The sequence below is a fragment of the Globicephala melas genome, chromosome 14, assembly GCF_963455315.2.
Source record: "Globicephala melas chromosome 14, mGloMel1.2, whole genome shotgun sequence".
NCBI lineage: Eukaryota > Metazoa > Chordata > Mammalia > Artiodactyla > Delphinidae > Globicephala > Globicephala melas.
In genome coordinates this window covers 66955462-67203274 of record NC_083327.1, presented here as the reverse complement: position 1 = coordinate 67203274, position 247813 = coordinate 66955462, and the positions used below count along the sequence as shown (strand labels likewise).

The 247813-nt window shown below is 40.0% G+C and overlaps 1 protein-coding gene and 1 pseudogene across 3 annotated transcripts; one reads left to right on the top strand and one right to left on the bottom strand.

The window, feature by feature from the left end:
* The first annotated feature begins 4248 nt into the window (after window positions 1–4248).
* HIVEP2 (HIVEP zinc finger 2) lies at window positions 4249–196738 on the top strand. Of its 3 annotated transcripts, XM_030853306.3 has the most exons (11): window positions 4249–5073; window positions 50093–50167; window positions 111998–112110; window positions 163193–163287; window positions 169163–169207; window positions 169909–175464; window positions 176499–176653; window positions 183702–183877; window positions 187250–187351; window positions 188130–189025; window positions 194278–196738. In XM_030853306.3, exons 6-11 carry the CDS (start codon window positions 170296–170298, stop codon window positions 195100–195102), a joined length of 7323 nt encoding a protein of 2440 aa, XP_030709166.1. In that variant the 5' UTR covers window positions 4249–5073; window positions 50093–50167; window positions 111998–112110; window positions 163193–163287; window positions 169163–169207; window positions 169909–170295; the 3' UTR covers window positions 195103–196738. The 3 variants fall into 3 exon arrangements, with proteins under 3 accessions (XP_030709166.1, XP_030709174.1, XP_030709170.1); XM_030853314.3 differs by lacking the exon at window positions 50093–50167; XM_030853310.2 differs by lacking the exons at window positions 4249–5073; window positions 50093–50167 and adding an exon at window positions 109741–109824.
* On the bottom strand, window positions 44997–45263 carry LOC115851381 (metallothionein-1E pseudogene; annotated as a pseudogene).
* Window positions 196739–247813: the final 51075 nt, after the last annotated feature.

The following is a 247813-nucleotide window of genomic DNA, read 5'->3' as shown; positions in this document are numbered from 1 at the left end:
AAATTTATCTGAGGGAATGGCATGCCAGTTAATTCATTTTGCACAGTCTTCTGGAGGTATTTATTACAGAGATTTATATAGAATGTATAGTCATAAGGAGTCAGCCACATCATCTTGACCCACTTCCTTACTTAAAAAAATAGAGAAACCAAGGCCAAAGACTTAAGGAAACTAGTGGACACCTCCAACCCCCGATACCTAACTCCTCTTCTTTCCTTTGGGAACTTGTCTTTCCATGAGGACCACATCCCCACTCCAGGGAAAGATATGACCAATCAGATCATCCCATCACCCAGAGCTCAGTGATTGGTTTAGGTGCAAGGACTTGACTACTAAGGCTGCCTGAGCTATCTGGGAAGGTCTTTTCCTACTGGGGTTGTTAACCTAGGAAAACAATAATCTGGGACTGCTGCCACCACCCTGCAGAATGTTTGTCTGAAGAGAGAAATGAAGCAGAGAGACACAAAGAGCTGTGAGAGGAGAAATGACTGAACCAGGGTAACAGCATTTGAGCCTCAGGATCCCACTGAGTTGGAATTTAGTCCGTGAAATTCTAGTTGTGTGAGTCAGTGAAGTCCCTTTCATTAAGCTAATTTGAGTTGAGGATTGAAACTTGCCAACTGAAAGAGTCCTGATTAGTAACATGGCCTTGCCTGGTTCTGGGAGCTTTAGGTACAATGGCTCCTGGTACCCAGTTCTCCTGCCTGGGTGTATCAGCTTCCGTGCTCTGTGGCAGCAGGTCTCAAGCTTTAGAATGGATAAGTGTCAACTGCATTATCTGTTAAAATGCAGATTCCTGGGCCCACAAAGGTTCAGGTTCAGTGGGATTGGGTGGCAATGGCCATAAATCTGTCCTTTGTCAAGCTTTTTCCTGAATGAGAAAAGTCCTTACAGTGGCCTGGGAGGCTGTTCTATTCACTGGCTGTCACATCTGTTCCCATCACACTGTTTCTTTAAGGTCCACAAACATGCCAGGCTTGCTCCGGTCTTAGAGCTTTATCTTAGCTGGTCTCTCTACCTGAAAAGTTCTTTACTCCAGGTCTGTCCACTGGTACATCATTTCCTTCAAGTCTTGGCAGGAATGTCACTTCTCAATGAGTCCTATTCTGACATTCCTATTTAATACAGAAACACCCCCCCCACCCCACACATATCCTTTACCCTATTTTTGTTTTTCCCTTAATTCTTTTTATCTTCCGAAGTTCTCTACCATTTATTTCTTATGGCTATTTTCTATCCTGTTCCTCCTCCATCTCCTTTCCCCCCACTAGGATACAAGCAGAGATCTTTCATGTGTTCACTGATGTATCTTAAGTATCTTCAGCACATAGTAGGCACTCAATGCATACTTTTTGAATGAAAGTGCTGTCAGTTCGAAGCGATTTCTGACTCTGTAAAAATTCCATACTGCCATGTGGACATTAATTATTTTAATTTCTTAATATCTCATAATTCAGATTACCAGATTTCCCTTTCCTTTGAAACTGAGAAGTAATAAGAAAGACAAGTAATGAAAAGAAAGTTCCTACCTTGTTGTGATACTCCATATGGGTGCCTAGATGGGGTCAGCTATGCTCCAGCCAACCTCACTTTCCATAGATCTCCTTAGGGCTGAGTGCACAGTTTACCAATGCCAGTTTTGGTTTTGACTACAGAAGTTTTCTGGGGAGAGGAGTTTTTCTGTTACCATATTGCCCTTAAATATAAGCAACTAGACAGACATGTGTCAGCATTAGGGGCTGGAGACAGGGATGCCTTTACTTAAAGACAGTGATTCTTCCTAGCAGAGGGGATGTCACCTAGTTTACACATATTCATAAATATTTTTACTTGTGCTTCAACTCAATTCAGGCTATCTTTCTTTAGTGCTTGATGATTTTGGAACAAGGCAGTAAGAATCAAAGTTTGACTCATGACTGTCTTTAGGGGTCTTAGGTCATCAAAACTGATGTCTATTTGCTTTTTTTAAAAAAAATATTTAAACGAATTACCTAAATATCCTAATATTCACATTATACCACTTAATCTAGTCCTTTAAAATAGGCATTTAAGATTTCAACTAATATTTATTCTTCTGAAGCAAAACGCTGCTTGCTACCTTCCTTGCTCAGTTTCTGGGAGCTTGGGCAGCTGCTGCTGTGTGTGCTGAAGGGAAATTGGATTCTTAAAGAAAGTGCTTAATCTTCTCTATTAAGCAATTAAATAAAATGGGCTCTGGGAGTATGTAGCAGGTGGGTTTGGAAGTGAAAAAAATGTTCGAAAATCACGTTTTGCGTTTTAAGTGGACGTTTTAAAAATGCAATGGCGTACATTTAAGAGAAAATGATGAGTGGGGAGTTTTTATTAATTGCTTCAAGTCAAGAAAGGCTGAATATTAAAGAACTTATACAATGAAAGGAGAAGCCGCTTAAGTGGAAGTAGGCCCTGAAGTTAAATGAGATCAATCTCAAAGGACACAGTGCAGCTTATTTCAAATAGTTCAGATTTTTCTCCTTTGAAAAAAAAGTATCGATAAAAAAAATGTATCACCGGTTTATTTTGCAGAGTCGCCCTTCACGGCTATGTCGCCATTGCTCGGGCACCTCAGAAATACACTGATTATAGGTCGAAATGAAAACAAAACAAAAACGAAACCGGCAGTACTATTCTCGCAGTCATTAAAGGGGCTTTCCTTTTAATGCACTCGCTTTTAATGAAAAGGGAAAGGAATATTGATATGCCTTGACATTTGGTCCCTTTCCGCGAAATCTGAAACTTGAGACGCAAAACATTCCGCAGTTGTCGGTGAAATACCTGCCTTAAAAGCAGAACCACAGTGAATGTCTCTGGCCCGGAATTCCAGAGACTAATTTCCACCCCTCCCACGGAGTCACCTGCTCAGGGGGAACCCCGGCCAGAAATCCGGGTCGCGCCAGGTCAAATCTTGCGCGTCTCTTGTTTACTCCGCCCGGGGCAGGGCGGCGGCGCGGCCGCTGGGTGGGGAGGGCCGCTTCGGCCCGTGGCGCCCGGGCACTCGGCTCCGCTCGGCTCGGCTACTTGGGCGCCCGGCAGGGGCGGCGCGCGGTCCCCGCCCGGCCCGGAGACCACCCGGACGCGGCGCTCAGGGCGTCCGCTCGGCCCCGCGGCCCCTCACCGCGGTCCGGCCGCCGCGGCCTCCCGGGAACCTCCCCCAAGGGTGCACACGAGTCCACACAGGCAGGCTAGCGGCTCGAGGGAGCCCCGGTGTCCCCCGGGTGTCGCCGGGCCGGGGAGGAAGCCCAGCGCCCCGGCCCCACTCGCCTGGGATTCCCCCGCCCCCTGGCCCCGCTCTCCCCGCTCTGGGTGTGATTTCACTCGCGTCCCTTCGGAGGAAGGGAAGCGCGCAGGCTGGAGGCGGCTGCTCGCCCCAGGTCCCAGCGCGGCCCACCAGGAAACCGGCAGCTGCTCCCCGCGCCGCTGCCCAAGCCGATTTGAATACCCCGGCGAGGGCGGGCCGCGTTCCCCGAACTGGGTGCGCCCAGGGAGCCCTGAAGAGTGACCCCGGGGAAGGCAATGGGGGCATTTCGAGCGCGTGAAAAGTTCGTGCTTCCGCAGGGGCAAGGGAAGGGCTACTAAAACACTTTGCAAAGCTCCAGAAATGCAGCCAGGAGCTACAGTCTGATTTTGTTTTTCTTGACCGATAGCATAAATGTGAGTAGAGGCGGGGGCGAGGGAGAGGAAAGGGATCAGAGGTACCCGGACAAAATCATAAAGACAATACTAATTATTCTATAATTCCGTGTGTCTTCAAGACAGGGAACTATCATCTGGGGAATAGGGAAGATGGGGGTGGGGGGAGGAGGTTTCCACATCCCTAAAGGAAATTCTCAGGCTCCTAAAGACGCCCAAGGTTTTATTTTTTTGCAAGACAAGTAGAGACCGGCTCTCCGGGGAGATCCCCGACCGGAGCGAGCGGGAGCGCGGCCGCGATCTTCCCGCCCGGAGCGGCCTTGGCAGGGCCTGGCCCTACCCTCCCGGTCGCCTCCCTCCCCAGTCTCCCCGCACGCCGCTCAACCCTCTCAGTTCGCCGGCTCCAGACTGGTTTTTCTGGTTCAGCCTCCCTCCCTGGGACGCGCTGGGGGATCCGATGACGTCGCTGGCTGAGTCTCTCCCTCTTCCTCCCTCCCTCCCTCCCTCCCTCCGCCTCTCCCCCCGCCCGCCCTCGCCGCGCACTCCTCCTAGTAACTTCTGTTCGGGGAGGCGCTGCCAGGAATAACCCGGTGCGTCCACAGACCGGGAGGGGAGGCGGCCGCTGCGGCTCCCGCACGCAGACTACTGCGGCCCGGGCCTCGCGGCTCCCTCCTGAGCCCGGTGGCCCCTGCCCCGGGCCCATCTCCGTACCGTGTCAGAAAAATAAATAAAGGGAAGAGGAGCCTGGGCAGGCGGTCGGGATCGCTTCCCTCCCTCCGCGCCCGCCCTCCCTCTGTCCTTAAGGAAATGCTACCAGACACCCCCCACCAGACACGCTCAGCCTTGGCGAGGAGCGGCCGCCGCGGCAGCGAGAACAAGGGCACCAGGGGGGTTTCCTCCCCCTCCTCCTCTCCCTCCTCTTCCTCCTCCTCCTCACCGTCCTCCTCCTCCTCCTTCTCAGCGGTGACTTTCCAGGTGAGCGGCCGCCGCTGCTGCTGCGAGGATCCCCCTCGCCCGCTTGGGCTCGGGCCGCCGCGTCGCGCCCTCCTCCCGCCCCTGTCACCCGGCGGCGGCCGGGAGCTGACAGCCGTCCGAGGGGCTCGCGGCCCGGAGGCTGGCGGCCGGCGGGAGGTGGGCTGGAGGTGAGGGGGTGGAGAGGAGGCGAGCGGGGCGCCGCCGAGCGCTGTCTCTCCCCGCCGGAGGAGGGTCTCCACAGGAACATCTTCGGTGACTGTGGCACAAGTCTTGGCCAAGTTGTGTCCTGGACGTTGAAGCTCCCGGGAGCCCGGAGCAACTTGGAGGGTCTCCCGGCCAGTTAACCATATTCCTGCACGTCTCGACTTTGGGGTGCTGGGTGCAGCCTTGGGGTGCGTGGACAGACCATTCGGGCGAGCAGAGCGGCGGGAATCTAGGTTCCTCGGCTCGGTAAGTGGCCTCGGCGCGGTGTTTTTCCTGTCTCCTTTAGCATTAGGAGCTCGTTTCACTTTACACGAAATCGCCTCCGCCGGACCCCACGGCCCCTCCCGCCGCGCGCCCCCGGCTTCGGGCGGGCGTCCAGAGGGTGAGGGTCGGAGGGGGCGGGGATGGGGGAGACCTCGGGAGGGGGGTCCGGCGCGTTGGGAAATGCGGGGAATACCCTGGCCGAGGAGCTATGCAGATGAGGGGACGCTGCTTTGCGTAAGGTCCTGGGTGGGGGGAGGAGGGGGGCGGCGCGGGAGCGCTGGAGGCAGGAATGTGCCTGGTTACTAATGAGGGACGTGCACCGGCGTGCACCGCCGGGCCACCGCTGCGGCTGCCGCGGCCGCCGGCCGCCAGTCTTCAGGTAGCGGGGGAGGGGGCCGCGCGGCGCTGGCCGGGGGCGGGCGGCCGGGCGGCGCGAGGGCCGGGCCGCCGGCCTGCGGCCCAGCGTGCGCAGCGCAGGAGCCGGCTGTTGGCATTTCGGCGACTCCTTTCTCCTCGCGAGCGAGGAAGGAAGGAAGGAACGAGAGAAGGAAGGAAGCGAGGAAGGAGGGGACTGACTCGATGGAAGGTTCAGGCGGAGGCGCCCTCGGCTTGCGGGTGCACCGGCCACAGAACGGCTCCCCGCGCGGCGGGCTGCCCGGGGGCGCGCGGAGACGGGTGGGGGCGGTTTGCATGCGTGTTCCTCTGTGCGTCTGCCCGGGGACCGGGAAGGGACATGTGTGTTTGGGCTGTGCACTGTGGGGAGCTGGGTCTGCGCCTTTATGTCTGTTCCCTGAAGTGGGTGGAACGTTGGCCCGTTCCGGGAATGTTCCATGACGTGGTGCAGCCACAGGAAGGGGGTTAACGAGGGGCTCTCTGCCGCGGCGGCTCTGCCGGCTGCTATCAAAGCAGATGTGCTGCCGCTGCTCCTCCTCCTCTCTCACCTCCCTTCACCCCTCCCCCCGCCTTTCCATTCTGAGCGTCTGGTACTGGTAGGGGTGAGACAGGAAAACACTGCTGGGCGGGGGGTGGGGGTGGGGATGGGGGTGGGGATGTGTGTGTGGTGTCTGTCGTATTTGGTGGGGGAGACTCCAGATCTGCTCTGCCAGCCCAGCTGTTATCACAGATCGGTGCGCTTTTTACGCATGTGCCTCCCGTGTCCTGTCCCTCTTACATAACACATCCAGTGCAGCAGAGGACACGAGAAAATGGGACCCCAGCCCTCCAAGCCCAAACTGGGTGAGGGGATAGAAGGTCAGGAAGTGTCCCTCGGTGTTGTCCTTCAGGGACGTGGCTCCAGTGGGGGAAAAGGAGGGGGGAAGGAGGGTTTTCTTCAAGTGACTCTTCTCTTGTCTGACTTGAAAGCATCTAAGTAAAAAGGACCGCAGGAACTAGTCCTCTCTAATGGGAAAGCTTTTACATGCTACGCCGAAGGAAAGTGGGTACTTTAACCTCGGGAGTGCAGAGAAGAGAGAGGGTCCTTAATAAAGGCACTCGGAGGAGATGGGCAATAATACGTGCGGGGTAGGGGGCAGTGGGGATGGCTTTGAGGGGACCGGAGGATTCCCCTGATAACAGATAGGTTTCGCTGGAGGGTTTAGGACACCTGTAATGGTTTAGAATTCGCACAGGAAGCGGAGTGTGCAACTGACATTGCAAAAGCCTTACTCTCTGCACAGTTACTTAGGCCTAAAATGAACATAAAAAGGCTCGTTTCCGGTACTTTCATTATAGTGGAAAATTTGAACTGATTTTTCTCCTTCCTTTTTTTTTTGCCATTTTAAAAATAATTCAGTCTACTTCCAAATTAATATTGGTACCCTCCCCCATCCCCAAAGGCTAGACCTGGGTAAGTCACAAGAGAACTGTGTTTTTCTAGCATGCTCAGAGCCCTAGTCAAGGGCTATTGATTTTTCTCTTCAGTACAGTTGTTTCTTCTGTAGTGCATAATCAAGCCCAGAAATTACTTGAAATATTAATAAGATACATTTTAATTAAATTTGCAATGATCTGTCCTCCTAGAAAAAGGCAGTTTAACTTTATTAGAAACATTTCCTCTAGTGATATAGTAATATTTGGTGATATTTGTCCTTGAGGAAATCAAGTTTAAAAAAATATGTGCATATATATTATGTGTAGTATATATTATATATATTATATTCATATCACATATATATATCAGAATTTGCAAATGTCCTGTGCTTTTTCACCTTATAAGAGTGCCAAAGCAAAATTTTAACCAAGAAATTGTGTAATGAGTAGATTGGTTTTGATTTTTAGGATATAGGCCAAATAGTTTATCAAGACAGAAATGCCCTCCACGTGAGTAAAATGCATATCATTTTCATTATTCAGACAAAATTCCTGTGGAACACCAAGAAGTCATGGTACCAGATGAAAACTGTGCATTTTCATTTTGAGGTGAATGGGATTTACCAACATCACCTTAATGATAGTGTGCTTCAAGTGTCATAATCCTTTTGACCACTAGGTTTGAAATGCAGTATATTTCTTATATACAGAAAAATGTTATATTACAATGGTGAATCTTTTGAAAATTGTCTGAGTTTCTTGCTTTGAACATAGGTCAGGTATAAAACAAAATCTGCTTGTTGGCGACTATATTTCTGTGATGGTGATTGTATTTTATGTGGTTGGCTTTATTAGAGACTGCTTTTATTTATGTAAGGGTATTTATGATTAAACTGATGTGAGATTGATTTGGGGACAATGTTGAGAATGGTAATATATTAATGATATTACAAATTAAGATATAAGTGATTTTTAACTGGTTAGATCCTTGTGGAGGTCTTTGGAAAAATACCATTAGAATAGATAAAACATGTCTATATTTCTCTTAAACATGGAATGTAAAAGTGAATTTACTATGTGTATATTATCACATAATGAAATCATGCTATTTGACTACATTGAAAGATTAGGCGGAAGAATCTTTTGATTGATCAGGCTCCGTTTACATGAGATGTGTTTACAAATGTTCTTGTTACTATGAAACCAAAACAGAGACTACGTGTATGCAGGTGTTCCTTGTGGAATAATGGTACATGTGTCTGCTTGAGCTTTTGGCCCTTTGTCACTGTTCAAAAAATTAGGCTGAATCTTTTACGCTGATTCAGTCTAAAATGAAGAATCTTTAAGAATTTACCAGTTTTGTTTTTTGAAGCAGGACTTATTTCAACAAGCAGCAACAACAAATAACATGTACTCTATCTGTGTTGGTTTTAGATTTTTGAGTTATCAGTAATTAGCTGAAATTAATCAGAAAGCTTCAACATACGGAAAGTAGCTTTAAAGACTTATAGAAAATGTTATTTGGCGTGGAAAGTGTAATCCATTAAGATAGGGGATAATTTAATACCTGATGTGGTAATTATTATAATAAGGGGAATGTGGCTAAGATCAACTGGGTAGATGGTGGTGGATCAAACTAATCACCTATGTCTATCACAAATAAACACTGTTTTCATGTTTGGTTCATAGTCAACATCAATGGAACTCTCTGTAGGTCTATGCAGTAGACCTGTAGGTGGAGAAATGGTTTGCAATTTAAATCTCCACCTGACAATTACAATTTAAATCTCCACCTGACAATTACAGTGATATGCTTCTGGTTAATGTATTTATATATGAATTCATTGTGAATCCATATTTTGGCTAAAACTTGGTAGTATTGCACCTTTTTAAGTGATATTATAAAAAGGAGCAGAGGCGGTTTTCTAACTCAACTCAGTGGACTTCAGATTTCATAAGGAACTTCAGACCATGTGTGTGGCTTTGCTGTAACTACAGGGGCAGAGCCTTCATTAATCTTGAGTAAAACTATAGTGAATGTTCCAGTGAGTCTTCTCAAAGTTTGAAGTTGTGGGTGAACACAGAAGATGGAGGGGAAATGGGAAAACTTTATGAAAACAAGATTGTGCTTATTTGAAGCAAATTTTGTAAGTGATGTAATTTTCTGTTCCTGATATTTGATCACAATCAAAAGCATTGCTTTCTATATACTATTTATGGCAACTCTAACAAAAAGGAGGTTATAAATCAGTATTTGTAGCTATGAGATGGCTCTAAATAATTTGGAAAAAATATTTCAGCATTTTGTCTATTCCTGTGGAGCAACACCCAGGTCTTTGTTTACAAGGAGAGGACACAGCTTACTCGGTCTGTGCAATCTTTGGTTTCTCTGAGGTGGATCATGGCTACTAGCATGAAGTTAGATATAGGACTATACCGTCTTAAACACTGCATTTCGAATAGAATCAGAACTGCTTGATATTTTGTGTCACTATTGTCCTGGGCCAAATAATGTGCTGCTAATCTTGACGTATAGTCCCATTACCCATCATGTGGGGTATTAACTGTGATGTGTGATCTATCCCACAAGTGTCCATAATGTTAGATTTCCTAACAGTTACAAATTTGGAGTCTGACCATTTGACATATTTGAAGAAAGTGCTTTGGAGAGAAACGATGGAAATGATGTTTGTGTGCCTTAAGACAATTCTGGGCAGAAAGCAGGTAGGGTTTGACCTACCCCTTCGGTCACAAGATGGCTGGATGTAAGGTCAGGAAGTACTCAGGGATGTCCAGCATTTTTGACTTGTCACTTCTAATCTTAGCCCTTTCTTCAGAGTATTATGACAGGTGCCCTCGTTGTCTTGATCAATGCAATTTATTTGTCCATTCATTCAACCAGTATTTACTATGGGTCAGGCCTTGTGCTAGACACCAAAGGTATAATGATGACCCAGACCAGAAAAAGAGCTTGTAATCTAGTGGGGCTGACAGATAGTAATCATGAGGTTTGTTATAAGTACTATGGAAGAAATGTAAAGGAGTGTATAACAAGGGGTCTACCACCCCTGTCTGGGAGTGAGGAAGAGGTCTCTCTGAGGAGGTGATGTTTGGGCTGAGACTGCAGGATAAATAAGAGAAGAAAAAGGTAGGTGGGGAGAGGGAGCAAATTGTACAAAGAAGAAACGATGCAAATGCGCTGAGGTTGGGGGATATACAGTGTTTTGAGGAGTTGAAAGCAAGCCAGTGGGGCTGGAGGGCACATAACAAGAGAGGTAATGCAAGGTGAGGCCAGAGCATGTGGGCATGTTGACCACATGAATCATTATCTAACTTGGCATAAATGGAGACTGTCCTTGGCACATCAGGGCAGGTGATGACCCTACTCTTAGCCATGTTAGAGACTGATCATTGGAGAGGGAATTTGGGGGGCAGGGCCTAGAAGCTGGAGGAGGCTTATGTATAGCATGTGTCTTTTCACAATGCTTCCACATAAATGACCTCCCTGGAAATTTGTTATGATTTTATGTGCTGACATTAGTTTGAGGGGTTTAGTTGTATAATTATTTGCAGATAATTTTTTTTAGGAATAAATAATTTGTTTTAAAAAGTAATTATTTGGGGCTCCAGTTAACCAAATTGGCCAGCATCATTGATTCAGTTAATGAATAACTGCAAATTCAAAAGTCTCTCCAAGGTCACTGTGTGAAGTAACTGATTAGTCTTTAGAGCCCTGCATGAGCTGGATCCCTATGATTCTAAATAGCTACTAAAACAGTCAATTCCCCAGATAATTTGTCTACATTTTTGCAAATATCAGAAAGTTTAGAGAAATTTGGATGTGATTTTTTTTACTTTCCATATGATGAGGAATCAGTGTAATACATACAAAAGAGTATGAAGGCAAAGAATAGAAAAAAAGAGGTTCTTGAAATACAGCATTCCTTTATGCAGCCTTGGACTAATATTCCATTTTGTCAGCTGTATCATTTAACTATTTTCTCCCTGTTTTAAAATTTATATAATGTAGAAAATTCTATTTAGGTGGCAGAAAGGGAATGTAGTAATCCCAAGCCTGAGCTGTGGAGTCATACTGGGCGTCAGAATGAGTAACTGACAGAATAAAAGGACAAAGATCCCTGACCGCAAGAATTTTACAGTCTAGAGAAGGCGTATGGCTTCTAAGTAAATTTTATTAAAACTTACTAGTGATTTTATTTGAACTAATTACAGAGTCACAGAAAGTTATAAAAGTACTACAGACATAGGTCCTATGTACTCTTCACTTGGTTTTTTTCCCAGTGGCTGCCTTCTAGAATGAGAGTATTATACCAAAGCAAAGAAATTGATATTGTTATATGGCATGTGTATACTCCTATGTCTTGTTACCACAGGTATAGATTCAGGTAGCTACCCTGCTATCAAGAAACAGAACTAAAAGATGTTCCTTGTGCTGCCTTGAGGAGGTGTGGATATAGATCATACCCATCTCCTTTCTCCCCACCATCCCTAAATCTAGACAATAATTAATTTGTTCTCCATCTGTGTAATTTCTTCACATTAATAATGTTAAATAAATGGAATCATATAGCTACAGCAAAAAAACAAACAAACAAAAAACCCAAAAAACAAGTGAATGCAGTGTATAAATGAAGGCATATTTTTTTCCAACAAGAAAGATTAGAAAATCTTTATGGGAAGATGTGATTTTTTTGATTGGGGGCCTTTGAAAGTTGAGTAGAATTTCAGTGAGCAAAAAGGGAAGGGAGAGGGGCTTCCCTGGTGGCGCAGTGGTTGAGAGTCCACCTGCCGATGCAGTGGAGGCGGGTTCGTGCCCCGGTCCGGGAGGATCCCACATGCCTCGGAGCGGCTGGGCCCGTGAGCCATGGCCGCTGAGCCTGCGCGTCCGGAGCCTGTGCTCCGCAACGGGAGAGGCCACAACAGTGAGAGGCCCACGTACCGCAAAAATAAAAAAAAAGGGAAGGGAGGGCCCCAGCATAATTTGATCTGGAGTCGTGGGGAATAGTTAAAGTTACGGGAGGGAAAGAACAAGGTGAGCCTGGGAGGGCATATTGGTTCCAGATCCTGTGAGGCTGTATAGCCCTCCTAAGAAAGCTGGATTTCACTTAAGGTTTTTGAGCAGAAGAGTGTTGCTATAATATGTATGTTTTAGAAAGATTATAAGGGTATAGGGGATAGTGCAACTAAGACCCGGCGCAGCCAAATAAATAAATAAATAATTTTAAAAAAGGGTATGTGAGTTGGATATCTTGGTAGCTAAGAGGCAGTAAAATTCCTGTAACGCCCAAAAGAGAAGTAACTACTCTCTTACTTCTACTTGGTAGTAGATTGATACTACTGCCTAGCAATAGGAATTCTTTCATCCTGTTAATGGACATATTTAAAGCACCTTATAAAATAGTAACAAGAGTGATTAAAATATTTTGATAAACATGGCCAAATAGATATGGCAGATTGTCACTCTGAACGAAATTTTAAGTACAGTGCTGCATTACAAGTACAGTGCTACTACAAAACTTTTTACTCCAGAAAACACTCATAAATATAATAGTGAAAGTTGACCATCAAACACCAACTTATAAAAATGGTTATACTTAGAATTACAAGGTATTTGTGTTTTTAGGTATAAATATTTAAGAAATGAAGAGATGATTCATTTCATGGTTCATTAGAATGCTGCTTTTTATTTGATACCCAATTGTACCTAACACACGACAATACTGGACAGATAGCCTACTGCAGTGGATTTGAAAAGCAGTGTTTTTTTGACAAAGATTTATTTGGTGGTTTCGTTTTCTCTGAAAAAGAAAGCGGGAGCTCACTGAAGCTCTTATTATTTGCATTGTGGCAGATTCACTTAATTTCAGAAGCTTAACAAATAGATGGGACTTTTGAAACTAGGCAGTAGGTAAATGTAGACACAGCCTCATTTGTATTTGCTTGGGGATCTGTAGGCATGCATGTGTGTATGGGCACGTGTGTGCACATGAACACACACATATACTAATCTTAGAAAAGCATATGTATTCCGTGAGAAAGAAAATTTTGATACGTAAAATACAACATAGTAATTCTCATCCTCATAGTCGCAGGGAGTATTTCTTTTAAAATGGAGATTAGGTCTAATTCCATAAAAAGAAGATGATAGGAAAGGTAATTTAAATTGGAAGCAGCTTTGTTCACTAAAATGCTACATTCATTTGAAACAGGTTTTATTTCTTTTGGAAGCCAGACAACTAGTTTAATAGTGTACATATGAAACACTAATTGGGCTTGTTAATTGGATGCAATTAAACTGAGGTTATTTTATACTGCTTAATTGTCTGACAGTGACATGCGTTGCCATGCCTGTGTAATGTGAGGCAAAAATGGGGGGGGTATAGTGGGAGTGGGGGGCGGAGGACGTAAGGCCTAGTTGTGTCTTTGCAATTAACTTTCCGTCAAAACTTGGAAACAGGTCGTTTTAAACTCTCTGGACTTGACTTGGAAATGGAAAGGATGGGAACAGATGGCCTCTAGAGCCTCTTCCAACTCATATTTTATCAGTTTATAAATTCTACTTTGTAGTTATAGAGAATGCAGTGTCATTATATTCAGTGATTATGGTATTACAAGGATGAACTAAACACTTAAAAAAATCACCACAGTGCCAATTTAGCAAATCCGTTAGAAGGAAAGGAATTTAGGCTTGAAGAGCACTTAGTCTGTGCAGGCTTCAGACCAGGCACTCTCCAGTAACAAACCCGAGAAGGTTTGTTGCCATATTCATGGTTACACTTAAGGAAAGGGAGACTCAGAAAAGTTAAGTGGTTTTTGCAAGGACACTCTGATAGTTGGTGGTGAAGCAGGATTTGAACTCAGGGCCATTTGGTTCCAGAAACGTTTGGTCTTTTCACCATTCCATGCAGCATAAGCAATTGTTTACACATCAAAATTATTTCAAAAATTAAAAAAATCGTCAACGATTTTATCCCTTAGCACAATGTTCTCCACAACAGTTTATGCACATCTGCCAGTGGGAAACGCAGGTAGCCCTAGGGGTTAAGAGCCTGGTTTGAAGTCACACAGAACTGGGTGAATTTCAGCTCCATGACCAGCTGGGGGAATTTATGAAGGTCGGTTACCTTTCCGAGGTTACAAAATGAGGATGATAGTATCTGTTTAAGGGCCATTGTGAAATTTTTATGAGAATGTGTATACCAATCTCAATGAGCACACAGTAAACATTTGATACCTGGTAGCTATGATTACTATTAAGAAAAGGTGAGATCAAAAGAAATGACAATAAAAGACTTACATTTGATTGAAATGGTTTAAGAAATGAAGTCAGAAGGCACTTGTTTTTCAATAGTTAACAAATGCAAATAGCAATTAAAGTTCGGGGTGTTTTTCCTTTAGCTCAGCCAGTGCTACACTAGTGAAGTGAACTAAATTCTCTGGTTCTCTGTGGATCATCCTTCTGGAGTTTTTGGTCTAAAAATAGGCTTTGAGGCTGGAATTACCCAACTTGAACTTCTACGGAAATTGCAAGAGCCAGAGAATCAGTATTTACCCCTGGGGCCTTGGGCTTTCTTAGGAGACCAGCTAAACTGTTCATGGGACTGCTGACTTTTATTGTTTGTTTTTTTAAACATCTTTATTGGAGTATAATTGCTTTACAAAATAGTGAAAAAAAAATTCCCTGTCCTCATGGCGTTTACATTCTAGTGGACTAATTTAGAAACTTTTTATGGCATATTCAGCCACTGTACTACTTTCTAGTGTTTTTAGGAATTTCTACTTTTTAATTGGGTCTCTCAACCCAAATAACAGTTATAGAAGCATTGCAAAATCTTACTAAATCAATAATGAAAATATCCCATTTATTATATATATATATATATATTTTTCTTAGTAAGGTAGTTTTTGAAGAGGTACTGTTTTTATATGACTAAATATTATAGCATTAGTTTTTCTGGTTTTTTGTATTTTGGCTGTGCCGCACGGCTTGTGGGATCTTAGTTCCCCTATCAGGAATTGAACCTGGGCCCTCAGCAGTGAGAGCACGGAGTCCTAACCACTGGACTGCCAGGGAATTCCCCATAGCATTAATTTTTTTTAAAAAGTTCCTCTTTATGGTTCAGCATTTCCCCTCTTCATACCTGTAGAATCAGGTCCTGGCTATTTTTTTATGGGGAGGAAAAAAAGATGGTTTACAAATGACACATATTGTAAAATGCATTGCTAAGCTTGCTAAAGTGAAGCGATGACCACAAATTATATTTGGAATGTAAATTTTTAATCTTATTTAAATGAATTTTTCAGTTTTTAACTGATAATTTTTGTTATAAAATTTCTAGTGGGTTAGGATGGTTTACACTTTTACAAAAGTGTGGTAAACACAGTGCGTGGTATGCAGTAGGCACACAATAGATGTTTGGTGAATGCTTAAAGTCATAATTCTCAAGAAGTTTACTGTCTACATGGTGAGAAAAGACATTTGACCCAGTGTAAGAGAAGGGGTCATCAGAACCACACAGGGCATGAAGTCCTGCTCTCCCACACACCCAGTCCATCAGTCTGCTCACCCTTAACTGCTTCTTCGGTTTTGTAAAGAAGTTCTCCAGGAAACAGCTGCCTCACCGATCCACGCTGCGATCACAGACACTTCTTGAAGCCATAGTCAGCGCCTCCTTGGGCTCTGCACTTCCCGTTTTGTTTTTATAGCCAGGGCACAGATGGAGTCATCTTGAGGTATTTTTTTCCTACAGTGGACAGAGAAGTTTAGAGTTGAACTGGGATTCTTCTGTACAGGACAGTTTTCTTTGGATGTCTTTTGTTCAGGGTGCTCTGAAAAGGAAAGCAGTGTGAGGATGGTCATTGCTCAGGAGGGTGGGGTGTGAGGAAGAGTTGTTTCTTGGTGGGCCTGCTTGGATGAATTAGCAGAAATGAGAGAGTACTGTATATATTCCTTTCCTCCTTTGAAGACGCTTGCCCTATGGAGGCAGAGAAAAATGAAGAAGCAAAGGCTGGGGGTGAATCTTTTCCTCTCATTTGAAGCTAGTGATGAAATCTGGCGTTGCAACTCAGTAGTGGCCCATGGGACAATCCTGATGGCTGGCCCTGAGACTTTATGGACAGGTCATGGGAAGTTCAGCTTCTCATTATGCAAGGAACAATTATCAAACTTTATTCTTCTTTTTTCTCCTGATGCTTACATTTTGAATAATCCCCATTTCTCTAAGCAAGGGAAAAATCCAGAGTTAGAAACATTGAATTAATTCTCTTTGGGAGAAATAGAGATTTTGGGGGGTAAAATGGGGATTTCAAATATCTCTTGTGCCCGCATCGAGAGGGTGTGCTCATCAGCGCCCACGCCAGGGGTGCAGAGGACACCAGAATGGCTGATGGGAAACCCTGATCCCCACTAGTCTATTGCTTGCCTCATTATTGATTTTCAGAATGATTCAGGCCAAGTGACTGTACCTCTGTTATATTTCACTGTTTCTTCATCTGTAAAAAATGAAGCATTGTTTATAGCACTGCCCTGCCTCCTGGGAACAGAGCAGGGTAACAGGAGAGAACTGGAACTATTTTTAGGATGTGAAGCAACACTGAGTTTTGAGAATAATTCAATTGTTGAAAAAAATCTGATGCACAGCAATACATTTGTGACAAGGGTTAGTAGAGTGTTCTTGAGATAATTGACTGCTACTGATGCAGTTTATCACAGGCATATGTAACTGTTTTCAGAAAGATCATGGTCAGTAGCTCCATAGCTTGCTGTAATATCCCAGATGCATCTAAATTTTGCGTAGGTCACTAATGCACATGTGTAAAAATTTCGAGATAGTTATACCCATGTGAAGCAAAAGAAAAGGAATCCAAAGACATTTGTTTTTGAATTTGTAATCTGTTTACTTCTTCAGATGACCTCAGTAATATTTACGATGAACTTGTTGCCCAAATTTAATCAAGTATAGCTTTTAAAATGGGCCAAGTGGCTGAGAATATTCAAAATGACCTTTAAAAATAAATCACCTGACAGTGTAGAATATAGCAAATAATGGGATGCTGTGTGGAGATTAGATTTTTAAATGGATAAACTCCAAATTCGTTCGGTCATCAGTTGACTTTTGTCCATGTTTGGTGAGAATTTACTAATGTTAAACCTAATAGTGTCTGAAAATAGGTATGATGGATATTAATAGCTGATCTGGAAAAAATTTTACATTCTAGCTAATAATCTCAGGAACTTATATTGTGAAGACATTGTCCTCATAATTTGTCTTTCTTTTCCTATATTCTTTTGGGTTATATAGAATGGGAACAATGAGAAGTAAATAGAAGACATTTTGAAATTAATAACAAAGTTTTCCTGGCTTTGAAGCTTGCTGTGATTATTGTAACCTTTCTTATAGCTGTAAAAGCAGTCAGTGTCTAACAGTATATTTAACATTTGTCATCTCCTTTAAGCCAACTGGTTTTGGTTTAAGTTTCATAAAAAATTTTTATAATATGCCACAAAATTGTGTAAATCAGACTACTGTTCTTATGTCTGACATGTAAGTATTTCTGAAAAATGAGGCAATGGGACGGGTAGGCATGGGGAAATGGGATTTTGAGACTCTTTTGGAATATGCAAGTGGCCTCCGTCCTTATTCAATGGAACCTCTCCTTGTGCTTTTTTCCAGACAGGTCAGATCTTGGTTTTGAACAGGCTGCATCTTCAGTATCAGTTTAGTGTTTTGTGGGAAATTTTACCTCTTCCTGTCACTCTGATACAATGTGTGGTACTGCAGTGATGACTTATTTAGGGCATCCCTTAAAGTGCCTAATTTGAATTATGCTGGTTAATTTCCTTAAGGGTAGGATCTGATGTATTGATTTGCCAAGTGGTGACAGGACACTTTGCAATGTGAAGTCTTTCATAGCATTTCAGGATTAGAGAAAACCATCATTAAATCCCCAACTGAGCAAGTAGAAATCACTCAGGACAAATCACCAAGGACTGCCTGCATTTGGTCTCTGCTTACACACCTCTTCCTTTCTTAGGGAGGCCTTTTCCACTCTTGGACACTTCAATTTATCAGCAGTTGAGCCCTCTGCCGCTATCCAGAGCAAGTTTGCTTATCAACTTGCATGACAATCTTACCATTATTTAAAGATAGCGATCATGTTCACCGTAAGTATTCTTTTCTCCAGGCTAAATATCCCTAACTCCTTCAGCTAGACCTCTTATTATGTAGTTTTCATTTTTATTTTATTAATTTCTTTAGGGATCAGGCTATTCATTTCTGGAATTTACTCCAGGCTATTTTTTTTTTTATGAATCCTCAAAAAGAATTACTTATCTTCAGTTACTCTTCAGAATATATCCTCTTGCCAACTGGCTTAGAAACGTTTTACAGAAAAGGCCTAGACATGTTTGCTGAGACTTACAACTGGAACAGAGCAGGAATGTCTAATAATATAATACAAACCTATTTTAACATATATAATTTTGGAGGTCCTGGCACGTGTAAGATATATGGGAATATGAAATAAAGTATAAATAGAGTATAAAATATAAAGAAGAGTGTTTCACTATTCTCATCATCAAAACTTTTTTTTAATAAACTAAACTTAAATAATAATTAAGGCGAGCTTGGTCAGTGAAGGCAGGTTATAAGCAGAGGGGTTTTTAACAAGCGGTTCCCTTACCTGCTGTTCTTTAAGACAAGCTCAACAATTTCTGGTAATCACCAGTTTCTCTTAACCCTATGGGGCACAGTTTCAAACTGTTTACACCTGTGAGACTATCACTACAATCAAGATAGTGAACATAATCCTCACTGCCAGAAGCTTTCTTCTGCCCCTGTGTGTCATCATCAAAACTTTGACAATTTACTATATTGAGGGAAAGAACTATGCAAAGGAAGCCATAATTAAAAGAAGCAGGTTAAGTACCACAAGGGAGGCATGTATGAAGTATTAAGGTGCAAAATCACCCTTGGCTGGGGATATCCAGAGAGGCTACCTGGGAGGAGACGCTTTAGATAGGCCTTGATGTTGACAGGCACCAACCTGGGAAAGTGCCAAGAGTGTTTTCAGAAAAGCATCTGATTTGAGGGCAGCACAAAATGCATATTAAGTGAATGTTGGTGAAAAAGTTAGAAAGGTTGGGGTATGTTGTCTGAGGGCTTGTATTTCAGCCTAAAGAGTTTGTACCTAAAATGGTAAGTAGTGGTGGGCATACGTACTGTAACACACGGAGAGTCTGGTTCCCGATTTGGGCAGTTCCATACAAACACAGTTAAATGAAACAGATGAAAGACGTGTATGTGAAAACTTCTATGCAGAAAATCCTACTGCATTTATAAATAGTTTGAAGTATGTGTATTTTGCATAGGAGACATATTGGCTTTGAATTAGCATATTATTATCGCAGTCTTGGTCCCAGGAGCCCAGAAATCTCGAGTATAATGACTTTAATCATAAAAATAAAGCAAATATATTGCTGGTGGACACGCTGTTATTCACACCTGTACCAGTTATTCAAACCTGTGCCAGTTATTCGAACCTTTTCTACTTCCCACTTTTTGGCCATAGAAATGACATGCCATACTGATACTAAGTTTAGCTCAAATGGTTACCACTTTAATATAAATTAACCTTTTCTTCAATTTATGTTTTCTGTTAATTGAAAGTGCAGATATAGAATGTTGGGAGGTACGTCCATGCAGGTGTATTACTTTTTATTTTATTTTTATTTTTTTGGCGGTACGCAGGCCTCTCACTGTTGTGGCCTCTCCCGTTGCGGAGCACAGGCTCCGGACGCACAGCCTCAGCGGCCATGGCTCACGGGACCAGCCGCTCCGCGGCATGTGGGATCTTCCCGGACCGGGGCACGACCCCGTGTCCCCTGCATCGGCAGGCGGACTCTCAACCACTGCGCCACCAGGGAAGCCCCAGGTGTATTACTTTTAAGAATATTATCTAGACAGTACCTGCATGGGTTTTGTTGCATCTTAATCACAGTTTGGAGAAATATTCTTAATTTAGATCTAGCTTGTCTTTAGTGTCCATGAGAAAACTCTCTTCTTTTAATTTGCCTGCACAGATTGCTTATTAATCCACATAATGAATAGGAAAGAAGGTGGGTACCTAGATGGGGGCATATTTCATAGAACAAGTGGCACTGTATGTAGAAGTGATGTATCAGACAATAACTGAAAGTTAATAACTATATGTTACTGAAACAAAGGTTATCATTTTCTGAGTGGGCACTCTGACTGTGGAATCCTTGTAACCACTATGGAAAGTAGCTTATTTTAGATTTAACTCTAGTCACACTTTTAGTCTCTGAGGAAGTACACAGGATTTTGTGAGGAACTAGGAGAGAATAAAAAACTACGGTGTCGGGCTTCCCTGGTGGTGCAGTGGTTGAGAGTCCACCTGCCGATGCAGGGGACGTGGGTTCGTGCCCCGGTCCGGGAAGATCCCACATGCCGCGGAGCGGCTGGGCCCATGAGCCATGGCCGCTGAGCCTGCGCGTCCGGAGCCTGTGCTCTGCAACGGGAGAGGCCACAGCAGTGAGAGGCCCCCGCACCGCAAGAAAACAAACAAACAAACAAAAAAACCTACGGTGTCGTAATAAAAGAATTTGTCCAGTTCACTAATTTTTGATCTCACTTTAGTTCATGTGGGAGCCCTGATGTCCCAATAATGTGCTTGATGATAGGCCATGGGGGCACTTAAACTATTATTTAGACTTTATCGAGGGCCAATTCTGAAATATTAAATGTAGACGGAGGCTGGAAAAGGAAGGGTGTTCTTAAGCATTTGAGTGCTGCATAAATATATTTCCATTTGAAGAAGACACTAACTTTTACGGAGAGCCTGAGGGTATGAGGTGATGATTCCTCCTCTTGCTGTCGTCTAGAGAGAGTGAACCACCTGTAGGTTCTTGGACTGTCTTAGTGCTGTCCTTTGTATGGTTATACAGTCTTGAAGAGATCAAGGCACTAGTCATTTGTGCTGAAGGCCACTTAATAAAGAGAAGGTTATAATTCGGGGGGTGATTTGTAAGAAAAAATCATGGGGCTTGGAGATACGGAAGTAGAAAAATGGTCTTACTGGAACCAGATTGTGAAGCATGTAGGCAGGTAGGTTTTTCAGGAAAGGTTTATTCATTTGTGTGTGTGTGTGTGTGTATGTATGTGTGTGTTTAAAAAGAGGTTCTCCCTTTATTCCTGTACTTTCCTGTTCACTCAGTGAGCTGTCCTCTCCATTGGACTATGCTTCAGATATTTCATTTTGAGCCGGGCTGTGACCTGGGAAAGTTCTGGCTCTAGAGGAACAATGCAGTCCTACAGTGTGTAATGAAATAGGATGTGACCTGAGAAAGAAGAGCGTCCTGATGATTTTGTTACTGCGTTTTTTGGGAGCCAGTTTTCTGGGAAAACAACAAATGACTGGCAGATGTCCATTTGAGAAGAAGAAAGACTCAATATTGGATATTATGAGAGAAGGATAAAAACTTAGGATGCCTGTATATTTTTAGAGATGCTAGCTTGTGAGACAAGTCAGTCTTTCACAGTCAAGTTACATCAAAGACTAGTCAGAGTCTAAGAAAATGTGGAACCTCTTGTAGCAAACTGGGATCTCAAGAAACATGGAGACCCAAACAATTACTGCAGTAACTCACTATTACTCTCATCTCGTCACTACACATCTAAGGGAAACCAATCCTGAATGAAATAATGAGTTTTAAAAGAATTAACTTGGGAAAATTCAAGTCTCAATCCTTTTCATTGAATGAAGTGATAATACATTTTATTAAGTTGGATTTGTTCACTCTCATAACATACTTCAAAGCACAAAATTGGAACATTTAAAAAATTTTTTCTGGCAGTTGCTAAAGAGAAAGTCTAAAATATGCTATCCTGCAAAACATCCTTTTATCCTCACAGTCTACTTGTTCTCTTTCATGATATAAAAGAGATGCATTTGAAAATAGCACCAGGAACCTAAAGAATTCATACTTTATTATTATGGTTTATATTTTCAATTATATGTTTATTCACAAGTTGATTTATTTTATTGCTGTCATACTGGTCTTCATATAAGTCTATACCAAATTTATGGTAATACTGATTTCCTTTAGTATGTAATTAGGATTATAAAATAGGGTGATTTTTAGTCGTCCTTCTTTTGTTCTTTCCAAGTGTCATCATCAGCAATTAAGTATAAACCAGAGAGCATGAACTTTGAATAAAATCTTCAGTGAGCTTAGACAGTATTTGGGCAGTTACTTGCAGCTTGTGGAGTGTTAATTATATACCATTGACAGATGATTGAAAGAGTAAGTAAAAATATGTTCTAATCAAAAACACAAGAATCACTGCAGTGATTTAATGGATAAAAGGATGATTGATATGAGGAGAAAAAAGACACAAAAAAGTTGATGTGAGATCACCCAGGAGACAGACAACCACAGCAGTATTTCCTAGGATCGAACACATTCGGAAACACTTTTACAATGGAGAATCCTTTGATACAACTTGGGAAGCCTAGGGAAGTTGTTTAAAAGTTGCTGTATTCAAACTAAGTAAATAACAGTTTGATTATTTCCCAGGCCTCTCCCAGCACTCATATCACAGAGGCGCTGGCTACCAAGCTAGCCTAAGAACATCTTATGTAGTACAGAAGGGGTGGTTTTAGTTTGGAGTTAGGAGTATGGAAATAGGAAGGGTTTGCTATTCCTTTTCAAAAAGATTGGAAGGAGCCCATCTGAGGTCCGTACATCTATGCTAGTCCTGTGTTCTCTGAGCCAATTTCTTGATAAAATGGGGATAGGGAATATATGTGAAATAAATGTTAATTCTAATAAACTGTGCCACTTTGATATTATTAGGTGATAAAATATCCCATTATGTTATTCAGATGTTTGGAAAATAGGACAGCAGAAGTTCTCAGGGGCTTTGGATCACTTTGAGTAGAAGCCAAGGTTACCTTCCATATTGCCCTTAGTACATGCCCGGATAGGACAACTAACATTTACTAAATCGTAAAGTCTTTCATGTATGTTTAAAATGTAAAAAAAAAAAAAAGAAAATTTTAGTAAACTTAAAAAAATGTAACTTCTGGAAGTTCCCTGGTGGTCCGGTGGTTAGGACTCAGCACTTTCACTGCTGTGGGCCTGGGTTCAATCCTTGTTCAGGGACCTAAGATCCCACAAGCTGCGTGGCCGAAAAATGAAAAAAAGTAACTTCTTTATCATGGAGGGGTAGACCTGGATGATGAACTTCATGAAAGCATCAAGATGATGATTTGTAAGTCTTTAGATTCATTTACTTGTGAATCCATAGGTTACAATGCAGTGCACATTTTCAATATCATGATTCTTTTAGCAGCCTAAATGTATTTAAAAATAGACTTTATTTTTTTAGAGCAGTTTTAGGCTCACATCAAAATTGAGTGGAATAGGGCTTCCCTGGGGGCACAGTGGTTGAGAGTCCGCCTGCCGATGCAGGTGACACGGGTTTGTGCCCCGGTCCGGGAGGATCCCACATGCTGCAGAGCGGCTGGGCCCGTGAGCCATGGCCGCTGAGCCTGCGCATCCGGAGCCTGTGCTCCGCAGCGGGAGAGGCCACGACAGTGAGAGGCCCGCGTACCAAAAAAAAAAAAAAAAAAAAAAAAAAAAAAAATTGAGTGGAAGAGAGACGTCCATATACTCCCTTGGCTCCCATCCACCTCTTCCCCCTCCCTCCTCCCCTCCTCCCCCCAGCACGCCTCCTCCACTATTAAAGTCTTGCACAGAGTGGTACATTTATTACAATCAATGCACCTACAATGACATGTCATTATCACCTAAAGTCCATGGTAAAGCCCTAAATGTTTAAATTCCATGTCCTGATGTGAAACATTGCTTAGTTCAAATGTTAAAGATATTGGCACAGTATAACATCTGTAACATTGATTCACCAGAACAGAATCTATAATTTGTTAAGCTCATTCACTTTTTATTTAAAAATGATTGTACAATACCTTATGGTCTCATTTTTAACCCTTATTAACCTTAAGTCACTGCTTCTCTGGAATTACACGTGGTTGTCATCTGGTTTGTGGTTTGTAACTAAATGGAAGGCTGGAAATTTTGGATAAAGGAAACTTTAAAAATCACCATTATTTTTATATGAATAGGTAATTTCCATTTTAAAACATTCTGGCCAAAAGTTTTGTGTGCCATTAAAGTGGATATGTACAAGACTGATTCTTAAGAGACTGATTTTTTCAAATATTAGATGAGATATGATAACTTAGGACCTAATAAGTAAAAGGACTTTATATGTTGTGTTTAATAATGAAAACGTTCAGAATATGCTTTTAGAAAAGTCTAAGGGGTGTCTTCTTGCCTTCTTTGACCTCACTGGAGCTGTGCAGGAGAGAACTGTTCTTTTTCCTCTTACAACTGACAGTTACTTGAGGAATCCACAAACAGGAGATAGCAAACGAGGAGAAAACATAATTGCAACAACACTGACAATGCTTTTCACTTTTGATTATTTAAAAATAATCCTACTGGAGAAAAAGTCATCTTGGGGGAAATTACGTGAAAAATTAAGAAAAGAAACTTGCGCCAGGAAACTGCTTCCTCTGAGCACCTGGAAACCCACGCCTTTCCCCTCAGTCCACGGAAGAAGCAGGAGGACGAGCGGCCGGGCCAGGCCGGGCTGGGCTGACCCGGGCAGGCGGAGAAGCGGCTCCCGCGCGGCCCCCGGCGCCGGGGTCCTTGCAGTCCCGGGGAGCCCGGGCCGCCCGCCCAGGAAGGGGCTGAACTTGGGCCCCCCGGGCCGCTGACACCCGAGAGAGTGTGAACGCGGTGACGTCTCCGCCGGTTTCAGCTGCACAACAGGAAATGCCCTCGGCCTCCCCGCTTCCTGCCCGGAGAAAGTGGGGCTCGTGCTCGTGCTCCCGCTGCGCCGGCCCAGACCTAGTTTCGGGGCTGCGGCGCCGCCGGCTCCCCCGGGGGCAGGGCACCCTGAGAAGGCACCGACTTTGCCAAGGCTCCCTCTGCCGAGCCTGCCTGGGGACTCCGCTGTGCTGGAAAGGCCGGGAGATTGGGCGTCACAGGCCTTGGGGGAGACCGCGGCACTTGCATCATAGAGAACCCCGGTCCGCTGGACCAGAAGCCTTGGGGCGGATAGTGCTAAATAATGCTGGCTGCAGAGGGCCTGAGCGGACTTGTTCATTGCCTTGACAGAATGTACCATCTTTCTTTTTACAAAGCCCTAAAGGCAACCTCTTGTTTCACCCTACTTCTGTCACCTTTTTACTTTGTTGTGGAAGCAAAGATAGGATGTTTAGTGCAAAGCACAAGCGTCGTGCCCTTATACTCTTCGAGACAGAATCATTACAAGAAAACGCAGTATTTATGATTTTCATCGTTGTTATTTAGGTCGTGAATCTTATTTGAAAAAATGCTTATGATCTTGTGAATTTAGGAGCAGTACTGTGGCCCTGGATTTACTATGCTATGCTCAAATTATAGATGCAGGGTTTTTTTGTTTTTGTTTTTTTTTAAACTATTTTTCTACTTTTTTTTTTGTGCTATAGATAGGCTTAAAAAATTGAAGCCAAGCAAATCCAGCCTTTTTAATAACACGTGTTTTACTTTGCATTAATGATCTTTTGAGTTACATTTTAGAATCAGTGTTCAATAATAATCTATTATTTAGTCACATGAATCTTGCCTCTTTCCTATACTAGTGAGCATGGTAAAGAAGAGTAATAGTAACATCGGCTGGGTGGTCATGATTGTGATTACTTCTCCGGTCGACTCACAAGTGGCCTTTGTAATGGTAGGTTGTGCCTTTGGTCCCACGGTCAAAATGCCAGGGTTCCCTGGGAGGTCTGCTAAGGTTTCTTACATCACAGACTTGACAGGATTTAATAGATGAAAATATGATTTAGTAGTTCATAGTAAACCTAGAAAATCATTCTGAACTGGCACATACACTGTTAACATGTTTTAAGTCAAACTGAGTCACAAAGCTAATGACTGACCTATGCTTCTACAATCGTTGCCTAAATATTTTCCTTTAAAAATATTCCCGCAGGATCATTAGATGTGGATGTGGTACCATGTCATTTCCCTAGGGATGCTTTCAGCTGATGTATGCAATATGGGAATTAAAGAGTATTTGAGTACCCTTGGAATAAGAGCTATACACTTAAACATTACGTCTTTTTTAGGTAGCTTTTGCCTTTGACAAAATATAATATAAATATCCTCTCTTTTTACCATGTGAGCCTCATTCAAGTTGTTTTCATAGCACTCTTATTTGGTTGTGAGTTGCACAAAAATATTTGTACAGATATTCTCAGTGACCCTCTAAAGGAAATAAAGTTAGAAGTTAAGAACAGAGGGGAAGTTGTGACTGCTCCATATTATGCCAAAGAGAGTGGACTCCATTAAAGTTTGCTCTCAATAGTTAAACGGATTCAAGGGGCAAGTGGGATGGTTTGAGGGAAAATGTGTTGTAAAGCTGGAAAGCAATATGTTAATGCAAGATTCTGTGTGTGTGTGTTTTTAATGTGATTCTTTTTTCCCATCTCTCCCCCATAATAAAATTACACAGGAGGAATATCTGAAATAACAAGGAAAACTGTTAAAGTGGAAATTAGTTTCAATCCTTTGTGGACACAATAGAGTTGGGTCCCCTGCATTATGCCTATTTGCTTTATAATAAGATTTAACTTCTTTTAAACCGAGCTTGGACATTTATAGCACTGGTATTATGGAAGTATTTATTTAGCAGTATTAATATAAGGGTCAATTACTCCAGATCTGTATTAGCAATAATCCGCAGTTTTTATGCAGCATCTCATTGGGGGTGCCAAGTAGGATTCTTAGACACATTAATTAAATCGCATAACAACCAGGAGATTAGCGTGCTGTTTTGTAAAAACCACTGTGTGAGGCATTCTTATGGACTGTACATAGAATCTGCCTTTTTATAATGTTAACCCAAACCCAACACCTCATCTGTAATTGTGATCCAAACATATATAACTTGATTCATATAGGAGTTACAAATATATCTACTATGGGGGGTAGATTCTACTTTTTATGTGGCAGGAGACTTTTGTGCCTGGATAGTGAACAAAACTATAAATCTGAGTAGGGTGGGTAGAGGAATAAATCATTTATTTCTCAGCGGAGAAGTTTGTGCTTCTTGGAGGAAAATCCTAGAATAAATGCAATCCATTATACCTTGGAATCATAATTTGAAATATTTAAAAAAGTATTTAAAAAAAATTTTGTTTTCTACTGTCTGCCTTTCCCAGTGAATTTCACAAGCCAGGGCAGAGTTTGTCTTGTCCTCACTGATTCCTCAAGGCCTAGAACAGGGCCCTGCCCAGAGCAGTTGCCCAGGGCACAGGTGTCCATTGAAGATACTAAGATGCTGCCACTATCTCTCATGTTTTAGACGCTGTTTCCTCTTTCTGGGCTGTAATTTCAGAGTCCTCTTTTTTGTTCAGTGGTTTGAATTCAGCGAATATGAGACAGTATTTGGTTTTTTTCAACGAGGTGTAAACACATAGTAGAGGCACAGTAAGCATTTAGTAAGTTGAAAAATGTTGAAAGAAGCATGATATTTAGCAATATCGTCAGCCCGGGTGCTTTGTTTACTGTACTAATCATGTGTAGTCCTCCTTTTTCATCTAAGGAGAATCGTTTTTTAACAAACGTATTGACCTATTGATTTACAAAGGAAGACCTTCAGTGAAGCAAAAGATCAGTCCACTTGAATTTGAATCATTTTTATTAGCACTTAACCCTAAGGCGCTACATACCAGTATGAGATCCAAAGATTCTTTGAGCTCTTAAACATGATTTCTCTTTGACCATTCCTTGCCTAATAGGATCTTTGATGTTGCCTTTGAACCTTTCTGGAATTGGGGATTGTGGATTAAAAGTCCACTTCTCTACTTTCAGTGCCTAGGATGGTGCCCAGCATAGAATCTAGGGGCTCAAGAGGGCTAGCTTCGTGGGTGGGTATGTGACCTGTGCAGTCCCACAGGCCCCTGAGCTTGGTTTAATGCTCTGTTGCCTGGAAATTCTTAGTTTTTGAACAAGGGGCCTTGTATTCCTGCTTTGCACTGGGCTTTGTAAATTATGTAGCTGATCTTTGTGCTCAATAAATATTTGTGACAAAATGAGTAACTTGAGTATAGGACTTGGAAACTTAGATATTTTATTCCTGAAAGCATTGGTTTGATGGTGGGTCTTAGTTTCCCTGTCTCTCTGAGGTGCAATGAATGAAAAACAGACTGGGTTCCATCCAATAAAGTATCTCAACTAGAATATTATTTGGAAGTGAATATGAATGGCCTTAAAAAAAAAGTATTTTCCAAAGTGTTCAATATAACCTCTTGGTTGGGTTGGGCTAAGTAAAAGTTCTGATAGAGTGTGGAAGATTGAAGCTAACATAATGGGAAATGTAATAGGTAGCATCACCTCTCTATTTTATTCTTTTCTTTATGGTGTCAGCTGTATTTCAGTTCGTGTTTATTTAAGTATTAACTTATAAATATTTGTCCTTATCAGTGATGCAGTTGTTCATAATTATTGATTTATTGATAATACTCAGTGTGTTAGATATTGGGCAGAATTTATATTAAAACATGTTTCTTCGTTTTCTGGAGAGTATGGATGAGTATGTAAAATAATGAGAAAAGGTATATAGTAGTGGAAGGAGCATGCTGTGGTCATCTGGTCTTTCCTTTGCCTCCAGAGACAAGTTGGTCTTTAAAAAAAATCTATATTTAATGCTCTAGGGATGTAAATTTCATCATCCTTGTTGAGAGCCAGTTCTGTTGCTTAATCAGGTTTATGCCTAGAGAAGAGGCAGTATAGAGCATGACCAGGAGTGTGGGTTTCAGAGCTGGGCTGCCTGGGTTTGAACGTTGCCTCAGCCACTTTCTAGTTGTGTGACTTTGGGAAAGTTGCATCATGTCTCTTAGCCTCAGTTTTCCTCACCTGTACAACAGGGGTAATTCCTAAAACGGATCTCAAAGGTTGTTCTGAGGATTAAATGAGTTAATATATGTAAAGTACTTGGTCTATCATAAGCACTCAATACATACTAGGAAAGGAGGAAATTGTTAAAAGTTTACTTATTTACCTAGTTAAGTTACTTATATATTATCAAATAATAATTGAAAGCTTACATCTCTACCCTCAAAGCCATCATGGTCTAGTGAGGGAACTGACTTGTAATCCAAGGACTAGGATATTGTGGAATAAGTGCAAAAATAGAAGGCAGTAGAGGGTGAGAAGACCTGGAAGGAGCCCTAAGCCATCCTTGGGGGATGGGTGAACCGTTCTCTCAGCAGCTTTTCTGAGGGTCAGTAGGTCTCTAGAACAGTGTGGTGAGGGTTTGAGAATGCATGGGGGAGTTTGGGGAATCCTAAGTAGTTTACTGTGTGTGAAGCTTAAAGGATAATTGGGAGCTCATGAAAAATAGGGTAGAGATGTAAGCTGAGACCAGGTCATGAAGATGTGGACCAGAGATACAGGAGGGCAACCAGGAAAGTCATATCGTAGGAGCCAGGGTTTCCCCAAAGAGGGAGGGAGTGTCAATACCAAAGGCTATGGACAGTTAAAGTAAGATAAAAACTGAAAAGTGATTTAATAACTAGGAGATGGCTGGCATTTATTTTTTGTCTATCATTTGCTATTTCATGTGAATGGCTGTTTAAGCTCCTACTATTGGTAGGTGTAGGGAAGACATTTAAATTAGACACAGAAGTTTCTGATTTAGTATTAAATCCTCGAATTACCAAAAGAAGTTTAAAATCCTTTTTTCTCTAGCGTTTTCAGATTAGGATAAACAAGTTCAAAGTTAGTTCATGGCCCCACTCCATTGTCGTCTTCAGTTGGGAGCCGGGCAATAGAGCTTATTTATCATTGTAACTTTACAATCTGATCAAGCTTTTAGTTAATAGTGATAACTAAAAATAAAAATTATTGAGTGCCAGGCACTTTTCTAGGCACTTTACGTGTGTTAATTTAATCCATATCTTTAAATCTTTATCCTCTTATCAGGTGGGGCTTTCAGTCTCCTCATTTTAAAGGTGAAAAAGCTGAAGGACAGAGAGATAAAGTATCTTGTCCAAGGTCGCAAAGCTAGTGTGTTTTGGAGCTTGCGTTTAACAGGCAGTCTGAATTCAAACCTCAAGACACCTCTTTATCATGACTGACCCTCCTGCTTCCTTACTGTAGCTGTTATACGTTTGCTGGATACATGGGTGAATGAATGAGTAAAATCCCATCTGGAAACAGATGGGATTGATAATTACTCTTATCCAGGTTAGTAAATCTGATTTTAAAAAGTCTTTCTCCCTGTTAGTGGTTAAGTTTCTTTTCTTTTTCTAAGGGCACTTTTTTTAAAAAAATTATTTCAAACAATAATCCAGCTCCTGAAGTCTTGAAGTTTAAGATGTATTTGGGAATTTGTTTCTTGGTAGTTGGGGAATAGCCAAATGAGCTCTCTTTCTGGTATGGGTCTTGGGGGGTGGGTCCTCAGTTTGTTAGTGGTGGTAATCCAGAACGGGAACGTGTTACCTGGGTGGTACAAGAGTGGAACAGTACTGGAACTCCCTGGGAAATGGTAGCACTGTGAGCCACTGGACCAAGGCCAGCTCTGAGTGCCCTGACCTTTAGAAGCCAGGACTCTTGGAGATACCAAGATAACTAAGTGACAAATAAGTAGCAGAAGATGACAGGAGGGACATTATTCTTATGTTTGTGACTTTCTTTTTAGCTGTAACTCTGTGACCTTATGTAGCAGGTATGCAAAATGGTCTATAATTCTTATCTTTGGAGGTGAAATGAGTGTGAAAGGAAACGTTTGCAGGGCTTATAGAAAATTTGACTACTGTGTCTTTACAATGATCAGAATAACTTCATATGATGAAACTAAATTTCCTACTGTAGAAATATTTTTAAAAAGTTTATGTTTAAGGACATAAAAATGTGCTTGAAAGGTCTCTGTTTTTACCCAGAATAAAGAATATGTAGAGTGTTTTTTAACTCCTGTGGTTTCATCTGTGAATGGGTAACTGAGACATTTCTGCCTCCACTGAGGACCAAGATTCTTTGCTCTTTAACATTACTGACCAATGTGGAGTTGGCATATATTTATTTGTAAGTTATTAATATTACTTGAGAATAGTCACACTAAATGTGAAAGGAGTGGAGTGAGAGCTGTGTCAGGGTATGTTTTTTTAAACTAAATATGATTATCAATATTTAAACATGTAACGTTACTATTCTTGCACAGATGATGGATATTGCGTTTTATTTCCTAAAGGTTAATAGGTTTGAACGTAGAGTTTATTTGTAGAAGGAAAATAAGAGGAAATTTATAAAAGTGGGTCTTTGAATAGAATAATAATAAACTTATCCATCCTATAAACTGCATTACAGCATGTGTTTCATTAAGAGCAATGTGATTTGAAAAAAAGGCCTGTATGTGAGAAGACTACTGTGGACCTAGATTTAATTAGAAGATATTTGTAGACGGTTCCTGATTTGAGCTGTCACTGGCAAAGCACATCCCTGACCTCGCCAAAGAGAATCTAGTAAGATTCACTTTTTGATTTTTAAAGCACAATTATAATCAAATCTTAAAATATGAAGCTCTGAAATGGGTGAATCAAAGCTCTGTCATCAGGAAGAAGAGAGAGGAATTTTATATATTTCATACAAAATGCATTTCATACTATTATTTTCTAGTTTTCCTTTTATTTACTTTATTTAGATCATATCTCATGAAAAAAGAGAGTTGAGCTGACTTACTTTAAAGGTCTTTATAATTTTTGACAGTTCTTTTTGCTTGTGTTTTTATAGACCTAAAATTTTTTTAAAAATGGCAAATACACTGGAATTAAGAAATCCAGTGTGAGTGAATGAAAATGTCATTAAAGGGATAGATCAGTGACTTGGAGTTAACAAAGACATTTAAATCAAAGCGGAAAATATGTTTTAAAAAATAAAACAATCTAAATTGTATGACTTAAAAGTAAAATAATATGTAGGGAATTATATACTAAGAAGAAACACATGAATGTGTTAATAACAGACATTTATATTAAAAAAAATCATGGTGAGAATGATTTAACCTGAGACGTCAGGCTCTCTCAGTTAAATTGCTTTTATGCCATCCTCATTTTCAAAATTATTGAAACCTGTATGTGTCAGTTTGGTTTTACATTGCTTGGTCATGGGAGAAAAAACATTTGTGTAAGTTAAGGCTCTTTCATTCATTTATTTCCCCTGTACTTATAAGATATGAACATGTTAGTTCTCTAAAATTGAAAGCACATTGTGTTTATTGGTGAATAAGAAGTTCTTATAGAGTGCTCTATTTTTACAGCTGTGCTTCATGGCATCACGTTCCAAAGAGGTCAGCTGGGCATGACCTCATGGGCATGAATCTTGGGGAGACAGTTCTGAAACAGCCACAGGCCTGCAGAGTTGAAAGCCAATGCAGAATGCCCAAATGCTGTAGTTAGGAGGCATCTAGTCTATTAGTGCTTTAATAGGGTTTTTTGGGTTTTTTTTAAAAGTAGAATCTAAATTCAAAACTGAATTCAAAGGTAAGAGGACCAAGTAGGGTATACGGCCCAGGAAGATGTAGCTAGTAGGAAGCAGAATTTGCATCCATGAAAACTCTGGGTACTATTGCAGTTTTAACTCTGAGTTTGCTTAATAGAAAAAATAAATAGGATGGTGAAGAGAAGGGTCGGGGGGGGGTGTTGAAGGAAGAAAGTATTGAAAAAGGGAGGAGAGAGACTATTGTGATAGTTTCATTTCAGTACTAATAGTGTTCTTGTTAAAATTATGGAAAAATATTATAGTTTTGAGAATGTGTGTGAAGCTATCTGAGAGACAGAATTTGCTTATCTGATGTACAGATACGATTATTTTGGGGATATTGCTTAGCGTTGTTGCCCTTTGTACAATCATGTCCAAGGTTTGTGGCAGCTGTTGGGTACACATATCATTGGAAGTTGTATGTAAGACTCTCCTTAAATAAAATAAAATCTGAAATACTAACATTTCCCCATCATTTAGAAAAGATGTGTTACATTCTCTTTTATCATCACTGTTAATGGGAATGAAATTTGTCAATTTGAAGTTCACATGCACTCATACCCGTTGCCATCTTCTGTGGGTGAGCTTTACAGGGAAGTCATACTTGTGGCTTCTGCTGGCTGTTGCTGTGGCCTTCTCAGCACCACACCAAGACATGCACTCAGGAAAATTTGAGGAAAATGTTTTAATAGGGCTGGGATGAGTAAGTGACTCTCATTTTGGAGATGTAACACCAGTACTTCGTTTTTCTACTATTAAGCGTATTTTATTTTTCAAATCAAGTAGATTGATCATCTTGGAGAAGGAAGAATTGGTGGCAAAACTGAGAGCATATCACAGATGAAACTGTTACTTAACTTTCACTTACTCATATGTGGACGATTAGAATAAGAGTAGGAAAGAAGTTACCTAATTAGATTTGAAATTTTTAGTGACATAAATTAATAATTGTTTGTGGCAGCATACGTATTAACAATACCATATTAGAAGCAATGTGTTTAAAATCTAGTTTAGCTAAACTAAACTATTGCCTATAATACTTTTGTATATCCACTGGGTTAGAATAGAAGCTTTTGGAAAATTAAAAAGTACTGTATATAAAGAAAGAATTTGCATATCAGTATGATAGACAATTAAAACACCGTAGCTTCTTTCAACACATATATCATGTTTGCTTACTATTCCTTAAGTTACTTAACAAATATTTATCGAATGTCTGTTTATATGCCAAACACTGTTCTAAGAGCTGGAGATACAGTGGGAACAAGAAAGTTGTGGTTTCAGCCCTTGTGGGGGACACGCATCCATATTAATCCAATAATCATATGACTGTATAATTACAAACTATGCTTAAGTGCTACGCAGGAGAAGAGGAAGGTGCGAGGAGAGAGGAGAACGGGGCAGCTCTGTCTTTTTGGCGAAGGCAAGGAAAGATCTTCTGAGGAGGGTTGTGTTGAGCCCAGAGTGACTGATGAGAAGACATTAACTAAGTGAAGGGAGTTGGCGGGTTCTGCAGGTGGAGGGAGCAGCTTGCACACCGGCCCGTGATGGGCGGGATCATGGGTCCCATCAAAATCAAAGGAGCACTACTGTGGCTGGAGCACCTTCAAGAGCAAGGGAGGTGAAGGGGGAGAGTCGGTAGAGCCTTGTAGAGCCTTGGTTTAGGATTTTGGTCTTTATCCTAAGACAAATGGAATGGAAAGCCAAAGAAGTTGTTTGAGCATGGAGATGAAAGGGTCAGATTTGCTTTGTGAATATTACTCAGTCTGCTGGGGAACAAATTGGAGGGTGCCAAGAATGGATCTGGAGCTAGTCAAGAGGCTGTCGCAGTAATCTAGGGAGTGGGTTGTTAACGTTGGATTAATCCACTGCAGTGGAGCGGTGGAGGTGGAGAATGCGGAAAAGTGGGGAGATTTGAGAAATTTCCGTGGGGAGAAATAGAGGATTTGTTGGTGGATTGGATGTGGAGAGTGAAGGAGAGGAAATAGCCAAGAATGAATCCTGTGTGTGGCCTGTGCACCTGAATGGGCAGAGTTGCCATTCGTTGGCCTGAGAGGAGCCCGGTTTCAGGGAGTGGTGATGTTAGTTTTTGGATTTGTTGAGTATAAAGTGGCTTTGAACTATCCATGTGGAGATGTCAAGTAGCCAGTTGCACATGTTCATCTAGAGGAGAGGATAGATTGGAGATAGAAGTTTGGGAGCCATCAGCATATACATGGTAATTGAATTGGGGTAGATGAAAGGATGTAAAGGAGGATATTTAGTGTGAGAAGAAGAGAAGTCTTGGGGCCAACCCTGGAGAATCCCCAACTTTTAAAATCTTGAAACAAGGGCATGAGCCCACCAAGAAGATTAGAAAAGGCTGGCCAGAGAAGAACAACAACAATAAAGAGAGTCCAGTGTCACAGCCTCAAAGTGAGGAGAGATGTTAGTTTTCCAGGGCTGCTATGACAAAGTACCATAAACTAGGTACCTGAAAATAGCAGACATTTATTTTCTCACAGCTCTGGATATTAGAAGTCTGAAGTCAAAATGTCAGCAGGGTTGGTTCCTTCCGAGGGCCATGAGGAAGAATATATTCCATGCCTCTCTCCTAGCTTCTGGTTCAGACCTACAGTCCTTGTGGTTCCTTGGCTGGTAGATACATCACTGCAATATTGGTCTCCATCTTCACATGCTGTTCTCTCTGTATCTCTGTGTCTTCACATGGCATCTTCTCCTAAGAACACTAGTCATACTGGATTAGGGTCCCACTGTACTCCAGTATCACCTCATCTTAACTAATTATATCTGCAACAACTCTATTTCCAAATAAGGTTACATTCTGAGGTACTGGGGTTCGAACTTCAGTATCTTTTTTTTTTTGTGGGGCGGGGCCCCAATTCAAATATAAGCAGATGGACTCTGTGTGAGACCTTACAGGGGAGGCAGTGACAATTAAGACAGAGTTCCCATTCTGATATAATATTTTAGCACAGGTAGTGTTCTTCTGTCCAATGAGGTCCAAATAAAGTGAGTATGGTGGCTGAGATGAATGTGAAGGTGCAATAGAAAGAGGGAGGATAAGATGGGAAAAAAATCTTAGAAGAAATGAAATTTGAATTGGGCCTTGACAGATGGGGTTCAGGATTTAAATTTGCAGACAGTCGAAGTAGAGGGGCCATTATGGGGGAGAAAATCTGCCCAAAGTCTTGATCTAGAAAAATGTTCCCAGCCTTTAAAAAGTAGGAATCTGTTATGTGTAATTTAACATCAAAGAGCCATGCACCTACTGGTTTCCCTTTATATGAAGGGATATTAGATGTTTTGTTTGTTGCAAGGCGTCTTGTGGCATGAATAAGGCTGGGTTGTACATTCAGTTGCTTTAGTCAGCAGTTGCTTATTGAGAACTTACTCTGTGCCAGGCACAGTGCCAAGGGCTGGGGATAAATCAGAGTTTAAGTAGGTATTTCACCATCCCTCCCCACACCTCTGCATTAACCGTCATTCTAACACACAGTTTATGGTTAATAATAGGAGGATTTTATCTTACGACCGCATCCATTTTCAGAGTCATAAATTTAACTAATAATAATTGCACAACTTACTCAGGGCCAAGCACTATTCTAAATACTAACATTATGTTAACAAATTTAATCTTTACCAAAACCCCTATGAAATAGGTTCTACCATATCTCATAGGCGTTAAGGTGCCATCACTCGTAAGATGGCATTTGATGTATTTCTAAGAAAGAACAGTAAACCCTACAATTAATTGAAAGATGCTCTTGATGATAGCAAGACACCATCTGGCTTCAGAAATGTTGAAATAGGAAAACTATGCATATGTCTTAGAATTGGTGGACAACTTAAATTTCTGGCATATGGTAACTGTCGTTAGTTGACAGATGAGGAAGTGGAGGCACCGAGAAGGTAAATAGCTTGCCCAGGGTTACACACGGATATGCAGTGATGCCCGGAGTCTAACACAGGGGGCTTAGCCATCCTGCTCCATCGCCTGTACCGCGACTGCAAAATCCAAGCACCTCCCCAGCGCCTTTGTTCATATACTGGGAGCCTGGTATTGTTTCAGGGCCCCAGGTTGACCAAGTTTGGGGGACGTTGTGGCAGAAAAGGTGTGTGCGGAGGTGCAACTTGCCGTTGGCGATTTGGCTAATCAAGCATTTGGTAGGGTGGGGCTTTTGGTTGGCTGCTTTTTATCAATCTAAAATGTTAAAAGTGAAGAAAGGCCATAATGATGAGCAAAGAAGATGGGGGTGAAGGTGAGGTGGGGGCAGGAGTGGGTGACTTTCTTGTGGAAAATGATGCGTCTACACGGGTTTGAAGTTTCGCTTCCTCTGTAGGCCACCTTAGCACCCCCTCTAGCCCTTATCTTGATCTCTCCGACTGTCATCACTTGTGCTCTCGCTTTTTTGCCTGGTTTCATTTCCTGTGAAGTTACCTTTCCCCTGGCCTAAGGTGGCCCTGAAGGTATCTTTAGCTTCCACGGCTTGTGGGAAAGTGTCCTGAAGCTTAATTAAGAACTGGAAACTGAATTAAAGTTGACTAAATAAAACCCTGAGTGGTGAAGTACAAATGTGATAACTTTTCCTTTTTAATTTTTCCATCTTCATAGACACATCCAGTGTGCCCTGATACATGGGTTGCCCCCCGCAACAGGTTTTTTCTTTTTTTAAAATGAGACCTTTAATTAATTAATTAATTAATGTATTTATTTATTGGCTGCGTTGGGTCTTCGTAGCTGTGCGCGGGCTCTCTCTAGTTGCGGCGAGGGGGGGCTACTCTTCATTGCGGTGTGCAGGCTTCTCATCGCGGTGGCTTCTCGTTGCAGAGCACGGGCTCTGGGCGTGCTCAGCAGTTGTGGTTTGCGGGCTCTAGAGCGCAGGCTCAGTGGTTGTGGCGCACGGGCTCAGCTGCTCCGTGGCATGTGGGATCTTCCCAGACCAGAGCTTGAACCCGTGTCCCCTGCATTGGCAGGCAGATTCTCAACCACTGCACCACCAGGGAAGCCCGCCCCAACAGGCTTTTAAAAAATATCAGATATTGTTCATATGTTAGATTATTTGAAACTATCCAAATGATAACATGAAGGAAATTTACTTTTTTTTTTTTAGTGGTCCAGAGGAAGTTCTCAGAGTGAGAGAAAGGGTTCTCATTTGAATCCCAAGGCTTGAGGTTTTGAGGACAGTGTAATTGCATGAATGAGAATCAAACTGATACAAACTTTATTGAAAAAGCTTCTCCTAAGCTATGCTGTCCAATTCCCATAGGTCACTGAGAGCACTGGCTTTGTCACCCTGCACGGGGGTTGGGGTCAGTCTCTGTGCACTGGCTGATGACACTGACGTAGGGTAGCTGACAGGTAGCCCAGTGCTCCTCTGGTTTATGATATCAGCTCAATACATTTTAGGACCTACTCCTAAAAGAATTTGATTTTTCTCCTTCTAAATATGCAGCACAAGCAATATTTCCATCTAAGCAGTTGCCACTTGGTAATGATTACAAAACCTTACCATGCTTTAGACCTTTTTCTGTCTTCCTTTCATTTCTATATTTTTACTCTCTGGATGTTCCCATTAATATTATGTTCTAACCTAGTAGTCTTTTTTTTTTTTTTTTTTTTGCGGTACGCCGGCCTCTCACTGTTGTGGCCTCTCCCGTTGTGGAGCACAGGCTCCGGACGCGCAGGCTCAGCGGCCATGGCTCATGGACCCAGCCGCTCCGTGGCATGTGGGATCTTCCCGGACCGGGGCACGAATCCGTGTCCCCTGCATCGACAGGCGGACTCTCAACCACGGCGCCACCAGGGAAGCCCCTTAGTAGTCTTTTAATTAAGAATATACCTTGTGTTTATGGAACTCTTATTGAGTTGGGTTGTGAGAGTGCTCAAGTGACCCCGCTGGTCTGGAGGAGCTCACTGTAGGGGGAATGATGTGCACATAACTATCAAGCTAGGATGAAAACCACCATGAAAAGAGAAGTACGATGAGCAGAAGGGATTAATAGATGTCTGAGGAGCAAGCTATGAATTTCTACTCAAGGCACTTGGACAGGCTTAGTGGAAGGGAACAACACAGTTTGGTCAGTGTTGTTGGCATATGTTTAGAACTAGATGTAAATAACAACTGTTGTTTGTATTGGGATCTGTAGTTGTATTTTCGGAAGGAATGGTACTCTGGAGCAGTGGTGTCCAATGGAAGTCTGCAGCGATGGGACTGCCCTATATCTGCACTGGCCACAGGGTAGCTACTAACCCCATGTGGCTTTGGAGCACTTGAAATGTGGCTGGTGCACCTGAGGGACTAAATGTTTAACTTTATTTAATGTTAATTTTAAATTAAATTTAAACAGCTACCTGTGGTTATCATATTGGACACTACGGCCAGAGGAAAGATGTGTCTAGCTAACCCAGTATGGCGATTTGGAGTGGTCATTTTGATCACAAATCAAAGAGACTTTGATTATTTTTCAGCACAATTTGTCATAAATGCTAGTGCTGCTGGAGCAGTCATGAGATGCTAAAGTACAGTGACTCTTTATTAAGAAATAATGACTGGTTAGTTAAATTAGTCACACACTCGTGTGCATACGTGTATGCTCACATGTGGGCACGCGCACACAGGTGTGTGCACGCGTGCATGCACACACACACAAAAACACACACACATCTTCCCCCTGGCTTCTTGAAATGGAGGGAGGGAGAAACATAATGTTTTTGAATGCTTGCTGTTTTGAAGGACAGGTGATGAACTAATTACCCTTCTACCTGGGGCAGTGTCAGGCCGGGCAGAGAATCTCTGATGGAAGGAAAGGACCAGTTCTGGAAAGGGCCTCAGATGATTCTTAGTTTCCTCATCTATAGACTGGGCATAACAATACCTCCTCTGTCTGCCTCAAAAGATAATATGTATTTGTCAAAGCTCATTTTCAAGGTTCGCCCAAGCAATGTCTAAGATTTTGCTAACCCTGCATCTGGGCATTTCTCTGTGGAAGCAAGAGATATGATGATACGTATTTTCTTCTTTCTTAAGTGCCCTCTGGCAACCCCTACACCTCTTCAGAGGCTCGCGCTTGAAAATCTCTCCTTTTCAGTTCTGCCCCACGCTTGTCTTGGAGGTCTTCCTTTATGGGTTCCAGTGGTACTCTGCTCAGTCCTGGACTCGGCCCCTCTCAATGTTCGTTTGCCCACCATACAGCGGAATGCTGCTGGGCCCCCATCAGCTCCCCCTGAATGCTGCGTGTGTCTATTTTAAAGCTTTTTCATTTGTCTGTGTTTTGTCTTCCTGGTCAGAATAGAAGCTTCCTGGGCAGCGACAGCTTTTCAGCGTTATTTTTAAAAAACTTTTTAAACTTAATTTTATCCAGTGCTTTGCAGAGGGTGGCACTTGGTAAGTGTGACAGGCTGATAGTGAAATAAGGACTTGGGTCTTTAAGCTCAGCCTGACATCTTCAATGAGCACTCTTTGATTATTCAGATCAGTGGTTTCAAGCTTTATCATGCTCAACAGGCTCCCGAGGTGCTTTAAAAAAGTTCAAGTTCTTAGGCTCTATAAATACGATTCACTAGGTCTGAGGAGGAGCATAGGAAACCTGAATTTTAAGAAGCAAATCAGGCAACTCTGATGCAGGTGATTTGAGGACTGCTCTTTGAGAAACATAGTCTATATGTTATGATACCATTTCCAAGTACTCTGCTTAAAGAAACCTTTTCTGACAGCAAATATATTTCTTTTAAGCAGAAGTGTGGGGTTTTTAATGTTTTTGTAATTTTTTAGAAGGGGATGGGAGAAGAGGTGGGAAATTTTGTGGGTAGAACATTTGCTTAAACTGTCTTCTCAAATGCCTGTCTGGGTCAATAAGATAATAGAAATATCACATCAGAAAGAACGCCACGATTTCATCAAACCACAGTGATATAAAACACTTAATAAGCCATCACTTGGAGCTTATTTGTCCTTATTTGAGTCTCAGTTTTCACTGGCTCAGTGATCCAATCTTCTAGAGATGATCAGGAGCTGTACATTAGAGGGAAGGAGAAGAGTGTCGCTGGTAAAGGATGGCACACTGATTGCAAGAGTGATAGCGGACAGCCTGAAAGTGAAGAAGGAAATAGACAAACTGTGGAGATCAGACATAAGATCTTAAAAAGGCAAACAAAATATAGGCCAATGGGGAAGCCGAAGAGTGAAGGAGTAAGCAAATGCATGCATCTCAGTAGCTTGAGGAGGCATTACTGAGTTACCCCAGTTTACAGTAACTATTGGTTGATCTTTCTTCTTAGAATCTAAGTTCTACCAGGGCTGAGACCATGCTTATCCCATCTGGTACTGCATTTCCAGGGCTTAATGTATTCCTTGTCTTATAGGAGAGTATCCATAAGTGTTTGTGTGTGTGTGCGTGTATAAGATTTGCTATAGTAATCTATGCTCATGATAATGACTCTAGTATTTTTCTAATAAATCAATATAAATAAATATGTAGGTTTTCTGGGTGATCTGTGTTCATGATAATGACCCTGAGAATTTTTTGGCTGAAAGCCAAGTACTTTTAACCTTTTTGATATATATTTTTTAAAAATCTCAAAAATTTTTGGTATGTGAAGGCTTATTTTACATCCTTAGTACGTAATTCATTCCCCAGCTCTGTACTCTTTAATATTGTTGCCCTTTCCTCTGCCCTGTTCATATTTAAATTGTCTTAAAATGCATGGGGTTTATTTTTCAGATTATAAATGCTCATGTATGTAGATACATACGAAAATATTTTGAATCATCAACCAGTGTACACTATACCAATGCCACGTGAACACAGCATATTTTAGTCTTCAAAAATATTCAGATAGATTTATGTATATAGATAGAAATCTGTATATACCAATTTGAAGATGTCTTTTTATATAGTTAATGCCAAATCATATTTTATATGGCTAATCATCCTTTGATATATCATAATGGTTTCCCTGGAGCATGACACATCTATTAAAATTGATATTTTAGCATGCATACTAATTAAGAAAATGTATATTATGTGCTAGGGAAAAACATGGGCTCCATATAGTAGAGAAAACCATATTTAGGTCCCTCCGAGATGGTATATCTCCTCTCCAGGTGTTTCTTGTTTGTGTTTAAACTTGCTCTTTAGTAGGTTTTTGTTAACTGAAAAAGGAAAATTATTTCTTGATATTATATAAAGCAGGTTAAATTGTGCTGGCTTACTTTGTATTTTGTTTCAAAACTGTGCTTTTAATTGGTCATGTAGAATTGGGAATTCATTTTCTCAGAAGGTTGTGTCTTACTGGCAGGAGGAAGAGGTGAAGAGGAAATTCTCTTTTTCCATAAGTACATGTTTGGTCTTAGGCAAAATTTTTTTTTTTTTTTTTTTGCGGTACGCGGGCCTCTCACTGTTGTGGCCTCTCCCGTTGCAGAGCACAGGCTCCGGACGCACAGGCTCAGCGGCCATGGCTCACGGGCCCAGCCGCTCTGCGGCATGTGGGATCTTCCCGGACCGGACCACGAACCCGTGTCCCCTGCATCGGCAGGCGGACTCTCAACCACTGCGCCACCAGGGAAGCCCTTAGGCAAAATTTTGAAACAAGGAGAAGTGTGACTCTGAGAGTGACATCCTGCCACTTAGCAGCCCGTCCAACCTAGCGGGCCTGAGGGCGTCAGGTTATCAAAATTTAGTCCTACGTTATCTATCACTATATTCCTTTCCAGTCTAAACTACTCCAACATTTCTAGTTCCTGAATCATCTGTTTCCATCCCAACCAAAAGTCCCAGTCAACAGTTACTTAAGTACCTGTCCTGATTTGGGCAATGAGCTTGGAACTGTGTAGAAAGAAAGGTGAATCCTATGCTATTTACATTTTCAGGGAGTATACATACAATCTAGGATTGCTTATAAGACATGCATAACGAACTCATTATACTGGAAGACAGAATATGCATAAAAGAGGCATAAACCAAATGAAATGAAAGTTCAAAGAAAAAGATTACAACCAATTGTAGGAACTGGAAAGGTTTTATGGACTTTGAAGAATGTTTAGCATCTTAAAAGCAGAGATGCTGTTGAGAGATGGCATTCCAGGTGAAGAGAATGTTACAGATGAAAGTAGGAGCACCCCGTATGGCTGCCTAAGAGTTGAATATTGCTAAACTTTTGAAGGCAGCATTCACATAGACTGTGATATAAATGGTGCCCCCTGTAGTTGTTCAGCATGGTGGCCGTGAGTGAAAGCCAGGAGGCAAGAAGTGTGCAAGGATAGGATCAGAGAATCATAAGGGGTATAGCCTGGACCGTATTGCGATGGATCTTTAATGAAAGAGTGAAGTTGTTTTACCCCTTTCACTGTGAGCTAAAAGGTCTTAAAACCTTCTCAAACGCTAAGATTCTATGATTTCTCTAATTCAGTTGGTGAGAGGGGCTGAGGAAGAGTTTTGAGCAATGGAGTGGCTCAAATTTTCAGAAGATGACACTATATATATATATATATATATATATATATGGTGAAATGAATTGAGAAATTACTAGACTTCAGATGTGTATAAAGTGATTCTGCCATCTAAGTGATGCTGGAGTAATACATCAAACTGGGGCTCTGAGGGGTCACAAGATTATTCCCAAACCAGCCCACCCTTACTTTGATACATCTTTACTTCTTCCATATCACACTAAGACTTCATTTTTTTTTTTTGCGGTACACGGGCCTCTCACTGTTGTGGCCTCTCCCGTTGCGGAGCACAGGCTCCAGACGCGCAGGCCCAGCGGCCATGGCTCACGGGCCCAGCCGCTCTGTGGCATGTGGGATCTTCCCTGACTGGGGCACGAACCCGTGTCCCCTGCATCGGCAGGCAGACTCTCAATCACTGCGCCACCAGGGAAGCCCAAGACTTCATTGTTTTGATCTCTTATTTGGCATCCTTGTTAATAAGCTTTGCTAGACTTTCAACTTCAGTATTTCTTTCACCGTTTATGTCTTGTCTTATCTTTATGTATATCATGTACCTTCTGCCTGCACTTTTGGAAATAGACCTTTCTGAGTTGGTCCTAGGCTTGGACTCTGTCCTGTGAACTGCCTTAGTGGGCAGCCTCTTGATCACAGCTGTTTGTTTCTGGATTTCGATTCCCTTCTTTAGCTCCAGCTCCATGAATCAGGAGCCCAAGAAGGAAGCCTGTTATTAGGCTGTTGGAATAGGATAGGGACAGTCATCAGGCTCAAACTACAGGAGTGAACGTGGAAAGTAATTCATTAATTCATCAAATGTTTATTGAGCCCTCTTGAGGGTAAGCACGGGCCTTGTGTGGCTTCCCTGACTGGTCCTGCTTTCATTTCTTTGACCCTTCCTCCCTTCCAATGCTCTAAGAAGTTTAAGATTTTTTTCACAACAGCTGAGTCTCTCTGGGAGTATCAGCAAGACTTCTGGTAGTGTTAGAAGGCAACAACCCGGGGACAGCAGCAACTGGTTTTATTTTTGGTTTTCCTCAGTCAGGTGTTTGTAAGTTGAGAACTGCCTGTATTCAAACAACGTGATTTGGTAGCATGTCATGAACTCCCGTAGAAATAATGGATGTGGTACAGTTAAAAGGATAACAAGGAGCCATTCCTAACATCACAAGCTATACAGTAAATGTTTAAAGACCTGGCTGTGGATTAATGGCTCTGAGGACACGGATATGCTATGGGTCCTTCACAGTCTCATTTTGTGTAAAATTTGAGTCTTGCTTTGGGTACAGAGATCCGGCCGTGGGTGAACTTGCCCGGGGAGTAGTCATTGTCTCATGGTAGGTACTGGTTGATGCATTTGGGAGATTTTATTTAGGAACTCATTAGATTACTGCATTCATTTGTTCTAGTCAAGTTTTAACTTTTATCCCTCATGCACTCTTATGAAACAAATAAATAAAAGATATAACTATCCAATCACCTTTTACAATCTATCGATCTGATTTTTAGGTTTTCCTTGTATACTCCTGATCTTTGCTCATAGCCCCACATTTGAAATAGTTATAATCATGATATTGATATAGCCCTTATTTTCAAAACCATATTTTCATAAACACTTTCCATTTTGCTAATTTCTGTACTCTAATTTTTCTTTTCTTTCTTTTTTTTTTTTTTTTTTTTTTTTGCGGTACGCAGGGCTCTCACTGTTGTGGCCTCTCCTGTTGCGGAGCACAGGCTCCGGATGCGCAGGCTCAGCGGCCATGGCTCACGGGCCCAGCCGCTCCGCGGCATGTGGGATCCTCCCGGACCGGGTCACGAACCTGTGTCCCCGGCATCGACAGGCGGACTCTCAACCACTGCGCCACCAGGGAAGCCCCTAGCTATTTTTGAAAAATAAATTTCTATGAGCTCTTTACATATTATAAATATTAATTCTTTTTTTTTTTTTTTAGTGTCAACAACTTTTATTACCACTTACATATTTCATAGGAAAGGGAATGTAGCAATCAAGTCAGAGTGGTGTAAAAACGCAGGTCGGCCCGTGTTCCTCCATTGACACCCGGGGCAGGCTCTCCGCGACATCAGGCACAGCAGCTGCACTTGTCCGAGGCCCCTTTGCAGACGCAGCCCTGGGCACACTTGGCGCAGCCCACGGGGCAGCAGGAGCAGCAGCTCTTCTTGCAGGAGGTGCATCTGCAGGCTTTGCAGCTGCAGGAGCCAGCACAGCTGCAGGAGCCGCCAGTGGGGCAGGAGCACTTGGGGTCCATCTGGAGGAGAAGTGAGGCCCGAGGTCCAAAGCAAGGGGCAAAGCCGCTTCATGGGTCCGGTGGGGACCGTGTATATAAATATTAATTCTTATTACTTTTACTTGGTTCTAATATTTCTCAATGGGATTTAATTTTGTTTTGTTATTTTGTAAGTTTAACAATTTTAGCTTAGTTTTATCTGGTGTATCTATTTCTGATTAGTATTTGATGAATGCTTTCAAAGTTTTTTAAAAATTATAGTCATAAAGGTAGTGCAGTTCTCTGCTTATTATTCATGTTGCTTCTTGGTCTACTGTCAAGTGTATTGGATTCTTAAAGACATGTATATTCTAAAATCATGGAATGATCAAGCCAGAGGGAAATCATCAGCTTATATTTTTAATATTTGGAGGATCTAACAAATAATATTTCCCATATCTACAGATAAATGTAGATTTCCAGATGAGAGTTTAGAAAGTAGATGAAAATTACATTTAAGACCTGAATACAGTGAAGCTGGTTGGTAAATTAAGAAATATATTTAACTTCAGGGTTTAATAACAAAAAGTTGTATCATGTTTATAAAACACTTTAAAAACACTGTTTGAAAATCAATTTTTCCATGTGTTTTTGAGCATTTATGACACTGCTTTCCAGTGTCCTAATTTTAAAATTTAAATATAATTTCAGAAATGTGGCTTCAAATCATTGGTCATTTGCAAAAATAACTTTAGTGGCCTCTTATTGATTATCTAAACTGTGTCTTGTTGTTGGTTTTCTTCTTCTGAGGCTCAGATTCTATTATGTAACTGGGGTATACTTTTGGAATTTATAAAGCACTTCAACATTTTTTTTTATTGGTTTAATTGATCTTATAATCATTTAAAAATAACCTCAGTTACCTGATAAATATTTAGTTTATTGGTAATAGTTGAGCAGTTTTATTTCTCAACTGATTTAGAAATAGGTGTCCAATATATCTTCCAGTATTTCATTACAGGGAGGAAGAATTTAAAAAGCTAATGAAAGGTTGTTTCCTTTAAGTAATTTTAGAAGAGAAATTGCTATATCAAAAATATAAATGGGGCTTCCCTGGTGGCGCAGTGGTGGAGAGTCTGCCTGCCGATGCAGGGGACACGGGTTCGTGCCCCGGTCTGGAAGGATCCCACTTGCCGCGGAGCGGCTGGGCCCGTGAGCCATGGCCGCTGAGCCTGCGCGTCCGGAGCCTGTGCTTCTCTCGGCAACGGGAGAGGCCACAACAGTGAGAGGCCCGCATACCGCAAAAAAACAAACAACAAAAAAAGGGTAAACAAAATCATCAAAACAGTAGTTAGGTTGGTTTTAATACATCACAGAGAAGGAGGAGTCATTCCAGTTGTGTGCTTATGACATATCAGCATACTCTTACCCTGGGTCAATAGATATGATAATCACAGTTTGCTCATGGTTACTGAACTGATAAATTATGGTGTGGGATGTGAAATTGAACCAATTCAATTAGGAAGGCTCAGAATGAAGTTTGAGGCAAGTTAGGATTGACAGATGAGAACAAATGAATAATAAACTATTCTTACAGACTATTATAGGTTCGGTTTTACATTTTTAATATCTTCAGTATTGGTAAAGATGTTCTTGCATGTGGGACTTTTTCTTTTGAGGGGTAAAAAAGGGCAATTTATCTTCTTTGATCACATGATCAATTTCATTGAGCTGCTTTATTTTCACTCAGAAAGAGGATAGGAACTAATATCCATAATGTGTTACTGTTTAGACCAAAGTATGCTAAAGGGAAATTTGTCAGTTCTGACAGTGTTTGGAATGGAGTATGACATTCATCTCTGATTCTGCACCTACTGTATTTTCTCATAGGTTTTATTTTTTCATTTCAAGTTTGCTGTCCCATTGCTCATGCTGAACAACAGACTTACAGAATCATATCTAATATATTATTGAAGGAAAGTATATGTGACACTGCGAACTTTTGACTCTCGTATTGTTTTCAAATGTTATTTACTAAGTTTTCCATGAAATGATTTTTAAGGAGAATCAAAGGGATTCTCTGGCATAAAAAGGATTGATAAATCATATTTGGGAATGATGTTATAATGATTTCCATTATAACAAATGGAAAACAAAACAAATGGAAAACAAAAGAACATGTGTCTTCAAACTCATCTACTTCCTACTCATCTATTTCCTACTTCCTCATTTGGAGGTTCTTGTCAAATACACTAGTTGAAATCCAGGCAGGGCGAATTGATATTGTAAGTCTTAAAAGTACAAGAAGCTCATGTTTTGTATTGATACAAGCTCTTGTATTTATATTTAGTCTTCAGTGAGTGAGCTTGTACATCTTGCTCAGTTTTTGTCTCTGTCCTCATTCCCCAATGCCAGGCCGCCATTCTGTCTCCTTATAATATAACAAAATGACCAATCAGTGTTAGGACACTTTGAGTGAAAGAGATGCTCAGAGACTCATTTAAGCAGCAAATTTTCACAGAGATGTGGTTTAGTTTTGGCTATCGTTTACTTTATTTTGGTGGAATAATCAGCAAGAAAACAAGAGAGGAGTGAAATAGATGCAAGAGAGGAATATTGTGGACTTTAAGAAGGCATTGTTGGTTGATAACTCTTTCTTGAAAAACGAGCCCCAAAGTGTGCCCCCATAGTGGCGATTTCTTTTGTTTTGTTCTCTTAATTGATATCGGATAGTCAGAATCAGTATGGGAACAAAAGGGAATCACTTGAGTCATCTGCCTGAGTAGGGAGACTCCATATAAGTGAAGTCTCTGAGTCTAGATACTCTATACAAAGGAAGCACTATGTTTTATTTCAGAATTTCTTGAATTTACTCTTGACAAGAATGCCCCCGAGCCTGTAAATTATTATCATTGTTGTTACTAAGTGGCATAGACGAGAGACTGAACTTAGTAAATAATCATTTAAATTATATATTCAATCAACAGCAAGGGCACATCTATTAAAAGTGTTTTCTGGGGCTTCCCTGGTGGCACAGTGTTGAGAATCTGCCTGCCAATGCAGGGGACACGGGTTTGAGCCCTGGTCTGGGAAGATCCCACATGCCGCGGAGCAACTAGGCCCGTGAGCCACAATTACTGAGCCTGCGCGTCTGGAGCCTGTGCTCCGCAACAAGAGAGGCCGCGATAGTGCGAGGCCCGCGCACCGCAATGAAGAGTGGCCCCCACTTGCCGCAACTAGAGAAAGCCCTCGCACAGAAACAAAGACCCAACACGGCCATAAATAAAATAAATAAATAAAATTAAAAAAAAAAAAGAATGATCCATGCTTTTAAAAAAAAAAGTGTTTCCTGACATGAAAAAATATTATATTTTCACATCATTGTTTGCATTGCCTTCAAAGGATGATTACAGCATTTGTTCAGGGTATAGTTTTTATGGTTCAACAGCCCAAAGTCTTAAATCTTGTGCCTGGGTAGATTTTGTGTTGTACAGTAGTAATTCTGTAAATTATTTACAATAAAGGGAAAACACTGGAGAAAAGATCTGTCTGTGTACTGCTCCCAATTTTACAACAAGGGAATACTGTTAAAGTTCCAAAGTAGCTTCAGTAGTTCAGTCGCTGAGCTATTCCATCCCCCTCCCCCCTCTCCAACATCCTGTTTCATCACAAATATTTATCATTATATTCATTGGTTCTCCACCCGCCTTGTGGGCTGTTGTGCTTGCTGTCACCCGGCCAAGAGGCTGGGGAATGCCTATCCACAAACAGCATGGGGTGTCTGGCTAGGGTGCTCACCAGGTCCTGTAACTGGCTAACACTGAATTGTCGTCACTGTTGTGCCATTGAAATCCATGTAGAGTCAGCCTATTTAAATAATTACCAGAATCACCAATAGCAGGCGTGTTGCTGCTAGTCATAGTGAAAATATACATACTATTTGTGGTGAGAAAAAAACTGACGTCTACAGCATTTGGAGATGTCATTCTGATGTGTTATGGAAGCATTAAAATTAAAGAAAAAGAAAAATGACTATTTAAACAAAATTACTGCCTAAAAACACTAGTCTGTTTGACTGCTTGGTTAACAGTTTAAAAGACTTGTCTGGTTTTCCTGAAAAGTCCATTTAGTATTAACTGGCTACTCACTTTTAAAATATTAAATGTAAACTAACACAAAATACAATACGATAGATAATAACATACATAGCATACCGCGGCATATCCCGCTTGTTTCAGAAGGGATGGATTTTTTTGAAGAGTATTGGCCAGGAATTTTGTAGACTGGAGTTATGGGTTTTGGGGAAGAAGACCAGAGAAGGTGCCCTTCTCATTGCATTATATTATGGGATGTGTCCTGTCAACATAACTGATCACCGTGATATTAACCTTGATCACTTGGTTAAGGTAGAGTCTGCTAGGGTTTCCACTGTAAAGTTACTACTTTTCTCTTTCCATGTTCTGTTCATTGGAAGTCAGCCCACACTTAAAGGGAGAATAATTAAGCTTTACCCCTTGGAGGGAGGGAGTATCTACATGATTTATTTATTTTGGTATGGACTCATAAATATTTATTCTTTTATTCTTTCGGTTATCATCCAGTGCTAATCACTCTTTATTTTGTTGCTCATAAGCTTATTTTAAACTTTTTAAATTGTATTTTGCTTAGCCATCTGGTATTCTGTGTAGCTTGGTGCCTCACGCATCACCCGTCTTTTTGGCCTGTCCCACCTCCACGTGTTTATGTTCTTTCTTCAAACCAAGAGATTTGGTTTTGCAGCTTTGGTTAGCACTTAAGGTCATTTTCATAGTCAAGTCTTAATGTATGCGCTGTGGGAGGAGAAGTCATAACACAAAACTTCTTGTCAGCAGATTGGCGAACTTACCTGAGAAATTGAGACTCAAGATTGTGAGAATGTGTGACTAGGACCGAAAGCACATTTCCAGGTAGGAAATCAAAATGATTTTCTTTAACTCCTTTGCACTTGACTTTGTAGAACTCAAATCACCATTTCTTGTGAGATGCAAAATTCCAAAAGGAGGGGTGGCATAAATATTGGGGTTGCATTAGCAAATCACGTTGTGTTCCTCTTTTAGATTCTTTTTAAGATTCTTTTATTTGATTTTTAAACAGTAAGGTAATAGCTGAGCTTTGAAATGAAACCCAAGGGGAGCTTGCAGAAGTCTATCTGTATTTGCAAAATTATTATAGATATGATTTTGAACGTTGAGGCCTATTGAGAAGTACCCATCAGAGTACAAAATAATATTCGGATTTTTCATGTCAGAGAACAGCTGTGGTTACAGGATGTTTTATGTATTTCACAGAATATTTACTAAATACGGATTGATTTCTATTTGGCATTTCTCATCAACTCCCTTAAGATGTGATAAGGTCATAAACTCTGTTAGAAAGGAGGGGCTCAGGGAGAGGAAGCTCCCAGATTGCATATGTGCTCGAGTTTCTGCATACTAATGTTACCAAAACAAGCATCAGTTTGCCACTGTGGCAGTCTTACAAAGAGTAAGTTAAAAAAAAAATCGAGCTCATGTGAACACGAAGACAAGCAACTGAAAATCTGGAATACAACTAGAGTTAACATCATGCAGTGATTCTTACCTTTGCTGTTGGAAGTATAAAAGCAGCGTGATCCCTCCAGCTAAATTACAGAGATTTCAACTCCATGGGAACATGAAGAACCTATCTGTCAGAGGGTGTGTGTACACAAATGCTTTCAAAGCACGGGGGTGGGAATGAGTTTGGGGCGGGCACGGTGGCCGGGGCACAGAGACCAACCCTCCAAGTCTTGCCCACGCATTTTTATGTCTGTATTATAATAATGCCTTTGTGCAAGGAGGCTAGATAGAACTTCATGTCTGCTGCCTTCTGGACTTTTACATGATCTAGCTGCCATCACCCACCTCCCTTGTCTCTTCAGAAAGGAGGCAAGAAAAGGCAATTAAAGAATACTGCGGGGAGGGAGATGCTCCTCCCCGTTTTGCTTTTTGGAATGTCAACAGAGTTATGGCTTTTCTATGTGTTTCTAGGGGTAGTTGGCTGCTTCTGTCCACCGTTTTTTTCTAGGGAGAGGCTTTGAATTGCAGTCTTCACGTAGTGGGGGGCTCCTGAAAGCTGTAATCAGCTTCCTCCTTTGTGGGGAGGAGTGCTTTCTGGTGGTCATCTGGTGTCCTGCCTTCTACTTAAGGCCCCGGGGATGGCGTGGAGTGATTGGTGAATGAAGTATCCCTGCCCACCATTACTTGGCCTCTGTCTCAACTCTGAAACTTCAAGTCCCTTATCGAACTTGTGCCTCACAGCCACGCTCATCTCCGTCAATCCCACGAATCCTTTGGTTAGTTTCTTCACTTGAAGAGATAACTTCACAACCCGACTATTTATTATTTGTCCATGTCCCTGTCCTGTATTTTGGGAATGACAGAAAAGTCTGGAAAATGTTTATTTTTGCTGTACTTCAGTTTAGCTGATCCGTGGGATAAATCAGATGTCCTGCTCTGTCTTGGTTAGCTCTGAGAATAATCTCTAATAAGTCTTAGACCATTTTTGTACCACTTAAAATTTGAGGTTGAGTTTGGATGGCTCTCTGCACCAGGTTCAGAGATACAAATCTTTACTCTTTTCCTTTCACTCCTAAAGGTTATGCATGCCCAACCTCATGGATGGCTCTGTGGTGGTAGAAGGAAATTATTGATGAAAGGCCTGAGGATTTTATGTGCCTGGGGGCATAATAGCTAAATGTTTTCAACTTACACTTTGGGCCACACTCATCATTTCTTCACCCAAAGAAATGATCTATTTCCCCCATTGTTTCTGCTTGAAACATTCTTTCTGGCTTTACTCTTAAAAATAAATGATCTGCAACTAAGATGACATACACCCACATACCATCAGTTTCATTTATTAATTAATTTATGACTTTACTATTTTTGATTTACTTTTGTGTGCTGGCCTGAGCAGCCGAAACACAACTGGTAAGTGTCTGAGCTAATGTTCTAGAAGTAAAGTGCAGACTGCAAAATATTGCAATGCATTGAAATGGGCTGTAAGAGAAAATACACAAAGCCTAGCTGTGACATAACAGGGAATCAAGTTCTGCTGGGGGACTTGATAGAGGAGTAAATTCTAGAGCTGCATCTCGCAAGCTGCATTGCAGTCTGTCTAGAAGGCAGCACAAGGAAAGGCATTCTAGGAAGACAGAGCCCTGGCATGCAAAGAACCAAAGACATAAAACCAACAAGTAAATCTTCATATGGCTGGATTACAGGGTATAGGGAGAGGATGGATGTCACGAGGGAAGGATCTGGAATGCTCGGCAGGAACCAGGTCAGGGAAGGTATGCCATGCTTTATGTTGGAGCTTTATCCTATAGGCAAGGAGGAGAGACACGTTCAGATTTGCGTTTTACCAGGAGCTCTCAGGCCGCAGAATTAGAGAATGAATTAGCGGGACCCAAGCCTACACTGGAAGACATAGTGTGCAGACAGTTACAGTAATCTTCAAAAGAAACAACTGGAGGCCTGAACTCATGCTGGGATATTCAGAATAGTGAGTACAGGATGGATTTGCAAGTCTGGGAAACAGTACTAGTGACTGAGTCAGTGTGAAGGATGAGGGAAAGAGAAGGCAGTTCTCAGGACTCTAGCTGGACCACAAGGTGAAGAGGGATGACATTGCCCGGGATGAGAAATACAGGAAGATGAGCAGGCCTTTGAGAAAAGCAGTGACCTGCATTTTAAACTTGTTCTGTCTATCGTCATGTGTGGTCTATGGAAGGATCGCTGGTTTGGGGATCAGAAAGAACCTGAGTTTCAATTTTACTTCTCCAATTTATCACCTGTGTAGTTTTAGGTAAGTTACGTAACCTCTGGGGTCCTTAAGTTTCCTGGTCTGTTAAGTGGGCGCTAGTAGTTACTAGCTTGAAGCCCATTGGTGAGGGAGAAGAGAGATAATCTATGTAAAGCTCCTGACTCAAAGCCAGTTTTTAAATAAAGGGCAGATTCTTATCTCTGCTGTGGTCTGTAGGCAGATCTTGAAACCTGGAGCCTAGAGGGGAGGCTGAAAATGCAGTCTTCAGATTCAAAAGCATAGGGAAGAACAGAATTTATCAGGGGCCAAGGCAGCCTGCCCATTCATTCGTCCAGAATCAGTTGTTCAGAGCTGGTGTGTGTCAAGTTCTGTGCAAGAACTAGGGAAGTTAAGACGAAAAAGACTGTCTCTGGCCTCAAGGATCTTAGAGCCTATAAGGGTGACACAGGGAAGGGAATCAAGAGTGTTTTGAATAAGAAGAGGATCAGGGCAAATCAATATATCCAGATTTTAAAAGTTGTGTAGGGCTTCCCTGGTGGCGTGGTGGTTGAGAACCTGCCTGCTAATGCAGGGGACACGGGTTCGAGCCCTGGTCTGGGAGGATTCCCACATGCCGCGGAGCAACTAGGCCTGTGAGCCACAACTACTGAGCCTGCGCGTCTGGAGCCTGTGCTCCGCAACAAGAGAGGCCGCGATAGTGAGAGGCCCGTGCACCGTGATGAAGAGTGGCCCCCGCTCGCCGCAGCTAGAGAAACGCACGGAAACGAAGACCCAACACAGCCAAAAAAGTTGTGTAACATAACATATATTCATAAAAAGACATATACAGTTGGATGAATTTTCATGAACTAAAGAGCAGATCAAAAAACAGGACATTACTAGCATTCCAAGAGCACTTCTCTTGTCTTTTTCCAGCACAAGGGTAACTACCATATAGATTTTGCCAACTTTTGTACCTTACATGTATGGAATCATACCATACGCTGTGTTCTCTTTTGTTTCTGGCTTCTTTCACTTACCAATACGTTAGCAAGATTCATTCATGTTTCGGGATGTAACAATCATTGTCTCATTGTTGTATGGAATCCCACTGTATGAATTTACTACAGTTTATTCATTCTGCTATTAATGAATTTGGGTTTTGTTTTTGGCTATTACAGATAATGCTTGTGTGAATATCTTAGTACATATCTGTTGGGTGTATTCCTAGGGGTGGAATTGCTGGATCTCAGGGCTTGTACATATTTAGTGTTAGTAGTTAACAACCACACACTTTTTCAAAGTGGATGTGCCAATTTATACTCCTTTCAACAATACCTGAGCGTCCTAATTGCCCCCACCCTGCTGTGGTATTTTCATCTTTCTCATTTTGACCATTTTCATGGTTATGTAGTGGTATAGCCTTGTAGTATTAGTTTTCATTTCTCTGATGATTAATGAAGTTGAGCCCCTTTTCATAAGTTTTTGGCTGTTTTATGCTCTCTTTTATAAAGTGCCTGTTGAAATATTTTGTTCACTTTTCTATTGAACTTTCTGCCTTTTTGAAGCATCAATTTTAAACAATGAGAATTATTTACAAAGGACCTACCAAGAGCTATTCTAGCAGGGGGATCAGAGGAGAGGACAGTAGAGTCATACTTTTGCCCTCATAATCTTGACCAGTCTTTCCAAAAGGATGGCTGGGCACAGGAGGAGTGAGATGATTGACAGATAGAGGTGGGACCCAGAGAGCATTTTTGCATAGATGTGAACCTATGTATGTGTGCTACCAATATAGAGCCACTGGAGAGGGAAAGGTGGTTGATGTAAAGGAAAGGTGATCATTGATTGAGCAGAATGCTGGAGCAGCCAGAGTGCTCTTAACTCCAGGAAGGGCTGATTGGGGCAGAAGGAGGGGAGGATAGGGAGGTGTGCTACTAAGTTTATGGGCAGAAACTGTACGTGGATGAAATTTTTCCTTGACAAACTCATTATTTTATTTTACTTAAAATTTATTATTTATTACTATTTTTATTTTATATACAATTTCTAAAGGTTATACTCCATTTACAGTTGTTACAAAATATTGTATTGTACAGTACATTCTTGTAGCCTATCTTACACCCAGTAGTTTGTACCTTACATTTTTTTTTTCTTCTTGTGGTACGCGGGCTTCTCACTGTTGTGGCCTCTCCCGTTACGGAGCACAGGCTCCAGACGCGCAGGCTCAGCGGCCATGGCTCACGGGCCCAGCCGCTCCGCGGCATGTGGGATCTTCCCGGACCGGGGCATGAACCCGCGTCCCCTGCATCGGCAGGCGGACTCTCAACCACTGTGCCACCAGGGAAGCCCTGTACCTTACATTTTACTTACGGTTTTTGTGAAGGAGAAGGCAAAGCCACTTGTCCGTAAAAGTTGGATAATACTGAAGAAAATGGGGACCATTTGGAGCTGCCTCTAGAAGCATGGTGATAATAATGCTCACCTGACCTGCAGAGGGCTCAGCAGAAGTAGCCTCCACAGTTGATGGTCCTCAGCCACTCCGAGGAGGTGATGCAGGACCTGGAGGGCCAGTGATCTAAAAGTGGTTTTGTGGATGAGTATGCTGAAGGCCAAGGTGGCAGAGGGTGCTGGCAAGGATAAGGGAGAAGTTGGTTCCCAGCAGGATCTAGACAGGATCGGGAAAGGAGCCTGGAAGAGGAGCGGGGGAAGAGGAAGGAGCTGGGGAAGAGAGAGATAGGCTGGGGAGGAAGAGGTCCTGAAGTATTGGAGGAGAGGGGCTGAGGAACTGAGTGTCTCTGTGAGGCTGGAAAACAATAGCCCGGGAATGGGACAGGTTAGGTGACGTGATGAGATTGACTAGACTACCTGTCCTATCCCTATAAGGTGTTGTGGAAAATGATCAAACAATTAAGCAAAGAACCTCTCAAAGGGGGTCACATTTTGAGTTTTAGTTTATCTTCATTGTTAGTTAATAAACATTTTTCATTAAATGAAGACTTCTGAAGAAGTTTCATTGGAGTATTGTCCCCCCTCATATCAGTCATTGGTCCTTAGTTGGTTCAATAAAGTTGGTTTTAGATAACGAAGGCAAATGTAGGGACCCAAATGTCAGGTTTTACCCTTAAGTGAAATGCTGAAAATGAAGATCTGTTGCATCAGCAACTTCCACTGAAACAGGGTGGGCCTGTCACTTTAAGCACTTACATTGGGAGTCTTCATTTGATCCATTTGGAGTCCTCATTTAATCCAACACTCATTTGTTGTGTTTCCTCATTGCTACACATGGAAATTAATAGACTGTGCTAAAATCTTTGGTTTAAATTTAGTACATAAGATGCATATTGTGTGATGTTCTCAGCTGAAGTCTTGAGAGTGAAGTTTACATTTTCCTAAAACTAGCAAATATTGCATTGCTAAATGAAAAAGGCTTCAGTAGAAGAACTGTATCAAGGAACTGGCAGATTGCACATCCTATGATGTATCCCAGTATGTGTACGATTTACCAGGTAGCTCGCTGAAAATGTAGATTTGGGGCCTGCCCATGGAGGTAATGATGTGGGTTGTCTGCAGACTCAACTTTGAGAGACTTATAGACAAGTGTCTAGTTTTGGAAGATTGCTACAGTACTGGGCACCACCCTAAGTCCTTGTGACAAAGAAACAAAATAAACAACAAGAAAGGAAAAAGTAGAAAGTAGAAAAAGTAAAGTAGAAAAGAAAAAGCTAAGGAGAAAATAAGATTGATGAGGGCAAGAAAAGAGACAAGAATTTAAGTCCTGAAGAAATCCCTCTACAAATTTCTGTTTCAAAAGGCAGATTTCAAAGGATGATAGAATCACAACGATTTTAAGATTACAAGTGAAAAACAATGTGAAGTATGCAAGGTTACATGGGAAAAAATATCAAAAGATACTGTCCATGAAGAGCCAAAGTGGTTATAAATTCAAACTTCAAGTATCAAAATTAAAATGTAACGGTAAGTTTTATTTTTCCAACAACTTTTAAAATTGTAATGTGATGGGTATATTACTTGGGATAAGTTTTGGTCATAGAACAGGATTGTTATTATAAACAAATTGGATTATTTTATTTTTCTCCTGAATATCAGATCATGCCAGTGAGTTATCGAGGCAACCTTCAATGTCCAAGATGATTAGCACTGCTGCCTAGGGTTATTGTAAAGATTGAATGAGATTTGAACTCTGGATGTCAGAATCCCTGGGTTCAAATTATTGCCCTGCCACTAACTAGCTTTATACCTTTGGGCAAGTTAAGGCGGCTTAGTTTCTTCATTGGTGAAATAGGGTAATAATAGTGCCTACCTGTAGCAATGTTGCCAAAAATAAATAAGTTAGTAAATGTAAAGCATTTGGAAAAGTGCAGGCCACGTGACAGACATTCAACAAATGTTACTCTGAAACATAACATCTATTGTCATTCTCTGTAAAAGCACGTACATTTTTTTAAATGATTATTCAAAATAGGGACATACATATGATTTTATAAAGTTATACTTATCTTGAGCCTTAGTCAATTAAATTATTGAATACCTACTCCTAAGACACTCCAAGCTCTGCTGTGACAAGTAAAACATGGCCCCATCCCCCCGGACACTCGAGCCGTGGTAAGTTATCCTGTTAACTTGGTTTTCTGGGGTAGATATTATGCTATGTTGGGGAATAGCATAGATGTTAATTGAAACTATGTTTTGAAGCACAAGTAAAAGATAGTGCATGAAGGACAGAAGGGGATGCTAATAATAGATCATAGCTTGATGTATTTCTAAGCATAGCAGATCACCCAAGAAAAGATGTTGGTATTCTTCCAGAGCTAGATATAGTAAAATGGATGCAACAGAGATAATATCAGAAAAACTGGATATTAAAGTGCTAAGTCTGCTATTTCCTGATTATGTGACTGTAGGCAATTGATTTGACCTATGTCTCCGTTTCTTCACCTGAGAAACAGGCCCATAGCCACTTTGCTGAGTAGCTTGTTTAAATGAGCCAATGTTTGTGAAGATGTTTTATGAGCTACGAGATGTTAGGCATTTGTATGTTTTTTTCCATGATTTATATTCTATAAGGCTTGCGGATTTCTGAAGATCCATGGCTCAGAAATGAGTACTTAGAATAATGTAGTTTTAATAGGATTACAGAGAACTTTATTATTCTCTGTAGAATTACCTGTAGATCAATAATAGATGGGTAACTTGTGGCAGAAATCAGAGCCCCCAAAAAGTCGCAGCTGGAAGGTGAAACAGGACAGAGAGGTATGCGGCTGACCTAAGGAAACAGTTCACAAGCTGTGGAATAGGAACTGAACCGGAAGATTCTCCCCTCCGCTGTCCACACCATTCCTTGACTATTTCTCAACTGAGTGGAAGGAGTACAGGCTTTGAAGTCAGACCTGAGTTAAAATCCCTGCTCCGTCACTTACTAGCTGTGACTCAGGCAAGTTATGAAACCTCTGTGAGTCTCACGTCCCTCATCTGCAGAGGGGTAGAATCACTTGCCTGGTAGAGTTGTGGGCACTAGAGATCACGTCTGCAAGCTACCTGCCCAACAGCTAGCTGATATGTTATTTTTCTCATGATTATACACTGCCAAATTTCAAGGCAACTTGAATTACACACTTGTTGAATAGGAATACTAAGGCAACTAATAATAGCAACTGTTTAACTGAAGGGTTCCATGTGCCAGGCACAAGTCCAAGTACACTACACCTATGAGTATTTATTTAATCTCCAAAACAGCCTGATGATGGAGGTATTACTGTTATGGCCACTGAGGCTCCAGGAGTGTAACTAACGTGTCCAAGGTCACCCAGCAACTTTATGGTGGAGCAGGTTTCCAAACCTGGCCGCTTGTGACTCCGGATCCCACTTTCCTAGTTACTGGATTATTCCTGTTCCTCCCTGGCCAGTTTAGGGATGTGGGACAGAGAATGAAAGGACTAGTTGTTTCACGAGAACTGTTTTTTGAGTAGGGTGAGTATTTGCTTTCGGAATCTTCATTCGGGTAGACGGTATTGGAAGGGGCCAGCGCTTACCCATCATGTAACTTTTGAGTATGTTATGAAGCCTTGTAGAGCTCCACCTTCCTTCTTTGTACAGTTTTATACTTGTCAGGATTGTAGTGAGCATTTAAACGGTGGATGATAACTGGAGGGCACAGTCCTGGCAGCCATCTCCAGTTCTAATCTCTGCTCCCCACTCCCTTCTTAAGTAGCAGGCTGGCACTGAGGACAGAGCCTTGGGGAATGCCTGCTTTCTTTTTCCACTTTAAACCAATGGGGTTCTCTGTTATTCAGCACTCCCATGTTTTAAACCAATGGTGTTATATCACAGGATTCTGCAACTGATCCCCTTGAAAGGGCATTAAAATATTTGCTCACATACCTTCTCATTGATCTGTTACATACTTCCAATCAACTGCCTTAGGTGAAGATGGGCACATCACGTCGGTCTTTTCATTGATTTGCATCCTGTGTCTGGATATGTGCACTCAGAGCACAGTCCCTTTAAGAACCACTAGCCCTCAGCAAAAATAACCTAGAGCAGCTCAGGTTACTGCCAGGCTCCAAAGACTCTTCAGGGGGTCAGGTTGCTTATTTCTCTGGCACCTACCTCAGCAGGAATGTAGGAAGAAGTTTTATTTATGCCAGCAGAGGGGGTCTGGGTGGATCTGTGCACTGGAGTCCCCACCTCTAGCCAGGAGCCCTCACCTCTGACTTTTTCTGGACGTGCCCCCTATTTCATGGTAGGAAGGTTTTTGGTTGGGCCACTTAAGTGGCATTCGATTCATTGTGACCCTGTCCCTGGACCTGGATGTCGGAGCCAGTCTTTCCTATCAACCTTGGGTTTTGGATTGTTTCTTTGAAAAACAAAAATGAAAACGATATCAAAAGCCATCAAAACAAACATGCACCTCCCATCCCCAAATTGAAAGCATGGCAGTGCTGTGAGGGGAGGTCACGGGAGGACACGGCCTTTTCCCCTGGACCCCCTGTGCCTGCACGTGTCTGTCTCACCAGCCTTTCTTGTAAGGAATGTTTTTACTGGCTGTACATAAGCCCAAGGAACAAAGAATAAACAGGGCCTAATGCTCTGTAAAGATAAACAAACAAACAAATGGAATGAAGTCTTCAATTGTGAAAACAGTGAGATATCTTAAGAGGCGGTACAGTATGGGAGGGGGCAAAGAACCGGCGAGGGCTTAGACCATCCGGGGCCTCGTCCCAGCCATGCTACTGAATTAGCTGAGAGGCAGAATTGTTGAGTTTTGTCAGCTAAGTGGTATCTGTGAGTGACTCACGTTCTTTAATTTTCCTAGAAGGAAGATGTGGCTCAGAGAGGTTGGGTGACTTACCTAAAGTTACTCAACTTTAGGTTGGTAGTAGATCTGGACCTACAGCCCAAGTACACACATCATTGCTCGTCATCCTGCTGCAATGACATTGTAAAGAGTCAAGATCTCTCCAAGTCCCTGTTTCCTTATCTAGAAATGGGGATTCTGCTACCTGGCATACCTTCTTTGTAGGATCTTTTAAGGATCTGCTAAATGAGTGTGGGTGGAAACACTTTAAAAAAACTATTAAATTATATATTAATATTAATTAATAGTAAATTATATATATACACATATGATGAGATATATGTACGCTGTGATACCTAATATTTTGTTAAAATTCTTCTTGTGGGAGCATATTAACAAAAATCTGGATTCTTCTTTGGAAATGTGAAGCACCATGAAATTCCCGGATGTATTAACCTGACAGTTTTACCTACTAATGCTATCATTACTCTACCTTTCTGAAAAATGGGAATAATAAATTTCTCGGCCTATCTTAAGTTTCACATATGTATATATGTGAAAGTACTTCATGAACCATAATGCACAGAAATGAATTATTATTACCAAATATTCCTGAGGGCCACAAACCCTATCCAGAGAGCACGTGAGGTATGATTAAGGAGATCGGTCATATATTCAAAAGCAGATTTCAACATTATCTGACCTTGGTGTCAGATAAAGACTGTACTCTACAGATAGTGATTGCAATGAATTAATAAGTCCTTTTATTATAGTTTCCAAATGGAAGTATAATCATATAGAAGGTAGAGATTTAAATGTTATTTTCACGACTTTCTCAGTTACACCATTTGCTCTAATATTTATATGTCTGATTTATCTCATTTGATTATTACAGAATATTTGTGAGTTTTAATTAATATCATCATTATCTGATGAATGAGAGGTCAAAAGATTTTCCTAAGACCTTATGGAATGTGAATGGCAGAGCTGGGAATTGAAACAAGGTCTTCTGGTCCCACATCCTGTGCCCTTGCTGCTGTAACCTGTCTCTTTGTGCTGTGTTGGGGGTTCCATTCTGTGGACTGTATTCTTCATTGGTTTCTTTCATTGATACAGTCATTCATTCAACATGAATACTCTATATGGAACTCTGTCATATTATCTCATACTCCAGGACTAAATCTCTTTGGATAGAATGCGTTGTTTTATGTCTGATTCCTTTAATGGAAGGAGAAGTAGTGACACTGACACTTGAACCTTGCAAAAATACTGATTTGGGGTTGGGGGAGAAGAGAAGACAGGCCATGAAAGGGGGAACCACTGTTGTCAGAGTCAAAATAAATCTTTGCTGTGCAATAAGGTAGTCCCCCAGTCCCATAGGGTATTTACATTTACATTAATTAAAACTTAAAAATCAGTTCCTTGGTCACACTAACCACATTACAAGTGTCAATAGTCACCTAAGGTTGGTGGCTACTATATTGGATAGTACAGATATGTAGACATGTGTCTGGTCACTGAAATAGATAATTTTGACGTCTGATACGTGTATGTATAATTGCACACCGGAAATGAAATTGTTCTGTTATACATTTCTACCTAAGACATAATGAGAGCTACCATTTATTGAGCACCTTCTCAATAAGCACTGGGCACATAATGTATATTGTTTTATTTTATCCTAACAACGTTTTTCACACTGGGAATCTAAGGTTTGAGAGGTTATGTAACTGCCTAAGATATGATAGGGCTATGGACTGATGCCAGTTTTCTTTGATTTCAAAGAGAATGCTCTTTTACTCTAGCATGCTGTCTTTCTATGTAGCCTAATTGGATTACATCAGGAGTTAACATTCTCAATGCATTGTCTTATCATTCAGTCCATTTCAGTTCAGCAAATGTGCCAGGCGGTCACTCTGTTGGAAGCAGGAGGTGCAGCAAAATCAGCACAGCACAGCCTCTGACCATAGGGAGCTCCAAACCAAATAGAGAGTTCAGACATGTAAAGAATAATTGTGATAGTGGAGCATGGTCTCTGACCCAAGACTGTGTGATGCAACCAGGAGCCACTGAAAGGTTCAATCCAATGAGTGCCATAGTCAGATTTATATTTGGTAAAACTCCCTTTTTAGTCACGGACAGTCTTGTTTGAGAGGCAAGGGAGAACCTATGATAGTTATTGTATTTACCTAAGTGAAGGAATGTTGAAGGCTAAAACTGAGGTCATAGTGGTGGAGTTAGAGAGAAGATTGATGAGAGAGAGAGGCAACTTGATAAAATTGTCAGGCTTCGGTGGTTAGAGCTGAGGGTAAGAGCAGTTAAAGGTGACTCTCTCGTATCTACCTTGGGTGCTTGGTGAATGTTTGGCCTCCTCAAAGGACGTTAGCTATGAGGAAAATGTTGTGCATGAGTGTGTGTGGTGTGTTGTTGTGTGTTGTGTGTATTGTGTATGTGGTGTGTGTTTTGTGTGTGTGAGCAGTCACCCTCAAGTAGGTGAATTGCAGGGTGGGAAGGGGTGAAGATAATGACTTAATTGACCACAAGCCCATAAAATATCCAGAAAGCAATCTTATTTGGCAAGTGGAAAAGGCCGCTATAAAACAATGACATCTTTTAAGAATGCAATTAAAAAAATGAAAAATAAAACAGAATCCTGCCATAATACTGACTAAAAGGGAGAACTAACCTTATAGTCTAAATATGATGCATCTGTCCTAAAAGGACCAAAAGGGAGACTAAAAGGGAGACGAAAAGGGAGAACAAACCTTATAGTCTAAATATGATGCATCTGTCCTAGGCTAGGCGTAGGATAGTGAAGTAGAGATGTATTTTCCATATAGTCACAACATGTAAAAATGTTTATTATCATGAGATTCCAATAGTAACATAGAGGATGGATTTAAATATGGCTTCTAGGGAGCCTAATGTTGAAAAGGCAGATTTTTCTACATTTTCTTTGGTATATGTGCCCCCCCCTTCTTTTTATATAATTAAATAATCTGTTTTTAACTTAGTGACCAGATAATTATGTTGTTTGATATTTTTAAAAGATAAAAGTTAGCAGGTGTTCTCTAACATGGTTTCTGGCAGTTCTTAATTTTTTTTTTTTTTTTTTTTGCGGTACACGGGCCTCTTACTGTTGTGGCCTCTCCCGTTGCGGAGCACAGGCTCTGGACGCGCAGTCTCAGCGGCCATGGCTCACGGGCCCAGCCGCTCCGCGGCATGTGGGACCTTCGCGGATCGGGGCACGAACCCGTGTCCCCTGCATCGGCAGGCGGACTCTCAACCACTGCGCCACCAGGGAAGCCCGGCAGTTCTAAATTTTAAGCAGTGGTTTGTTTGTGTTGCAGCAGAAAATAACCTCATAGGGTTAAATACTTATAATGATAGCATAGGTTCCAATCTCGAGTAAGGAGGTTCCATTTTCTTTAGAAAAAAAAAATCAATTGTTCTGCTGATAGTACATTTAACAGACATGGAATTACTAAAACCAGGAGTGCTGATGGAAATAATTTCTTCTGGAACTCAATCTGTGGTCTTTGGATTGATAGTTATGTCTGTGCAGTTTGAAACAGTGTCTGCTTTGGAGATTGTCATTGTTTTAAAATTATATGAGGATCCTCAATTCAGATTTGACCAGCATAGACCACCATGACAGAAGGCTGTCAAATGCATGATGCGGGGTGAAACCTGATTATTTCCGGGTGCCTTGTCTAGTTTTGAGTTATTTAAAAACACAAGCTTCTGTAAACTTTGTGAAACATTTTTGGTTTCTGAGTCAGTTAACTTTAAGTACTTCTTTCTTCTTGGGCAAATACAGACATATCTCATTATCTTGTGTTTTAGAATTTTTTTCCCAGTTTCTTAAAATTGTTTTTCCTCTATTCATTTTCAAAATGAATAATAAAATCTTATGAAATAAAATAGACTCTAGATTTAATGTTTTATTATCTCACATTTTAAGTTAGGAATTACTTGCTGAGCTGTTATTAATTAGGAAGTTTGCAATACTTCTATGGGGAGAGTGTTGCAGGTACATGTGTATTTCTTCAAAGTTGCTTAGCAGTGATGAACTAGAGGGCACCAGCGAACATTTCTATTCGGGTTCTTTAAACTAGGCCACATACTGTTAACACGTATGCACAGGAGAGAAACGTGAATGCTTTGCGAAATCTTAGTACTAAAAATAATTTCCACCTGTATTTATAGCAGTGTTATCATACTTGAGGAGAGTGATGCAGAACCTACCAGTATAGGAAGAAAAATGTCATCTTGTTACCCTTCCTGGAGAGCTGCCCTCTAGAATAAAGACCTTCAGTTTGTCCAGAGTTAGAGCAATGCTGCTCATAGGTCTTCTCCAATTGCATGGGCAGGATAGTTAATATCATTAAGTGCTGAGATACATTCTATCACAGAGAAGTGTTCTGTGCCTAATAATTAACTGGGTAACAATGAAAATCTGTCCACTATTAGGAAAAGATTGGTAATTAAGACTTCCAAATAGGGCATGCAAGTAGGAAGTGTTCAGGTCCCGAGGCAGCATTTGGGTTTCCGTCAAAGCCAGTTGCCTTTCTGGTTCATTGCGTCGGCACATTTGCTTAAAGGAAACTGGAGAGGGAACATTTTTAGATATTCAGATATTAAAATGTGCATAAATCCAGCATTTTCTAATATGAAAGCTGTGTGAAAAGACTTTCCTTTGCAGGGTAACTGTCCATATGTTTGAGTGGGAGAATAAAGAACAGATAATTTGAAAACTGTTGAAATTGTTACACATGTAAAAAGTTATTTTCCTCCTCATAAAATAAAAAACCAGGATTTAGTCTGAGTTAACATCTTGTCACTTAATGAAAATATTCGCATATTGCATTTCATTGGTTGATTCATTCATTCAGCATTTTGGCACACAGTAATATGCCTACTATGTGTAAAATACCACAGTAGGTATTTCTAATACATGTGAGATTTATTTCTATACATGAGCAAACCAATTCAGAAGAGATATAATTGCAAATATGGTGTGCAAAATGTCCACTTCTTGGGTGAAGCTTATAATTAAGCTTAACTCTACTTAAAAGCATGTTTTAAAAGAATATAGCTGCAGAACTGCAATCTGTGTCACTTTCCTAACATTTATTTGGAAAGCAACTAATGTTCTTCTTCTGTGGATTGATTAAGTGTTAATGTTTGGGGAGCATGCTTTGAAAAACGAGGGACTGTTATATGAAGGAGAATGTGACTGAGAGAAAAGATTATGTGGCATTTTATAAGATAGTTGGTGGTACTGTTTAATGCTTATAGAGTTGTGTTAAAATTTACTAAATAGCTTGGTGTTGCAGGAGCTTATTTAAACCAGCTCTTTGTGGTTATGTCTGGTGAGGAAGCTTCAGCTTCGACTCTCTCCAGCCATATAACTGCAGCATAGTGACTTCAGGTCTCTTGTAAGAAAGTCTAAATGTAGGCTGTTGAATAATCCCTTTGAGGGCCCTGTAACTATTTTTATGCCTGGATATGCGTCATCAGTGGGTATTTTCTCTGGTGACTTGCTTACATCAGGTCTCCTACCATACATTCTATCAGTGAGTGACTTATGATTGATGGGAACCACGGCTGTTGTTTAGCTTATCTGTGACCTCAGCGAACGGACAACAGGAATTTCCAGGCTGTCACATTCTCTGAATGCTTGAAGACAGGGGCTCACGGTGTTGATCCAGGCAGGTAGCAGAGTGATATTATTCACCAGCGGAGGATGGGAGGAGGGATAGGAGAAGCAAGGGGAGGGAGAAGGAGGGGAAGGGAAGGGGAATTCCTTTGGCGAACGGCGGCAATTCTGGCTCAGCTGGTTGCTTCGCCCTTGGAGGCTGTGTTGTGTGGGGAAAGGTGCGTTTCCTGAACCCGAGAAAGCGGCAGTCAGAGCCTTGATGGACGCACCGAGTGACTCCGTGGGGTTGGCCAGGGAGGGCATTGAGTTCTCTTTCATGAGTTAAGATTTTGTTTTTCTAATCACTTGGGTTGATCCATGAGCCACTGGATTGTTCTGATCCTGGAGAGAAGTAAGGGCTTTGAATTGAAGATGTACCAGCATTCGTGGCGATGCGTAGGAATCCAGTGCTGTCTTTCGTCTAGAAATGTTTGGAGGTGATTCGAAAAAGTTAACCTGCACCTCACATCAACACATTTTTGGGGAGTAGAGCCGTGCATTGATGTATGTGTGTGGAAATGAATTATAAGTGAATTCACAAAAGTGTTTTCTCATTTTCTTCCTTTTCCCCACCTCTTTCCTACACATGATGAATAAGTTTCCTGAACTGTAGAATGAGAGTTACCAGCATTTTCAGAGCTACATTTGCTTCGGGATAAGCGTGTCCATCTCCTAAACATTTTTCCTCATCTCTGTATTCCCGTCTCCTCCTTTTCTTCCTCATCCTCTTTTTTCCTCTTCCTCTCTATTTTTCCCTGGTGTTATTTTGTTTGCAAAAGCAGTTCTTGGCCTTTTGCTGAGTTAAAGATGACCAGATTCTGCACAGATGGAGTGAGGTACACATGTGAATCAAACCTATGCTGGTCTGCCTGTGTTTGCAGGCTATCCTTCCAGTGATTATTTTGTTTTTTTAAGCGACAATTAGACAAAATTACAACACTCTTTTTAGTGTAATGCAATTATATCATTTAAGCATTTAGGCAAAATTGTTTTTCTGATCTTTTAAGACTATTCTCATTATGGAAATATAACATTTATTGATTTGACTATCCAAGTTTTATTCCCCCCTTTCTTCCCCAGTACTGAAGCCATATCCCCTTAATGTAACAGATTACTAAAGTTACCATTCGTGTAACTAATTTCTTACTGGCTTGCCTCCCGGGAACCACATTCTGAGATATATCCAAGAGGCTAGTATCCCCAAACAGGTGCTAGGTGGGGCAAAAAAATTCCTAATGGAAAAAAGAGATGTTTATTCCGATCTTTTGTACCTCATCCAATGCCACTGAGTGGGCATGGACGTTCATTATTATTTCGATAGCCTCATTTCCAATTAGCTATCCTAATGGTAAAGATCTGTCCAACTGTCAAGTCATATTGTTTCAATTTCAGACTTTTAAAATTCAGATGGTTAAAGGAGAAAGATAAATGAATGCCTTTGTAAGCCTCATCTACCAAAAAAGCCCACTTTTCTTTCCTCTCAAAAAATCGCTTCTTGAGTAAGCAGTGTGACTCATGACCAGCAATTTATAATTTGAAATTTGTGAAAGATTAAAATTCAGAACTCTGTGAGTTTTGAGTCATTAGTAGCTGAATGAGGTAAGGCTTCATAATGTATCTAATTCGAAAGAAATCATTAAAGTGTTAGATCTGTTGTTTATGTTTATATCATGATACTTTCTCCAGGAGCCGTTGGTGACTAGCTTTACTTTCATAAAAGTAACATTATATGAAAAAGGTACATTTGGGTGTTTGCTCAGATGTTAAGATTCTTTTTTGCCCTACATTGTAGGGGATGTTATTAGAAGCTGTAAAATTCTCCTTCTCTTTAAAATGTATGTATGCTTTTATGTGGAGGAGTGTAAGAGCAGAACCAAACATGTAGGAGGGTTATGTATTCTTCATTAAAAATATATTTCACAAAAGATTATAGTTTGTGTGGGAGGGAAATAGCTGCTTGTCTGCTGATTGCATTGTGCTTATTCCATGTAAGAACTATTTGAGTTTAGAAAGGATAACCTCATTTTGATAATTTGATGACTGCTTCTGCTTGAAGAAGAGAATGTAATTTCAAGGCTGCATGCTGATGGGCAACAGTAATTACTCTCTTTTTGGCAGAACTTAGCATGGAATCTGCTTTGGTATTTTTGTAACTACATGTGCAAATCTTTTCTTCCAGACCTTTTCTTTCCCCCTCTCTCTATGTGCAGAGCTTTTTGCAGTCTTCAAGACTGTGAAATTCCAAAGGTGTTATATCTAATGATATCAGTGTATGATGATGTATAAATCTAAGTTAGAGCAATACCTTGCCTTGAAGTGGAGTCTTTTTGTTAAAGCAGACGGTTCACTGTGAGTGGATTCCGCTGTATACTTGGTTTCTATGGCGACACTTTTATTACTTATGGATGATCAGAACATTTGAATGTAGTAGGAGTGACTGGCGTATCGGCTTTGGTCAATGTGGCTGGTGGGGTTTCCTGGTTAATATGGGATCTTTCACTAAGTTTCTTGTTATGTTGCAAGGGGATGATGCAAATACCCAAAACCCACCTAAAACATTGAGGAGCTATGATCATTAATTTTACGTTCTTATAGATACATTACTCCAGTGTTACACAAGGAAAAGAAGAAACCCTCAAAATTATGTAAAATTAGGATAATACCTATAGGGAAGTGTCAGAACAATTGAATGACCTACATATAGAGCTCATTCTGGGAGGGTGTAAAAAGATTTCATTTGGCAAATGATTCTTCCGCTTTTTACCTATGTAATTAGTATGTTAACAGCATGGAAGGAATTCCTTAGTTTTATGAATTCTTCTTAGTGATTTTTCAAGTTTCAAGAGGCTGTGTATTTTACTGTTGTCATTTTACAGATGAGGACTGAGAGGTCTGATAAACTGATGGGCTTTATACCCAAAATTACACATTGTACTGACAGCAGCTAAGGGGCAGGCCCTCTCCATTGGAACTTTCCTGCTGTGGCTTAGGAGCTGGAAGGCTCAGATCTCATAGGTGTGGTGTCAGGAGAGAGCTTGGTGACACTGGGCCCAGTCCTCCTGCAGCCCTGATAATGGTAACAGAACTGTGCTAATTAGGTAGGGCAATGTTTGCAGCTTTGAAGGTTTTGTCTTGATTCTCCTGGGACAGAAGTTGCCAGTGTCCTTTAGTGACTGCTGTGTGGATCCACTGTGAGGTCCTCAGATGTCTATTGCAAGACATCATTACCTGAGTCAGCAGGGTAGAGGCTCCTGTTGAATGGTGGCTCATAGAGCAGGAACAAGGAGCTCAGTGGTAGATGCAAATCACTCTGGACAACAGTGGATGGAGATAAGTGTATTTCTTGTTGAAATATTTCATTCTACTCTTTTCACTTAGTGTGAAAGATCTAGTTTCTATAAAAGGAAGAACCCAGATGCTATATTTTTGGATACAAATGATGGAACTCAGGTCTAAGAATTTTCATCAAAGGCATCCTTCTAACTTACTAAAGTTAGATGACACTATCTAATTTCCTCAAAGCTAAGGGATGGACAGGAATATCCTCTAAGAACCTGTGTAGGGGAATTCTTGCTGTGTCTTAAACAGGTTGCTGTCATTATCTACACTCACCTTCTCAGCATTCACTTGCTGCAGAATTTCATCTAAAAATATCTCCCTTTCCAAATCTTTAGATTTTTTATTGGATGTTTAAAAATTCTTGACATGGAGACTTACAGGTATTTAAATAACTAATTGTGCACAAGTGCCTCATTTTCTATAAAATTGCAGTCTGACTCCTGTGTGAACTAGGTAAGGTCATATTGAAAATGGTTTCTTTCTGTTATTTAGGCTAGTTTTATGTGAGTGGAGCGGTATTCACAAGGCCAATAGCATAATCCAATAAATAATTTATCTTCCTTCTGAGGGAATAAGTTTAAGAAAGACCAAGAATAAATGGTACCAACCATGAAAAAGGCCTATGCTTTTTAACTGTCAAGCATAAGGTAAAAATCCTCTGTCCTCAAGAAACTTGAATCTAGTATGGGGAGAAAATGGTGTGTGTCCCATGCTTTATCCAAACTGAGTGCTGGACGCATCAAGGGTGACTGAGGTTTGAGCCCCAGTGGGTCAAGGAAGGCAGGGGGTCCTAATAAGAGAAGGCAGAATCACTGGGGTGAAGACATATATGATTTTATAGAACTGCTCTGTCCAATAGATGTGTGAGGAACCTGCCATTATGATCGTGACTTTGAGTTATGCCTGGGCATTGACGGGAAAGAGAAATCAAGATGGAACCCAGCTGTAGGCTGAACTTTGCCTGAAGATGTAGTCAGAGTCAAAGCCATGTTGGCTAAAGGGCAGGTTTGGCCAACTGCGGAAGCAGAGTGGGTCCGTTTTCCCCATTACATTCATTTGTAATGAAGTACTGAAGCAGACCTTTCTGTTTTATGTGGAAGACTGTCTTCAAGGAAGGGCACCAAGTGCCTTTAAAGGTGTAAAGCCCTCGGGCCTCCGAGAGCCTGGACTTTGAAAGGCAGTAATGATCCCTGAGAAAAGAGGCTTCTTTGTCATTAATGTAGGACACTTTGGTGACTGTCTGGTGGCAAAGGCCTGCCTGTCAGTCCCACTTGAGGCTCAGCTGTCCCCACTGGGAGGGTCCGATTCCTCTCTGACCTTTGTTCCTTTTCACTGGAATCAGTTTTTTTTGGCAAGGCTTGACCTCCTGGAGCAGCCCTCAAGTTATGGGAATCTTGGCAGGAGTGTTGAATTTGTGTCCTAGTGAGAATAATTGTCTGAAATATCTCGACGTTCTCCTGTGTTGGTGGGGATGGATCTCTGTTGGAGAGAGAACAAAAAGGGAATGTAAGAGAGCTGACTTTAGAACCCTGGGAAATAGTCTTATTTGGGGGACAGGAAGAAAAACAGAATCTAGTAGAGAGGAACAGTGAGGGGGTAGATGGAAGACAAGAAAAAAAAGTAAATAAGAGAGATGCACTATAGAGTTTCCAAATACTATCAAATTTACTCGTTCAATATATATAGAGGGTGTTCTGTATGCCAGGCCCTGTGCTAGCTTCTGTGGATACAGTAGTGAACCAGACATTGTCCTTGTCCTCAAAGAAGTCTTTGGAAGCCAGAGATCTCTGCCCACGTAGCACGATGGAGTGACTTCTGCTGGTGTTTCCAAGTAACCCAGAGAAACAGAGAAGCAGCCTGTGGGGTGAGCCAGGTTAGGAGGGGGGTTGGGGTGGGAAGATGGAGGGATGTGAGGAGAAGACACTGTAGGAGGCTGGTGAGGGTGTTACTGAAATGTCTCACTCTGTGATCCGTGGTTGCCCAAACAGCTGAAGTCCAAAGGCCTGGGAAGGGTGAGATGAAGGGGCCAGAAGCCAACAGGAGGGCAAAGAGCGTCCTCTCCAGCTGTGAGGAAGTGAAAAACATTTCATGAAAGGAGTCTGGCCTGAGCCAATAGAAATCTGAGTTTGAGATAGAGGAGAAAGAAGGTCCAAGAGGGTTAAATTTGGAATGTTAGTGGAGGGCTGAAAAGGTTGAGTGACTGAGCTGACCCTAATGGTAGCTCATGTACTATCCATCCCTAATGCGTTATTATCCCTGATACTGAACCTTTGTGTTCTTCCAAAAAAATAAAAAAATCCCCTACTGTATATTTCAGCTACCACTACCCTCAAAAGGCTTTGCCTTGTCACACCTAATCTACTACAGCCTTCTAGATGCTACTCCTGACTCAAGTTACTCTACCTGGGATTCATTTCTCAGTCCGCTGCAAGGCTCACTTTCTTAAAATACCATTTTTAATAGGTTACTGTGAAGATCTAGAACCTTCACTGGCTACCCATTGCCTACAGTTTAAAGGATGTGCTCCTCCATAAAACGAGAAATGTCCATTTTCACAAGACTTCATAATTCACCCAGGGCTTCATATACACAACCTTACTGAGTTCTTACAAAACCCATATGGTGTACGGGACAGATATTGCTGTCTTTCTAAATTCATAAATGACATAACAGAGGATCAGACAGGTTAAATGACATGCCCGGAGTCACAGAGTTCATGAATGGCAGAGCCAGGAATAGAAATCAGGGGCTTCTGAGTTCAAGTTCAAGGTGCTTTGTACCACACCATGGCCTCACCTTGCCTGTGGAGCCCCATCTCCCTTCTAACCCTGTGATTTCTGTAATTAGGGTGACAAGGTCGTCGGTGTGCCTTCCCTTCCAGCAGGAGTACGCTGAGGCCTCTCGGCATCCTTGCAGTCCCTGTTCTATCTGCTGAGAACCGCTGGGAAATTGTGATCTAGAGTTGTCAATGGAGACACATTTCCTGGCTGGTTTTCCCTTAGACCGGGAAAAGACTGTCTCCTGCCAGGACATCTGGGGAGGCACAGAAAACACTCTGTACTTCCCTGATGTCATCCTTAGTGCCTGCTTGTCTCATGGGACTTGTAGAGAGGGTTGTCACTGACTTTGCAGTGGTTTATGGAGGTCCTTTGCTGGCAGGACCATCTCTTCCTCCTTTGACTGCTCTCTCTCCAATAAGGCGTCACTGAAGCACAGTTTGCCTTTTCACCCAGAGGAAGTAATGGTCTGAAAACTTGTTTAAAAATGTATTCTTATTTGTTATATTAATGAATGTATAGATTTGTTACCATTTAGACATGAATAGTTCTGGGAAATACTGTATACAGAAGGAGGTAGAGCTGTGCTTTGAACTACTTGTTAAAATCAGGAACATTTGTTAGAATGCAATGATTAGTGAGTCTGTTAACATGATTTTAGAGTACACTCTGTTTCCATCATTTTCTCATTGGACTGAAGCCAATGTGATTTGGATTTTGACAGTTTGGGGAGGCAATTTACTGTATTCGAAATTTAAATGATATAAAAAAATATGCCTGACAGTTGTCTAGAATATCAAGAATTGCCTCCACTCCTATAAAAACTGATGTAGGAAATACATGCATAAGGATTAGCTAAATAATGTATTGCAAGAGTGTTGCACTGCCTTGAGGGCTCCACTTTAAGACACACACACACACACACACACACACACACACACACACACAAATCCTGGAGTCTGTTTGGAAATTGTGACCCTGAATCCTTTAAGCTGTGTTTCCGTGATGAAGGGTGCATCATCTTTCCAATGACAAAAGCTTAGGAAGAATAGTTGCAATACTTTTTTGTAAAATGAAGTATTTTAGAGTCCTCATTGTTTTCCACCCCCTCGTAATAGTACATTCCTCCTGGGAATGATAGCGTACTTCTCAGGAGGCTGAGATATGTATCTCTTAATTTTTTTCTAATGCTTTCCATATGTTGGAATTAAAAGGCCAGTAAAGGTATGGGGGTAGGAATATGAAGAATTCAACTGCTAAACTCTGAATTGTTTTCCCTTTACTTTCTTTAATTTTACCAAAGGTATTATGATATACAAAATACTGGAATGACATACAGTTTGAACTTGGGTAGTAAAGCATTTTAGGGAGGCGACAAGACATGTAAATTCTAAATAGTGTTGAATGGAAATATTTCTGAAATGGAATTTCAGTTCTGAACTCTTAATGTTGTATTATTTACCTTCTAGGTAATTTTTTGAAGTTTTATTTATTAAGGTACTCGTTGGAAATACTGACTTATATTGTGACCTTATATTCTTCATTGGACCTTAGTTACAATTAGCTGGCCAGGTAATAAAAATTGAATAATTAAAGAGGACACTCTTGGTTAAAAATAATTAGATATATATGTGCTGTTAAAGATTGTTAGTATACCTGTTGGACTGTACAATAAGGTAAAAGATGGTTAGGTAGACTAACTTATATTTTAAAGTATTAGCAAAACTAAAAGAAGCCTGATTATAAGATTTGATAAGGAGAAGAACAAAAATATGGAAAATTGATATTTTGTAGATATCTTTACTCCAGTCTTGAGGTCACATGACATATCTATAATAGGATTTTTCAAAAGGGCTTACTTAGCCTTTTTGTATGTTACCACATTGTTTTTCTCCTACCTTGTTAAATGACTTTTACTATTAGTGGCACTCAGTTTAAAGTCATTCTCACTTCTTTAGAGCTGCCCCTGTGGCCCATTCACCTCCATTCTTGCCCCGCCAATGCAGGCTGTCATCACCCTGCAGCTGGAGACCATGGCATCTTCCACCTCAAATTGATCTTGTACATGGTCCAGTTAACTTGACCATAACTCTCTCAGAGCACCCCTCCTTCTGGTTCAGAATTCCTCAGGGGGTCTTTATTATTTACAAGATGAGAGGCAGCTTAGAGACAAAAAGTAGCATAGGGCGTGGAGTCCAGACACCTGCTTTTAAATTGCGGGGCCTGGAAACATGACTGTTCATCAACACTCCTCAGATTTATATGTTTCTACTAACAGTCTCAAGTTCACCTCCTGAACGTCTTGTCAAAGCCAGTGGTGTCATTCTTTGTCTTCCTATAGTCAACTCTTAACAGTGTTTGGAGCAGTTGACCATCACCTTCCTTAATGAAATGCTTGATTCTCCCAGCTTCCCTGATCCTACACGTTCACAGCTCTTCGTCTGCCTTGGCTTCTCAGTCTTCTTAGCTGGCCTTCACCTAAGTGTTGTAGTCCCCCGTGACTCTGTCCTAAATCCAGTTATCTTCTTTATCTGAACTCTCTAGCAGATATCAATAATTGCATTGTTTCAAATATCATCTATATGCTGGTAATTTTCAAAGTTTTGTATCTATGAATGGGTCTTCTCCTAAGTTCCCGACTTAAATACTTCCTTAATATGTGCCCTGGGCAGTCCGATGGACATTTCAAAGTTAGGAAAGTCAAAAAGGAGCTATCAATGTCCCCCTGCAACAGCTCTGCTCCCACACCGAACTTGGCCCACTTCAGTAAGTAGAACCACCATGCCCCACCCCCCCATTGCTCAGGCCCAAATTCCAGAATTCATCTCCTTCCCTCTGACTTCCCATTCAGTGCAGCGAGTCCTTTGGCTCTCTATCCAAAATAACTGCTGAATGAGAGGTCTTCTTACTGTCTTCTCTGCCATAGCCTCAGTTCAAGCCACCAGCATCTGGCCTAGTCTGATGCAAAAACTCTTAGCTCACTTCCCCGACCCCGCACTCCCCAGAGTAGCCTATTAAGTATGAATCGTATAACGCATTCCCTTGCTACAAATTCTCCAGTATATTTTCATTACCCTTAGAATAAAATGCAAGCTTCTCGCCATGCCCCGCAGGGCTCTGCCATTCTGAGCACATCTCCCTCTACTCTCCCCATCCCCTATGAGACTCAACCAAATGTTCAGCCTTCATTCTATTCCTTAAACTTGCTAACCCCCGCCTCCTTGCTTGGTCTTGCACTTACTGTTTTTCCTGCTTGGAATGTGGTCAAGCCACATCTTCTGAGGTATGGCTCCTTTTCCTAGTTTAAATCTCACCTGCAACATTCCTTCTTTGGACAGGCCATCTGGGACCCAAGTCTGAGGAGTTCTTCTCTCCATCTGCAATGCACCCGATATCACACTATTGTGATAGAACTTATCAGAACCTGAAATGATCAATTTAATTGTTTATGTGTTTTTTTGTGTGACTTTCCCCACTCTGGACCCTGTGAGGTCAGTGACATTTTGTCACGCTCCTCTGCATCTCAGTGCCCAGCAGAGTAAACAGTGCATAGTGGGCATGTCAAAGTTTTTGTGGACTTGTTCACCACCTTGAGCCCAGTTCCTTATTTATTAAATAAAGGTGTTTGGACAGGTGACTTCCGAACCTGTCCTACCCAGACAGTTTTAAGTCTTCGGTACGCGGGCCTCTCACTGCTGTGGCCTCTCCCGTTGCGGAGCACAGGCTCTGGACGCGCAGGCTCAGAGGGCAAGGCTCACGGGCCCAGCCGCTCCGCGGCATGTGGGATCTTCCCGAACCGGGGCACGAACCCTTGTCCCCTGCATCGGCAGGCGGACTCTCAACCACTGCGCCACCAGGGAAGCCCCACTTACGTTCTTAATGTCCTGTAAATGGGCTGTGTTTATTCAGGTCTTTAGACCTTTGCTCACTCGCTTCTCTCCTGAATGTCCTTCCCCTCTTCTGTGCCTGACAAATTCCTTAAGGATTTCCCTTCTTCTCCTTTTGTCTGTACCCCTCAGAGAGGAATATAATTGTTTTATGTCTATGTGTCTTGCCTGTGCTACTAGATGGTTAGCTCCTAAGCATGGGGCTATAAGTTATAGTTATAACTTTGAACCCCCATGACATCTATTATGGTGCTAGCCTATACCACATACTCAGTACATGCCTTATAACTTAGTAATGAGGGCATGATGTCCCAAAATGTTGATTTCAGAACAGTAAGAATGTTTGGACTGTTTTACTAATTTACTTGGAACAAAACATTTTTAAAAAGCAACCAAATAGGTGTATCTTTTTTAAGCCTGAACTGGAGAAAAGAAAAATCTGCAAATGGAAATTTAGGCTTATGATGATGTGATATTTTGCAAACATTTGTAAGCAATCTTAACAAAGTTTTTTTAAAATATATATTCATAGATATTTGAAAAGAGAGATAAATGGGCATTGTTTTCTTATAAACTGAGGTTAAAGCTTGAGCTGGGTTTTTAATTTGGTTTGGTTGGTTCAGATATTAGGAATTTAGAGAAGCTCTATGAAAATATCCCACCTACACGTTTTGAATATCCACTTCCTGCTTATCTTCGGAACAGCTTGGTTCTTTTAATAGCAAATGGCTGAGTGGAGGGGGAACCATTTGTAGTGGGTAAATTTAAGTACAGTGTGTCCTCCCATCCCAAGCAGAAGTCATGCTAACTGCCCAGGGATTGGTGCAAATGTGTCTGCTTTTTGCTGTTGGCCAGATGCCTGAAAACTCAGTAACTCAGGATGTTACCCATTCTGATGCAAGTAGAAGAATTACTGGTCAAATTTTAAAAAATTCAGGCGCTAGGGAACACCTCATCTATTCTTGCTATAAACATGTTGATTTATTATGTTGTTTTAGAGGCTGTTTTTTCACATTTCCGGAGGCTAGGACAGGAAGAGCTGGTGGTGGGGAGAATCACGGGCTTGTTTCTTCATTTCATGTGTAAACCTAATGCTGTATGATTGTGTGTATACACAAATGGTGAATTCCTCTTAATCCAGAGTGGCTGGAAACTGTGTGCTCAAAATTAAGGGTAATCATATATTCCATTCATGGATTAACTGTTTTCAAAGAATTCAGTCAAATACACTGATAGTATTTAAAATTAATTTTTAATAACATAAATGGCACTTAGTAGCCCATGGTAATCATTGTGTACATCAACTATTGGTGAAGAGCATTATTCTAAATAATGCCTGTGATTGGATTAATTCTTGGTCTATCCCAGAATTTGCTGTTTTGCATAAACGGCTTGGTTTCAAGGCATCCATTTCTTTTGGAAAAGTAGAGATGAGAAAAAAAAAGTCTGCTTCTATAAATATCTTGTTTGGGGTAAATAGCCTTTTTTTTTTTTTTTCTAGTGAATAGATGCAAAGGATTTCCCAAAAGGTTGCTGTACTTTTGCATGGGAGAGCTGGGAGAACACTTGTTGGGTGCACTGTGGGCTGTTGAAGGCAGGGGAATCTTGTTCTGTGTCCTTATACAGCAACCTCATGCTGGCGTATAAGCTGTGTGGTGTCTGGAAAAAGGTTTGCTGTGTAATGCTTTAGGATTGGTGTTGCAAATTCTTCCTGTTAGGGGAGCATTGCTGATATGGATGGTGGAAGGATTGTGTCCTATGGCTGCTGGTGTGACCCAGTTAGATCCCTCAGGGAGTTAATACCTACAGAGGTCGGGGCTGAGGAGACTGGGAATATAGAGAATATAGGGAATACAGTGGATTCAGGGTGTCTCAATCGAAGAGGGTGGGAACCATCGGGGTCACACACCGAAAAGTGTCGGATGGGAAATGAACCAGGAAGAAACCCAATAATGCATGGAATTTTACTGTAACCCTCGAAATTGGCCATAAAAGGGCTGACTTCAGTTTCAGGGAAAGGGTAAATACTTAATTCAGACCTATGTGTTTAGGTAAATCACAATATCTCTTTAGTTTGTTTTGGTGGATGACTTGGACTTTTTCCTTTTGTTTTTAGGTAGAGACGCGAATGCTCTTTAAATGATACTCTGTGATATTCTGTGGGTTTCCTTTCCCGGTGAGCTCACCGGCTTGTCATCCCCCAGACTCATCAGCAGCTGGTGTTTCACCAAGTAGCAGTGTGACTTTCACCACACATTCGCTTGAACAAAAAGAGAAGGCATCAATTTATACTTTAAAATAGAGTTTGAAAGGTTTTATGAAATCACCGTCCATTTTGATTAATTTTTGCCAGCAACTGCCCGCACTCGGGCTTTGTTCTTGGTTGGGTCATAACTGTTGAGGGAAGATTGCTTCTTTTCTGGAATGGTTCCAAAGACTCATTGTTCCAGACATCGGACATCCTTATGTTTTTCAGGTTCTACGGTATTTGGTCTAAAGCAGATTAATTACTAAACTCTCAGTGAATAATTAACCATTTGACTTGTTCCCAAGTTATATACTCACTGGGTTAGAAATGATTTCCCAAACTACTGAAGATAAGAGAAGGTTATTCCTGGTTTCACAGTGTCCCCATTGTTACCGACTTGTGTGTATATGTGAGAGACATCAGGTAATACCTATGCACTGGTCCGGCTACTCAATCAAACCACTTCCTGGGGTTTTCTCCGGTAATGGCAGTGATTCAGAAGATACCGCAGTAGTTTTAGAGGACTGCTCCCTGTGCGTAAGACTGAACCTGAATGACTGGGAGCTGTCAAGTTCAAAAGGAGCATTTTTGTTGCACTACCATTAAATCTGCTGTTTGCTTTTGCTCAAAGTTGCATTTCAGCTGAGTTTAGGATTGCTTGTCTGTTTGCTTTCAACAGTATATTTTTAAAGATTATATAGTTTATAGTAGTGGGTTAATGCCTAATTTCCATCACTTCACCAGTCCATGCCTTAGTTGAGTTCCCACTATGTACAAAGTCCTGTTGGAGGCTTGGGGCTCCACAGGCAAAGGTAAATCATTTCCGGCACGGTAGTCATTTGTACCCATTCAGGAGGTAGTGGTACTGGCGAGATAAGAGATCAAAATGGAGGGGCCCAAAAGGGTGTTAATGTAAACATATGCAATGTTACTATTACAATTACGTACTTCTATGATTTTAGTTTATGAGTCTATTACATCAGGGGTCCGCAACCCCTGGGCTGCAGACCAGTATTGGTCCTCGGCTTGTTAGGAATGGAGCTGTACAGCAGGAGGTGTGCAGCAGGCGGGTGAGTGAGTGAAGCTTCATCTGCCTCTCCTCATCGCTCGTATGACCGCCTGAACCGCTGGCGCACCGCGCCCCCCCAGCCCCCATCTGTGGAAAAATTGTCTTCCATGAAACGGGTCCCTGGTGCCAAAAACACTGGGGACCGCTGTATTGCATAGTATGTTGCATAAGATAAATTTTGTATTTTTAGGATTTAATTTACAATATAAAGATACAGATAGAATTTCTTTTATAAAACTTTTGTTTTATTATCTTCCTTAAAAAGAAAATAAGAACTTTCATAATTATCTGAAATCACAAGATATGTGTTCTTTTCCAGCCCTTCAGAAGCTCCAAAATTGCACTTCTGGCCTTTGAGTAAACAAGAACCTTGGGAATTTCAGAAAGTAGTTCTCTCCTTGGTTATTTTGACACTTGACTTGCCTTTTTCCTTCCAATTCTTTTTTTTTTTTTTTTTGTGGTACGCGGGCCTCTCACTGTTGGGGCCTCTCCCGTTGCGGAGCACAGGCTCCGTACGCGCAGGCTCAGCAGCCATGGCTCACGGGCCCAGCCGCTCTGCGGCATGTGGGATCTTCCCAGACCGGGGCACGAACTCCTGTCCCCTGCATCGGCAGGCGGACTCTCAACCACTGCGCCAGCAGGGAAGCCCTTTCCTTCCAATTCTTGCAAACCTTCTCCTACACTCTTGGCTGGATGATCCAGATCTAAGGAGATAACGTATAAGGAAGCATTCTGTAAGCTGGGAGGTATTGTGAATAAGCGTATATTACCATTGTTATTATCATTGTTGTTACTGTTTTCATGGAATCACTGCATTGTCCTACCAAGCATACTTCACTTCTGCAATGTCAGAGATGACTGTGACTATCCCAATGTAGAAGCTACTTTCTGCTTGAGCTTAAGAAAATTTGGTTCACTGATGGGACCTTGTCGTAGGCAAAATGTTGATTTCACCAGACCTGCTATTGGCGTCCTGACTGAGATTGTGAGATTGTCAGAGAAAAGAGGTGATGGGGAGGTTTATGAAGGGAAAAGATTCAGTCTATTTATATTGTGTGGTAATTGTGCGTTGTTTGGCTATCTGCACACCGTGAGGCTCACTTTATAAAACTGATACTTGGTTTTTATAAATATCTTTATTCTTAAAATGAGAGGCTGTTCTTGGTAGTGGTTAAGAGTGCAGCCTCTGGAATTAAATTGTCATGCCTCTTACCCTGATTCCTTCATTTCTAGCTGGGTGAAAACTGGGCAAGCTTTTAATCATTTTGTGCCTCAGTTTTTTAAACTCTAAAATAGGGATAATTTCATTACACGGTAGGGTTGTTATGAAGCTTAAATGGAATAATGCATCTAGAGTAGTTTGCACTCAATATAGATTAAAGAGGAAATAAAATTCTGTGCTGAAGTGATGACATGTACCATCTCTTATACTGTTTTAGGCTCTATTTGATGGAATTTGGTTGCGTTTGATGCTCTGTGTCTTGAGAGGAAGAGAAAGGGACGAGGAGGGGTGGTTAGAGCAGAGGATGCACGTGGAGGAACAGGAAGGAAGGTGCGGGGCTGGGGTAGCCCTTCCTAGACACAAACCCACGTGCTTTACGGTACTCAGCAGCTTACAGAGTTCTCTTATATACATATCTTCCCTTCAATCCTCACAACAACCCCTATTTTACAGAAATGGGAACTGTACCTCGGAGATACTCCTTGACTGGCTCCCAGACAAGTAGCCAGAAAGGGGCTCAGGGAGGTCAGAAAAGCAGAACTCCTAGACTTGGGTGGTAATGTCCTTCCGGGACATGGTCCTTCTCTGCTGTATACAAATGTTTATGATAACCTTGGTGCCGAAGCCCAAAGGAGCAGAGGGTCACATGCTGCTGCAGACCTGTGGGGAGGGTATTGGTGGAGATCTGGTGGTAGGGGCGTCTCCTTCTGTGACCCTCAGAGTACTAATCCACCGCTGTTCAGGGCTGGTCTTGCCACTGCTAGGGTTGTAAGTGTCCCCTAGCTCCTCTTGGCCTCTGTGTGACGATTGTGTTTCATTTCTCCGAAGGGCCATTTCGAATTGGTGTTCTATGGGAGAATTTGTCAGTCTGTCCTTCTTGCTAGGGAGGAAGGGAATGAACGCCTACTGAGTGGTCAGACTCAAGCGATGCAAGATTAGCAGTATGCATACACCTTAACCTAGGCCTGTTTGGGGTCACTGTGTTGATAAACTTGAAATTACTAACATATATAATCTAAACCTTAGTTTGATTTAAGTAAGTCTTCTGATTGTGAGTCGGTTCAAGTGTACATTTTAAAATGGTGGTTGTTATATAATATGTATTTTACTTTTGGGGGGGCGGGTTCTAAGATTAAACACAGCTTTAAAGTTCGATTTTCTCTTTATGCTGGTGGTCCTATTTGTCATATTAAAAATCAAGTGATGAGGGAAAATTCAGTAGAGTGCTCTGGAATTTTAAAAACATTGAGAACAAATTAAAATTGGAAGAATTAATTTATGCTTGCTAACGAGTAGAGATTGAATTGATTTTAGTGTATTTAAATACATTATTTTTATGAAATCATTTTCTCCTCTGAATAAGAAATTTATATATAGTTGATACAATATGTTTGTCAAATAAATAAATTTGTTTTTATGCATTAAAATTTTGATTAGCGATAATCCTTTTTTTTGATCTATATGCACTGTAGTTTTCAGAGAAGAGGTAGGTAACAGTGACTTTTTTTTTAAGCAGCATCTAGACCAGGTATTCTCAACCTTGATACTGTTGACATTTGAGTCTGGACAGTGCTTTGTTGTGGGTAGGCTGTTTTGTATATTATAGGATGTGTAGTAGCATCCCTGGCTACCCACCAGTAGTCACCAATAGTACCCCCTATTCCCAGTCTTGACAATCAAAAATGTCTCTAGACATTGCGAAAGGTTCCTGAGAGAGCAAAATCATCCTCAGTTGAGAACCATTGATCTAGGATTTTCAATATATACTCAAATCATCTACCTTACCTAAATCTATATTATTTTATAATTTTGAATGGATGTTCAGAATCATACCAAAAAGGAGAAAATACTATATTTATAGAGGCAATAAACTGTACTCATCAATTATGAAAAAATAAGACTTTTCTTCAATATGCATTGAAACGTTTTTTATGAACTCTCAGTTACCATGACAAATCCAATTTACCAGCATTCCAGATGTTTGCATATTCTGTCTCCTCATTTTCTCTCAAAGTAGATGTATCCCTTTGATTCTGAATTAATTTATAACAATGACTTTTTCTTAACTTCACATAACTGGAAATAATAGTGTGGTTTGCCACATATTAAATGCTCTCTCTGATAAGAACATTCTACGTGTTCCTCATGCACATACTGAAAGGCTTCATTGCCTTTACAGATGAGCAGGTGCCTCAGTGAAGCAGTTGTGCAAAAGGTGCTGAAGTTTAGTTTCAGAAACCCCTTTATGGACTTTTTAGTGGATGTTTTAGCATAAGGAGACACATAGATACACTTGGCTATTAACTCCCGTAGGGATACAGACATTTCACTTGGCCCAGGAATTACATGACTGCTTTCTAAAATGTGTTTTGTTAAGGATAGAACATATTTTTTGTTCTTGTGAACCATGAACTGAAGCTTTAGCCAATCAGAGGAAGGAATGGACTGTAGGGTAAAAGGAAGTATTTGTTCCGTTATTATAGTACATGGCCTCTCGCCATCTTTGATAAAGGATTGAAGTGTTGTGCACCCAAAGTCTGCTACCCTCTTGACCCTTCATCAGTCATCAGCCAGACTGTGAGGTTAAGTGAACTGTGGCTCAGTAGGGTAACTATTGTTTAAGCATTGTGTAACTCTTGAAAACGGAAATTACTGACACAGCAGTCTTGCAGTGTGATGTCTTTCTAGTTTTAAGATTATAGACATATGTTTCCTTTCTGTTGCTAATTGTGCCAATTAGAGGTACAAGATAATATATAAGACTTGAAGTTGGGTTATTCAGATGAGTGACCCTGAGACTGTTGGAAGTTTCTTTCTTTTTCAAAATAAGAACATAGACAGAAATGACCTAGCACAAAATTTCAAGAATTTCACATGGGATCCTGTTGGAATTTTTATTGTCTTAAAACCACTAGGGTGCCTTGCAACTCGTGCATGCTGCTCTTCCACTATTCATGTATTAATTACTGAAAGCATATTTTTGTCCACATGTTTTCTGAGTAACTGATAGCACATACAAATCCTTTCATCACATAGCTTATTTTTTTTCTAACTAGCTCAGGAAAACTTTGTAAGAGCTATGTCCAGTATTCACAGCTTTATGTCATCTCATCTCTATATTTATGCCATGTTCTTAAACAAGTAGAGTAATGTATCAGCTGCAGCTGTTGCTGACCAAGGCTGTTAGAGAAGTGGGTGGAGGAAGAATCAGAGATGCTGTGTTCAGGTTCTGTGTTTCAGAAGCATATCTGTTGCAGTCAATCTGTGATGATAACAACTGGCTTGTAGAAGGCAGATAAAGCCAGATATGTGTTTCATCTTTGACCAAATGTACAGTAGCTTGGATGCCCTAGCGATAGGTACTGCTGATAGTTAATAAACTGTTTGCGGATATACGATTGTCTGACTTGTACAATAAGAAATACTCATTAGTGTGAAATATTCATTAGTTTTGGCTGCAGCCTTTCTATAAAGTTATTAACATAAAGCTTGATTTTTAATAGCATGCAACATTTTAAAAGAGGACAAATGAAAATACATAATAGCCAAAGAGTAAAATGTATGTTTTCTGATGTAAGTGGGCAATGATGCTTTCTAATTACATGTATTTTGATTAAAGTAAATATTTACGCCAAGGCACATATCCAGTTGCTTATTAGAAGAATATTAACACCACACTTACTAGAGCTGGTTAGGAATACTGGACTTAGTATAGTCCTATCTAAGATTTCTCATAACCCACTGGATCTCACCTTTCCCCATCTTCCATCATTCCCATTTTCCAGTTTACCATGAGGGCAGAGAAGAGAACTAAAAATCCCCATCAAAAAATTGTAGCCAGATTTTTATCTTTTTTCCCACTTTTTATAAAGACAGTTCAGGGGAAAGAGAAACTATGTTTTTAGTAGCAGTTAGAAAGGGATAATTAGCCATGATGGGCTGCCTCTCCTTGTTCTTTAATCCTGTTGGGGTAAAATGAAATCCTCATATGGTCAAATCAATTAAGGGAGAGACTTACCTTAAAGATAAAAAGAAAGCCCTTTGACAGCTTTACATATTAGACCTCCCAATAATTCTCCTCACTGTCATTAACATCAGAATACATACTGCTTTTGAGATTGTCTACATGTTTTCTAAGTAACTGATAGCATATACTGATTCATTAGGCTATAGGTGCCTTACAAAGACAGCCTCCCAGACGAAATACTTAACATTAAAGATAGGTGCTTTGATATGGATATACACGTACATTGGACAAAGATAATAAAGGAGTTAGCTCTTACCTAATTCTGAAAAAAAGCTTCACAGCGACGTGGAATTTCAGGAACTCTTTATTGCCGAAATATCTGTGTGGCTGGGGGTTGAGGAAAAGGAAGTGCGTGCCAATGTTTATGCTCAGTGACTTATTAATAGCTAACATTTACTGAGTAGTTACTCTGTGCCAGGTGGGAGTGCTTTATATGTACAGTGACCCCTCAGTATCACTGGGGAATTGGTTCCAGGATCCCTGCAGATACCAACAGTTGTGGATGCTCAAGTCGCATATATAAAATGGCATAGTATTTGCATATAACCACAAATCCTCCTTTATACTTTAGATCAGCCCCAGGTTACTTATAATACCTAGTACATTGTAAATGCTAGGTAAATCATCGTAAATACAATGTAAATGCCATGGAAATTGTTGCCAGTGTGCAGCAAATTCAAGTTTTGCTTTTTGGAACCTTCTGGAATGTTTTTCTGAATATTTTCAATCCTCCGTTGGTTGAATCCCTAGATGTGGAGCCCATGGATATGGAGGGCCAATTGTATTAACTTATTTAGTTCTCCAACAAGCTTTTGAGGCAGTTACTGTTACTACCTCCACCTTCTAGATGAGGAAACTGAGGCACAAGGAGAATAACATGCTTAAGGTTCTAGAGGTAATAAGAGGCAGAGTATGCCTCTTAACCAATGCACCCTGCTGTCTATCTAATTTAATTTCCATCACAGCCCTGCAAACTAGGGGTTTTCCTCACTTTACAAATTGAAGAAATTGAAGCCTAGAGTTACCTTTGTCAAAGTCACTGGTGGCCAATGGCAGAAGAAGGATTTGAACCAAGGTCTGACTCTCTCGGAGGTCTGTGCCTTTTCACTGCAAGAGGAGGCCTTCTTGGGAAGGCTCAGTGGCCCAGCTGGCACACACAAAACATGGGAGGTCTAACTCTTTCCTTGTAAAGACAGTTAAGGTTATAGATAATCCTGTGTAGGTTGTTCAGAGCTCATCATAAGGCAATAGAGTAGTTGTTTACTGAGGCATGAGAAACCCCTTCTGGCTCAACTCTCTTCCAGAAATCGTCTGCCTCTGTCATCTGCCTGGGTTGTGCTTCAGTTGGTTTGGTGTGCCTCTTTTCAATGCACTGGGCTGTTCTATTCCTGTTTATAAATCTTTTAAGTGTGCACATTGCAGAAGTAATTAAATTGTCATTATAATTTATAGTATGCCTGAAGTCAATCATCTAATTAAACTGCAAGAGAAGAGAGGTGGTGGATTCATATGCATTTATTAAGTTACTGGATTAATTATTCAAGGATTTAGAACGAAGTGAAAGAGAAAACAAATGGTAACACTAGTCTTTAAAGGTTTTTCTATTTCTGCTCTTCTCAGTTCAATAATTTGAGATCCTCACTAGTTAGTAGCATAACCCTAATATCTTTGGGGGGTAACTTTTAATGAATTAGGATTTTTAGGTCTTTCACTCAGCATTTTCTTATAATGCTCCTAGCAGCATTAATGCACACCATCCCACGTCCTAACTGAATAAGTAATTAGAAATATAATAGAAAACAAAACTTAAATTCCATGAGTTATATATTTCAGTCCAAATTCTGTCTTGAACTATAAAAATGGTAGCATTTTAAATACCTGGAGTTATTCAGAGGAGATTTGGTTTTCCCAGACCCATAGTGACTGTTAAGATGCTTATTTTCTTATTAAGGAATACAAAAACCACAGCAACAAAAACAAAAACCAAATAGGGTATAATTAAACTCTTGCTGGAGGAAACTATTTTTGAAGAGTTTACTTTTCAATTCTAAGCTCTAGTGCATATATATGTATATTTATTACGTGAGGGGAGAATTGATAACTTGGATAGGTGTTTCAGCCCCTTGGGAAGTAATTACAGTTTGTAATGGAATTGGCTGAATTCGTTCTTTTGGGATTTGGGCCTTCAGGAAAAGGAGAATACTGAGAGACATGATCAGGTGTCATCCATGTGAGTGACAGATTGTGTGCGGTGGATTTCCCCCTCCTCGTGTTTAATTTTTTTGTTTAATTCCAAAAGAGGCAATCCTTAAAAAAAGAAAAGGCAATGGAGAGCGGAATAAAGACATTTAATTGAGTTATGTATTAGCAAATGTACATGCCTAGAAGTTACTAGATTCTCAGACAACTCTTGGATAAACAAGTATCACATGTAAAGATTCCAGTTTCTTTGCCCCTCTATGTGCATATAAGATATCCTCAACTTATAAACAGTTTTCTTGGATAATATTTATTTTTCTTTGCTGAGTCACAAAAGCTGAGTTGACCTGTGAAGTACTTGAATTATTGATAATAATTAAGGAGTTACATACCTGGGTGTCAGTTTCTCTGCAGAAATGCATTCTGAGTGATTTTGGGGAACACAGCTCTTTCTGCTATTGTGGGAGCAGTGTCTCTCCTACATCTGATTTCTAGGCTTCTCCCAGAGTTCTTTTTTTTTTTTTTTTTTTTTTTGGTGGTACGCGGGCCTCTCACTGTTGTGGCCTCTTCCGTTGCAGAGCACAGGCTCCGGACGCGCAGGCTCAGCGTCCATGGCTCACGGGCCCAGCCGCTCCGCGGCATGTGGGATCTTCCCGGACCGGGGCACAAACCCGGTCCCCTGCATCGGCAGGCGGACTCTCAACCACTGCGCCACCAGGGAAGCCCCTGCCAGAGTTCTTGATTGAAGAGTTGGGGGGAGGCTCCTGCTGACACTCTTGTGGGCTGGAGAGTGGGGGAGAGAACCAGTAAAGGTCGGTTTTGGTTTCAGGCTGCAGGACTAGCGGGGAGAGGGCGGCAAAAGAGTGATATCCCCAATGTGGGTAGTGGAGGGAAAAGGCATCCCCTACAGCCCTTTTGCTGGTCTGGCTGCTTACTGGGTGGTCTTTCCAGTGGAAGAGCAAAAGGTAAATCGTGTACTTTTAATTTGAAAATTGCTAACGCATATATATCCTTTTAATACAGTCTTTGTTTATAGCAGTATAGACATTTTTCCATACTGGAACAAAAGCTACATAAAATAATAAGGATGATATTTAAATAAAGATTTTTCATATAAATGTGTTTTAGGGACCTGTGGACTATAAATATTCCTCAAATCAATGCTCAATGGAATGTGAACTTCTCCGTAGAAAGATATGCATCTAATAAGATCCTAGTTCTTGTCCCAGAGTTTGATAAATTGCAGGCCCTCAAAATGTGTAACATGTAAAAGCATGGTTAGGAGAAGATAGATGTGAATTATTGTGAAAACTTTGATTTGATATTTTTCATTTACTTTAAATCTGGCATGACATTTACTGTTGAATTTGACCTCTTTGGGGAAAGACTTTCTAAACTTATTTCCTCTTTACTTCTAAGAACTCAATTAAATCTGTAGAAGGATTCATAACTTGATATTTGCCATGCACTATCTTTAGAAATATTTTGTAATATTATATCTTATATGCTTTTTTTCACACACACACACACACACACACACACAAACACACACTGTATTTTATTTTTACAAGAGATAAATAAACTGACACCAAGCATTGTAAATGGATGACCACAACAGAAGCAACAGTGATTGCAATTACAAAACACGAAACACACTCATACTATGTCATGATATTGACATTCAGTCCAGGAATCCTCCACTGTAACAGCTCCTTTACTTTGCAGTGAAAATTGATTTGTATCTTATATGCTTTTTGATTCACCAGAAAGTAGTATTTTAGAAAGTTTTTTATGCATAATAACCATTAATAGACATTAATAATGTAAGGAAGTTAATTCGTAATTTCCAAAAAGATCTTAGGTTTTAAAATAAAAGTAGTATCTGTGTTAATGTCAGGAACATTGACAAGGCTGAGAAGAGATTTTGCCTGTATTCAAAATTTATATTAAAGAAACCCAAACTAGTAGAATTCAGAGTTTATTTATATATATAGTTCTGCTATCTGAGGCTTCATATTAAATTTTGTGGTGTTTTATGTATGGAGCTATGGACAGAGAATTTATAAGAAAAATATAACCAAATTTGTTTTTGCCATTTTTATGTATTTCATTTGCTACAGTAACAAATCCATTATTCAATACACTTTTTAACTGTTGGAAGTATTAAAAATTGAGGAAGAAGTGACCCTTGTCTTTCACATCTGGAATCTAATACAAATAAATTTGTTTCATGCTTTCTTGTAATTATGTTAGTCAAACACATGTTTCAATTATTATTAGTGTTTCGTCTCTGTTACGGAGATTTATATAGTGGAAAAAGAGAACATAGGGCTAGATAAAGATTCAGGTATAAAATATTGACAACAGAGTCTTATCGAGATTGCTGGGCTGATGTGCTTCCTTAACTTTATAAACCTAAAATATGAAAAAATTTTCAAGTGACATTATAAAAATCTGAATACTGTTTCATTGTTGCTGTTGTTGGTTTTAATCATTACATAAATCAATAGCTCTCAAACTATTTTCCCCATCTTCCTGCAGCTGTCCAGAATTACCATCTGCTCTTGCAGGTGGACCAAATTCTAATCTCTGGTAAGGCTTGTCACACTGTCTGGTCTGCTTACTTACCATTTCTTTCTTAGGATCCCACTTTGAAATGGAATCCTTTTCTAAATAGAAGTTCCATACACTGAATTTTATCTATTTATAGTTTGAAAGTGTGGGGCTGACAACTTTGAACCTAAGAAGACATGAAATTGTTTAGAGGGAAAGGATGAATTTCAAGGGCATTTATTGACAACTTGGAAAGAAAACCAAAACAGATCTTGTTTTCTGGAGTATTAAATTTTTAACATCAGCCTGACTGCACAATGTGTATGTGTGTGTGTTTGTGTGTATCTTTTAGAAAATTCTGTTATTTGTGTGGTGCTATTCTACCTTATCCAAGCACACCTGCAAGAAACAGAATAATTTTGTTAGGCTGGTTATCAGTGCAATCAATGTTATTGCATCCGATCTTTGGTTTACATGGGACATGGCCTTCCTTTTTCTCCTATGCAGAAGCTAAAGATTATTCATCTCAAGCTTATAGTAGTATACATTTGTTAGAGCTCACCATTATTAGCAAATTGCTTCTATAGATCAACCATGTGAGTATTACTACTGGGGAAGGCCATTCTAATTGATCTGTCAATGAACAGGGAAAGACTTTGCTGCTTCCTAATAAAATACAACAGTGATCATGTTTATTTCCAAACATATAGAAGCAAAGAGGCTTTGCTATTCTAGCCAACATTTGCCTTTGTGAATGCACTTCAGCATTTGCATATGCTGCCTGTGCTGCCTTCATTTGTCACTTGTTAGTGACTCTCTTGAGGTGTTTTCCGGTTATCTGATGCATGTACTCTCTAAGTAGATTTTTAACTTCCTTGAAAATCGATCCAAGTCTTCTATGAAATGATGGTTGAATTTTAACTTCTCTTTCTCTTTTATTTTTTCCATAGTTTAATGAAGCACCTAGAAATTAAAGAGGATTTACCTCATTTTAAGAAGTCTATTTATTACTCAGACAAGTTGCAAAATTTGTTAGGAATTGTGACTCAGAGTTTTTCTTATCCATTTTACAGTTCAGGTCTGAGAGGCTCTCTATTTTCTTTGCTGAATTGCTGCCTTTTAAAAGGAGAACTTGTAGGAAGGGGGGAAATGTTTACACTTTCCCTGTTGTGAAGTGTAACCCAAATGAAGATTTTGATTTTGGTTAGAATCCTTCCCTTTCAGTGACTTTCAAAGGATATTACCTCAACTTCTTGCCTAGCGGGACAGCAATAAATATTTTATTTTCAACTTCCTTTAAAAAAATTCTTTCTCTGGTCTTTATTTGGACAAGTTTGCGTGGATTAAGTCTTATTGCTTTGCCTCTGAGAGGATGTTGTTGGCTGAGAAAATGCCGCAGACTTCTCTAGTAGTGACCAAAAGTTACAGTATCGGTAAAAGAAAAAAATACAGACAGAAATCTGTGTTTTACTCCTTTTTATATTTCTACAGTGTCTACATGGTCCCTGGCCCCAAAGTAGGCGATCACAAGTGATTCATTTAACAACACTCAGCAGATGTTGTTTTGAGCACCTGGTATGTGCTAGGTGCTCAGCAGAGTTTCCACCTCCAGAAGCTCTGGGTGTAGAAAGGCAGATGTTAACGAACTCAGTGCAGTAGGTGAGGGTTTCCACAGAGGCTGGCACAGAAGGGGGGAGGTTGTGAATAACAGTGGAGGGAAAGAGGCATCCATTCTGATATTAATCAATCACTTGCTGTTTTCTAGGCACTGTTTAAGGTGTCCAGGCTACAGGGAGTAAACAAAACAATACTTCCTCTCTTGAGAAGTTTCTATCCTAGTGTGAGGGACAGATATATATATATATCAACCTTCCTAGCACATATGCTGTGTGTGTGTGTGTGTGTGTGTGTGTGTGTGTGTGTGTGTGTGTGAGACTTAGGTAGGGAGAGGAAAAGGTGTGAGGGCAGATGACATTGGAGCAGGGACCTGACCATTCCGGCAGAAGGAACAGCTGCCCTTGTAATAGTGTGGGCTGCATACATATACTTACATGTCCCCTTGAAAGAAAGGAATGAACATTTTAAAGCGAGGAAGAGGGATAGCTTATTATAAATGGGATAATGTATCAGGCAGGGCATTTGATGCTTTATGCCATGTGTAGGCCACCAGGCTCCATACCTAGACTTCGGCCAACCTGGAGATGCCATTGGCCGGCTGCTGGTCCTGGGCACGGCCGTGGAGTTGGAGTGTTGCCCAAGCCCAGGCTGAGATCCCCTTTCCAGAAGGGTGCCCCCCCTTCCTCCCTAAGTCCTGACCCTATGCCTCAGCTCTCCTCCCACCCTTGGGTCTTGGCACAGGGAAAGCTCTGGCTTGGAAAGGATGAATCTGACCTAAAATTAAACCTGGACCTATAATATACAAAAAAAATGCCATGATTAGGTGTTTACAGTACGGAATCTTCAACAATTAAAGAGAAAAGGTGTGGGTGGGGTAAAAAATAGCAATACCCACACTCTGAAGTTTTTGAGAAAAACAGGAAACTAGTCTTTTTTAACCAGCAATGCCCAGAACTGGTTATTGCAGAGAGGGTTGTTTTTCTAATGCATTGTGGTCAGTGCAGCTGTGCCAGAAGTAGATTTCTGCTCATTATGACAGCTGTCTGTGGATTTCTTCAGCTCACAAACCTATAGAGAGGCAAGCGTAATTATCAGTAGTAACCTGGTTATTATGGCCGGATGGTGCTTGGAAAACAATTTGCACAAGTCCTGAAAGCCCGTGAAAACACAGAAAATAAGAGCGTTTGACCACCAGGCAGCTATTTCCAGGAGTTGTGACTGACCCAGACCTGTGAACCATACAATAGCTTATTGTAGATGGACAGTTTGAATTCTCTCTTTATTTGGATTTTTTTTAAAGTTGCCAGACAACATTTGATGGCAAGTGACATAATATTTTTTCTAATTTGCTCATTAACTCAAGCTCTACTTTCTAACAGTGTTTTAGACCTCTTTATCTTTTGCTTATATTTGCTGGTTGGTGGCAATTAAATATGATTTAAAAAGTAAAATTGTTGAAGTCATAGAGATGTTGTCTCTGGCTCTCAGAATCTCACAAATGCACCCTTACTGCTGCCTTTGTGAAATAGGAAAAATGATTATAGAAGGGATCGTTTGGGCAATTATTGATTACTTCTGTGTTCTTTTGAATAAGGTAAAATGCTTTAGAACCAAAGTGAAAAAGAGCAGTTCCCTTTATCTGCACTTATTCGTATACGGAAGACCAGGTTAGTACGGACTAGTCACTGAGGTTTCCCCTCAACTTCCTGTGTGGGTTCAGTGTTATTGGGGAGCCCCTCTAAACCAGAGCACTCTCTTGCAGGCCATTTCTTTGTGCACGTGGAGATGTCATCTTTTTAAGGATAAAAAGGGGTTGAGTAATAGAACCTAGAGTTGATTACTTAGTGCATTTTATGGTCACCAAGCCAAGCATTTGGTCTGTGCATTGAAGGATTTACGCTTGTCTGTTTGCATCAGACTTTACAGTTATCTCTTTAATAAGTAAATTATGCTCCTCTCTGGTGAAACTTGTTTGCAGTGCTTGATCCAGGCGGTGTGCCTGGGCTAAGCAATGCCCCCTGTCCAGCTGACTGCCCAGTCTGCTCCAAAAGGGCAGTCGTTACTGCTATTGATTTTTGTAGCGTGTTGGTCATGTTAGAGTTATTTGCAATGAAAGGGAAGTCAACTCCTTGCATCTGCCTTTTTGTTTCACTACAAAAGTGCTGTATACCAACTCTTTAGTCTCTTGGTGGCAGTAACAGGACTCAAGGGAGATTCTTTTCCCTCCTTTTTCTAGGGGCAGCCTGGGGAGCAGTAGGTGGACTGGGAGGGCATGAAGGTCACCCTATTTTTAACCATTTGCAACCTGCTTCCTAGTGAAATGGGATGGGAGTACCTGCCATTTCCCCCTCACCAGCATGTGGCCAAAAGTAATGAGACAACGGTTGTGAAGTACTCTCAAATGCAGATGACAGATGATTTAAAAAGTACCAGCTCTGGGCTTCCCTGGTGGCACAGTGGTTGAGAGTCCGCCTGCCGATGCGGGGGACACGGGTTCGTGCCCTGGTCCGGGAGGATCCCACATGCCATGGAGCGGCTAGGCCCGTGAGCCATGGCCGCTGAGCCTGTGCGTCCGGAGCCTGTGCTCCGCAACGGGAGAGGCCACAACAGTGAGAGGCCCGTGTACCGCAAAAAAAAAAAAAGTACCAGCTCTTACTGAGAAAAACAAAACAATAAATGCACCCAGCAAACAAACATGTTTTATTAGAATGCCTCCTATTTCAAACACATTAAAATACTGGTTTTTACCTGGGAAAACATAGCCCTGGGAATGTGTGATAATGTTGAAATGGCAGAAAAAAAGGCTTTTTATTACTTTCCCTTCTTCTCTAGAATGGTGTATTTTTAATATGTTTTCATATTCAGATTTTTTAAATCTTGAGGACTAGAAATATAACCTTTTACTTTTCAGACTTGGTAGAGCCTGAGGCTATCATTGACATTATTGCTTTTAAATAGCCCCACTAAGCATATGAACAGAAAAAACACAGAGTAGAAAGCTCAGTGGGGAGACGGTGGGGGTGGGGTGGGGAGGGAACCATACCCATTCCTTCAGTAGAGCAATGAATGGAAATCCCAGTAGATCCTGCAGCAATGCTGAGCGGTTCCCCAGAACTAATCTGGGTCTCTACCAAAGGGCTATTAAGATGTAAAGTATGCGTCTGTTAACTACTAAAGGGTCCTCAAATTCCTATTGTTGTTGCCCTCCCATTTTGCTTTCCTTGGCAATTGTTACGACACAGACATAGTTCAAAACACACTGTGCTCTTTTTCTGTCCTTCCTAATGAGAAGGTGGTGCTTGGAGGTGATGCCTGTTTGTGCAGGAGGCTGTGGCTGCCGAGGCCAGTGTGTGATGATTAGCCCTTTCCTGAGGTGCACACTTGGAGATTGTCCCTTGATGTCTTGCTGTCATCATTCCTAATATAGCCTGAAGCTAAACGGAGACTCGCTGTGTCAAGCTTGCGGCCAAAAGGTTTCTCTTGCGGGGACCGGGTGGACTGTGTGCTGTATTCCCAGGCACCCCACAAGTGGAGCCTTCACTGTGGAGGGTTTCACAAAGGGACTTTACCTACTTTCTCTGGAGCAGCCCCGCTTCTCATTACCATCTGGGAAGAAAACCATCATGGTGGTGAGACTCGAAAGGGAGGTCGGAGATGACTAAGTCAAACTCTTTCTCTTCTTAGTTGAAGAGAGGGCCAGAAAGAGGTTGCCAGGGTCGTGGAACTCTTTGTGTCCTGATTAGTGGCTCTGCTTTCATTCCTTTTCACACAGACAGCACGGTAAGGCTTTTCCTGGGGGAGATGGTTACTTTAATACTAGTGAGCTGTGAGCATTTCAGGAACTAGCTGACGTGCCTAGGCTGTCATTGGATGCTAGGGGAAGAATACGGCTGCTGTTTATGGAAATGCTTAAGAAACAGGATGTGGATGGCAGGGTTTACATTCACAGAGGAGCTTGCACACTATGCCGCTCTAGGAAACTGCCATGTGATCCAGGTGATACACCAAGTTCGTGCCATACCCTTTCTGCCATCCTCTCGAAGTGTGGCTCTCCTGCTTTAATTACATCAGCGAAAAAACAGACGTCATTCTTTGTAACGCTGAATAGTGCTGTTGGTTGTTTGCAGAATTTCTCTTAGTTGAGCATGATCTTCACAGTCTGTCTCAGTGATTTGTGTCATAATCACTCGCTTAAACACATCAGGAGCACAGTTCACAGGTAACAGAAAGTTACTGCAGCACAAAGGTTAGAGGGTTTCTCAACTTTGGTGCCATTAACGTTAGGGGATGGGTAATTCTTTGTTGTAGAGGGCTGTTCTGTGCATTGTAGGATATTTTCCGGCGTCCCTGGCTTCTACCCACTAGATGACAATAGCACACATCCTCCCTGGTCATAATAAGTAGAAATAACCCCAGACGTGGCCCTGCGTCCCTTGGGGGGCAAAATCACCCTGGTTGTGAACCACTGTAGGCTAACGGTCAATCTTGGTAGGATGACGCATCCACCAGACTGAAGCAGGTTGTCATTAACAACATACAGCTTGACTCTAAGAAGCCAGAGTCAGAAGTAAGGATTGGGAGGGTTAAATTACTAAATAACGAACATTCCTCGTCAGTGAATAGCAACCTAAACCGGGGATTTCCCTTGCTGGCTTGTGGCAGGAATTCCCTTTCTCTTCCTCTCGCCTGCCGCCCTCAACTGTAGGACGCTCCCTTTTCAGGACTGCCCTAGCTTCCGATTCACTTTCTCTTCCGCTCTTCTGCCATGTCTGTCTGTTGCCACCAGGGACTGGTCCACCACTGCTGCCTCTGCAAAAGCCTAGAGCCACTGGGATCTTCCAGCTGATGCCGCTGACCCATCACTCTGATCCTGGGGAAAGCGTCTTGCTATTCTTACTTCGTTATTTACTTATTAGAATTTTACCTAAATTTTTATGGCCCATGTAGGGAACCGTGAGGAGGAGTTTCGTATCCAATGGACGCCAGTCCGCAGTGTGACTATTTTTTTCTAATAGAAGCTATGCCATATAAGGTGAGTAGGCCCCAAAGTCCACTTATTACATTGACTTAGGCTAATTCTCAATCAGGTTATATAAACTTTTGAAGGCTAGCCTGGAATGCCAACCACTATTTGTGACACAGGTTCCAGAGGGACACATTCCAAATTTCAAATAGTAAGTTTAAAAGCAAACTTTTAGAACACAACTTACGTTAAGTGGGAACCACTTTGGCAGGCTGGCAGATGAAATGTAGTAGTCCAGCTTGCACCTGTTTCAAGCAAGTTCTTCCCCCAAACCACAAAGAGACCCTCAGATAGGCAGCTCAGACTCTCTCCCTTCCATTGGGACTGAACCTTCTTACCCTAAGTCCCAGACTTGGCAGGCAGACGAGCTGGACCAGCTACGGTTTGCTTCTCTGATGTGGAAAAAATAGGCATCTGGCAATCTCCTTGGATTCCATTTGGACATGCTTGTGTGTATAATCTCTGCCAAGTGAACTTAGGCTGCCAGAGTTTGCCAAAAGAGGAAGAGAAGAACACCTTAATCTATGGGTTGAGATACTAAATGAAGGAAATCAATAAGAAAACAACTGGAATCTTAGCAGGTCTAGAAATAGTAAGAGAAAGATATATGTTGTGCAAGTGTGCAATTAAACTAAGGAGAGTTTGGATTAATTAAAAGATAAGTACAAAAAATTACCTCTTTGTTTCTACATCAAATCACAAACATTTACATCAAATTTGTCAAAGATAGGGATGCTTTTCATTTTAGACTAGAAACATCCAATGGAAAAGAAGCCTACTCCAGGACTTGAAAGGGTCTTCCAATTCTGATAATCCTATGGGTTTTTTTCCCTTTCCCTCTAAATTTGTCAAGTTGCACACATTAATATGTTAGACTGAGTGATAAATCTATGCAAGCTAGAATATAAGAATGGTAGCCAATGACTTCTTTGGGGAAGTTTCTAGAACACCTATACTGATGATTTTCAAATTAGATTTTCAGGGTATCCTGGAACATTTAGAAGTTTTGAAAAAAGTATAGTTGTGGTGGATTTGACATGTGTCTGTTTTAATCACCTCTAAATTTGAGGCTTCAGATCATGACAGGAGGGAGGCTTAGACCCCAACTTTAAAATAGTGTACATTTAGAAAAGAGTTGCCTTACTCAAATACCATTACATAGCTTTCTGATTACACAGCACGCCTTTTGTTTGGAATTTACACAGTAACAGTCTGTTTTCAATGTCCGTCCATCACTAGCCCCTAAGTTCCATGAGGACAAGAACCATGGCTTTGGGAGTACACAATTTTTTGTTGAATGAATAATCGAATAAATGAGGGGAAAAAATTAATCATGAACATTTTATAAGAAAAACAGACTGCTTTCTTTTTTATAGAAAAATAAAATATAGAAATTTTCCAATAATGAAGTTAAAAGAAAATTGAAAAGAATGTCATGTAGTGAAGTTTTGTTTCCTTTTTGGAAATTTTTGGCTTTTTTTAAGAACAAAGAAATATTGTGTTTTCTAGAGAAGGAGAGCATGGCATGCCCTGCAAAATTAATCTAGTGGAACATGGGCATATAAAGTCCTCTAAACCTATCAATTTTAGTCTTAGTTTATAGTAATAAACACTTTTTAGTGCCAGAGTAAATTAGGACAATGATCTGGGTAAAAGAATACTCTTGAGCTGTATAAGATTTTGACTTTGTTGCCAAACTTAGATCAATGACCTTCATTCTAAGCATGAAAGCCTTCCATCGTCGTCGTATAAAGACCTGGTTGACCCACCCAAAACTCCGTTGCCATGTGGTTCAGTAGTACCAACATAGATAGTGAGTAATCAGGAATGGTTCAGTATATTAAACTTTCTTTGGTTTGGCACTGATGGTCCATTTGCCAGATCAAAATCATGAGTAGAACTGAAAATTGAGTGCAAGTAACTACAGGGTACTTGGATTTCTTCAACTCGAGAATCTTTTTATATTGCCACTATGTGTACCTTTTCAAGAGCATTGGTTTAGAGTCAGACTCACTGGATTAAAAAGCCATTTTCAGCACTTACTGTGAGGCCATGGACAAGTTTCTTAAACTCTTGGGGCCTTAAGTCCTCTCTAAGGAAGGTAGTAATGGTACCTGCCTCATAAAAGATTTAATGGGAAAATACACATAAATCACTTAGTACATTGCTGGAACACAAGGACTCAGTAAATGTTGATTGTTGATATCATTCTATGTGATGATTGTTTCAAACTCCATTACTATTTCTAGATCTTTCATTTTCTTAAGGTTTTCAGTAGTAAGCCCAAACTTTTAAGCTTCCTTTTTATGGAAGTCAGAGTCTAAACAGGGTCAAGGCTGCCAAAACTATCTGCTACATCTTATAAAGAGATAAGATAATGCTTGTTTTATGTGTGTGGGCCTCCATATGAAAGAATCACAACCCTAAATCTTGCCAGACCGAGGGCAGGTGGATCCCACTCTTGGCTGGGAACCAAAATCCTATTACCAGGCCTTATTTATTTCAGGCCTGATAAAGATGCTTCCCCTGGGTGATTTTTTTTTTCTCATCTCTTATTTAAAACATAAAGACCAAGGGAGTTGGAAACCTATAAATTAAACTTATAAAAGAAGTACAAAAGTGCTTCTATTATTTTTATATTTCCCAGAAACTGACTTTATAAGTCATTTTCAAAGTTCTAGAGAAACTCCTTTTTTCCTGAATTTTTCATCACATGAGTGAAACTGGGTTTCCAGTTATAATCATGCAACACAAACCATCACATGAACATTAATATGTTTACCTTGGTAAAATTTCTTGTTTACTCTTTTTAGGACTTCTTTTTCATGTAGTGACTTTCAGGGTGCGGATCACTGAGGGGCATGACCCCAGACTGAGCAGTCTGAGTTAGTCATGAGGTGGCAAGCGTGGGGGAGGTCAGCGGACCTTTTAGGGGGCTCTTCAGAAATCTTCCTGGTACACTTACCGGGAACTTGTGATCGCCAGGTTTAGGAATTGCCTCCTCTTTGTCATGAGCAATTTCTTTCATCTTGCACAGTTTAAATTTGGTTTTGATATTTCCCAGTGGAAGTTGTTATTATTGCACAGAGTTAAAATCTGTTTTAAAATAAGGGATTTAAGTGGATCATCTGTAAAGTTTTGTTCAGCTTGAAAATCCTATGATCAAAGTTCACCTTTTTGCCTTTTAGTAGTTTTACTTTTAAGATGTCTCCAGTTTTGTGTGAAATCTTGCTGATTCCTTTTGGTTCCCCAAATCAATATTAGTAGTTAATTGTTGAGAATTTGAAATTTTACTTTAACACAGTCAAGTTTTAATTATGTCTCTCCACTGTGGCTAAAATGTAATCTTGTTAGAACACTTTTTTTTTTTTTTTTCAGGACTATAGCTTTTAAAAGGTCTCCCAACTTCAAAAATTAAACATGGTCAAATATCTTCCATTTTGGAAGTAAACAAACAAGCAAACTGAAACCAATAATCGTAATGGCTTGTCTAGCTCATATGTTATCTATCTCAGCTGCATCATGGTTTTGGCCACCTGCTTTAGAAAAGAATCTCAGTAACCTCTTAATGTTGAAATTCAGTGAAATCTTTTAGGTCTTTGCCTTTTTTACCTAGTTTTGATTTATATTTGACACTATCATTTAATTTTTTCTCCACTTGGCTCTGTGATGCTGTGACCTGGTACCCACCTCTGTTCTCAGCCCCTTCCCACACTACTCAGTTTCTGTGGCTTTCCCCAAAGTGCAGCCCTTGTGCCTCTTCTCTCTGTAGCTTCCCAAACCGCTGACAAGGCCCACTGTTTCAAGTATCACCCTAGATGCCGACGATGCTAGTGGTCTTCTAAACAGGGTTTTCAGCTTGCATATTCTTGTGGGTTTTATATCTATATGTCCCGCTATCTGCTTGGACATTTCTATCTGAGTATTCTTAAGGCACCTCAAACCTAGTTTGTTATAAAACGGAATATACTCTATTTCCTTTCAAACTTGGTTTTCTCCTTGTTTACCTGACAAGCTTCTGCTGATTACTCCAGGTTCATTTCAAGTGTCTCCATTCTCAGCCCTTCCTTGATCCGTACACCTCACTCTCCTGTGGGCCCTATTGTAACTTGTACTACAGCACTTTTCATCCTACCTGCAAGCCAGGTGTTCGTTGAGATCAGAAAACACATTTGTGTGCCTTCGGATGCAGCACAGTGCCTGGTGTGGGATAGGTACTTAGAAAATAATTGCTGAATATGTTAACAGGTGACAGAAACTGCAAATTATAGATATTGAAATAGGAAACAAAATTTTTATTTCACCAGGCAGAAACGTTTGTAAGTGGTTGGGTATTAAAAAGGTATTTTCTTATAGTTTTATAGAAAATGAAACCTTTGTTGGTTAGATGTAGATCCTAGGACTTCAGAAGGGAAGAGAAGCCTATATTTCCTTCCTAGACTCATGGTCGACCCGGTACTTGCACTTGGTTTGAATGGAGACTCATTCATGGAGTCCTGGTAGCAGGTGTAGTTTTCTGAGTGGTTTTCCCAGCTATTTCAAAAAGCATCTGAATGCGCAGAGCAGAGCTCAGCTATCTGCTGGGAGAACATTTAGGTGTAATTTTTTCCTAGATGCACTTCCTCTCCACTTACTCTTCATTCCCAAATGGGGCTATGTGGGTCAGGATACGGGGATGATATATAGGCTTCTGTTTACTTCGGCAGAAAGTAGTGAAAAATAACGGTTTAATTTACAGAGTGCTAACCCCTGCTCCATCCTCCCTCCCTGCCCCCATACACACAGATAAAATTGTGTATCTGGGTGGGCTAGTCACACCCATTTAAAATCATCTCTAAATCCACTCATATTATCCTTTGGTACCAGTAGCTTCATCACATTGCATTGAAGGAGTATTAAAAAAAAAAGTTTGTTATTGGAATCTTTATGTTGTTGGGATCAGCTTCTAACTAAATGGAATAGGTATAATCTTAATGGATTCATCCATGTTAAGTTTTAAAATGAGGTCTTAGCAGTGAAGACTCATCTCTGACTGTCCTGTATGTAAGATGAAGTTCTCTGCACTGTGATACTGGACCACTGCAGAATTATGTTATGTAACTATTTCCCTTTTGGCATTCATAGAAACAAGAACTATGTCTCCAGAGGTCATCCCACATTGAGCAACAATTTTAAATACATGAATAAAAATTCCATCTGGCTTTCTTAATACTTCACATAGATTTGTCTTTTTGTTGTATTTTGTAGCCTTATACTGGCTTGGTAGTCTTTTATGAGGAACAACAAACAACACATCCTGTTTTTATAATATCCAGCACAAATCCCAGTGGAATTATTTCAGAAATAGCTAAGGTTCTTCTTATATCAGTTAGCAGTTTTTTTGAAATTTCCATTATTTAATGTTTCTCCTCAAAGTCTTAGAAGTGTAACTAAAACAAAATTGATTTGTGTCCTCGGGCACCTAAGTCCCGCTAAGTGTTAATGGTCCAGGGTTTTTATATTGAGTTTGAAGATAACGGAAGAGCAATGGTGACCATTTTAAATTGCAAATATTTGTAAAACTCTTTTTGATCTTTTTTTTTTCCCCTTCCATTTCACGGTTTCATCTTTTTGAAATTCTGCAGGATTAACTTTGCTTATGTTCAAATAAGTTAAAATTGAATGGAAAAGATATTTTTAAAGGGTTGCACTATGGCTTTAGGACTGGTGAAAGAGCCAGAACGATGATTCAGAAGCTGAAAATAACTCTACATTTTATGCAATCAAGTAAAACTCTGTACCTTGGCCTTCCCCACACCGGATTAGCAAGGAGTTGGAAGTTATTCTGCCCCCAGCATGCCACTAGGGATGACTAGCTGGGCTGTGACAACCTGCCGCCTAAACGGAGCATGTGCGGCTAGAAGGATAACCCTGACGTACTGGGTGGATTAGAGTTGAGTGACCTCAACTCATATTCATTTCCTCGGAAAGGAAAGCTCACAGGGCCCTTTCTGTGCTAAGGGGTGTTGATGCGGTGTGGGTTCTCACGGTGGCACCCAGTCACTCCAGTGGCCTACGTGTGCCATGTTTCCCTGGGATGCTTGCTTCCTTGAAAGGGCTTCGGTTCATTCACAACATTTATCCTGGTCCTGAGGAATCACATTTTAAGATTACAGAAGGGAGAGTGGTTGATTAATTTTTCTTTTACTTTCTTACAGATTTTCCTTTCTTACTTTGTTTTCTGTATGTTTCTATGCAAAAAGCTATACAATGAAGGGGGGAGGAGAGAAGATAATTAATTCCTGAATGAACTCCCATTTCTGTTGAGCAAGTAGGGTAAACTTTTCCAGGTAGAACATTCTAGGTCCAAAAGCTGAGTCATCTTTGTGACAGAGTTCGATGCCTCACCGTAAGTTCTTGTTACTCAAAATGGGACTCTATGCTGTGTCCTGTCAAATAAATAAAACTGTCAGGTTATAATTAACATGCAGTGCTTCTCTAATTAAACAGAATTGATGGGAAATATCTGGGAGGATATTAGCAATGGAACAGTGATGTTTGCATTTAAATGATCTTAATTACCCCTTAGACTTAATGCCCTATTAAGATGGACGGGAGAATGTCACGTCTCACTTAGCCCTATTGTTTGAGACAGTGGCTGCAAGCTGAAAAGGACCAGAGTGCATTCACTTGCATTGTGATGTCTGCTTTTGCGGACAGAAGGTTTGGGAATGTATGTTCTTTGCTGTTCTTTCTTTCCTTCTTTTTTTCTTCAAAGGAAATTAAATCACATCCCTGACAGGAGAGGGTAAAATCTCTGAGCAGACCTCCCCAGTGCTTGGAATTCACAGACTCTACCCTGTCCCAGTTTGCTATTATCCTAAGGCAACGCACTCCCCTGCCGCTCTTTGCGTCTTTGGCTGCTCGCCAGCCTCCCAGGGCCTCCGGCTTTGATGTGAGGAGCAGGCTGTCCTCGGGCCAGCCTTTTGTTGCTGCCCTGGCCTGGGCTTCACTCACCCACAAGGCCAGAAGGGATGTCCTGTCTCGCAGTATACATTTCGACAGCCCAAGTCATCATCAGGGGTTTCTAACCACCCCCCCACAACGAGGCAGAGAGAGCTGCCTTTGTGTCACCACAAGTGGCTGCCCCCAGCCGCCCAGCTCGCTCTGCTGGCTTTTGGTGCCTGTCCTCAGGGGAGGGCCTCTCTGCCTGGGGGAAGACACCAGCTCTGCCAGGTTGGCTGTCAGTCTGAAGGGCCTCCTTGGCAGGGCTCAGGGGAACCGACCCGACGAGTTGAACAGCTTCCTCTGGGGACTGTGAATCGACCTTCATTTGATCTAGGCCTGGCAGCCCGGTTAGTGAGGACATCAGTTCTGACTCGGGGAAATCTCTCTTAACTGAACCTATTTCCACCATGGTTCCGGGCGTGCAGTTAGAAGTCGGTACCATTGTAAATTTAACTCTTAAAACTTCTGGTAATATCTGTGGATAATTCTAAAAGTAGGTGGATGCATAAATACAGAGGATTACAAGGAGAGATACCAGGGAAGAAAAAATGGGGCTATGTCTTATGACTAACCAAAAGGCCAGCTCCGAGCCAAAGGGAGGGGGGTGGGGGGAGAGAGAGAGAGAAAGAGAGAGAATATTTCTCCTCGATGAACTGTCTTCAGAAGGGCCAATTTGATTCAAATAGAAATGGCCTTACAAAACTGAAAGCAGACCATGTCTCCTTGTAGTTTATGGCACAGTACCTTGCCCTGGATCTTCACAGGATTTAGTGATAGCATCTCCCACAGAGGGTGGCTTTCTTGCTTCTATTCTAGTAAAACCCACTCCCCAAATATACCTCTTTGCCAGCCATTATTTATTCATTTGTATTAAGTTTTATAATCTTCCAAGTTTTTTGTTTGTTTGTTTTCATAAAGTAAATTCTTTTCCTAATGAGAGTGTATTACATTTTTGGCAGCCAAGGATGAAAAAGATGATTAGCTCTTTCTTGCAGTAGATGGGGAGTGCAGCCTGAAGGATCCCATGACCTAGTCAGGGGAGGACACCTGAAAGGGTTCAGAATAGAAAGGGGAAGAGATTTGTAGACGATAAACTTCACAGTCTTATTAGGGCATGCCCGTTTGCCTTCTATTTAGTATTTTGCAACCATTCATGGGTAACAGTTAATTTAGCAGTCTCATATTAATCTCTTTTTCTTGTCATTAATGAGGATACGCCTGAGTGGATTAGTGGGGCGTAGGGGAGAGTAGTGGGGGAGTAGGTAACCAGCCGTGCATCCTGAATACCAGGGCTTCATTTAGCACAGCTGTAGTGATGAATGTATCTTATGTTCAAGTTTCCAGACTTTGAACTTGCCGAGTTTTGTCATAATCTATTACCTAAATTCCATCTTCCAGCAAGCACAGGGAAGTTTTGTGGCACAGAAACATAGAAGGGACAGTAGTTGTGGTTAAACCATAGTCATGGCATTTAACATTCATGTGAAGTGTAATATTTGCAGGTAGCTCACATATCATTTCTTATTGTTTACGGTAAGGTGATAAGGTTGGCAGTGCCAAAGACAGAACTGGAACTCGGTGAGATTGTTGACCTGCCTTGGGATTGCTAAAACCTACTGTTTCTCTTTCAAACGTTCCCTCCTACAGCTTAATAGGTATCCTCATTGCCCGATAATTTTCTTTAGTAAAAAAAGTGTGGAGTTTGAATTTTCATGTTTATATTGACCCTTGCGATCCTCTGTTCCTTTTCAGTTGAATCCATGGGACAATATATCTGACATACTGGGGGTTGATGGGAAAAGTCCTCTAAGGAGATTTAAAAAAAAAATAGGGCTTCCCTGGTGGCGCAGTGGTTGAGAGTCCGCCTGCCGATGCAGGGGACACAGGTTCGTGCCCCGGTCCGGGAAGATCCCACATGCCGCGGAGCGGCTGGGCCCATGAGCCATGGCCGCTGAGCCTGCGCGTCCGGAGCCTGTGCTCCACAACGGGAGAGGCCACAACAGTGAGAGGCCCGCGTACCGCAAAAAAGAAAAAAACCAAAAGCCTTAGGTTATAATTCATTAATAATTTCATTCTGTTTCTGGATGTGTTTTCTTCCCATCGTCAGCCAGCGTGGGAGGAAAGGGAAGAATAATGCTGGAGGCGGGGGTGTTGTGTGGGTATGTGCCATCCAAAAGTATCTTCTAGGAGAAAAAAAGTGTTTATTTTTATAATAAAAGTAGAATTCAAACACTCTGAATAACAGAAAATTATTAATTCTATTGTAGTGAAAAGTTAATCCTAATGCTGTTAAAATCATTAATCATTAAAGACATCAGTTAATCAAAGGCATATACTGCATAAATATATATACAAAAATGGTAACTTTGTGGTACCAGGCTTAAACCTATCAAATGTCATTAATAACTATCGATGTTGCCAGTGAAGAAAATTTAAGACTAAAGCAAGATTGCCTGTTGCTTTACTGTCCTCAGACAGCATTGTAATTCCCAAACCTACACATTTTAAACAAGGTCAGGGGTTCCCTTCACCTGGTTAAAAGTGAATTCTGGTTAACATTTCTAATGATGATGTCTACAGCCACAAAGCAGGTGACGTAGTTTTCTCTTACTGGAACTCCAGGCACATAGCTCCCTTCGAGAATTGCCTTTTCTGGTCCTGCTCTTTCTCTATCCACATCCCCCCAACCTGGGGCCTGACCAAGTCCAGCCTGCTCTTTGAAGCCCCTTACCACTATTCTAGCCCTGACTGAACTCTTCCTGTTTTCAATTCCTATCATTCTTAGAATCATTAGCGCACATTTTAGCATTTAGCACTTAATTGTTTAAAAAGTCATTTTTTATGGGTTAGCTCAGGGCTAATCGCATGTACTTTATTATCTCCTCTAACAAGCAGCCTAGTGTTAGGTACCTTGCAGACATTCTTAGTTGTTGATTATTATTTCCATTGCCTGGCAGTCAGTAACAGTTGTTACAGACTAGAATCTCGCTTCTCAAAGTGTGGACCTCAGTCGAGCGCATCACCATCACCTGGGAACTCCAAGCTGGACCCCACCCAGACCTGTAGAATCAGAATCTACATTTTAACAAGCTCCCCTGGTGGACTGATATGCATGGTAAAGTTTTCATTGCCCTGTTGAGGAAGGTCCCTCTCGCTGGGCGTGGCAGAGATCCCATGAACCTTCAACTAACTTTTACTTTCTGCCAGCATTGTATTTAGGTATCTGATTGTAACAGAATGGAAACTGTGCACTCTTACTGTAAGAATGAGGTTGTAAGTGTGGTCTTTACATAGAAACTGTACCATTTAAAAGTGGCCAGAGGGCTTGTTTAAGTATTCAGGACCGTATTTGTGTTCTGATTCAAGACAAATGCTAGATCCAAATCATTAAAATCCCTTTAAATGGCCTCTTTTAAAATTTCAAACTGAGGAGCAAAAAGTATGATTTCCTTTTTCTTAGTTACCTTTTTTTTGCACTTGAAGTGCTTACACCCACTCAACTTGCTATTTTGAATGCTGGGAAAGAAAATTTGTGGGCATCTTGCAGTCTTTGAGGAAACAAGGCTCAGATTAAATATTTGCCACATTTTCTCCGTGTTTCTTTCTTCAGGGAAGTGGAGAAGCACATCATTCATGCTTTCACTCAATTTGACACAAAGTGTGACTTTCTAAGTGTGGATGGAAAACGACTCCTGTCCTTATTTGTCTACCTTCACACAGATAGATATTCCCGGCTTTTCCCCTCCCATTCCTTCTATTTGTCCTTCTCTTCCCTTTCACTGTAGTGTCTACAATTCTTCATATAGCACATAGATTTCATAAAATATGAGATTTTTTTTTAGAGTATCTAGGTCCATTAAATCAAGGAAGATAACGTGGATTTAATTATGATGTACGACATTATGTAGACTAATCTCAGTCAAGTTTACATTTAAAATATTTAATTTTAAGTCATTTACATTCCCTGTTGGTTTTTCTCTCTCGGTGAATACACACCTATTTCTCGGATAGCAGAAATAAGAGATATTGGTCAAGATGGAGGGAAAAGAGGGTATTAGGTAACCTCAGCCATTCAGCTTTGTTTTAAATGAACTCAGGGCTTTGTCTTATAAATACACTAAGAAAATAAAGTGGTTGCCAAGGCTATTATTTTGTGGTGGTTTTGTCCTTTACAGACAGCTTCATTTCATTTTCGTTGACGCAATTAAGATGTTTTATTTAGAATAGGGCTTAAAATACTTGTCTTCCATTTAATCAGTGTTCACCTACATGTACAGGATATTATTCAGGGGACCTTGTGAGGAATTAACACAATTTAGTAGCTGAACTTGAGAATGAAGTATTTCCAAGCAAGTGAAATGGAAGTGAGGAAAGTCACAGAAGGAGGAGACTTGTAGAATGTAAATGTTTATTGAATATAAAAGTTAAAATGTAATAGAAGTAGAGGTGCATCATAATATACTATGTTTTCTTTACATGGGAAAACAGAATATTACAAAGATGCTTATATATGCGATTCAACACAATTCTCTTCAAACTCCTGATGAGAATTGTTTGGGTATGGCTGAATATGGAGGGTAGAAAATACACTTAATCAAATAATATAATCTGAGAAAATGGGTGAGAATTTCTCAAGTATATGTGTGCATACAAGGAAATATCAAGGAATATTTGAAAAAAAAAAGAGACTAGGGAGTAGAATCTAGACCTACTGTGGATTCAAACATACTATAAAAAAATAACAATGATTAAAACCACCTAACACACACACAAGTTCATGTAATAATGCACATGAAAACTATATAGCACAATGCCCATCACATAAATCTATTAGGTCTGAACAAACATTCCCTTTTAAATATGTAGATCAATGTAACAAAATGAGGAACCCAGAAATGGACCCATAATAATACAATATACACATAAAATATAATGTAGCAAGTTTAGTAAACAGCATTGTGGGAGAATGGGCTTGGTCAAAAAATCTTTGAATAGATACCTCACACTGAGGATCCAAATACACACCAGACGTATTAACTGGTTAATATCTAAAAACAAACTTAAGAACAATTTGTAGAAAATTTAATGTATGCATATATTAAAAGGCCATTTAAATTCATAAGAAAAAGTAGGACCTAAATACAGTCAAATTATGTGAATAGAATAATGTAAAATTTTATATTAAAGATGAAACAATAAAATTATCTTAAAATAGGAGACTATGATCACCATTAAAATAAAAAAGCAATCCTAAAATACCATTTTATATTAAGTAAATCACCGAACAAATTTAATCACATACAACGGTGAGGAAGTCTAGTGAAAGTAGAATGCTCAGATTGCTGGTGGCTTTATAGGTAACTTCAATCTCTTGACATCAATATGGCTTTTTATGAAGTCCATAAAAATATTTATACCCTTTGATTTAGTAATTGTATTTCTGTTAGTATTTTAAGGAGAAAGTTGTGTTTCCAGTGTTAAAAATAAATGAGAACATCTGAAATACTCCCACATGTAGGAATGATTAACGAAATGACTAAGTAAGCATGCTAACTCTATGGAATATTATATGGCTGGTAAAAATGAGAACTTTGTGAATTACATGGAAATATAGTATATGTTTATGAAGTGTTAAATGAAAAAAATAGAATGCCTAATTATGTGTGTTATGAGAGCATCTGTGTGAAAATATGCTTACATGGGGAGCAAATAAATACTAGATTAGAAATTTTTTTAATGAAAATAATTGTGTTTGAGTCATGGGTTTAAGGGTGTTTCTCTGGTTAGAAATGTCTTCAGTGTTGTTATGTATTTATAAGTAAGTAAGGCAGCTGTACTAACTGACCATTAGGACACTGTTTTCTAACTGTTATTCTGGAGCTCTGCTAAAATATGCCGAGACGTTTTGGGTGTGTAAGAGTCTAAGGTATTCTCAGTCTCCTATTCTCCTTGGCCAGTTTTTCACTAAGTTTGCAGAGAAGTGAGTTGACTATAGCTATGCTGAAGAGGGTGGTATGGCACCTGTGGTATTTGTGGGTCTGTTCTCACTCACTTTGCACCCACTTTCTTCCCTTCCTAAACTGAGAAGCATCTTTAATGTCGTTGGTGCTCAGTAAACTCCTGCTCAATGTTATTGAACTTTCGCCTACGGGGAGGAAAAGCTCTGTGATGTAAAGGGGAAAATGGTAGAAGGATAGTCAGGAGACCTGCCTTCCGGCTGTGTGACCTGAGGCAAGTGACTGTGACCTTCTGGGCCTCAGTCTCATCCTCAATACAAGGAGGGTGCTCCACAGCTGCTAAGCTTTAAGTACCAGGGCTATAAAGACATTACAGTTCACAAGCTCACTCCAGGGTGTCATTTACTCCTTTCAAGGGCAGTTTTGTGTGCTCCTAAAAGAGCTAATTTACTGTGTTCACTGTTGCAACAGCTCAGACAGCTAAAGCTTTCCTGGGAATGGCCTGGTCAGCTCAGGGAGCATGGTTCCTATCTACTACATGGGGAACCATTCAGCCAGAGAAAGTCACTCTAATCCTGCATTGTAGGTACACCTATTTATTATACAAAAATGACTGAAACACACCAATTGGTGACAAGCATGATCAAATATTAGCTAATGATAAATTACTCCATTGTTTAGACTATGTACCTGACTGAAATACAAAGTTCAGATGTATTTAGATTTTCTGATGGAGCCAAACTACCACTGACTGAAGTGGGTTTTTTTGGTCTTGCTTTTCTTTTTTCCTAGTGTGGTGAGGCAGGCAACAAAAACAAGTTGAAGGCAAGGAGGAGTAGACTCAACTGCTTTCATCAGCTTATAAAATTGTTTTAGGTAGGTACTACTGTATGGTATAAGAATTATAGGAAACCAACCGTCATCTCTCAAATGTTAGTCATTTCCAAGGAAATGAACATTTCTAAGGAATGTTGTATCATGGTTTGTACACATGAGGCTCACTTGTTATATACAGGCAACGTATCTGTACCTTCTGCGTCAGTTAAGGGTGGTCATTTAACTGATAACATCCATACAGGTGACTAACATATTCTGTACTTATTGCTTTTGAAGCTTGGTAGGAAGTGCCCATGCCAACTGAAAAATTCCTAAATAATTTGAAGTCACTGACCACTCAGATAACCATAGTTAGATTTGAAACTAGAGCACACTTGCTATATTGTAGGTGAAAAACCTAAGTAAGATATTGGCTTGGTGGCTAGCCATGAAATGGTGCAAGAAATGAGGCAAAAACTACATAATTGAAGAAAAAGGCACTTTACCAAAAAAATGAACAATGACAGAAAGAGGGATTGTAGATCTAGACTCTTATACAGGTCAGTTTCATATTATACATTGAAAAATCAGTGAGAAAAGGATTCTTAAGAATCTTCAAGTCATTCTGCATCATGATGGGATGTGCCCTAGCTTTTTCTTGGCAAGTGACTAACTTAAACAGTATGCTAGCACAAAAACATCATGTAAGAATCCAGAGATGATAGGAAGTTAGTTACCGAACATCATTTGAAAGCGCCTTTGTAACGCTTTCATAAAGGGCCTGTAAAAGTACCAAAAAATATTTTCACAGCTCTAGATGCTCAGAGTGCAAATTGTATACCATTTTGCATCTCATTGTTTAGGTGCTATATTTGTTGGTCCAGTGTAATTAAAATAACCAAGCCATTTGACATTTGTCTTGTCATATTTATGGCAAGAACCCTAGAATAATAATAATTAAGGCTGTTTATCACTGTTAATGAAGAAGCCATTTGAGACCATATCCAAATGAGTTTCCTAGATAACTATTTCTTGAATAGCAGCAAGACTAGAATCTAGACATTGGTTGTCTTGGAAGTGAAAACAGATTTCCCATGGCTACCATGGGTTTCTACTTAGTATAATTATTGCTATTTGTCTTCTCCATTGGTAGGAACATTTTTTTTGTTTTGTTTAGTTGGAGCATCTGCCTTCAAATAGTGGGAACAAATCTATTTCAATCTCCTTTTTTATACAACTGAAGTAACTGTCAATTTTCCTAATACGTGTAGTGAGACTAGGGGAGTGACACTATGTGGCTAATTCCAAATTGCATAATAAAAAATCATGTATTTATGGCCTTGCAATAGGTTTTTGAACTTTCACTGGAATATAGTTGTGTCTGATGTCCAGGGACTTTAAAATTACTTAATCTACCCTGGGGGGACCTGATTCAGAAGTAGCTGGAAGCTTTCCAATTTTCTGTCTCACTCTTCTGCTCTGCCTCCCAGAATCCCATTTATCTTAGGTTCTATCAGTTGAGATATAGCTTTCCTTCTCTAAAACTTTCTCTTGGAGCTAAGATAGCAATTTAATATTTGAGCTTCAGAAAAGGTACATCTACTGGTAAAATGAATAGAATTAACTGATATTATTTATGAACTATAATTAAGCTGTTTATGGAGCTTTAGTAAACACTTCTGTGGGAGACGAGGTATTACATTCTAAGAATGATTTGGAAATTTACGCTAGCGAATTCTCTCCAAATGATCTGTCTGGGTATTAGTTTATATGCCTCAACAGAAATTGCCTGTACCTAGGGCTTAACAGTTTTAAAGAACTGCAACCTACACATTTTCATTGCATCAATAAATTAATAAGAACCAATGAATAGAATTCCAAAGTAGTCAGTTGCATCTTTTCCTCATCTCTGATTTTACATGTCCTAACTGACATTATGTAGTCGTCACTTCCGTATGCCAATCAGTACTGAAAATAAACTCTTCTGCTCTTGCACTTTGTTATTTTATTGCTTTTTCTATGCTTGAACATTCTTTTTATTTCCAAACTGGAAAATTTAATCTAGTTGCCAGATGCTTTTGTTGTTTTATAGTTTTAAGTAGCACAGTAACTTAGGAGAAGATATAATAATAATAATCTTGCTTTGATTTCTGTGTTATTAATGTATAGATCATATAATGCTGCTCTGGTTTAAATGCAATTCTTTGTTGTGTTTTTTTTCTTTCTTCATTAGGTGGAGTCTTTGAATTTTTTAAAAGACGATGGTAATCAGATCTACTTGAAAAATTAAGTGAATTGATTTGCTTGGAACACTCTTTTACCAGTTCTTTAACATTTAACCACTGGGTAAGTTGAGTCAAGTACTTTCTATGTGGTTTGATTTCAAAATTATTGGAAAGATCTCTCAAGCAAAATATTAAGCTTTATGGGAAGTTTTTGACAGTAATAATTTGAGGACCTCAAAACCTGTGAAAGATGTCTGGGATGCTATCTGAATGAAAATGTTCATAAGTCTTTACCACATCGGTGGAACTATCCTGATTAGAAAAATGGGAAGATTAGAAAATGTTATCGTGTACAGTTTGAAACCAGATCCCTTCATTTACTGTTCTAATGATTATTTGCTTGTTGTAATCTTGAGGTAATGTGAGAATATCGAATTTTACTTTTAGTGAGATACGTGTAATTGTACTGTATAGTATCAGATTCAAATCTAAGGAATAAAGAATATATTGAGTAAATTAGTAACCCTCCTTATTTTATTTCTTTTTTTGGCTGCGTTGGGTCTTCATTGCTGTGTACGGGCTTTCTCTAGTTGTGCCGAGCGGGGGCTACTCTTCGTTGCGGTGCGTGGGCTTCTCATTGCAGTGGCTTCTCTTGTTGCGGAGCACGCGCTAGGCGCACGGGCTTCAGTAGTTGTGGCTCGCGGGCTCTAGAGCGCAGGCTCAGTAGTTGTGGCGCACGGGCTTAGCCGCTCCGCGGCATGTGGGATCTTCCCGGACCAGGGCTCGAACCTGTGTCCCCTGCGTTGGCAGGCAGACTCCTAACCACTGTGCCACCAGGGAAGTCCACCCTCCTTGTTTTAAACCATTCTCATTTTGCAGAAAGCTTAGTTTCTGTGATAAGAATAGAAATCTTAAGGACTTGCTTGATCCAGCTTCCTTGTTGCGCTGTGTTGCTTCGGAAGGTTCTTGAGGTAGAGAATTCTTAACCAGGAAGAGTTTAGGCTTTTAGCAAATTCTTGGCACTGCCAAGACAGAATTTAGTGAGAACAGGACTTTGGCTACTGTTAAAATGTCAGTGTAGTAAAGTCTGCTCTGTCAAACAGATTTTTGACATCAGAAGTCTAAATGATGCTGATTTTAGGGTTTGGTAATTTTTGTTTTAATCCAGGCAAACTCATGCTTTAATTAACTCTTTACACAGTCACAGAAAATGTGGAAAAAATTTTGTATTCCTAGTCTAGGTCACATGATTTTAGTTTCTGAAATTCTAAATTTTATTCATGATTCTAAATTGTGCATCTCATTACTTAATTTCTCTCTGGATAAACTAGAAGTATTTAAAAATATGATGAATGATGGTAAATAAGAGAGGAAAGTGTCTAATCATTCGGGGAGCAGACTTCCAAACCAAACTAGTAGTGTCTGCTTTACCTCTGGGCATCTTCAGACGTGGTGGGGTCAGGTGGTTTTTCAGGGATACTGTCGCATATGGTTTATACAACGCTGACAACTGCCTTTGCTTTGTCTAAAATAATCTTCCTTGAGGCTGCTTCCCTGGAACTTGATTTGTTAGTGTAGCTTTTGAGCATCCAGTGAGTGCAGAAATATCAAGTGTGGAAACCCAGGGAATCTTTTCATTTGGCCTGTGAGGTTCATGACCCAAGATTCATTTGTGACCAGTAATTTCCATCGTTATGGGCACACGGTGCCATTCGGAACATTTTTTTGATAATTAGAGGGATATAAGGCAGTTAGATTGAAAAACCCATCATGAAGAGAAATGATAAAGTTTCAAAAGCAAAGCCTTAATTTCGTCGGTAGTCGTAATAGATGTTAGAAGATGAAAATTGATACTCTGAACTACTCACTTAAATGTCTTTGTCTGCCACATTTAATTTTCCTTCTACTCACAAGGATTGGCTTTTACAGCTATTCCCAAGGGACCCCACAGTGTTACAGTTACATTTCGATTGGTGGGACCTAATTTAAATTATGTTTAGGAAACTGTTCTGTAAGTGCCTCCTGAGAATGGACATTGGCCTTCTTGCAAATGTCACTATGAATTCTGGGTGTCTTTGGTTAAGTCAGCTCTTTAAGGTCACTGTGTTTTAAAAATTTTTTTGTTAATTACATAAGGATGCTACTTAATTCATAAGGTTATGTGAGGATTAAACTCCTGGCAGGTGGTAGAGACTCAGTAGCTAGTAGTGATTATTGACAATAGTGATTCATGTTGGTAATAGTCACAATCATGGTTTAAATGTAACAATAATTGTATTTTATTAATCACATGACTGATTCTTTAGCCCATCATTGTGGACATAGTAGAAATGTACATAGAGATGAGTAACATTAAACCAAACACTTGGTAAGGAAACACTTCATATGAAATTGGTAAACTTTTTTCGTGCTGTATACAACATAATCAGCAACCTCTCAATCACTTTATCGCCTGAGCCTGGTCTTGTCCATTGACCCAAGCAAGGATTTTTCTTTCAAATAATAAATTTAAAAAATTTCTCCAATTTCCCCCACTCCAAATTGGTAGTAAGAGAAAACAGGGTAAAAAAGATAAAAAGGGGAAGTTTGCATGATAAAATTTTACACAATATAAAAGGAAAACCTGCATCATTAGAATGGTCTTTCTTTTATGGTACTTTTTGTAAAAGATAATAAATACAAATTACTTTATAATAATGTGACTTTTCATGTCCTGCCATTTTCCTTCAGATAGCCAGGGCTTTTGACTCGTCTTGACCTTATTCATTTTAAGGTGATAGTAGCTGGACTATAGGCCTTTAAACCAGGTGCACAGATTTATATGCTCTCATTGCATTGGATGTAATTATTTAAGAATTATGTAAGTGGTATGTCTTCTTTAAGCTGAGGAAAGATAAGAAGGAAGGTGAAAATTGTTAGCATTCACTGGATGTGTTCTGCAGAGTCAGGTTCTTTGCTATAGCTGCTTAATCTTTGAAAAGCAAGAATTAAGAATCCCATATTCATTTGAGAAAATCAGGTTTCAGAGCAGAAATCAATTTGCTGAGAATTACATAGTTATGATAGTAATTTTTGGAGTCAGAAGTTATTGAAATCTTACTTTAAATTAGAAAATCCAAACTATGTAACTCTATTTCCTGTACAAATTGCTGTATTTTGTGATTTCCCCAGACTCAGTGTTTATCCATCCATCTGTTCCTTTATGTTTTTACTTTTTTTGTCATTACTTACACCAGTATGGAAAATAAAATGGGAAACTTTTAATCTATTTAACTTGGGCACATTTTAGTAGGTCTTATAAAGATTTGATGAGGTTGCAAATAAGATTTGCTCTCTGTTCACTGTGGTTTGGTACAACTTTTCCTGCTATCACATATAATTCAGAGCAAACCTTATGAGCTTCAATGCGTTGTGGCCTTCAGTATGTTTCCTTTTATATTGGGCCATTTTTATAGGTTTTCAGATGCACACAATTCTTCTGTTGGGTCCTTTGTGTTTCAAGGTAACTGAAGAGGGTATCAGTATTTCTGACTGAATTTTACTAAACCGATGTGAAACCTATAGACTCGTAAGCTCTTACTATAAGGACTGCGGTTTGTTTTGCCATTACAGCCTTTGTGAGTGGAGCCCATTACTGTTAGCTTCTCAGGCTATATGGTTTCACTTTTCCAGAATTATTTTCTTAACCTCTTCTATAAAACTGGACTCCTCCTGCTTTGTTTTTCAAGCATCTCACTTGACTATACCTTGATTCATTCATACATTCAGTTCCTTACCCATTCATTTATTCATCAGCAGCAAGATTAATTAAACCAGTAGTATGAGCAAAGCACATTTTGTTCCTTGAGCATTCTGTAGCCATTTGAAAAACTGACTGAGGGTTACTTTTTTTTTTTTTTTTTTTTGTGGTTCGCGGGCCTCTCACTGTTGTGGCCTCTCCCGTTGCGGGGCACAGGCTCCGGACGCGCAGGCTCAGCAGCCATGGCTCACGGGCCCAGCCACTCCGTGGCATGTGGGATCTTCCCGGACCGGAGCACGAACCCGTGTCTCCGGCATCGGCAGGCGGACTCTCAACCACTGCGCCACCAGGGAAGCCCGAGGGTTACTTTTATGTCATTTCATAGTACTCTTCCTGCTTGTCGTTCTTCCTGTCTCCTTCCTTTAGCTTGCAGTGTAGGATGACTGTGTGTGGTGGGACCTCTCATCTTTTACTGGCTACACAGAATGCCCTGTTTCTAGGATGTCCTGAATTACCACTTGTGTAATGCTTTACAGTTTACCAGTGGCTTCCATGTTACATGATCTCACTTAAGGCAAGAACTATTCTGTAGATATTACTTACATTTTGTTTTGTATGTGAGCAAACAGAGGCTCTAAGGGTTACAGTTGAGTGATTTGCTCAAAGTCACAGCATTAGTGAGTCATGAAGGAGGATTCAACCCCGGTTCTCCCAACCACAGGCAATATGTCATTCGATGCCAGATCACTGGTCCGGTTGACTGGTAGTGTTCAAATATTGGAGCTTTGTTGATAAGATCTGTATATTCTGTTTAGTATGAAACATATAAGGAAGTAGAAGCCATATTGGAGTCTGGGAGAAGAATCAGATCTCAGAGTTTTAGGGAATCTTGGAGGCAGTGTACCTTCCCTTGATGATAACTGTGAAATTCACCCAGTCACTCCCCTGCTCTGAGAATCTCATAGACTCCAAGCAACATCCTTATAGATCAAGAATGGCTTTTGGAATTCTGATTCCCTTGGTGGTTATAGTTTCCCTGTGAATTCTAAATTAGATATTGAACAGCATCATCCACTTCAGAGATCTTCATGCTTTATCTCTTCTTCTCTCCGAATCCCCTTAATACTTTTTACTTCTCTCCTGCCTCTTTTTTGTATGTATTTTTGTGCTTATGCTTTTTAGTAAAGTGATTTATGTGGGGCTTTTATCTCACCTACCACACTGTAAGCTGCTTGAGGGCAAAGACTGCATCTTCATTTCATTGGTGTCCTCTTCAGCCTTGAAAATGGTGGTTGAAAAAAATAGTAGATATTCCATAAATATTTGTTGAATTTAATAAAAATATCTGATTGTGAGTTTTCATCTACAATGCATTTGGGGGACTGCAAATTGATACCTGGGCATAGATTTAATTTTAATCATGTTAGGGAGATGAATCAGCAAGTCTGATTCTAATTAAATATCCAGAGCAGAGCCATAAACAAATGTACGTGCTTTCTAGGTGATCTTTTTGAACGCAAAAAATTAGTCTTGAAGTAAAATAACAAACCCACCCCCCAAAACAAAACAAAACAAAACAAAACAAAACTCCCTCCATTCCCCTACATGTTTTATTGTCTTTGTCTTGGCCATGGGAACAAAAACGACTGACCTCTGAAAAGATTTAATGAGATAAAATAAAACATGGGCTCTGAATATAGAGGCTTCCTGGAAGATACAGGTCATGCGGATGTGAAGCACAGCTGTCTCTGGTTTCAGGACTAAGGATGTACATTTAATCTGCCCTGCGGTGCTGGGAAGCCCCTGAAAATTTTTGAGCAGGAGAGTGATGTCATCAGAGCTGCACTTTAGGAAGCTGAATCGGGCCAGGTTGTGTTGGATGGTGCGGGGGTAGAGGTGAGGGTGGGGTGAGTGGGTGCAAGAGTCCCTGAAAGCACAGAAGCCACTTAGGAGGCACTTAGCATTCATTCACACAAGAGCTGTCACCGCACCTTATGCCCTTTCCCTCTCCTCCCACACGTATAGCACAGATGAAAGCACGAAGAAAACTTTAGTGAACACTTGAATCCTAAGTTCAGGGAATTCTTTCTTTTTTTTTTACTGAAGTAGAGTTGATTTATAATAATGTGTTCGTTTCAGGTGTACAGCATAGTGATTCAGTATTTTTATAGATTACACTCCATCAATAATGGCTATACTACCCCGTGCTGGAATTCTGACTTCACTTCCTCCAATCTCTTCCTTATTTCCTCACTTCGCAAGTTTTGCATCCTGGTGCCTTTATGGCTACTTTCAGCTCAAAGTATTTTCCTTAGGACTCTCCTGATGCTTCCACAGGTGACTGCCTCTGAGAATTGTCCCTGGATTCCATATACCCAATACCCGAGGGCATAGTGCCTAGACCTGTCCTGTGGAAATTTGACAGTTGGACCCGAAGCACTTTCGGATCTGACTTCGTACACTGAGAGTTCAGGCAGGTGTTGAAGGTCTGAACTGCAGTGGCGGCAATAAGCGTTGACAGGACGCAGACAAGATGAGAGAATGTGCAGGAGGCCCACGGAGGGCCGCCTGATTGGGTGCAGGAGGGGTATGTGTGCGTGTGTGTGTGTGTGTGTACGGGCGCATGCTTATATCCGCACTTCTGGGGGGCAGGGAGCAGTAGGAAGCTGTCAGTGATGACACCAGGCTTTTGAGCCTGCGAGTTTGAATAGGACTTTTTTTTTTTTTGGCGGTACGCGGGCCTCTCACTGTTGTGGCCTCTCCCCCGTTGCGGAGCATAGGCTCTAGACGCGCAGGCTCAGTAGTTGTGGCTCATAGACCCAGCCGCTCCGCAGCATGTGGGATCCTCCCAGACCAGGGCTCGAACCCGTGTCCCCTGCATTAGCAGGCAGATTCTCAACCACTGCGCCACCAGGGAAGCCCTGAATAGGACTTTTAATAGATAAAAAAAGGAAGTAAAGAGAGAAGCTGGCTTGGGTCTCAGGATGATGAATTTGATTGTGTACCGAGTTTGATATAAAAGCAGATAAAAAGCTTATACTTTATACTACTCAACTTTTTTTTTCCCATGAGGGTTTATAGCTGGAAACAGGAATTCACTGGAAGGCATGAGTCTTCTTCCTCTTTTTCCTGTTCTTCCAGCTCCTTAAATGTTTCCCAAGAGCTTAAGATGTTTTGGGTTTTCTCAACCTTACCCCTGCCAGAATCCCCCATAAGTTCACCTCCTCAGGAACATGTGTGCTTGTCAGAGTACATGTTTAATCATATTAGGGAGATTAAGCAGCAGCCTTTCGGCCTGCCAAGATAAAACATACGGGAAAAATAGCTATCTTTTCCTTTTGATAAGCATGAGCATTGTCACCTCACAACTTGCTGAAATAGCACAACAAAGGAACACTTTGGGGCAGAGGCTGGGAGATCAAGGGAATGCGCGGACACAGATACTTCTTCTTTTCTTTACTATGAGGCCTTCGATTGAAACAGTCTAGTTCAGGGAAGCAGGGGCATTTTTACTTGAGCACTAAAATCGAAAAAGTGTATTAGCCATTCGAATTGCAAGTTGTCCTCTCAATTGGTGGTGTTTCTAACAAGATCCTTAGGCTCTTGAATTTGTTGGTAGCCGTGAGTCCGCCGGTCCCAATGTAATCCACTCCCATCCCCATCCACTGAGAAGTTTTTGAATTTCAGCAGAGACACTCTTGATTCAATCATTTTAAAAGCATGTAACGATCCTGTAATTATCATTTGTCATTACCTTGTGTACTAATGATTAAAGCAAACATTTAATAACCAAAGGGCAGTAAATATATTTTAGATCTTGAGCCATAAAAAGATTTCCATTAACAGAATATTTGGGCAGAAATAAATTATTCATTGACTGTAGCAGAGCTTGATTCTGTCATCAGCCTTAAGTGGAACTTTTGAGAACACCAGTCATCACGGACACCAACACTAAATTGGCTTGAGCCCCCATCCTTCTTACATGGAACCTGAGGTTTTTTTGGCTATTTGTAAAAGCTTTAATTCGGTTTAATTCAATGAATGTCCATGGTGTTTCTGCCATATGCAATTTAGTGTTCTGGTGGTTGGAGGACTACAGTGATAAGTCTGCATTTTAGTCTTTAAGTTGCTTGTAAACCCAAAAGAGAGACAAGATTAGTACATAACTAACTTGGATATAAGGAAGCTTAAGTAGCGCCATCAGAAATGTATAAATAAAATGTGTTGCACATTCAGAGGAGAAAGAAATCACATGAATTTTCTCATGGGAATGTGGAGGGAGGGATTTGGAGATCAGGAAGTGTTTCCTGAGGAAGGCTTTAAAGACAGGCAAGGTTTGGACAGATGGAGAGAATTACAACCACATAGGCAAAGAGTTGGGATGAGTAATGTAGGTGTCATAGGAACGAAAAGTAACATGATGTATTTGGAACACAGCATTGGTAAGTGAAGAGGAGACACCAAAGAGAGGAAAGAAAGATACCTAGAGACTTAGAGAGTGCATAGAGGACCTTGAAGGAGTAATTAGCACATCACTTTGGTAGACATTAAAGAACCAATTTTGAGCTAAGGAGTAATATGATTGGATTATATTTTTGAAATATACCTCACCTCACCTCACCTCACAAATAAGAGGTCGAAAACCTGAAGGTAGACAAGTTAAAAAGCCATTGGGATCATCTCCGTGAGAGGTAATACGTTTCTGAACTAAGTTGGTTGTAATAAGAATACGAAGGAGGGGACAGATGGGAGAAATAATGCAATCATTTGTCTATAGGTTTTGGCACATGATTGCCTACATGAGGGGTGGAAAAGAGGAAGGAGTTAAAAATTCCATGCAACGACTTTTAGTAAACTTTTGAATCCAGCCAACATTTATGGAAAACCAAGCCACGTGCAAGACGTTGTGCTCTGTGCTAGAGGTGTGTACTGAGAAAAATGAGAAGGGTCTTGTCTCCAAGTAGCTGAAAATTTGGGTGGGGATATAAGTGTACTCAATTAACTGAAATCCAAACCAGATCATGATTAGTGCGACAACAGGAGTAGCGCAAAGAGTTATGAGAACACAAAGGAGAGTGATGTTAATTTTGATGCTGCAAAAGTAGGGAAGCATCTAGGGGAGAAGACACTTGGGCCTGGAAGGTCAGATAGAGGAATCCAAAATATTGTAGCTGTCAGAAACATAGGAAGAAAACTAAGAGAGGCAAGTGTCAAAGAAGCTAAGGGGAGAGGGCCTTTACAGATAGAGGAGCTCTTACTTATTGCCCCTGGTATGTCAGACCCTGAGCTGGAAGCTCTGTATTTAAGGAAGGTGTGCCCCACACTGCGAAGTGCTGCAAAGTGGTAACAATGCCATCTAAGAAAGGGCCCCTGCATTCAACAATTTAAGGGTTAAGAGTGGTTTTCAAAGAGGTTTCAGTTGAGCAGGGAAACATTCTAAAGGTTATTCCTCGTCTTGAACATATAATTAAACTCCATCAGTGAAAGAAAGGCTGAGCTTTCCTCAGTGATTTATCCTTGACGGGTCAAGTTTATAGAAACCTCAGTAGATCTTAGCTCACCGGCTGGTCTTCGAGGTACCCCCTGAGAATGTGTTAGTCCTGAGAAGTCTTTGTAAATTTTACAATATTGCAAACATGTTGGATGCCTAGATGATTTTCTCACAGGTCCAAGATTTCAACTGGCTACAAGCCTCCCTCTTTCTCACTTCTTCCTTCCTCCTTCCCACCACTTCCTTTTTAAACACCCGGCTGGTTAGGGTGAGCACATTTGCCACACCCTTGGCTCAGGGTCAGGGAAGTCCTCGGGCTCTCCTTGGCACTTTTCCCACGTGGAAGGAAATTTCTAGAGAACAATCCAGGGAAGTGCACGCACACATAGACACACACACACACACACACACCCCCAGTTCTTTTCCTGTCCTTTAGGATATTCATGTGCCAATAAACAGACCAAACACACTGTCACATACAGGCATATTGTGTCACATTCACCCTTAGGAAACTGGGCAGAGAGGCAGTCATCTCGTAGGAGGTAATGGGGATACTATTAACATTTAGGAATAATAATAGAACTTAAAGAAAAATTTAAAAATTACTTTGTTAAGACGAATAGCATATTACTGTAGAGTGTGAAGGGATGACATTTGTATCAAGGTTATGTTTAGTGGATTTTTTTTAATCAATTAGTACAGCAAATTGGGCACAGTAAAAGAACTTTCACAGAGGCACTCACATTACCACAGAGGGGCATTTTAAATTGTATCAGGCCACCCCGTAATTTATTTATTTATATTTTTTTCCTGACATCATTGAATTTATTGGGGGAAAAAAACAATGAACAAATAACCATACAATCTTGGGCTTTGATAGGTGTTATAAAGAAAAATAAAGTAAGTTAAGGGAATTAAAAAGTAAGGAGGGTGTAGTGTTTTGGATAGAAAGTTAGGGAAGTCCTCTCTGAGGTGGTAATGTTTGACTAGAGAGCTGAATGAGGGGTTTCTTGTGTATGATGTATACTATGTCCATTGCCACCCCGTAATTTAAAAGGAATGAAAACAGAGAATTTAAAAGGAATAGTAGAGTGGAGGAAGAAGCAATTGCTTCTTTACCCCACAGATGCTTAATAGTACATGCACGTGGTAAGCGTGTGTTTATAATCATTCAGTCATTTATTCGTTTATCCATTCACACACTTGATCCCTCAATCCATAAACATTTACTGAGTTCCTGTTGTGTCCCAGACTGAGTGCTGGGAAATATAAATGAGTAGAGAAAAAAAAGTAACATTTAAAATAAAATACTTCCTTATTATGGGAAACTAGACAATATAAGTAGATTTCCCTGTTTTATAAGTATACAGCTTGATGGAAGTACATTTATGAGGTATTATGTACTCCTAATTTTACCCCTCAAAGTTCTTTCCTGCCATTGTAAACCCTAAAATGTGTTCAACCTGCTACAACATAGTAATTCAGTTATTAGATTAATGGTAATGGGACTTGTTAGAGCTTCTAAAGAAATTGTCATATGTTCTCATCAGACTTTGCCTACTACACCACTGGAATTCCTTTCCCTTAAGAATTGAATTGGCAGGATGATTTATCAGGCTGATTTTCCTCTGTCTTGTCAGACGCCTTGGGATAGATAGGGTCAGTATGCTTTTCTGTGTATCCATAGAAATAGCCTCAGGGAATTCTCCAAATGTAGGTCCATCTTCTACCTTTGAAAGCACTGTCAAGATCTTTTCAAACAGCAATCAAACTCAGAAGTGGGTAGGACCATTGAGTCTGACTTAGGCTGGTCTTCTAGGGCACAGTAAACCTGAGAGAGTTAGCGATATGTTCCTTGCCAGGTAATACTTTCTCTTTTTACTCTTTTTTATTTATTACCTCTCTTTGCCTCATTTTAATAATTTTATACTTTTTTCCCATACTTTAACAACTGTGGCTGGTAGGTTTATGTCTTGCAGGACTTGTTTTAATGTCACCTTGGTGATGTATAAGAAAACAAGACCTTCATTTTCTCCCCCGCATTTGGTTTTTCAGCATACATTCATGTTTTGGGGTCAGCTATAACATGCTACCATGTTTACCTCTATCTTAAAAGTCAAAAATTTAAGTTGAACTAAGAAACCTATGGGACTTTTGTCCCAGAACTCTTAATCTTGGGTTCTTTTGTTTCCAAATCAAATAAAAAATATATATGTGCATCATATTTGTGTAAATGGAAATAATTTTCATTATAAATGTCAATAATTTTTATTATGTCAAAATAAAATTTTGCGGTTTTGGAGTTGATGAATATATTAACATAGATTTTTGTAGAGACACTAAAATATTTTAATTCAACTCTGTTAATTTGAAAGTTTTATTATGCATACTTTAAGAATGCACTAACCCAAATTTGGAAATATTTATTGACAAAAATAAAATGTTTATGTGGATTTTTTTTAATTCTAGAGAGAGAAAAAAGTTAATTTCATTTCAGTATTATTTTCTAAATAGTATGCATTTGTGCCTGCCTATATCGTTTTCTAAGCATATATATACTCTTACACCTTTTATCTGGGGCCATGGAGGAGAGGACAGGAACTGGCCTGATGTGTGTACCGAGATCATTCATTCATTCACTCACTCATTCATTCATTCATCCAGGATAGGGATGGATGTTGACAAACGACTTGTATTTTCCATTTTGATAAATGCGAGTAAACTAAATGTTTTTACCTGGAAAAGATAGTATTAACAGGGAGGGATTTGACAACATATGTAAACTTAAAATTGTTGTAAGTGGATGGAAAAATGCCACCTGGTCAGGAAGTACATAATAGGATCATTTTAATAACTTATTGATTAATTAATTATAAAATTCCCTTTGATCATTTACAGGTAAAAGGGATATAGTCTTTTCAAAATGTCTAGAACTATATGTGTGCTTTTAAATGTATGTGCTATGAACCTTTACCAGTGGCAGGAACAAGACTTAAAATACTTTGATTAGTTATCAAGAAATTTTCTACTATATTAAAAAAAAATTAAAAGAATTAGGAAGATAAATATGTACCTAGAACAGAGTCAATACTCAATAAATATTTGTCATATGAAAAAAAAAGAAATTTTCTACTACTTTCAATAAAAATAGAGCTCTTCAGAGTCCTCATCTAAGCTTTTGTTCTTAAGCTATTTAAATATATACCTAATGGAAATTTATTCTTAAGAATTTTATGATGAGACATTTTATTTTAAAGAGCTAGCTACAGATATTGAAAAAAATTTTCTATATCAGATATTTTATATTTATTTATTTTATATTTATTATATTTATATATTTATATATTTATATTTTTATATTTTTATATTTTATATTTGTATTTTTTGACACAAATGCGGTTGGCCTGTACAACATATGGGATATCTGTTCACTTGGGATTTTACTTAGAATATAGAGGTGAGCCAGTGGACAAAGAAAACTTAATCATTTATTTGAAGATATTTATTACTTTATTTTAAACATTGCTAGGATTATAATCACTTATTTTTAATGTACCCCATTTTATATACATATATTTGATGTATTTTGGAAATCTGATAAAAATTTAAATTAAAATAATTCCGTTTTAAGGTTGGCACTGTGAATTATTCTTCAGAACAGATGCAATTAGTTAGCATTTTCTGAAGCACACATTTTAAAATCTTTTTACTCATGGTATCGTTATCATTTAAACCTCTTTTAGAAATCTTAGAGAATTACGTTTGGAAGTGTTCTGTATAAATTCTGCAACGTCCATTATAATTAAACATGCTTGAGTTTATACATTTAGTAATAAGATATATAACTTAGGAGAAGGATGACTCTTGGTAACTCAATGATGTCTAAGTCTTATTTTCTAACATTATCAAAACCTTAATGAGTGATTCCTGAATTGAATAATACCAGCATTACATGGCAACACATAAACATTATGTGGGTAGTTAACTGTGGTAGGTAGGGAGCAGTGATTCGTTAGAAAAGTCATTGGTTGAAATGTCAGGAAACCATCAAGGTTCTTGCCCTGGATCTCATAGACTAGTTTACGATCTTGGGCAAGTAACTCAACCTTCCCTTATTCTACTACCCGCCCTCTTAAGTTTTATATATATAATATAATTGCATTTCCATATATATCTGAAAAACCTCTAAAATTCTTCCTCTGTTTAAAATAATAATCTCTGAGATTCTGAAGAGGAGTAGAGACAAAAACCTGGTGGACTGCTTTCATGACAGTCTTGACGGCGAGTTGGTTAGAAGCCAAGCTTGGTTTGGACTTAAGAACACACAACTCGGGATTCGGCTGTTGCCACCAATATTTGTGGGGCCTCCAGGGTAAGAGTTCAAATGGAGGCCCACATGCCTTCTTCTTAACTGGATCAGTGACTAAATCTTTATTTATAAAGAATGTGAATTTGCAGGGATTTCATCTGACCTGTTTAAGTTGTGGATTTGGTGAGAATAAGTTTCTGGCTCCTTTTTGTTGTGAAGAGTAATTAAATCCTCATTAAAGAATTTGTAATGTCCTGTTAGTGAATTTTATACGGGTCATGCTTGATAAAAGTTTGCTTACTTTCATTGTTTTCAAGCTTCAAAAATTTAAGCTGATTGACTATTTTTAGATTTTTCTCTTCCTTTTTCCCCCCTTAGTTTATTGCTTCTGAACTCCAAAAAAGAAGCTACTTATACCAAGATCTTGACTTGCACTCATTCTCAATGAGCTAAGGGGTATAAAAATAGAATGTTACTTGTATTCAAAGTATACAGAATATCACTATGTTTTCATCAACAATGTAAATTAAAGTAAAAATTCAAAAACTATTTTAAAACACTGATTTTTCTTATTAAATATCCAAAATTACTTTAAAATGAAAAGGCAAATCCATACGATAATGAATGTATAAAACGTTTAAAATCTAAATTATTTAAACAAAGCTAAAGCTTGTAAATATATTTTCTAGAAATTTTATTGTCTTCTTAAATATTTTAATCAAAGTAAATCTACACACATGTTTAGGATTCAGTGTTCTTTTAGTTGCTAATGTAAAGAATTAGTGTCGTGTTTTATGCAGTTTACATCTATACAAATTTAAGAATAAGAATTGCTTACTTGTGAAATGTTCCTGAGGTAACATGTGTGATTCTTTTTCCAAATGCTGCATTAATCATTAATAATTCTAGAACCACTGATCAGATCACTAAGAGAAGCAAGAAAAAAGATGCTGCCATTACTGTACTTTGCTATAAAAGACTTTGTTGCGCCATTTGAGAGAAATGACTGACTAGATAATTCAAAAGGAGTCATGTACCACAATGTTCCTTGCAGCTCTGTTTACAATAGCCAGGACATGGAAGCAACCTTGATAGTCTTTTCTTAAGCATTAATGCTGCTTACATCTTCTCTGCTTTTGAAATGATGTCGAACTCCACACTTTGCAGTGTCACAGCCCACAAACCTTCAGGGCATTTGAACTCGTTCACTTTTTGACTGGAACAAAGACATTGGGCGCAAGATGAGGAAAAGCATTTCCTGGGGCCTAAACAGCTCTAGTCAAGAGCTGGGACGTTTAGTGCTACAGGACAACTGGATGCCAGTGACAGAGGTGCCCGTATATTTGTCCATACATTTCTTTTGTGTATTTGTGGTATGTGGCCTTTCTGAAGTATGGGACCCAAGGCAGGAACCCCTCCTGCTCGGCGGTGTGGGCTCTGCTGGCTGTATCTGGGCGTGAGCGTCCTCTTGAGGGGCACCATCTGCAGAGGCAGCAGAGTAGTTCCTTCCTGAGGACATTAGGGGGAGCTGTTGCAGGAAAGAAGAAGTGGCAGATGGTGTTGTGACTGGCTGTCAGACTCCCTTTGGGCTCTTATAAGTCCCCCTTGCTGGCATCCTAGAAATACTTGGTTGGGACTTTTCAAGGGGACTGGAGGTCCTGTATGAGCAGGTGGGGCTGGAAACAGGAGCTGTGGTTAATTGGCGTTGATGCCACTTCATCTGTATACACCTGTAGGCTGAGAGGGTCTGGGAGCATTTGGGTAGCTCATAGCTCAATAAGTGCTCCCTTCACTTCCGTAGGGATGGGTAAAGACACTTCTATCCCGGAAATCTGTTTTCTCCACACATTTGGAAAGGATAGGATAGTTCCAATTTCTTTTATGAATATTCTCTGTGAAGGGAGCTAGGGAAACAATTAAATCATTGATCCGAGATCAGTGAAATGATAAAGGGATTTATTATTTACATAGGTTGGGGGCCTTAACCACAAATGGATAGAATTCAGGGGGTCTGAGAACTTGGTTGAGAGAAAAATTAAAACTTTATTTTCACAAACATCTAACTGAGCTTCAGCACTCCCTCCATTATTAATGTAGGCAACAGATGATAGTAGTTTTAGCAGCATCTGTGACTTGGTCGCCAGTAGAAATCACAGATATTTTCATGTCCCACTACTACTGTGGATAATATCTCAGAGTATCTTTATAATTATAACTACTCAAAATGATGGTAGATATTATCCTGTACTATATCTTCTAAAAATTTTTTTATTTATTTATTTTTACATATACAAGTATCTGTTCTTTTTCAAATTCTTTTCCCATTTAGATTATAATGGAATATTGAGCAGAGTTCCCTGTGCTATACAGTAGGTCTTTATTGGTTATCCATTTTAAATATAGCAGTGTGTGCATGTCAGTCCCAAACTCCCAATCTGTCCCTCTCCCCACCCTTCCCCCCTGGTAACCATAAGTTCATTCTCTAAGTCTGTGAGTCTGTTTCTGTTTTGTAAATTCATTTGTATCATTTTTTTTAGATTCCACATATAAGCGATATCATATGATATTTGTCTTTCTCCGTCTGACTTAACTTCACTTAGTATCATAATCTCCAGGTCCATACATGTTGCTGCAAATGGCATTATTTCATTCTTTTTAATGGCTGAGTAATATTCCATTGTATATATTACCCTGCACTATATCTTGTTTCTAATTTTTAATAAAGAGTCACATATGTTCCTGTCAACAAATTTGTTTAAGTTTTTTAAGGTAACTGTATTTCATTATAATTGGTTTCCTTTATAATTCTATGTTTTTTTTATTTTATGTAGTTTAAAACATTGTGCTAAGAAGGGATCCCCAGGCTTCTTCAGACTGTCAGAGGGGTTCATGGTAACAAGAAGGTTGAGAAATTCTGATCTAGATAAAATCTCCTATTTTGCTGCAGAAGATCAAGGCCTTGGAAAGGCTAGTGAGTTACTTAAGGTCATCTAGTGGGGCAGGAGTTAAAAGTGGTGTCCTTCCTGTCCTGTGTGGCCTCCTTGCACCTTAATCCTGATCTCAGTGCCAGGGAAATGAGCTCCTTTGTCTTATTCAGCAGCCCTTTTATTATGACGAAGGCCAAGCCAACTTCCTTCTTTCTTTGTGTTTCCCTGGCCTGGAGTGGCCTTCCCACCTCTCACTTCCAGGCCTGCTGGTGGTGGAGAGGTAGGGTAATCTCCAGCAGTGCTTGCCCCTGGGTCCCACAGCATCACAAAGCATGTTGTTCTAAGACACCTGAGCGGGTCAACAGAAAGAGCAGAAAATTTAATCTTGATTGCTTGACACCGTTTTAGTGGTGGTATTTCAGGCAATATTGGTATCCCCACGTTAGCAGGGGAAATCTTTCATCCAACCCAGTGGGCTTTGTTAAATTCATTAAGGAGCTCTTGTCACATGGTTTCTTCCTCTTTTAGACTAACATAAGACTGAAATATCCGCAGAGAAATAGAGAATTAATTACTAATATTTATCTTTCACTTCCTAGTGCCATTTCTAAGCACTGTATAATTCTCTTACCAATTCTAACAACATTATCATTATCCCTATGTTACAGATGGGAAAACTAAGGCACAGAAAGGTTAGGTAACTTGCCAAAAGTTATTTATGTGTCTACTAAGTGTCAGATACGGGATTCAAAAGAGGTATTCTGGCTCCGGAGTCCCTGGTCTGGGTCACTATGCCACACGTCCAGTTACTATTTCAATGTCTCACATCACCATTGCCCAACCTCTATCTTCCTTTGGTTTGGGGTTGGACTAGGAACCTACATATCTGGGGTGAAGGGAGCCTTTGGATTATTTTGAGGCAATCCTAGGAGGAACTCTTTCCAGTCTCTCGGGGCTGTCTCTGAAAGGTACTGTGTCGTTTGGTTCCAAGTCTGTTCAGCTTTAATCCCTTGCTTCTATGTATTCAGGCAATATGGAGAAGGAAAAACACATTCATACCCAAAAGGTTTAGTAGTGCTGCAAAATGCTTGCTATGGATTGACTTTGTCTCCATTTCAAGGACTTGACAGTGCTTTCATCTTCTCCTTTGAAGCCTTCTCATCAGCAGTATTGGCAAATATACCTTTGAAAATTTGTACCTGAATTCTAGTGTTTTGAAAAAAAAAAAAAGTTTGTTAGTGTTTCTCTTCTTGAACACTAGTTGTTGTTTTGCCAACCAGTTAAATGTCTGAAAATCTGAGGGCTGGCTGAGAAGCTAAGCTTTCTGTAACCAGTTATCCCCAGATGGCCAGATTCCGTTGTGTACCACTTTTATAGATGTTTACTGGTTGCATACTTGGGGTTATGAGGTGTACTGTTCCACTTGTTTCTGCCAGCCATGCACAGCACATTATTTGATAGCATGAGACAGATGGTATAGCTCAAGCTAAAATGATGAGGGAGCGAAGAAAGTGAAACAACAGAAAAGGGGCACTGGATTTTCTAATTCACATTTCGGAAGTGAATTTAGCTTCTATCGTTAACTAATAAATGCAGTGTTGCTCTAAGACTTCAATTCATTAACGTCTGTTTAAACGGATATAACTGAGTAATCGGCAGGAAGCAATCTTTTCCTTCATGGAGGCTGTGCCAGCTTATGTGGGGTCTCCTCCAGATTTGAAAATGTTGAGCCATTGGAAGTGTCAGAAATAGATCTGGGTTTTTCAGACTAAGATGTACCACCATCAGTACCAATCAAAACAGAAAAATCCCAAATCTTATTTTTAAACTGGAAAAAAATATGTATATATAGCCTGGTGAAGTAGCGGTGATAAGGACAATTAATCAGTTTTCATGCAGCTGCTTCCTGACATTTCTGCAAATTGTTGTGGAAAAATTAATGAAGGTTAGATCAGTAATGGTTTCAAGCTTGGCCAGTGGAAAGTATGACAGTGTTTCCATCAGCAATTAAACTGGGCTGCTTTCTTTTTTCTATAGGGGAAGTGGTATGATGTGTGTTCTCCACAGGAAATGGAAAACGGCAGCTGAACCCTGTGAGCACAGGTATGGAGCATTCTGGCGCTGCTCCAGCAGACTCTCCATGATGGGCAGGACCCATTATTTTCTGCAGAAAGGCTTTTGCTCTACCACACTGAGACATCATTCCTGAAAAAGAGAATGAGGATTTAGGGATTTTCTTGAGCTGCCGTTTCAGAAACACAGATAGGCTCTGAATCTAAACTTTGGGAACCAGAAAGTGGAACTTATGACAAACAGAAAGTGAAACTCACCTATCTAATTTTATTTTTCAAGCCAAAGGTAGTTCAGTACAGGCCCAGTTCACATCCTGTGTAACCCTATGGGATTTTCCCCAGTATTAGTTAAAAATTTTCCCATAGGGTCACACAGGATGTGAATTAAAGTAAACACTTAACAAGCAAGATGAAAAGGAAATTAGCTTTCTAAATGATCCTTTCACTGTTAACATCCTGAGTAGCTATTAGAAACATGGGAAAGGATCACTTCAATGTCTCATTATCAAGTTGTTACATTATTAATAAACTATATTAATATTCTTTCCTACGACATATGAAATATATTGCTTTATATATGAAACTAGATTTTACCTATATATTTGCCTTTTTGGAAAACATTAAACAACCTAGCATAATGCTCTATAAATCAGTGGTTCTTAGCCTTTTGCAGGGAGGGATTCACAGACCTCTTCAGGACTCTGAAAAAAAGCTCCTGACCCTTTCTTCCAGAAAAATGCATATATAAACAACATTTTACATACAATTTTAAAAGTTTCACAGATCTCTTAAGTGACCTTGGACCTCAGGCATTGTTTCTAGGACTAGTTTTATAAAGCTTTTTATGGACAGATAAAAAATTATGATGAAAATGTTAATTCATTCCAAGTAAAGATTTTATAAGAGGCACTTTTTAAGAAACTTTAACTGTAGCAATAATAATTCATTCCGTTTTCCACCTGGAAAATGCTTCCTTGTCGTTGGAAGTGAGCTTGTACATTGGACAGAACATACAAAGCTGGCTTTGAAGCTGGCTGTGTGACATTTTAGCAAGTGAGTTTAGGTATCCTGCCTCAGTTCATGATCTGTAAAATGGTGGCAACAGAGGTAATATGTTATTCGTGTCTGGCGAATAGTCCATCCTCAAAATATATCCCTTCCCTTCTCTTCTTTCCTTCCTCCTTTGAGATGTAGCTTAAATGTCACTTTCTTACACATTTTTTTGCGATTTCTGAAGGCAGATTTTTTTTTTTCACTTTCCCCTCAGTGTTTCTCTAGTGCTCTGTAAATTTCTTTACTCTTTTTTTTTTTTTTTTTTGCTGTACGTGGGCCTCTCACTGTTGCGGCCTCTCCCGTTGCGGAGCACAGGCTCCGGACGCGCAGGCTCAGCGGCCATGGCTCACGGGCCCAGCCGCTCCGCAGCATGTGGGATCCTCCCGGACTGAGGCACGAACCCGTGTCCCCTGCATCGGCAGGCGGACTCCCAACCACTGCGCCACCAGGGAAGCCCTCTTTACTCTTAAAATTGTGTCATCATTCATTGGTCACAACTAAAGGTGTGAGTTTTGAGGCTCTTGTATTTTATTAGTGATGTTTTATTTATCTCTTTGCATGCTGTGTCCAGCATAGTGCTTAAGACACAGACATTTCCTATTTATTAAATTAGTAATAGTATAATGCTTATTAGAAATGAAATAATTTGGATTTGGGCTTATAATTGTGATTATATCATGTTTATGTGACAACTAGTCATCTCAGAAGGGAGGTCAAATGATCTGTGTACAGCCGAAGTGAAATTTAGTGAGAGAACAGAGCTTCGAACTGAAAGTATGTGTTTTCTAGTTTTGGCTACGTCCAGAGTGTATTCTAAACCAGAGCTATGGTATTTTGGCTAGAGTTTTTAGTCAGGTTAATCACCAGGTGATTGGGGGAAAGTGATGCTATGGCATTACTAAAATATATATATCTATACGTTATCTGACTCTCAGAAGAGAATGTGGGCTCCCAAAGCCTTAGTTTATATTTTATTATTTAGAATCTGGGGTTGAACGATAGCTGGAAGGACGTACTGATCTGCCTTTCTTTGGATTAAGTCCTCACATGCCCTTGCTAATGCTTTTCAATTCAAGTTGAACAAAAATGTGGCCTGTCTTTGAGGAGCTGTCATTCGTCAACTCCCATTTCTCAATCTCTCCCTCTCTTTCTCTCTATGTATACTCACACACACACACACACACACACACACACAGACCTGCAGCTATTACAAATATTTTTAAAGGCAACTTAAAAATTTATATCAAACCACATTGTCTTAATACTTGAATAACTCAATGGCAGTCAGCTCTGTTCTTTCTATATGTGTTGAATGGTTTCCAAGCAGTAAGTCATGATTTGGAGACTTGAGCATAAAGAATGACTTTAGGAGCCCTGGGAGGCTGGGAAGAGAGAAACGTCTAGTTGGCTGCTGGGGGTCTTGGAGCAAATTAGTGCGGGGAAACGGCAGTGAGATAGAGTGGAGAAAGTGAAGAGAGTGGAGAGAGCGGAAAGGGAAATATGGGAAGTATGGGATGATATCTGGTGGTCTGGGGAAGGTTTTTGACACACAGAAAGAAACTAGGAGTCCTAATCTTTAGCGTACTAGAAAACCGTGGGTTGAACACGGGCTGGGGTGATAGGCGAATCAGACCGATGGAAGGAACTTCAGAAATAGAACTGAGAATTTGTAGAGGTGCCAGTGGTGTTGAGCTGAGTGATGAAGAGGTTGTCATAGTTGAAACAGAATATGAACAGAGGCTTGTGCGTGGGAGATATAGGTAAAGAGATGAATTTAAGCTATAGGGAAGGAAAAAATAACGTGTCGGAAATGGGCTGACTTGGGGACAAAGAACAGTTGAAGATTTTGCTCAATACATCATTGGCCATGAATTCTTGGCACTTGTGAGATGCACACCATTCCTTTACTCAAGCATTTCCACCTCCTGGAAAGCCTCGTCTCTGCCTGTCAGAATTTTCAAGCCCTTATTTAACTTCTACCAGCTGCATAAATATTTCTTTCACAACACTAGCTCATAGCAGTTGCTCCTCTGCTGAGCTTACATAGTACGATTGTAAATGCAGTGGCACTTAATTGATGTTTAAAGCTTTAATTTAAATTTTCACCTGCATGTCTTGTCTCTTCAATGAGCTTCTAAACTTGTGTAGAATTTGATAGTGTAAAACAAAAATGTCTTTTCTGTGGTCTAATATGAAGTGGTGCCTATAGCAAGAAGTCTCTCTCTCTCTCTCTCTCTCTCTCTCTCTATATATATATATATATATATTTTTTTTTTTTTTTGCGGTACGCGGGCCTCTCACTGTTGTGGCCTCTCCCGTTGCGGAGCACAGGCTCCGGACGCGCGGGCTCAGCGGCCATGGCTCACGGGCCCAGCCGCTCCGCGGCATGTGGGATCTTCCCGGACCGGGGCACGCACCCGTGTCCCCTGCATCGGCAGGCGGACCGTCAACCACTGCGCCACCAGGGAAGCCTCCATTAATCTTTTAAGTGAAATAAACTCTCCTAACAATTTTGATTGCATTAATATAAGATGATTGTCTACAATCATAAAAAAATAATAGCCTGCCTATGGGTTTTTATTATTGCCAAATATACTAATATATATGTACTTGGTAAAGTCAAACTAGTTATTTAAAACTGTAAAATTATTTATAAGTTTTGTTAGTCCTTATTTAAGGTTCTATAGCAGTGACAGGTCTTATAAACAGTGTGTATAACCATCAATAGAAAGATTGTAAGGTGAGACAAGTCCATAATGTCATATACTTTTATTAATAGAAAATATGAGTACTTTCTTTTCACAGTGTTAAATGGATCTTCAACTATACCGCGAATTCTGTCTCAGCCTCAGGACAACTGCCCTCATTTAACTTTCAGGCACACTTTTGGAATTGTGGACTTTGAGTAGGGCCAAGTACTTTGTCTCTCTGTTTCATTTTGGATGGTCTCTATTACTATGTCTTCAAGTTCACTGTCCTTTTCTCCTGCAATGTCTAATCTGCCATCCAGTGTATTTTTTCTCTCAGATTTTGAGATTGTCCTCTCTAGAAGTTCAGTTGGGGCCTTTTTAAAAAATATCTTCCGTATTGCTTCCACTTACATATTCATTCTTTACTCTAGTTTCTTGCACATAGGGAATACAGTTAAAATAACTTCTAAGGGCCTTTTCTACTAATTCGTCATCTGTGTCATTTGCTCCATTCATTTTCTCCTACTTATGGGTCAGATTTTTCTGCTTCTTTGCAGACTTGGTCATTTTTGATTGAATGCTAGAATTTTACTTTGTTGGGTACCAAAGACTTTTGTATTCCTCAACTATCTTTAAGTTTTGTTATTGGACATAGTTAAGATACTCGAAAATAGTTTGATTTTTTTCAGATCTTGCTTTTAAGCTTTGTTAGGTAGAACCAGGGCAGCATTTAGCCTGGGTTTAATTTTTTCCTCCTACTAAAGCAAGACCCTTCTTAGTACTCTGACAACTTGTAAATTATGAGGCTATCCACTCAGGATGTTGGAAACAGGCACTCTTCTTGGCCCCTTTGAGTACTGGGCACTGTTCCCTCTAATAGTTTCAGTGTTTTTTCTCCTGACTGGGGGTAGTTTCCTCATATGCATATGCTGGTCGATATTCACCTGATATGGACACCAAGGGGGGAAAGTGGGGGGTGGGGGGTGGGGGGATGAGTTGGAAGATTGGGATTGACATGTATACACTACTATGTATAAAATAGATAACTAAGGGCTTCCCTGGTGGCGCAGTGGCTGAGAGTCCGCCTGCCGATGCAGAGGACACGGGTTCGTGCCCCGGTCTGGGAAGATCCCACATGCCGCGGAGCGGCTGGGCCCGTGAGCCATGGCCGCTGAGCCCGTGCGTCCAGAGCCTGTGCTCCGCAACGAGAGAGGCCACAGCAGTGAGAGGCCCGCGTACCGCAAAAAAAAAAAAAAAAAAAAATAGATAACTAATAAGAACCTGCTGTATAAAAAATAAATAAATAAAATTTTAAAAAAATATTCACCTGAGTACTTTATCTACAGGTCTTCCACGTTCTCTCAGTCCAGTGCTGTCCTTATCATGCCCTGTGACCCCTAAACACCATAGGTTCCCTGCACTTCAACCTAGGGAGACCACTGGCCTCTTCCTGAGTTTCCCTTCCTGACCATGGTGAAAACCTTCTCCAGGTAGTAACCTGGGGCAATTTTAGGGCTCACTTCACTTGTTTGTTTTCTCTCAAGGACCTCTGTCCTTTGTTGCCAGTTGTCCAGTATCTTAAAAGTCATTGTCATATATTTATTGTCTGTCTTTATAGTGCTTTACAAGCGGGAGAATAAATCTGGTTCCTGCTACTCCATGTCGATCTGAGGCAGAGTCAAGGCCTATTTTAGTATTTATTTACTCACTTATGTAATATTCATTAACCTGAAGAATTCAAGGTGCTGTTAGATAATGGCTAAATAAAGGATTTAACTTAATGTGCACACCTAACATAGGGAGTTAGGTGTGTGAAGTCTGTGTTGAGAGAATGTGTTAGGAGGTGTTTTCATAACATGATGCCAAAGTATTGTTGGCTGTTCCTTTCGAAACGTTTTATCCATTTTAAAATAAACTAAAAAGTTATGTGATTTAAATCCAGTTGTGAATTTGTGAGATTTCAAAATAATGGCTCTTTCTTCTCCTTATTCCCGATCTGATATTCTTAAAAGCAGCCACATTGTGTGGCGGGGGAGGAAGGGAAAGAGACTTGTGACAGGCATGAAATTTTAGCCATTGCACAAAATGATAGGGTTTAGAAGATGTAAATAGCGTGGTTTGGACAAATCCACCTACTTACTCCTATTTGTAAGAAGCCAGGTTTTTAAAATTGATCTTAAGTGATCATTTTGCTTTCACTAACCTCTCTGCATCTACAATGGAAGAAGAGTTTAGATGTGCTGCATTTTACTCATGATTTGTCTTATAATTCTTCTGAGGTCACTGTGGTGGAATACTGTCAGATCCCGCCCCCCCCCCGACACACACACACGAAAATAGAGACATCTTCCAGAGAATTTCCTGATGTACTGTTCTTTGAATGTGATGACATTTGTTTACACTGGAAGCTAGACACTGGATTCTTTTCTTTGGAGACTGTTTCAGAAACACATTTTCCACATTGGTTTTGCTCAATATGGCATGCATATGAACAACTTTAACATATTTAATGTTTGGGAGACTGATGAAGAATTCCTGATATGAAGTGCCCTTATCAATCCACTTTAAATATTTAATGTTGGGAAAACATCCTCTTTCCTCTCCACTGATTTTTGTTTTAATTCTTCTTGGCAAGCCATAACATAGAAATCAGATTAAAGACAGACTTTATAACCTTACCTCTCGTGCCATGTTTTGCATGTTTTTCTGTCAACTCAATACAGCCCCTATAGATTCTATTATATTTTCTTTGCCAGTTGAATCAAGATTCTTACTGGAAACATGGCAAATGGTTTGAGCCCCAGAGATATGGACTATGTCTGTGTGGGGTTTCTAGAAAGCGATTTTTATATATTCATTGAAAAAAATATATATCAACATTTACTTTTACCTGTCCTTTTAATGTAGTACTTATAACTGCTGTCATCCTTGAGTACATCCAATTGCCAGGAACTCTGTTAGGTGCATTATTTACATGAACTCTAGTCCTCACGACAGCCTGCAAGGTAGGTACTATTATCCCCTTGGGAGACATGAAGAAATTGGCTCAGAAATGTAAGTGAGTTGTGCAAGATCGCATCCCTAGTAAGAAGCAGAACTGGTGTCAGACTAAAGCTCTACTACCCTAAGAGATTAAGCAACATATCCCAGGCTTGTTAACAGTGATGAGTATACTTAGTAGATAAAATGTTAACTAAATACGTCTAAAATAAAATATTACTAAGAAACTTTTATTGAGTGCCAAGTGTGAGCCAGATCCTGCTCTGGGGATGATGGATTATAGAAATGAACAAAGCCTGCTCTTCTGCCCCGAGGAGAGACACAGGGATTGTCAAATACGTCTTAAATTTAAGATAATTATAGCTGTCCAGAAGAAAAAATTAACAATATAATAAGTAAAACCATATTAATATTGATTTTTAATTAATTAATAATTTCTGAAACTTTAAATTGTTGCTAGGGAAACAATTTGTGAGGGGAGCATGTATTAGAATTGGGATGCTTTTTATTAGACCGTGGATATGAAATGTTACTCTCGTTATAACATTGTTCTTATGGGAAAATAAGATTTGATTTACATCATTTCAACTTACAGGGACTTCCCAGGACTGCATCCAACCCCAACTTGTCACCCTACCTGTCTTTGGATGAAATACATGTCCGCTTGTCTTCCTTTTAGCTGGCCCCTCAGCCCAGCCTCATGAGAACTCTGCCTACAAGATACCTTGATCTGGATACAATGTTGACCTCAATGCAAACGAAATATGGAGTGGACTCAGGGCATGCAAACCGAGTTTCATATTTGCTTAAATCAAACATGAAAGCAACATTGGCCTCAGCTGACCTTTCTGGCCTTCCCATTCTCAATCCTTTATACCAAACTACAAAGTACTATAGCCAAGTTGACTCCACTTTGCCCACCTACTGTTTCCCATCCCTAGGCTATTTGTTCATTGTCCCACCTCCCTGGGTTGCCTTCCCCTGTAATCTCTGCCTTTAAAATCCTTCAAACTCTTCAAGGTCCATGTCCAATGTCACTGTTCTTCATTTAGCCATTCATGATTATTCCAGCCATAAATACATTTTTACCTCCCATGGATTATTCTTGTGCTACTTGTCACAGACTAAGAGCTGGGGCATTGCATTGGGATGCACCTAGTTCCAAGGCCAGCTCTGTATGTACAACCTGTGTGACCCTGGACAAATTACTTAACCACTATAGCCCTCATCTATAAAATGGGAGTCACGCCACCTACCTCTGAGAACTGTTTTGTGATTAAATGTGATAATGTATGCAAAAAGCTTAGCATAGGGTTATCTGTCACGTGGTATGTCTTCAGAACATGTTAGCAATTTTTGCGTCTCTCCTCTCAGAATAAGTTCTGAGGTCAAGTGTTTTGTCTTATTTTTCTTCGTGAATTCCTCTCCAAAGCCTGCCTTTAAAATGGCCTGTCATAGTGCTTGAATACAGCAAATATTCCATAAATATTTCTTTGGAAGGAACTCAATGTGATTTTTAAATTGCAGAATCCACACCCCAAGGAGGGCTTTATGAAAAAAGTGACCTTAGGTTCTGGTTTGCCAAGGAAAGTCCCGGTATTAAGTATTAATAATGCTCCCTTTTGCTCTGATGTTTTGGATAGTAAATCTTATGGGCACCCTATTTATGGAATATTTGCAGTTTTGAAATGTCCATGGTACTTTTCCGACTATATCGTTATTTATTTTTCATGTAGACATTTTGTCTCTTAAAGGAGATTGTAGGCTACTTGAGGACACAAACCATTTCATATCTCACTTCTCCAAAACGTACTGAGTGCATTGGGAGTTCTGACAGTGCAGTGGAACCAGGGCAAATCTACAAGCAGTGACCCGGTTCATGCTTCGGTTGTATTGGTATTGACCATGATCTAAATGCTGCTTTTTAAATGAACGCGTAAGTAATGTGTAGATGTGTTAGGCTAAATGTCAGTGGAGAATGGTCATTCTCACCCATGATAGGAGGACTGTCTACAAGACAGAATTTCTCGAGGGCAGGGATCATATCCATTTGTTTCCCCACTACAGACCTAGAAGCAAGCACAGCACCTAAAGCATGATTATGTGCTCAATAAATATTTGTTGAATGAGCGAATGATGAGGATCCTGGTGCCCCACATATTGGTGTTTCATGAGTCTCTCCCAGATTCCTTTTGGGTCCTTTGCATATGGCAGAATATAATATATGTCGTAGAGTCTGAAGAGCTCTGGTATGCCTAAACATGAGCTCAGAAAGCTTATGAGAGGATAAAGCTAGGTCAGGAGACACCTAGCCTTCTCAGACCTTCTCTGGAAACTGTTTCCATGTAGAGTTTTTTTGTTTTGTTTTGTTTTTTCTGAATAAGCCCCCTTTCTAGAAGAAAAGTGGAAGATTTATTTTTGAAAAACTCTGCCTACTTGATAAGAGAGCAAATGAAGATCAAATGAAGGCAGCGCCCCTCTGCCTCTCTGCTCCTCTCTTCCAACAAAAGAAAGAGCAAGTTCCATGGTGTACAAGGTTCCTGTATTAGGTGGAGGGGGATCTGGCTTCTTCCCATTGTATTCTCTGAAGCTTGTTGGAATCTGAGAGAATGTGGAGGAGTTGGAGGGCTCCTTGGAAAGGAATGTTGGCATTAGTTGCTTCCCTTTCCCTCCTGGGGAGCACAGGCTGTGCCTTCTACGTGAGGGCAGCCAGGAGAAGTGGCCCAGGGTCACGGGCCACGTTTACCTTGCTCCCCTGGTTCTTTGTTTCCCTGAAGATGCCTGTTTGCCCATGGCAACCCATGTAATTACCCTTCTGCTTACAGTTACTTCGTCTACATTTTGCGTATAGTTCATCTTGCAGGGTAGAAACCTCACAATCTAGCATTACACAAAGTGACATTCTATTAGTGCAATGTTGAAGGATTCTGTTGAGTCTGTGTTTCTCGTTTTTGTAGTTTGTTTATCTTCGGGGCATGGGCTGAAACTTTGGTGTTCATACCCTATGGAGTCAAACGTAAAGGACTGATATTTCGCCATTCATCTTTTTCAAGTCTATTCAAAATAATAATCTAGCACTTTTCCTGTGGTGACTCATTCAGCCTTTCTCCAAGCTGAGGTGAAATGGCCTTCTATACAGGCACATGTCCTTATTAGGGTGCCCTATTTTCTTAAAAGAATGTCAGCTTTGCCCTTCTCCCATTGGCCATCTGTCTTAATTATCTTGGGCTGCTACAACAGAAATACCATAGGCTGGTGTAAACAACACACATTTATTTCTCATAGTTCTGGAGGCTGGAAGTCCAAGATCAGGGTGCCAGTGTAGTCAAGTTCTTGGTGAAGGCCATCTTCCTGGCTTACAGATGGCCATCTTCTCATTGTATCCTCACATGATGGGGAGAGAGGGGATGCAGACGCCCTTGTATCTCTCCTTCTAAGGGCATTAATCTCAGCATGAGAGCTACACCCCCATGACCCAGTTAGCTTCCAAAGACTCCACTTCCTAACGCCATCCCATTGGGGGTTAGGATTTCAACGTATGGATTCTGGGGGGACACGCACAGTCCATGCAAGTGAAATTCACCTGAAATTCACGTTCATTCTTCAGCTGGCTCTTGGACACTACACTCCCTCCTATCTTCACCATGACACTCCATTCATTTTCATTACCTGCCTGGCCCCAAAGTGACTAGAATTGTGAACCCTGATATTCTAAAATTTATCCTGGTGTCAGGCTAGAACAGGAGAGAGTGAACCTATTGTACATACCTTCACAACAAAACTCCAACCTTTGTGAGACAGTCGATCTGGTTCAATACTAATGCAATTTTTTCTAATAGTGAATGAGGCTGGCCAAGTATAGTATTTATTTGTAATTATTCCCAATTCCTTTGAGCTCCTTCCCACGAAGGTGTGGTTGTTGAAGCTGTGAGCAAATTCTTCCAATTATAATTTATACATTTGGGTAAAAGTAAACTGGTATTGTGCTTCCATGAGCAGTTAATGTTTGAACCGGAGCCGCTGTACTGTATCATTGTCAACTTGCTTGCAAGCTTCATAAAATAATTAAAGGAGATTATGAAAACAGGCGAAAATAGCTTTTGATATTCATGCTTAAGAGCTCCTTCGGCTTAGAAGTTGAAACGTTTGCCAGTTCAACAAAGGTTTATATGGAAATGAGAGAATTTGGTTCCTTTCCCAGTACTTCTAGCCTCCCTTGCCTGAGGACTCAGGTGCATGAAGGGGCAACATTCCCACACACAGGGCACGCAGAAGAGAGGTTTCTACTCTATGACTTGGGCACGTGTACTTGGCCTTGACTGTAGAAAAAGAAGAAGCACTTCATTGTTTTCCCTCCTCCTTTTGCTCCACTTCCTGATATTTGCTGCACACGTGTGAGGTGGAAATAACTACTGAATCTACTTTCAGTGCAGAAGGCTATCTTCTCTCTGTGTTCTGAGTCAGTTTTACTTGTGTGTGTGTGTATGTGTAGTTGTTTTTGCCTCAGGGCTGGTTACAGCTGTGCAAGATACAGACAGCAGTTGTTTCCTAGTTAATCCTAACTCTTTGTGCCCACGTAGTGTAGGTGAAGTCTTTTTTTACCCTCTTCTTCAACTAATTATATGCCTTGCCTATGCAACTGTAATTATTTCACCAGCATCAGTGAAACCTATGTCATTCCTCTTTTAAAATATAGTCAGAAAAATAGCAGAAATAAACCTATTTTGAGAGCCTGTGTGGTGAAGCAAATTCCACTAACGTAAAGAGATCCTCTGGATTGGCATTACCCACACAGCCTGTCATCACCTGAAACTTCCCAGGGGTGATGAAATACTGGCATATACAGCTAGTTTCCTATTGGAGCTTAAACTTATACCTGATAGATTTCTTTTAGCAAAAATTAAATGCACTAGCAATTTTGACTTGGTCAAATGTAGACTTAAAAAGTACTTTACATTCTACAAAGTTTTCTATGATGCCTTTAAAAGACCATGCATTCATCCTTGCTGTTTTTAGTGACTTTACTTAAAGCAAAATATTTTAAATGTCTTTTTCATCTGTGCGTTTGGTCAACTTTTAAACTCAATTGATTTTAAAACCAATTAGATATTAAAACATCAACATCTGAATTTTATGATGTGAAGTCTAGCTTAGCTATGGAAACATGACAGGACTTTTCCTCTCAGTCATAAAAATGTAAAATTCTGAAGTAAATTGCACAGCGAGTAGATTCTGTCATGTTCCATCTTTTCTTAATGTATCACTAGCAGTACATTTTCTCTGTTTATGATTCTCCCTCTCTGTAATATTCCCTTATTATGCGGTGATTCTTTTTAGGAACTTTGAGCTTTGCTTATCATGCTTTTCTTCTTTCTCTATGTAATATAGTTTTTTATCCTTAATAGTGGGTTTGGGTAGCAAGCCACTAGCATTAGGAAAAGAAAGGCAAGCAGTGAATTACATCTAAATACTATATTTTAGATACAGTAGATTTTTCTCCTTCATTACTACATGGCCAAGACTTGGGTGTACCATTCTTACATGAGGAAGCATCCCTGAAGTTTCTAGTATGAGCATGGCAGAGAGAGGCTGGCTCTTCACCAAGCCTCTGTCCTGTTCTTCCGGGGCTCACAGTTAGACTGCATTTCCCAGCCCCTCCTGCAGTTAGAGGAGCCATGTGGCTGAGTTCTGGTGAATGGAATGAAGTAGGAAGTGCTGGGCGCCACATCCATGCCTGACTCATAAACGCTCCCATGGGTGACCCTCCATGTTTTCCCTCCTTTGCCAGCTTGAGGCAGATAATCATGGTGGCCTTGCAATCCTCGTTTCAGATGATGAGCTGTAAGATTGAAGGAGCTTAGGTTCTTGAATTGAGGGGAACCACCCATCTGTCAGGACACTCGTTTTAGACGGCTACTGTGAACGAGTCGTTATGTGTTTTGGATGCTGTTTGGTACAGCACCCTGGAGTACATTAACAGATACAGATAGAATTCCTGCCTCCAAGGACCTCCCCACTCTAGTCTGAGACATACATACTTCAAAACTGTGGCACAGGGTGATGAACCGTTAGTAGATGTCTATCCTGTGGGGTCACAGAAGAGGATCTGGGGTACCTTCAGGGAGGCAGGAGATATTCAGACTTAAAGATGAATGGGGATAAACCAGACATGTCCCTAAATCCATGAAAGATCAAAATCCTGTTAGAAATTGAGTCATGACACAAAAGGCCTGGGATGGGGACATCTATAAAACTGTGACTGAAAAGGGCCATGGAGTTAATATTCATATCTTCCAATGATTTTCATTTTATTATTATTTTCAAATGTATAGATTCATTTAGTTCTTAAAATAACTAAGGCAAGTAGCAGGGCAGGAATTACGGTGTCCATTTTATAGGTGGGAAAACAAAGGCCCACTGATTTGAAGTGATTTATCCGAGGATACATAAACAGGAGAGCTGAATTCATGTGCTGAGAGGCACCGTGGCTGAGTGGAAATATTTGGGGTACTGGAGTAAAAGAGAATTAGCTTAAAATTCTGTGCCTGGTCTGTACTATCAGTGTGATCTTTGGCTTTAACATTCTCAGCTGTAAAAGTGTTAAGTTTCAGTATTATCATGAAAATGCAATGAATTTGAACACTATTGTAAAGTGTCCTGGTACTTGCTTTAACGTAGCATTCTTTTCCTGTTGTTATAAGACCTGTTACCTACAGCTGTGCCTCTTGTTCCTGCTTTTTTGATACTGGCCACTGCTTAACCTCATTCATACTCGGTAAGGCCCGGGGAAGACCCTCTCTTTTCAGATCTGTGGAGCATCAGAACAGGGTGGCAGGACAGGCTGGGCCGCTGGATAAGCCGTCCAGCCCCTCTTCCCCGAGCAGACTCTAAGTGCGCAGTGTTCTCCATGCCATGCCCTGAGGGGGTTCCTGCCTTCCTCGGTCTGTTCAACATGTAGGGGTTTCTACACAATGATCATTATGTAACCGGTCTTTGTCAAGCAAAGCCAGCATTTACCCATTTACACCAAGAAGCAGCAAAGGATAAAATGGTGATGCCTCCAAAGCTATTGTCTGGTACCATTTGGATTGCCTGTCGTTAGCAGGGAGAAACACTCCATATTAAACAAGGATATTTCCAGTTTCAGCAAAGAGGACCAGTTCTTTTAATTATTTCCATGGATGTTAATACCTTCTATGCATTTTCAGGGATTCCTCCTCCTAAATCTTCCCAATTCTCCCTTTTTCTTCTGCTCATCATCTCTCAAGACAGTAAAAGGAAGCCATTTCTAAAATTTTATCTTCTGGTTTTACATTTTAATCTCTTTCAACAACTTGAAATCTTTCTCATCCACTAGATATTCTAAGTAGAAAATGTGTTGTTTTATAAATTTTCATACATAAATTTACTCTTGATGATCGCCACGCATTTCTTGTTCCTAAGCATGTTGGGCGTATATAAAAATGAAGGCCGGATACTTTGAGACTTGAGGCGATTCACTTGGAATGGAAGCAAATTCTCATAAAGAAGCATAAATCAAATGAAGATGCCATCTGGCAGTTCGAGCCCTACCTTATGAAACTTGAATTCTGCACTTTGCACAGAGGTGCTTAATAAGTGTTAACAGTGACTCATATCATATCATGGATGTTAATTGAATGTTGATAAGTATCTAAAAATTGCAGTGATAGAGCCACACTGCAGTAGCTGAGTGCAGTGATGCTCTCTCCCTCGGCTTCATGCCTCAGTGATTTGCGAGCTTTGAGACGGTTTTTTCACACCAGTCAAATGCAGACATTTTCAGAGTTTTTTGCTGCCACCCAGCTGTACTGCAACCCAGGCACTAAGTCTGAAGTCAAGGGAAAATACATGCTGCTTAATCTAATTTCTGGGGGAGTTCTTGGGCAGCAATAAGGTTTTAAACATACAGGGGAGGGGGTGGGGTGTGGAATAGACTAGCAGTTTGACCTGCATTTGAAGAGAATCCGTTGTTCATCGGTGTTAAGTGATCTGTGGATTTTCAAGTACAAGGTGAGTCAGGTGAATTCCAAGCTAATCAGTGGTGCTGGGTCACTGTCAGGGGTGTTCCACCTCTTGCCAGCCTGCACAGGTGCTGTTTGCTCCCACTAACTGGATCTTAGCCCAGAGATTTCTCTGCTTTCTGATGTGACTAGTTTGTTCCTCCACCACCTAGAACTTTCATTACAGTTTCAGGTTGCATGATAGAAGTTAGCTGACAAAACTGATGTTGGGAACTTTAATAATTTGGGGGGGGGAATCGCTTTTAGCATGTGCTAATTTTCCAAATAACTTGTCGACTTTGAAGCCAACTATTAATGACCAGAAATTCACTAATTTTTAGTCACTATTCTGTAGGAGCAGAGGAAACAATAAATAGCAATATGGACATCCAGTTTTTCCAAGAAAAGATGATCCCTGATTCTCTCTCCCTCCCCCTTTTCTTAGCATTTTGACCTCTCGAGAGAGATGGCGATGGCGCTCCTGAAATTGACAAGATACATATTCACATTTGCTTTTCAGGGATACTTAGATGTCCCTCGTGGGCTGCACTGGGGGGCCTGAATGGCTTTCCTGCTGACAAGCAAAGAAACGAGCTACCTGTGATGGCTAGCCATTCTGCCATATGTATATATATATAAAAAACAGAAATGCTTACAACATTGATATTCTACTTAACAAGCTTTACTTTACAAAATACAGTTTTTTAAAGTTTGCCTTTTGAATATTTTCACGCTTTAAGTTATACCTGCACTGAGACAATATATTCACACGTGGTTGGACACAGGCAAAATTAAATAACCATTTTCAACGAATTTGATACATTTGTTATTCATATAGCTCAAATAGTAAAAGTCAAGTACCTACTTTTGTAAATATAATGCTTGCCTATATTTACAGCTGCTGGAAATTTAACTCTGATAGTATATCAATAAGAATGCCAGTACTTTATGGGTATTTTTAAGTGCTGGGTATTGTTCTGAGTGATTTACATGTGGTATCTCATCTAACACTCAACAACCTTCTCACATAAGAACTATCGTTAACCCCATTTTATAATGAAGAAGCAAATGTTAGTAGCATTAGTAATTTAACTAAGGTCTCACAGCTGGTGGGTATGTTAGACTTGAGACCCAGTTCTCTTCCAGAGTCCATGGACTTCATCATCCTGACACAATCTTCGTGGGGTCATCTGTGACCCTGAGCAGTCAGGAGCAGAATACTTTTTATTTTGAGAGAGTGAGACAGAAAATTGCAACCCAGGTGAAAGACTGTACACCTTTCCTTGGTGTCAGGCCTTCTTCAAGTTCATGGAGGTAGATCTAGGAAGTGGGAAACACCAGCCCAGGTGTTTTAATCATAGTATTTGTATAATGCCTTTGATAGCAAAGAACAGAGAACCTGACCCAACTCTCTACAACAAAAATGGAAACGTTATTGGCTCATGAACCTCAACGGTCCAGGGGTCGTGTGCTTTCAGGCTAGGCTTGATCCAGAGACTTGTGAAGCCTTCAGGATCTGGTTTCTTCTGTTGGGATTTTTTGACTGTGTCTCCTCTGTGTATCAGATTTGTCATTAGGCTCGCTCCCCTCATGGTAGCAGCAATGACAGACGAGATCCCTGACTTCCTCTCCTCACCACACAAATCGAAGGAAGAGACAATTTCTTGTGGCTTTTCAGGATGAAAATCTTTTGACAGGCACTACCTGCTATTACCTAGAAGCTCAATTCATAATTACTTATAACACTCTTCTTAACATAATATCACCACATTAGAAACAAAGGGAAGGATTTAGTTAGTTAGTTAGTTAGTTTTTGGCCGTGTTGGGTCTACGTTGCTGTGCGCGGGCTTTCTTTAGTTGCCGTGAGCAGGGGCTACTCTTCGATGCGGTGCATGGGCTTCTCATTGTGGTGGCTTCTCTTGTTGCGGAGCACGGGCTCTAGGCATGCGGGCTTCAGTAGTTGCAGCACGCGGGCTCAGTAGTTGTGGCGCACGGGCCTAGTTGCTCCGTGGCATGTGGGATCTTCCTGGACCAGGGATCAAACCCATGTCCCCTGCATTGGCAGGCAGATTCTTAACCACCGTGCCACCAGGGAAGTCCAGGGAAGGATTTTTGAGGCACATATATGGTATTTGGTATTTGGGCGTACCAAACACATATGTACACAACGGGAAAACTGCTATTCCAGAAAAATAGCCCTTTGTTTACAATTTCGGATGACATTGTCTCCATTCCCTGTCTAGATGATTTGTGCCAATTTTCGCTTAAAGTCCTAATTGCTGTCTCCTTGAAGAAAGTATTTCAAATGTATTGCTTTTTGATGAGTTACAAGTATTTTCTTTGTTCCATGCAGGAAAGGGCTGTGAAACAATTTATAACTAAATATTTCAGTTCGATGTTTGGATTCACTTGTGTAGGTCAAGTTTAATTAATGCCTAATGAAAATAAAAATACCAATTTCCCATCCAGAACTTCGAAGTATAACTATTTTACACTCTACCCTTATTTTGTATCTCATGGAAATTAAATCACATAGCAATATAGTCACTTGAAAATTTCTCTGAGATGTTTTTGTCAGAGAAAATAAGCTAACAAGAATATGGAAACCCTCCATTTATAGTAAACCCTTGGTGAGGAGGTACTATTTATAAATATTTTCCATATGATGTGCTTGTATTTTTTGGTTCTGAGTACTATGTCCGTATTATTTCTTTTCTCTTGCTTTTTTTCTTATGAGTAAGGAGTTCCACTCTCTGTGCCCCTTTCTCCATGAGGAGAAAAGAAAGGAAGATCTATTTTATGAAACAAGTCATGGTAGCAGGGAATAAAAGAAGGTTTTCCACAGGCTTATTTATTGCACTGTTTCTGCCCTCTTGTTCACACATCTTCAGGTTCTGAAAAATGGATTTTATTGTTAACAGATCTGAAGAGAAGGGACCGTGATAGTCAAAAGGGCCATGGTCCAAATATAGAAAAACATTAAGGGTGAATATGCCATGTGTCTGCAAACGCAGAGCCCTGTCCTTTTTATGGACTACATATCACTAAGCAGATGTGAATATTTCAGGGTTTTCAAGGGTATCAGTGACTCCCTACAATTAAAAACACTAGTGATCCTAGTGTTTTTTTCATGTGTCCCCTCCCATTTACTAAACTAAAGGTTGATGCTTACTGTAGACTGTGCCTGTAGGCAGGCACAGCTGAAATAATGCCGTTTTTAGCTTCTGGGGTGAAGATGTCACAGGGCCTGCACTAAGACGAGCCGTAAACCTCCTTTCACTGACGCATCTTCCCACCACAGCCCAGCAGGGCTCACGTGTCTACAGCCTTTCCAGCCTTTGCAGGTCCTTGTCAATGGAATCTCACTGTTGGGTGTATGCTGAAGTCATTTCTCATTAATGCATAAAATGAATATAAGTTTATTGTTGGTAGATGCGTACAGAAGGTTTTGGCTGACCTTGCTTAACCATCGAGTAGTCACATTATTATGTAGAAAGCTTTCTGACGGGTTACTGTGTGTTGATAGAACTTGGTCAGGGCCATCAGGGAAGTAGGAAGTATTAGTTAAGTCTCAGGCCTTTTAATTTCTTCTGTTTTTGTTTCTTTACCAACAAAACTGATTTGCCCATGAGTATCAACAACATTAATATCTACTATTCGGTGACTTAAAATTTTCATGTCACCGACTTTCACGTCCTCTCAATTTTTGACTCACCAACTGAGCGGTAGAAAAATGGGGCCGGCACCTTTATTATTGCCATTTTGTATATGAGGAAATTTAAGCTCAGAGAAGGTAAGGGAACCACACCCAAGGTCAGTCCATGGCGGAGGGGATCTTAAACCTATGTCTCCTGCCCACGAATCCCATACATGCTCTCTTAAAACTGGTTTATAGGATCTTCTGTGGTCCACGGAAGTAGCCTTGGGCTAGGAGACAGGAGGCCAGGTTTCTGCTCACTGATTTGAGAGATTGCTTTGAGAATTGCTTAACCTTTCTAAACCTCAATTTCTGCATGCTCTTCTCACCGTATAAGGAAATTATGAAGATGAAATGATAAGCTGTGAAAAATAAAATAATGTACATACTCAAGACATTATTAAAACATTTTCTTCCCTATATTGCTAGTTATCAATTAAAAGAAATATTATAATCTACTTGTACACCCATGTTAAAACCAGAGAGCAGATGCTGCAGTAAAATTAGTTCTGGCACCTAGTCCAAGGCCTTTAATGAAATCAGAGCAAGCCTGATAAATTAGACAATACGATAAAATAGTTAATTTTGTAATCTTCTTTGTGTTTTTATTTGCTTAATTGTTTTTGCTTATTTTTCTCTACTTTTGTTTGTTTTGATGAGAATCTGTGCTAATGAAGAATTCTTAATAAAATTTCTAAACAAGTTATTTTCCCTTCAGTGATATATCAGGGAGAATGAAAGTGAGATTCCAAATAACATCACTATACGTGGAGTCAATGAATAATGTGTGAATTAAGACCATTTGTAGCCCTGCAGGTTTTGGCAAACGGCTTTAAAGCTGAAACCAAAGCATATTTTTCAAATTTATTATAATTTTTTTCAGGGTGAAGTATTGCTGGTTGCATTATTTAAATTGTGTTCCTCAATCGTTTATATAAATGTGAAGAATAGAGAAATCAAGCTAATATGCCCATATTGGATACTGGTCAATGTTGACTGAAACCCAAAATTATGAATCCAAACACACATTCTCCAGCATTTAGATTTATTTGAAAACAAAGAGCAAATTAAATCACATATGATGGGCTAATCAAATCCTCACTGAAAATGGCTTTTATATTCTAACTTATTGTTTAAAATTTTAGTAACATTTATGATAGACGATGCTTTTACCTTTAAAGTAGAGGTTGATTTGAGACTTGAAATGCTTTCTGATCAAATGGATTCTAAACTTGTTAAAGTACATGTGTCCAAATCTGATTTTATACCCTATGGATGTTCAACAAATAAAAAACATTCATCCAACCCTTTCAATACTCTGCACAGGATCTGCGTGTAGAATCTGCCAGTGTAAGTTATCTGTGTCCAAGAATATGTCAGATGCATTTACCACGTCTGCTGCTGAGCCTTGACAGTAGCTGGAAATTTGACCATGTCTCAAAGATAATATAATTTGACCATATTATTTCCATATTATTCATATGCAATTCCTTAGAGAAGGAAAAGTAATTAATGTTTTTCTTGAGTTGTGTTATATGTACCTTTTCTGTTGTATTTATGAAATCCTTTCTCTTCTTGGACTCAATACAGTGGAAGGCTGAAGGAAAGAAAAATACTTGGGGAGTTTCCACATTACTTTTTATATACCTGGAACCAATTAATTTTCACAGTTGTGCTGCCCAAACACTCTTGAAATATACAAATAGATTCAATTTTGGAAACAGTTCCCAGCTACATTTATTATGTCTTTGTAATATTCCTCATTATTGAGGTGTGTATGTGTATAAATTAGTAAGTGTGAGCATGAGACAGTAGAAAAGAAAGGTATGACTAGTATTTGAAGCTAGAAATGATGTTAATGATCAGAATACGTGCCAACAAGGCCTAGATACTTCCTAGAGAAAGGCCCCAGATTTAGATGTTTGCTCTCTAGCAGCCAACTTAAAAAGTGACACTACATAGGCTTAAAATGTAGTGTCTATAAAGTCAGTTTTCAGCAAAAATAAAATTCTTCTTAATACTGATACCAGATACATTTCTCTCATCTGTCTTCACTTTAAATAGGCAATTAAAACTTGTAAATTGCACAGCTCCTTTTTAATTGCTAAATAAACTGGAATAGACACCTTGCCTTGTCCACAGTAGCAAGCAATGCATATTTTCATTACCATTGAATTTGGAAACCAAAACGTGGCATAGAACCATCATCAATTTTCTTTGATGAATTATTGATTAAAACACTGAAACAAATCATCGCAATCACTAACAATACCATAAAAGTGAATATTCAGGCCATCAATAAATATTTCCTTAATGTTAATAGAATAAAGCACAGCATGACTATTGCAATGTTCTGCTTTAGGTAGTAATATAGAATTATGAGATACGATATCTGTAATTATTGTATTCTCTTCCTCGCAGGATTCCCCCTTAATCTTACTATCTTTTAAAAATTAATTTATTGAGTACCTACTGTGACAGACATCCAGTTACAACAACCCTGATTGGGAGGAATTATTGTTTTCATTTTCTGAGAGAAGAAAGAAGGATCAAAAAGGTTAAATAAATTGTCCAAGATTACACAGCTACAAGATATTAGAACTAGCACAGGGGTAGGAATTTCCTGAATCAAAATGCAGTATTCTTTTCATTGCACATTTTCTTCCTCATCACAGCAACTTTATGTACTTTTGTAAAACTGTGTTAAATTATTGTATTAGTCTGCTCAATTTGCCATGACAAAATACGACCGACTGGATGGCTTAAACAGCAAATTAATTTCTCACATTTTGTAGGCTTGAAGTCCAAGATCAAGGTGTCGGCAAGGTAGGTTTCATTCTGAGATCTTTTCTTGGCTTGTAGACGGCCACCATCTCACTGAGCATTCACACATGACCTCTTCCTTGTGTGTATGCAGAGAGAAAAACTGAGAGAGAACTTTCTGATGTCTCTTCTTATAAAGACACTTCAGTGTGGGAGGATATAAGCCCACTCTTATAAGCCCACTCTTTTTTTTTTTTTTTTTTTTGCAGTACGCGGGCCTCCCACTGTTGTGGCCTCTCCCGTTGCGGAGCACAGGCTCCAGACGCGCAGGCTCAGCGGCCATGACTCACGGGGCCCAGCCGCTCCGCGGCATGTGGGATCCTCCCGGACCTGGGCACGAACCCATATCCCCTGCATCGGCAGGCGGACTCTCAACCACTGCGCCACCAGGGAAGCCCTATAAGCCCACTCTTATATGACCTCATTTAATCTTAACTACTTCCTTAAAAGCCCCATCTTCAACTGTAGCCACACTGGGGACTAGGGCACCAGCACGTGAATTTGGGGGAGACGTGAACATTCAGTCTCTAACAGTTATCAATTAATGAGAAAATTTCATTAAGGAAGTGCGACCAGGCATCCCTTCCTCCTTCCTGTGCCCCTTGTGCATGATGATCTCAACCTAGACTCAGGGTCTTAACTTAGTACCAAGGCAGCTTGACTGAGTCATGGTCATCCAGTGCAGTTGCTTCACATTCTAGGTTGGCTCTACACCCTGGTACCATTTGGAATTGGAGTGACCAAGGGCCCGGCAAAGTCTCTGAGAGCAGTTATAACCCATAATAATAACAACGATAATATTTGCACAATTGCCACGTGCCAGACACTCTACTAATTGCTTTGGGTTCATTGAATTCAGTGGGTCTCATTGAATTCTCGCAATTAAATGAGGTTGATAGGTGATATTTGATATTATTACTTCCCTTTGTGCTAAGATTTTCATGGTCACATATCTAGTAGATGCTTCATTCATGATTTATTTGAACCTAGACAGTCTGATTGCAGTGCCTTAAATACTACCCCATTCTGCCCTTCTAGTTAGCGAGTAGACCAGCATCTTGATAGTCAGTGAGGTAAATGTACGCTAAGACTGCAAAAGTAAAAATATTCATGATCAATGCCAAGTGATGACTTTTTATATCACGAGGGTCATTGATGTCAGCATTGCCTTACTCGTCTTGACCACCATTCAGGGCAGAGACAAAAGTTTGTTGCTATGTTGCCTCCATGCTTCAAGCTCTAATCCAGGAACAATCTTTTCCCCTGGTTTTCAGTGACCTTCACATTTACATATTTGACATAAGTATACATAGAATCAGCTCAGACCTCACAGGTATTTAGCAGTTAAAATGACCACTTCAGTCAGTAAGGAGACAGGAAAGAAAGAGTGAGAAATTGGAGAGAACAAGTTAAATTAATATTTTATTGTTTACATCTTGGGTAAAGAGATTTAAGCCTAACTTTTAATTACTTACTTTAGTTACTGTGTTGAGATGAGATTCTTAACAAAAGGTAGAGTGATTGGATGTTTAAACTTATTATTTGGTAAAAAAAAAAATATATATATATATATATTTTTTTTTTCCTACCTAAACTTCTAAATAACAAATAACCTCTCTGCACCTTTCAACATTTGCAAAAAATTTCTCTTTGTGTTTGGTAGCTGAAAAAGTGCCAGAAATTCTAAAACTAACCCTTTTTGAGGTTTTGGGATGCCCAACTTTCATGAAGTCCACTTAGGTCAGTCACTTAGGTCAGTCACTTAGTCCTGAGGGGTTTCCATGTCCTCAATTGTTGCACATCGTGGTGGACTTACCAAGATCCCATCTGTGTTCGATGTCTGAGGGTTTATGAAGCTCTTTTTCAGTCGTTAATCAAGAAGAGTGTTTTCTCAGGTGCTGGGCACACACACGTGGCATATTCACACTCATTCATTATTTCATTCATTTATTCATATTTATTTATTCATCCATTCACTCAACTGACAAATATCTATTGACTTCCTACTCTGCCAGCCAGTGTCCTATATCCTGTGGGACATTCAAATGACTTGTTTAACCTTCAGTATATTTCATATGTGGTTGAATATATGTAGTTAATTCAATAAGGTAAGGAATCTGTATCCAGATATTAACTAACAGTTTGATCTTTTAAACTCTACAACATTTCTACGATCAGTATAGATAAGTTTTCATGTTTATAGTAGAAGATCGCCACAGCTGTTCTTTTAAAGAAACAGTAAAAAAAAAAAAAAGAGTATATAAAGTTTTTTTAAATTGTTTTAAATCTACTATTCATAGATAGTGGCTTATATAGTTCATCATCTTCAGAGTTTTACTGAAAAATAAAAGATAAATTTATATATTTTATTGTATTATTAGATATAATTATGTTATTTAGATATATTTATCAACTTAGATAAGTTTTACATATATTCTGGTGCAAAATATTCTTTTAAATAGCCTAATAAGAAATAGTATTCTTCCTAAGCCTGTTAAATGCATTAAGTACTCGGGGAAAATAGCTGTTTAGACTCAGCAAGCCCCTCAGCGACTCTAGCTCCCTCACACCCATCAAATGACCAGCCTTCTACTTTTCTGAGCAGATTAAGAACATCTTAAGGGGAATTCTCAGTTTCTTTTCTATCTAAAAGGTCATCTGGCTTCATTATTCCTTCCTCTCCTCCAGTCTAAAACAGAAGTTTTCATTCTTTCTTCTGAAACCGATCCTTTAATTTATGCCTTTGAGTTCCCTTTTCTTTCCTACTTTTCCAAGAGTTTATTCCCTAATGATCTTATCACTTGTATCTTTTCCCCTTTAGCTTCAAGCCTTCTTTATCTTTTTTTTAAATAAATTTATTTATTTTTATTTTTGGCTGCGTTGGGTCTTTGTTGCTGTGCGTGGGCTTTCTCTAGTTGCGGCGAGCAGGGGCTACTGTTCGCTGTGGTGCACAGGCTGCTCACTGCGGTGGCTTCTCTTGTTGCAGAGCACGGGCTCTAGAGCGCAGGCTCAGTAGTTGTGGTGCACGGGCTTAGTTGCTCCGTGGCATGTGGGATCTTCCCAGACCAGGGCTTGAACCCGTGTGCCCCGCATTGGCAGGTGGATTCTTAACAACTGCGCCACCAGGGAAATCCCAAGCCTTCTTTATCTTAAAGCAAATTTCGTCTCAATCATGTTTCTTTTTCAGGTAACACATTTGTAGTTTGCCCAAGAAGGGATGGAAAGAGATGAGATATGTGTGAACTTTCTAAAATGTCTGATCATGGCAGTCTCTGATGGCAATCACTGTCTACCAAATGAAGTTCCCTTACCATCTGTCACCACCTTTCCTTCTCAGCCCTCACTCCCATTACCTCAATATGCCAAATGTTCTAGTCACACCGGCTATTTCTTCAGCATCCCCTGCTCTTCTCTGTTGCACAGTGATATGTTCATATTAAATGCCTTTCCTCTGCATCTCTACTTACCAAATCCTAGCATTCTTTTAAGACCTAAGAGAGTGTAGCATGCCCAGTCTCTTGTTTCTGTACTCCCATAATATCATTTTATGCCTCTGTAGCTTTTACAACTTGTTGTTTATATGGTTTTCTCACACACTGGACAGCAAGCTCTTTGAAAAAAGGATTCTTGTCTTATTTATCTTTGAATTCCACACGTGTACATTATTTTGAATTCATACTTGGTGTCATTGAAATGGATATAAATTATTAGATGGATAACTGAGACAATAATATCTAGATTCAAACTCAAAGTAATATGAAATTTGATTTCCAATAATATTTTATTTCATTACATTAGTATATATAAGCTTTGGAAAAAATATCATTTGACTGAGTGAATGAGCCAGTAGATGAAATTCTGGAACTGTCTGACAGAGTTTGCCTATTAGGATATTATAAACACCTGCTTGAAACTTGAGCATTTTTCTAGCCTTAAACTTTGTAGGTGATGACATACTCCAAGATGAGGCTGAAAATATAAATGCCATCCAGAGTTTATCAAAGTGCCAGGGGAGTACCTGAATAACCACATAGCAGAGGTGATTATAAAACTTTTCTGGTTACGTCATTTGGATGAAGCATGGCTTCCATTTGAACCACTTACCTCTGTTGAGTCCTACCTGGTTGTTCAAACCCTTCTTGAGCATATGCTTTCTTAAACTCTGTTAATAACTGATATTCAGATTATTTGTTGTTTTCTAACTTTATGTCCATTTCTAAACTCTTGAGGTTTGGTACCCTGTCGTTTATTTAGCCTGTTGCCTCACCAATCCTTGGACAGCGTGTAATCAAGATTTGAGGCTGGGGCTTCCCTGGTGGCGCAGTGGTTGAGAGTCCACCTGCCAATGCAGGGGACACGGGTTTGTGCCCCGGTCCAGGAAGATCCCACATGCCACGGAGCGGCTGGGCCCGTGAGCCATGGCCGCTGAGCCTGCGCGTCCAGAGCCTGTGCTCCGCAACGGGAGAGGCCAGAACAGTGACAGGCCCGCATACCGCAAAAAAAAAAAAAAAAAAAAATTTGAGGTTGTATACCTCTACACTGGCCCATGAGTCAATTTCCCCATTCCCTGTAAAGCTTTTCAAGAGAAGAGACAGAATTGATTATTTCAGCAGCTCCGTTCCTAACAGTGGATGGGGCCCATCTGATTAGGTTACACGAAATGCCATAGGCCTTGCCGTGATTTCTTTTTGAAGGATCTTTATTGTATCGTGGACCTAGGGGAGGGAGACTGAAAGCACTTTTTTTCATTACATCTGAGAATCAGTTGTAGCATGAAATATTGGAATGGAATTCAAGTTTTCAGCTGTGCTTTCATTACTTTTGGTATTATTTCCATTGATGTGGGAGGCTCTCCCCTAAGAGATGGATTTTCCTTCAGGCAAGGTCAGCCTGTTTTATGCATACTCAAGAATATAATGCATATTTTATCATTTGATTTCTTCATTCTCTTTGTTTACATACTCCAGAGTTAACATTGGCTTTTCTGTATGCTAATGTTGGCACGTCCAGGAGTAAAAGGAGAATTGGAGAAAGAGTTATGACCTTATTTAAGTATTCTGAAATAGTAACCAACTAGTAGCCATAAGTGCCATAAAAGATAAAACTGGAGAAAACAATACCTTGGAGTTATGACTTTGTTATGTCATATTTCTCATTAGAGTATAGTAGTCAAATAGTCCTCCTTTGGTTTTATCTTCCAAATATCAAGTTAAAGAATAAATATTTAAGATAGCTTGGCAAGAAGGAGTTATTTACCTGCCATAATGTTATTAAGAGATAGAATAGAGGGAATTGAAAGGAAGGGAAAGAAAAATGAAAGTGAGAATATAAAAATAAAATGTATCACACATGAGAAAACAAAAAATTTTTTTTTTAATTATACAAAACGTCTAATTGGCCCTGTTCTTTTGCAAAAGCAAGTCAGCAAACACCATTCTGCAAGAGAAGTAGTACCTGTGGAGATGGGGTACCATATGTCTATAGGCCTTGTTGGTGAAATTTTGATTTTATGAACCGAAGGGCTTACCTCCATTGACTGTCGATGAAAGAGCTGTCCTTGCTTTGGGAATAAAAATTGATAAACAGTTTAATGGAACATTGGTTTTTAACTACTGTTATTTTCTGTTCATTTGACTGATTACCTTTAAGGTATGGATGATAAACGTCTTTGCTCATTCTAAGTTCAATTTTATTTATTCTTCATTTTTTTATTCCTTTATTCATTCAGTCAGTTTCTGCAATGGGGCCAGATTAATAAACTTTAAATAAGATAGTAATATGGATAATGGAAAATAGTTGACTTGAAAGGTTGAAGACCTAAGCTATAGCCCAGACTCATCTATAACCACCTATGAGTGCTTAAGCAAGTATTTTAACTTATCTGGTTCTCAGCTTTTTTTCCTCTATTATTTGGCTGATGGATTCAATGATTTCTAAAATCTTTCACAATACTAAATACTCCCTATATGATTTAGAATAAGCTCAACAAGTAATTGTGATAGAAGTGGATGGTTATATATTTGCTCCTAAAATAAGTTAGTCTGATGTCAAATATGTGGTCAGGAAAAAAAAAAAATCTCAGTTACAACCCTGATCTTAGAAAACTTGACATGTGTTTAAGAATACACGTGGGGGAGAAGTTCGCATTGCCAGTACCAGACAATCACAGTCCAGATGCAGAGTACGGAGCAGAGAGCACTATACGATCCTGAATCATCAAAGAAAGATTAAATTATGTTCAGGAAACTATAATTAACTCAAGGAGAAGGCTAATGTACTTTGGAAAATAATCACTAGCAGATGTTAAAACAAAAATTATTTCTCTGTCGTCTTTACCTAACAACAAGGTTGTATTAACTAGAACATTCACCTTATTCCTAAGCTTCCCCATGAACCAACCTTTCACCACACTAAAATAAAGTGTATGCAACTCAGGAATGATAGTCTTATGTTTTTATTTCATCTGATAAATGTATTTATCTCTAAATCTAACACTGAGAACTGTGGACTTTAGTATATTAGCACACATAGTTTTCTTTAAAGACTTACTCAGTATCACTGCCTCTCTAAAGCCTTTTCTACTTCTTTTGGTAGGGTTGGCCACTTCCTTGTTTGTGCTCCCCCTGTACTGCGTTTATATTTTTCTCAAAGTGCCTAAAACACTTTGTTGCACTTATTTGTTCACAAATGTTTCCCTTCTAGGCTCTGAGCTCTTAACTATAGAGCTTGCCTTTTCCATTTTTGTATTTTGTAAACTTAGCTCATTTTCTGACAAATATGGACATTCTATAAGTTTCTAAAAGTATCATAAAATAGTCAGAAACCCTAGTTAAGGAGGCTTAAGTTACAATCACTAATTCACATGTACCTACTTTTTTGTGCTTTTAGTAGTTCTAATTTACTCAGTGCTTTTATTTTGTATCTTTTCTGTGCTCCAGCACTGAGGACCTGCTGAGAAGTGGCAATAGACCAAAGGTAGCTCTAAGATCATTTTTACGGCAGTTTCCAGAACCGGAACCCTAAACAAAATGGCAGAGTAGGCGAATTTTGACTCAGTTTGCCCCATCCTCCTCTTGTGAAAACTCCTTTTTCCCAGACACACTTTTGACTTTTCAAAGCCTTCTACTTAGTTGTCCCAGCAATGAATTGCCCCATGCTCCCAGATTAACACTCTTTCCCATTCCTACTTGTATCTCTTTAACCCTTTTTCATCTTCTTTACATTCCGAACTCAATCCCAACATTTACCTTCATATCATAAATGTTTCTAAAGCTCTGAGCTTATAATCAAATCATCATACTGATCAGGGTTTGTGTGCGTGTGTTGTATGTGTGTGTGTGTATGTGTTTGTGTGTATCTTCCCAGCCTATAACTGCCTTCTCTACCACCTCCTAAGTGCCTCTTACCTTGCCCCTCCAGGTACTCCAGGTGGAACAGTGACCCCATTTAGAGTCTTTTTTTGTAGCAGGGAAAAGTTGCCTCTTTTGGTACACTTTGATAAAGTGTATCTTTTTTTCTTTTTTTTAAAATTTTTATTTATTTTTATTTTTGGCTGTGTTGGGTCTTCATTGCTGCGTGTGGGCTTTCTCTATTTGCAGAGATCTTCGTTGCGGTGCATGGGCTTCTCATTGCGGTGGCTTCTCTTGTTGTGGAGCACGGGCTCTAGGTGCCCAGGCTTCAGTAGTTGTGGCTCGTTGGCTCTAGAGCGCAGGCTCAGTAGTTGTGGCACACGGGCTAAGTTGCTCCGTGGCATGTGGGATCTTCCCGGACCAGGGTTCGAACCCGTGTCCCCTGCATTGGAAGGCAGATTCTTAACCACTGCGCCACCAGGGAAGCCCTGATAAAATGTGTCTTGAGCGTGCATTTATCTTTCAGTACTCTCCTCCCATCTTTACCTAGTGCTTTTGAATCCCTTCTACTCCCTTCTATAAAAGAAGTATCTCTTCTCTAGTATATGTAGAGTGGTGTTCATTCTTTTAAATGTTCCTTTTAACTAAGAACTATAAAGATCATATCTTGTTTCCAGGTCCTATTTGCCACTTTTCCCATAGAGTTGATGCACATAATTATTACTTTTAATTGTGACAACTCTCATCCAAAGTGTAACTGGAATATCTTATTGGCTTTTCTACTGAAATTATGATCTAGTTTGTATGTGTTTAACCTCAGTAAAAGGAGTGATGAGAGGCACTTATATTTGCATGAGAAGTTTGCCAATAAAGCCTTAACCGTAGTAAACCATTAAACCATAACTTGTCTTAAAATAATTTGGAAGAATAGAGAAATGAAATAATAAAGAATCTTACCAACAATGGATATTTTTTAAAAAATCTGTCTCTGCCTATCTATCTTCTAGCTACCTACCTACTTATCTAATCGTAGCTCAACGTGACCTTTGCTTAGCTTAGTAATAATAACCTGTAAGCATCCAAGAATAAATATCTAATGCCAAGGATTATTTTTCTAAAAATGGAAAGACTGAGAAACAATAATGCTTAAACTTTCCAAGTGTTTGTTACAAATAGTAGATGGAGTATTGGAAAATATTTTAAAGGCACTCTCCTATAAACCTGCAGACAACAGAAAAATCAGTCTTTACTTTGTTAGTAAAGTGAAGGATAATTTTCACCTCATATTTAGGAATGAATTTTAAATGACTTGGGGATATTTAACAAGATCTGTTAACACAATTTTCTGAAAACTTGTTAATTTTATTGAATATTAAGTTTTCATTGCATAGTGATTTCTTATGAATCTAAAAACCTAAAAGTAAAGTTTAAAAAAATGAAAAGTCTCTCCTTTATTCCATTGTTTAAAAAGTATGCTATATGAACTGCTGATTTCTAGGAAACATAAGCATGAGTTATAATACCAAATTCTCAAGAACTGTTTGAGGAAATATTTTTCTTTTATTTTGATGAAGAAACTGAGGCACAAAAACTCAATTAAAATTAATGCAAAAACAAATTTCTGAGATGGTTATCTCTATGTCTTTATTTTAATAGTAACAAGAATTACCTCCCTTGTAGAGGCCACTACTAATTCAACTGCAACAAAATGATTTGTGCAAAATCCCCAAACTTGGTGTCACATCTTTCATGTTAATATCATTTAGATCTTTGCTTTAAAATCACACTAATTACCTGGAAGTTTCTGTGAGGTAAAATATAAGTACAACATTACGACCACCGCTTTTTTGTTCTTCAAGGGAAAACCAATCATTGAAGAGGTCATGCATAGCAATCCAGACAACAGAAACAATTTTCAAATCCTCTGAGTGAGTGAAAAGAGGGATCTTCTAAATCTAAAATTCCAGATATATGTGCATATCATGAGACAACTATTTTCTATTTCCAGGAGCCATAGTCCTGGAGATTAAGACTGGAAAAGTAGAGTCGGAACTGGGAACACTGCCCCTGACACAGCTTGTCTGGAGGACTTACGTGCTCTCTTTTGCCTGTGGAAGCTGTTGGTAGAAATGATGGTTTCTGGGTTAGGGAATGGTTGGGTGCTTGTCTATATTTGCAGCACAGCTGGAAGGAGTGGGTGTCAGTGCTAGCCTTCTGAGGATTAAGTTCTCCTTTTCTCTTTTAAGGCTTAGTTCAATGACTGTGGGACTGCCAATCATAGGTAGTCACTGAATACTGCAAGTTGTTGTTCCCTATAAATAGCTGTATCTATAGAATCTTGGCCCATTTATGTCTTGGGTGAATTCTGTTCAGAGTGCAAAATAGCTCAGTGATTTATTCTTTTTTTTTTTTTTTTTTTTTTTTGTGGTATGCGGGCCTCTCACTGCTGTGGCCTCTCCCGTTGCGGAGCACAGGCTCCGGACGCGCAGGCTTAGCAGCCATGGCTCACAGGCCAGCCGCTCCGCTGCATGTGGGATCTTCCCAGACCGGGGCACGAACCCGTGTCCCCTGCATCGGCAGGCGGACTCTCAACCACAGTGCCACCAGGGAAGCCCTGATTTATTCTTTTTTATCTGCGAGATGCCATGCTTTACTTTAGCTTAGGTCGTGTTGCTAACGTACAGTTTTGTTTTGGTTCTTTAGTATTTTGACTTGATTTTTTTTTCCAAAAGAGGTGCTCTTTTGTTTGTTAATATGGATGTGGTTAATTATCATATATATATATATGAAGGACCCCACCACTATTCTCTCAGTGTTTAATCAATCATGTTCTTTGTCTTTGATGAAGCTTTCAATTTTGAGAATGGTAGAGCTTGTCAAGAGTCATTTAAGTGCCAGCAAATGGTTGATTTGAGGCAAGAAGAACAAAGTTAAAAAAGAAAATAAATCTAGCTTTCACTTAATAATTTGCCCTTTGCAGCAACAGAATCTTATCTGACCACCCACATTCATCTGGCTGCTGACGTGGTTCTTGCTTCAATTGCAGAAGCTATTTTTGCACCTTTTGTGTCTTTTGAGGAACCGAGTGGGCCTACTTGCTTATAATGATTCATGTTGCAAAGTGCACAGGGTGTCCTGAAGTGCTACTGCAGTGATGTGCAGAAAGGAGGAGAAAATGAAAGCTAACTGCTTCCTTTAAGCATTTTGAACATTCACATGACGTGGTAGTAGATTAAGGCACATTTTAACTGTCCTGTCTTGATGCTTTAGTCCTTCCTATGAAACACAACTTGTCTGAAAGAAAGAGCAATGTTTTTAAAAATGGACAAATATACAATAGATATCTATGGATATGTAGTAATATTTTTATATGGGCCTTTTTTACCAGGAGATAAACCATCTTAAGATAGTTGACTGATTAATCTATTTGGATTAAGTAGTTTGACTGACCTTCTATGCTTTTTTTTTTTTTGGATCAGACTTGAATAAATTAATTCTAAGTATGAGAAAGTTCCTTTCTTTGTTACTTTCCAGAGTTTGTTATGTCTCAGGATTTTACTTTGGTTGGTTTTGGCTTCCTATTTTAGAAATTAATTTTAGCACAGAACATAACATTACTGAAATAAACTATAGAAAAGAATTTTCTATGAGGTTCTTCATCCTGTGGAGTTTAGTTGCTGATGCACCAAAAGAAGTTTTGTGGGAATCTCAGCTTTAAGACAGAATTGTATCGTGGATTGCAGTGGCATAATTTCTAGTTCCAATACATCGTTTTAACTCTAGCATTATTTTCCAAATTGCTTCCACGTTTGCTGTTACAGACAATTCTTTTATAATGCAAGTACTTATTCAAAAGATTTAAACTATGTGAAAAGAAAGGAAATTTTTTCTTGAAAGAAAAAGTCTTCTCGAGAGATCCAGTTCCAGATTTTCTTTTCTCATGGAAGGCATTTCTATGAGTGAAGAAGAAGCATGTCTGTTAAATTCACTACAAGTGTCATCATTTAAAAAATCTTCTTGTTCATCTTTTAGATTCCCAGAAGTTGTGCATGAGTTCCTGTGGAGAGAGTTGGCATCGTGGATAGCAAAGACGGTTATGATGCAGTTTTTTGATACGAGGATAACAGGTTAATAACTAAAATTTATTGTTTTATTCTATTGTTTTTACATTGAACTTGAAAAGCAGTTTTAACTTACTGCACACCAGTATGTGAATTTACTTTGTCTTCCAGTCTGGGAAGAAACAAGGTATATGCTATTTGGAGAGAAATATAGTGAAGGTTTTGTTTTGTTTTTCATAATAGTCCGGTTTTAATTATAATTTGCTTAATTGAGATAGCCTCATTTAAGAGAATTTCTTTCTGGCACAGTTTACTTTCATGCAAAATTCTATGTAGTAAATCCTAATAACGTTTGTTATAGAATGGGGACACGTTGCACCAGAAGAGCAAAATCACAATTGTAAAAAAATTGCCAAGAAAAATTTATGACAAAATATTAAAATTAGCATGCTAGAGTCAAAATAAGTCACAAATACTCTGAACAGATATGCAAACTATACAACTATCTGCACTCATTGTAGCCAACATGGAAAAAATATAGTTCAGTTTTCCATTAGGCTTTAGATGTCAAATTAGATTTTAATGTATGTCCAATTAGAGGGTGATCATCACAATCTCTTTACTTTTCTCCAGAAGTTCTCTGAATTGTTTGGCAGGGTTTTGTATCATATACAGTATCCTCCTCATACTGGCGACTTGCTCCGTTTAGGGAGAACTAAGGTTGTTATGGGAGTTTTTACTAATAAAAGAAGCATTTATAATGAATTTGGCTCTCAGGAAGGTGCCTTTTTTTAATCATCCTGTGTAAATAAGTCAGTATTCAGCTGGGCTCTGGCACTGGTCATGGTTTTTCGGTAGACCCTTGTTTCCTTCATCCGGTACTCATATGTGGTAGTGACTTGTGGGTCCGTCAGCATTAAAGCAACGGTGCTCCGAGATGCTCATGTATTTCCTAAAATATTTTGTAGTTGATCTATGGCATTTTGAAAGCAAATATATGGAAATGGCCTCTAGCTTTTTGTCTAGTAATTGCTATCAGAAGACATATATTTTTTTACACGTGTAATACCACCTAATTCTCAACAACAAAAACCCAAATAACCATTTTAATTTGTTTGAAATGTTTTATTATTAAAACATTGGAAGCAGAGAAGTAGTGTTTGTTGCCCATCATTTTATACCATTATTATCTAGGATGTTATGATTTAATGCTCACTTGACTTTTGCCACCACTCAAGTAATGATTAATTTCCTGAGGTAAAGTTTTTTTCTGAGATAGTGTTTTTCTAAGCAAAAGGTCCCAGATTGACAGCCCTGGATACTGTAGGCCTTTATTCATCTGCAGAGCTAGGCTGCCCTTCTGCCAATCCCACCCAGCTGTTATCCTGAAGAGACCTCTGTGGAGGTCTATAAGGGAGGCTGTTTCTGTGCCTTTCCTTTCAGGGCCTGTCTGAGGAAATTACTTAACTGGGTGCCAGATTTATTTGAGTGGGACTGAAGCGTGGCCAAGGGAGTGGGCACACTTTTAGAAAAATGGCAACTCTTCCAAGTAATATCATTTTCTTTTCTTCTGCTCAATTCCCTTATTTCCATTACCACTGAAATAGCCACGCAGAGGGTAGTGTCTTTTTCAATATTACCCCCCTCTGAAAAATGCACTGAGCCTGCTAGACAATGCCTGCCTTTCTTTACCAACCGAAGGACTCCTATGGGCTGGAGCGTCATCCACAGGAAAGCCAAAAGTCATATCCTCTTGCAAAATATCCTACTCCTTTCAGAGCACTCAAAGGCATTAGGGAAAATCTTAAATGTCAATGTGAAGCTGTGTTTGGAATACCGTTCCTTGGTTGGCAATGGATGCCAACAATGAATTTGCGCGGGTTTGGTTACCATATAAAGAAATCTCAGAGAAGGAAATGATAACTGGCTGTTTTCTTTTCATGTGAGGATTGCTCGAATATTGCATTTTTAGACATATCAATCAATTGGGAAAACCAGAGATTTACTTTTAACACACAGTTAGAGTATGAAAAATGAAATGAATCTACACAATCATAGAGAAGTAATGTAGCTGTAATGAACCACATTACTATGGCTCTTTATAGCTCCAAGTAGATCTTTATTGAGAAAATTTTGGTAAAATTGCAGGTATATACAATAATACATTTGATGGTTTATAATAATATTCTGAGATCCAAGGAAAATATTTCCCTATCTTATAAGCATTTTCATACATTTAAGTAATACAGCACAAGCCCAGGAATTTACGCCATTGTTGGTAGAGTAAGATGGCTAAGTAAAAGTATCACCTAGCAAAAAAAGACAAATGTCATTATCAAACTTTGGCTTAAACTTTGAAAGCCTTGTGGATTTTCAAGTGAATTTTTTTCCCTAAGTGTAAGTTGAGGAGAGCAGCAAAGAGACTTTGAATACTAGACAGACATGCCATGCCCAGGAATAGATCTATGGTGCCAACAGTCTGCACTGCAGAATTTTTTTCAGTTTCCAAGATAAAGCAACTGAAGACAAGAGATTAATGAAAAGAGTCCATGTTCTTATTGGTTCATGAATATGAACCAGTATCCCAAAGGACCCATTACTCCTGTTTTCTCCAATCTGCCTTTCTATACGCCTCAGAAACTCCAAGAAGGAGAGTGATTTTATGGATAGAAGTTAGTTGAAGGCTGTCCAAGGATGGTGTTGGAGAGAATAGTATATGCTCAGATATGTTTAAAATCTCATGTAAAGGGTTCATGTGAAATAGGAGTGATTTCCAATTCCCTAGTAATATTCTTAATTAAGCCTTTCACTGAAGTGAAAAGTTAGACACTGTAGTTCAGAGGAATGTAGACCAGAGGTGTCCCTGATACTTCTGGGATCTCCAGCTCAGACAGAAGGACAGAAGCTCTTCTCTGAACAGCAGTAGGGAGCATGGCACTGGGTTTATCTAATTTCATGATGAAATGGTAGGACATCTTAGGCAGGTTTGTCATAGAAATTTAGAAGGAGGAGGTTTTCCTGACCAAAGCTATTTGCATAATTGTCATTTTCTACTGGGATCAAAGCTGTGAATTTTAAAACATTTTCTGGATAATAAATGCTATTGGAGTACAGGACGGTCTTCTGTTAAGATCAGCAAAATTGATTTTTTTAAATAAAATTGTAGGCGTGACTTTTTTGACGAGCCCTTTTCTAAAATTTAAACCCATCAAAAATTAAATAACTATTGTAGATAATTTTTGTTCTGACCATTAATTGTCTACTTTTGAATTTTATGTAAATCGCTTTTCTTCGTCTCTGATCTGTTCTTTAATAGCAAAATATTATTGCTTTTCCTTGAAGTTTATTTGGTGATTCTCTTTTTATGATATGTCCTTAGTGAATAAGAATTGTATATGTCTGGTTTAGGGTGTAATAGTTTTAATTTTTTACTATAAACCATAAAAATTAAATCTGATTTAAAAAGTTATTGCTTTGTTGCTAAATGAAAACACTACATTCTATTTAATTATTAAATATAGTATCCCAGTCCTGTTTTTTATAAAATTTTATGTACATGTTTAACTTGAAGTCCGTGTTTTAAGCAAAATTATATATTTTATGTAAACCAAGGAATGGGAAGTGACCATATGCTTAATTTTCACTTGTGAGGTTCTTACTTTCCTTAAAAGTAATGCGTCTCAAAGAACAAAGTAAAACAGTTGTATGTCATGAGAATTAATCATGTTCTCACGAGGAGCTGTCTTCATTAATACTTTAATATAAAGATTTTGAACATCATTTACACTATGGGTTTGTTTGAAATCCATACAAAACTCAAATGTTCTCCCAGGACCATGAAATATTCAAGCATTGGAAGTATTGGAGTCAAGTGAAAATATTTAGGAGAAAATGTTCTTGAAGATGTATTATTTTACATTGTGATAAAACTTAGCAGTGGAGCTGGGGGTGGCAGGTGCTAGTTGGGGAGGTGAGACCCCTTAGCCTTGGCGGTCTGCCAAACCTGGATTTGATTCTGGTTCTGACCCTAAGTATCATCCTCAACTGTATGTATGGGTAATAACACCTGTGGCGTAGGACCGTCATGAAGCTCTATACCAGTATAACTCTACCAGTGCATGTAATAAGCACACAGTAAATAGCAGTCATCATCCTTGTTATCACCATCAACAGAACTGCATACATAGATCAATACCATGATAAGATAATAAATATGAAAAGCAACCTAGAAGTTATTCAGTTCAAGCTCTGACTCTGAATTAAGGAAAGATGTGCAAAAGTTTCTGACTTGAATTGGAAATACACTGTACTTCCATTTTGGAGGGTGTTACCTCTAAAGGTCTGGCAGAGGTTGTGTCTACATGAACCTCAAGTATGTAGTTCATTAAACAAAAATTCAGCCAATTTGGGCTTAACGATGCTTATTCTTCTTATTTGCATTGAAGTCTAACAAAGCCATCACTTCTCCTTCAGTGTTTGCCTCTTTACCCATAGAGGGATTCATAGGAAAATCACTGTATGGGGAAAAATGTAATTCAATAATAAAACTTTTTAGCAAACCAAAGTTAATATGCTTGTTGTTTAGTTTTCTGACAACTGCTTTACAAACCTACTGTGCTTCATGGCTATTAGCAGAAAGACTTTTTGATTATAGATACCTTGCTACAAATACGCGGGGGCTTCTGATTTCTCATCCAAAAGATTTATTGTTCCTGTGGGAATTTCCATGTTTTCCACCCTTTCTAAGTGCAACTACTATCATCATCAAAGTAGCATTCTATATTAGGGACCAAATTGGTCATGGAAATAAAATCAGTATTTGAGTTTTAGTTTGGAAAAATACAGTACGTTTACATGGTGGCATCCTTTTTCTTAACCAGTATTTTATTTAAAATGTGAACATGCCCGGGTTAAAAAAATAAGCAAAAATAAAGATTACCAAAAATCATAAGGTTAAAAGTAGAAATCCCTTCCTGTGTCCGTTCTTCTGACTCCCTGGCTCCATTTATGTGATTTAACCAATGTAAAAGCTGGTTGGCATTCTTGCAGAAATTTTCTGTTTATTGCTTGTTTTTCTTTTACACAAATGGGATTATAAAATACATTCTAGGGTGCAATAAACTTTTTTTTTCACATCTAATGTTACTATCTCCTGAATGAGCTTTTATATTAGTACTTATAGCTATACTTACTTTTTTTTTAATGGCTGAGTTTATGACTGACTTAATCCTTGTACATATAACTTTGTGCATTTGTGTACATCCATGAGGATACATTTCCAGCAATGGAATTTCTGATCCAAAGGGTATGAGCGTTCTTACTTTGATAAGCACTGCTACACTGCCTATCAAGGAAGTACCTCAGCTATCGTCATAATTGATAGAGTTGAGCATTGAAGTTCTCAGAATCCTCTGGGTACGACATTGGCCATTCCCTTATGGAAATTGAGTATTCACTTAAAATCTGATAGTTTCTAAGTTGTCAAGTTTTCCTGAGCCATTCACAGTCATCTGGAGGACTCCTTCACTTTGCTGTCATGCAAATTTCCTGAAAAGGATATTTATACATTTAAATGTTTAAACCTATAGGTTGAATTTTTTAAAAACCCACTATTCTCAACTTTTTAATATCTAAAGAACTAGAACCAGGCTTATTGTGTCAAAAGTCTAAGATGTTTTAATATATTAATCTTATATCTTAGAAAATATGAATCTGAAGTTTAAAAAATTTTTTTCTCCTTGAGTTGTTTTTGGACACAGTGACAATCAGTATTAGGTTTACTGCTTTAGTTCAGTGTTTTCTAAAGCAGTTACCTGCTGATTTTTTAGAGCACATAACATTGTGAGCCCTACATATAATGAACGTTAAATTGACATTTGCATACAACAATGTTGTAGTTTAATGGAACAATCTTTCCTAACTGCATTTATTTTCTACCCAGGAAGCGTCAAGACAATCATGCCCATGAGAACTCTAAACCATTCAGGTAATCATTATATTTTCTAATTGTCCCCAAAATATGTTTTGTTGTCCACATTATGAAGGTTTTATAACTATTTTATTTAGATGCACTTTTCTGCCTTTTCCAAAGTTCTGTGACAATCTTTGATTCTTATAGGTTTAGTCTAGCTCTAATCACTCCTAATCACCAATTTTAAACTGTAAAATATATCTATATTTTTATTAACATTACATAGAATACATATGACATTTTATATTAACTGTTGTATTATATACTTATAAATTATATTATATATTTAACATATATTTTATATTAACCTATGAAATATATCTATATAGAGAAATATGTAGTACACTTAGCATGTAAGTCATAAAACTTGGTTAGAAATAGCTCTAAATTTATTTTAATGAAGCCTTTTAAAAATCTTATGATTTTATAAATAATATGTATCAAAAGTTTTCCTTTAAATGCTTTTCTGACCAAAATTAAGGGGTATTTAAAAGGATGACCAAAAGTTAAGCATTGAGGAGATTTATGCTTATGACTTAATGCTGTTTGCAATGAATACCCTTTCATTGTGGGATTAATGTAACAACCATAAAAAGGATTTCTTGGAGTAAAAAACATTTCAATTTATCCAATTTCAGGCTGTTTATTTAGGAACGGTTTTGGTTTCTTGCTTGATAACTACTATGACAATCTCTTTGTGTTTCGTTCTCTTTCAGACCATTTTATCTTAGTGAAACTGGCAACTGAACTTGGCTCTAGTTGATGGGCAAAATTTCTCCTAGAATATTCATCACCCCAAGTTCACCCTAGTTGAAAATATTCAAATGCCATAAGAGATCTTTATAGATTTGCACTTATCTTTTGGATGGACATTTCTACAATGGAGAGAACTGTGTTATAGCCCTGGTCCAAGGACATTACCATCTAATGCCCATAGACTACGGTGTGGGTGTGGAAGGTTCCAAAGAGAAGGAACACTCAGCAAGTTTGCAGACACCCTGGAACATGGAAGCAAGCAAGCTTTGAAAGGCGCAGCTTTGAAGACACTCCATGAGTCTGCACGGCTTTCAAGCGAACTAGCACTTGAGACCTTGTGTAACAAAATGGACACTGGGGACACAGCTCTAGGACAAAAAGCTACCTCAAGGTCTGGAGAAACTGATAAAGCATCAGGTAGATGGAGACAGGAACAATCAGCTGTTATTAAGATGAGCACTTTTGGCAGTCAAGAAGGACAGCAACAACCACAAATAGATCCTGAGCATATCGGAAACACAGCATCAGCACAACTCTTTGGTTCTGGGAAACTGGCCTCACCTAGCGAAGTGGCACAGCAAGTCACAGAGAAGCAATACCCACCGCACCGTCTGAGTCCTTATTCATGCCAACATTCCCTCTCTTTCCCTCAGCACTCATTGCCACAGGGGGTCATGCACAGCAACAAGCCACATCAGAGCCTTGAAGGCCCTCCATGGCTTTTCCCTGGCCCTTTGCCATCTGTTGCCTCCGAGGACTTATTTTCCTTTCCTATACACGGCCACAGTGGTGGTTATCCTAGAAAAAAGATTTCAAGTCTGAACCCTGCTTATAGCCAATACTCCCAGAAAAGTATCGAACAGTCGGAAGATGCTCACAAAAAAGAGCACAAACCCAAAAAGCCCGGCAAGTACATTTGCCCTTACTGCAGCAGGGCATGTGCCAAACCCAGCGTATTGAAAAAACACATCAGGTCCCATACTGGTGAGCGGCCATATCCATGTATACCTTGTGGTTTCTCTTTCAAGACAAAGAGCAATTTGTACAAGCACAGGAAGTCACATGCCCATGCAATTAAGGCAGGATTAGTCCCTTTCACAGAGTCAGCTGTATCTAAATTGGACCTAGAGGCCGGTTTTATTGACGTAGAAGCAGAAATACATTCAGACGGTGAACAGAGTACAGACACAGATGAGGAGAGTTCTTTGTTTGTGGAGGCTTCTGACAAAATGAGTCCCGGCCCACCCATGCCGCTGGATATCGCCAGCAGAGGTGTCTATCATGGGTCACTGGAAGAATCACTGGGAGGTCCGATGAAGGTGCCGATTTTGATTATCCCCAAAAGCGGGATTCCTTTACCTAATGAAAGCTCTCAGTATATTGGCACTGATATGCTACCAAACCCGTCTTTAAATACTAAGGCTGATGACTCTCACACAGTTAAACAGAAACTTGCACTAAGACTGTCAGAGAAAAAAGGACAAGATTCTGAGCCATCTCTAAACCTTCTGAGCCCGCACAGTAAAGGAAGCACTGACTCTGGTTACTTTTCCCGCTCAGAAAGTGCAGAGCAGCAGATAAGCCCTCCAAACACAAATGCGAAGTCTTATGAAGAAATCATCTTTGGAAAATACTGTCGGCTTAGTCCGAGAAATACACTCAGTGTTACAACCACAAGTCAGGAGCGCGCCACGATGGGTAGGAAGGGCACCATGGACTCATTACCTCACGTTAACACCAGGTTAGATGTCAAGATGTTTGAAGATCCTGTTTCACAGCTGATCCCAAGCAAGGGAGAGATCGACCCCAGTCAGACAAGCATGCTGAAATCCACTAAATTCAACAGCGAGTCAAGACCGTCCCAGACTATTCCATCATCTATCAGGAATGAAGGAAAACTTTATCCAGCCAGTTTCCAAGGCAGCAGCCCAGTTCTCCTAGAAGCTCCTGTTGACTCTTCACCCCTTATTAGAAGCAACTCAATGCCAACTTCTTCAGCAACGAATTTAAGTCTTCCTCCTTCTTTGAGAGGAAGTCACTCATTTGATGAACGGATGACTGGTTCTGATGATGTGTTCTATCCAGGGACTGTAGGAATACCCCCTCAGCGCATGTTAAGAAGACAAGCGGCTTTTGAGCTGCCTTCGGTACAGGAGGGGCACGTGGAAGCAGAACACCATGGCAGGATGTCAAAGAGCATCACGGGTCCATCCTTGAAGGAAAAGAAATTGATTCCTGGGGACAGGGTTGGGTATGACTATGATGTCTGTCGGAAACCCTATAAGAAGTGGGAGGATTCTGAGACACCGAAGCAGAGCTACAGGGATGTTTCCTGCATCAGCCCCTTGAAACACGGCGGAGAGTATTTCATGGATCCCTCGGTGCCATTGCAGGGAGTGCCAACCATGTTTGGAACTACTTGTGAAAATCGAAAACGCCGGAAAGAGAAGAGTGTAGGGGACGAGGAGGACACCCCGATGATCTGCAGTAGCGTCGTCAGCACGCCCCTGGGCATCGCGACTTCAGATTTCGAGCCCAAATTGCAGATGCAGGAAGGAGCCAGGAGTGGATTCGGCCTGACGGGACAGGAAAACCCTTCTCATGGTCACTCGGAGCGCTTTGACCCGTGTCGACCCCCGCTGCAATCTGGAAGTCCATCGCTTGGGTCAGAGGAGTCACCCGCAGCTGCTGATTCAGACAAGCCGTCAGACGGAGGGGGCAGGAAGCCTCCCGGCAATGTGATCTCTGTGATTCAGCACACGAACTCGCTGAGCCGCCCCAATTCATTTGAGAGGTCCGAGTCCGCTGAACTCGCCGCTAGCGCCCAGGAGAAAGCCTCGTCACCTTCCGAGACCTGTGACAGTGAGATCTCAGAAGCCCCGGTGAGCCCAGAGTGGGCTCCGCCCGGGGAGACCACGGAAGGCGGGGGGAAGCCATCCCCTTCGCAGCAGGTCGCGCAGCCGCCCTACCACGCGCAGCCCCGCCTCGTGCGTCAGCACAACATCCAGGTCCCCGAGATCCGCGTGACCGAGGAGCCTGACAAGCCAGAGAAGGAGAAGGAGGCCCAGAGTAAAGAGGCAGAAAAGCCGGTGGAGGAATTTCAGTGGCCCCAGAGAAGTGAGACCCTCTCCCAGCTCCCGGCCGAGAAGCTGCCGCCCAAAAAGAAGCGTTTGCGGCTCGCGGATATGGAGCACTCCTCCGGGGAATCCAGCTTTGAATCCACAGGCACCGGCCTCTCCCGCAGCCCCAGTCAGGAAAGTAACTTGTCGCACAGCTCCAGTTTCTCCATGTCTTTCGAAAGAGAAGAAACCATGAAGCTTGCGGCACCTCCCAAGCCGGATGAGTTTGGGAAGCACTCAGAGTTTTTGACGGTCCCTGCTGGTTCGTACTCGTTGTCCGTCCCAGGCCACCACCACCAAAAGGAGATGCGACGCTGCTCGTCCGAGCAGATGCCTTGTCCCCACCCAACGGAAGTCCCAGAAATTCGGAGCAAATCATTCGATTATGGGAATCTGTCCCATGCTCCGGTGGCAGGGGCGTCGGCATCCGCATTGTCCCCATCCCGGGAGAGGAAGAAATGCTTTCTGGTGCGGCAGGCTTCCTTCAGTGGCTCTCCCGAGATCGCCCAGGGGGAGGCCGCCGCGGATCTGAGCGTAAAGCAGGAACAGCTAGAACATCTGCACGGCAGCCTCAGGGCCACGTGGCACCACGCCCCATGCTCTGTGCTTCCTGCCCTTCAGGCAGAGGACCCAGGGAAGCAGGTGGTGGGTCCTTGTGCCCAGCTGAGCTCAGGACCACTCCACCTGGCCCAGCAACAGATTATGCACCTGGATAGTCAGGAGTCTCTGAGAAATCCCTTCATACAGCCGACATCCTATATTCCAAGCAAGCACTTGACTGAACAGCCACATTTATTTCCACATCAAGAGACTCTTCCGTTCTCTCCAATCCAGAACACCTTGTTTCAGTTCCAATATCCTACCGTCTGTATGGTTCATTTCCCAGCTCAGCAGCCCCCCTGGTGGCAGGCACACTTCCCCCATCCCCTGGCTCCGCACGCTCCAAAGAGCTATGGAAAGCCTTCTTTCCAGGCAGAAGTTCACCCCAGCTACCCCTTGGAGCCTGTGGCGGAGCACACTGGAAAGAAATCCGCTGATTATGCGCACACGAAAGAGCAAACCTACCCGGGTTATTCAGGAACATCAGGGCTACACTCCAAGAACCTTCTTCCAAAGTTTCCGTCAGGGGAGAGCACCAAGTCAACAGATACTCCCTCCGAGCAGGTTCTTCAAGAAGAGTTCACCTCAGCAAACGCTGGGCCTTTACAGTCCTTACCAGGAACAGTGGTTCCTGTTAGGATCCAGACCCACGTACCGTCCTATGGGAGTGTCATGTACACAAGCATTTCTCAGATGCTTGGGCAGAACAGCCCTGCCATTGTCATATGCAAAGTCGACGAGAATGTGACCCAAAGAACACTGGTAACCAACCCGGCCATGCAAGGGATAGGATTTAACATTGCCCAGGTGTTGGGGCAGCACGCAGGCTTGGAAAAGTGCCCCATCTGGAAAGTACCTCAGACCATACCCCTTGGCTTGGAATCCTCTATCCCCTTATGTTTACCTTCCACCTCTGACAGCGTCGCCACCCTGGGAGGCAGCAAGCGGATGCTTTCTCCAGCCAGCAGCTTGGAACTCTTCATGGAAACAAAGCAGCAGAAAAGGGTCAAGGAAGAAAAGATGTATGGACAGATCGTGGAGGAGCTTAGCGCCGTGGAGCTGACCAACTCAGACATCAAAAAGGATCTCTCCCGCCCACAGAAGCCCCAGCTGGTTCGACAGGGCTGTGCTTCTGAGCCAAAGGATGGCTTGCCGTCAGCGTCATCGTCCTTCTCCTCGCTGTCCCCCTCCTCATCTCAAGACCACCCGTCTGCCAGCGTGCCCTTGAGGGAGCCCTTCCCTCCAAGCTCCAGGGCACCCGCTCTGGGGCAGAAGTCCAGTGGGCCTTCTGAAAGCAAAGAGTCCTCAGATGAGTTAGACATTGACGAGACGGCGTCTGATATGAGCATGAGCCCGCAGACTTCCTCATTGCCACCCGGGGACAGTCAGCTGGAAGAGCAAGGGAAGGGCCAGAAGCTGCCTGCTGGCGTGCTGGTCCCCAGAGCGTCCGACCCAAGCGGGAAAGTGGCAAATTCGACTCTTCTTTTCACGGACGTGGTAGATTTCCAGCAGATTCTGCAGTTCCCCAGTCTGCGGACAACAACGACTGTGAGTTGGTGCTTCTTGAATTATACAAAACCCAATTATGTGCAACAGGCCACCTTCAAATCCTCGGTATATGCTTCATGGTGCATTAGTTCCTGTAACCCAAACCCATCAGGATTGAACACCAAGACCACGCTGGCTCTTCTGAGGTCCAAGCAAAAAATCACCGCAGAAATTTATACCCTGGCCGCTATGCACAGGCCTGGAGCCGGCAAGCTTACATCATCAAGTGCTTGGAAGCAGTTTGCTCAGGTAACAAATATTGTTTCTGAAAGCACTCTGTGTTGTGGATTTGATTGCTGAGCAGAATACGTAGTGAAGGACGTACGGAAAAAAACATACAAGTAAAATGAAGACCAGAGCTGGGGAGGGGGTCCTCTGCAAACGGGCCTTACCCATTGACCCTGAACTTAGTTATGAGGGGTCAGTACCAGTCAGTACTTAGGAAAGTACCAAGCACAAAGTATCTCCTCAGCCGGGTGCAGTGAAATTCCACCGCAGGGGCTAATTCCTTGGAGTTCCTCTCCGTTCCAACCTGTGTTAGTGACCTAGCAGACCAACTTTCCTTTGATGTGAGGACTTCAGGAAATTGTGAAATGAGGACATAGAACAGGGAGGGGACACAGGAGAGGAAAGATCAGGAAGGAGGCTGCCGGGTGTTAGAACTGAACTTTGTGAACTTCTGAGGGAGGGGTTGTTCCCATTGGCTATTGTTTTATTAAAATTTATTTTTAATATATTTCTCTCAAAACTCATTTTTCCAAGGGATTAGCAGGTTCGTTCCTACATGAGCAATTATTGCCTTACATGTAGGATTATAAAAATATTAATAAGGGCCACTTTGGAATTTATGCTAAATTAATAAAGAAGTACATGGAGGTCTTAAACAAAAATATATAATAAATAAAATATAAAATATATTTACTCACTTCAGTTACCATTTCTCCTTAATAATTTTTGAGAATATTTTCTACACGCATAGAGATTGCTTGAATTGCTACTTCCAAAAACAGAACATGTTTTTAACATTGTTATTAGTGTTGTACAGTGTACGTGCTAGTGGGGTCTTGTTGGGTTTTTTTTTAACAGAATGTTGAATTTATTCTGTAGAAACTGTCATCTTTTCTGATTTTATCCCTGTTGTCCCTTATTTTATGTAGCCAGCCTATGGCCTTTTAGCATGGAGTTTAGGCTGATTTTCAGAGATCATGGAAGAGTGGGATGTGTGCGCTTCCTCTGTGTCTTAGGGAATGCATACGAAATGATTCTCTCTTTTTGGCCTACAGATGAAACCTGATGCGACCTTTTTATTTGGCAGCAAGCTAGAAAGGAAACTAATGGGAAATATCTTAAAGGAAAGAGGGAAAGGAGATATTCATGGAGATAAGGATATTGGATCCAAACAAGCTGAGCCCATTCGAATTAAAATCTTTGAAGGAGGGTAAGGAAACACATGTGCAAATGTAAAGTATTCCATTAAATTCAGCATAAATGTTCCTGAGTGTCTGCATGGAAAAGTCGTATCTCCTCTGGTCTGAAGCATAAAGCAAATTCCTTTTTCTATACACATTTCTGAAGTCTGTCTGGTAATAGATAATGAGCTCGTGCCCTTGCTTTCATGACTTGCTTTTAATGAAAATGTCCCTATTGTATATGGTTCGAACTTCTGCCTTAAATTTTCATACCTCTAATTCCATATGAAATCGACTAAATTGCTGGACTCTTGATATTGTCTAAGTTTGTTCATTCTTTGGTATTACTTTGATAGGCATTTGTTGTGTTAGTAATGGACATATTTTTATTCTGTGCTTACAAAAATGCAGTCATGCACACTCATGTATAAACCTAGAAACTAGTTTTATTTTATTGTTTTTATTATTACGTAAAGTCCAGACCTTATTGGGATTTCACGAGTTCCTTCAAAACCCTCTTTCTGTTCTAGTATCCAAGCCAGGGCACCACTTCGCATTTAGTTGTCATGTTTCCCCAAACTTCTCTGGTGTGTGACAGTTTCTCTGTCTTTAGGAATTTCTTTTTAAGTGTTGCATTCTGAGTTGCAGAAACTCAAGTAATAAGGTTCAATGATTTTGTTGTCTATCTAGTTAAGAAACACTGCATGTATGTGTAATGTCCAGTTTTAGATTTTGATAGAAAGGTGTCTTAAATCTAGTCACAGGGGAGAAAAAGCCCAGACTTCTGCTTTAAAATTTAAAAATTTTAAAGGATGTTAACCACATTTGGGGATGGTGATGTGTCTACCTTATCTTTGCAACAGATCTATAATCTACATATTTCCATGAGCATGATTTTATTCTAATTATATTTGGAGAACAAAATAATGTTATCTGTTTGACTCTGAAATGTTGAGTGGTTGGTGATATGAAGTATCAGTTTCTCACATAGATTTACCAGTTTGGAGATGGTTTATCAAAGTTGGTTCCCTGGTAAGGTTGACCCCCTTGGATGAATGCCTAGTACTGTCACCACTAAAGCCACAGCTGTTTGTAGCCATGAAGCTTGTCTCAGTATTTTTTCACATTCCTCATCTTTTAACACAAACAAGAGAAATAGAGATTTTATCTTTATAGAGACTGAGTGATCTCTGTGACTGAATCAACGCTTACATTCATCAGTCTTCTTCATAACAGCGCACTTGTACTAGATTAGCGAGACTTTCACAGTGACTGTATGATTTGGGGAGCCCATCTCCACTAACGAAGGACACAAATGAAAAAGCATATGTGAACATTTTATTGCTGTGTTTTGATGATCCAAAAGGATGGGGCCATATTTAATTTTCTCCTCATTTCACTGTCCAACGTTATGGGCTATGTCCCACTCATTCTTTTTTTTTTTTAAACATCTTTATTGCAGTATAATTGCTTTACAATGCTGTGTTAGTTTCTGCTTTATAACAAAGTGAATCAGTTATACATATACATATATACCCATATCCCCTCCCTCTTGCGTCTCCCTCCCACCCTCCCTATCCCACCCCTCTAGGTGGTCACAAAGCACCCAAGCTGATCTCCCTGTGCTATGTGGCTGCTCCCCACAAGCTATCTATTTTACATTTGGTAGTATATATAAGTCCTCAAGTCCATTCTCTACGTCTGCATCTTTATTCCTGCCCTGCCCCTAGGTTCTTCAGAACTATATACATACATATATATATATATATATATTTTTTTTTTAGATTCCATATATATGTGTTAGCTTACGGTATTTGTTTTTCTGTTTCTGACTTACTTCACTCTGTATGACAGACTCTACATCCATTCACCTCACTACAAATAACTCAATTTCGTTTCGTTTTAGGGCTGAGTAATATTCCATTGTATATATGTGACACATCTTCTTTATTCATTAATCTGTCGATGGACACTTAGGTTGCTTCCATGTCCTGGCTATTGTAAATAGAGCTACAGTGAACATCGTGCTACATGACTGTTTTTGAATTGTGGTTTTCTCAGGGTATATGCCCAGTAGTGGAATTGCTGGGTCGTGTGGTAGTTCTATTTTTAGTTTTTAAAGGAACGTCCATACTGTTCTCCATAGTGGCTGTATCAGTTTACATTCTCACCAACATTGCAAGAGGGTTCCCTTTTCTCCACACCCTCTCCAGCATTTATTGTTTGTAGATTTCTTGATGATGGCCATTCTGACTGGTGTGAGGTGATACCTCATGGTAGTTTTGATTTGCCTTTCTCTGATAATTAGTGATGTTGAGCATCCTTTCATGTGTTTGTTGGCAATCTGTATATCTTCTTTGGAGAAATGTCTATTTAGGTCTTCTGCCCATTTTTGGATTAGGTTGTTTGGTTTTTTGTTATTGAGCTGCATGAGCTGCTTGTAAATTTTGGAGATTAATCCTTTGTCAGCTGCTTCATTTGCAAATATCTTCTCCCATTCTGAGGGTTGTCTTTTGGTCTTGTTTATGGTTTCCTTTGCTGTGCAAAAGCTTTGAAGTTTCATTAGGTCCCATTTGTTTATTTTTGTTTTTATTTCCATTTATCTAGGAGGTGGGTCAAAAAGGATCTTACTGTGATTTATGTCATAGAGTGTTCTGCCTATGTTTTCCTCTAAGAGTTTTATAGTGTCTGGCCTTACATTTAGGTCTTTAATCCATTTTGAGTTTATTTTTGTGTATGGTGTTAGGGAGTGTTCTAATTTCACTCTTTTCCATGTAGCTGTCCAGTTTTCCCCGCACCACTTATGGAAGAGGCTGTCTTTTCTCCATTGTATATTCTTCCCTCCTTTATCAAAAATAAAGTGACCATATGTGTGTGGGTTTATCTCTGGGCTTTCTATCCTGTTCCATTGATCTATATTTCTGTTTTTGTGCCAGTACCATGCTGTCTTGATTACTGTAGCTTTGTAGAATAGTCTGAAGTCTGGGAGCCTGATTCCTCCAGCTCCGTTTTTCTTCCTCAAGATTGGTTTGGCTATTCGGAGTCTTTTGTGTTTCCATAGAAATTGTGAAATATTTTGTTCTACTTCTGTGAAAAATGCCATTGGTAGTTTGATAGGGATTGCATTGAATCTGTAGATTGCTTTGGGTAGTATAGTCATTTTCACAATGTTGATTCTTCCAGTCCAAGAACATGGTATATCTCTCCATCCGTTTGTATTATCTTTAATTTCTTTCATCAGTGTCATATAGTTTTCTGCATACAGGTCTTTTGTCTCCTTAGTCAGGTTTATTCCTAGGTATTTTATTCTTTTTGTTGCAATGGTAAATGGGGTGTTTCCTTAATTTCTCTTTCAGATTTTTCATCATTAGTGTGTAGGAATTCAAGAGATTTCTGTGCATTAATTTTGTATCCTGCTACTTTACCAAATTCATTGATTAGCTCTAGTAGTTTTCTGGTAGCATCTTTAGGATTCTCTATGTATAGGATCATGTCATCTGCAAACAGTGGCACCTTTACTTCTTCTTTTCTGATTTGGATTCCTTTTATTTCTTTTTCTTCTCTGATTGCTGTAGCTAAAACTTCCAAAACTATGTTGAATAATAGTGGTGAGAGTGGGCAGCCTTGTCTTGTTCCTGATCTTAGTGGAAATGGTTTCCGTTTTTCACCATTGAGAATGATGTTGGCTGTGGGTTTGTCAGGTATGGCCTTTATTTTGTTGAGGTAAGTTCCCTCTATGCCTATTTTCTAGAGGGTTTTTATCATAAATGGGTGTTGAATTTATCAAAAGCTTTTTCTGCATCTATTGAGATGATCATATGGTTTTTATCCTTCAATTTGTTAATATGGTGTATCACATTGATTGATTTGCATATATTGAAGAATCCTTGCATTCCTGGAATAAACCCCACTTGATCATGGTGGATGATCCCTTTAATGTGCTGTTGGATTCTGTTTGCTAGTATTTGGTTGAGGATATTTGCATGTATGTTCATCAGTGATATTGGCCTGTAGTTTTCTTTCTTTGTGACATCTTTGTCTGGTTTTGGTATCAGGGTGATGGTGGCCTCATAGAATGAGTTTGGGGGTGTTCCTCCCTCTGCTATATTTTGGAACAGTTTGAGAAGGATAGGTGTTAGCTCTTCTCTAAATGTTTGATAGAATTCACCTGTGAAGCCTTCTGGTCCTGGGCTTTTGTTTGTTGGAGGATTTTTAATCACAGTCTCAGTTTCAGTGCTTGTGATTGGTCTGTTTATATTTTCTATTTCTTCCTGGTTCAGTTTCAGGAGGTTGTGTTTTTCTAAGAATTTGTCCTTTTCTTCCAGGTTGTCCATTTTATTGGCATATAGTTGCTTGTAGTAATCTCTCATGATCCTTTGTATTTCTGCAGTGTCAGTTATTACTTCTCCTTTTTCATTTCTAATTCTATTAATTTGAGTCTTCTCCCTTTTTTTCTGCCTAATGGTTTGTCAATATTATCTTCTCAAAGAAGCAGCTTTTAGTTTTATTGATCTTTGCTATTGTTTCCTTCATTTCTTTTTCATTTATTTCTGATCTGATCTTTATGATTTCTTTCCTTCTGCTAACTTTGGGGTTTTTTTTTTGTTCTTCTTTCTCTAATTGCTTTAGGTGTAAGGTTAGGTTGTTTATTTGAGATCTTTCTTGTTTCTTGAGGTAAGATTGTATTGCTATAAACTTCCCTCTTAGAACTGCTTTTGCTGCCTCCCATAGGTTTTGGGTCATCATGTTTTCATTGTCATTTGTTTCTAGGTATTTTTTCATTTCCTCTTTGATTTCTTCAGTGATCTCTTGGTTATTAAGCAGTGTATTGTTTAGCCTCCATGTGTTTGTATATTTTACAGATTTTTTCCTGTAATTGATATCATTCCTTAATCTGTGATCCATCTTCTGCCTGGTGGTAATCAGCTGTTTATTCCAAGAAGTGTGTTACCATCTCTTATTTTGCCGATTGCAAAGTGATAAGTTCAAAAAAAAAGTATTACTGACCAAATTTTTAAGTGTGTATGTTTCTTATTACTATTTAATTCATAGACTTAGTAATTTAATTAAACATACCTTTTAATTATTTTTTAAATCCATTAATTCTTTTTCCTTTTAATTTTTAAATTTTATTTTATTTATTTTTTTATACAGCAGGTTCTTATTAGTCATCAATTTTATACACATCAGTATATACATGTCAATTCCAATCGCCCAATTCATCATATCTTTCAATTATTTTTTCAAAATCCATTAATTCTTGTATCAAGTAAATTCATGGGTCTGCAGAACTGTTGAAGGGTAAATATTTTATTTGTGCAGACTTTTCTAATATGGTTATATTTTATACAAAATTTACTCTATTTTCATTCTGGAAGCAAGTTAATCAGCTGAGACATTAAAATAGTGTTATTTGAAGATAATACATTGTACATTAAGTACAATGATGGGCCTGGGCCACAGTAAGCTTAAAGTACCCTTCCCTGAAGAAAAGTTGCTTTCTATAAAATTATTTGTTTTATTCTATATTCCTTAGGTAATTTCATCTTAAGGTAATTTCATCCTTAGGTAATTTCATGCCCTAAGTTTGGGGCAGAGAATAGTGATATTAAAAGATGAAAGATATTTTGCATCTTTAAGTTCTTTTCTTCTTTATTACAAAAAATGTGAGATGAAAGATAAAGTTCAAAATAGTTTTGAAGAAAAAGTTGACTTTGGAAATTCCTTGTCCCTAAGTGGGAAAGATTTAAAGGAGCAGAAAGCATGCAAAACTGACTATTCATATTTCTGATACTAGTCAATTCTCACCTGGATTGGTACTGAACAAAAGATAATTTTAAGATTAAATAGTATCCATAGCAGAGTGGATATTTAAATATGTTGGATGGATTTTCTCTCTTAAATATTCTTCAGTGGATTTGACAAATGAATTTGAACTTGCTTTTATTTCTGATGATAGATTAGCTAGAACAAAATAGAGAAGTTTGCAACGCTCTTAGAATGTAAGACAAAACAAAACAAAACTGTAAATCTAGTGCCTTTAAGTCAGTCCACACTGAGTTAAGGCATTTTGTAGGTCACTTTACCGTTTGAAGTTATAAAAAGAGCCCTTCGAAAGGAATATCTTCCCAAGAATGACATTAGACCCATAATTCTAGCCTGAGATTTAAGAGATAATGGTATTCATTGAGTTATTCAGTAGAATGCTGCTATACTGTATGAGAGGTCACGTTTCCCTGTATTCTAAACAAAATGTGATGGATGGTGAGCACTAGATAGGTTTCTTCCATTGATAATTACAGTGAATACCTAAGACTTTGCCCATCTAACTGATTTAATTAAACTAGAGGACCTCATTTATCCTTTCAAACTTCTCTATTAAATCCTTCCAGAAACGAATGCAAATTTGATTGAAAAATAGAATGTCTAGTTTTCATTATGTAACAGTACCTTCCAGAAGCCACTTGAAATTGAGACTTCACTTTAGTACAGATTCATGGTCCTTGGGAAGAGCAGATCAAATCTGTAGGCAACAGTTGGTGAGCTCAGCTCAGCCTGTGTAAGCTAGAAATTTCTGACTCTCGTGCCAGGATTGTAAAAATAGAGTAGAAACTTGCAATGAAGAATTCTATAATCAGTCATATTTATTCTAGCAAATTCAGAGGGGTATGCACATCTTAGATGATGGAATATTAGCAAATGATATGTGATGATTTAAATATGCTAGTATAACTTTTTGGATGTTTCTTGGCCAGAGGCAGTGAGGTGCACAGCTCTGCAACTCTTTGAGGCTTATATAAGCCCATTGGACATCTGTACGGAGTCCATATATTTACACTTCATAGAAGAGCCAATTCCGTTTTGAACTCCATGTAGAAAAAAATTCCCTTTTATTTACAATGCCAAATCTGTTCTTTCAGGACTTTACTGCATAGATTTCACAGGCTTTGTAGAAATAAAGTTGAATAATTGTAAAAGTCCCTCCTAAAAATTTGTCTTGCAAATGATTAGCTTTTGGTTTGATGTATAACGTGCAGAAGTATTTGGAAACACACTGTATTTTCCCTTTTTTAACAGGTATAAGTCAAATGAAGATTATGTATATGTCAGAGGACGTGGACGTGGAAAGTACATTTGTGAAGAATGTGGAATTCGCTGTAAGAAACCGAGCATGCTCAAAAAGCATATCCGCACTCATACTGATGTCCGGCCTTATGTATGCAAGTTGTGTAATTTTGCCTTCAAAACAAAAGGTATGGGTCTGATTTTTCTTTCTTTTTTTTTTTTTAGAGGAAAAACACTTTTTTTAATGGCTGCTCCAGATTCTGAATACTATTTTATAACCGTCATCGACAATTAGTTGGTTTTCTTTGTGAAAATGTGACCCCACAAAATGTATTTTCCTCTTCCTGTTAAGTGGTCTGAGGATGTACATGAGACAGTGAGGCTCCTTTTATGACCTAAGTAAGAGCTACAGACTTAGGTCCAGGCTAGTTGTCTCGAAGGAAGTGGCTAAGAATTGCCTGGATAGCTATTACCTCATGTTGGAAATGTTATGTGGTCTAGAGAATCTTTGCACCGGTATTGAAATACTGCAGGGAGATAATCCGTGCCATGGCATTAGAAAAGCAAGGCAGCAGCCGGAAAGAAAACATGTGCCCATGGTTAGTCTCAAGATTATAAATGATGTAGAGACCCGCGGACTCCCCGGTGGGCCCCTCCATCCACACCTGCATTAATTATGCATAGAAATTTGATAGCTTGTATTCTGTGTATTTATCAGCACGGAGACAATTTCTTACTCTCAGGCCATGGCTATTAATCTCATAAAACTAAGACTTGCCTTGAAATGATATTCTCTTTTTTTAAAAAATATCTGTTTTTAGAAGGTAGATTTATATGAAAATATTTTATACTAAAAGGTTGCTTCCATTATATTTCTATCATTTTATAAAATTATGAAAATGCTTATAAACCCAGTGTTCTCAGAAGACAAACAGTAGTGAATTAGAGGTGGATGACTTCTGTAGAAGTATGTTTTACTACTTACTGTAAAGTACTAATGAATCCTCTAGACACACCCTCACTAACCTCACACTAACATTTTCCAATGTTTTAACTTTAGATTTGCATGCCAATTAATCTGCTCCACTACTCATCAAGAAAAATAAATATCAAATAAAATAATCTTTGGTAGAGAAATGTGTACCTATTTTCTCTTATACACAAAATCCTAAATTGTCTTTATTCGTTTGTCAGAAGTAAAAATGTGTAGCCTCTCAACGTATCTGTTTCTTCTTTATTAAAAAGATATTTACATTATAAGTATGCCTCTTTGTAAGCCAGAAAGTGGGGGGGGAGTGTTCAGCTGCATTTCAAAGGAGATAACCACAATGTCCTTTAAATACCATCCACTTTTGCACAATCAAGACCTTTTATGTAGAACTTCACTGAGAGACTCCCTAGGACATAAGAAAATATAAACTTTGGTTTTAGGAAATAATGCAAATCCGCCAGTCATTACAACTGGTATTCCCTGGGCATATGAGTTAACTGTAGGTATAGCTGCATGAAACACTGCGTGAAGGAACGTCACATAGCTATTTCTTTTGACCCAAATTAAATTTGGCTTTGAACCATTGTCTTGGAGTTTTAGCAGGAAATAATTTATTCTTGGTCATTACTGGAGTTTCCTTGTCACCCTTCGGGAATGTACAAATGTCTTGGAATCTTAAAAAGAGCAGATCATCCTGGGAAACCCCTCGCCAGCCAGTTTTCACTTCCGGCTGAAGTGCTTGTTGTCATGTCATCTGAGCACAGAATCAGAGCACACTTGTAGGACCGGTACCTCCTCTGTGCCTGTGTCACTTCTCCAGGTGCCCTTTCCTGCCATCCTGCTCCCCTCTCTTTGCTATAATCCTTCATATGTTCAAGACTTTAATAAGCCAAAGTCAGGGTGGGGTTGTTTCTGAGCCCTATTTCTAACTACAAAACTACCCTGAGGATGAGAGCGCAAAGCCTCACTGCCTACTTGAAACGAGTGGAAAGAAAAATATAGAAGAAGAAACACATACTAAGCTCTAAATAAACTATCTTGACATACCTAACATCTACATATGTCCACATACTCAGATCACTTGCACCCTTATAGAAGCAGGTGATTTCCATTAATTTATAGATATATTTAATTAATTTACAGATTTTAGAATTCTTGATGATGTATCTATAAAAATTGTTTAGATCTTTAGAAAAATTGTAGATATAGTTTTTTTGATAAAAAAGAGCAGTAAGGGCCAGGACATATTTCTATGTTTGGAGTTATCAAAATACCACATAAAATTTGTAGGTATATAAGCAATAAGCCAAATGTTAAGTAAAAAATAAAATAATATAAATAAAATAATAAACAACAGTGCCCCAGTTTAGATTTGTGGCTCATATATTACATTAATAGTAAGCTAGACACTCTTACAAGGGGAATAAACTATTTCAGCAGGCTGGGTTTCCATCTAGATTCAATGAGCCTACTCTTAAAAATAAAGCATTTGCTGCTATGTTACTAAAGCAGCGTCAGAGTGCAAAGATAATAATATGGCCCTTACAGCTGAATTACTTCCTGGATCTCTTTCGATAAGTTATATATATGACATGGAATAATATATATATAATTTCATAGATCCTAAATCAGAGGTGATTGGATCAGTGTTTTCATAATTTCTCACATTCCATATAGCAATTATATAAATCTATAGAAACACACATATGTACTTAGGTACACGTATAACTGTATAGCCAGCTCTTCATATCTGTGAATGCTGAACCTGTGGATATGGAGGGCCAATTGTACTACACCATTTTACATAAGGGACAATTGTGTATGTCTTATCATCATCATAATACATATTTGACATAAAATTCTTTCTTTTTTCGTAGAACAGTGGGAGTTTCAAGATAAATAAGAAAGGAATTTTGCTGCTCCAGAACTTTAGAAGCTGCTGTCATAAACTTTGCTGATATATGCCAGATGGATAGATGCTAAATACTGAGACTAATGCTTCCTATAAGTAGTTAGCTAAGTATTTGTATGGATCTTTGCATTCATTTACAAGATTGGCCCCAACATTAGTTTGCATATATTTTTTCTTCTGACAAGTGAGGATCCTGTGAGTTTAATCTATATCTGATCAATGCCAGAAGGTCTGGGGTCTGGTGGATATGTTGATGACAATATTTCATTGTGAAGTTGCTCAGAGAGGTGTGACCCAGCTTGTACCATCCTGGTTATATGGAGTCCAAGGAGGTGGGCCCAACTGGGCCAAAGATATTAGATCCCTTCTCAGCCAGGAAAGCCTGGGATTCCCAGTTGTACTTGAGCCTACTCTTGAAAAGCTGTGACCCTAGACTTCGACAAGTCTTCTAGAATGCAGAAAACCTGAGATTGGGCTGAAGCTGTCTGGGGTTAATATCTTCAGAAGCCAAATTGTTCCTCTTAAGTTTGAGACAAGGGGTAGGGGCGAGAAACAGACCTTTATTATCTCAAGTCAGTTCATTTCACACTGAATTTTGCAGCAATCATCACATTTTGGTAACCAATTCATTGCTCTTGTTTTGGCTGTATTTTCCAGGAAACCTAACGAAGCATATGAAATCTAAAGCACACATGAAGAAGTGCCTGGAGTTGGGGGTCTCAATGACATCAGTGGATGATACCGAAACCGAGGAAGCAGGTATTTCATACTTTAGTTGACTGAACTCTTTACCGTGCGTGCTGGAGCTTTGTGGCCAAGGTGGTAAAATAAATTTAGGTATTTAAAAAAGATACTGATCACATTTCATTTTACTAAATACTAAATATAGAAAAGAAGTCTGACACATTGAATTGCTTGAAACTTACTGAGAAGAAATGCATTTCAGTTCTGGCTGAGGAGGTTGAAAGGCCTTACTATGGAAATACTTCTATCTGGAACCATAAAGGAGATCTAATTGCACCTAAGTTGTGACGGTGATTTAAAGTTTATGAAACTTTTTGGGAAACTTGAAAAGCATTGTGTCTTATTTTTCCTATTAAGAGGAAATCTAGTAGTAAAAATAATCCATCACTAACCTCAGTAGAAAACCTGAGGGTCAGCTGGGCCTCGTGAGGTCTTATACCTGTAGAGACAAGTCTTGCTTCTCTTTTTCCTCTAATACCATCATTAACAACATTGCATACCCATTTATTGAGGGTTTTCTATGAGTGGTATGATGCCTGAGTTATAAGGTCCTACTATGGAGTCCGTATTACAGGGTGGAGATGAAACCAGATAGGTACATAAAAAAAAAAAAAAAGAACCAATCTAGAGTCACAGAGGTATGTGCCCATGTGTGTTATAGGAATTCAGAGATAAGACTGTCTCTAAGGGCTGGAGGGTTGCGGAAAGCTTTTGGAAAGAGATGGGGCCTAAATTAGCTCCTAACCTTCGTATTTGGATCTTGATCTTCATTCTCTTTGTTCAATTGCTTCAGAAACGATGGAAGATTTGCACAAAGCGGCTGAGAAGCATAGCATGTCCAGCATTTCAACTGATCATCAGTTCTCAGATGCTGAAGAATCGGATGGTGAGGATGGAGATGATAATGATGATGATGATGAAGATGATGATGACTTTGATGACCAAGGAGATTTGACACCAAAAACAAGATCAAGAAGCACCAGTCCCCAGCCTCCTAGATTCTCCTCCTTACCTGTGAATGTTGGCGCTGTGCCCCATGGGGTTCCTTCTGATAGCTCCCTGGGGCATTCTTCATTGATCAGTTATTTGGTTACTTTGCCAAGTATTCAGGTTACTCAGCTTATGACACCAAGTGACTCATGTGAAGATACTCCAATGACAGAATACCAGAGATTATTCCAGAGCAAAAGTACAGACTCGGAACCAGACAAAGACAGGTTAGACATCCCTAGTTGTATGGATGAAGAATGCATGCTGTCTTCAGAGCCGAGTTCCTCCCCAAGGGACTTCTCACCCTCCAGCCACCATTCCTCACCAGGATATGATTCTTCACCCTGTCGAGATAATTCACCAAAGAGGTATCTGATACCCAAAGGAGATTTGTCGCCCAGAAGACATTTATCACCTAGGAGAGATGTATCGCCCATGAGACATCTTTCACCAAGAAAGGAAGCTGCCTTGAGAAGAGAGATATCACAAGGAGATGTTTCACCAAGAAGGCATCTGTCCCCAAGGAGGCCAGTGTCACCTGGGAAAGAGATCACGGCCAGAAGAGACCTCTCTCCCAGAAGAGAGAGAAGATACATGACCACCATAAGAGCACCATCTCCCAGAAGGGCTTTATACCACAACCCACCGTTGTCCATGGGACAGTATTTGCAAGCAGAGCCAATTGTATTGGGGCCTCCTGTAAGTATAATTAGCTTTCTCTTTCTAATATATAAGTCCAAGCACATTGGAGTCTCTTGATGACACACTAGTGTGAAATGTATTATGACATGGGTCTCTCTCATGGGGAGGAGTAAATTTGGTTACTGAAAATAGAAGGAAGACATTTTTATTGCATGCTATTGTCAGTAACATGTCTGTGGTATTATCCCAAGTGTAGTATTACATCAGAGAAGAGCATTTCCAGCTGGTCACAGGGGCGATCTTTCTAAATGCTTTCTAAACCTAACTCATTATTGACAGGAGTTGAAACCTTTGCATGAGTAGAAAAGGTGAAGTCTTTGGAATAGCATGGCTGCCTAGACAGACATTCTCAGGGACATTTAGGTGTCATTTATGTAACTCTTTGCCAGGTAAGGATTCTGATTCAGGCATTAGCATTGACTTTCAAGCAAAAAAATATTTTAAAATAAACATTACTTTGCCCACAGTGAGTGGACATGTGAAACCAGTGAGGGATCGGAAGAGGGGAGAATGAACCCCTTGGTATGTTTATAAATGAAAGGCATGAACATGTATGCTTTTCTTCCTGGTACCACCACTTCCTGCTACTGAGTGCCCTTGTAAAGTGAGATCTTGAGCCCACAGAGAATGGGGAGCTGGGAAAGCTAAGGGAGAAAGCACCAGAGGCGATTTCTTTGGTATGCCCTCATTATGGATTAAGATAACAACAGCAGCAATCATGGATGAAGTTTAGGCAGTGGGCTTATGCAGATCCACAGAAAAGCACCTGCCCTGCCTCATTCCACCAGCGTGGTAGACCTCGATGTCTCTTTCAGCTTGTGTAGGGTTTTAAAAAATGAATGAAGCAGGCACCTAGTGTAGACAGAGGAATGATACCTTTGGAGTTTGGTCGCTTTAAGTGTGCTTTTTGTTTCCTGGGCTCTATTCTTTGCCATTCTCCTTTTGCTCTGGATTTCCATCATGTGGGTCGGCACTGTCCTTCACAGCCAAAGGAAGCACTACCAGCTCCCAGCTCTACCGTCTTATCGTTGCCCTAGTGGTCACCTTCCTCCCTCTCATCACCTTTTCACCACCCTGAATTATATGCTTAGGTTGTCATTTTTGAACTTTAGGAAAACTCCCTGCTGCATTCCACTCCCCTGCCCCCAGCGCCCTCTGTTTACAAGCCCGCCACCAGCTTAGTCTTCATGGTTCAACTACTGCGGAAACATGTGTAGCTATCAGGACTACTTGTAACTATTTGTCAAACAAATAAATTAACAAGCTAAGAAAAAGAGGGACATTTCCACAGGTTTTTTGTGTCTTGGTGGTGCTAAGTAGAAAGCAGGGCTCTTCTGAAGTTCATGCTATTGCAGCATGAATAGAGTGAGAAATCCCTCCGATACCAGGATACCACATCCAGGGTGTAAAATGCTTTTTCTGGTATAGACCCAATGATGCTGATGAAGTGTGTGAGATGAGACTCTCCTGTTCCTGATCAGCTACAGCCACAAAAAATAACTCTTTGGTGCCAACACACTATTGTTATTAAAAAATAATAGCAACTTGCAGCCAACTTGGGCAAAGGAAGTGAAGGAGTAGACTGAAGGACTTCATCTAATTTTTAGATCTATGGCCAGAAGGTTGTTGTTGGAAGGAGATTGGTTTTTATTAGTCATTGACTTTGCACCAGTTTTTTTTTTTAATACCAGTTCACCTGGATACTTAATATTATTGTTGAACTTTACCATTTATGAAGCCCAACTGTTGAGCCTTTGGTCTATTACCCAGTTTAATTCTCTGTAGAGAATTCTTAGCAGGCTGCTTTGTTCATGCGATAGAAAGGAATAGACCTTGGAATCCTCCCTGAGGATCCTCCCCAAGCAGAGACCCTTGGTCTCGAACGCTTCCCGTTTGATGCTTTACCACACCTTTTTGGAGGGGCTGCAGAGGGTTTTCATCTTTCTATGATGTATGGACAAGATTTTCATTGCCAGAGCAAAGAAGAATCAATGATCCTATGAGAAGTACGTCTCCCGATTGCTGTAGTAGATGAGTGCTTCCCCCTATTATTTTGGAATAACCCTAAAAATAATTCTTTTTGATGGAAATTCTATTAGCAATACCTTGTTGTTTAACATTGACCAAGGGCTCACAGGGCAGTGACCGTGGCATGAAAGGACCCTGTAGTCCAGTGTGGCATGCTCATTACCTGGTTCAGTCTGGAGTGGTAGGTCCCAGGGAGCAGGTTTGGAGGAGGTGATATGCAGTCACTGAGATTCTAGTATCCTGCTGTTTCCTCCCTAATGCCCTCCGGTTAGTGTTAATTTTAAGACAGATGATAGATAGGTAGATATATGATAGATAGAAAGGTAGATAGATAAACAATAGAATGGGAAAGAGAGAGAGGGAGGAAGGAAGAGAGGAAGAGAGAAAAGAGTTTTTTATTCATTCAGTAAATATTTTTTGAGGGTTTATCATATGTGGCTCAAGGATGATGATGAAAAAATTGTACAGTTTCTGGCCTCATCTTTTTTAAACAAAAAGTTTTCCTTTTCCATTTTTAAAGTTTTGGTAGATAGATAGCAAGGAGACAAAGAAAGTGTGTCCTGGTCCTCGGTACAGTGTCCGTGAACATTGTCTAGTAAAAGTGTCGTCCTACGGTTCCATCCCTTTTGCTCTCTGTGTGATCTTGAACAAGTCAATTAACCTCTTGGCCACAGTTTCTTAATCTGTTTGTGGCAGTCAGGGGGCTGGGCCAAGCAGATTTCTGTCCTTGAAAGAACTTGCCATTCAGCTCTAAGGAATGCAGTGAGCTGACAGCCTCCAGCTGTTCATACCTTCAGGCTAGGCCTCCATTTTCAAGCCAAGGTCACATTCTCCCCTGCAGCCCCCAGTCAATGGCTGAGCCTGGATCAGCCCCAGCTGACCACCTGCTTCCTCTTCCCATTACCTTCCCATACATGAACTCCCCGCTCCCCCATCACCACCCCCAGCTGAACCTCTTGCACCCCTACCTCCTTCTGAGCCTTTGCTTCCAGAGGACCTAGTGACACTGTTGAAAAGATGAGTGGGGTAAGTATCTGGTACATGGGGTATATGTATAGATATACACACACATGTGCATGCACTTAACACCACCCACACATGCATTCATTATTCATCTTTCCGTATCGAGATTTTTAAGTAAGATGGCAGTGTGTTCACGATATTACAATGATAAGGTCCAAGTTATGAGAATAGTGTTGCAAATGGAGTAAAAATTAGAGTAGAAAAATCTTCTTGAGAGTTTATTTGGAGGGTGAAGAAAGGGTCAATTCAAGGACAGAGGATATGTGGAAAAGGCTGGCAGTATTTGGAGCCATGGAAGTGGTTACATGATAGGAATTGTACTTGTGCACTTGCTTCTGTGACTATAGTCATTTAATTTCTGGTCGGTAAAGGTCTGACTATTAACACTTTTACTCTTAACACAAAATTCTGTTGGCTATTGAACATATTGAATACCTCCTATTTTTAGAGGACAGTTCACCACTCCCTTTGTTAGACTTGACTCAGAGATCTCATGAAATGGGACAGCTGTGTCTCTGGCTGCCTCACAGACCCCCATTCTGATTAGGTGTATGCAGTGGACATCACAGAATAGCAATCAAAAGCAAAATGGAAAAATAGCCAAGCTACATTTTGTTTTAAACTTTGCATCTGTGATAATCGTGATTAAAAGAAGATTCATTTGGTTAGCTTCAAAGGTCATTATTGTAGGCATTATGTTCTTCCACCTTACATGGTGATGGATGAAGGAAACATGCCTTTTTTCTAAACCAGAGCAAGTACAAGAGGCATTTTTTTTTTTTGGTAGCATTTAAATGATTCTTTCTCATACCATAAAATTCTCCCCTTACCTAGCTTATGAGATGCTTGTGGTTATAGGGTTGATGATTACATGATCTCTCCTGCACTTTCAGCACAGGTCATTTGTTTTTGGCTTGAATAAGGTGAAGCCCAGAACAGGGTAAGGGCCAAGCCTGGTACAGAGTAGCAGAGACGATGCATAACTTATCGTTCTTGAGCTGGTCTCACGATCCAAATAGAACTGGATGAATCATTAATGGTATAGAGCATATCTTGAATTTTAGAACTGAAACATCCTTGAAATGAGTTAGAACATTTTTTGGTCTCTCCTGATTACTACCGTATTTGCCACATTTGTATCTCTCTGATTTTAAGTTCTCAAAAAACATAAAAATAAAAATACAGTGAGTCTCTTTTAGGTGACGATTCATTAAAAGAATGAATCTCAGTAACTGAAACCTCATCATCTCGTCAAAACCTGATAATCTCACGGTATAAATTGGGTTTTGCTACAGAAACAATTATACAAAATAAGTTCTCCATTTTCAGGACTGGGACCATAACATCTGGAATACTGGCCCCCAATTTTAAGTATCTTAATCCATTAATTGCCAAGAAGATATTTAAGTGAAAATAGTAGTATAAACAGAAGAATTAAAACACAGTCATCTTTGGTTCCCAGCTGTGTAGTTGAATGCAAGTTGTAACGATTTGAAATATTTAATATTAACTACTTTGATGCATAGTTTCCATACTAAATCTGGCCTTGAATTAAGATTTGATGGAGAAGCTGTGATCTTCTGCCTCGATGTCTCCTGAGCAGGCATTTATTCCTTTAGACCAATGTCTTGCACATTGGAGTAACCAGTTTGTGTTATCACCACCATTTTGTCATCTGTTCTGTAGAAAACTAAAAAAAAAAAAAAAAAGCAGGCTAATTTTCAGGCTTGTCACTCCATTTCTATTCATCAACACTTAAGAAAAATATTAAAAATCTGCCCAGTATGTAAACAGATGGTAATCTTTTAACTTCCTTTTGAATTAAAAAATCTATTATTAGTGGTTTTTGGCTCAGTAAAGTGTTTTTGGTAATTATCCATTATTTTCTTTTCATTCCATCTTATGAACAAAACAGAGCTGGAACATGTCTCTGTACCTAGTGGAAAACACATTGCATGATTTATTACATGGCTGTTTAACAGCAAAGGCAACTTTTCACAGACCCACCGCCTCACTCAAGAATCCTAAAAGACCGCTGAGAAATTCTCTTTTGTCTTGAGAAATAAAGAATGGATAAAAAGATTAGGGAGTCTCCACGTGTCTTGAAAGAATGAGTGAGTGAGTGAATGAATGAAACAGCTTGACCTAAGCGTGAAGGGTGATGGGTCCTAAGCGTTGTGCTCTGTTTCCCGATGCAGAATTTAAGAAGAGGATTACCTCAGGTTCCTTACTTCAGTCTCTATGGAGACCAAGAAGGTGCTTATGAACATCCAGGCTCCAGCCTTTTCCCTGAGGGTCCTAATGACTATGTCTTCAGTCACCTTCCACTCCACTCTCAGCAGCAAGTGCGAGCTCCTATCCCCATGGTGCCAGTTGGTGGGATCCAAATGGTTCACTCCATGCCGCCGGCCCTTTCCGGTTTACACCCTCCACCCACATTGCCTCTGCCAATGGAGGGCTCTGAGGAGAAGAGAGGAGCTTCAGGGGACTCCTTCGCCAAGGATCCCTATGTGGTTCCTAAGCAGCACGAGAAGCGATCTCCTCACGCTCTGCAGTCATCTGGTCCACCTAGCACACCCTCCTCTCCTCGGCTACTGATGAAACAGAGCACTTCAGAAGACAGCCTGAATGCAACAGAGCGGGAACAGGAGGAAAACATACAGACTTGCACAAAAGCCATCGCCTCCCTCCGGATTGCCACAGAAGAGGCCGCTCTGCTGGGGGCAGACCAGCCAGCTCGGGGGCAGGCGCCCCATCAGAAACCCTTGGAAAGTGCACATGTTAGCATTAGACACTTTAGTGGACCTGAGCCAGGTCAGCCCTGTACCTCAGCTACCCACCCTGACTTGCATGATGGTGAAAAGGACAATTTTGGTACATCACAGACTGCATTCGCTCACTCCACGTTTTACAGCAAGAGTTGTCTGGATGACAAACAGTCGGGCTTTCAAGGCAGCAAAGAATTACCCTCAAGCACAGAGGAAGGCAAGGAACCTTTGTCGGAAAAGAGTCAACTACATTGATCTAAGATGCATGGAGACTTTCATTTCCACATTTTCCCCTTTGTTTTTGTTTTTCTAGAAATAGAGGTAATCAAGTTTATAGCATGCCTGTCCTAAGTTACAGTAGTTTGCTATTATATATACTTTTGTTATATCAGAAGAATTAGGTAAATTAACAAGTCATCATGAGCCTGACCAAAACAAAATTTGAAATTAACCTATTGGGTCTGGTACTTTTAAAATTGTACAGATGTTTGTGCCTTTTCTTTACTTTGCTTATATTCTTATAAGCATTTTTTAGCAGTAATTTGTACATATTTTAGAATTTGTGTATCTGCTTTGTAATAAATGTAATTTCTTTCCTTTTTTGGACACTTGGATCTAAATGATGTAAAGCAAAACAGCATCAATATATATGTGAGGTTGCACTAAAACATATTTTTATATGATTAAAACTGAACAGCTTTTATGTACAGCTCTGATTCTGTAATACTAATATTTATTTACTTTGTTTCATAAATTGTACATTTTTTCTTAATGTTGTGGATTGCTTTTCTATGTGAAGCATGGGATTTACTGTTGCGTAACTAGAACAAAAATGTATATTGTAAACAAGATATTTAAACTAGAGTATCTTATTCTGCACTTATGCATTAGTTTAAAAAAAAGATAAAGGATGTATCAGTCAGTTCTTAACTCTTGTAAATTTTTTTGTCTCTTGTTTGCTGGATTGACTATAACTTAAGTGCTGATTGTGATTTTAAACTGATAGTACCGTAAAGCATTAAAGTAAACAATGTGCTATTGTGAGTTTTTTCAAAGCTTTATAAATCAGTTATAAATAATATTAAAAGTATTTGGTCTTATGTGAACATGTTGATCTATATACTCATCTAAATATATGGGAAAACATTCCACCCCATGTAAATATGTACAAGTGCATCACTGGTACAATTTTATGTAACTCAGTTGGACACTAGGTTGCCACAGACCTATGCTAGGGTGTCTTTAAAAATTAAAGTGACAAAGCACATGGGACTGTGTTGAGCTTGGTTATCGGCCGGCCCGGTGGCTTGGCAGGCAGTGCTGTGCGCTGCCCATGGAGAAGACCTGGGCTTAGCAATCTCCTTGGTTCTTGCTGCACGAGATGGTGACTGGAACTAAGGCTACTACAGAGGGGTCGCGCTTGGACTGAGGGGTGGGTGTGGAAGTGGGGAAGGGCACGGAGACCTGGTCCCCAGCCCTTCCTGTCAGCCAGTCTGCACGGTAACAGGGTTGGCATCAGCTCTAGGGGAAGCCACTTGACCCTACTGCAGAGGGGAAGAGTGTCACACTCCTGGCTATCTCAGGGGGAACGGGAAAGGAGCTTTCCAGGGAAAAGAACTTGTGGGAGGATAATGTCTTTTGCAGATAACATTTAGAATGGGTTTTTGTTAGCGTGGACAGTGGGCAGAGCCTTTGTAGGTTCAGAAGAATGGAAGGAAGGGAAGGGGTACAACACATGCACACACACACACACACACACACACACACACACACAATCTGGGTTATCTTTGTGCTATATAGTGGATTATAATTCTGTGAAACCAAGTTTGTATATTGAATTACATTAAGGAGTGTTCTTTAAAAAGAGAAATAAATATACGATTACATGCTTGAGGTGTCTAGTTTTTATGTGTTGTTTTACATTTTAATCTCCCAATTTTGTTGCTGCAGAAATTTTGAGGCTACCAACATACCATCTGTGCTTTTAATTGCTAGGCTCTGCCTATCCCGAGGTGTGCAGAGTATGAACGCTTTTAGCATGTGAGAAGGCAGTCATTGGCTTCCATATGTCATCCGATTAGAACAGAGAGTGGTCAATACAGTGCGAGCTCTAGAAATGGGGTCCTCAGAACCTGGGCATGGGAATGGGTATCTGAGAAGAGTCATGAATAAATCAAATGATCATTTCCCCTTCCGCTTCCCTCTCAGTATGCATACATGTCTGACATTCCCCCAGTGGGGAAACCTCTTTATTTTTGCTGAGGTGACTGAAGGTAAAAACCAACTGAAACAAATACACCATAAAATCATAGAAATCATAGTTCCAGAAATCATAGTTCTTTCATTACAAAAAAGTAGAACCTTTTAATAATGGAAATAGCTCATTAAAGGTCAAACTCTATCAGTATTTTCATTCCAAAAATCTCAAATTGGTGGATTTACAACTTACCTATTATGTTTTATGAGCAAGACTGTCTTTTTAAAAGTGTGTTTTACAAAGGTGAATTAAAGGCCACCACAGCTAGCCTAATATCTGTCTCTCACAGAGAATAATCCTTGCAACATTTAGTTGCATAGGGTGATTTGTGTGTCTTACTCCTCACTGGGGGGGGGGGGGGTGTGCATGTGTGTGTGTGATTCCCTGGCCAAATCAAATACTCTTCTTCCTCTGTCTAACTCATTTCATGTATTCCCTTGTTCATAAAACAGTTTTTGAATGCCTACTATGAACTGGGTACTATAATTGACAATTAGGATGAAAAAGAGAGTATTCCTGCCATCAAGGAGCTCAAATAAAGAGGAGAGATGTATATGTAAGTAAATATATACAGTATGCTGTTAGTGCTAAAATAATGGCGCATTTGGTGTGTTTTGCAATCACAAAGGAGAGAGCAATCACCCTGCTGAGAATGAAAGGAAGCATGGAGCAGGCTTCGCTGCAGAGGTGGCCCTGGAACTGTTACAGATCAGGGTTCTTGGCCTTCTTCATCAATGGAAATTGATCAGAGGCCAGACAAGAAATTCAGGTAAGGCTTTTTGGGGCCCCTGCTGCAGCAGGGGGGAGCGAGAACAAGCAACAGGTTCCCTCCCTTGCTTGCTCACTGAGGGGAAGTGAGCTGGTTCCTTATATGGGGTGAGTATGTGCAGGTCCAGCGGTCGGGCTGGAGTGATGGCTCAGGTTGTTTGCTCCCACCTTTGGTGGTGTTGTGTGCAGGGGGCATGCACAGTACCCTCCTTTTGCTCCCGGCTCTTCAGAAGTGGCCGTTGGTCCTTTTGGTCTTTTTTTTTTTTTTTTAATTTTATTTATTTTTTAATACAGCAGATTCTTATTAGTCATCCACTTTATACACATCAGTGTATACATGTCAATCCCAATCTCCCAATTCATCACACCACCATCCCACCCCGCCGCCACATTCCCCCCTTGGGGTCCATACGGTGGTTCTCTACATCTGTGTCTATTTCCACCTTGCAAACCAGTTCATCTGTACCATTTTTCTAGGTTCCACATATATGCATTAATATACGATATTTGTTTTTCTCTTTCTGACTTACTTCACTCTGTATGACAGCCTCTAGATCCACCCACATCTCTACAAATAACCCAATTTCATTCCTTTTTATAGCTGAATAATATTCCACTGTATATATGTACCACATCTTCTCTATCCATTTGTCTGTCAATGGGCATTTTGGTTGCTTCCATGACCTGGCTATTGTAAATAGTGTTGAAATGAACATTGGGGTGCATGTGTCTTTTTGAATTATGGTTTTCTCTGGGTATATGTCCAGTAGTGGGATTGCTGGGTCATATGGTAATTCTATTTTTAGTTTTTTAAGGAACCTCCATTCTGTTCTCCATAGTGGCTGTATCAATTTACATTCCCACCAACAGTGCAGGAGGGTTCCCTTTTCTCCACATCCTCTCCAGCATTTGTTGTTTGTAGATTTTCTGATGATGCCCATTCTAACTGGTGTGAGGTGATACCTCATTGTGGTTTAGATTTGCATTTCTCTAATAATTAGTGATGTTGAGCAGCTTTTCATGTGCTTCTTGTCCATCTGTATGTCTTCTTTGGAGAAATGTCTTGTTTAGGTCTTCTGCCCAGTTTTTGATTGGGTTGTTGGTTTTTTTAATATTGAGCTGCATGAGCTGTTTATATATTTTGGAGATTAACCCTTTGTCTGTTGATTCATCTGCAAATATTTTCTCCCATTCTGAGGGTTGTCTTTTCATCTTGTTTGTAGTTTCCTTTGCTTTGAAAAAGCTTTTAAGTTTCATTAGGTCCCATTTGTTTATTTTTGTTTTTATTTCCATTACTCTAGGAGGTGGGTCAAAAAGGATCTCGCTGGGATTTATGTCAAAGAGTTTTTTTCCTATGTTTTCCTCTAAGAGTTTTATAGTGTCCAGTCTTGCAATTAGGTCTCTAATCCATTTTGAGTTTATTTTTGTGTATGGTGTTAGGGAGTGTTCTAATTTCATTTTTTACATGTAGCTGTCCAGTTTTCCCAGCACCACTTAATGAAGAGACTGTCTTTTCTCCATTGTATATCCTTGCCTCCTTTGTCATGGATTAGTTGCCCATAGGTGTGTGGGTTTATCTCTGGGCTTTCTGTCCTGATCCATTGATCTGTATTTCTGTTTTTGCGCCAGTACCATACTGTCTTGATTACTGTAGCTTTGTAGGATAGTCTGAAGTCAGGGAGTCTGATTCCTCCAGCTCCGGTTTTTTCCCTCAAGAATGATTTGGCTCTTCGGGGTCTTTTGTGTCTCCATACAAATTTTAAGATTTTTTGTCCTAGTTCTGTACAAAATGCCGCTGGTAATTTGATAGGGATTGCACTGAATCTGTAGATTGCTTTGGGTAGTATAGCCATTTTCACAATATTGATTCCTCCAATCCAAGAACATGGTATATTTCTCCATCTGTTTGTGTCATCTTTGATTTCTTTCATCAGTGTCTTATAGTTTTCTGAGTACAGGTCTTTTACCTCCTTAGGCAGGTTTATTCCTAGGTATTTTATTCTTTTTGTTGCAGTGGTGAATGGGATTGTTCCCTTAATTTCTCTTTCTGATCTTTTGTTGTTAGTGTATAGGAATACAAGAGAATTTTGTACATTAATTTTGTAGCCTGCAACTTTACCAAATTCATTGATTAGCTCTAGTAGTTTTTGGTGGCATCTTTTTGGTTTTTTTGTATCTTCTTGTCCATAATTTACCTCAACTGTGCATGCACAGTTATTTTTAGTCCCTTATAGTTTCTTTGTATTTTGTTGCTCAAGGAGAATTTGTCCAAGTGTAAGCACTGCAGCAAAGGGTCCCAGGTCTCAGCCTGTCTCAGAACAATTTATTGACTTACTCATTCAATAGATAAATTTCATCATGTACTCTGGGACACTGTTCTGTGTGCTGGGTGCATGGTACTGCACAAAACACAGTAAGTCTTTGCCTCCATTTTATATTCTGGTAGAGGTGAGGCATAAAAGTAAAGTGGAAAATGGCATGTTAGATGATCCAGGTTGTAAAGCTGTGAATGGGGAAAAAGCCAGATGTATTATAGCTAGCTCCCTGAGTCTGGGACAGGGTGGACGTGGTAAAGCTAGAAAGGTACTTCAAAGCCCAATTTCCTAAGTCAATCCAAGGAGCGTGGATCTGGCCCTGTAAGCAATGAGGAGCTGAGGTAAGCAAAGATTGAAGCAAGAAAGTACATGGCCATTGTTAGTGTTGCTGTTATTATTCAGGAAAAAATCAATGTGACAGCAAGGAAGACAATGGATTTGAGAAAGAGTGGAGGCAGGGAGACCAACTGGGAGAATTATGAAGCTATGTCGTTTCCCTGGAAATAAGAGCAGCAACAATCCAAACAGACAATGGGGTCATGGAGATAGAAGGGACAGTTTTACTTAATGAAGAGGAACTGATCATAAGTAGTGACTGATTTGGTGTCAGGGAGAGAGAGATAGAGGGGGTAAAGATGACTGGAGTTTTAACCTGGGCAGTGGAATGAGGTGGTCTTGTTAACTAAGAAAAAAGATAGGTTTATATTGCATTTGGAGATGCAGATAAGAAAATGAGTTCCCTACAGTAGTTCTCAAGAAAGGCCCAAGCTGGAGACTGGTTTGTCTATTCTTGTCACTTACTGGTAGCTGAGAGCACTGAATTGGATGTGTACAGAGGGGTAGAAGAGGAAGTTAGAGGACTCTCACAGGAGAGAAGTTAATTCATGACACACAATGGATGTCTTAGGGCATCAGGGCTTACCCTTCTTGTGGAACCCTATTTGTAAAGGGATGGACTGTGGTATATTTTCCAATTCAACTCAAGGCCAGTCATGGAGTCAAACCTGTCTTTCCAGAAATTATATATTGAGTATCACAGCATAGCATAAAATTCGCTCAAATTGTACTTGAGGTGTGGGGGGTCCAAACTGATAGGTGCTGTAAATGTAAAATATATGCCAGATTTTGAAGACATAGCAGAAGGAGGAGGCCAAATATCTTTTATAGTTGTTCATATGAATAACATGTTGAAATGATTAAAATTTGGATACAGTAAGTTAAATAAGTTGTTATTAAAATCGCCCACGTTTCCTTTTCTAAATGATGGTCCAGAAAATTGAAAATTGCATATGTGCTCATTGTATTTCTATTGGTTGATGCTAAAGAGAAGATAGATCTGAGGGGATAAGAAGGGAGACTGAGCTTAGCTCGGAGGCTATTTCCATAATTGAGGTAGGAGATGATGGTAGCTTGAAATAATGTGGTAGTAGTTAGGTTAGAGAAAAGCAGATAGCTTTGAAACACATGGTGGGAGAGAGGGGGATATCTGGAATTTATGGGAATGGGGGTTTATTGGATATAGGCCTCTCAAAAAAGAGAAGAGTCACAGATAATGCTCCTTTGCTAGCTGGTCACTACTGGGTTAAACATGAAGCCTTTTCACTATTGATTAAACCCGGGTAGGGGACTTCCCTGGTGTCACAGTGGTTAAGAATCCGCCTGCCAATGCAGGGGATACAGGTTCGAGCCCTGGTCCGGGAGGATCCCACATGCCGCGGAGCAACTAAGCCCGTGCACCACAACTACTGAGCCTGTGCTCTAGAGCCCGTGAGCTGCAACTACTGAGCCTGCGTGCCACAACTACTGAAGCCCGCTTGCCTAGAGCCCATGCTCCACAAGAGAAGCCACCACAGTAAGAAGCCCATGCACCGCAAAGAAGAATAGCCCCTGCTCACCGCAACTAGAGAAAGCCCGCGTGCAGCAACAAAGACCCAATGCAGCCATAAATAAATAAATAAATAAATAAATAAATAAATAAATAACCCAGGTAGGGGGCATGTTTGGGAGAGTAATGGGCAGTTTGTTGACCCTGATCTCCTAAGTTTGAGGGCCCTGTGGGACATCCAAAAGAAAAGATGCAGGAAGCAACTGGATATGTGTGTCTTCTAATACTGTATCAAAAAATAATAATACCATTATCATTTATTTAAAGCCTATCATATGCCAGGCATATCTCATTTAACCCTCACATGTATTCATGGATAAAAAAATATGCCAACATTTCCTTTATTTTTAAAAAAAAAAACATACTCTATACCCGTGGTTCACAGCCACCCTCTTTTCCTAATACATATTTTATTGTGCCCATTTTATATAATATAATTGGCCTTTACATATCATTTCAAAAATTTCAATATAATATCCTAACTGTATATAAGGGAGAAATGGCAGGAATGTAATCTCTAATACAACTTTATTTCTTTATTCTTAGATAAATGCTCTTTAACTATTACAGTTAAAGGTCAGAGTAGAAGATCTAATGAATATTTTGATACTTGCACCTCTATATAGATCACCAGGAATACGACAGCTACCAATGCAGGCTCATACCAGTGTGTCGTGTTGGGAACTCATGAACCACAAGTGGCATTGCCTCAAGGACATGATTTTCTGGAAAGGTGAACAAATCTTGGCAAGTTCCAAACAAAAGAAAACATTTTTCTTGATTTACATAGCAGTTGCCTTCCTAGAACAATTCAGTCTACAGTTAGTTCTGCTGTAACACTTGCTTTAAAATTTGTTCGAAAGCAATTGATAGGAACAATCTGAACATAATACATTTGCTTATGAGGACTTTTTCAGCGAGAAACACCAGGCAAATCCAGAGAAGTGCACTTCGCTGAATGAGCCATGTAGGAATACACACACGTACATGCTAACACACTAAACACCTACCAGCTACCTCGTTTCACCACACCTGCACACGTAGTGAATGGGGCTGTAATTTTCCGTCCAGTTTCACATAACCCTCCCTCCAAGACTTCACAATAACTCACAGATGGCGGCTCTTCTGTTGCCCACTTCTACTAGCGAACTTTAGGTATTTTTCCAGTAAAATATTTATTGTAGTTCTTGTGTATTTCTTATCCATTTACCATGTATAAAACTGTGCTACTATTTTTACTGGGATCCCACCTTTTTATTTATGTCACTCATGAAGTTTTTGAGTATCATGTCCCTAAACCCATTTTTCTCATAAGCCCTGTTGTTTTTATTGCATGATTTTGCATAGCACAGTGATTTTTAGAAACACACATCTTACTATAGCAGAAATGACTTATTAAAGATCTACCCCCCAATTTGTCTTTATAATAAAACAGGTTCTAGATTCATATAGATCTAAATAGATTTTTCATTTTCATGAGTGTCTCCTCTGGAGGGACATCAGAAAGTTGTACAAAACTGTCCTACACGTTGCTGGGACCCCAGTATCCCAGAACCCAGTCTACTAAGTGCCGGTAGCTCCCTGCAGTAATGACACCCTGCAACCATTGAAGTAATTGATAAGCCTTCATACAGTTTCCAAAATACCCTAGGTGTTTATGCGTGTGATACTGCCCCAATTGAGAACCACTGGTCTGTTTCACGCTGGGGGAAATAAAGATGAATAGAAATTCATCAGACAGAAATGTATTTATTTATTCTAAAAAGCTCATCCTCAATATCATGGAATCAAACATTTTGAGTTTTACGTGTGAAACAATTTTTCAAAGCAGTTGACAATTTCTGTAAGTCTATTCTGATTATAGTTGCTAACACACAAATTCACCCATAGTGTGTTAAGAAGACTACTACTATTTGAGTCAATTTAAAAATAACGATGCCAATAACTGCTTTTTTACAACTTTGTGGCTGCTATTACTAAGATGATGAAGTTCAAATCCAAGTAATTTAGACACTAAGATCACTTCTATATCTATTACATTAGTGTAGTCCATGCAGTCTCCCTATTACTATGTTTATTCAGTGTGATAACATAGATTTGTAAAATCTACAAGCAGGCAAACACCACTTTACATACACATTCAAAGATCTTCAAACTGACCTGTACCTAATAGATTCGTAAGAGTACTGCATTTCTTCATTGTTTTCACAAACCAAGCTGAATGCTCAAAGCTGCTCCCTATACATCTGTGCATTTTTGGTGTCACCAGTTGAGTTATCTGCGGTCGAATTTAATCCCAAACCAGTTTATTCAAGTTCTGTGGATTACTGAAGTTACATAATTTAAATGTCCCATAAAACTATGTCGTACGAATGCGACAAGCATAGAGTACTTATATCTATGATGACTAAGTTATATGCTTTAGAAAGACTTAATAAAGATGAGTCGCTAAAAATTTCCATTGAATTATGTGTGGTTGATACAACTGTAAAAGATTCAAAAAATAAAATAAAAAATGATTCTTCCCTCCAACTGATTCTTGAATGTCTTTGAATTCTCATTCCTCTTTAAATAAATTAAAATTCGGATTTTAATTTATTGCGATTGGGTTTTATTTAAGCTACCTGGTTAGATTTCCAACAACAGACTCATACTCAAAAGAAAGACGGCACGCTATAGTATTGCTAAAAGATGGTAAGTGTATGAGCATTTTTAACTTTTAAGTTAAAAGGAAATATTTAAAGATGCAATTATGAAGTTTTTATGATTCTTTGACTTTTTAAAATTAATCAGTCAACTACTAGTTCTGGTTCCGTTGTATAAGACAACTTACTGTGCATGGCATTTGTAGAATCTGGCATGTGAGAACCAAACCACAACAACCAATAATGGAGTATTCACAAATAGGGCAAATTATATAGATATAGATCATCACTTGTTTGTCTTTAAAACACTGAGAGTCCAGGATAAGTAAAAATAATATCTTTCATCTACCTTCCTGAACCAAAACCAAAAAAGCAAAGTCTAAGGAAAATTCCAAAATGAATCATTTTTAATTGCTTTCTCTTCTAACAACCTCTGTTTTCATATTAATCATCTTCTTTTTCCTGAGATGGACAGGAGAGATTAATTACCCTTAATTTAAAAATGCAAACATCACCACAGAAAACTTCTCTTCACATTCTTTATCCATGAGTGAGATCTCAGAATTAAAATATCTATTTTGAGGCCAACCGGTAACTATAAACACCGAAGTAAACAAAACCTGCCTGGTGGGGAAAAATGGCAAGAATGAGCAGGAACGGTATTTTAGAGTGCCAATTGCTTTCTTTCCAAACTTACACCAGGAAGACTTGCCGATTTTTTAGGTACATTATACACCATCCAATATTTTGGACATGCACGTGTTTAGGATAATCTATATCAGACCACGTTCATTTCATTTTCATTTTCTGTAAAGTTCCAGGAAAAAAATTCTTTGTTTTCTTAGTCATTTTAAATAAGGTGTCAAAAATCTCTAAGGAATGTAGACTTTGGAAAGCACGGGATGTCCCAGAGCCAGCCCTTATACATCTCTCCATCCCACCTTTTTCCAGCAGAAGGGCAGTACTGCTTCCAGATTTGGGTGGACTCTGCACTGAGGGACACTCCTGAGAAGGTGGCTGGTAGAGCTGGAGTTGGAAGAAATGGTAATTAGGGGGTATTTATAAGATGCGAAACATTAGTCCTACTCCTTGAAGGAACAGTAACAAGCCATTATCCTTGACACTATCAAACAAGATCTCTTTATTAAATTGGGAACATGTGGGTTTTCAAGGCACAATTGTGCAACGTAGAACTCTTACTATGTCTCTGTGCATTTCTTTCTGACTCAAGGTTTAGAATTGGGGTGGCAATATGAAGCAGCCCTTGGAGGATGTCAACAGTCAAACTTGTCCTGTTTCTCAGCAGGCAGCACTGTGCAATATCAGCAGGTTCAAATGTGTGCTTTGCTACTTCCCAGCTATGTGGCCTCGGATAAGTTATGGGAGGCTAACTGCTGGAAAAAACAGCCCCCAAATTTCAGGGGCTGGACACACAGGCTGCCTGTTATAAACTCATGGAAAGTTTCCTAGATCAGCAGGTAGCTTTCCTTTAAGCAATGATTTAGGGCAGGCTTGGTAAACTAAGGCCTGTGACTGAATTTGGCCTGCTGCACTTTCTTTGTACAACCAATGAGCTAAGAATAGTTCTTACATTTTTTAATTACCATATTTTAAATGGTTATAGTCGTATCTACATAATACCTTCAATTCTGCTTCTTGGTCCTCAAAGGTATTTACTCTTTGGTATTTTACAGAAAAATTCTGCTTGATCTCTCCTTGATTTACAGACCTAAGCTCCATCTACCTATGGCTCCACCATATGTAACAGGAGGCTTCCCGAGTCCGTTCATTAATCAAGAAGGATGGTTGGTACATGGGAGGATTTAATGATCCAGGCCCAGAAGTGCTACACTCCATCCCCCAACCATGTTCTCACAGCCAGGACTCAGTCACTTGGTCACACCTAGCCTCAAAAAAGGCTGAAAAACTGTAGCCCAGCTGCCTTCTCAGGAAGCAAGAGAGAGGAGATGGATAATAGTTCACTAGTCTCTGCCACAGCAGATTACTTAACTTCTCTGTGTCTCTGTTTCAACTTGTGTGAAATGGGAATAAAATTTTAAAGAGAATTGAATGAACAGGGCCTGGAACAACACAAATGCTGTCTAAGTGTTTACTGTTATTTCTCTCAGCCTACAGGACAGAAATCTCGATTTCCTTCTTGACATCTACTTTGCCCCATATGCAATCAATCACCATGTCCTATTGATTTCTAATATCTCTCAGATGTACCCTCTCTTCTCCACTATGCCACTATTGTAAAATATAGTTTTACTGTTATTGAGGTACAGCAAGGCCAAAGAATCAGGAGACAGTTGCCATTGAAAAGACAGTTTGTTATACTCACAGATCCGAAGAGGAAGGGTCATACCGCTCCATGGGGGGTCACGCGGGGAAGCACCAGGGTTTGTCAGGAAGCAGAGGGAGAGAGAATGTAACACGGCAGAAACCTTTACTGTGGTTTCCAATGGAAGGGATGGGCAAGGCAGGGTAAACAGGTTTAGGTTTAGCTGGTTGAATCATTTCTGTGGGCTCTAGGGCTGTCTGGTTGTCTGGTACCTGGTCTTGGGGTGACTAGGGTAGGTGGATAGTGGCCCAGATTGTAAGAGCTTGATAAAAAAAAAAAAGACAGTTGGGGGTATGGGCTCTGAATTGTTTGGTTTGCATATAAAGATATGCTTGATGGCCAGTGGTTTACAATCTCTAGGAATTAGCTAATCCTGTGGAGGGCAGTCCCTCCAGGGTCAGCCAGGCCCCAGATGTCCAAGCATCAGAATATAGAAAGTGAGAAGACACAGCTACTGTCCTCAACTGGATGACTTGCAATATTCTTCCATCTCTCTTACCCTTGTGAATAAGACTCCCTCCCTGCAGGCACAGTGACCTTTTGAAAGCCTACATTTGATTGTATCACTGGCCAGCTTAAAATGATGCAGGGTTTCCCAGTGCCCTTGGGAGGAAGATCAAAGTCATTCACATCGCTATAGTGCCCTAGCGTGCAGGCTTCTCTTCTGGTCGCTTCCCACACTTCTCTTTCCCTGGGCTCTGTGCTTCAGGCACACGGGCACATCAGTTCCCCCAAAGCGCCCTGTTCCTCCACCTACTGGGCCTTTGTACTTGCTCTACTTTCTGCCCGAAAAGCTCTTCCTTGCTCTGTGCTTTTGCCTCCTTCTCTGTTCAATACATGTTTCAAATTTCACCCCACATTCACTTCCTCAGAAAAATTTGCATGACCCCCCTGACACACTCATGCATTGTGTGATTAATTTCCTGGGTGCAAAGTGGCAAAGTTGATAAATACTAACCTTTGGAGTCTGACTAAATGGATTCAAATCCCACCTTCATCACTTCTCCCCGTTGGACCTTAAATAAGTTATTTAATCACTCTAAATAAAACTCAGTTTCCCCTCTCATGGCATAAGGATAGCAACAGGAACATTCTCTTGGGCTTCTTGTTAGGATTAAATAAGATAATACACATATAATGTTTAATAATTTCTAAGACTTAAATGTTTCATATTAAAATTTCCTATTAAGCCTCAGAATTTTTTGTAACCTAGAATTCTTGCCAGCTACTAGCAATTAGTCAGGATTCAAATTGAGACCATCTTCATATCCCTGATTAAGAGAATGGTTTGTTAAGTAGTATCAATCACTTCAGAAGGTTAATATAAGCTAATTAATAATTTAAATACTGTTATGGAAATGACATTTGCTCACCACGGGCACCAAAATGATTTTTTTGCTTATCTACCATGATATATAACAACATTCTTTTTATTAACCAAGAGTTCTACATACTGAGAATACAGAGAAAATAATTAAACATAACATATGATGGAAACAAATATAAGGGTATCGTTATTAACTTGCCTTTTCTCACTTTCTGCAGACGAAATTTCATTTTTATCCCTGAATTCCTTCTAATAAAGTCTTACTTTTATTATGGTGAAAGAGTGAGGTATGATGAATGTGTTCATATACTGGATTTGATCGATGGTTGCCCAGGGCTGGGAGTGGAGGGAAGGCTTAACTACAAAGGGTCAGGAAGGAATTTTTGGAGGTGATGGAATTGTTCTATACCTTGATTGCGGTAGTGGTTATACAACTACATACATTTGTCAAAATTCATGGTGTTATACATTAAAAAGGTAAATTTTACTCCATACAAATTATATCTCATTTTTTTTTAAAAAGAAAGATTGGATTGACAATTTGGTGTTTTCTTAAGCTTAGGAAATGCTTGTGGCGAAACTGGTCTTCCATTATTGAAGAGGTCAAGAGTAGTACATTTGTATATTCACAGAGTCATGATCCACTGATAATTTCAAGTTTTAAAACTAATTACAAAATAGCTCAGTTATATGTAAGTGAACATTGTCCTTGCCACGGAGACAGAGTCTGGCATGCTGCAAAGTGAGAAACAGGGGAGGCAAATACTCAGGACATAGCAACCAAAGGGGACCTCCCAGAGGCTACACTTTCTCCTAAATGCATGGAACTTGGAAGTCTAGATTTTTTGTAAAAATGATGAGAGCCCCCTTTACATTGGTGCAGCTACTGTGATGTTAAGGCAGAGTGTGAAGGTGCAAATAGGGCAATCACTACACAGTGGAGTGTATGCTTTCAATACCAAAATGATTTACAGCCTGCTAATTAAATCATGCTGAAATTGGAATTTCATTCTTGTTTTTGATGGGTAAAAGGGGTTTTATTATATTTGCTTGGCTCTCATCCCTAGGGAATCCATAGAGCGAATGCCTTCTACAGAAACATACGGCTTCTTGGGAAGTATGAGTCATCAATTGAACCAGAGGTGTGGAAAAAAAAACCTTCTGAAACCAAACAAAACAAAAATGTTAAGAAGGTGGTTCCTATCCTGAGGCAGATGCTGTCATTGTTATTTGTAATGTTGTTCTTACTCCATGGAGGAGAACTTACCTCTGACAATCATGAGCTCTTTTTCTAGTTAAAAAAAAAAAAAGAATCTGTTTTAATGTTTGAAGGTGCAAAATCAGCCCTCTCTCTTCACTTTCCCTGGAGTGATCCTCTTATGAACAATTGATAGGTTATTTCTTGCATTTGTTAAACATTTATGAGCACTTTACTAGTTTCCGGGTATTGTACTAGATATTTGGAATTCAAGGACCTGTTTGCCCAGAGATTTTCTTACTACTATGCCTATGGATTTTTTACATTTAACTAGGTCAGCCTAATTTAATTTTTGGATTGAAAGAATTACTTTTAAAATGTTTCTCTTTATTCACTAGTACTTCTCTTAACTTCTCTATTATAACAATCTATATTTGATACTCACCGGCAACATTATAATATGTATCATTAAAATTCTTGTCACAAACTAGAAGAGCCTATATAATATGAATGAAAAACAAATAATAAGAATTTTAATTTCTAAGGTTTGGGTTCTCGGGCTTCCCTGGTGGCGCAGTGGTTGAGTCCATCTGCCAATGCAGGGGACACAGGTTTGCGCCCTGGTCCGGAAAGATCCCACATGCCGCGGAGCAACTAAGCCCGTGTGCCACAACTACTGAGCCTGCACTCTAGAACCCTCGAGCCACAACTACTGAAGCCCGCGCGCCTAGAACCCGTGCTCTGCAACAAGAGAAGCCACCACAATGAGAAGCCCACGCACTGCAACGAAGAGTGGCCCCCACTCGCTGCAACTAGAGAAAGCCCGCGCGCAGCAACGAAGACCCAACACAGCCAAATAAATAAAGAAAATAAAGAAATAGAAAAAAAATTAAAAAAAAGAAAGGTTTGGGTGCTATAGGCACTTAAACATGTATCCATTTATTCAAAATTACTTCTTTAGGACTTACCATATGCCAAGCCATGTATTAGATATCAGAGATATAGGAGTAAACATGGCGGATGAGGCAACTGCCCTTCTGAAATGTATGTCCCAGTGAGGTGTAATAAGTTAGTAAAGGAGTGAGTAACCATGGTTCAGTTCAGAGAGTAAAGTGAAATAGAGCAGCGTGACTGAGTATGGGCTCCTTCAGGAAGATGTTCTCCGAGGATGTGACATCTGATAAAACACCTGAGTAATGAGACGGAGTGGCCGCGTGAAGAGCGAGGAAGAGCTTTCAGGTGGAGAGCGTGCAAGTGTGAAGTTCTGTGGAGAGAATGCCCTTGGACTCTTCTAGCAGCTGTGCGAGTGCTGGGTGGTGCTGGGCAACTGGGGGTTTCTGTGGCGGGTGAGCGGGACCAGCTGAGGCTGGACTGCTTCTCCTGCTGCAGGTCAAGTGAGGAAAGCTAGATTCACCCTGAATGCATGGGAAACAGCTGAAGTACTTTTAGCAGGACATTGAAAGACTTTTAAGACGAGGGGAAGATGGTGGAAGAGTAAGACGCGGAGATTACCTTCCTCCCCACAGACACACCAGAAATACATCTACACGTGGAACAACTCCTACAGAACACCTACTGAACGCTGGCAGAAGACCTCAGACCTCCCAAAAGGCAAGAAACTCCCCACGTACCTGGGTAGGGCAAAAGAAAAAAGAATAAACAGAGACAAAAGGATAGGGATGGGACCTGCACAGTGGGAAGGAGCTGTGAGGGAGGAAAGGTGTCCACACACTAGGAAGCCCCTTCGCGGGCGGAGACTGCAGGTGGTGCAGGGGAAGCTTCGGAGCCGCGGAGGAGAGCGCAGCAACAGGGGTGCGGAGGGCAAAGCGGAGAGATTCCCGCACAGAGGATCGGTGCCGACCGGCACTCACCAGCCCGAGAGGCTTGTCTGCTCACCCGCGGGGGCGGGCGGGACTGGGAGCTGAGGCTCGAGCTTGGGTCGGGTCGCAGGGAGAGGCCTGGCAGCGTGAACACAGCTTGAAGGGGTTAGTGCGCCACGCCCAGCCGGGAGGGAGTCCGGGGGAAAGTCTGGACCTGCTGAAGAGGCAAGAGACTTTTTCTTCCCTCTTTGTTTCCTGGTCCGCGAGGAGAGGGGATTAAGAGCGCTGCTTAAAGGAGCTCCAGAGACGGGCGCGAGCCGTGGCTAAAAGCGCGGACCCCAGAGACGGGCATGAGACGCTAAGGCCGCTGCTGCCGCCACAAAGAAGCCTGTGTGCGAGCACAGGTCACTGTCCACACCCCCCTTCCGGGGAGCCTGTGCAGCCCGCCACTGCCAGGGTCCCGGGATCCAGGGACAACTTCCCCGGGAGAACGCGGCGCGCCTCAGGCTGGTGCAACGTCATGCAGGCCTCTGCCGACGCAGGCCCGCCCCGCACTCCGCGCCCTTCCCGCCCCCCGGCCTGAGTGAGCCAGAGCCCCCGAATCAGCGGCTCTTTTAACCCCGTCCTGTCTGAGGGAAGAACAGGCGACCTACACGCAGAGGCGGGACTAAATCCGAAGCTGAGCCCCGGGAGCTGTACGAACACAGAAGAGGAAGGGAAATCCCTCCCAGGAGCCTCAGAAGCAGCAGATTAAAGCGCCACAGTCAACTTGATGTACCGGCATCTGTGGAATACCTGAACAGACAACGAATCATCCCAAATTGAGGAGGTGGGCTTCGACAGCAAGATTTATGATTTTATCCCCTTTTCCTCTTTTTGTGAGTGTGTATGTGTATGCTTCTGTGTGAGATTTTGTCCGTATAGCTTTGCTTCCACCATTTGTCCTAGGGTTCTATCCGTCCGTTTTTTGTTGTTTTATTTCTTAAAAAATTTTTTTTCTCAATAATTATTTTTCATTTTAATAACTTTATTTTACTTTATCTTACTTTATTTTATTTTATCTTCTTTCTTTCTTTCCTTCCTTCCCTCCTTCCTTCCTTACTCCCTCCCTCCCTTCTTTCTTTTTCTTTCTTTTCTTCCTTCCTTCCTTCCTTCCTTTCTTTCTTCCTTCCTTTCTTTCTTTCTTTCTTTCTTTCTTTCTTTCTTTCTTTCTTTCTTTCTTTTCTTTCTTTCTTTCTTTCTTTCTTCCTTCCTTTCTTTCTTTCTTTCTTTCTTTCTTTCTTTCTTTCTTTCTTTCTTTCTTTCTTTCTTTCTTTCTTTCTTTCTTTCTTCTCTTTTTCTCCCTTTTATTCTGAGCCATGTGGATGAAAGGCTCTTGGTGCTGCAGCCAGGAGTCAGTGCTGTGCCTCTGAGGTGGGAGAGCCAACTTCAGGACACTGGTCCACAAGAGACCTCCCAGCTCCACGTAATATCAAACAGCGAAAATCTCCCAGAGATCTCCATCTCAACACCAGCACCCATCTTCACTCAACGACCAGCAAGCTACAGTACTGGACACCCTATGCCAAACAACTAGCAAGACAGGAACACAACCCCACCCATTAGCAGAGAGGCTGCCTAAAATCATAATAAGGTCACAGACACCCCAAAACACACCACCAGACGTGGACCAGCCCACCAGAAAGACAAGATCCAGCCTCATCCACCAGAACACAGGCACTAGTCCCCTCCACCAGGAAGCCTACACAACCCACTGAACCAACCTTAGCCCCTGGGGACAGACACCAAAAACAATGGGAACTACGAACCTGCAGCCTGCAAAAAGGAGACCCCAAACACAGTAAGATAAGCAAAATGAGAAGACAGAAAAACACACAGCAGATGAAGGAGCAAGATAAAAACCCACCAGACCTAACAAATGAAGAAGAAATAGGCAGTCTACCTGAAAAATAATTCAGACTAATGATAGTAAAGATGATCCAAAATCTCGGAAATAGAATAGAAAAAGTGCAAGAAACATTTAACAAGGACCTGGAAGAACTAAAGATGAAACAAGCAATGATGAACAACACAATAAATGAAATTAAAAATACTCTAGATGGGATCAATAGCAGAATAACTGAGGCAGAAGAACAGATAAGTGACCTGGAAGATAAAATAGTGGAAATAACTACTGCAGAGCAGAATAAAGAAAAACGAATGAAAAGAACTGAGGACAGTCTCAGAGACCTCTGGGACAATATTACACGCACCAACATTCGAATTATAGTTATTATTTTCTCCTTGCTACTAACAAACAACCATGCAGATATACTGATTCTTACCAAAATTTACTCCCTAGACTTAGCATTTCTTGATGATTCTTGCCTGCATTTCTCTTTACTGTGATGCTTGCAAATGATGATTTTCCATATCCAGTACTCACCCCACATTTACAATATTCTCCTGTTAGCAAGAGCCTCTCCTTCCCCTTCATTCTTTGATTCATTATTTATCATCAGTGTGGACTTGCAGATTCCTATTTTTTAAAGGTTTATGGTTAATTACTGCCCTGAATTTTTTTTTTTTTTCGGTACGTGGGCCTCTCACTGTTGTGGCCTCTCCCGTTGGGGAGCACAGGCTCCGGATGCACAGGCTCAGTGGCCATGGCACACGGGCCCAGCCGCTCCACGGCATGTGGGATCTTCCCGGACCGGGGCACGAACCCGTGTCCCCCTGCATCGGCAGGCGGACTCTCAACCACTGCGCCACCAGGGAAGCCCTGCCCTGAATTGTTTTATTTCTCAAATTGTCCCAGTGGGAGCTACTTCAAATTTTTCACTTTGTCCTTGTGACAAGTCCTTATCAATTTGAGGCAACATTTCCTTAATTTTTCACATCAAGGGAAAAATTGTATCTTACTGTGTTTCCCTTACCTCAGCCCAGGAAACAATCATTTCTCTGAGATCCGTGATTCCTTTGAGTGGAGGTGGTGTCAGAAGTCAAGTTCTGGTTGCTAAATGTGCTCATTTTTTTTACTGGGAGTGTCATCGCTCCAGGGTTCTTTCAGCAGATAGAACCAGGAACTGTGTGTGTGTGTGTGTGTGTGTGTGTGTGTGTCTGTCTGTCTGTCTGTCTGTCTCCATATCCACACATGTGTATCAATACATACATATATTCAAACACATACACATTTTAGAAATCATGAGTCCATGTCAATGCCTCCAAATCTCATCCATTCTCTCAAGGTCTCTCCTGCCTTCAACAGAGTAAGAAGACGATGTCAAAAGCTCTTTCTGTGGGCAACTCCATAGACAATGTCCTCAAGCGTGGGCAACATGGAAGCAGGGAGACCAATTAGGAGCCATTGCAGCAGTTCAGGGGAGAAATGATGGTGACTTAGACCAGGGTAAGGGAGGGATGGTCAGACTTATATTCTTAAGGTATAGACTGTACTGTAAGGACATGCTATGCTATGAGAGAAAAGGAGAGAAATAATGTATTACTCTGAGAGATTTAATCTGAGCTGTGGACATGACTCAATAGGCAGAATTTTCAGTGGCATTGATTTGACACTTAAAATGCAGAAAAATGGCCTTTGTTAGTAGATCCCTAGAGGATCTGGAAGTGAGAACATGATCACTGTGACCAAAGAAGTCCCCACAAACTTGGAGTCTATCAGTGGGAAAATATTTTAAAAGACTTAACATTTAAATACTTCCTTTACCCACTTCAGGGAAGTGTTTGAGATACACAAATCCTCGAGAGGAGGCTGTTGGCTGAGGGGAATATGCTGAAGTTCCCAATATGAACAAGTTCTGGAAGCAAAGCAAGAAAACCAGCCTGCTTTCCAGGTATTCCTTCAATTTATTTTTTTAAATTTATTTTATTGTGGTAAGAACACAACATGAGATCTACCCTCTTCACAAATTTAAATGTATAGCACAGCATTGTTGCTTCTAGGAACAATGTTGTACAACAGATTGCTAAATAATTCCCTAACCTCAGGATACATTCAAAGTACATTCCAAAGAGATTCCAAAGAAAGCAGAAATTGCATTGTCCACTGTTCTAAGAGTTGTATCTCCTAACTATGACAGTCCTGGGGGAACAAGAAGATCCACTATCCTCCAAGAATATAACTACTCTCATTTCTTGTGTTTCCTTCAAGCAACGTTAATAGACATACAATTTCTACAATGAAGTCATCTTTGCATGCTTTATGATGTGTTTAACCCTCGTTTTCTGCTTTTATATCTATTGAAAATTATTATAGAGGCATTTTAATGTTTCTGACTATCCCGTTTGGGACTTTTCATGTCATCTTTTTATAATGTAGATATTCACTCTTGTACGCATCCTATCTCACTTCAGGGTGAGAATGCGTTTCAAGTCACAGAAAGAAAAATGATTAATAATTTATCTACTGATTCTTTGATCCTCTAACCAGAGGCTGAGCTGTCAAATCTAAGCCTGCTTTCTTAACTGCAGAAGAAACCAAACACAGTTTTATCTGCTTCATTTACTATGGACATTGCTCCCATGAAAGAAATTCCACAGCAATGGCCAGATAGGAACTTAGATGTAAGTTTATACATACACACAACAAGCCCAGGGAGGAAACCCAGCTATCCATGTTTCCCAGGTCCTGATAGGGATTTCCAGTGGGTGATGACACCTGAAGAATGGCTTCTTGTCTGGTCGGTTTAGGACTGCCTACTCTACGTCTGGTGCAAAATTCCAATGGTCTTTCTAAAACCCGGAACAGTGCAGAATCTTCCTTATCTCTGAGTGCACAGGGGCCTGTGGAACCAGCACTTCCTGCACTACAGGAATAGGAAACACAGTGAAGATGATTTATTAAAGATGTTTCATGCTATAGTTTGTGCATCACTAAACCCCGCGGCTGTCTGTGTGGCCGTTGGTCTCCTCTGCTTCCGGAAACATTAAGGTCTAGGATGTACTCACCAAGAAAACATCAAGAGAGATTCCTTGGGTGTGGAGTAGATGTTGACATGTTGACCTTCAATTACTTGAGAAACACGATTGGGGTTTACTGATATGAGGAGGAAGTTGAGGCAAAGGAAACAACACAAAACTTAAAGCTAATTGTTTTCAAACTGCAAAGTCTGTGGGAATGTGAGTTCATTCTTGTTTTCCCATTACAGCATTTTCCCCTGCATACTCCCCTCACTGCCCTTCCCCAGGAGATGATGTTTTATGAGGCAAGGGATTTTAACATTTATTCTAAGAGAATTCTATTAAACAGATCAAAATTTGAACCTCTAAATCCAAATTATCACACACATATGGGAATAAAAAATAAAATTCTTACACTGGAGAAAAAGGACAGCAACTTGCAACTCACAGCCACTTTTTCTTGGCATTTCATTAGTAATTTCCTGGTAGCAGTTCTCAGTGAGGTGTTACCTGGAATTCTGCCAGATCAGTCTTACTGCAATTTGTTACAATGACTGTAGGTCACAATCTTTAACTGTTGGCAGGTGTTCTGGGCTTGCCCTCACTCGAGGAGCCCCAGTTAATTCAGTTTGGTACAATTCTTGTCTGCTTAGTTCTCGAAGATCCTTTTATATACTCTCTGAACCAGAAAAATTAGTTAGCATGATCTCACACACCACTCAAATCCTCTCAGTGCCTAGAGCGTTGATTTCCAAGAGCTGTGGGAATCTTTCGAGAGCGCTTCACATATCTCTATCTATTCTCAAAAGAATTTTCAATGGATCTGTGAAAATAAAAGGAATGTAATAGATACCAACATATTGTCAAGAGTTACCTGACCTGCTCCTGTAACTGTATGCATTAGTCCGCTTCGTTGCTATAACAAAATATCATAGACTGGGTGGTTCAAACAACAGATACTTATTTCTCTCACTTCTGGAGGCTAGGAAGTCCAAGATCAAGGTTCTGGCTAATTCTGCTCCTGGTGAGAGCCCTCTTCCTGGCTTGCAGAAGGCTGCCTTCTCACTGTATATTTACATGGTAGACAAAGAGCTCTGGTGTCTCTTCCTCTTCTTACAAAGTCACTAATCCCATCATGACAGCCTTACCCTAATGATCTCATCTAAACCTAATTACCTCCTAAAGGATCCACCTGCAAATACCATCACATTGGGATTAGTGCTTTGACACATGAATTTTGAGGAAACACAAACATTCAGTCCATAACACTGTGTGATTAGAGAATATAAATCCTGGAAGGAGCCTCGTTGAGTGTTGGATAAAATAACTTGACAAAAGTATCTGTCATCTGGGAAGGTAACCACCCTAAGCACTTATGGTTTCAGGAAGCTCAAGAGCAGTAGAACATTTTATTGCTCTTGGGTGAGAAGGTGTTGGGAGTTTCCCTGGCATCCAGGGTATTCATTCAAAGCACAGTGACAAAATACAGCTTTTACTGCAGAAGCTGTGCTTGTGACCCAACCGAGGAAGCTCAGCCCATGAGGCACCTTTTAGAGTTGTGTCTGCCAGAGTTTCAGGAGTGGAGGACCAAGAGAAGAGGATCCTCGGGGGGCTTCTGGCTCTCTCTTCTGTTTAACCGACCAGCCCACTGATATCACTGTGAATTCTTGTAGTCTCCAATTGCCTCACACTTTGGTGATGAGCTCTGTCTTCTGGCTGTAACGTTGCCTCTCCCTCCAGGACTGCCTTCTTGCTCCTGAGAGGATGCCCCTTTAAGCTCTGACTAGCCTCATGGTCATCATCCAGACTGTGACTGGAGATTAAGAACAACAAAACCACCACAAAAAGATGTTGCTCATCCAGTGTTCCCAATATTCCCAAGGTGGTGGTATTGTGATATCTTGGTTACTTTAGGTTTTCATTACAACTAAGTCCAGCTATGATTTTCCATCGGTTATCAGATATGCACTGAGTGGGCAACCTCACTTTCATTTCATCCTATCAGATATCACATATCATATTCATATCATCATATCAGACTGCCTACACCACTCTCCCATGCTCATACTAACTATGGCAAGTGGCTATGTTATCTATTCTGATGTGCTTGTTCATCTTTTCTTTTTTTTTTCTATTCTATTCCTTTAATCTTTTAAAATTTTATTTATTTAGGTTTTATACAGGAGGTTCTTATTAGTTATCTATTTTATACATATTAGTGTATATATGTCAATCCCAATCTCCAGTTCAACCTACCACTCCCCATCTCCGCTTTCCCCCTTGGTGTCCATATGTTTGTTCTCTACATCTGAGTCTCTATTTCTCCCTTGCAAACTGGTTCATCTGTACCATTTTTCTAGATTCCACATATATGCGTTAATATACGATATTTGTTGTTCTCTTTCTGACTTACTTCACTCTGTATGACAGTCTCTAGGTCCATCCACGTCTCTACAAATGATCCAGTTTCATTCCTTTTTATGGATGAGTAATATTACATTGTATATATGTATCACATCTTCTTTATCCATTTGTCTGTCGATGGGCATTTTGGTTGCTTCCATAACCTGGCTATTGTAAATAGTGCTGTATTGAATATTGGGGTGCATGTGTCGTTTTCAATTATGGTTTCTCTGGATATATGCTAGTGGGATTGCTGGGTCATATGGTAATTCTGTTTTTAGTTTTTTAAAGAACCTCCATACTGTTCTCCATAGTGGCTGTAGCAATTTACATTCCCACCAACAGTGCAAAAAGCTTCCCTTTTCTCCACACCCTCTCCAGCATTAGTTGTTTGTAGATTTTCTGATGATGCCCATTCTAACTGGTGTGAGGTGATACCTTATTGTAGTTTTGATTTGCATTTCTCTAATAATTAGCGATGTCAAGCAGCTTTTCATGTGCTTCTTGTCCATCTGTATGTCTTCTTTGGAGAAATGTCTGTTTAGGTCTTCTGCCTATTTTTGGATTGGGTTGTTGGTTTTTTTAATATTGAGCTGCATGAGCTGTTTATGTATGTTGGAGATTAATCCTTTGTCCATTGATTCGTTTGCAAATATTTTCTCCATTCTGAGAGTTGTGTTTCGTCTTGTTTATAGTTTCCTTTGCTGTGCAAAAGCTTTTAAGTTTCATTAGGTCCCATTTTTTTATTTTTGTTTTTATTTCCATTACTCTAGGAGGTGGGTCAAAAAAGATCTTGCTGTGAATTATGTCAAAGGGTATTCTTCCTGTTTTCCTCTAAGAGTTTTATAGTGTCCGGTCTTACATTTAGGTCTCTAATCCATTTTGAGTTTATTTTTGTGTATGGTGTTAGGGAGTGTTCTAATTTCATTCTTTTATATGTAGCTGTCCAGTTTTCCCAGCACCACTTAATGAAGAGACTGTCTTTTCTCCATTGTATATCCTTGCCTCCTTTGTCATGGATTAGTTGACCATAGGTGTGTGGGTTTATCTCTGGGCTTTCTATCCTGATCCATTGATCTGTATTTCTGTTTTTGCGCCAGTACCATACTGTCTTGATTACTGTAGCTTTGTAGGATAGTCTGAAGTCAGGGAGTCTGATTCCTCCAGCTCCGGTTTTTTCCCTCAAGAATGATTTGGCTCTTCGGGGTCTTTTGTGTCTCCATACAAATTTTAAGATTTTTTTTGTTCTAGTTCTGTAAAAAATGCCATTGGTAATTTGACAGGAATTGCACTGAATCTGTAGATTGCTTTGGGTAGTATAGCCATTTTCACAATATTGATTCCTCCAATCCAAGAACATGGTATATTTCTCCATCTGTTTGTGTCATCTTTGATTTCTTTCATCAGTGTCTTATAGTTTTCTGAGTACAGGTCTTTTACCTCCTTAGGTAGGTTTATTCCTAGGTATTTTATTCTTTTTGTTGCAATGGTGAATGAGATTGTTTCCTTAATTTCTCTTTCTGATCTTTCATTGTTAGTGTATAGGAATGCAAGAGATTTCTGTGCATTAATTTTGTATCCTGCAACTTTACCAAATTCATTGATTAGCTCTAGTAGTTTTCTGGTGGCATTTTTAGGATTTTCTATGTAGAGTATCCAGTCATCTGCAAACAGTGGCAGTTTTACTTCATCTTTTCTGATTTGTATTCCTTTTATTTCTTTTTCTTCTCTGATTGCCATGGCTAGTACTTCCAAAACTATGTTGAATAACAGTGGCAAGAGTGGACATCCTTATCTTGTTCCTGATCTTAGAGGAAATGCTTTCAGTTTTTCACCATTGAGAATGATGCTGACTGTGGGTTTGTCATATACGGCCTTTCTTATGTTGAGGTAGGTTCCTTCTATGCCCACTTTCTGGAGAGTTTTTATCATAAATGGGTGTTGAATTTTGTCAAACGCTTTTTCTGAATCTATTGAGATGATCATATGGTTTTTATTCTTCAATTTGTTAATATGATGTATCACATTGATTGATTAGCATGTATTGAAGAATCCTTGTATCCCTGGTATAAATCCCACTTGATCATGGTGTATGATCCTTTTAATGTATTGTTGGATTCTGTTTGCTAGTATCTTGTTGAGGATATTTGCATCTATATTCATCAGTGATATTGGTCTGTAATTTACTTTTTTTGTAGTATCTTTGTCTTGTTTTGGTATCAGGGTGAGAGTGACCTCGTAGAATGAGTTTGGGAGTATTCCTTCCTCTGCAATTTTTTGGGAGAGTTTGAGAAGGAAGGGTGTTAGCTGTTGTCTAAATGTTTGATTGAATTCACCTGTGAAGCCATCTGGTTCTGGACTTTTGTTTGTTGGAAGATTTTTGATCACAGTTTCGATTTCATTACTTGTGATTGGTCTGTTCATATTTGCTGTTTTTTCCTTGTTCAGTCTTGGAAGTTTATACCTTTCTAAGAATGTGTCCATTTCTTCCAGGTTGTCCATTTTATTGGCATAGGGTTGCTTGTAGTAGTCTCTTACGATGCTTGTATTTCTGTGGTGCCTGTTGTAACTTCTCCTTTTTCATTTCTAATTTTATTGATTTGAGTCTCTTCCTCTTTTTCTTGATGAGTCTGGCTAAAGGTTTATCAATTTTGTTTATCTTCTCAAAGAACCAGCTTTTAGTTTTATTGATCTCTGCTATTGTTTTCTTTGTTTCTATTTCATTTATTTCTGCTCTGATTTTTATGATTTCTTTCCTCTACTAACTTTGGGTTTTGTTTGTTCTTCTTTGTCTAGTTCCTTTAGGTGTAAGATTAGGTTGTTTATTTGAGATGTTTCTTTTTTCTTGAGGTAGGATTGTATTGCTATAAACTTCTGTGTTAGAACTGTTTTTGCTGCATCCCACAGATTTTGGATCATTGTGTTTTCATTGTCATTTGTCTCTAGCAATGTTTTGATTTCCTCTTTGATTTCTTCAGTGATCTCTTGGTTATTTAGTAACGTATTGTTTGGCCTCCATATGCTTGTGTTTTTTATGTTTTTTTCCCTCTAATTGATTTCTAATCTCATAGCGTTGTGGTTGGAAAAGATGCTTGATATGATTTCAGTTTTTTAAAATTTACTGAGGCTTGGTTTGTGACCCAAGATGTGATCTATCCTGGAGAATGTTCCATGTGCACTTGAGAAGAAAGTGTAATCTGCTGTTTTCAGATAGAATGAACTGTAAATATCGATTAAATCTACCTGGTCTATTGTGTCATTTAAAGCTTGTGTTTCCTTATTAATTTTCTGTCTGGATGGTCTGTCCATTAGTGTAAATGAGGTGTTGAAGTCCTCCACTATTTTTGTGTTACTGTCCATTTCCTCTTTTATAGCTGTTAGCATTTGCCTTATGTATTGGGGTGCTCCTATATTGGGTGCATAAATATTTATAATTGTTATATCTTCTTCTTGGATTGATGCTTTGATCATTATGTAGTGTCTTTCCTTGTCTCCTGTAACATTCTTTATATTAAAGTCTATTTTATCTGATAGGAGTATTGCTACTCCAGCTTTCTTTGGAGATCCATTTGCATGGAATATCTTTTTCCATCCCCTCACTTTCAGTCTATATGTGTCCCTAGGTCTGAAGTGAGTCTCTTGTAGACAGCATATGTACAGGTCTTGTTTTTGTATACATTCAGTGAACCTGTGTCTTTTGGTTGGAATCTTTAATCCATTCACATTTAAGGTAATTATTGACATGTATGTTTCTATTACCATTTTCTTAATTGTTTTGTGTTTGTTTTTGTAGGTCCTTTTTTGCTCTTGTGTTTCCCACTTAAAGAAATTCCTTTAGCATTTGTTGTAGAGCTGGTTTGGTGGTGCTGAATTCTCTTAGCTTTTGCTTGTCTGTAAAGCTTTTGATTTCTCTGTCAAATCTGAATGAAATCCTTTCTGGGTAGAGTAATCTTGGTTGTATGTTCTTCCTTTTCATCACTTTAAATTTATCATGCCACTCCCTTCTGGCTTGTAGAGTTTCTGCTGAGAAATCAGCTATTAACCTTATGGGAGTTCCCTTGTATGTTATTTGTCATTTTTCCCTTGTTGCTTTTAATAATTTTTCTTTGTCTTTTATTTTTGCCAATTTGATTGCTGTTTCTCGGTGTGTTTCTCCTTGGGTTTATCCTTCCTGGGACTTTCTGCACTTCCTGGACTTGCGTGGCTATTTCCTTTCCCATGTTGAGGAAGTTTTCAACTATAATCTCTTCAAATATTTTCTCGGGTCCTTTCTCTCTCTCTTCACCTTCTGGGGCCCCTGTAATGCGAATGTTGGTGCATTTAATGTTGTCCCAGAGGTCTCTTAGGCTGTCTTCATTGCTCTTCATTCTTTTTTCTTTATTTTGTTCTGAGGCATTGAATTCCACCATTCTGTCTTCTGGGTCACTTATCCGTTCTGCCTCAGTTATTCTGCTATTGATTCCTTCTAGTGTATTTTTCATTTCAGTTATTGTATTGTTCATCTCTGTTTGTTTGTTCTTTAATTCTTCTAGGTCTTTGTTAAACATTTCTTGCGTCTTCTCGATCTTTGCCTCCATTCATTTTCTGAGGTCCTGGATCATCCTGACTATCATTATTCTGAATTCTTTTTCTGGAAGTTTGCCTATCTTCACTTCACTTAGTTGTTTTCATGGGTTTTATCTTGTTCCTTCATCTGATACATTGTCCTTTGCCTTTTCATTTTGCCTGTCTTTCTGTGAACGTGGTTTTTGTTCTACAAGCTGAAGAATCATAGTTCTTCTTGCTTCTGCTGTCTACCCTCTTGTTCATCTTTTCTGATCAACTTTTAGCTTAAGGAAATGTTAACTTTTCTATATAAGACTCCATCCCTTATACAGTTACAGTGTTGACATGTGTTGGAGAGAAATAAAGAAGTTATATTACATCTCTTTTCAAAAGATTTTTATTTTTATTAATATCCAGATAATGTAACCAGCTCACTTCTCCAAGTTCTCATCCCTCTGTTCAGAAGACTTTGTTTAATTCAAGTGGTAAATAAAATCACAGTTATGGCCAGTCTCACGAAAAGAAGGCAGAACCTGAATTAACCTAGAAATGCTCAGAAATCTCTCCCTTGTCTTATGTTAATGGCATAGCAGAATTTATTACTCAAGTTTCACTCTTGTCTTGCAGTCTAACCAGAGTTCCATAAATTTTCACACCTGGGAATGTCTTTTTCATGTTAAAAAAATTTTATAGACCTAAAATGAGGAAAATGTTAACTTAGAAAATATCTGAAAATATCATAACTGAAAGTTATGCTAAATTCAATAACATTTTAAGATGCATTTTAATTTGATCAGTGCTGAAATCATCTGGATACATTTGAAAAATGATAGCACATATGTGTGAGAAATTTAATTAGGCTATAAGCAAGGCTTGAGACACACATGGTAGGCACTTGATAAATATTGAAGATCGTCTGTATTACTCTTTCAATATCTATCCTAGTCAGACAAATTATTTACCATTAATTTGAAAAATAATACAATTCATAAACGTGTAAGTCACACAGAAACATACTGAAGTTTATGTCTCCTTTTATTATCAGGTTTATTTGAACATTTTATCTGTTGGCCGGTATTATAATTATATGGCCTCCATGACCCCTGGTATATTTAATGAAAGGCTCCATGATTAGGGAAACTTTCAAGATTGCTTTCTTGAAACTGTTCAATCAATGGTGAGTGAGAGGCAAAAAGTTCTAAGATAGTGGTTCTCAAACCCTCTTTTAGTCTTAGAGCCCTTCCTTCAAAACCAGTCTTGGTCAGAAGTGCCACATGTAAACCACATTGTCATGGAGGTACCCTCATTGAGGAAATGTCTAGCAGTCTCCCTGCTCTCTTCCCTACTGGAGGTTTTGAAGAACATCAGAGACGCACTGGTGCTCTGAGGAGCATAGTTTGAAAACATCAACATTTTCACCAGGAATCTGGCCATTTCAATTCTGCTAACCTTGGCTAAGGGATCTTTGGAAAATCACTTCTGCAGTTTTTAATGTCTTCATCTGTTAAGTGGACATATCTGTTAAGACCTTTTCTGTTCTAAATTATAAACTCCTTCACTTATGCCTTAACACTCTTACTTTGTTTTGGCTTTCTTTCCAACTTCTAAGAGGCTGAGCTTCTCTGAAAGACAGGGCCCATCCCCAGTGAGACAAATCTCCATGTGTTCCTGTGAGAGGGGGGCACCCAGGAGACTGTGAACATCAGTGCTGCTCTGTGACTGTTGCAGGGGAAAGTCACTGAGGATGAGCCTATGTCCTGGAGAGTCTACTCCACAAAAGCCAGAATCCAGGCTGGAGCCCCAGGAAGGAAGGAAGCCACTTCAGAGGTGTACTTCAAGATCATGACTCGGCAGCCATTGGTAGAGAGCTTGGGTCTCAGCAGGGGTGAGCCTTCAATTCGTCAAACACCTTCCCACTCAATTCCTCCTAGATTCAAATCTGTCCATATCCAAAGAGAAAACTTTCTGGCAACTGTTAACAAGCAATCTAGTACAAGAGTATAAAGCTCTATCCTTGGAGGAGCTGTCTGGTACTCAATTTTTACTTTTAATGATAATGATGATGATAATAATAATATAATTTTAATATGTTCTATGTGTCTGCTACTACCTTCACATGCATTAGCTCTTTAAACCTCACTGCAAGCCTTGTTGTATGAGGACTTTCATCCTCATTTTACAGTTGAAGAAATAGACATGCAGAGGCTAAGTATCCCCCTAAAATCCCAATGCTAGTAAGTGGTAGAGCTCTAATTCAAACCCAGGCCTGACTGATTTGCTCTCTTTTCTTTCTTCTGACCCAGGAAGCTGCCATTATCTCTTGACCCCATATCTACACATGGTGTTCTCTGTTTCTTTTCTTAGACTCCAATCAGTTATAAATCCTTCCTGTTCTTAACTCTTAAACTGTACAGTTGGATATAGGTACCACATCTTCTTAATCAGGCTATAAGCAACCTAAATGTCCATGGACATTCTATGTCCTGGCTATTGTAAATAGTGCTGCAATGAACACTGGGGTGCATATGTCTTTTTGAATTATGGTTTTCTCAGGGTATATGCCCAGTAGTGGGATTGCTGGGTCATATGGTAGTTCTATTTTTAGTTTCTTAAGGAACCTCCATACTGTTCTCCATAGTGGCTGTATCAATTTACATTCCCACCTACAGTGCAAGAGGGTTCCCTTTTCTCCACACCCTCTCCAGCATTTGTTGTTTGTAGATTGTTTTTGATGATGGCCATTCTGACTGGTGTGAGGTGATACCTCATTGTAGTTTTGATCTGCATTTCTCTAATGTGGTACATATATACAATAGAACACTACTTTGCCATAAAAAGGAATGAAATTGGGTCATTTGTAGAGATGTGGATGGACCTAGAGTCTGTCATACAGTAAATCAGAAAGAGAAAAACAAATATTGTATATTAATGTGTATATGTGGAATCTAGAAAAATGGTACAGATGAACCTATTTGCAAGGCAGGAATAGAGACACAGATGTAGAGGATGGATGTGTGAACAGGAGGGAAGCAGGGGTGGGATGAACTTGGAGATTGGGATTGACATATATACACTACCATCTGTAAAACAGATAGCTAGTGGGAACCTGCTGTGTAGTGCAGGGATCTCAGCTTGGTTCTCTGTGGTGACCTAGATGGGTGGGATGGGGGCTGGGGGTGGGAGGGAGGTCCAAGAGAGAGGGGATATATGTATACTTAGAGCTGATTCACTTCGCTGTACAGCAGAAACTAACACAACATTGTAAAGCAACTATACTCCCCCCCCGCAAAAAAATGTACCATTGGAGAAAATAAACTATGGTTACATGGGGAACTCTGAAGCCATACTGCCTGGGTTAAAATTCTGGACCCACCACTTATTAGTTGTGCAATTTTGGATGAGCCAATTAATCACTCTCTGCCTCAGTTTTCTCATCAGTAAAATGAGGTTAAAAATTATACTTACCTCAAATGGTGATTTGATGCTGAAATTAAATAAGACAAAACATGAGAATCTGTTATAATAGTGTCTGAGTGTGTAGCATGCACTCTGTAACTGTTAAGTAGTATTACTTTCTCTGTTTATAAGAAACATATGCTGCACTATAGTTGTTGAGCTATGTCTGTAAGGTCTATGCTTATGGTTTTCTGTACCACCAGGGATGGGCAAGGCCAAGGTCATTCTATCAGCACCACTCATCACACTGCCATGTGAAACAAGATACTTATCAAAATGCTCTGTGGTTGATTGTCTTAGCCTGTTCCAGCTGCTATAACAAATACACTATAGACAGGACAGCTTAAACAACAAACATTTATTTCTCACAGTTCTGGAGACTGAGCAGTTCAAGATCAGGGCTCTGGCAGATTACTGTCTAGTGAGAGCCTGCTTCCTGGCTCATAGACAGCTGTCTTCACACTGTGTCCTCACATGGCAGAAGGGACAAGGGAGCTCTTTCTGGTCTCTTTTGTAATGGCACTAATCCCATTCATGAGGGCTCTGCCTTCCTGACTGAATTACCTCCCAAAGACCCCTCCTCCAAATACCAACACATTGAGAGCTGGTTTCAGTATATGAATTTGGGAGGGGTGGGGGACACAAACATTCAGTCTATAGCAATGATGATGGTGATGAAAATACTTATTTTGGAAACTTATGGCCTGAATTTGTCCCTTTGAGGCCATGTACCTGTACAGTACAGAAAAGGTCAGAGGTGGTCATAGAATTGGATTCTTCCTGCCTCGAGTAAGTGTTCATTTGTCTCGCTATGCAAGAGCCAAATACAAATTCCTGAGAGCTTCGGATTACCACAGCTCAGCCTGCACTCCTGGGAAACTGAGCTGTTCATATTTCCAACAGATTCCTTCTCATCAGGGAAAAAAAACTAGTTTTCCTGCTAAAAATGAGTTCGGAGGCTCTTTTTCTACCATTGTAGAACCCAATATGTTCAATACCAGTGGCTACAGACAGTTTATTTTGAAATCTGTTGTAGGATTATTTTCTGCAGAAAAACTCATTTCAGCCTTTGGTTTCTCTTCACTTCCAAGCTTTCACAAAGGAAAAAGAAAACCTTTAAATAGCAATATTATTATTGCTCTTTTTGTTAATAGAAATAGCAAGAACATCATGCAACAAGCAAAATATTTTTCACATTCACTTTCATTGATATTCATGACAACCCTGTGAAGAAAGTAAAACAAATCCATCAGAAAACTCACTTTGTTTTCTCAGCATCTTTAAGTATTAAATCTTCATTTTAGGTTCTTTTCAATAACGTGCCATGTTGGACCAACAATGACATTTCGTTAAATCTTCCTGCTTTAGGACATTTGACCTTTGAATCTGTCTTCCCCATTCCCACTGAAATTGCCTTAATTAAAGCTGTCTTGTGTCTTAAAACAGCCTGGTCTTTTTAGCTCAAATCAAAACCAATTGTCACTCATTGCTGTCAAAATCTTGCTCAGCCTTCAAAGATTGAGATTGAATCTTATCTCCTCCTAGAGGTCTATCGAATTCCACCAGAATTAATGTCTGTTACTGAACTCTCATTGCCTTTTACTTAAGGCTCTTCTCATAATAATATGCAGTATAATTTAGTTGTCTCCTTAACAGTCAGCAAGCTCTTTCAGGGCAAAGTTCTGATTTATTCAGGTGTACAATTGCTCAGCCCCTAAACTAGACCTTCCACTTGGTAGTATTACACTGTTGAAAGAACAAAAAATCATGATACTAAAGTGCTCTAAGACAGTCTATTAAATTTATTAACATCAGCTACTCTTCTTGTGTAATGCTAACAACATTTTTTCAATGTTATCTTCAGCAAGGAGCAGTTTTTGTTTGTTTTGCACTAAGATGACTTTAATTGATCGGGTGACAGAAATTCTTTCTTGCCCCCAATTTCATGTTGGCTCCTATGGAAATCTGCTTGTAGAGTAAATATAGAATTCAAGATGTCCCTGAACTTTAAAGAGGTGTTCAGAAAGAAACAGGAAGTTGAATCTGAATTGAGGACAATTTCATTCACGGACCTCCTCAAATTAAGCAAGCTGTGGTTAACTTGGAAAGTTCTCAAAGGTCATACTTAGATAAAATTGAGTTTTGAAAAATGGGGTCAATGATAAGAGGATAATGTAACTCCAGTTTGTCAGGATAAAGAGAAATATGTATTTAAAACTGTGCTTTAGAGAACATAGGTTATTGTTTTAAAGTTGTGTACAGGAAATTTCAAGAGATGTTGACTTTAACAAAATCCAAATGAAGTATTTCTTGATAATTGGCAGGATATTACTTTATACTTGGTAGAGAAACTTATCAGGAAGAAATCTTTGGGCTCTAATCTCTCCTCTGAAATCCATAATTATATGTCCAATTTACCTATTTGATATCTACAGTCGAATGCCTAAGAGACATCTTATATGTAGCATGCTTATTGTTAAATGCAAAAAAAGGAGTGTACACAGTGGTTTTTCTTTTGTATATGAAAAAAGAGGAAAGAGTAAATGAAATAATAGCAAAGAGTAAGTGAAGTAAGAATAGATATGTTCTCTCATATATGCATATTTTCTCATATTTTCAAAAAGAAACAAAGGAAAAATAAACCAGTAATTTAAATGGTTAACTCTAGAAGCTCATGAGAATGAAGTAGAGGTGACTGGGATAGGAGTGAGATTTCTCTGCTAGTTTTGATTTTTGTACCATATAAATATTATACATTATCAAAAAATAAAATTGAATTAAGAATGGTGAAATAAGAGCAAACCCTAATATTAGATTTTAAAAACTTACCTATATATCAACTTTGTAATGAAATCACATAGAAAAAAATTAATCCAAATAATTTTGAACACAATGCTCTGGCTGTACTTCTTATGTGAGAAATATTTTAAAGAAAAGAATAATTGCCAAAGCATCCCAAACTTTATTAGTTTTGTCATGGAAATGGTGTTGATGGAATAATTATAAAGTTATCTTTGTGTGTGCTAAGCTAAAGAGTAAATATATTGATGTTTTATGAACTGGGGTTTGCACTGTGGTAAAAGAGAGACAGATATATGACATGAGGGAAGGTGAAGAGAATGCTGGCAGATTTGAATTCAAGGTATCAGTATGAAGTAATGATATTAAAAGTAACAGATCCATGCAAATGACAACACAGTTTAAATGAGCAAATCTAGCTCCACAGTACTACCTACTAAAGGAACCAGAGCTCCTTGCAGAAATGGCTGACTCTGAGCATAGGACTGGAAAAGCACAGGATGAGCCTAGAATAACTAGTTGTGTTTGAGAGCAAAAAGATAATCAAATACTGATGGGGACTGGACAAAGAGACAAAGAGGACTTTTCCTTTCACCAGTGATAGAGTAACAGGCATCTAACTTACCTTCCTGTCCTAAATAACTAGAAAACTGGGGGAAAAAAGATACAATAGTGTTTAGACATTGAACAACAGATATCACAGGATTATAACCCCTGAGAAAAGGAAATAAATAAAATTAACCTTTCAATTGACCTAGTTTATTGCTTGAAGGTAATTTCTAGGCTACAGCAGGGAGGGGAAACCTAACAGAACTTGGAATTCTGATCAACTGGAGGAGAAAAAGATTAAAATTCAGGCCAAGGCAGCCAGAATTTTCATGGCGGAATACTGAAGATGAGGGAGCTGCATAGAGAGAGCTCCAGAGATTTGCAGAGGGTCACCTCAAGGCTTTAGCAGAGTACTGTTTTGTGCATGCTTGAGAAGAAAATACTCAAGGACAAAGAAAGACCTATTGGAATGCAGTAAGCTGCAGAATTTCTAGAGCTCACACACGGCTGAGAATGGTTTATGTTTCCACCAGCCAGGAGGGAAAGACTCATAGCACATGGAACATTGGATAGGATTCTCAGGAGGATATCACCTTTGTAGTGGGGATAAATTTGCCCTAAACTAAAGGCTGCTCTTGACCCACTTCAACAAAACTTATTCCAAATTACATAACAAATAAAACTTATTCCAACTAACTACATGCCAGAACAAGTTCCAATAATAATTGAAGGAATATGACAAAATACAGAACTGACAACCTAAAAATCACAATATCCAGCATCCATTCAAAAATGAATAGCCATGCAATGAAGTAGTATAATATAACCCATGTCTATGAAAAAAGTCAATCAATACAAATTTGCCCCTAAATAACTGAGGTGTTGGAACTGGCAGACAAAAACATTAACATTTCTATTATAAATATGCTTGGTATGAGCAAGAAGGTAAAGGAGAAATGACCATAATGAAGACAGAAAAGACAGACACAAAAAAACCCAAACAGAAATTCTAGTGACGCAAAAAATGTTAGAAATGAAAAATGTACTAAATGGTATTAATAGATTAACTGAAAAAGAAAAGGTCAATAAACTTGAAGATATAGAAACTGACACATGAATCACAGAGAAAAAGCACTAAAGAAGAAGGAGAAGGTAGAGAAGAAAGTGATCAGGGGGAGGAGGAGGAGAGAAGGAGGAGAAAGAGGAAGAAGAAGAAGAAGAACAGCAACAACAAAACAAACACAACAAGTACAACAAACTTCGGGAGCTATATGACAATAGCAAGCAATATAGTATACATGTAATTGAACTCTGAGGAGGAAGTATTTAACAAAATATTTGAGAAAAAATAGCCAAAGTGTCCCCAATTTGATTTGACTATATATATATATATATATATATATACACACACACATATTTCCCCACAGATGCAAGCAGCTCAATGAACCCCAAATATAATAAACCTAAAATAAAACCACACTGAAGTACATCATAATCCCAGTGTTGAGACCAGTGCTAAAGAAAGAGAATATTTAAAGCAACTAAAAAGAAAAAGACACGTTAACAGAGAAACAAATATATGAATTACTGCAGGCTTCTTGTCAGAAGTTATGCAAGTTAAAAAACAATGGAATAGTATCTTTAAAGTTCAAAAAGATAAAAATAAATCTAAAATTCTATACCCAGCAAAAAATAAATGAAACAAAATAAAGATGTTTTTGTCAACAAAAATCTGGTAGAATTTACCACGAGCAGACCTGCAGTAGAAAAATGTTAAAGAAAATTCTTCAATAAGATGAGGTAGATATACCAGGTAGATGTTTGGATCTACACAAAGGAATAAAAAGTACTAGAAAATTACATATATATATATATATATATATATATATATAACATTTCTTATTTTTAATTGCTTGAAACATAATTGACTATTTAAAACAAAAATAACAATTATTATTGTGTTTACAATACATACTGAAGTAAATTGTATGACAACAACAGCACAAAGGACTGGAGGAGAGATATGGAACCATATCATAAAGTTTTCAAATTATTTGTAAGACAGTATAATACTTTAAAGTAGACTGTGATTAGTTAGATATGCATATTGTAAACTCTTAAGCAACCAGTAAAAGCAAAACAAAATAAAGAGAAATACCTAAAATTTCATAGGAGCCCCTTTGAAAGGGCTTTCATTGATCACACCTGCAGCAATGTGAACATTAATGAGAATAATGAGCGTAATGGCGCATTGATTAAAAACAATCCATCAGTTCATAATGATGTTCAGACAGAAAGAGAGTGATAGAGGGAGCGAGAGAAAAAAGAAGAGAAAAAAAAATTTAAAAAAATCCAAAGGAATTCCAATTAGTACATGCAAAAGGAATGATAGACTTTTTTAAAAATTGCTGTTTTGCAAAGCTAAATGAATAAACGTTTCATGCAAGAATAATTAATGGATGCTAAAGCCACTGGGTAAAAGAATTATTCAAGAATAATGAATGGATACTAAAGCCACTGGGTAAAAGAATAAGCTTGCAAATTTTTACCCCACCAAATATTATTATTTATTAATTACAAAGAGAAGAAGTTTCTTTTGAGCAGGGTGTTCTGGCAGAAACTACCTGAAAAGAGTTATCAAACTTGGTGTCAAATCTGAAACTATTATGTGCCACTTGTTGAGAGGCAATGAGAAGTATGCGCCAACTTTGTAGTATTCTTGCCAAACATTTCTAATATGAACCTAATCATGAGGAAATCATAGGACAAATTCAGAATGTGGGACATTCTCCAAAACAATTGTCTTGAATTACCAAAAAATGTCAACATCAAGAAGGACAAGAATAAACAACATTTTAAAAAATAAAGGGGAGTTGTTCTATATTAACAGAGACTAAAGAAATATGACCATCAAATGCAATGTGGGAACCTTGAGTGGGAAACCGAGGCTGTCCGAGCATAAAAAATCTTGCCCCAGGTCACAAGGTAGTAAGAGGCAAGAAGAGGAGACTAAACTGGTTGTGTTCATCTCCAAAGTCTGGCACTCAACTTTTTGTCAGTATTCATGGGTTTTCACAAGACCCCATATTTAGCTTGTTAAAAGTTAGAGGAAAGGGCTTCCCTGGTGGTGCAGTGGTTGAGAATCTGCCTGCTAATGCAGGGGACATGGGTTCGAGCTCGGGTCTGGGAAGATCCCACATGCCGCGGAGCAACTAGGCCTGTGAGCCACGACTACTGAGCCTGCGCGTCTGGAGCCTGTGCTCCGCAAAAAGAGAGGCCACGACAGTGAGAGGCCCGCGCACCACGATGAAGAGTGGCCCCCGCTTGCCACCACTAGAGAAAGCCCTCGCACAGAAACGAAGACCCAACACAGCCAAAAATAAAAACATTAAAAGAAGGCTCAACATTAAAAAAAAAAAAAAGAGGAAAATCTTAAACATCAGTTTTCCAGAAATGCCATTTTCACAATTCATCCTTCAGTCTCATCAACTGATCAGAAAACAACAGGCATCCCAAATTTTGAAAAGCATATTGATCGTAGACCACAAAAGTGACAGGTGATTTACTCCATCCTAATGGGAAATTGCAGGTCCGTAGAGACACTCTTTAGACCAAATGATAGATCTGGAAGATGGAGTCTAGCTCTTGACCTCCAGGGCTCCAATCATAGGCACCTACTTTTTAGAAGCTAGGAGGGAAGTGAGCTAATGTGAAGCAGAGGAGGCAACAGCATAAGAGGTATAATATTTAACGGGAAAAAATGTGTCTGTAACCCCTGTCTCCACATTTAGCTCAGCTACCATCCATCATTTGCCAAGGAAAGCATGAAAAGCATCATGTTTGTGTTGAAAGGAGGAAAACGTGAGTGGCATACTTGGTAGCGAGGCTTGGAAGTAGGAGTCAGTGAGGAGCTATATATTATACCTGGAACTCAGGCATACTGGTGCCAGCTTCAAAAATGGATTTGAAAATAAGAAAGAGCTAAAATTTTAACAGAATCTGGAGCCTTTTGAAGTGTGAATGAATGAAATGAGATGTGTGAACATGTACAGACCCGTCCTTCTGTTCATCCTAGGAAGCTCCCAGCCTGCAGATCCCCAGATACCCACAGAGGAAAAGACCTTCTGGATGAGGACACACTGTGGGTTTCCCTGTCAGAACAGTGTGGGGCACTTAGGGATGTGTGTCAGCCTACTCTCTGGCCAGTTTTAGATCTCTCAAGTGATGGGGCTTCCTTGAGTCCATAATGGAGCAGCTTGTGCTGTCAGGGGCATCTTCAGACCCTCACTGGCACGTTCACAGTGTGGATGTATCTGTGAAACACATTTGGCTCCTTGTCTCCTCTTGACGGTTGCCTGCCGTTCTCAGCATTACTGAGGGAGCTGGCATCCTGTAAGCTTTTCTTGTGAGGGCTTCATTTGGACTAAATTTCCCTTTAGAATTTCATTTCCCAGGGGCTGCAAATTGGAAGCCAAGTTATTAGATGCAAAATCATCCGAGTTCTCCAAGATCTGGGCATTCTGAACACTTCTGATGGGAAGTGAGGGCATGGAATGTACATACAGCCTGTGGAGAACAAAGGCTCTGCGTGTTCAGGAAATGGGAACATTCAATTCTTATATGTGCAACTAGTGATCCAGATATTAATAATTGTGTTTCTTCATGAAATTCAGCACCCTCAATTCTTGTTTCATACACCTCTCCTTTAATACAATATTCCTTTCTTAAGGCATTGAAGACAGTACTTTAAAATTTTGTATGTGTGGCCCTGGAATTCTTCTCAAATAATTTCCTTTGTGCTCCAATTGTTTTCCTATTCAGGTTTCTAACTATAGAAACACCAAGTCCTCCATTCCCACTGTGCTTTCCTTAGAGATCATTTTGCTTTAGGCATGTGGAAATGGACCTTTGCCCTTAGTCCCAGGCATTTTAGTGATGAAGCTGGAACCAGGCTTCCTAATTCCTGACCCCTGGAATTATTATCCCACTGCCCCTCCTGCCTCAGAACAGCTCTCATTCCCCCACCTCTCACATACACAGTACAGAGTAGGCTTTCAGGAGGCTCCTGCTAACTAAATGAAAACTTAAGTATCAAGGATGGTGGATACATTTCCAGTTCTCTTCCCACAGAACTCCAGTCTCCCTCCCTGGGGCAGAACTTCAGGCTGTCAGGGCACCTCCTGGGGGAGCAGGGCATGAGAGGTTTGCCAGAAGGCTGAGCAGCCCCAGCTTGAACTGAGCCAGGCAGCCAGGACACATTATGGAATGGGACATTCCACTCCCACATTCTTGCTTGCTCTTTAAACCCTAGATTATCATCAAGACATATCCTAACCATTAACACATGCAACAAGCACACAAGTATCATTTCTTCTCCTTTGCTCCTTGCTGTGTGATGTCTGGAAAATGCACACTTGGAGAATCAAGCAACCTCAGTTCTAGTTCCAACTCCAGCTAAATAGCTATGTGACTGTGGGAGAATCTTCCTTTTTTCTTGATTTACTCATTTGTAAAACAAAGGGCGTTGAACTAGACATCTGGTTTTCAAACCAGATATTTTTTTAATGCGAGAGCACCTTTTCTTCAAAAGCATGCTTACTACAAAAGTCCATGTATAAATCTGATGCTGAGGAAGCTGCACTGATCGTGGGGCTTTGGGGGACCCTGAGCCCTTTGGGTTTCCTCAACTCCTCCCCTAACCTTGAAGGGATTTTACAGACTCCCTGGGACATAAAAAGAAAGTCTAAAATATATGTGCTAATTAGTTAAAGTGCTTTTCACTGTAGTATTCTCTGAGTAAACATGCATGCACACATGAACATATATGCACACATGAACGTATATACACATGCAAACAGTTTGATTGGTCACACTTAAGAGGCAGTAGTTAGAGGAATACAGTCAGACTAGGAGTGATCAGGTCTTGGAAGTGAGACACATTCATGGGGGCGTGTCAGAGGGGGAACCAGGTCTTGGGAGTGCACGGCGCCTGCTTCTAGGGACAGCCAGCCAGTGAACTGTCCATATAATTTGGTGACTGTGAGGTGCTCAGGGGTCTGGAGGCTCAACAGGTTGTAGCAGATGACATCCCAGTGGTGGAGACTTCATGACTGGGAGTCTGGGAACAGTGTCTTGGAGAAATTGATGAGGAAGCAGGCTGGACACAGCTGGGGTTACTTAGGAGGCCCACGCTCATTAGATGTAGTCACTGTCCATTGAAAGTACTATCCCCTAGGTCTCCTATATCCCAGATACACTGGCAATTTCCAAACAAGTTACACATTTGTTTATAATTAGAAATGGAAAGTAGCCCGTCTCTTCATTTCCCTTGGTTCTCCTGGATATCTCCATAACTAAATGCATACCTGAGGGACAGCCGCTTAGCTATCAACTGATATATTTGTCTCAAGAAAGATTTCTTTCTTTGCCCTGAAAGAATGCCTAGTCCCAATTCAGAGGGGGTTCTTAAAAGTAAAAGACATTATCTGGAGTTAGACGTCCATTTTCTTAAAGCAAACATACTTAACTGTGAGGAGAAAAGCTTGCTGAATCTTAGACATTAGTCTAGTATTTCCAGGGACCTCCTAAGTCTACATGGAGAGGTCCATAATCTCCCTTCTCTTGACAAGAAAAGGAGAGGGTTGGACTTTCATGCTGTCTCTCAAATAAAATCAAAAGTCACCTCAGGACTTTCCTTCAGAACTCTGATATTAATCATGCTTTATAGTCTGCAGACGAACTGTGGCATTCCCCTAATGAAACTATTGATCATTGGTGTCACTCAGATAAGGGAGATATTAGTCATTAGTGTCTAACACAGTGCCTGTTACCCATAAAAACAACAATTACACAAACCAACTGGCTTCAAGCCAACAACAGTCTTGGAAGCTTATTTCAGTTAAGGCCCGAGTGAACTGAGTCAAAGTCGGTTGCCTGCCAGGGCTCAACTAGTTGGTGACTTACAAATGTAATTTGAACAGCTCTGACCTTTCAACAGCAATTGATTTTTCTGCTGTACCCAAGGGTCAGAGCGTCTGCACTAGCATGGGGGTGACAGGGAGTGTACCATTATTTTGGTAGGTTCTCTTTGAATACTTGTGGAGGTAGGAGGTTAATTAATGACTTCCTACTGGGATATCGGTAGCGCTAGGCTTCCATCAGCCACTGCAGAAGGACTGAGTGGGTTGGTGTGAGTCAGGTGGGTGGAGTTGATAAGGGGTGATGAATAAGATCCACAGGAGTGCTGGATAGGGTAGAAGACAAACTTGGATCATCTCCTAATTCCTAACAATTGCCTTGACTCTTAGTCTTCATAATACACTGAAGGAGATGGCTGTGCCTGAAGTTTGGGAAGATACAGAAGAAATGGCAGAGGTGACGCATAGCCTCATATGGGGTGTAATTTAGGTGAAGAGACAGAACACACAGGAAATGATAGGTGATGCATTTCTAAGCTTGCATCCTACTGTGGTGCATCTCTTGCCAGGTGTCCATTTTGTTTTGACAGTGGTACCAGCAGAATTTTTTTTTTTTTTTTTTTGCGGTGTGCGGGCCTCTCACCGCTGTGGCCTCTTTTGCAAATTGCAATTGCAAAACATGGGCCAATCTGCTCCCTCTATCCCATGTTTCATATAAACTCCTAAAAAAGAGAACGGTCAAGTCTCTGTCACAGCCTCTGGGAATCTACAGATATCATTGAGCAGATAATTGCTGCCCAAAATGCAGTTTTAAAGTCCAGCAGCAGTAGAATGACCTTAGAGCTGGGAGCTCATGGAAATGCAAATCATCTTCCCAACCCTCAAGTATCTGAAGGGTGTTGCCCTTCTGTGTTTTAAGAAGATCTTCAAAAGATTATTATACAAGCTGAAGGCTGAGGAAACACTGTTATAAAAACAGAGAGAGTTGGCCAACAACAGAGCTGGCTCTTTTTGTTGATGAGTCCCTGGTACATGAATTTTTAAAAATTAATTGGACAATATTTACCTCTTAATGGGAATATTTAATCCTATTGCATTTAATGTAATAACTGATATATTTGTGTTTATATCAACCACCTTACTATTACTTATTTTCTGTTTTATCTACCTGCTCTTCATTCCTTTTTTATCCCTCCTCGTTCTTGTTTTTTTTTGGATGAATCAACTATTGCTAGTAGTCCATTTTTCCTCTTCAGAACCTTTTTAGTTATACCTTCTTTGACTTTTCATTTAGTCATTACCCTAGAGATTACAACTTGTATCCTTGACATATCAGTATCTAACAAAAATTAATATATTTATCACTTCTCCTATAATACAAAGATTTTATAACATTTTAACTCCACTTACTTCCTCCTACCTTTTGGTTATTGTCTTCATGCATTTTAATTTTATGCATATTTAAACTTTATAAGACATACTATTATTGCTTGTACAGCTAACATTTATTTATATTTGGCCAAATATTTGTCCTTTCCTTTGCTCATTATCCTTTTTGCATTTCCTTATATCAAAATTGCACTGTTTCCCTTCTGTATGAGCAATCCTTTAACATTTCTGTTATGCAGATCTACTGTGACAAACTTTCTTTTTTTTTTTTCTAGAAGCTTACTTTTATTTATTTTGCATTTAGTTTTGAAGTATATCTCCACTGGTTATAGAATTTAAGGTAAATCACTATTTTATTCTAGCACTTTGAAGTTATCAGTATATTATATTCTGATTTCACATCTGTTGAGAAGTCAGCTGTCAGTCTCATGGTTAATCCTTTAAAAATAATATTTTTTATCTAGCTACTTTTAAGATATGCTATTTTTTCTTTTTCTTTTGTTATGGTGATATATATATGGATATATATAAATCCTAAAATTTTCCATTTTAACCATTTTTAAGTGCACAATTTATACAATTCAGTGACACTAATTACATTCACAATGTTGTATGACCATCACCACTATCTATTTTCAAAGCTTCTCCATGACGATTATTGAACATTTGTTGAAAATTCATAAGTTGAAACCCTACTACACAATACGGTGGTATTAGGAGGTGAGGTCTTTGGAAGGTAATTTTAATCAGATGAAGTTATAAGGGTAGAATTCTCATGGGGGGCTTAGTGCCTGTATGAGTCATGAGAGCTTGTTTCCTCTCTCTGCTCTTGATCACCTGAGGATATGATGAGAAGCTGGCAAGATGCAACCTGGAAGAGGGCTCTCACCAGAACCTGAACATGCTGACACCTTGTTCCTAAACATCTCGCCTCCAGAACTGTGAGAAATAAATTTCTGGGTTTTTAAAATTTTTTAAATTTTATATTGGAGTATAGTTGATTTACAATGTTACGTTGAAAATTCTGGTTTTTTTTTTTTTTTTTGTGGTATGCGGGCCTCTCACTGTTGTGGCCTCTCCCATTGCGGAGCACAGGCTCCGGACGCGCAGGCTCAGCGGCCATGGCTCACGGGCCCAGCCGCTCCGTGGCATGTGGGATCTTCCCGGACGGGGCACGAACCTGTGTCCCCTGCATCGGCAGGCGGACTCTCAACCACTGCGCCACCAGGGAAGCCCGAAAATTCCGTTTTTTATAAGCCACCCAGTCTATGATATTTTTGTTATAACAGCCTAAGCTGACCAAGATAAGCACAAACAAAACTCTGTCCCCATTAAGCAATAACTTTCTATTATACCCTCCCCACCCCAGCCTCTGCTAACCTCTTTGCTCTGTTCTGTCTCTGTGATTTTACCCATTCTAGATAATTCATATAAATGGAGCCAGTCACACAATATTTATCTTTGTGTGACTGGCTTCTTCCACATAGCATAATGTTTTCAAGGTTTATACATGTTGTAGCATGTGTTAGAAATGGATTCCTTTTTATGACTGAATAATATTCCATTTTATGGGTAGACCACATTTTGTTTGTCCAGTTGTCTGTTGATGGACACTTGGGTTGTTTTCATCTTTTAGCTATTGTGAATAACACCACAATGAACATTGGCATACATGTTTGAGTCCCTGTTTTCAATTATTCTGTGTACATACCTAACAGTGGAATTGCTAGGTCATACGGTATTCTATGTTTAACTTCTTGAGAAACTACCCAACTATTTTCCACAATGGGTGCACCATTTTATATTCTCACTAGCAATATACAAGGGTTCCTGAAGTCTGAATTATGAGGTCATTGGAATTTCTATTCCTTAGCTTGTGTTCAGAATGTGTTTTGACAGGGACTTCCTTGTTTGCCTTTTTCTTCATTAAGCATTTGTTTGGTTGCTGTAAAACTTTAAGTATTTTTCAGAGTTTTGAAAAAATTGGTTCTAAGAGTTTCTGCTTGTTTTTGATTTTTGGGGGGAATATGTTTTTTGGGAGCTTGGAGGCTGCTTACTCCGCCATTCTGCTGCTATCACTCCCAAGTGATATTTCTGTTTTTAGCAATGTTACTATTATCTTGGAATGCTTTTCTTTGTATTTATTCTCTTTGGTACTTATAATACTTCTTGAATCTGTGCTCAATTCTTTTCATCAAGTTTGGAAAATACTAAGCCATTATACCTTCAAATATTGTTTCTTCCTCATTATCACTCTCCTCTTCTGCATTTCAATTAAGCCATATATTACGCCTTTTTCCTGTGCCCACATGTCTCTCATGTTCTGTATTAGTCCAGATTTTACAGAGACACAGAACCAATAAGATACATATATATGCAGAGAGAGACAGAAAATAAGCTCATGTGATTATGGAACCTGGCAAATCCAAAATCTGCAGGGTAGGCCTGCAGGCTCAAGACCCAAAAAAAGAGCACTGATGTTACAGTTCAAGTCCAAAGGCCATCCACTTGCAGAATTCATTCTTGCTTCGGGGGAGGTCAGTCTTTGTTCTATTGAGGCCTTCAACTGATTGGATGAGGCCCACCCACATCATGGAGGGCAAACTGCTTTACTCAAAGGCCTCTGACTTAAATATTAATCAGACACACACACACACACACACACACACACACACACACACCCTCACAAAAGCATCCAGAATAATGCTTAACTAAATATCCTGGCCTAGCTAAATTGACCCATAAAATTAACCATCACATTTTCCTTTCTGTATTTTCCATCTTATATGCTCTCTATACTTCAAGGTGGACTTCCTCCTGGCCTATTTTCCACCACTAATCCACATAGCTGCTGAGTCCCAACTGCTATTAAATCCAGCAGTTTATCTATTGGGTATTTAATTTCAAATATTATATTTTTTCTGCTCTATAATTTTCATTTGATTCTAAAATGCCAATAGAGAGCCAGAAAAGTAAAAAATTTTCCATCTTTGACCTGTTTTATTGGTAATATATTTACATTTGACTTTTTCTTTCTTAATTTTGTCACATTAATTATATCTTTCAAAATCCAAGTGTAATACGTTTGATAATTAAAATACTTGTGGGTCTGCTTATATTACCTATTTTTTTCTCTTGGTTCTTTCCCTTAATATGACCATAATTTTTTATTGAGTAATGGATACTGTATATGGAGAACAGTCGAGGCACCCTCTTCCTCTGAGAGGGTTACCCTATCCTTTGGTATGTAATCAGAGAAGGGGCAGATCACTTTGATTCAATTAGTAACTAAACTGACTGGAGGCTGGATTGAAGTTTTAAAAGCCACATCTACTTCTGATTTGCTCCTCATCAGTGGTGAGGTTCTCAGGAATTCCTACTGAGAGCCTGAGTGTTGACTGGGCCTTCTCTTCCAAGTCAGGTTCTGAACTCCAATTTTTGTGTCTTCAACTGTGTGAGGCTCAAAACTCTGCTCCGATTTTCTGTGACTTTCTGCTTAGCTTCTTGTCCTAGGCAGCTTAAGAATTTGGCATATGCTTCTAGGAGAAAACGAGGTATCTAATTTATTTCTCTTTGCTTCTCTTTTCTCCAGCGTTCTGCTTCCTCAAGTCTCGGATGCTTTGGCAAACCAACCTCCCCTTCTCTCCCAGTCTTTTTTTTTCCCTTCCCAGTCTGCAGCCTTTCGATATTTTCATAACCTTTGTTTCTCTGCTTATTAGCCAAAGCTCTCTAGGTGGATTCTTAGCCCCTGATTCCAAGCCCCAAACTAGCTACTACCCTGAGGGGAAATTTTGCTTGCAGAGTATCATCTAAGAGGTCTGTGGTTGCCTTTTCTCTTCTTTCCTGCATCTTGGCCCCTCAAATCCTGGTTGCCTCAGTCACTTCCCATGCTCCCAATCAGAAGGCTGTTATTTGTTATTTTTCTTTGCATTTCAACTGACTTTTCCATTTGTTCTTACCAGAATAATTGGTCTGGTGCAAGCTACTTCATCTTAGCCAGAAGTAAAGGTCTAACGTACGATTCTGAAAATATCACTCAACGTGTCTTTGCCTGTCTTTTGGTCACTTACCTGAAAAAATACTAGCATCTTGCCTTTCTATTCCCATGCTATAGTTCATTCAAGTAAATTTGTAATGTGCTTGATAAACTCTAGAATTGAGAGAGAAATCATTACCTTGAGATGTGCAGTAGAAACACTGAGTTTTGGGGAAAACAATATCACAAATAAGATTATATATGTGATTAGTGCAGATATCAGTTATCCTTGCAATAAAGACAATGTCTGTTCTACTCTTATTTTAATATACTAAGCTTTCCTCAACTTCCTCTGGGGAAATATTTTGCATCAAGACACTTGATATTGAATCTGGATGTGTTTCAGGTCTGATTGCACCTAGACCAGCACCTGCAAATTCTGCAATTTAGTTGTCATCACTCTTGTTTATAATTCCTACATTTCACTTCAGTAATTATTAAGGCAAATTACAGGTAGCTAGATTTGCTGAGGTTGAGCTGTCATTAAGCTTTTTCATTAAGCTTTTTCATCTTTGTTTGCATTTCACTCTGTGTTAGTCAGTACATTGTCCCTGCCTTGTCCAGTATTTTAGAAGGAAGTTTGTTTCTTCTTGCTTACTATTCTCTGCCTGTTTCATTACTTTTGTCCCTGAGGAACCCTGGGAGAGTGAATACCAAATACAGAAACAGAACCCAGGTTTTCTTACTTTTAGATCTGAACTGGAAATCAGAAAACCAAAAGGCCAGATCCCAGATAGCTTGCTTTCTCTTTTATTCCTGGCATTAGGACAACCTCCACAAGAAGTGACCTACTTTTTCATAAGCCATTACTCATATCTTAACCTGTCTATGGGTATATTGCCCTCAGTCTCTGTGATTATTCTAAGCCTAAAAATATGATCCTCCTAAAATTACCTCTCCTTTTTCTTCTACCTACTGCCACAGCATGTGAAGAACAGTTGTATTATATTGATTATATACCTGTATAAGCGGTAAAATGTTATAGATATTTATAATCATACAAATTATCTAAAGCTGGCTCCCTGGTGAATGGAAACTGAAAGCAACTAATTCACTTTGTTTTATGCCTGGTCATTTCTATAGCAGCCAATGAAATCATACCGTTATTGCTAATTGTTTACGTAATGTACTCCACCCACCTGAAAGGGGCTCCAGGCATTGTAATGTGATTTACAAGGATATTGTAACATCATGGCAACTACACAGCTAATTGGGAAAATTAAGTCTGGCCTCTTAACTGGCAAAAAGGAGCAGAAATAAGACAGCTAAAGGAAACAAAGAAAGGAGAAAGGATTTAGGAATTATTCTCCAGCAGTCATTGCTGTAGAAAGCATCCACAGAAATGACAGTTTTGATGTAGAGAGTGGAGGGTGAGCTGTGAGCTACAGATAAAGGAATATTTGAGGGTGTATTACCTTGACAGAGCAAGTAGATTTTGCATGGCACCGGGACACTAAATATTGCTTTGAAGGAAAGATTTGGGGGGAACAGCAATAAAATTAAAGCAACTGAGTAAAGAATGGGGGTTGCTGACTTAGTGATCAAACAACATTGTTTTCCTACCTGATAAAGATGGTGCATTAACTCTGTAACTCTCAATTGTGATATGTACTTTCAGGCCATGTATTCCTACTCTTTCAAGGTTCTCAGGAGGCCCCATTACAAATGAAATTTAATTACTGACTGATGGAAGCCACACTAATAAACGAGGAAGAGGTTTATTAGGTTCTCTCTTTGTTTATCCCAGAGAGGGAAGCCAGTGGTCCTCTCTGTGTGTGTGCTATGGGGAACCCCAAACTTGGGATGGGGAAATAGACTGATGATCTAACACTGGACCCACCGGTTACTGATCCATTTTATTTGACTCTTACTGTTGTCTTTGAACATATTTCACACTCAAGAAACATGGGAAGTTATTAATGAAACCAAGAAGTCCCTGATTAAGGTGCAGGGAAGGTGCTCTGGCTTTTGCCGTCTCTCACCTCTGTATACTTAAGCAAGCTATTTGAACTTTCTGAGCCTTGGTTTTATCATCCAATGAACAGGAATAATAATCCTTAATTAAGGGATTAAACGGGATAGTGAATGTCAGATGCCTGGCACATAGTAGTTAGTCAGTGAATGGTAGGAATTTTTATGAATGTAATTTTTTACAATTTCATAAATAAAAGTAAGTAGTAAGAGGAAACATGAAACTGTTTTTCAAGACTATATTCAAGGGTAGGGGGGAGAGAAAAATTCACTTTGTTAGTATTTGAGAGGGGATATGAAATGAAACACTGATGGAAGAAAGCCTCAAATACCTTGACCCTTGCTTAAATGCTCTGGATCAAATTTGGCGAAGCTTTGTTTCGTAGTGGAAGGGCACTGAGTCAAGTTTTCTCTACTCGAAGGGTTTGGTGATTAGACTTTGCACAGTTGCCAAACACCATGATATGGAATGCTCAGGGATCTACAGGCAAGTTCTTCAGGCTCAATGGTGAGTTGAGATAATTCAAGATGCCCTGATTCCAGGCGATCTCACAGATTCTCAGTACCCCTTGATGTCTTTCAGACTCTAGAAAGCAAAATGTGTAACAAAATGTATAACTCAAATATATAATGCAATGTATTCTTTTTTCTAATAGATTTTTATTGGAGTATAATTGCTTCACAATACTGTGTTAGTTTCTGCTGTACACCAAAGTGAATCAGCCATATGCATACACATGTCCCCGTATCCCCTCCCTCTTGAGCCTCCCTCCCACCCTCCCTATCCCACCCCTCTAGGTCATTGCAAAGCGCCGAGCTGATCTCCCTGTGCTGTATTATTTACTTTGTAATCAAAGAATACATTTACGTTAAAGGCTAGCAGTTTGCATTGAAAATGATCTCAGGAGTTAATGTATACCAGTCCATGCCTTCCCCCCATTGGCAGCAATATATATTCCTACATAGCCTAGTTAATGTTGCCCCTTTACTTTTTTTCTTTCTTTCTCAAAATTTCTTTTGTCCAGTTTGGAGACACAATGACCTTGACTTTTCCATAGTTGTAATCATAGGTGCTTATTGAGAGGTAACTGCCGTCTGAGAGCCATTTGATAACATTTAGTCTAACAGAACTCTAAGACAAGGACTTTGAATCACCTGCTTCTTTTTTTCAGCCCATGTTTATTTTCTGTGACTGCCATAACAAATCACCACAAACTCTGTGGTTTAAAACAACAAAAATTAATTTCCTTACCATTCTGGAGGTCAAAAGTCCAATACATGTCTCACTGGGGTAAAGCCAATGTGTCTGCAGGGCTGTGTTCCTTCTGGCAGCTCTAGGGGAGGAGTTGTCTTGCCTTTTCCAGCTTGTGGAGACTGTCTGCATTCCTTGGCTTGTGGCCCCTTTCTCCATCTTCAAAGCCAGCAATGTCTCATCTTTCTTACCCTGTTTCTCTCTCTGATCGTAACTGGGGAAGGTTCTCCGCTTTTAAGACCGATGTGACTAGGTTGAACCCACCTGTGTAATTCAGGATCCTCTCTCCACCTCAAGATCCATTCCATAATCGAAAGTCCTCTGTGCCAGGTAAGGTAACATATTCACAGGTTTCAGGGATGAGAATGTGAACGTCTTTGGGGGTGGGGGGCGATTATTATTCTGCCTACCTTGAACAAAAAAGAGAATTATCATTTATTTTGGCAGAAATTATACACGGAACTTCTAAATGCTGTCTGCAGCTAGCTCTCAGGTAGATCAGTCTTCCGCTACAGGAGAGTCTGGAGGCGGCTTGTTAGACTCCTACAGTAAGTAGGTCCTTGATTGAATACTGTGGACAGAGAGAGTGTGGCCTTCGTGTGTCACGCCCTTTCATTACCCGGCAGGAAACGGGGCTCCCCTTCATACTCAGGACGTTATCAAGCACACGAAATCGCTCCTAAGGATCCTGGAGAGAGTGAGAGAGTGTGAATGATTTGGGAAAGGTCTGGAGAGTGGGGTTTTACCTTGGGAGTCCCTGGACAGTCTGGGCAGGGAAGGAAGTTCAAGCTGCCTCAGAGATGGCCTCTCCTGAGAGCCATGAGTGTGCCAGAATGGATGAATACCTCGTGTCTGGCAATCTGAGAGTGATGATACCAGAAACAGGACACTGTAGCTCTGATTGGATTAAAGAACTTGTAGGCAGCTACAGAAGCTCCAGAGAGGGTTAGAGAGGGTGAAAAACACCCCCCACCGGGGAGGGTGGCCATGTGTGATGGTGCCAGGGTGGCTGCGTCGGTCTCGGGGAGGCTGGTGTAATAGACCCTTCTCCTCTGAGCTGGAGGGGCCGAGAGTGAGCTTCCGGGCCCAGAGGTGAATATTCTCTTTGTGAAAAGTAAACTGAGTGTGTTTCAAGATTCGTCCTGTGCTCGTTTCACCTGCACACCTTCTCGTGCTGCAGATGAGGGAGCTGAAGAGCAGAGACAGAGCTAGGGGTGAGGAAAGGAGAAGTCGAAGGGTGATGGGCTTTCTGCAGTAGTTCGGGTGAGTTCAGGGCCATTCTCTCTCCAATCACTTACTGGAACAGAGAACATTTCCAGGAGCTGGTAGAGTTTGGACTGAGTCTGGAGGGAGGGAGGAGAACAGTAATGACAATGATGAAGATGCTATGATTGAAAACAGAGTACAGAGAAGTGAAGCAGAAATTGCAACCTCTCATCTTGGAAAAGTAGAGGCAGCTTCACTGTCAGAGAGGGTCTTTACTGGCCGTGGCTTTTTATGTCTACTGAAATTATTAGAGCTAAACTGATGAACGGAGATATGAAGCAGCTGCTGATAGGCTGTGATATGAAGTGCTGTGACCGTTTAATGCACATTTGTTAAGAAGTACCCTAGGGTGTCGGATGGTGTCTGAGCCACGGGGTCACAAAAGACCATAAGGGAATTGGAATAGAGAAGTTCATTACTCACAGGCCTTGGAGGAGTACATGACGTGCCTCCAGGGGCCACAGGGGGAGGTCAAGGCCAGGCGTGGGTAGACAGCCGCCAGGACCTGGGGCACATGCCTTTATCAGGGTCCAAGGGTGGAATGCTTTGAGGTTCCCAGGCTAAGCCTGGATTGGTCAATTCAATCTAAAAAGATCAGGGTTTTTGTAAGCTTTTCGGGGCTCTTACCTAAGGGTCACGCAAGAAGAAGGCCCTGGGAGATGGGGGAGATTGTTTATCACAAGGGTGACTGGGGGAGTCATGTCAGGGACTTTCATTTACTTGTGACTCTGAGGGCTATTGTCTAGGGTGTGCCGGGGGAGGGGCTAGTGTCAGTTGAAGGTCCCTGCAGGCCACTTGTCCATACAAAAGGATGCCAAGGCAGCAATATTATGAAGTAGTTTAGTTAAACTCTCAACATGAAGGCTATTGAAAGAGGATTGGATCAGGAAGACCACACTTTGTGCCTTTGGGGAGATGCATTATA

What these genes read in the sequence shown, in the direction of transcription:
- HIVEP2 (XM_030853314.3), top strand. Translation starts at nt 170,296, where the DNA reads ATGGACACTGGGGACACAGCTCTAGGACAAAAAGCTACCTCAAGGTCT. An exon ending in CTTGGAAGCAGTTTGCTCAG is followed by an intron (nt 175,465 to 176,498) that starts GTAACAAATATT and finishes TTTGGCCTACAG; the next exon opens with ATGAAACCTGATGCGACCTT. An exon ending in CAATTGTATTGGGGCCTCCT is followed by an intron (nt 189,026 to 194,277) that starts GTAAGTATAATT and finishes TTCCCGATGCAG; the next exon opens with AATTTAAGAAGAGGATTACC.